We start from the raw sequence: 288,358 nt of genomic DNA, 5'->3' as shown, positions 1-288,358 counted from the left end.
TTTTGGCTAATTTCTTGGCCTCCTTCAGGGGAACCCACAAAGTCTGGGTACCTCTAGAATCCCCAGGATGTTGGAAAAAAAGGACGCAAATTTGACGTGGGTAGCTTTTGTGGACAAAATGTTATGAGGGCCTAAGCGAGAACTATTCCAAATAGGCAAAAAAAGGCCTGGCACAGGAGGGGGAAAAGGCCTGGCAGCGAAGGGGTTAAGTAAAGCAGGTATAGAAATATAAGGATTAGAAAGGAAAAGAATATCATCTGCATAGGCATATCGTTTTAAATGTTTATCACCATACTGAAAACCTGATATAGAGGCATTTTCACAGATACGAGAGAGGAAAGGTTCAAGGGCTAAAACAAATAAAAGAGGTGATAATGGACACCCTTGACGAATTCCTCGTTGCAAGGAAAAATAACGAGATCCACGACCATTAATTAATACTGCAGCCTGAGGATCTGTCTAAAGTAAAGTAAGGAAATGAGAGATATAATTTTGGGTCCAAAACTTTTAGTAAAAAAAAACAGCTTACTCTGTCGAAGGCCTTTTCAACTTCTCTAGAAATAGCTGTAAGAAGAGAAGGTGCTTTATTTAATACATTAAAAATTAAGTGAGAATTATCTGAAGTTAATCTACCTTTAACAAAACCACATTGTTCTTTACCAATTAATTTGGGCAAAAAGGATTCAATACAAATGGCTAGTAATTTGGCAAAAATGTTATGATCTACATTAACAAGAGATATAGGGTGATTGTTCTTACATTGTGTGGAATCTCATCCATCTTTATGTATAAGGCAGATGGTAGCTTCGTGAAAAGTACCACCAGCCTTGCCAGTAAGGAAAACAAATTGAAAGAGTTGTAAAAGTTTAGGCATCAAAAGATTGGAAACATGTAGATAAAATTCTACAGCAAACCAATCTGGGTGTAAGAATTACTCCTTCAGCAATCCATTCCTTTTCCATACGTTTTTCTTTATTGGAGTTCAGCAAATCAAGACACCTTCAGCACAACTCCAATCCAACCTCCCTTCTCTCCCAGTCTCTATCTCAGCCTCCTCATTCTATTCCTGACCTCAGCCGTCACATCATCACATTCCAGGTTCTAAGAAAGAGATGTCCCTGGCAATAATGGAGAGTGACATCTCTACACTGGGCCAGGTGACTTCCCTTTTTTCATCAAGTTAAGGGCTTTGAGTAATTCTGTAATTGATAAATCAGCTTCAAGAAGATCAAAATTCAATAAAGGCTTGGAAGGAGGAGAAACACAGTTAAGATAAGAATCAATAGAAGTAGAATGAATGGGATGTTCTGAAGTATATACATTTTTGTAGAATTTTGTGAATTCAGTCAAAATGTCACCCTCTTTAAATAAAAGTCTCTCATCTGATGATTGAATATATTCAATAAAAGAGCGCTGCTTACGTATTTTCAAATAATTGGCTAAAGGTTTTCCTGATCTAATACAACCACCATAATAACGGGCACTACTATGTAAAAATACGGAGGAAGCTTGATCAGTTGATTTTTGTATTAAAAGATAATTTGGCCTGAACTAGTTCATGTAATGAAAAATCTGAAGCTGAGGAATAAAACTTATGTTCTAAACGTTTAATATTAGATAACAAGAGTTTCTGCTGGTGAGCAAAAACATTTTTTTTCGTTGAGACAAAATCTATGATAAAACCACAAGCTGAGGCTTTAAAGGAGCCCCGAATCAAGACGTATCAGAAGTGGTATTAAATAAAAAGAACTCATTAGTGAAAGAGACAAAAGAAGAGGAAAAGTTTGGATCCAACAAAAGAGAATTATTGAATCTCCATCTAGGAGACTTGGGATGTGATTGAACCAGATCCAAACCGGCAACAACAGGGGCATGGTCAGATATGACTCTAGGTTCAATAGAGGCGGAGATAAGGTTCTGTGTGAGTGAGTTGCTAAGAAAAATATAATCTAGGCGAGAAAGAGAACCATGTTGGGGGGGGGGAATAAAATGAATACTCTTGAACAGTGAGATTACATAATCTCCATGTATCAGCTAAACAATTATGGGAAATGCTGTAGTGGAATTGCTTATGAGACTTAATCGGAAGAAAACAAATTTGAGACCTTCGGTCCATAAAAGGGTCCATAATCAGATTACAATCACCACCTAAAATAAAAAACTCATCTTTATGTTGAAGACATTTCTTAGCCATATTAGGCCAGAACAAAAGATCTGGTTGAGTTGGGCCATATACATTGAGAACAGTTAAGAGAATATCATTTATAAGTAATTTTACACACAACCATCTACCTTCAGAATCATTTTCTTGAGACAGAACAATACAATTCTACTGTTTGTGACATAGAACAACTACTCCATTTTTCTTAGTAGAGGTGGGAGAAGCAAAAACTGATCCCACCTAATTTTGCTTGAGTTTTAATGCCTCCTTTTCTGTAAGATGAGTCTCTTGCAAAAGCACTAAATCTGGATTATACGAGGCAAGGTGAGATAGGATTCTCTGTCTTTTCACAGAATTAACAAATCCTTTCACATTCCAGGATATTACTTTGAATGTAAGCGACAGGGAATAAAGATAAAACTACACAACCTTCAAAAATGCAAAAATTGGAAATGAAGACAAACAATCTTTCAGGAATAGGAAAAAGAGGAAAAGAAAACGAGGAGAATACAGGAAATGAGAAAAAGAAAAAAAAAAAGAAAAGAGAAGAAGGGAAGAAAAGAGAATCGAATACAATGAGATGAAAGTACATGTCAACGACGACTAAACAATGTACCTTATAGGAAACAAGAAGGAAATTGGGTGTGGTAACACACAGGAGACAGCACGACCAACATGAAGAACAGGCCACACCGGAACTTCACATAGGAGCATACGGGACACGAAGACATGAGAGACCATGATGTTCTGTAAAGAGAATAAAGAAATATGGTTGAATCAACAATAAACATTAATACGTATTAATATAAAACATATGCATCAAGAATAAAGACAATTAAAATCAACGATCAAATCATTTTGAAGTTGAGGGGCCTGCAATGTCCATCGAGTCTGTTGAATGAGAATGGATACATTTTCTGAGATCTGCAGGATCTTCAAAAGAGGTTGTGTTATTCTGGAAAGTGACTTGAAAGTGCAAGAATGAAACAAACCATATCTTGCACCTAAAGACCGCAATGCAGGCCGAAGATCAAGAAATTCCTTTTTACATTTAGCAGTGGCAGAAGACACATCTTGGGTCAAAAATAATTTTGCTCCAGACCATATAAGTTGCTTTTTCATTTTGGCAGCATTTAAAATTTGGAAAAGATCTGTGAACTTCACAAATAAAATGATCAAACCCGAAGTTTTGTTGGGGCTGAGGAAGAAGTGAGTCTGGGGCCCAACCAATGGTCTCGCTGAATATTAAAAGTAGAAGTTGAAGGTAGATCCAACAGTTTTGGTAGAAAAAAAGTGAAGAAAGAAACTGGATCTCCACCTTCAATGTTCTCTGGAAGACTATATAAACGTAAATTATTGCATCTATTTCTATTCTCAAGATCTTCAGCATGTTTCTTCAACTCTGAGACATCTTTCTCTAGAGATGCAATTCGAGAAGAGGATTCCTGCAAAGAGCTGACATTTTGTTCCACGAAACTCATCCTAGACTCCATAGAGGACCATTTATTGTCCAAATTTTGAATTCAAGCATTAGTTTCCTCAATAAATGGCCGTAAGGCCCTGATTTTCTCCAGTATATTGTCAAGAGAAAATGGGGATGTAGACTTTGGAGGGGAAAGAGGGACATGTTTATATATTTTATTTGCCAAAGACTATAATGACGACTGCAAGGGTAGAAGCGTAGAAGTCGTTGGACGAGGATAATTTGCTTGAGCTTTGTCAGCAGCAGAAATTGAAGCCTCCATCAATGAAATCATATATGGGTGATCCAAACCCAAGATAACATTTGAGGGAGCATTAGTATGTTGCAACAATTTCTTTATTTTTTCTCATAAATGTCAAATATTGAAGAAAAATCCAAAGTAAATGATGTAAAAAACAAACCAATAGGACCCCAACTCAGTTCTAAGAGAAAAGACCAAAGTTCACCAAAAATAATAATTCATCCAAAATACATAGTGTAAATCCAAGAAAAATCTGAGAAATAAGTATCCATCCTTTAAATACCCATTATGAACGTAAAAAACGTAAAGAAATGATGAAGGACCAGGAATGTCAGAGTGTTAAATAATGAAAAAGAGACAGAAAAATAAAAACAATGCAGTGAGGAAAACAAAATGGGAGCCGGAGTCCCTCAGGCAACATAACTGACATTTTTAAGGTCAGAAATACCTTGAATGCACTTTAAAAGCAATAAAAGTAATTGCAGGCATCATTCCATCCAATGTTCATGTCTTGGGGCGATCCATCGAATGGGAAACATTCGGGAAAAGCCTCCCAAAGTTTCAAGGTGGCAGGGAGCTCGATAGTCAGGCGGCCATCTTAGGTGGCGTCCTAGCCACGCCTCCATGATCCATATTGTGATTGTGTAAATACAGGTGGCACAGGAATAGCTGTTGGTGACACTGTTACCATTTTTTGTCCTGCCCTTTTTAGGCCCAGCCCGGGGTATTGTAAGCCTTATAAGTTTCTTTACAAACACTTTACACCCCCCCCCCCCCAAACGCCTGCCCCTTCTCTCCGTTCTGGGATGGTACCATTATCTACACGGTGCTCCAGTATGGGGGTACATTTCCTCCATCTGCTGCCCACCTCAGTACCTGTTACCCCATCATGGGCGAGGCATATAGGTGCCAATTGTTCAGGTTATGTGTTGACATTATCATGCTTTTACTGTACCTACATGTGACATTCTGTTGTCAAATGTATTACACTTCGATTGACACTTTCTTGCAATGCTTAGGCCGTGTGAAAGTCTATGAATGAACTAATTTATTGTAAGCGGTTTGCTCAGACGCTGCATAGCAGAGCCTCAGTACTTGGGGTAAAGTGTGTCCCATAGCGCTTAATATCAGTTAGGCAGTGGTGAGTGTCCCTGTTGGCAAGCAAAGGTGTGTAGTGACAGTGACTTAAATAGATGCTGCCCGATCATACAATGTTGAGGAATCGTGTCTCAGGGCATCCCCTTTGGACATCAGTTGACCTCACTGCTGAGAGACTTACTAGTTTGTTTTTGAGCAGAACATGCCAACTCTAGACCAGGCGGTGCAGAATTATGTCCTTTCCAGAGGTCCATTTTGGACTTGGTTCTCTTGAACGTTTGACACAGCAATTCAAAACATTCTTTGTTTTTTGTTTACTTACATAGCTATCCAGTATTCTGTGCCAGATATGGGTCTCCTGTCCCAAGTTCAGAGTCTACTGTATAGCTCATCCATTTCCATTGTCTGTGGAATTACCAAGCACCTGCCTGTCTCAGCAATCACTTTGTCTCTCCCCGTCTCTCAGCTGCCCTCCCAGAGCCGTGGACCTCGCAGTAGTCGATCTGCCTTTGTCGGTTCTAGATTCAGTGAATTGTGTCCCATTTTCTGTACCCTGTGTCTGCAGCCTTGGGTGTAAGGTGGCCTCATCTGCACCCTGGAATGCACCAAGAATTGCAGACCAGATGTCCTAGTTAGTCGAATATGTGTCTCTTCTGCTACCCCCCTTTCAACTGTGTCCCTGCACCATAGGGTTATCGAGGGACCTCTGTCCCCTAGCTGCCCCTTGGCTATGCTTCTCTCAGTGAGGACCAATGCAAGTTGTAGGAACCTCTACTGCAGTTTCTTCCCCTGTGGTTTTGTTGTTACATGCAGGAGGCATTGTCGAGAGCCATCTTCCAGCATAATTCCAGTCACCACCCACAATTTTGTCATCCAAAAAGCATGCACTCAGGGACACAGCCATGCCATGTGTAGCAAGGAGGCATCCTCCCCTCTACATCATGGGCAGGTTGCCATCCTATCCACATACATTCTACTAAATTTAATTGGTGACAGATAGGTATGGTGTATATGATTGAGGTGTATCAGTTTGAACCTGGTGTTGCAGGATACTTTTTTTAGTTAACTCAGACATCACTCTCCATTCTCTGTCTGTCAGTGGGTCCCCTAATGTGACGTTCCATGCCAGCTGGGCTTTAGGGCTCTCTTTGATCCTGTCACATTTGAGGGTTTTTTAGAATATTAGCACAAGGCATCGGGTGGCACCTACTGTCAGCTCCATCTGCAAGGTCTCTGTCTGAGGGGAAGTTTCCAGGAACTCTGTCCAGAGATCCCGGGCCGTAGCCACAAGCCTAGCATATTGTAAGAACTGGCCGGACCCCATTGAGAATGCTTTGCAGGTGTCTGCGAATCAGATGAATTGCTCCCCAGGGTACAGGACTCCCATCGTCCTTCAGCTGTCCTCCTGCCACCGAGCAACAGACATATCCTTGTTAATACGTTCAAACAGCAGCAATGTCCACAAATCCAAGTCTCTGGCGGGGGCATTTAAAAATCTATTGTCCACTGTGTGGTGTAGCTTAGTAGGATAGTAATAGAGCTTTATGTCGGGTAGCCCCATGCCACTCTCTTAGTTCAAGGGTAGCAAATACTACCCTGCTTCTCTTTCCTGCCCACAATAGGGAGTTCAATAGACTTTCCAGTGCCTTAAAGGTATTGCCACTAAGCATACTCAGCAAGTTCTGGACTACATATTGGCATCTTTGCGAAGACCTTCTTTGCAACCACAATTTGTCCACTACAGAGAGCGGCAGTGTATTCCAGATGTTTATGGAGAATTTTAGACCCTCCAGCATCTTTTCCATGTTGTTGCGTTGGGAAGACTCTAGAAAGGGTTATGTTGGAGACCATAGTAGTAGAATGAGGTTTGGGATGATTCAGAAAGTGAAGGTAGAGTATATATTGAAAGAGGTATAGGGTGAAACAGAGGAGTGAGTCAAAGTTTTTTTTTTCTCTTCTACAGTAGGGATAAAGTAAAAATATATAGATACTTAAGTACATAGAGGGGTAACACACGTATAAGGTAGATGAGATATAGAGATTTACAGCTGTATGTTAATAACTCAGACTTTCACTTGTTGCCGTACTTTAAGCTGATTTATTTTTGTATTTTATAACTTTTTAAATATTTTCTTCAATATATCAATAGTGATGCACTTGTAGACAAAATAGTTATGGTAATATTTGCATATTGTCATAGATAAATGAAACAGAGATCCATAAGTATCTGATCAAATAACGTATATGAAAAGTATGCAGTGATCTATATACATGTTAAGCATAGATTAATATATAAATATGTAATATACACATTTCCTAAGCAGAAATAAAGATTATCTATATATTTTAAAAACCATAATTATTATACATATTTGTTCAAATAAATACACATATCTAGATACATAAATATAATCAAATAATAAATGTTTAAATACACAGGAATATGCTGTAGATTAGTGTTTGAGTATGGTGATTATGTAGGAAAGAACCGACTCTTGAGTAGTCTTCTGAAGATCGATAGTTACCCGTGGATGTTATGTTTGGGGGTAATGAATCCATAGTTTGGCTGCTTGAACAGAGAAAGATATATCTTGTCTGGCTGTGGCTCTATGTATCTTGTCTAGGCTATATACATTTTGTATAGACTGTTGTTACGCCAGGAACCACCAGAAACAGTGAGCCTGTCTGCAAGATAAGGTGGGTAGTGAGGGCTGATCGTGATGACTTTACTTTAGTGAATTTATATCTAGATAAATTGCAGTCTGCTCATGAGGAACAAACAAGTATATAGTGCTTCAGAAGGGTGTGGATGGAGGACAGAATATGTTCAAGACAGACTTGAAAAAGCAAAGGGGCTCCACAGTTTAGAAATAGCAATGGAAAAATAGTCAACACAAGATTGGGTAAGTAGAGGACAGGGTACAGTCAATGAACTTGGCAAGTGGATTGAAGGATATGAGGTGAATAAATATTAATAATGGTGCATCCATCTCAAGATACCCCACTTTTAGGAGTTTCCTGTGCAGATAGATTAAGGCACTCCTCATCAGCTCAAATTACTTTGGCTCCACCCCACTACTCAACAGTCTGTACCTTTATCTTCTTATCCTGCACTATGGGCAAGTGCAAGCACAGTAGCAACTCCCAAGATTAGGGGTGCCTGTCCAAAGGGCAGTATCTCTGTGGATCAAGTTGCAGGGCCAGCGCTATAGTTTTTGCTGCCTTCAGTAATAATGCTTAAGTATTCCATGTTACACCTCATTCTTCCGCATACAAGAACATACTTGTAAATGCAACACACAGGCACACAAGCATAGAGACAAAATATTTAACATATATATTGTACCCTTAACTAATTTAACACTTTTACATATTTACATGTTGAAGTACTCCATCCAGGCAAGGGTGAAAGGGTTACCTGATATTCAAGTATTGTGTTGCCTGTTTCCTCTTGCCACGACAGGCACATGTCTGGGCGTGTCTATTTGAAGGGACTGGAGTCTTTGTTCAAGAGGTGAGCTTAAGAATACAAGAGGGCAAAGAAACAATGTCTTTTGCAACCTGGAATCCATCTCCATAGCTCAGTACTCTTTCTCTCATTATTTAATAGTCCACCTAATTGTTTCTGTCTGATTTAATTTCTCTAATGTGTGCTTTTTCAGGCATTATTTGGTTGAAAGTTTACTCTTCGATGACCTGGTCCGAAGCCACACTGGTCCTCGTGGACCAGCATTCCCACCATCAGAGCAGCTTGGTGTCAGCGTTGAGCATGGTCAGGGGTCTATATGAGGAAAGGTCCACAGGATCCCCCAGTTTGTGTACCATACAGACAACTCCTTCTCACAGTGTGGGGGGGCAAGTTACCCTTCTTCTTGGCATCCCAAAATATCTCCAGGAATGGTTCTTTCATTTGCATTGCAAAGGTCTGAGTGGAATCATCATGGCAGCTACTGGGTTACCTTTGAATAGTCGATTCCTACTCCTCAGCCACTTCAGCAGGTCACATTCCAGTTGCAGATCACCCAATTGGCTAGCACCCTCTGTTGCCTACATTACTCAAGGGAATTCTTTTTCCAGCTATTCCACAACCGAAACATACATTCCTCTAGGATGCTTCCATTAGTTCCAGATTTTTCCAGTCATGCTCCACAAACAACTATCTATGAAACAACAATCAGCTAAAGTTACCATGCTCTTGTGTCTGACTTCATGTTGGAGTTGTGTTAGATGTAAGGGTCTTGAATTTCATTGGCAGACACAATCCACCTCTAGGCTGATTTCCTATCTCAATTTTCCATGAGCCCCACCAACTTCTTTGTGGTTAACTACTTATATTTGTATGAGAAGGCAACTAAAACCCTGAGATCTTCTCCCCTAACCAACTTCTTATTTCTTTTGTACATCCATACAGCCCAATCTCTTCATCGACTAAATGAATTAGATGCATCTTGTCAGAGGTAGATCCATTTTTGGCACATCAATTTTGAAGCACATTCAGTTAGGGAAGCCATGGCATCAAACTCTATCTCTTTGAGAGCATGACCTCAAGACATAATGCATATGCTGAGTGTTCCTCTACATCAATGTTCAAACAATTCTGGTACAACCCCGTAGGTAATTATTTTTCTTTTGTTATGGATGAGGCTTGAACTTGCAAATATGCATCACCTCTGAGCCAGAAACAGAATCAAAAATTTTCTAGCAATTGCGTACAAGAAACTTCAGTTCTGTTATGTACATGGAGTGGAGAAATATCTCACCTTTTGTTGTTCAGATTACATCTGCGTGAGATTTAAATTTTGGATGTATAATTTGTTCTGTTTCACAATGCTGCATATCATGTTTATCCCATCCATTTCTTTCTATTGAACTGTTTGAACAAGCATGTCAGCCTCTTTTGTACAGTTGCAGATCGAAAACATGAGAGCATTTCGGATCTATACATTGGTTACTGAATGGTTTCCTCAGAGCAAGAAGAAGATCTGTGACTGGGGTTGAATGTTTGACATTGTTCAGCATTCTGTCCATCATGTGTTCTCTTTGCATTTGTCACCCTAAGTGGTAAGGGTATGCCCAGACCTGGTCCCCATGCTCACTATGCCAATGGATTCTGGCTAGCCTGCCTGATAAGGGGTGATATCCCGAAACCAGTCCCAGGATGCTTGTTTCCCATACAGGGAGGACCTGCCCTGGCAGTTTGGACTGGAATGTTCCCATATGAGCAGGGTCAAGATTGATTTGCATATGGCTGGGCCCAAACTGTAGTAGCTTGGTGAGCAAAAAAACAAAGGATTTAGGCCCAGATCTGTGACGGGGTGAATATTTGACATTGTTCAGTATTCCGTCCATCAGCTATTCTTTTTGTATTTACTATTATCATAAAGCAAATAACCATTGCCCCTGTGTCCTTAATAGAAAGGAAAATTCTTGTGCATGATTACTAAAAAATGTTCAACTTTCATGTAAGATGCCATCATGGTGTGTGTGCCCAGGTACAGTGAGCACGCAAGATAGAGTTGGTACTATGGAGTTGTATGTTAAGCAACAAAGAGCACAAGGAGTATTGGAGAAGAAGAGTCCTGCAGTTAGGAGCCTAGTCTTCCAGGATATGTACATTTTGAGGTGGAGACTATCCGTGGGGGGGACATAAATAGGTATAATAAAGAGCAAGTATGTTTGGAAGAGGAGGTATTTCAGTTCAGTCTTGAATAATGGCAGTGAGGAAGTGGTGTATACATCAGGAGGCAAAGAGTTCCAGACTCTGGTAGCACTACCCAAAAAGTATTGTGCTTTTGTGTGTTCCTACTTGAAAGCCGGGGTTCAAGAAGCAGAATGTCAGCACTATGTGAAGATCTGATCCCTCCCAATTTCTTTAGCTCATTTGCCAGGTACCATAGAGTGGAAGTGTGTACGGCCTTGTGAATGATATAGACAGCTGTGTATAAAGTTCCAATAGGAAGCCATTGCAGTGTTAGAAGTACTGGTGAAATGTGGTAATTTCCTTTGGTGCCAGAAATGAAGATTGCTGTGGCATGGATCAGTACTTTCAGAGGAGTAAGATGCATTTTGGGAAGACTAGTCAGGAAAGAGTTGCAATACTTAATCCTTAGTAGCCTAAGTGATCAGTCAAATATCTTAAAATATTGTTTGGGGACGTAAGAACAAATACCCCAGCGCAATCACAACTGAAAGTGGGTATTTCTTCCTATGGTAAATCTGGTGGTTATGTCTTGTGTCAAGAATGACACCAAGAGCTTTCGAGCAATGATGATGGAATTGTTGTCTATGGCAAAAACTGAGTGGATCCATAATTGAACATGGAGGAATGACATAGAAAGGAAGATTATGAGAAATTCTATTTTGGATGGATTGGGTTTTAAATGATGAGCAGTCAAACAAATGTTCGTGACCCACCTAGCTGTAATGGACATGAGCCGGATGATTTTTTAATGTAACTAAAGCATTGTGTGCTAGTGCATTGTCATTTTAAGACAGCACATTTAGCATTGAAATGGTCACTAAATTTGCACAGACACATGGTTTTACTGATATAACTATATTGAATACAAATGATAATATGTATAAACAGGTATCAGTGACTATTATTTCTGCATCACCATGTAAAGTGTCTTGATTTGTTCAGATCCTATTAGAACCTTTGGTCCTGATTTAATTCTTGGTGGTAAAGATACTTTGTCGAAACAGCAAAGGAGTATCCTTACCACCAAGAATGTGGTCCACCCGCCCAGTTTAGATGTGGGCAGACCATAGGTTTAATCGTGGCAGAGACTACTCCGTCTACACCATCACTAAACCTTTCCGATGGTCCTGTGTAGTAAGGGCCGTTAGAGGCAGACATGTAATTTCACATACCTGATATAGATGGGCGGAATTAGAAGTCAGTTTCCACTACCTGTCAACACCAGGAAAACCCTGGAGCTAATGGACAGGGCTGCTAAATATTCCTCTCACCATGGGTCAGGATCCCTATTGTGAGGGAAGCATTTTCTTTTGTATTTTCAAAAAGAAAATCTTGCTTCTGGATTTTCTTTTTGAAAATACAAAAGAAAGCAGTTTGGTGCATGGCTCTGTTATGTTGAAGGAGCAGGGCACCAAACTTCCCAAAGCATTGACAGTAACAGCTGTGAGAGTGGTTTCTTGCTAATGCTTTAAGAAATGACTACCTGGTTGACGGTCATTTCTCAATTTTGTGGGTGACACCAATAGAGTAATTAACTTCGTCCCCCTAGTGAAGAAACCGGTTTCCTGCCAACTTGTAAATTAGGCTCGTTGTTTCCATCACACTTCAGAAGTACAATAAAATGTGCTTTTTGATTTCTTAACTGCTGTGAGTGTGTACAGTTCATTTACAAGTAATTATAGTTTGTTGTGTGTTACTAAAAACTGACATCCTAAGCCTTCCCTTTCACACTTCATGTACCCCAGCAAGATTGTCACATAATTCACTTTATTTTACTTTCTCTGACTGCAAAGTGAGAGGAGTTTATAAACACAAGTCCTCATGGCAAAAAAAAAACAGCAGAAGACTTAAGCTGATATAGGTTGACTTCTCTTTTTGAAGCACAGCAGATGGAACCTGATAACTACAAAATTCATACTCATCTTTATTTATTGCTTCGGCTTCCGCAACCGTTGCTAAAAAATCATCAATTTTGAGTTACTGTTTATCCTTTGTGATCTGTTTGTTAGGTATCATGTGAATCACTTGATGACCACTCCTTCAATGCTCTTTCAATCATGGAGTGTTGCGATGAGCATACAGTGATTCACTGAATCAAATGCAAATGCAGCAGATAAATCAAAAAAGACAAACGATGCCTGAATTCATGATGCTGAGTGCATTCTCTATAACTTGAAGTAGTGAGGTTTCTGTGCTGCAACCTTAACTGAAGCTCAACTTGACTTCATCTAGGAGGTTGTTTCCACAATTGTGTTTAGTAGAAGCTCAACTTGACTTCATCTAGGAGGTCGTTCCCACAAGTGGCATTGTGACACGGCTCTCAAAGGCTTTAGGGGTGGCTGGATTGAAGGTAGAAGTTCTTTAGATTCTTGTTTGGCTCCAAAGTATCCACAATGCTTTCTTTAGTAGTGGGATTACTTGTCCAATCATGAGGCAGCCCAGAAGTTTCTGTTGGCTGGGTTCATTAGATTGGCTCAATAAGGCAGTAGGTGGTGAGCTAATTCTTTGGAAATATTCCCCAGTATCAGGTCCGTAAAGTGATTCAAGGGTTGGTCTTCATCAGTTTTTTAGATAAAACATTCACCAATGTGGATTCAAAATGTTCCTGTGTATTTGTGGATTTGTAAGTAGAGTTCATAGTCACTTGTGATTCAGGAAGTAGCCAGATGATGATACTTGATTATCTAAAGCAGACTGTACAAATATTTTTAATTTAGATCAAGGGGTCCTCACGTTTGACTGAGGGAGGGGAATTGTTAGCAGCTTTGGCTATTTTAAAATTTTGTTTAGGGTGGTTGTGTTAGTCAGCTGAAATGGGCGAATTTTGGCTTAAAAATACTCCTTATGTAGAGTGATCTCGCTGCTCTGAGACAGACATGAATGTCGGGTGGAAAAGGTGACTGTCTCCGTTTTCTCACATGCATTGTAAAGGACTTCCTTTCTTCATTTAGGTCCTTTTTCATATACGTCTTTAGTGAAGCAAGGGACAAAGGGCTTGGTCATTTTCTTTTTACTCTTGAGCAATGCTAGTTTATCAAGTAGTTCAATCAGACCATGATAGAGTTTTGTTGTGGAGTCAATGATCATGACATAAAAGGTAATAGATGAGGGTATTATCCATGCTCATTCAGTGAAATTGCTGAGATCAAGATTAATAGTGTCACCAAAGCATGTTAGTTCATTTAAATTGTCCATGTTTTGTAGAGTGAGAAAATCAGTGAAATGGCGATAAGAAGATGATATTGATGATCTGACGATACTACAGGTATAGCCACAGATTTATTCTGATACACAAGTTACTTCAAGTGCGACTGTTGTGGATGCTATGTAACTGGAAGAGAAGCTGGAATGTACATAATTTTGCTTGGAGCAATTAATAGGACATTTATAAAATATGAGGGGGATAAAGGGTCTCAGGCCCAGTACTTGAGAAGGACTAGAGCCCCCCTTCTCCGCCTCAAGGGTGTTCCTCTGCTTCACCCAATGTTCATTCACAAGTGGAAGAATGTCCATTTGTTTTGCAAAATGCTTCACGTGTATTTATCTGCCTGCAAATTCTCTGCAGCATCACTTCACTTAGGGCTTCTGAAAGTGTCTACTTGTATAGTATGAAAGACAGGATAGATGTTTCTGTTCTCGCTTCATTCATAAAAGAGCAGCAGGGTATCTTATCGTGCTGTAGCAAAGGACAGGAAATGCAAGCTCTTGTGAACGGTTAATTAAACGGCGGGAGAATGACAGACACAAACTGAAAATAATTTTGCCTTCCCCAACAATTTCAAAATGAAATGCATACTACTAGATAATATTTATTTTAGTATTGTTTTCTTGCATTTTATCCTTACTGAGAGACCATTTCTTGTTTGAAGGGCTAATTAAAAAAAAAATACAGTTAATAAAAAACATTCTGTAGTGTTCTCGTAATAGGATAGTTAAGATGTTCTTTCTGTTTATATGTGGAATGCGGGGTACCTTTTGTCAGCTAGGAGTTGGGTGAACAGAGCTGCTTGACACTTCCCCTGATGTGGCAGCTTGTTAGAATAAACTTACTTGTGTTATGCTTCAGCCCCTGTATTCTCATCTTTTCTTCTTGGGTGATATTGGAATCTCCACACATTCTTTGAATCATTCTATTTGATTTACACAGTATGCATAGGTACTTAGAGGGATATCCGTGCCAGGTTTGTGTTTCTGCTAGCATCACGTCTAACCTGCAGGACACCACTTTCAACACCAGCATAGGCTTTTCAGCATTTCATCCATCTAATATTGGAAAAATGCGTATAATTGACTTGAAGAATAGGAACTCTTACTAGTTGCAATGCTATTTATAAACTATGTGCTACTAAGCATTATATGTTATGTTTAGCTTATAAAAAGCACTCTGCTACCCAAACAAGGCCATCCTGGTCCTTCAAAATGCAGTGGTACACAACTAGTTTTTCAATTTATTCGTGAACAGCATAACGTAGCTTTCTTATCTTAGAGGGAGGTGTCTCATTCCATCTTTTTGGAGCTAAATAGAAAAAGCACAACCAGAACAAGTGCGGCGGATATGTGAAACATCCAGAAACCATTGTGCAGTTATTGTAAGGTTCTTTCAAGTAAATAAAGCAAGATAGAGCTCCAAAAATACCTAAAGTCCATTTCATGGACGGATTATGAGCCAGATACAAAGCATTTAAAACTGTCCTTTTCCTAATCGGAAGCCAGTGAAGTGACTGAAGATAGGTGTACTTGACAGTTGGAATTGCAGATAGATTTGGCTGCAGCATTTTGAATTTTTGCAATTGTGCTGTCAGTTTGGCAGATTAGTCAAGACATAGTGCATTTCCATAGTCCAACCTGACAATAATCAGAGCATGAATGATAGATAATTACCAGTCTATTCTATGTTGCAGATTGCAGCAGTCTCTCTGGCCTGTGAAATTGAAGCTTGGTTTGTAAATAAAGAGGTCCCCCCTGGTAGAACGCCCGTTGGGGTGACCAAAGGATTTTAGATTAAATTATTTTGTCCACTGTGAGCCTGGCCTAAACCTTAGAGAATGTGATCACATATCTGGAGTCCAAAAATAATGTGTGCTGCCATATTTTGTATCATTTTAAATTTAAAAATCTATTGTGTGGACCTTCCAACTAAAAGAAAGTTACAGTAATTGAGTCTAGATGACATTGTGGCCTGGAAGTCTGCTTTCATACAGTGTTGGAGAGAAAGACAGATTTCTTAAAATTTTTCTATGCCGCAAAACAGGTTTACATTATTCTATTTACACGTGGTTCAAACCTTAGGGTGGTACCAGGTGTTGCACCTAGATGTCTCACAGTTGAGAGTCGAGCTGGAGCTACACTTAGGTTTGAGGGCCAAAAATGGTTGGATCAGATGCTCTGTCCCCTGCCCAGAATAAGAAACTCAGTATTTTCTGGGGTTAACTTCAGTAAAATATTATTCACCCTAGAGGGAAACTCTGTAAGGGAATTCTTACAGGTGTCCGTCTTTTCATATTTTTTATAGAAATGCAATACATGCAAAACTGTTTATTTAAATAATAATATTTCTTTATGGCGCACCACTTGGTGAATCGTCTGTTTGGGACATTGTGTGGCTATTGGTTAAATGTACTTTTGTCTTTGTGACTTTACGTGCACTTCTTTGGTGTCATAGTACATTTGCACTTCTTTGGTGTCATAGTACATTTGTAGGTTTAAATGTACTTTGATGCTCCAAATGTAAATTTTTTGCAAAGAAATGTATATTCATTAAAACGATTATACAATTCATTAGGCTCAATTCCATGCACTGCAGATAGTTAATGAAGTGGACCTTGTAAAGGTGTTTTTAAAGTATACATATTTCATTTTGAGAAAAGTACTGCCACACACCGTTTCAGATATTCTCTAATTATGAACTTGCTCTTTCTGTGCATTCCTACCTCTACAGATAGGTCTTACCATGTTGGATGTCTCTCGTGTTTTTACTATTAATGCGAACATAATCCAAGTTGATTCTAGGTGCATGTCAAGTTTGTTGAAATTTGATGAAAACGGTTTACAGATATTAGTGCTTACCATCATCTCTGAAGAAACCTATGGTATACTGATCCTCAAAACAGATTTCAATAATCCTCTTTTAAACAATAAAATCCTTGTCAGTTTTCACCAAACGTCATATGTGTAACTACATGTGGATCCCAGGAAGCTATTTTAGATATGGTGAACTTTTAGTCAAAGATTTTGAAAGTTTGCAAACAATTCAAACATGCAGCTTTAACATAACTGTTGTGGCGTTATTATGTATACCACTATCATATTAATGAGCACTGTTCACACACACAAAAAAATGGAAGTCTGTTGCAGGCATTGATTTCCAGGTTTACTAGTGGGAATGTCATGTGACTTTTTGAGAACTTGCCTATTCTCCCTGTGCAGAGTCCTCTGGAGTTAAGAACTCGGCACACAGGGAATAGAGCCTCCTGTGCAAATGCACTTTTTCTGTTATTTGTCTCTGTGGGGAAACTGTTTTCCCTGTGGAGAAAACCCTTTCCCAACACTCTTGGTAAATCAGTGGGTGATGTGTCCCCCTTAACTTTCTGGAAGTGGAGTTACTCCAGCCCTTAGCTGGACTAAATCTCTGACCATTTCCAGGTAGAAAATTGTTAGACCTGTCAGCCTTAGGGTGGTTTCCTCCAAAGACTTTGCCTGCTTGCCTCTAATTTTGCTGAACTAACGTTTGTTGACTGTAGGTCTCTGTGGACATTACCACTGCTAACCAACGCTAACATGCTTGCGCTCAATCCCCTCTGGTTTTATTGCTATATACCTAATTGGCATACTTATTTTACTTATAAGTCCCTAGTAAAGTACACTACATGTGCCCAGGGCCTGTAAATTAGATGCTACTAGTGGACCTTGAGCACTGATTGTGCCACCCACTTAAGTAGCCCTTTAAACGTGCCCCAGGCCTGCCGTTGCAGCCTGAATGTAGTGTCACACAGCCATGTCGACTTGGCATTTAAAACCCTTGCCAAGCCTTAAACTATTACATATAGGCCACCCTAAGGTAGGCCCTAGGTAGCCCGTAGGGCAGGATGCTGTGTCATTAAAAAGTAGGATATGTACCTTTCAGTTTTACATGTCCTGGTAGTAGAAAAACTCCCAAATTCGTTTTTCACTACTGTGAGGCCTACCCCTCTCAAACGATAACATTGAGTACTCCTTATGACATTTAATAAGCCGTATTCCTGATTGATGGGAGGTAGATCTTTCATGTTTAGTACTTATGGAATTGTTATACTAAATCCTCTTTGTTAGAAGATGGTTCTGACCATCAGGTCTGCCCTGATTTTTCGCTTTTTCATCACCTGTTTTTTTACTTTTTACTGTGAGGAAGCCTTCTATGAGGGGACTCACGCACAGTAAACACATAATAAAATGGACTGCACATGTTTAACGCCGGTGCCGCCGTGCTACGGAAAGGCTTCTGTGGCGCAGCAAGGGCAGGAGGCCCCGGGCAGGTTACGTGTGATCATGTGTGCACATGGATGTGTACCCATGTGAGGGCTGTGGGAGGAGGATTCCTGGTGTGCGCAGCCCAAGAACTGCACTTAGGTAAGCCTGGTGCAGGAGGAACTATGCACAGTGGGTGGTGACCTGGAGTAGGTCTCATGAGAGGCGTGTACACATGTGAGGGAGAGTCAGTGTGCTTACTGTCTTTTCACTGTAGGTACACTTAGTTCAATGCCAATGTCAGTGTGCTTAAGGTATTTGCATTGTAGGAATACTCCATTAAATGTCAATGGGAAAGGAGAGCCTAAGGTGCAACTCCAGATCTCTGGGGTCCACTGAGACCAGAGTCACACCAAAGTACACTGTAACCTGTAAGAAAAGAATGATGCAGTAGGTTACAAGAGAATAGTTGTACAACTTATGGGTCATCCATGGATGTCATCTTTCTCTGACTCAGCTCAGGATTAGGGCCAATTACTGCTCTGTCCAGTTGCTTGAGCAGGGCCTTGCATCAATCAGCCAGCTGTCATTCCGTGCCAGGGGCAGGCTGGAGAGGCCCTGCGAGGAATGTCAGTGAGGAGGGACTGAGACTTTCAGAGCACATGTGCCAACTAACTCCTGGAGGATGCCATTTTGAGCTATCCCAGAAGACTGCAAGAAGAAGGGGACGGGGCAAGGAAGTGATGTGGCACATCTGGATAGGCCAGAGGTGCAGACCTGCTGGACTCTTCCGCCCCGACTTAAAGGGTCCTGCACAGGGGAGAGCTCTCTCTGTTGGCTGTGCTTCACTGCTGGACACAAGGACTGCAGACGGGCGTCATGGATAACTGGAAGGAAGAACCTCCTGACTGCCCTTGGGGCAGGGACTCTGCCCCTGAAGGATTCCAGGCCAGCGAATGCCAGGGCCAGGCAAGCTGGCCCCTTTACCCCCCCCAGAGGACTAGTTGGGGGAAGGATTGGGCTAGCGCAAGGAGAGCATGCTGCCCAGAAGGAAAAGAGGGAACCCAGAGGAAAGGTTGGCGCAGGGAGTCAGTGGGACTGGCTCCCTATGATCTGGGACCCTTCGAGGCCAGGAGGCCTGAGGAGAGTGCTCCTGGTGGCAAGGGTTTGTCACTAGGAGCGATACGACACATGAATGATGAAAATTGGCCCTTGGGGGCCCGAGATATCCCAGGAAAAAGGATGGCGACCTTTAGAGAAGCAGCCACTAACCGCATGGGGCTCCGCAGCTGCTCGAGACTGTGCCCCCGGGGTGGGCCAGGGCCCGGTGGTTGCCACCGGAGGAAGAGGAGCGAGGTGGAGTGCCGTGCACTCCCCCTCTGGATGAGGAAGGGGCACCGGACCCCATCCTGGGGCCCGTGAAGCCTGGCCTGATGTGAGTCGATGGGGGGGCGCCGTCGCGCACCCGTGCCGTAGTGGGTAGGGACCCCGGACCCCATCCTGGGGAAGTAAAGCCGGGGAGCGCCATCACGCTCCCGTGAAGATGTAAGGCGGGGGCCCTGGACCACATCCTGGGGTCCCATAAAAAATGAGGAGGGGGGGGCGACGTCGCGCTCCCCTGCCAGATGGGCGCCGGCTGTGAAGGAGCCGGCGGCGAAGCAGAAGCTGGGGAGCGCTGTTGTGACCCCGGTGAAGGTTGGCCTGGGGGTCCCCAGACCCCATCCTGGGGCCCCCAGCAGAAGTCAAGTCGGGGCGTGAAGATTCCCTGGAGGGGCCCCAGACCCCATCCCAGGGCCCCAAGAAGATGATGACATTGGGAGCGCCGTCACGCTCCCCGTGGAGACGAGGAGGGGCCCCGGACCCCATCCCAGGGCCCCGAAGCTGCAGGGAGCGAAACGGGGGGTGCCGTTGCACTCCCCCAAGCAGCCCGTCCAGCCGCGAGCCTACACGCGTCTACCCACTGGATTGAGCAGTCAACACAGAGAAGGCCGGCTCCCATGGCAGCACACGGAGGTGCTGGCTATGCGGGGAGCTGGTGGGGGCGGCCAGGGGTGGGCTCCCTGCACCGTCTTCCAACGAGGGAGACTTTACCTGGTGCAGAGGTGCCTGGGTGGGACCAGCACCCGCCAGGGACCAGCATCGACTTGGGCAGCAACGCTGCTCTCCCCGGCGCAGCCGGAGAGCGGCTCATTCAATATGCGGCCGCCCCTGCATGCTTTGCGGGGCTGGAGCTGGGGGATGGTCCCTTAAACAAGCTTGTGGTGGTCCCAGGAAGATGGGACCAGCACCAAATTCACACCCAGGGACAGGGGGAGCTTCAGGAGCAAAAGGGACAAAAGAAGGATAACCCCCCAAGGGTTCGAGCTGTGGTTGGAGCCCAAGCTTGTGTGAACTTTTGCTCCAGCTTGTGGGACCGTGCTTACTAGAGGTGTAGGTTGGTATAACTCAATGTATTGAACTGTTATTTGATGGTCAATTATAAGTAATGTAAAAGTAATCCTAATGGTTAAATTGTTTGAATATGATTCTATATGTTCCCTGATGATGGTAATTTGAATAATAATACTGACAGCCACCTCTTGGCAAGATAGAAGTATTTAATTGCAAATGTAGGTGTGTTTATTTCACATTACTGTCAAATGTTCAAATGTCGCAAGGGGGACACCGGGGATTGTTTTGCCATGTGGGTTGTTAGATTATATCCTCCCTTGAGGAGACATGAGAGATTACACAATGTTTTCCCAAAGTGATTCCATCACTTTGTGTATATTTGTAGATTGTTGCATAGTATTGAGTAGTGTGTGTGAGTAATAAATGTACTTTTACTTTATCAAAAGAAAAAGCACAGACTGGACAATCATTTATTGAGAGTCATGCTTGTGTGCTCGTGAATGGAGATTACTAGCCCACATCACCTCCCTTGAGTAAGCCTTGGACTGCTCTGAAACGCTACCCTATGAGAGTCAAGCGCTGCAATGGGGTTTTTGGTTCCCAGTGGTGGTCGTGTACAGGCCACACAACTAATGACCCACCTTCCAGCACTCTTTAATCATAAAGTTGGATTTATTGTTACAATTTTGAAAATGCCACTTTAAGAATGTTGGCATTTCCCGCCTTTAGCCCAGTGTGCCTGCAGTCTGTCTTTGATCACTAGTCAGAGGTGGGTTACAGCTGGGCTCAGTGTATTCCCTTTAGACAGCACACGCAATGGGATCTCAGGTGTGACTTGATGGTCCCTTATGGGCCATCAGGATAAAATGGGAGGAAAGAGCTGGCCATAACCTCACTCTTTCACCTGAATAGGCTGTGTCCTGTCTCCACACAAAGGGCTGCATACCCCCCTGGAATGGGTTGGGAGCCAGGGCAGGAAGGGAGGACCTCTATGCACTTCAAAGGCTTCTTTGAAGTCTCCCCTACTTTAAAAGCACCACTTGGTATAAGAACCGGACCTCAGACCCAACCACTTCAGTACACTTCTGGACCTGTGGATACCCTACCAGGAAGAAGGACTGTTGCGCTGCTACAAGGACTGACATTCTTCTGGAATGCTGCCCTACTTGCCCAGGTGAAAAGGACTGGACCTTCATCTCTCCATCCCAGAATGACTCCAAAGACCAGTCGACTGGTTTCCTGTTTTGAAGTCTCAGGGACATAAAAGACTTCCAGCCAACCCAAATGGACTCTGCCAGCTGGGAGCCTGACCTGCCAAGTGGTACCACCCCAGTCCTGGACCTTTGGAGGTAGATCTTCAGGTGCTGCTCCAGCAGGTCCACCACATTTCTGCCATAACGTGGACAGAACGGGCATATCTCCATTGTTGCATGGATAAAACTAGCACATTGCTTTCGGAACCAGCACTGCAGTGTTTCATTTGGCGCAAGGCTCCTGCTTCCCCCTCAACGACTTGACAAACTCTGCACCGCAGCCACTGCGCTCATTGGAATCTGCGCATAGCCTCACGTTGACCCTGCTGGCTCCTGCCTCCGAACTTCATCGCATCTCAGCTCCAACGCATTGCCATCGCTGTGGGGAACTTCGATACATCTCCTTGACTGTGTGGGGAAATTTGACACATCTACTGGACGGCATGGTTTGGAACCACCGCAACACTCCCGCACTAGGATCTTAAGATACTTTTGTTCAGGTGGCCTTTGCTCCATCAAGGTTGACCTGAACTTCTGACTTTGTCCCAGTCCATTGCAACCAGATAGTCCTGGTTGGTGCTTTTTGCGTCTAAGTGCTTTTCTATAGTTTATTCTTTAAAAATTCATAACTCAAGCTTTACTTATTGGATTTTTGTCATTTTTGTCTTGTTTTATTTATTACATTAAGTTATATTTTTCTAAGCCGGGGTGGCATCGTTTTGTGCGGTGTGTTTTTTAATATATTTTACTGTTTGAAGTGTTAGACAAATACTTTATCATTACCTTTTAAGTTAAGCCTGACTGCTCTGTGCCAAGCTTCAAGAGGATGAGCACAGGTTAATTTAGGGTGTGTTTGTGACTTCACCCTGACTAGGATTGTCGTTCTGCTCAGGGTGCATACCTCTGGCAACCAGAAACCCCATTTCCAACAAAAAGGGGCAGGGTAGCGTTTGGGAATGCTTTCTAACATACACATGCGTTAGTGTTTTGAAAGATACACGGCAAACCACATTATTGAACTCCCAGTTACTGCACTGTGAGTGGGATTTTCTACAGCGGATTTCTCTGCACCCGCTGCAGAGAAATCTGTTGTAGTAAATACATATCAACCTGCTGATAAACCCTTCTGGAATTCCTGGTAGATGCAAATGAAAAAGGTAAATTCAGTCTTAAACATCCGCTACTGATTTCAATGAGATGCTCATCTCCCTTTCTCCAGTACTGAAGGTCCGTAAGCAGGTACTCTGGCAGAGGGCAAGGGGAAGTATGCTCTTCATTTCCCTGCTGCCTCTCTGGTTTCATGACCCCATGGAAAACAATTCCCTGCAGCTGGATGTCCTCCACGACTTCAGGTTGCAGGTGATAGGATGCGTATGATGAAAAAGGAACCTTACAGTTCATAATTTGTGTTTCCCTATTTTTGTGCATCGAATGTGAAGTTCTCATGACATTCTATTCAGGCATGAGGCAGTGATTTGACAATGTTGCCAGCACTCCTTGGATTTGATTCTCAAAAGTAAACTTACACTCTTGTAAGTTTACTCTTTTCGTTATTCACAAACAAACAATTTCATAGTAACTTATCAACTTTTGAGACTCCACAATCGGGGCAAAGGACTCAGCACCTAAAAAGGTAAGACAGGCCTATCTTTTTATGTGTGGTGTTCTGCACCCGACTGTGGAGTCATCCCAGTCGTAAAGTTACTATTAAATTCTTTGTTTGTAAATACCAAAAAAGAATACACTTACACAAGGGCTTAAGTTTACCTTTGTGAATTAGGCCCTTTACTTTATGTTATATACTTTTTATATCACATTTTTGGAAATAGGTTTTGAATGTGGTACTACATATGATTACTGTAGAATACTATACTACACTACTTTTTACCCTTATTATTAGTTGATTATGTAATTTCTGTAAAATTGGAAAATAAATAATTTATCAAAATCCCTGTGAAATTTATGGCATTTGAAACCACTGCTGAAAAGCCATTCTTTTTAAAATCTAAAACTTGAAAATATTGTCTTTCACAAATTATGTTTATGGTAATGGAGCACCCATCTTCACAGCTGATAAACTTTAGCCATGATCTGTAGCTAAAATGCTCTTGCCTGCAGTAATCTATGGACATTCGTTATGGATAGGTAGGAATTTGGCAAAGGACACAACGATGCCCATTCCCTGCTGTAATACTACCTGTTCCCAGTAGCTGGGTTGAGATGGCACTATGCATAGGCCATGGTTATCTCACATGCCCTATGGTCAGTACCTCTGCACGTAATAGAAATAGGGTACAGTGTAGGGAAAATGTTCCTATCAATTAGACTCAACATTACTAATGATATGCAAGTTTAACTTCACAGACTTGTCAAGATTTAACATAAACTCTCAGTTTATAAAACAGCAGATCTTTGAAAATTATTTGTTGATTTTCACCTATATCCATCATGTTTTTATAAACACTTTATTGAAGTTTTGGCAATATAAGAGTAGTCCATAATACAGACATATGCATTATCATACAATTGTGTAGACTCAGGAAGATAGGTGTACTATTGCCTAAAGCTGAGGCATCATGATCAGTTCTTGTTTACACACATCTAGGGCTGAATGACCCTTCAAGAGCCCCATATCTTTCTATGTTTTGTCTTTTGTCAGGAAACCCTCTCACCTGGTATTTTGCATTATCCGTAACTGTGCAGTAGTCCATATTCAAGAGCCACTCTAGAAGGGGCAGAGCCATGTTCAACCTACAGTATTGTGCATTGTCCCTTCTGCAAGGAAGCAATCCAATCCCAGCAGGTTGCAAGCATGTCATGATCCCTCTCACTCACTGATGATACCTAGGAGACACAGTTTTGATGAGAGGTCCATGGGTTGTCTCAGTATTCCTGGCAGTGTTGAGCAAATCCCCTGCCAATTGGGGTGGATCATCGGCCATCCTCAAGTCACATATAACCAATCATCCTTTTCTACCCAACAAAGTGCACACGCAGGACAATGTGTCATGCCCAACCTCCACAGGCGACACATTGAACTTGTTGATACATCTAAGTTTCTTCATGGCCCTTCCACATCCAGAATCCAGGAGCCAGGCCTGGGTTACGTACTATATTTTGTTAATGCAAATCTCAAGCTTACTGAGTTGTGATTGTATGCAAGTTATGGCATCATTAACCTTTAAATGACTTAAAAAAGTAAAGATATAGATCCCCATGGGTGAGCTTATTCTCATCTACATCTGTATTTATACTACATCTATATTTATTTTTAATATAGTGCTCTACAAAGTTAAATTGAAATCACAGATATTTGCAAGATGAATTCAACCATCCATTATACAACTAAGGATAGTACAAAAGTGATGCATATTGTGGTAGATTCTGTGTTTCCAATTGCATATAAAATCAAAAGTGTATCTTGAATGAAAGTTATTGAAAAAAACATTAATTTGTGCAGATCAAGCAATTTAATTACCTTGGACTAGTTATTTATGAAAAAATGCAATTATCAATAATTTACAAACAACTATTTGAGTCCTGTATATCATAAACAGTGTAAGACATCACTGAAAAGCTGTAAGTCTTATTCACCAATCAAAACATCAAATAATAACAAAATAAAAAAATATATATAAAAAATTAACAAGGAATTTTCACATTCTCATTACGGAAGATTGTTTAGTCCAGTCCTGCATTTACACAATGGGGAGTCAGTACACTAAAAATATGTTCTTTGCCCCCCTCCCCCAATTAAGGCCTACATAGGGGCCGTAGCAGACACATATTCAATGAAGTCCACGACCCTACAATTACAAGTTTGCCTGTGAATGTTTGCTAGGTTCAACAACTCCCTAATGCCTTCAGGTCAACGTGTTTCGACCCTCTGAGTTAATAGGTCATCTCAGGACCATGACTGGAAAATTTGAAGAAAAGAAAAATCAAAGAAACAAGACAAAATACATAATCTTGTTGGTTGTATTTAGTGTAATTTTCTGGAAAAGACTTGTTTAAAATTTCTCCTAATTCCTTAAAAAGGTACTTCCTATTACAAAATGATTCTCCTTGTGTCCTCCAATTTGTTTCAAGGGTTTATTTCTGAAAAGAAAACATTCAGTAGCATAAGGTTGCTGCTACATATTCCTCAACAGTATTTTAAACCTAGTCCATGAGCAGGCATAAGACTTACAGTTCTGTATCAACAAAAAATCAACAGGTCGACACATGCGCATGTGAGAAGGTTTCTGCTTTGACCGTGAGAAGAGCATGTCTGGACACGGCAAAGGAGGGAAGGGCCTTGGCAAAGGGGGCGCCAAGAAGCACAGGAAAGTGCCTCTCAGTCATTTCTGTTCTGCCTAACTGAACCTGGCCACCATCCGACGGATCAGCATGACCACGGCTGGAGGAAGATCCTTCTCCTATCTTGCTGCGAAGACCTGGGACTCCCTGCCTCTGCACCTCAGGCAATCACCATCGCTGCTGCAATTCAGGAAGGACCTCAATACCTGGTTCTTCAATTAAACCACAGATCCACCCCTGGTTCCCCCACTCAGCACCTTGAGACCCTTAAGGGTGAGTAGTTGCTCTTTAAAGGAATCCTGATTGATTGTTTGAGAAGGTGGCAGCCTATCGTTTTCCAATGTTCCGAATTGAAATCTTCCCTAGCGGGGAGAGCTTGCTTATTCTCCATGACTGCAGATGTTAATGCTCTTCCATTCTTTTCTTGTTTTGTTACATAGTGGCCTTAGAGAAACAAAGACGGGTATTTTTTTACACAGCAGTTTCTCCCCTAAGTTAAAGCCATTATTGTACATGGCTGACTGAGTCTGACGTTGGGCTTAGCGGCGCGCTTGTATCAGGCTGGTTAGGCAAGTTATTGGTAGCAACCGTCAGTGAAAGGAGTTTTTCCCACGGGAGCAGCAGAGTTAGGGCCTGATTACAACTTTGGAGGAGGTGGTAATCCGTCCCAAAAGTGACAGTAAAGGGACGGATATACCACCAGCCGTATTACGAGTCCATTATATCCTATGGAACTCGTAATACGGCTGGTGGTATATCCGTCACATTTGGGACGGATTAACACCTCCTCCAAAGTTGTAATCAGGCCCTTAGTCTTTTATAGGACTTAAGACTGACTTACTTGAAAATATTCTCCTCAATGTTGTCCCTCACTGGTCTTCCGAGTTGAAAGCTGCTTTGTTTAGACGATCACTGTTCTGGCTCCATAACTGTGTACCAATAGCTTAGCGCCAATCTTCCTTAAAAGTCAAAAGCATACAGTCTGAGGCCCAGTGGAATTCTGGTACATGTAGGTTGATCTATGAGTCGATTATTCTCTGAAGGCGTACTTATAGTATTTTGGGATTATATTCTAGCTATCATCCAAGCATTCCTTCAAATCGATTCTAGATTTTAATGATTCTTTTTAAAAATATGACAATTGGAAGGTTGAAGTAATCAACCTGAAGCACCGCTAAATTTCTGGTACATGTAGGCTAATCCGTGAGTTGGTTATTCTTCAAAGGCTTCCTTGTACAGTTTTTGGCAATTGTTTTTTAATTAAAATCATAGTTTGTCACAATACAGGTCTGATAAAACAAATCAAATGGATCAACGATCCCCACCCTCCATTTGCCCCTTGATTCCCCCCCACACATCTCACAACTAGCATTCCACATCTCTTAGTAAGGTGTCACCCATCCGCTTCGCTCCAGGAGTTCCCCGTCCATTTGGACCAGATTCTAGAATGTCTCTGTGGACAGCCTCTAGCCGCGTATATGGGTTTCTCTATTTGAGCGCACTAGTCCACTTCCTGCCGCCACTTCAAGAGCGATGGCGGCTGACTTTCCGTCCACTGCACTGCAATGTCTCGTTTGGCTATGAGGACAGCGATGCCCAGCAACACTCTATCTGCTCTAGAGTTCCTCACCCCCACTATTACCCCAAAAAGGACCATCAATGGGGACAGCTCCAATGTCTGTCCCATAACTGTAGAAAGCTCTGCCAATATCTGCTTCCAGTATAGCACAATGAGCGGGCAGGACCACACCATATGGAAAAAATCTGCTGGGGAGTGGGAGCAGCGACCGCATTGGGGAGTAGGCCGTAGACCATCTCTGCACAATTTAGCTAGGGTGAGATACGCACAGTGTAGGTAATACAGCTGCACTAATCGCAGTTTAGCTGAGGTTACAATTACTCGTGGTGCCATTAATGCATCCCGCCAGTCTTCCTCGTCCATCGGCCCCACCCAACTCTGCCAATGGGATCTTATGGGCGGAGGTGTCTCCGAGGCATTTAGTATTATTGAGCGGTATATGTGGGAGACTCCACCCTTACCCAGGGCACCCATCACCACCTTTGCTTCCATGAGACTAAATTCGGGTATGCAGGTAGCCTTGGATATATGTGACCTAAGGGCATTCCTTAGTTGTAGGTATTAATTGAATTGTGTGTAAGACAGCGTGAATCCCTGTTGAAGCTCTTGTAAGGACTGCATATGGTTGCAGGACCACATGTCTACAAGTACTGCCATACCTATAGCGTCCCTTCGAGAGAAGCCCTGAAGAACACTCACCTCACTCAACCAAGTCCCTTGCCATAATGGGGTGTATTGCATTAGATTCTTCCACCACCCCGAGGGACGCTGCACCCCCTGCCATCCAAAGAACACCATCCTAGTAACCTCTGGGATGCTCAGAGAGACAGGGTCGCAGTACAACAGGTCCATAATATGGGAAAACCCCAGCGTCATAAGTTCCAAGCGGTAAGCTGGATCTGCCCACCCCCGGTAAGCCATTCATTGATCACAAGGACTTGGATCGCTAAATAATAGTATTGTAGGCTGGACATACACAATCCTTCCTTGTATGTACTTCATTTACATGTAGCCCAACTGAGATGCCGCCTCCCGTTCTGCCATGGAAAAACGTTAGCTCTTGCGTCCATCTCTCTGAACCAATGGGACGGTAACCGTATTGGGAGGTTTTGAAGGAGATAAAAAAAGCGCGGTAGTACCAGCATCTTAAATAAGGCAATGCGCCCCAGGACATTTAGGGGCAACAGGGGCCAAGTCCGACTACACTCTGCGAACGAACGGGGTGATGTTAAGCACTCATGTCAGAGATGGTTTTAGCGCTATGGGCAAGTCATATTACCATTCAATTACGTCCTGGGCACCAGTCAGCAGAACTAAGAGAGATTTTTTAGGGTTTATAAGGAGTCCATAAGCCTCTGAGAAGAGGCAGAGGAGACTGAGGCAACAGGGGCCTCTCTCTGTCAGATTTGATAGATGCAACATCACATCGTCGACGTATAGGGCAATAAGATCTTCCTCACTCTGTGGCCAACGCCAGCCTGCAAGCAATGGGTCCCCGCGGATCATGTTCTATGGCTAAGGCAAAGAGAAGGGGGGATAGTGGGTACACCTGCCGTGTTCCCCTACGAATAGGGAGGGCCTCCGACATTGCCCCGTTAACCAATAGCTTTGCAGTTGAGATTTATATAGTAAATGCAATATTCTTCAAATTTGATCCCTATCCCTGCCTTTTGAAGCACCTGACCGAGATATCCCCAGTCCACAGTATTGAAAGCCTTCTTGAAATCTATTAACACCAACTCCAGTGAGGTGGGAAAAGCATGCCTATGTGCCAATGCCACTCGTTAGCGCCTAAAACAATGCCTGGTTCTGGCGGTTGGCATGAAACCACATTGATCAGAATGGATCAAATATCCCAGGACCTTCCGCAGACGGTTCACCTATACAGTGGCATATATTTTTTGTTCCCCATTGATCAGAGATATCGTTCGGTAATCTGTGCAAGATAACAATGGGGGCTGTGTCAAAGGAAAAACCACTATTATGGCCTGGTCCAAGCTGTCCGGGAAGACCCCGACTTCCATCACCTCCTCATAGAGGCCGTGCAGCCGCAACACCAGGAGATCTCTAAACTTAGAGTAGCACTCTGTAGGATATCCATCCAGGCCTGGGGTTTCCCCGGTTTTTAATGCTGAAATGGCATCGCCAATCTGCACCAAAGGAATGGGTTGATCCAAAGCCCGGCATTCCCGGTCCGGGGGACTTGGAAAATACATCTAATTTAAAATCGATCCTTCTCGTTCCACCCAGGGCCTTGGTGCCGATGTGTAGAGCGTGGCATAATATCGTACGACCAAGGCCGTTATGGGCGGAGGAGTAGTTTGTCACATTCCTGTCGTGTCCACCACCTCAGGCACAATCCTTCCAGCTAGAGGCTTAGTAGCCAGCCAGTACAGCAACTTGCTGTTTTTGCTCCCCAACAATAGATCCGCGCTTGCAACACCCACCATTTTTGTTTTGCCGCCTCTAGGGATTGGGCCTGAATTTTCTCTCTTACAAGGTTTGGGGCGAGTCAGTGCTCTTGAGGGCAGGTGCATGATCAGATATGCCCCGGGCAAGTATTTGAACCTTTGCAACTGAGGAGAGATCTGTAGCTGCATAAAAATCATGTCAATGCGGGCACGCCTGTGATGTGTCGCAGAAGTATGGGTTTAATGCCTGAAGCAGGGATTGCAGGTCGACCACACCTCACAAAGACCTAGATTAGACATCCATGTACGTAAGGAAATGGACCGTCAAAATCTGAAGCTGTACCTATGATATCCATGGTGGGATCTAAAACCGCGTTTATATAATCTCCAATGATACTGAGGCCAAGGGGCATCGGAGCGACCACTGCCGCAAGTTCCTTGAAGAAAGGGTCAAGCGCCAGGGGAGGGGCATATACACATACCAGGTTTAAGTGGTGTCCTCCCCACCATACCCATAAACGCAACTTATCTGCCCTGTGTGTCTAGCCTTGTTTGGTGCACTACCAAGGGAAACCCCCTATGCATAAATATCGTAACCCCACAGGAGCCACGCGTGATAGACACGGTCAAACTCATAGCGAGCCTGGAAGGGACAGGATGCACCCATTAGGTGTGTCTCTTGCAAAACAGAATGGAGGGATGAAGCTTTTACATATGTCTGACTACGGCAGTGCGTTTTATCTTGTCCAAAAGCCCATTTAAATTCCATGACACCATGACAAGAGCGAGTCAGTGTATGTAGCCAGCCCCTGAACCCACCCAGGTGTCCCCAGAACCATCTTAGTAAACACATTTCCCATGGCTGGGTTTGGCGGGATACCATCATTGATGGATGAGAAATGAAGAGACCTGTGTGACAGTAAAAGGAATAACAACAACTCCAGTGCAAGGGCACTTTCAAACACAACCCATCTCCCCCCAACTGCCCCCTACCTTCTACTTCCTCTCCCAACAAGAAGAAGTATCTGTCGCCCCAACTTCAAGGTCCCCGTAAGCAACTGGGAGCAAAGTATAGCGTGGAGTGGTGGACCCCTCGCCATGGTAGGATTAAAGCACCATTTATTGAGTTAAATACATTGTAAGGCTTTCTCCATATAGCTTAAACCATACTAGCGGCGCCTGCCTCAGCCCCACCCCTTCTAGCGCCTCCGCCGGCTCTCCGTTCAACAGGTCCAACGAATGAGTTATTTGTTGCTGGAGCGTCAGTGCTGAGGAACCAGAACTACCCCCGCCGCCAGCGGGATCTGGTGCGAGGTCTCTTCGGGCAACCAGGCTTCTGCGGCTGTGATTTCCCTCCACGGGCTGCATCCAAGGTTGAGAAAGAGGACGATTGGGTGTTACTCTGCAGAGGACGTTCCTCTGTCACCCATTCCCACGCTGATTCCGGGGTATTAAAAAAATGTGCTTTTCCAGCATGCAGAGCCTTAAGACGAGCCGGGAACAGGAGCATATAAGTAAGCTGGAGTGCCCTCAGCTTATATTTGACCGGTTCATAAGAGCGTTGATGCCATAATTTATTAGAGGCTTGGATTTTCTGAACAGAAAAAAATATCTAAAGTTGAAACAGTTAGTTATGTGTAGGGACTCACAGCATAAACATTGTAAACTGAAAATGCAGGGAAAACTTGCATTTTAATACATCATAACTAAACACTGTGCATGTTAACTTTTAATCAAAAAGTTCGAAAGTGCTTTACATTTAACGCAAATTGCATTTACAAATTTCTTTATCAATGAAGTACAAGTATCTCAATAAAGCATATTTAACTAGTGTGTACACAAGTTTCAAGATTCAACAAGAATTTCTACGATATGGTCAATCTCACTAAGTTCTGATTTACAGTTACTATGTGTTGTAGGTTGAGTTGTGAAGTTATCCTGGGCATCACAATGGCCTACTTTGGAATTTCCCAACATTCCTGTGAACAATGTATCACGATCATAGTAAGAAGTGTCCACATCAGAAAATAAATCTTACTTATGAAAATTCCCCCCTATTTTCTTGCTGGCTTTTCATTTCCCAAAGATTGTTCTGTAACTTTGTGGTGCTTGAACTCCACCAACAGTTGATAAATGAAAAATTTCTTGTGTTTGAATTTCCTCATATTCACCATAACCAGAAGTGTGTTTTCCTTCATGTTCTTCAAAGAACGACAAAGGATGTCTGTTGAAATCAATCTGTCCAAAGGCAGCTGTCCTGTGGTTTGTGCATTGATCATTTGCAAAGTCCCATCTTGTGTCATTTCCTCTTGAATTTGCCGTACAGGATTGGCTATGAGCACAGAGTGACAAAGGTTAGGTTTCACAAGCATGTGGCACAGCTGGAGTGAGATTGTATGAAGGTATGGTTCTAAAGCCAGCTCTTGTTCCTTCGATATCCTCTTTGCCTTCAAAACATTTCCTCTTCATGCCTCTTGCAAACAGAATTCAGCGTGGGTGTTATCAGTCGGGCTCTAAAGAGAGAGGTATGCAAAAGCCTGTGTCTGGCTCAGCAGGTTGACGAGGCTGGACTTCCCGTGACTAGTCAGGAAAAATCAAAATTCTTGAGTTTTTAAAACAGAGGTCAGACTGTAGGTGAGCTTCTTTCAGGATACAGTCCCGGTCTCAGAAGTTGAAGAAGCAAGCTGTGAAAGCCCTGGGCAGCACCCCGGGGGATGGCAGCCTGGACGATAAAGCACTATGTGCACACTCCCCCGCAAACCATAAATTGTTTAAGAGTTTGTGAAGATATTCTTTTTCTTTCAGTTTCTTAAAAAGAATTTCAACAAGTTGGAAGTAATCCACTTTTAATGTACAATTACACCGTATTCTTAAAAATTGCCCATAAAGCCAATTTTCTTTGAGGCTGTGTGGGTGGAAACTTGTAAAATGTAAACCATTATTTGGTGGCACTCACAATTTCAACCAGGTCTTAAGGAAGTCCACAGCCTGTGACCCCTCAACTGCTTCCGGGAATCCAACAAACCTTAAGTTATTGCGTTGTGAGCGGTTTTCTGCATCTTCCGCCCGTTGTTGGAGCTCGTGATGTCGAGTGAGCAAGCGGTTGACTTTAATCTTCAGTTCCGTGACGCCATCCTCCACCGTTGATACACGGTTCTCTGCGTCATTTATTTGGGTTGTAGCGTTCTTCAGATCCTGACAGAGCAAGGCCATATCCACTCGCATTTCCCCAATCTTGTTCTCTACCGCAGCTTGGGATGTGTGGATTGCCTGCAAGATCCTAAGATCCTATCTGTGTCCCCCTAATCCAGCAGCAGAGGCTTCCATATTGTCATCACCCCGTACCACCGCCTGGGTAGTATACTTATCAATGTGCGGCTCAGAGGCATTCAGCTCTGTTTGTTTGTCTTTTCCCATCTCAAGACCATCCCATTCACAGGGCAGCTCGCTCTTGCGGTCTACTCGGCAGGCCCGGCCAAGAACGCCTGCAGCACTTAAGGCCCTTCAACCCTGGCTCGATTGGAGCCTTTCGCTCCTGCAGTCTTTAGGTAGTAAGTGGTATGGGGTGAGTCCGGGCCCACACAGTCCAGACAGTCTCTGACCCACTTACTTATTTGGAGGCAGACTCGTAAAGGTCCCTTTCTCCCTCGATGGACACCACCCTGAGGACCGAGGACAGTTCACCGGATGTACTTGACCCCGAATGTTGCATACAGGGCTGTCCACATGTGGTCAAAGCTCCCGTACCATCTTGAGGGCCCGTGGCCGGCTCATCCAGGACCCTACACAGACCTCCGTGCAGACCTCTGAAAATTTCTTATCTAGATCTTAGCACTATCTCGTCGTTTGGCCCTTCCACCTCCTCAGTTCCACATCACTTTGTCCAGGCTGCTTGAGCAACCAGCCTCTCCGAATCCAGGCCCCTCCTCTTGTCGGCTGGGCCTTGATTTATCCTCTCCTCTTAAGGGTCCAGTCTCCAGGTCCGTCTCCAGCACCGTCTTCAAGCACCAACTAGGCCCCTCTCTGGGCCTGTGAGGCCGGTTCACCACCCCAGGGGCACATCGCACGTCCCCGTGCCCCTGTGACATCCCAGGAGGGGGGATGCCCTGTAGGGGGAAGCGAGCAGTCGCAGGGGTCAGGACCTGCATTCCCTCAGGCCTCGGTCCACCTCACCGCCTCAGGCCCACGGCCACCATGTGGGAGGAGCACCAGGCTGAACCCTGGCCGGGCCACACGCTTGCGACCGCGCTTCCTTGCCCGCACCCCTCCAGGGGAGTGAGCGTCTCCTCCGAGGGAGCGCAGCCGGAGACGTCCTCCTCACTCTGAGCCGCGCGATCCCACAGCCTGTCCCTCATTGGTGGCCTATCCGCAGTCCGGCATGCTGTTCTGGTCAGTGCGCCTGGGGGAAGGGGGGTGCCTCAATCCGGCATGGCCTTCCAGGTGCCGCCACCCAGTGTCGCTTGCTCGTTTGGCACCCCAGCCGGTCACTCCACTCAGCCTCAGGCGGTGTGTTCCAGCGGCCCATCCCTCAGCTGCGGCCCATCTGTGGCCTGGGCCCCCACAAGGCTGCTCAAGTCAGAGTCTCTGGGGAACTGTGGTTGCCTCAAGCCGGCGGCTCTAGGCAGCCGCCACCCAGCTGCGTATTTAGGCGCTGCGCTTACCTGCCAGGTCCCTCAGTTAGTCACCTCTGCCATCTTGCAAGCCAGCAGGTGAAGGGCCTTGGGATCACTGGTTTCTCCTAGCCCATGGGAGCCGGGCAGGAACCTCCGTTGGGGTGCCAGACATGTGGGGAGAGGGTAACCACCTTCAGGTACACGTTTTGGTGGATGAGTATCTTGACGCCCCAAGCCACGCCCCCGGGCAATTTTTACTGATTGTTGCTGACACCTTCCAATTAGTTCTTGATTTAAAGGATTCTTCTCAATATGCCGATTGCCTGTCATTTAGCGAAATATTGTATCATTCCCTTCCGGTGAGAGATCTGTAAGTACACATTTTTTAAATAGTAACCAAATAAAAATGAAGGCTGAACTTTTACTGCATCATGTATCTTCTAAATCCACAAGGAGTTTGTTAAAAGCTGTAGTCTCTCTTAATATCTGCCAGCTCCCTTGTGGGTTATGAGCCTTGGAGAACCTTCAAATGCTTGCATATCATATACTGGTACCTAAAATTCAACAAAGATTTGGTCAGCATCAGGTTTTCAATGTACTTCTATGGGCAGACCAAACAAAATTGACTAATTATATTGGTCACTGGGCTGTCTGTGATAGTAATTTCTCTTGAAATTACAACCTTTGTGTAGGAAGCTGGCCTAGTTTGTGGTGGGACCTGTGGTACTTACACCTTATACTAGATCCAGGGTGCACCTATTATTGAAATGTAGGCAGTGTCTGGAAGCCAGGCTCTCTAGAGGTAGATGTGGTTGAGCAGCCAAGGCTTATCTAGGAGACCTGCAAAGTTCTTGCAAAACCATTGTAGTCACACAGCACTTACATACATGAAGGAAAACACTCAGTTGTACAAAAATAAAGGTACTTTATTTTTGGTCACACAATACCACAAAGTACTAGAAAGGCAACCCTCCAATAGGAGGTAAGTAATACACTAATTATATACACTAGTAAACAGTAATAGGCACTGAAAAGGTTAGAAAACAGTACAGTTGCAAATAAACAATAGTTACCTTCGGGGGAGCACAAACCATGTACTAAAAAAAATGGAATGTGAACACAGTATCCCCACCTAGGTAAGTGGAATGTGTAGAGGGGAGCTGGGAGTACTAGAAGACCACAGAGGTAAGTAACACAGTACCCCCCAGCGAGCAGGAAAGCAGGAGTAAATCACTGGAAATTCCCCAAACCACCCAAAAGGATAGAAAAGAGGACACCCATACAAAGCTGCAAGAAACCAGCGGTGGATTCTTGGAGAGAGAGACCTGTGGAGAGAGAGGACCAAGTCCAAAAGTCACAGTGGAGTCCAGGAGGAGTAGGAGCTACTACCCCCACCCAGCTGTAGATGAAGGAATTGGTTCGATGATGATGATGAAGATCAGGTCAGCACTGCAGCCTTGAAGCCGGAGTAGAGATCCTGAGGGATGCAGAAGATGCCTGGAGTGAAGAATGCAGACGGGTGTCGGTGCAGGAATTCCACCAACAAGCCTTGGCAAAGGAAAATTCACTGTTAGTGGAAAAGTGGTACTGCTGGGGCCAGCAAGGCCCAGGAAGACTCAACCCAGGAGGGGGGAGTCACAGGGGACCCTCAATGACACAGGGAGTCCACAGAAGCAGGGCAGCACCCACAGGAGTCCCACAGGACAGAGACACAGAAGTTGCAGAAGGAACCCACGCAGAACTACAGAAAGGGATCCCACGATGCAGGAGAACCACGCAGAGGGCTGTGCATCACAGGAAGGAGTGCTGGGGGCTGGCGCTGCAGGTAGCCTGAAGTTCCCTTGGAGGAGATGTAAACAAGCCTTGCCAGCTGCAAGAAAAGCCGTGCACGGGGGTACTGCCCTGTAAGGGAAGGAAAGGGCTTACTTCTACCAAATTGGACAGCTGGCAGACAGGACCAAGAAGACTACTCCGGACCACCACCTGTGATGCAGAATCCATGCAGCTCAGGATGAGAGGAGATCCACGCAGCCGGTCGTCGTTGCAGTAGGTGCCTGGTGATGCAAGGGAGTGACTCCTTCACCCCAAGGGAGATTCCTTCTTTATTCTAGTGTAGGCTGAAGACATGCTGCCCTCAGTAGACGCACAGCCAGTGGAAACATTGCAGAAGCTGGCAGGAGCTGTGGAAACAATGTTGCAGAAGAGTTCTTCTTCTTGGAGGCAGATTGTCGGGTCCTGGAGGGTCCAGTCGCAGTTCCGGAGGCCAGAAGTCGAAGTGAAGGTTGCAGAGGGATCCTGCTGGAATCTTGCAAGACGAATCTGAGGACCCACCCATGAGAGAGTCCCTAAATAGCCCTCAAAGGGGGATTGGTCACCTAACCAGGTGACCACCTATCAGGAGGGGGCTCTGATGTCGCCTGCCTGGCTTGGCCAATCAGATGGTCCCAGATGTCCCTGCCAACCTTGGATTCAAGATGGAATAACCCAGGGACCCCCTGGAGGATCTCTGAGCACCAACCCTGGGGTGGTGATGGACAGGGGAGTGGTTACTCCCCTTTCCATTATCCAGTTTCGCACCAAAGCAGGGACTGGGGGTCCCTGAACCGGTGTGGACTGGTTCATGCACAGAGGGTACCAAATGTGCCCTTCAAAGCAAAACCATGCTTGGTGAGACTACCCCTCCCAAGCCAGTCACACTTATTTCCAAAGGAAACCCTTTCTTCTTCCTTCCTGAGCTTGATCAGATCAAGCAGCAGGAGGGCAGAAACCTATCTGTGGGGTGGCAGCAGCTTGGGCTGCCCAGAAAACCCTGTGAAACTGGTGGTAGCAATGCTGGGCGTCCTCTAAAGAATCCCCAGAGTGCATAGAATCATACTTCCAATACTTGCAACAGCTTTGGGGTATAATTCCGACATGTTTGATACCAAGCATACCCAGGTTCAGTGTTACCATTATGTAGCTGGACAGTTAGTGGCCTATGTCCAGTACACGCGTAAAATGGCGTCCCCGCACTCACAAACTCCAGGAAAATGGAACTGGAGTTCGCAGGGCACCTCTTCTGGTGCAAGGGTACCCTCACACACAGGTACCTGCACCCTGCCCTCTGGACTGAGAGGGCCTTCCATAGGAGAGACTTACAGTGATCTGGTGCAATGACCTGTAGTGAAAATGGGTGCATGCACCCGTTTCATGCAGACTGCAGTGGCAGGCCTGCAGAACACTTTGCATGGGCTCCCTATGGGTGGCATAATAACTGCTGGAGTCGATAGTGATCCCCTAGTACCCCAGTGCCCTAGGTACCATATACTAGGGACTTACATGGGGGGACCAGTATGCCAAATGTGAGAAACAAAAAGGTACAGTTACCAAGTTTTAAGGAAGAGAGCAGAACACCTGGTTAGCAGGATCCCAGTGGACGCATTCAAACACAATGGCAACAGGCAGAAAATGGGGGTAACCATGCCAAAAATGAGGGTACTTTCCTAAACTTTTTAATTCCGACATTTCATTCAGCCTGTGACAGTTGAATTGAACCGCCATATTAAATAAGCTTCTTTCTGGATAAGTAGTCTCTCTAAGTCGCCGCCTCTTGGATTTTACTGAAGCACTGCCAATACTGTCCACTGAAAATTACTCTCTGTATGTCCCTTCTCAGGGAAGTGGTTAATCAGCTAACTTTACAGCATATGCAGGATTTGTGTTGAATAATCTTTTGTTTTACTTCTGGATTTGTTTTACAAATATAGAGTTTTTTGCAGCCACATATTATGCCATACACAACACTCTTTGTCCAACAATTGGAGAAGGCTAGGTGTTTTCATTGTATATTGTCTAACTGGAACTCTGATCTTTCCTTTGTCTGGATACATACTACGCACAAACTGATCTTGTGGTGTCTCTCCAATGGAAGTAACATCCAGTAGTGGCGTAAATTGTTTTTAGCTGACTTTGATGGGGTAAAAGCTCTTACTAAATGTTTTCCAATGCTAGCATTTTTCTTGAATACAAACAAAGGATGTTGCAATGTTCTGTCCAATTTTGAGATGAGATGCCAGTTTTGAAGAATGATTTTCCTGGTTGTCTGAGGGCAATATGTAGCGACACAGACCATTCGCTTAGATTTTGGTCGGATTTTCTTTTCCAAAAGTGACTCTCTTGGAGTAAACAAAGCTCTTTTCATTGAATTGTTTAATAGTTTGTGAGGATATTCTTTTTCTTTCAGTTTCTTAAAAAGAATTTCAGCAAGTTGGAAGTAATCCACTTTTAATGTACAATTGAACCGTATTCTTAAAAATTGCCCTTAGAGCAAATTTTCTTTGAGGCTGTGTGGGTGGAAACTTGTAAAATGTAAACCATTATTTGGTGGCACTCACAATTTCAACCAGGTCTTAAGGAAGTCCACAGCCTGTGACCCCTCAACTGCTTCCGGGAATCCAACAAACCTTAAGTTATTGCGTTGTGAGCGGTTTTCTGCATCTTCCGCCCGTTGTTGGAGCTCGTGATGTCGAGTGAGCAAGCGGTTGACTTTAATCTTCAGTTCCGTGACGCCATCCTCCACCGTTGATACACGGTTCTCTGCGTCATTTATTTGGGTTGTAGCGTTCTTCAGATCCTGACAGAGCAAGGCCATATCCACTCGCATTTCCCCAATCTTGTTCTCTACCGCAGCTTGGGATGTGTGGATTGCCTGCAAGATCCTAAGATCCTATCTGTGTCCCCCTAATCCAGCAGCAGAGGCTTCCATATTGTCATCACCACGTACCCCCGCCTGGGTAGTATACTTATCAATGTGCGGCTCAGAGGCATTCAGCTCTGTTTGTTTGTCTTTTCCCATCTCAAGACCATCCCATTCACAGGGCAGCTCGCTCTTGCGGTCTACTCGGCAGGCCCGGCTAAGAACTCCTGCAGCACTTAAGGCCCTTCAACCCTGGCTCGATTGGAGCCTTTCGCTCCTGCAGTCTTTAGGTAGTAAGTGGTATGGGGTGAGTCCGGGCCCACACAGTCCAGACAGTCTCTGACCCACTTACTTATTTGGAGGCAGACTCGTAAAGGTCCCTTTCTCCCTCGATGGACACCACCCTGAGGACCGAGGACAGTTCACCGGATGTACTTGACCCCGAATGTTGCATTCAGGGCTGTCCACATGTGCTCAAAGCTCCCGTACCATCTTGAGGGCCCGTGGCCGGCTCATCCAGGACCCTACACAGACCTCCGTGCAGACCTCTGAAAATTTCTTATCTAGATCTTAGCACTATCTCGTCGTTTGGCCCTTCCACCTCCTCAGTTCCACATCACTTTGTCCAGGCTGCTTGAGCAACCAGCCTCTCCGAATCCAGGCCCCTCCTCTTGTCTGCTGGGCCTTGATTTATCCTCTCCTCTTAAGGGTCCAGTCTCCAGGTCCGTCTCCAGCACCGTCTTCAAGCACCAACTAGGCCCCTCTCTGGGCCTGTGAGGCCGGTTCGCCACCCCAGGGGCACATCGCACGTCCCCGTGCCCCTGTGACATCCCAGGAGGGGGGATGCCCTGTAGGGGGAAGCGAGCAGTCGCAGGGGTCAGGACCTGCATTCCCTCAGGCCTCGGTCCACCTCACCGCCTCAGGCCCACGGCCACCATGTGGGAGGAGCACCAGGCTGAACCCTGGCTGGGCCACACGCTTGCGACCGCGCTTCCTTGCCCGCACCCCTCCAGGGGAGTGAGCGTCTCCTCCGAGGGAGCGCAGCCGGAGACGTCCTCCTCACTCTGAGCCGCGCGATCCCACAGCCTGTCCCTCATTGGTGGCCTATCCGCAGTCCGGCATGCTGCAAGGCTGTTCTGGTCAGTGCGCCTGGGGGAAGGGGGGTGCCTCAATCCGGCATGGCCTTCCAGGTGCCGCCACCCAGTGTCGCTTGCTCGTTTGGCACCCCAGCCGGTCACTCCACTCAGCCTCAGGCGGTGTGTTCCAGCGGCCCATCACTCAGCTGCGGCCCATCTGTGGCCTGGGCCCCCACAAGGCTGCTCAAGTCAGAGTCTCTGGGGAACTGTGGTTGCCTCAAGCCGGCGGCTCTAGGCAGCCGCCACCCAGCTGCGTATTTAGGCGCTGCGCTTACCTGCCAGGTCCCTCAGTTAGTCACCTCTGCCATCTTGCAAGCCAGCAGGTGAAGGGCCTTGGGATCACTGGTTTCTCCTAGCCCCATGGGAGCCGGGCAGGAACCTCCGTTGGGGTGCCAGACATGTGGGGAGAGGGTAACCACCTTCAGGTACACGTTTTGGTGGATGAGTATCTTGACGCCCCAAGCCACGCCCCCGGGCAATTTTTACTGATTGTTGCTGACACCTTCCAATTAGTTCTTGATTTAAAGGATTCTTCTCAATATGCCGATTGCCTGTCATTTAGCGAAATATTGTATCATTCCCTTCCGGTGAGAGATCTGTAAGTACACATTTTTTAAATAGTAACCAAATAAAAATGAAGGCTGAACTTTTACTGCATCATGTATCTTCTAAATCCACAAGGAGTTTGTTAAAAGCTGTAGTCTCTCTTAATATCTGCCAGCTCCCTTGTGGGTTATGAGCCTTGTTGAACCTTCAAATGCTTGCATATCATATACTGGTACCTAAAATTCAACAAAGATTTGGTCAGCATCAGGTTTTCAATGTACTTCTATGGGCAGACCAAACAAAATTGACTAATTATATTGGTCACTGGGCTGTCTGTGATAGTAATTTCTCTTGAAATTACAACCTTTGTGTAGGAAGCTGGCCTAGTTTGTGGTGGGACCTGTGGTACTTACACCTTATACTAGATCCAGGGTGCCCCTATTATTGAAATGTAGGCAGTGTCTGGAAGCCAGGCTCTCTAGAGGTAGATGTGGTTGAGCAGCCAAGGCTTTTCTAGGAGACCTGCAAAGTTCTTGCAAAACCATTGTAGTCACACAGCACTTACATACATGAAGGAAAACACTCAGTTGTACAAAAATAAAGGTACTTTATTTTTGGTCACACAGTACCACAAAGTACTAGAAAGGCAACCCTCCAATAGGAGGTAAGTAATACACTAATTATATACACTAGTAAACAGTAATAGGCACTGAAACGGTTAGAAAACAGTACAGTTGCAAATAAACAATAGTTACCTTCGGGGGAGGACAAACCATGTACTAAAAAAAATGGAATGCGAACACAGTACCCCCACCTAGGTAAGTGGAATGTGTAGAGGGGAGCTGGGAGTACTAGAAAACCACAGAGGTAAGTAACACAGTACCCCCCAGCGAGCAGGAAAGCAGGAGTAAATCACTGGAAATTCCCCAAACCACCCAAAAGGATAGAAAAGAGGACACCCAGACAAAGCTGCAAAAAACCAGCGGTGGATTCTTGGAGAGAGAGAGACCTGTGGAGAGAGGGGACCAAGTCCAAAAGTCACAGTGGAGTCCAGGAGGAGTAGGAGCTACTACCCCCACCCAGCTGTAGATGAAGGAATTGGTTCGATGATGATGATGAAGATCAGGTCAGCACTGCCGCCTTGAAGCCGGAGTAGAGATCCTGAGGGATGCAGAAGATGCCTGGAGTGAAGAATGCAGACGGGTGTCGGTGCAGGAATTCCACCAACAAGCCTTGGCAAAGGAAAATTCACTGTTAGTGGAAAAGTGGTACTGCTGGGTCCAGCAAGGCCCAGGAACACTCAACCCAGGAGGGGGGAGTCACAGGGGACCCTCAATGACACAGGGAGTCCACAGAAGCAGGGCAGCACCCACAGGAGTCCCACAGGACAGAGACACAGAAGTTGCAGAAGGAACCCACGCAGAACTACAGAAAGGGATCCCACGATGCAGGAGAACCACGCAGAGGGCTGTGCATCACAGGAAGGAGTGCTGGGGGCTGGCACTGCAGGTAGCCTGAAGTTCCCTTGGAGGAGATGTAAACAAGCCTTGCCAGCTGCAAGAAAAGCCGTGCACGGGGTACTGCCCTGTAAGGGAAGGAAAGGGCTTACTTCTACCAAATTGGACAGCTGGCAGACAGGACCAAGAAGACTACTCCGGACCACCACCTGTGATGCAGAATCCATGCAGCTCAGGATGAGAGGAGATCCACGCAGCCGGTCGTCGTTGCAGTAGGTGCCTGGTGATGCAAGGGAGTGACTCCTTCACCCCAAGGGAGATTCCTTCTTTATTCTAGTGTAGGCTGAAGACACGCTGCCCTCAGTAGACGCACAGCCAGTGGAAACATTGCAGAAGCTGGCAGGAGCTGTGGAAACAATGTTGCAGAAGAGTTCTTCTTCTTGGAGGCAGATTGTCGGGTCCTGGAGGGTCCAGTCGCAGTTCCGGAGGCCAGAAGTCGAAGTGAAGGTTGCAGAGGGATCCTGCTGGAATCTTGCAAGACGAATCTGAGGACCCACCCATGAGAGAGTCCCTAAATAGCCCTCAAAGGGGGATTGGTCACCTAACCAGGTGACCACCTATCAGGAGGGGGCTCTGATGTCGCCTGCCTGGCTTGGCCAATCAGATGGTCCCAGATGTCCCTGCCAACCTTGGATTCAAGATGGAATAACCCAGGGACCCCCTGGAGGATCTCTGAGCACCAACCCTGGGGTGGTGATGGACAGGGGAATGGTTACTCCCCTTTCCATTATCCAGTTTCGCACCAAAGCAGGGACTGGGGGTCCCTGAACCGGTGTGGACTGGTTCATGCACAGAGGGTACCAAATGTGCCCTTCAAAGCAAAACCATGCTTGGTGAGACTACCCCTCCCAAGCCAGTCACACCTATTTCCAAAGGAAACCCTTTCTTCTTCCTTCCTGAGCTTGATCATATCAAGCAGCAGGAGGGCAGAAACCTATCTGTGGGGTGGCAGCAGCTTGGGCTGCCCAGAAAACCCTGTAAAACTGGTGGTAGCAATGCTGGGCGCCCTCTAAAGAGTCCCCAGAGTGCATAGAATCATACTTCCAATACTTGCAACAGCATTGGGGTATAATTCCGACATGTTTGATGCCACGCATACCCAGGTTCAGTGTTACCATTATGTAGCTGGACAGTTAGTTGCCTATGTCCAGTACACGCGTAAAATGGCGTCCCCGCACTCACAAACTCCAGGAAAATGGAACTGGAGTTCGCAGGGCACCTCTTCTGGTGCAAGGGTACCCTCACACACAGGTACCTGCACCCTGCCCTCTGGACTGAGAGGGCCTTCCATAGGGGAGACTTACAGTGATCTGGTGCAATGACCTGTAGTGAAAATGGGTGCATGCACCCGTTTCATGCAGACTGCAGTGGCAGGCCTGCAGAACACTTTGCATGGGCTCCCTATGGGTGGCATAATAACTGCTGGAGTCGATAGGGATCCCCTAGTACCCCAGTGCCCTAGGTACCATATACTAGGGACTTACATGGGGGGACCAGTATGCCAAATGTGAGAAACAAAAAGGTACAGTTTCCAAGTTTTAAGGGAGAGAGCAGAACACCTGGTTAGCAGGATCCCAGTGGACACAGTCAAACACAATGACAACAGGCAGAAAATGGGGGTAACCATGCCAAAAAAGATGGTACTTTCCTAAACTTTTTAATTCCGACATTTCATTCAGCCTGTGACAGTTGAATTGAACCGCCATATTAAATAAGCTTCTTTCTGGATAAGTAGTCTCTCTAAGTCGCCGCCTCTTGGATTTTACTGAAGCACTGCCAATACTGTCCACTGAAAATTACTCTCTGTATGTCCCTTCTCAGGGAAGTGGTTAATCAACTAACTTTACAGCATATGCAGGAATTGTGTTGAATAATCTTTTGTTTTACTTCTGGATTTGTTTTACAAATATAGAGTTTTTTGCAGCCACATATTATGCCATACACAACACTCTTTGTCCAACAATTGGAGAAGGCTAGGTGTTTTCATTGTATATTGTCTAACTGGAACTCTGATCTTTCCTTTGTCTGGATACATACTACGCACAAACTGATCTTGTGGTGTCTCTCCAATGGAAGTAACATTCAGTAGTGGCGTAAATTGTTTTTAGCTGACTTTGATGGGGTAAAAGCTCTTACTAAATGTTTTCCAATGCTAGCATTTTTCTTGAATACAAACAAAGGATGTTGCAATGTTCTGTCCAATTTTGAGATGAGATGCCAGTTTTGAAGAATGATTTTCCTGGTTGTCTGAGGGCAATATGTAGCGACACAGACCATTCGCTTAGATTTTGGTCGGATTTTCTTTTCCAAAAGTGACTCTCTTGGAGTAAACAAAGCTCTTTTCATTGAATTGTTTAATAGTTTGTGAGGATATTCTTTTTCTTTCAGTTTCTTAAAAAGAATTTCAGCAAGTTGGAAGTAATCCACTTTTAATGTACAATTGAACCGTATTCTTAAAAATTGCCCTTAGAGCAAATTTTCTTTGAGGCTGTGTGGGTGGAAACTTGTAAAATGTAAAGCATTATTTTTGTCTGTTGGCTTTCTACACAAAGTGGTGATTAGCTGACCATCCACTGCTTTAACTTCCACATGCAAAAATGGGATTGTTTTGTTACTCTTGCTCACACTTGATGTCTGGTGTCCTGTTATTTAGCCAAAGGAACAATCCATCAAGAGCTTCTTCTTTCCCTGTCCAAATACACAATATGTAGTCTACAAATCTAAATTACTTTGTTATGTGATTATTATTGTAAACAATGTTTTCTCCACACAAGCCCATGTACAGTATTACCATTTCTGGGGAAAAGGAACACTCCATAGCAGTCCCCTTGATCTGAAAGTAGACGTTGTCCTCAAGTTTGAAATATTTACTTTTGAGTGCAAAGCCAGCCAGTTGTAGAATTAATTCTGTTGGAACCTTATGAGATTTTGGTCTTTTTTCCAGATAGTATTGGATAGCCTCTACGCCTTCATCTTGCGGGAGCTTTGTTTAGAGAAAAACTATATCTAATGTAACTAGCCATTGTGTTGGCATCAAATTCCAGCCCTCCAATTTTAATTATTACGTCAAATGTGTCCCTTAGATAGGATGGTACATCATTGATGAATGGCTTCGAAAGAGTATCCACATATTGCGAAATAGGTTCAAAACTGAATTGCATCCGGAGACTATAGGTCATCCTGGGCGATTTTTTTCATCTTTATGTATCATTGGTAAAGAAAATACATTACTGGAATTTGTGGACTATATTTTCGAGGAAACTCCAGTTCTCTAGGACCTATTTATCCTGTTCCGAATTGCTGGCATGTGTTGTGGTGCAGAAGGAGAACACACACAGATGATGCAGGTTTGGTCTCTGTGTGCCAAGTGCGTAGGATGGAGCCCTTCATTGAAACAGCATCCTTATGTCATAGAAGAGCCACCAACCAAGAACCACTGGGGTGTTCACGTGCACAACAACCGTCGGAATTTGGAGACACATGAATAAGAAAACATTAAAGATAATCTTTAGCAACCATGGTCTCCCTGGTTCATAGTACAAAGAAACACTGTTTTGGGAAGTTATAAGGTGAGATCTTAAGCCATGCTTTGTGTTGAACGGGAACAGATGCTAAAGTTGGTTCTGGGGGCACACAAATCTTTTCGGGGTCTGCGTAATAAGGACTCTCAGCAGGGGTTATGGCAGAGGGGTAGCAGGTATCCAGTGCATTCACTGACCCTGTGGAGAAGCTGGCAATGAAGGTGGATTTTCTTGTTTCAGGGAGATGTGCTCTTTACAAGTCAGTTCATCATGACAGACTTTTAACTGTAATCTCATGGGCTCTGATTACCTTTAAAGAACAAGACGTTTCTTGTCACAACAGACTTCCTGTTGTTATCTAGGTCCCTTTTCTGCCTGATGCAGTCCAGGCATGAACTTCCCACAGGTGTTTTAAGTTGCTCCCAAGGTGGCTGTCTCTCACAGATACCTGTTCTTCTGTGTTGCTGTTGTAGGCACCGGTGCTGGTGCTGTCATTGTTATTTTGCTGGCATGCTAACGTGGTGCTGTTATCAGGAGGAGTCAGAGTCCTGGTGGGCGGAGTAGTATGGTGTCAGAAGCAGAGCTGGGCAGAAGGTTGTCCTGTGACCAAATGGGAAGGGTCTCAATATTTCCTCAAAATCAAATATATTGCCCACTCTGAGTCATGCAGTGAAGAATGAGCCTTGTGAAGAATCTCCAATAGGGTATGCATGGATTTTCCAGCTTTTCTGTTGGTTCGGGGACATCGAGGAGATACCTCAGACTGTTGTTTCTTGAGTTATCTTAGTCTAAAAACCCTTGTAGCGGAGGTCCAATGTCAGTACATAACTCCTCCTCCTCCAGGAGTCTATTTTGTAGTGAGAACTTTTTGTATCTCTGGAATGACTTCTTCTGTGGAGGTAATCAGTGCCACTTCCACTTCTGGATATTTAGAAAACTCATTGATGATAACTTGCGAATGTCTCCTGTCAGGAAGATAGACAACATTGGCACGGACTAGGATGCATAGATGTCCAGTATGTGATTGTGGAGAAATACTCCAGTGGATGGTGATGGGTTCTTTCTTGATGTGTGTCTACCTCTGACCAGTGAGTTAGTGCCTTGCTGGCCTAGGCTGTTGGAGGGCCCAATCTCCACATGTTAATTTTGTTTTTGATGCACACCACCCAGACACAGGGGGCTTATATCTATGGACAGTTCTATTTTTTTGGCAGAGTCAAAGTACTGAAGAGTTGTGTGTGGTTGGTTGCTTGCTAGACTTGTTGATACTCACCTCCTCACTGCCACTTAAGTAGTCTTGAATATATACCCAAACAGTTTAGTGGGAGGTCATGTTCCCAATGACCCAGTCACAGTTTAGGACCATAGCCAGGAAACTACATACTTCAGATACCAAGTATGGCTGCGGAGCAGATTTGATATCTTCCACGTTAGCGGTTACCACTCTTTCTCCTGAGAAACAGTAGCTAAAGAAGTCGATGCTGGGTTGAGAAATTCATATTTCTTGTCACGCAGGGTGAGGATGCAGTCTTGTGCCTTTTACTGGGTTTGGCATGGACAAGCATGTCATCATGGACATTGATGTTTCAGCTAAGCCCTGGGTGGGCTTCTCTAATACAGTTTTGGAAAACCTCAACAGTTCTTTAAGTTCAACATGTATCAAACAGGCGGTGCCAGAGTTTTGGAGCTGCTGATGATATCATAGTTAACATCCATGTTCAAGAGCCATCAAGCTCCATTGACTTCAGTAACCAGATTGTCAACTATAGGTGCTAGATGTAGCTCATGCTTGATGGCAGTGCTGCGAAAATGCCAGGCGGTTGAAGGGGATGAGCCCTTCTAATTTCTACATGATGCCAAATTGTCTGAGCACAGCTAACTCTTCTCCTGCCTTGAGGTGCACATGGAATGCAACACTTAATGACAAAGTGCAACAGGCTGCTCACTTTGGTCAATGTGCAGCCACACCATCTTGTCTTTCAGGCTTTATATGCTCTTGAAAAGTGTTGTACATCCATTAACAGTGTTATCAGTTCCCACAGGGAATTGGATGAGACACGTGTCTTGGAGAAGTAACAACTGTCAAGAGTCCCAGATCCAGACTTGCTGGTAAACACTTTGGTACAGACAATGCTGAGTGAGCTATAGATACCCCAGCGAGGAGTACGCTGCAGTGTTCCCATATGCAAAGATTTAAACTATGGTTGGTGGTGTTTTGAGCAGTTTAGTATTGTTTTCTTGTAAAGGTTTTGCAGCTGCCGCTGCTGGCAGAGGGCGACACTTCTCTGACCTAATGGAGAAGCCGCCCCTAGCATCGCCTGGATGTGTAATGCCCTGGTATTTGAGAGAACGGCCAAGTGCGAACATGTTAGCAGATGGTATCCATGATTGTCTGACAAAAAGGTGTCTGCTTGGCAGAGGCAAACCCTTTGATAATTTCCACACAAATCTGTTTTGCCCCCTAATGTAGTGAATGTGCCTCCTAGGTCTCTAAGTTGTACTTCAGCGTTGGTGATCTCTTCTTCCCAGCCTAGCTTGGCCTGTCAAAGTGGTCATAAGTGGCTTAGCATGTTTTATGTTTAAGGAGGTCCTGCTGCGCTTAAGGTAAATTAAAGTTTGAACACAGATTCCCAAACTAAATGAAGGAGTTTCAATCTCTTCCCCTCATCTTGAACCTTTAAGCCAAAAAAGTACATCCCTAGGCATGCTACCCAGAGACACCATTTTGGAGCTTGAAATGTTAAGAGTATTAACAGTTTCAAATGGTCTGACAGCATATGGGCCAGGCATAGTACAGTGGTAGTGCCTGCTAGCTAGATTTGGGGGACCGATTGGGGGGGGGGGGCAAATTGGTGCAGTTGGAGTTGGAAGGCTACCTTACAGTTTCCAGGGTGGGCTGGTTAGTGTCAGTGTGTGTGCTGCAGAGCGTGCATTTCTCAGCTTCCATGGACATGTCCAGATTCTGGTTGTGCAGTGGGGAGTCCAGGACAAAGTGCGTCAGAGGTCAGACAAATTAGAACATCAGCCCCACTGGAGAGGGCGAGGCTGATGGAAAAGACGTCGATGATGAAGATAGACGAAAACACAGGCGAGTCAGGGCGGTGCCTGTACCTCGCCAATGCTCTGTTCCTGTTTGCAAGCACGTGTCACAGAGCAGAAGGGGAACACGAACACCAGATGCTGGGGTGGGCTCTGTGCGAAGAACCTTTTGTTTCGACAAGAAACCAATAACTAAGACATTCGAATGTGGTGCACGCGCAGCATTTCAGTGAAAGATTGTACATTTAATAAAATGCTTAACTGCACTCCAGGCTGAGCAAAAATGCGTGTGCCTTGTGAACACAAGGCTTGGCTTTGGCAAATAAGTTTTTATGCCACACAAAGGTAGCTACAAATCCAGCTGATGGTTATGAAAAGCCTAAATCACTTGATTTTAGCTTTGGAAAACATATTTTTACCAGTGGGTGTGATATGTTCTTTCTTTTTTAATGCATGGGTTTGATTTGAATCAATACATTGATGTAATGCTTTGGATGTGCAGAGCCATTCTTCAACAAACATTGCCAGTATAGCTGGTATTTTATTATTATGTTTCTGTTTTTCATAATGAAAGCTTTTGATGGGGCGAGTATGAAAATGTGTTGTGTGCCACCTTTTGCAAGATTGTGTATCTGAAGATGGTACTTTTACTTGGTGGTGTACCCAATAGTGAAGTGAGCGGACTGAATTCCACGATCTTTAATCCAATTTACACACCCGAGGAAGTGTAGGCCGAGTACACTGGTAGAAAGTCCAAGAAGCTCTCTCTTCGTCTCAGGACAGCCACTATACTTTTACTGAACTGTGACTTTATTCACCAAGGCGGACCGACTTAGAATGTGACAGACCCATGACTTCACAGCACTGTTACTGTGACTTAAATTCAGGGCCACTGGAATTACGCGGCAGGGCAGGACAAATTATGCAGCCGGGTTGAGTGCATTATGCAGCAAGGAAAGGCAAATTATTCCGCGTAATTGTGCATGTTTATGATAGTATTATGCCATTATTGTGTCGTTTTTTAACTTATTAGGGTCGAGCCTGCGTTGCATGCGCTCGCGCATGCGTATCGCAGCGAGACGCTTTAGTGTTTAGAAAAGGGCTCGGAGCCCTGTCAACGTCACGTCAGTGTTTTTTAGTGGTTCGTGGGCTTGCCTAATAAAATCTGCTTGCTTTCATTAGTCAAGGCACGCATAACTCATGCCTTTTCCGGTGGCTAGCCCTCCTCGAGGGCAGCAACCAAGTACATAAAACATGCGAGGCTCGCTGTTTTCCATCGGGCTCGTGGACTTCTTTTTCTCTAATTTACGAGCGCGATCTCACTTGGTAGAAGTCGAGCGCTTCACATAGTTAATTTCACTTTTTCGGGTTATGTACATAAATGCACTTTTGTCCCATAGGTGAAAAGTCAGGTTAGGAGTTTACAACGCAATCAGCTCTAACATGAGCAAACGCAAGACCCGTTGCATTGCAAATGCTTGTTGACACTGTCTAGGCATTGATTGCACCTCATTTGTTTAAGTGTAACACTCAAATACAGCAATACGCAACCAGAAAGGTGAGCAGTCAAGCTTTGGAAAGGGCCTTCAACTGCGCAGCAAGACATCACACCGCTTTTAGTAAATTTTAAACCGTTTGAGCTATAAACATTTTTTATGTTAAAATCTGCAGATTATGCAGCAGGTGATGGATTATGTGGCAAATCTATAACCATGCAAAAAATGCTGTGGACGCACAATCGCAATATTACTTGAATGGAACAGTATCATGGCATCTTAGCAGGACTCGTGCTTTTAGCAGCACAGTATACTCTAGTGATGACTGTTTTGGCATTCCCTATAAGGGCTGCTGCATGGAAACAGGGCAGTACGAGCGTTTCTCAGCAGGGCATCATCTGGGTTTTGCAGAAGCATTCATCTCCCTGTATATATGCAGTACTGGCTCTTCTGAGCAGGAATCTTCTGCTCTGATGGGACAAATGTAGAGCTTCTCAGCAGGACTGCTATACGTTTAGTGGGACATTACCAGCCCCACACTACAGTGCAGCTGTAGTATTGCCACTTTTGCGAAGCCATACTGTATTTGTCATAGGACGTTACCAAAACCTCTTGGCATAGCTGCTATACGCTTTAAAACAGACAGTATCAGAACTTCACGGTAGAGATATGTTTTTATTTTTTAAATCTCTTTTATTGAATTTAAAGAGCAACAATACAACATTGCCCACCTACAACCAGTGGCCGGTGGGGAAGGGAGGAGTACCTATGAGGGGGGAGGAAAGAAGACACAAGGGGAAGGGGGGGGCTGGTAGGTCCACTGTATGCATGCACTATGCTTTCCTAGTTCATGAGTGTGCCTCAGGTGCGTCAGGTTGTCAGTACTCTCGTGTTGATGGGGTGCCTTTTAATTTGTTCGGGTGGTACCTGTTGGGATTGTCAGTCGGAGGATGCGGCGATAAGACGGGCAGAATAATTCCCTGAATTCTTCTGACATGTACCGTATATGTGGGCCCCAGGTTTTATCTGCTGCTGTCAGTTTTCCCATGCCTAGCAACTAGACTATTTAAATGGGCATGGCGTTTGCACACTCCTGAGCATGCTTGATAGTGTGCTGTACCCAGGGAAGCTCACTACACGCTTTTCCCATGGACAGCTCAGCTGGAGCAGAGGCTACAGCAGTGCATGCTCACACCCCTTTAGAGAACATAAGCAATGCACGCTTCGCGGATACAAACATTGTGCAGTACAGGGAGCAACAGTGCTTCTCTGAGAAACAGTGGGGAGAGTACAGCTAGGAACAGGAAATGATACCTCTTTGGTCAGGAATACAAGGTAGCCATTGTCTGCAACACTGAGCATGACCACCAGTTGGCTTTAGTTACCTTGGCAGAGAAGGGTATGTAAGCATAGCAGCTGTCTCCCAAAACCTGCCAGTAGATTGCAACTTTAGCAATAAAATGCCACAATTAGAGCTGGATCCTGTGTATCAATACAGACAGCTGCACAGGGTCCTAAAGGTCCTGCCTATCAACAGTGCTAGATCAAGTTTCAGAGGATAATGCTGGCATCTATATTAAATCAATCAACTCATAAGGGGCTGTGAAAAATCCAAGTGTTACACAAAGTATAGCAAATTAACCACACCCAATAAGCAGTGGGGGAAGGGTGTGTCCCTATTTGTGCATTTAGAAGTGCATTTCCCCAAATATATGACTGCAGCATTGGGTGCTATGCTATTACCTTTTTCAGACAACATATTTTCCATTGGAATGAACTCTTGAAATGGCCACTAAATTGGCATCAGCCATGCAGTGTTAATGCCAACTCTATGTGGGCACAAACAATAGTGTGTGGGACTCAGATTGCAGCACACATTTAACTTTGTGGATACCACAGTTGTCTTGCTTTGTTTTTATCCTATTTCAATCTTTCTTTCCATCAGACTTCAGAAAAGCATTTCACCTCCTGCAGCCTTTCCATTCATAATCCTTGTACCCCAGCAAGACTGTAACCGTTTTTATTATAAATTGCAGTAACTGTCACTTCAGTGAATCAGTTGTCTGTTACATGCAGATGGGGGTGTCACATAAACATAATATGCTTTTTAGAATGCAAGAAGCACTGAGAACTCAATTTAATAATATAGCCTTAGAACCCGCCGTAGCGGGCTCTACCGGCTATTAAAGGCCTGCTCCCCGCGTTAAATGCCCGAGCCGAAGGCGAGGGCATTTAACAAGGGAGAGGGACTTTAATAGCCGGTAGAGCCCGCTACGGCGGGTTCTAAGGCTATTAGAACATTCTGCCACTCAGGGCAGAATGTTCTATTAAAAAAAAAATGTTCACAGAGCCCGAGGGGATTAAAATCCCCTCGGGCTCCGTGAGGCTTTGTTCACAGCTGCTGCTGTGAACAAAGCGAACATTGGAATGTTGGCGCTGCGGGCTTTTACCGGCCAGTAAAAGCCCGCAGCACTCCATTGTTTTCAATGGAGCCCTCAGCATTCCACTGTTCTAATTTGGGTTAGAAAAGTACAATCAAAATTAATTTTGGAGTTTAGAGGTAGTCAGCACGGAAAGGGCAGCATTGTCATGTAATCAATCCCTCTATTAGTTTAAGAATATGAAATATACTCATCCAGAGCTCAGCTGACTGTTTTCAAAATGTATGCACATTTTTGCCTGGGGTTACATTTCTCACAGAGGAACGGAGAATACCAACTGTTACTTCGAAGTACTGTCCAGGCCACAGTCAAGAAAGAGGAATGGAAATCCTGGGGACTGCCAAGGACATTTAATTTTATGTTAGCAATGTTCTTCAGTATAGGCATCCTCCAAGGCTGTCAGCAAACAAGTGTAGGAAGCTGGCCTGGTATGTGGTGGACACTTGCGGTGATTAGACCTTATACCAGGTCCAGGCAACCCCTTATTAGTTAGTAACAGGGTCTAGCAAGCCAGGGCTTTCTATGGGTAGATGTGGATGAGAAGCCAAGACTTATCTAGGAGAAGTGTAAACCACACTAGTCACACAGTAACTTATCACACATGAAAGAAACCACACGGCTAAAAAAAAAAAAAAAAAAAAGTACCTTTATTATGGTAACACTACACTATGTGCTTAGATATGTGGCAGCAGCCAGAGTATCCTTGGGCTCATCTGCCCTAGGGATTGGATGAGCATCTTTCCTTGTGACAGTATTGAGGTCTATGTAGTCCACACAGAACCTCAACTCTTTTTTGCCATTCTGAGAGTGGGGTTTTGGTACCAAGACTACATGACTAGTCCAAGCGCTGTCTGAAGGTTCAATAACTCCTAGGTCAAGCATCTTTTGCACTTCTGCTTTGATGCACTCCCTGATGTGATCAGAGTGCCTGTATATTTTGCTTTTGACAGGCAGGCTGTCACTAGTGTCAATGGTGTGTTCACACCATGAGGTTTGACCAGGGGGCAAGGAGAACAGTTCAGAGAACTGGCCCAGGAGATTTTTGGAATCATCCTTCTGTTGATCAGCGAGGCAGTCGGCAAGAATAACTCCCTCTACTAAACCATCCACTGTGTTGTGGGAGAAGAGGTCAGGGAGAGGGTCACTCTCTTCTTCCTGACCTTCATCAGTGGCCATGAGTAAAGTCCTGTCAGTCCTGTCATAGTAAGGTTGAGGCAATTCACATGAGGCACCCTGTGGGGACTTCCAGGAGTACCCAGGTCAACCAGGTAGGTGACCTCACCTTTTCTCTTCACAATAGTGTAGGGGCTACTCCACTTATCTTGGAGTGCCCTGGGAGCCATAGGCTCTGGACCCACACTTTGTGTCCTGGATGGTAAACAGTCAGTACAAACGTCTTGTCATGCCACTACTTTTGCAGTTCTTGGCTGGCCTGAAGAGTTTTAGTTGCCGCCTTCATGTATTCAGCCATTCTGGATCTAAGGCCCAATACATAATCCAATATGTCCTGTTTGGGATGCATGAAAGGTTGCTCCCAGCCTTCCTTCACAAGGGCAAGTGGACCCCTGACAGGATGTCCAAACAAAAATTCAGAGGGGCTGTAGCCCACTACCTTTTGAGGAACCTCCCTGTAGGTGAAGAGGAGGCAAGGCAATGGGACAGCCCACCTCCTTCTGAGCTTTTCTGAGTACCATGATCATGCCTTTAAGGGTTTTGTTGAATCTCTCAACTAACCGATTTGTTTTGGGGTTATAAGGGGAGGTGAACGTATATGTTACACCAGACTCCTTCCACATTACTTTAAGGTGTGCAGACATGAAGTTTGTAACTCTGTCTGATACCACCTCTTTAGGAAAACCCACCCTGGAAAAGATTCCCAGGAGAGCTTTGGCCACTGCAGGGGCTGTAGTGGTTCTAAGAGGAATTGCCTCTGGGTATCTAGTGGCATGGTCCACCACCCTCTGTATAAACCTGTTCCCAGATGTAGTTGGACGGTCCAGGGGGCCAATAATATCCACCCATACCCTCTCAAAGGGTACCCTGACCAATGGTAGTGGAATTAAGGGGGCCGTTGGAGTGCCACGTGTCTTGCCAGGTCACAAAGGAGCGACAAAACTCCTTTGTGTCTTCAGACATGTGGGACCAGTAAAAGTGAGGGAAAAGTCTGTCCCAAGTTTTGCTTTGACCCAAAAGGCCTGCGAGGGGAATGTCATGGGCTAAAGATACCAAGAACTCCCTAAACTTTTGAGGGATGACCAAATTCCTGGTGGCACCAGGATTGGGGTCCCTTGCCTCAGAATAAAGGAGGCTGTTGTCTCAGTAGACCCTATGGGTCCCACTGACATTCTCTGCTTCCTGGGCTGCAGCTTGCTGCCTCAGACTTTCCAGAGGTCAGGATTTCTGTTCTAGACTACATTCCTCCCTGGTGGGCCCTCCTGCACCTAAGAGCTCAGCTGTGTCAGCTTTAAGCTCCTCTAGGGTAGGTTTCACACAAGGACTGGGTTGCTCTTCCTTAGTTGTGGGATCCCCATTGGAAGCCTGAGCAGGGGGCATTTTTTTTACCCTGCCTGCTTCTCTTTTTAGGAGCTTCCTGGGCCATTGTTGTTGCTTTTTAGCCTGTGCTCTAGGTAAAGCAAAGATATGCCCAGGGATGCCCAGCATTGCTGCGTGGGCCTCCAACTCCACTTCAGCCCAAGCTGAAGTCTCCAAATCATTACCTAACAGACACTCTACAGGTAGATCAGTGGACACTACACATTTCTTTCAGCCAGTAACCCTTCCCCCAAACCCTCATTCCCCGTCCCCCCAGCTAAGTCAACAACTGTCATGTGGTGGCATGGAGTGTTGTTATGAGCATCAGTCACTTGGTTCGTGTGACCGAGAAAGTGTTGTTCAGGTGACACCAGTTTTCAGTCATCATTGTGATATTGACACCTGTGTCCCTGTAGGCCTCAGCCTCGACACCATTGATTAAAGGATGCTGCCTGTACTTATCCATATTAAGGGGACAAACAGCTAGGGACACAAGGTCAGTGCGACCCTCAGAGACCAGAACTGCCTCAGTGGTCACTCTGACTAGCCCAGAACCCGATACAGTCCCCAAGGTGAGCCCAGCTACACTTTCGGCCTGACTATTGCTACCACTATTGTTGCTACTGCTAGGGGCACTAAGGGTAGAAGTGGTGGTAGCAGTAATAGGCTTGGTGCTCTTTTAGGACAGGTGCTGTTACCTGCCCTATAGCCTTTCTGTCTGCAAATGTAGCACCAAGGTCTTATAGGAAGAGGAAGATGACTTAGACGCACCCCAGAAGGATTTTGTGGGCCTGATGAAGACTCTTTTTCTTCATGGTTTTCCCCACCCTTGTAGTGATGCTTGGCAAAATCCCTCTTCTTGTGGTCACCCCCAGTGGGAGCTTTCCTACCCACCATGGTGTGGACCCGCTGCCTTCCTTCTTTCCCAATTCTTGGGGAGAGGTCAGATCTGAGTCCACCGGGTACTGATGTAGCTGATCAGAAATGCAATTATTAAGAATGTGCTCTTTCAAAATAGGATTGTACAAGCCCTAGTAACCCCTTACTTTCGTCCCTTACAACCAGCCTTTTATGGCCATGACAGAGCAGTCCACAAAATCTACCCAATCCTGGGAGGACTCAGTTTTAGTTTCCTTGAACTTGATTCTGTATTGTTCTGTGGTTAGCACAAACCCATCTAAGAGTGCATTCTTTAAGGCCAGATAGTCATCTGCATCTTCTTCCCTGACAGTGAGGAGTTTGTCTCTGCCTTTATCAGAGAAGGAGGGCCACAAGATTGCTGCTCATTGTCTTTGAGGGACCCTCTGTGCTTTACAGGCCATCTGCAAGGCAGTGAACCACTTGTGGATATCATCTCCCACCTTGTAAGGTGGGACTATTTTACTCAGGTTCCTAGAGTCATAGGAGTCCTTCCTGACCCTGGTGACCCTAAAGTTATTGCTGCCACCATGAGGAGCTAGCCCCAAATTATGTCTTTCCGTCTCTACTGCCAGGGCCTCCCTTTCTAGAGCTAACTGTTGCTGCTGCAGCATCAGTTTGGCCTGGTCTAACTTCAGTCTGTTGAATTCCCTATCTAGGGACTCACCCCCTGAATTAGAGTGGTCTGTCTTATAGGAGGTCCTTGAGACGGGTGTGGACAGATGAGGAGGACCTATCCCTCATCCTGGAGACCCTTTGTACCAACCCACTAGGAGTAAAAGTGGGCCTACTTGAGTGACCCCCCCCCCCCTTTTTCGTACCTAGAGGGCTCCTAACAGGGCTGTGGTGTTCCCCAATTTCTTCCTGACCCTCCTCAGTGTAGCCTAAGTCTACCTTATCCAAAACTGGAGGGTCAGTCTCTACTTCTTCCTCTCCCTGGCTGCTTGAATTTTCCTGGTCAGTCTGGAGTAAGAAACCCAGAAGTAGGCTCTTGTTGGGATTTTTCCCTGTCTTCAGCTTCCAAGAAGCACATATCTCCCTCAACTCCTAAAAAGTGCAGCTCAGATACTGAGAGTCTGGGGCCTGAGATGGGTTTTCCACTGAAGACATTTTTCCTAGAGTAGTGTGGGTCCAACTACCTACTCCAAGTAACTAGACTTCTAAAAGAGTTTCGAGAAAGGGCTATGCCAGACCCCCAACTTACCCAGTGCAGTGTACCCTAAAAACTAGTAGTGGGCTTTCCTGTGGAAAGCTACCAATGACAGTGGTAAGGCAGTTGCAAGCTGTACCCCTCCGTTGCACCACCAATGTAGGAAGCTGGCCTGTTGTGTTGTGGACACCTATGGGGTTGGCACATTATACCAGGTCCATGCAACCCCTATTAGTGAATGAAGGCAGAGTCTAGGAAGCCAGGGCTCTCTAGAGGTAGCTGTAGATGAGCAGCCAAGACTTATCTAGGAGGAGTGCAAAGCACGTGCAATACCACAGCAGTCACACAGCAACTTACCACACCTGAAAGGAACCACGGTGTTGCAAAAATAAAGGTACTTTATTATAGTAACACTGAACTAGATTACTTGTAGGCAGTCCCCCCCAACTGGAGGTAAGTACATAGTATATATATACACATATATGTACACATATATACACACAATAATAATTAGGAATTATCACAGGAAACAACAAGCATTGGCAAAAATTGTAGAAAATAGCTGGGGCCCTAGGGGAAGACCAAACCATATATTAAAATAGTGGAATGCAAAGTGAAGTCCCCCGCCCAAGGGTATGGAATAGTTGGAGGGGAGCTGGGAGAATTCAGGCCCACAAAAGGTGAGTACCTTTGTGACCCCCCAGTGACCAGGAGAGTAGAGGTAAGTACCTGGTGTTCCCAAGGACTAACAAGAGGACTTAGAAAATGAATTGTGCAAGAACAGGACCAGACCAAAGTAACCCAGAGGTGTATTCTGGAAGAAGAAGAGCTTCAAAAGAAGGTGACAGCGTTCAGTCCATGATGAAGTGTCCAGTCACGGCAGGAGCCACTACCCACCCTTCTGTGGCTGAGATCCAGGTCGACAGGGGAAGGAGAAGATCAGCTAGGGAGCCCAGGAGCTGCAGAGGAGTCCTTGGAGTGGTGCAGATGATGTACCACGTCGGTCACCAGGTCGCAGATGGTCAGTGGTTAGGAGAACCACCAACAAGCCTTGGCAAATGCAAGATGAGGCAAAAGAAGAGTTGCAAGGATGAAGAGGACCAGCAAGGTCCAGGGGACTTGACCCTTGGAGGGGAGTCTTGGCTGACCCTTAGCAGTCAGGAGAGCCAGTAGAATCAGTGCAGCCCCCAAAGGCAACCCACTGGCAGCAGGCACAGTAAGTTGCAGTGAGGCCCAATCAGTACACCTGGAGAGGAGTTCCACGCCGTTGGAGCAGCAGAGGAGAGACTGTCCTTGCAATGAAGTGTTGAGGGCCTGAAGATCCCTTGGTGCAGGAGACAACAAGCATTGGTTGCTGCAAGAGTTGGGGTGCACAGGGGCACTGTCCTGCAAGGAGAGGCAAGGGCTCAGTATCTCCCAAGATGGACAGCGGGCAGAGAGGACCAAGGAGACCACTACCTGTGATGCAGGATCCACTTAGGTCCAGAGGAGAGCAGATCCACACATCTGGATGTTATTCCTGTAGGTGCTTGCAGATGCAAGGGGTTGACTCCATCACTCCAAGGGAGGTTCCTTCTTGCTTCTGAAGTCTTGTTGACCCCAGTGGATACATAGCCATTGAAGTGTTGCAGTTGCTGGAAGGAGCCAGGGAAACCATGCTCAAGGCGAGCTTGTCTTGGGAGTTGCAGTCTTGTCGGTTGCTGAAGTGTCCAGTTGCGGTTCCGGTGGCCAGGAGCAGAAGTACACGATGCAGCGGAGTCCTGGTGTAGTCTTGTACTCCGAATCTGGGGGCCCACCTACAAGGGAGTCCCTAAATAGCCCTAAAATGGGGTTTGGTTACTTTGCATGGCCATCACCTGCCTGACCTGGCCACATAGATGCTCCTAGGGGCCTCTGCATATCTTTTTTTCAAGATGGCAGAATCGAATGGCAACCTGGTGGAGCTCTGGGAACCCCTGGTGATGGACAGAGGAGTGTTCACTTTCCTCTGTCCAGTTTCACGCCAGAGCAGGGTCCTGGGCTGGTGCAAACCGGTTTATGCAAGGAAGGCACTAAGGGGGTCATTCCGACCCCGGCGGTCATGGACCACCGGGGCCGGGGATGCGGGAGCACCGCCAACAGGCTGGCGGTGCCCCGCAGGGCATTTTGACCGCGGCGGTTTGGCCGCGGTCAGACCAGGAAAACCGGCGGTCTCCCGCCGGTTTTCCGCTGCCCTGGGAATCCCCCATGGCGGCGCAGCTTGCTGCGCCGCCATGGGGGATTCCGACCCCCTCACCGCTATCCTGTTCCTGGCGGTTCCGACCGGATGGCAGTGAGGGGTGTCGTGGGGCATGGGCACTGCAGGGGCCCCCGTAAGAGGGCCCCACTTTGAATTCCAGTGTCTGCTCAGCAGACACTGGAATTCGCGACGGGTGCAACTGCACCCGTCGCACCTTCCCACTCCGCCGGCTCCATTCGGAGCCGGCTTTCTCGTGGGAAGGGGTTTCCCGCTGGGCTGGCGGGCGGCCTTCTGGCGGTCGCCCGCCAGCCCAGCGGGAAAGCCAGAATGGCCTCCGCGGTCTTTCGACCGCGGAGCGGCCATATGACGGTTCCCTCCCGCCGCCCGCCGGGGTCTGAATGACCCCCTAAATGTGCCCTTCAAAGCAAACCGGTGGCTTGAGAAGGCTACCCCTCCCAAGCCTTGTAACACCTATTTCCAAGGGAGAGAGTGTTGCCTCCCCTTTCCTATAGGGAATCCTTTCTTCCCCTGCCTGGGCTGTTCAAGCAGCAGGAGGGCAGGAGGGCAGAACCCTTTTGATGGGTTGCAGCAGCATGGGCTTCCCACAAACCCTGAAAGGCTGGTAGGAGCAGTACTGTCCTCTAAGGAGCCCTCAGAGTGCATGGAATCATGCAACCAATACTGGTAGCAGTATTGGTTATGATTCTGACATGTTTGACGGAGGCAGGGGTGGGGGGGGTGGTTTGGGTACATTTTTTGAGGGGGGTTGGGCTATTATTTTTTTTTAGGGGCAGGAGTGGCGTGTTTGGGTTTTTTGTTTTTGTTTATTTAGGGCTTAGAGTGGGGTAGTCTATTTTTAAAGGAGTGGGGGAAGCTTTAATGTAGGGAGGAAGGAGAGAAGAGGAGAAAGGATCGGGAGAGGACGCAGTGAGATAAGTGGGGTTGGGGTAAGGTTGGTGAGTTTCTAGCAGTGGGATGGATTTAGGGCTTGGGGGGTTTCATGGTAGTTTAGTTTTATGCGTCAGAGGTCAGGTCAGGGTATTTTTTTTTTTTAGGGTTAAGGGCAGGTGGGGAGGGGGCTTGGGGTTATAAATACAACTATCTGTGGATTCCTCATCTTATGAATTCTCCCAATCCACCAGCATTCGAAGGAAACTTTTCTTTCCAGCTCTCCACGTTGATGAGGACGTCATAATAGCACAGCTCTGCATCCAACTCCATCTGACGTCATCGGAGCCATAAGAAGTCCTCACTGGCGTGCTGACATCAGTTCCCTTTTTTCCGTGCCTTCGACGCTAACAGTTTCTAGCTTTCCGTACTTTGTTAAATGGTCAAGGGAGTTTCTTGTACGAGTTACTATGTCTCCGCCGAGGAAATCATGTTTTAAACCTTGTAGCGAGTGCGGAGGTCACATGTCGGTGACGGATCCGCATGAAAATTGTTTGTGGTGTCTGAGTTCGGATCATGACGTTGAAGGTTGCTCTTCCTGTCAGACCATGAATCCGAAGGCTCTGAAGGAGAGGAAGGCGAAGCTCTTTCTTTCTAAAGCCAAGGAGAAGAAAGGACATCGTAGGTCAAGAACTCGGGGCTCTTCGTCACATAGATCTTCAAAGTCCCACAAAAAGCATTGTTGCCATGGATCACAACACTGTTCATCCAGAGACAGTCTTAGATCGCCTTCACCGACTTCGAGATTGCAACGCCGTATGACATGGGAAGTCAGTACCACGGTCTCTCCCCTGCCGAAGTCACCCGAGGCGTCTCTGGCACCGCAGCTGGTGTAGATTTCAGCCTCACCTACGAGTCTGGGGGCTCAATTTTCTCCGAGATCCACGCATCAGGAGTTCAAAGTTAGGGAGTCAGAGCAGACCCAACCTCCACAAGAGGAACAGGACTATCCTGCCTTTCCGGCTCCGGAAGCGGTTCTGTCCTTGTTCCTTAATGCTATGTTCAGTATATTCAATAAGGCAATGGTCCCCTGTGATGCGCCTGCTGGCCCAACGGATCTGTTAGCCTTCACTTTGGGGTTGCCGTTGCCGTACAGGCAGGCTCCTTTTCTTCCGGCATCTGGTTCGGTGCCGATGATGACATCGGACAAACCTCAAGTGGTGTTCGCTCAGGCTACTCCGGACCGGAGTGTGGATACAGACCCTCTTCCGACTTTGCCTTTGCGGGCGTCCTCAACGTCAGTGAACTCCTTGTCGCCGCCGCGTTTGGGGTTGAGACATATCAAGGAGGGAAGCTTTACAGATGCTGGAAGCGCAGCAGTATCTAGAGAAGCAACAAGGCCAATATCTAGAAAAAGGGGAGATTCCTGTACATTTTGATGAGTACCAGGGGCTCGATGTGGCTAGTGGACTGGACACTTCCCCTTAGTGGGAGCTTTTTTCACCTGGAGGTGCAGTTTCGTCAGAAATTTCAACCTACTACAGGGTTATCAGGAAAGTGGTAGAGTTTTTAGATCAACGTCTGCCCACTTCAGAACCAAAGACTAATATTCTAACGGAAGTATTGCACCCCACAACCTCATCTTTGGAGCCTCAGCTTCCATTTAGTGATATTTTGACTAAGCCCATATTGGATATTTGGAAAAAGCCAGTGACCACTCTGGCAGTTTCCAGGTCCATAGCTAGGAGATACAAGATTGCTCCAGAGGACCCACAATTTTTAACACAGCACCCGACACCAGAAAGTTTGATGGTTCAGGCTTCCTGTTCTAAGGCTGCTCCAGGCTCGTTACCTACAACTCCATCGGATAGAGAGTCAAAGCGGATGGACAAAACTGCTAAAAAGACCCTCTCTTCAGGAAGTATGGCCTTGAAGTCTTCGAATGCACCCTGTGTGCTGGGTAGATACATCTACGCCTTGATGGATAAGGCCAAGGAGGTGGTCTCTAAGTTGCCCTAGGATGTTCAAAGACATTTACAAGAACGTTTGCAGGATAGTCAAGCGGCAGCCAAGAAAGTAAACCAGTTAGGCCTGGACACTGCAGACTCTGTTGCAAGAGCCATGGAGACATCAATTGACACCAGGAGGCATGCATGGCTTAGAGGTTCTGGCTTTTCATCTGATGTACAAGCAACATTAATGGACCTCCCTTTTGATGGTGCCACCCTGTTTGGGACAAAGGCAGACTCTGCCCTGGAGAGATTTAAAGATAGCAGAGCCACTGCAAAATCTTTGGGCCTTCAGTCATCTTCATCATTTTATAGGCCAATCTGGAGATTCAGTGGGTTTGATTGTGGCTTGATTGAGTCCAGCAGCCTTCCAATCCCCTCTACGGGTCTTGTAGAAAGATTAGATCAAGAGGTGTCGCCCAGCAGCCTTCCTCCTCCACCTCTTTGAGCACTGCAGGGAACCAGTCAGGGAAGCAACCCTATTTCCCTCCCCTTCCTCCAGCATGTGTTGCCCATGGAGGGAAAGTTGTTACATTTTCTCAAGGAATGGTAGTCCATAACATCGGACTCATGGGTGTTAAGTATTTTGAGAAAAGGCTATGCCCTTCCCTTTTGGAAGTTTTCTCCTCACTTCCCTCCCCGTCATTCCTTTTGCTCAGAAGAGCATCCCCATTCTAAAGTTGCAGAGGAAGTATCTCCAGTTCATGGTAGGGTCGCAACACTACCAGATTGCGGTCCTTCCTGTTAGTCTTACTTCCGCACCTAGAGTCTTCATGAAGGTGATGGCAGTAGTGGCAGCGCATCTCAGAAGGAAGGGAATATCAGTATTCCCTTACCTGGATGATTGCTTGATCAAAGCTAAGTCCCCAGAGTTGGTGGTGCACCATTTGCAGGTGACAACCCAGTTGTTCAACATGGGCTTTTCTTTGAACATGCCCAAATCTCACCTGGAGCCCTCTCAGTGCCTCCTGTTCATAGGGACAGTACTGGCCACTACATCGAATCAGGCCTATCCTCCTCCCCAAAGGATTCAGGACATATAGGCGATGATTCCAATGTTTCAAAAGGAAGCAGCTGTTCCAGTCCCAAAGGTCCCAAGTCTGCTCGGTCCTTTTGCTTCCTGCATTCTGTTGGTCACTCAAGCACGTTGGCACATGAGGGCTCTCCAGTGGTGCCTTCGCAAGCAGTGGTTTCAACACAGAGGGGATCTTGAAGAGTAGATAATGATCTCCAGAGACGCTGCAGTGGATCTGCGCTGGTGGAGTGTACAGGGCAACCAGTCCCAAGGAAGGCCTTTTTCTCTTCCACCTTTGGGGACCACAGTCATAATGGATGCTTCCACTCTAGGGTGGGGAGCTCAACTGGGGGACCTAGAGATCAAGGGCCCTTGGTCTCCATTAGAACAGATGTTTCACATCAATCTGTTGGAGTTGCAGGGCTGGCTCTCAAGACCTTTCTCCCGTCCATTCGTCGTCAGTCAATACAAGTCTTGACAGACAACACTACTGCGATGTGGTATATCAACAAACAGGGAGGAGTAGGGTCGTATCTTCTCTGCACAGAGGCGCTGTGGATCTGGTTCTGAGCTCAGGACCATTGGATTTACATAGTGGCAAACCACTTGGCCGGAGTTCTGAATGTACGTGCAGACAGTCTCAGTTGGCAATTTTCAGCCGGTCACAAGTGGTTTCTTCATCCAGAGGTAGTACTTTACATCTTCCAGTTGTGGGGAACACCTTGGATAGACCTGTTTGCCACTCACGAGAATGCACACTGCCCATCGTTCTGCAGCCTCAAGTATCCAATGCAGGGGGTGCTGGGGGACACGTTTCAGTTGAGCTGAAACAACTGGCTTCTTTACATGTTCCCCCCGCCCCCATACATTTGATTCCTCTAGTTCTGAGGAAGATTCGCTAAGACCGAGCCCAAGTCATATTAATAGCCCTGGAAGGCTATTTGTTTCACTTGGTGTGGTTTCCTCCTTATCTATCTGTTTCTTACTTTCACTCTTCTTATTACTTTTCTTTCTTTCTTGGTCTCTGTCTTTTCTTACATTCTGTGCTTTCCTGGTCTGTTGGTCTCCTCTTTTTATTTTCCCTTCCTGTCAGTGGCTTTCCTTATTCTTCTCCTGTCTTCCTCTTTCTTCCTGTACGCGTGCTTCTGTGGCCCTCTTGTCTATCTTTTTATGCTTTCCTTCGTTTATGACTTGTGTGGCTTTGTCACTTGTTTTATCTCATATGTGCTTTTCCCTAAAACCCCTCTCCCAACCAGTGGACATTAACCACCCTAGTGCTTGCCCCGCTTTTCCCTTCCTTTCTCCAACCTCCGCCCACAAACCCCTTGTTCCTCAGTACCCACTCCTCCCGTCCTCCCTTCCCTTAATACGGTAGTTCAACACACCTGGCTATGCCACGCCTCTCCAGAAGCGTGGCAGGATTCTGCGCTCCGCCTCCCAGGGTCGATGCGGTACTCAGACCTCCGTCTGCCGCTTCGTCGTCCTCTTCTCCCCCGTTGGGGAGAAGCCACTCTCCAGCCTCCAAGTTCCTCTGGCCGTGAGAAATCTCCTCGTCTTCCTCTCGTTCCTTGTTTCCTTCGTGTCGTCCTGCCTCACCTCCGTCTCCTCGCTCGTCCACCTCCTCGTCTCCTTGTTCTGCCGCCGACGATCTTCTTGTCCCTCCTTCTTCCCGCATTGAGCCGGCATCCCGCTTCCCATTGGTGGCTGTCCTGTGGTGTTCCTGCACACCACAGGCAGCGGCAGTACAAGTCGGTCTTGTGTGCGGCGCGGGTTCCAGCCAGCCCGTCACATACTCCCCCTAGAGTGCGGCTGATAGAGACGCTTGGCCGCTAGATATCGGGATAGAGAGTCAGCGTTGGCCATTTAGTTACCCGGGGAGTGTTGTATCTGAAAGGAGAAAGGCTGTAGTGAGAGGAACTACCGCAGGATATGGGAATTAGTATCCTTGTTGTGAGCGAGCCAAGTGAGGGGAGCATGATTGGTTATCAGAGTAAAAGTCCTGCCTGTGAGATAGTATCTTAGAGACTCCACTACCCATTTAATGGCCAAGCATTATTTTTCTATAGTGGGATAATGTTGTTCCCTCGGGAGGAGCTTCCGGCTGATGTACAAAATGGGGTGCTGGGTCCCATCATTTTGTGTCTGGGAAAACACTGCCCCAAGACCCACATCGGAGGTGTCAGTTTGCAAAATAAAGGGCTTCTGAAAATCCGAACAACACAATACAGGACCAGATGTCAGTGTTGTCTTCAGTTGTTCAAAGCTCTGACATTCTGACTGAGAGAGAGGGGGAAGAGTGTTGGGACATGACCTCCGTAGAAGGTTAGTAAGTGGTTCTGCTAACGTGGAAAATTGTGGAATGAAACATCTATAATAACCTACCAGACCGAGGAAGGCTCTAATGTCTTTCTTCTTCCATGGAAAGGGTATTTTCATGATGGCCTCTAGTTTTTCTATCTGTGGTCTGACCTGACCTGCTCCCAAGACATAGCCCAAATATTTGATACTGGTATGTCCCAATCTGCATTTCTCTGGATTTGCCGTTAGAATAGCTGTTCTTAATGCCTGCAAAATGTCGCCTAAATGTTTCATGTGTTCTTCCCAGGTCATACTGTATATAACAATATCATTAAGATATGCTGCTGCATATTGATGATATGGACGGAGGATCCTGTCTATGAGCCTCTGGAAGATGGCTGGTGCCCCATGAAGCCCAAACAGAAGGACCGTGAATTGATAGAGTCCAGATGGTGTTGCGAAGGCAGTCTTTTCTTTGTCTTCTGTTCTCAAGGGTATTTGCCAATATCCTTTTGTCAGGTCCAATGTGGACATATATTGGGCTTGGCCTAATCTCTCCAGGAGTTCATCAATACGTGGCATGGGGCACGCATCAAAGTGTGTCAGGTCGTTGACCCGTCTGTAATCCAAACAGAAATGGGTGCTTCCGTCAGGTTTGGGTACTAGTACGACAGGGGAACACCAGGGACTAGCTGACGGTTCAATAATGCCAGCTTCTAGCATGGACTGGACTTCCTGTTCTATTACTTCCTTTTTAGCTTCCGGGATACGATATTGTCGCTGTCGGGAGACTCTATCTATTTTTAGCCGAATGGGGTGTTGCACTAAGTTCGTTCGACCTGGACTCTTGGAGAAGACATCTCGGTTCTCATCTATCAATTGAGTGAGTTGCCTACGATAGGGTTCTGTGAGCGTGGGATTTATCTGAGGGGAATGAGTCCCACAGGGGATTCTTGAAGGAAGGAAAAGGTAGGGGGATCTCCTCAGTGGTATCATGTGTGATATACCTAACGGGCTGCTCACACAAGGGTTCCTGCCATTTCTTAAGGAGATTTATGTGGTATATTTGTTCTCTTCCTGGTCCTTGTGGAACGACTAGTTTATAGGTGGTGGGATTGATTTGTTCAATAACATCATAAGGTCCCTGCCACCGGGTCAACAGTTTGTTCTCACAACTAGGTAGCAAGACTAATGCCTTGTCTCCTACCTTCAAACTACGTTAAACACTTTTAGTGTCATACAAGTGTTTCTGTTTTATCTGGGCATCTCGTAGGGTGGTGTGGGCCTCTTCCCACACCGTATGGACATTTTCTCTTAATTCACGGGTGTACGTCAAGAGATCTTTTACTTCTTCCTCTGTTTCTTCCCGCTATTCGGCTAACATTTCTAGCAGGGTATGAGGTTGTCTGCCGAACAGCAACTCGAAGGGGCTATGTCCCGTGGAGGCCTGAACATGGGTGCGTATGGCGTATAATACTAGAGGTAGTTTTTTCTCCCAATCTTTTCCTGCCTCTGAAATGCTTTTTCTGAGGAGCGATTTAATTGTTCTATTATACCTTTCTACTAATCCATCTGTTTGTGGGTGATAAACAGATGTCCTAATTTGTTTTACCCCGAGTGATCGGCTCACCTCTGTCATGAGTCTGAACATGAATGTGGTCCTTTGATCGGTAAGTATTTCTTTAGGAAATCCTACCCTGGAGAAGAATTCTATCATTGCTTGCGCAATGGCTTTTGTGTGCATGCTGGGAATAGGGATTGCTTCCGGATAACGAGTGGCGTAGTCCACCAATACCAAAACGTATTGTCGTCCCCTTATTGAAGGTGTGAGGGTTCCGATAATATCCATACCTACTCTGAAAAATGGGGTGTCTATGATAGGAAGGGGTTGGAGAGGAGCTGGTCGGTGTGGAGAGGGGTTAAAGATTTGGCACTTTGGACATTCTGAGCAATGCTTACGTATCTCCCCAAACACTCCAGGCCAATAGAAGCGCCGCAGTACTGCTTCCTCCGTCTTCTCCCTTCCAAGATGCCCTTCCCCATTATCCCCATGAGCTAGGTGTAAGACCTGCTGCCTATGACTCATGGGGACAACTAATTGTAAAGCTTTCCCTCCCGCTGTGGTGGGTCTTCTATACAGTAGGTTGTTTTGTATTATGAACCTGGGACCTACCACATGATCTTCCGGATTCAAAGCTTGATTCCACGCATGTTTCAGGGAGGTGTCATTGTGTTGACTTTGCCGGAAATCTCCCGTAATGGTACAAACACTACTGGCAGCTTCTGGGATGTCGAATGTCGAGGCTTTCTGAGTCTGGGTATAGTTTTGCCGCTGTTCCCTTTTTTGCTTCCTACTGAGGATGACTCTGGGTCTTCGGCTCCCCTCCTCACCTGCTCCAAGAGGTACCTCCTCCCACCAAGTCCTAAGGATGTGTTCCCGTCCTCCTTTGGTTAAGAGGAAGGGGAAATCCTCATAGTCAGTCCCGAGGAGGATATCCTCGCCCAGATGGGGAAGTACTCCCACCCGTATTGTCTCATTAGTTCCTCTCCAATTCAGGCGTACAGTGGCTACTGGATAATAACATTGATCCCCATGTACGCATGCGATTAATACCTGTGCCTGTGGATCCCCTTGACCTGGCAATACTAACTTCTGTCTGATTACACTCTGACTACACCCTGAGTCTACTAAAGCTGTTCTTTCAATGTCATTGATGAGGATAGTTAGGGTATATGTTGGTCTTTCCCCTCCGGACCAGAACACCCGCCCTCTTGTTAACCCGATTTCCATGGGTTCCTCAGGATCTTTTTTTTAGTGGGCAATGTCTAGCGATATGGCCCCATTCGGAGCAATGGTAGCACTGGGGTCCTGCGCTCGGATAGCTGGGAGTCGCCGTTGCTGCAGGCAGGGAACGCTCAGGACCATGTACCGTCACTGGTCGTTGGGTGGTACTTTTTGCTATGGTTGGGTGGACAGGGGAAGGGAGAGAATGTCTGCTAGATGTAGCACGGAAGTCTGGGGCCCGGTGATACGCACATGCTAGGTCTACTGCGGTCTGATTATTCAGTCCCGGATGTTGTCTGACCCAGTTGCGTGTGTTAGAGGGTAAGGCATCCAGATACTGTTCAAGAACAATAGTGTCAAACATTTCTTCCTGGTTCTTTTCTGTCGGATGTAACCATCTCCCTGCTGCATGCTGAACTCTATAGTATAATGTACGAGGGTTCTCTTGATGCTGCCACTGGATTTGGCAGAACCTGGTGCAATAGCGTTCACTATCCAGCCCGACGTGTTCCAAGATAGTTTTCATTATTTCTCTGTAAGGAAGAGTGCCACCAGGGTTAATAGCTTGGTAGGTGGCTTGTAAATGTCCTGTGAGTAGTGCCGCTATATACTGGCCCCATTTTTCCTCTGGCCAATTTGCTGTGCTGGCAACTTTTTCAAAATTCGTAAAGAATGAGTCCGGATCTTTCTGTTCTTGATACCGCTGCAGCACACTACTTGGTACATTTTGATGAACCTTGGTATGGGCAATAGTATCCGTAAGTTTCCCCAGGGCTGTTTTGTGCACCAGCTGGGGTTATTCGCTATTATTGTCGCCTGACTTTTGAGAGCTGTCTGCAAGGCCTCGCGTTCTTCCTTGGCCTCTTTCATCTGCTGTTCCCATACGATTTGTCAATGACGCTGCCTCTCAGCCAGCTGAGCGATCATGTCTGCCATGGTCGGTTTCTCTTCCATTGTGGCGTTGTTTCTCTTGATCCCACTTCTGACACCACTTGCGGCGAACCAAGGGGTAAATAACAACACAGGATTCTGCCGTCAGTAGGTAAGTGTTGTTTATTGAGTATTAATTGGAATTGTTATTGTGGGTTTTCCTCTTTGCTCTTCTTGTCTTTCTCTGAGGTAGCTACCCCGGTCCCTGGATCCTATTCTTCTCCTTGCTTCTCTCCGTCTCTCAGGTCTCCCGGGAAGCGCATGTGGAGAGAAGAAGAACAATATCGGTAAGTGATTTGATTCACTTGGTGTGGTTTTCTCCTTATCTATCTGTTTCTTACTTTCACTCTACTTATTACTTTTCTTTCTTTGTCTCTGTCTTTTCTTACATTCTGTGCTTTCCTGGTCTGTTGGTCTCCTCTTTTTCCTTTCCCTTCCTGTCAGTGGCTTTCCTTATTCTTCTCCTGTCTTCCTCTTTCTTCCTGTACGCGTGCTTCTGTGGCCCTGTTGTCTATCTTTTTATGCTTTCCTTCGTTTATGACTTGTGTGGCTTTGTCACTTGTTTTATCTCATATGTGCTTTTCCCTAAAACTCCCCTCCCCACCAGTGGACATTAACCACCCCAGTGCTCGCCCCTCTTTTCCCTTCCTTTCTCCAACCTCCGCCCACAACCCCCTTGTTCCTCAGTGCCCACTCCTCCCGTCCTCCCTTCCCTCAATACAGTAGTTCAACACACCTGGCTATTCCACGCTTCTCCAGAAGTGTGGCAGGATTCTGCGCTCCGCCTCCCAGGGTCAACGCGGTACTCAGACCTCCGTCTGCCGCTTCGTCGTACTCTTCTCCCCGTTAGGGAGAAGCCACTCTCCAGCCTCAAAGTTCCTCGGGCCGTGGGAAATCTCCTCGTCTTCTCGTTCCTTGTTTCCTTTGTCTCATCCCTCTCCGCCTCCATCTCCTCGATCGTCCACCTCCTCGTCTCCTTGTTCTGCCGACGCCGACCTTCTTGTCCCTTCTCCTTCATGTGTCCAGCCAGCATTCCACCTCCCATTGGTGGCTGCCCCGTGGTGTTCCTGCACACCACAGGCAGCGGCAGCACAAGTCGGTCTTGTGTGCCGGCGGGTTCCGGGCAGCCCGTCACAGTCCCCTATAGTTCTTAGGTTCCTTAAGGGTTTAACAAACACATTTTTCTCCCACCCGATTTGTTATGCCTCATTAAATTTGGTATTATCTTTTTTGATGGGTTAACCATTTGAACCAGTGCATAGTTGCCCATTGAGGCGCCTGACTTTTAAAACAATTTTCTTAATAGCCATCACGTTGGCTAGACATGTGAGTGAGCTGTAAGTTCTTAGTGTAAAACTACCTTCCATGTGCATAAGGTGGTTTTGAGAACCAGGGCGGCTTTTCTGCCTACACCCTTCTATCTAGGGTAGACTGTAACACTTCCATCTTTTTATCCTCCTCCCCCATCCATCTAAGGAGGAGGAAGGGCTGCATCGCCTGGATCCAAAGAGAGCCCTCAGCTTCTATATTGAGAGGACAAAGGACTTCAGAACTGCTGAGCAGTTCTTCGTTGGCTCCGTGGGCAAAACTAAAGGCAAAGCTGTCCACAACAGGACACTTTCAAGCTGGGTTATTCTTTGCATAAAGATTTGTTACTCGCTGGCAAGCAAGGATCCTCCGGAGAGCATTAGGGCTCATTCAACCAGAGCCAAGTCGGCCACTTCTGCTTAAGCCAGGGGTGTGCTTGTTGTTGACATTTGCAAGGCAGTGACTAGGGCTTTCCTCCACACTTTTGCAAAACATTATTGTTTAGACTTGGAAGTGAGGAGGGATGGCCATTTTGCCCGTTCTGCTCTGCAGGACTTCTTGGTTTGACCAGTCAGGCACCCACCTCCAATTGCGGGACTGCTTTGGGATTCTATTCATAAGGTGAGGAATCCCGATGTAATTGTACCCCTCAGAAGAACAAGTTACTTACCTTCAGTAATGCTTTTTGTGGGGGGATACAGTAGCTACCTGTGGATTCCTCTCAGTCCCACCTGCCTCCCCGTTGACTGTCTGGTCATACCAACAGTAGTTTAGGTGGTTTTATTCTTGTATTATAGAAAATATATGTACTTATTATTTTATAAAGAATGGTTATTAGATCTTGTATATGGAAAATGCCACTTACCCAGTGTACATCTGTTTGTGGCATGTTCCGCTGCAGATTCACATGCTGTGCATTATCCCGCCATCTAGTGTTGGGCTCGGAGTGTTACAACTTGTTTTTCTTTGAAGAAGTGTTTGAGTCACGGGATCGAGTGACTCCTCCTCTTCGGTTCCATTGCGCATGGGCATCGACTCCATTGTTAGATTGTTTTCCCGCAGAGGGTAAAGGAAGGAGTGATAGAGTATATAGGTACAAAGTAAGAGATGTCCATGCTAATGTAAATGTATATACATATGTACAAATGTTTGTAATTTAAACAACTGCAGGCTTCCGGGGAGGAGGGAGGGTGCATGTGAATCTGCAGCGGAACATGCCACAAACAGATGTACACTGGGTAAGTTACATTTTCCGTTCAATGGCATGTGTAGCTGCAGATACACATGCTGTGCATAGACTACAAAGCAGTTTGTCCTCCCATAAGAAAGCGGTGGTTAGGAGTTGAAGTTGTTTGAAATAATGTTCTTAGTACAGCTTGGCCTACTGTGGCTTGTTGTCGTGATAATAGGTCTACACAGTAGTGTTTAGTGAAAGTATGTGGTGTTGACCAACTGGCAGCTTTACATATTTCAGCCATTGGTATATTCCCTAAAAAGGCCAATGTCACACCTATTTTCCTTGTAGAATGTGCTTTAGGAGTAACTAGAAGCTGTCTTTTTGCTTTAATATAGCATATTTGGATGCATCTTACAATCCGTCGTACTAAACCTTGTTTTGATATGGGATTGCCTGTATGAGGTTTTTGGAAAGCAACAAATAGTTGTTTAGTCTCTCTAAATGATTTAGTTATATCTAAATAGTACATTAAAGCTCTTTTGATGTCTAATGTATGTTGAGCTCTTTCTGCCACAGAATCTGGCTGTGGGAAGAATACTGGCAGTTCCACTGTTTGATTTATATGAAATGGTGATACCACCTTTGGTAGAAATTGTGGGTTTCTTCTTAGTACAACTTTATGCTTGTGTACTTGGAAGAACGGTTTTCAATTGTAAAGGCTTAGATTTCACTTATTCTTCTTAAAGAAGTAATTGCCACTAGGAAGGCAACCTTCCATGTTAGAAATTGAATTTGGCAAGAGTGCATAGGCTCAAATGGTGGTCCAATAAGTTGTGTAAGCACTATATTCAAATTCCAAGAATTAACTGGTGGTGTTCTGGGTGGAATGATGTGTTTTAAACCTTCCATGAAAGCTTTAATGACAGGAATTCTAAATAAAGAGCTATGTTGTCTATTTTGTAAATATGCTGAAATTGCAGTAAGATTAATTTTTATTGAAGAGAATGCTAAATTTGTCTTTTGTAAATTAAGTAAATAACATACAAACTCTTGTGTTGATGCTGTAAGAGGGTCAGTATTTTTGGATTTACAGTACTATACAAATCTTTTCCATTTGTTTGCATAGCACTATCTAGAAGTGGGTTTTCTAGCTTGCTTAATAACTTCCATACATTCTTATGGGAGTTGTAAATATCCAAACTCTATGACCTCAGAAGCCAAATTGCTAGATTGAGTGTCTTAGGATTTGGAAGTCTGATTTGACATCTGTTTTTGTTAACAGATCTGGTCTGGTTGGGAGTTTGGAGTGTAGTACTACTGACCGATCTAATAATGTTGTGTACCACGCCTGACGTGCCCATGTTGGTGCTATGAGTATCATGTTGAGTGAAGTTTGACGCAACTTGTTGACTAGAAACGGAAGGAGTGGGAGAGGGGGAAAAGCGTATCCAAATATCCCTGACCAATTGATCCATAGAGCACTGCCCTTGGATAGGAGATGTGGGTGTCTGGATGCGAAGTTTTGGCATTTAGTGTTTTTGCTTGTTGCGAACAGGTCTATGCTTGGTGTTCCCCACTTTTGAAAGTATTTTTGAAGAAGTTGAGGATGAATCTCCCATTCAGGAGTTTGTTGGTGATTTCTGCTGAGGATATCTGCCAAACGATTATCTATCCCTGGAATGTATTGTGCTAATAGATTAATTTGGTTGTGGATTGCCCATTTCCAAATGTTCTGGGCTAGAAGGGAGAGTTGGGATGAATGTGTCTCTCCCTGTTTGTTGAGATAATACATGGTTGTCATGTTGTCTGTTTTGATAAGAACATTCTTCTGTGTGAGAAGCGGTTGAGAAGCGGTTGAAAAGCTTTGAGTGCTAGAAAAACAGCTAATAGCTCCAAGTGGTTTATGTGTAGCTGTTTGTGTTTGAAATCCCATTGCCCTTGAATGTTGTGATTGTTTAGGTGAGCTCCCCAACCAATCATTGATGCATCTGTTGCGATGATGGTCTGAAGCACAGGGTCTTGAAATGCTTGCCCTTTTTTTAGATTTGTGGAATTCCACCACTGAAGGGACATGTACGTTTGGCAGTCTATCAACACTAGATCATAAAGGTGACCGTGTGCCTGTGACCATTGTTGTGCAAGGCACTGTTGTAAGGGCCGCATGTTTAATATTGCGTGTGGCACAATTGCAATGCATCATGCCATCATTCCTAAAATTTTCATGACAAATCTGACAGTGTATTGTTGATTTGTTTGTATTTGTGTGATTATATTTTGGAAAGCTTGTATCCTTTGTGTAGTTGGATATGCTAGAGCTTGCAGAGTGTCTAATATTGCACCCAAATATTGCTTTATTTGTACTGGTTGAAGGTGTGATTTTTGGTAGTTTATCGAGAACCCTAGTGTGTGCAAGGTTTGTATTATATAATGCGTATGATTTTGGCATTGCGTATGACTGTTTGATTATATTAGCCAATCGTCTAAATATGGAAAGACTTGTATAAGTTGTCTTCTTAGGTAGGCTGCCACTACTGCTAAGCACTTTGTGAATACCCTTGGAGTTGTTGTTATTTCAAAGGGCAACACCTTGAACTGGTAGTGTTTTCCCTGAATGACAAACCTGAGATTTCTTCAGTGTGCAGGATGGATGGGAATATATGAAAATACGCATCTTTGAGGTCTAAGGCTGTCATGAAATCTTGTTTTTGTAGTAGTGGGATGACATCCTGTAAAGTTACCATGTGAAAATGTTCTGACAGGATGTAAAGATTGAGGGCCCTGAGGTCTAATATTGGCCTGAGGGTGCCATCTTTTTTGGGAATTAGAAAATATAGTGAGTAAACTCCTGTCCCTATTTGAGACTGTGGCACCAATTCTATTGCTTGTTTGAGTAGTAGAGATTGGACCTCTTCTTGCAACAGAATGGTGTGTTCTGTGGATAGTTTGTGTGACCTTGGTGGGATATTTGGAGTTGTGTATTAATTCTAGGCAATAGCCTTTGGGGATAATTGATAGCACCCAATTGCCTGTGGTAATATTTTGCCAATTTGTGTGGAACTGTTGTAGTCTTCCCCCCACAGGGGAGGTGTGGAGTGGAAGGGAATGAGAGAAGTCACTGTTTTGGGTGCTGTGGAGGCTGCTTAGAGGCCTGAAATTTTCCTCTATTTCTGGGGTACTGTCCTTTATATGTGCCCCTCAAACCACCCCATTGGTATTGCGGTTGGTAGGTTGGCTTTGCCTGTGAGGTTGAAGCCTCAGTGGGCTGTGGTCTTAATCCACCTCGAAACTGAGGTTTTCGAAAGGAACCCCTGTATGGTGCAGAGTAGAGTGCACCCATTGCTTTTAATGTGTCAGAGTCCTTTTTCAATTTTTCTATGGCTGTATCTACTTCTGGCCCCAAAAGATGTTTTTTTTTATTTATTTTTTATTGAACAGCATATTTAATACAGCCTGCTTAATTTCTGGCTTGAATCCAGAAGATCTGAGCCATGCATGCCTGCGTATAGTGACCGCAGTATTGACACTTCCAGCAGCAGTATCTGCTGCATCTAGAGCAGATCTTATTTGATTGTTAGAAATGGCTTGCCCTTCCTCCACTACTTGTTGTGCCCTTTTTTGGTGTTCTTTGGGGAGATGCTGGATTATGTCTTGCATCTCGTCCCAGTGGGCTCTGTTATAGCGAGCTAATAGTGCTTGCTAGTTGTCTATTCTCCACTGATTTGCTGCCTGGGACGCAACTCCTTTCCCTGCAGCATCGAATTTCCTGCTCTCTTTATCAGGAGGAGGTGCATCTCCTGATGACTATTTGCTCTCTTCCTGGCAGCGCTAACTACCACAGAATCAGGAGGTACCTGATGGGTGATATAATCAGGGTCAGAGGGTGCAGGTTTATATTTTTATCTATCATGGCTGTTATGATGCGTGCTTTAACAGGTTCACTAAATATCTGATCTGCATGTTTTACCATGCCTGGGAGCATCGGGAGTGTGTTGAGGATAGAGTATTAAATAAGAAATCCTCTTCTAGGGGCTCTGTATGCATGGTGACACCATGATATGCTGCAGCCCTAGCTATAACTTGGTGACAGACAGTACTATCCTCAGGTGGTGATGGTTTAGAGGGATAGCTGTCTGGATCGTTACTTGGAACGGGATCTGGGTCATATAGATCCCATGGATCCACATTGTCTTTTGAATCAAAAGAGTGAGTGGGAGACTGCACTGGTGTAGGGCTAGAAGGAGGAGGAGAAGATTCAGTAGGTGGTGGTTTCTCCATGTGCTTTGGCACTTTTGCTGGAGGCTGCATAGTGTCCAGTTCCTCCTGAAAAGCTAGCTTCCTTTTGGTTTTTAAAGGAGGTGCTGTTAGAATTCTCCTTGTTTCCTTATGGATGTGGATCCTGGATTGCCTTTCATCCATAACTTCTAGTATAGGCTGTACCTCTAACTCCTCTTCAGAGGTTTTGTGGCTTTCTTTAAGTCTCTTTGAAAGTCCATGTTCCTCTGTATAAGTTGGCCTTTTCGGCTCCGAAGCATGCTTTTTTCAGGATCAAAAAAAGATGAGGAGGAGGAAGGTTTCGGCTCCGAAACTGGTTTTCTAATTTTCGACTCTGAAAAATGGTATCTAGTGGATTCGGAAACCGAGCTTTTTGTTGTCTCTGATATCTTCGGAGGAGTGACCTTTTTTGGTGCCGAACTGGTAAGTTGGTCACTGCCAGTCTTTTTTCGGGCCCAGCCATCGCCTTCCGGCAGTGGCGTACCCAAGGCCTTGTGCTTTTTCTTTTGTGAGGGCACAGGGGCAGACGTACTCACATGTTGACCTGCTGTGACCAGTCTGTCTTCCTCTGATTCTTGCTCGGACTAGGAATCTCAAACTGAGACTGCGGTTTGCATCAGTTCTTCTTCTATGTCGAGATGTTCACCGCTTCTCGACGCCATTTTGAGTCTTCTTGCCCTTCTGTCTCAGAGAGTCTTTTTCGATAGGAAGGATCGACAGGCCTCACAGTTTTCTTCCCGATGATCTGGGGAAAGGCAGAGTTTGCAAACCAGATGCTGGTGTGTGTACGTTTACTTCGTGTGGCACTGAGGACCGAATCGGAATGGAGTCCGATCCATGATGCTTCCACCTGGTCGGGCCAAAAAGGCCAGAGTTGGGCGCGCCCACTCCCTGAAGGCCGAACAAAGTTATTTTCCTGAAGGTACTGTAGTGTCGATGGAAGGATATTAACCCAATCAATACAATACCGACAAAAAGTGTTTTACAGAGTTTTCCAAATCGAAATCTCGGAGCGATAGGAAACACATCCGAACCCGATGGCGGAAAGAAAACAATCTAACAATGGATTCGATGCCCATGCGCAATGGAACCGAAGAGAAGGAGTCACTCGATCCTGTGACTCGAAAACACTTCTTCAACGAAAAACAGCTTGCAAAACTCTGAGCCCAACACGAGATGGCAGGATAATGAACATCCATATATATATAATAATTTATGTATATAACGTTTTTTGTATGTATATTGAGTTGTACATGTTGTGCTTGTGATGTCAGTATTCACCCCTCGCCTCGAAGGCACAGTAAGAAATTGTGTGAAATTGACATCAGCACACCGGCGAGTACTTCTTATGGCTCTGATGACGTTAGATGGAGTTGGGTGTGGAGCCATGCTATTATGACGTTGACATGGAGAGCTGGAAAAAAAAGTTTCTATTGAATGCTGGCGCACTGGGAGAATTCTTAAGGTGAGGAATCCACAGGTAGCTAAAATATCTACCAGAAAAGGCGTTATCTAAGGTAAGTAACTTGTGCTTTTAGGGGCGGGGGGGAAATAGTTTTTTTTTTTTTTAGGGCTTACGGTGGGTGGGGGGTAGTTTAATTTTATGAGTCAGGGGTGAGGGGGTCAGGGTACTTTAGTTTTTTGGGGTGGGATAGCTTTTTTTTTTTTAGGCTCAGTGCGGGTGGCGGGGTCTGGGTAGATCTGAGCCTCAGGGCGGGGTAGGATTGTGTGACAGAACCACACATGCCTTTTCGCGTGCCATTTCCACATATGCCTTTACTAGGCATGCTTTTACAACAAAGTTCGTGGTAAAGGCATGCGTGGAAACAGTGCTGTCGTGCTTCTGACTGCGTTGTTAAGGCATGCGCTATTCCAGCCTGCGTGGGTCTGTCATACAACCCTCACGCGCAAAAAGGTTGCTGTGGGGTTTGAATGGGCAGGAGACTTTGCCACTGACAGCAGCACTGGATCCTAAAGAAACTGTTGATAAAAAAGTTGCTGCTGGAACGGAGGCGAGTCCCAGCAGCCACATTTTAGTGCAGCTTCTGTTGAAATGGCCTGCAGTAAACACTGCCTTCCCACTGAGCAGCCCCAACACCATATACCAATTTCATCCGGGAAGCTCGAAATCTACAGGACACACAAGTGGACCACATCTAGGCACTCTGCACAAAGTAATATCTGTAGGCCACAATAACAGCCACGATTAATTCACTGTTCTGAATCTATTTCGAAGCTACAAGGCGGACCTTAACATATTCGGAAAATGGATACTTCATGCTATTTTCCACAGGGCGTAGGCACGCTGAGGCAGCGCGTGGCCTTGTTAGTACATATGGACACTGTGCCTAAAACTAAACTCTGCTCCCCATGGAGCCAATGTCCAGCAGTGCTAGAGGACAAACACGGATTCAGTTTTGCGGATGATGCCAAAACTCTCCAAAGAAGGACGAGTCTGCAAGAATCCAAAGCAGGCATCCAGTGTTTGGAAACCTTTCGAGTTTGTGAACACACTGGAATTTGTACTGAAGGGATATGCCTGCTACAAATCATATGCTAAACAGCACACGCCGCTGCACCGTGGTGGGAGGCTGCACGTCGTGCAAAGCAGCCTCACTTGAGCACCAGCATGGGGGGGGGGGGGTCACTAGCAGGGTAATCGTGGTAGATATGACATTGAGCTTCTTTACCTCCTTTCCCAATACGGCGCAGCAAATTGGTACGCTGGGCCGCACTACGGGAAACATGAGAACATCTGGGCCACTGTTTGGTTCTAAAACTAACACTTGTTGGAATGCATTCTTTGTGAGTAGTACTTTTTTGCATGGTAAGAGAGTACATTTCACTTCCTTGAACTATAAGACAGTCATTCATAAACTGATTCTAACACTTCCAAGTGACACGAGTTAATACTCATGTCTCCCTCTTATACATTATTCTTCCAACTTCCTTAACATTTGTTTACCTTTAATGGTATCATTCATATCGTTCTTGGTTAGCGCGTTATAATCCCTCTCGTTTTCCGTTCCTTTCAGGACATTCCATAATTTTGGCACCATTTCCCCATTTTTTTTTTTTTAAAACATTTGAGCAGCCATCCACTGCACACATTCCTTTCACTCTTCAAACATCATTGCAGTTTTTCAATTCTTGTGTGCCTGGCGGAGCCTCCCCTCCTCGCCCAATGCCTTGCCACATCTCATCTGGCCTCTGTTAAGCCATCATAGAAACCCCCCTCCCCCCCAAAAAAAATATTTGATTGGTGTCTGCTCACTTCACACTCCCAGCATTGCTATCTTGGGTGAGGCTCATCTCCCCCCCGCCTTCCCATTGGAGCAATGCTAAATATGATAGAAAGTGCCCAGCTGCCCACATCCCCGAGACAGTGCAGAAGTGTCCTAGTATAGCACATTATGCTCTGTGTAGCTGTCCCAGCATGAATCCAGACATACAGGCTAGTAACTTGCAATAGCCACATGCTTCGTATCAGTCAGTTTCACCAGTATGTCCTAGGTTCCACCACCTGTCAACTTTTTTAAAGTGATTGGCATTTTGTTGACCAGTGTGCACTACACGTGATTATAGCCTTGTTAACTGCGTGGTAAGATACTTTACTGTAGGGATGATTTATCTTGCATCTCCTCCAGATTCCCGGAGAGCTTGGCTGGTGCATGTTGCAACAGTAAGCACTTGTATCTTTGTGATTGGCCAACTTATTGTTCCTGGAAATCCTCAAAGGTTTTTAGTTCTCCTTGCCCCCCCATACCTCCCCTGTTGGAGATGCCTATCATGTCCTATTTCTGATATCCAGTCAGTCAGAATTGCGATTCAGTAACATGTTACCGAATCGCAATTTGGAATTCATACATACCAGAATGCATTTTTGTGGTCGCAAACGACCAGACTTGGCCAGGCCATTACTGAATTTTGAATTTCAACAAAACCTGTATGCCTGCGCACGCATCACTGTGCATACGCCCTTGAAAGGACTCCGGCATAATTTTTCTTATTTACCGATACAAAATAGATTGGTAAATAAAGGTCACTAGGATGAAAGTGTTTTTCGTAAGAAGGTGCTGGCAGCAATATGCTGCCTAACCCCCACCCCATTGAAAAGAATGAAATTAAAAAATAAATACATTGACCACAGGGGTAAGGAGGGCAGCTACTGAGTTGGTGGGGGAATTTAAAATAGATTTTTTTTTAAAAAGGACAGAGGAGGGTAAAAGCAGCATACGAGGAAGATAGCAACAGAGCAGCATGAGCAGACCCACACAAGGGGAAGCTACGTGGAGCATGCAGGAGAAGCCCATGAGAGCTGGTCAACAAATGCATTATCATGCTTAACCAAAAACAAAACAAAAAAAAGCAGTTCTCAAAAGCCGAGGAGGATACCAGTCAGCCAATCAAAAGGATGGGAAAGAGGCTGGGTTCCTTTGGAGGGGCAAACAGAGGAATGTCAGCCACCAAAAGTTCTTGGTAAGCCCACAATAGGTCTTTCGCAACCAGACATCTTGCTCTGTCTAGTAAGCAACACCTAAAACTACTTTCTATCTTCAGGAAAATCTCTGGGCAAACACCACAGTAAATCCAGTGGCAGGAGAGCAGTCTGGCAAAGTTTGTGGATCTTAAGACAGTCAGTCTCTCTGATGCTTGAAGTTGATGAACACATTGGTACATGACCACTACCATCGTGATGAACATCTTGCTCATTTGACACAATTTCTCCACTGAGTAAAAAGTAATATCTGCCAAAAGCATCCCACTATCTCCCCAAATATCCTATTATTCTGGCATGAGTGTGTTTCCTGACTGGCAAAAAGGGATCTATTAGAAGTGTGCTACTAGGGCTTCAGTGACCACTTCCCACATTACTCCATCCTCAGTACACGGGAGGACGCATAGCAAGATCTGACATGCTAGACCAATGGCTGTCCAGCATTAACTGTAGTGCCAGCTAGCCAGCATCAAGGGAGCCAAAAGCAAAACTGCTTTAGGACTCAGAGACCATTCTTAACGTTTTTGAACTACTTCCTAGGGTAAATCGTTCGCTGGTTAAGAGGGCAACTGTGGGAGTTCACAAACTTTACATCAACTTAACCTGGTCCCGCAGAACATGATGTTCTATAGAGTTTTCTTTCTGTTCTTTAAAAAATAAATCCTGCTCCTTCCACGAGTACTTCTATCTTAGTAACTTTTTTTTTTTATTTGCTTCTTCTTCGCAGTTTCCTCATTTATTTTTAAACACAATTTAACTGTACTAACTTTATGGCACATGTCACTTATTTTCTGGCTCTGAGACGCTCAGTTCCACCTAGGCTAATCAAGGTTTCTTTGGTTGTCACATTGAGTGAACAGGCGTGTGAATTCCTATGCGGATAAGGTGTTTTAGGAGTGGGAAGTTATTTGTCAAGAACAATCTGTCTGAATCTGCGTTTTTGAGTTACAAGCCACGTACTCATGTGCTGTGTAGTGTAATGTTGCAACTAGTTTTTCTCTTGATGTCTTATTTTGGTTTCAGGAATGTATCAACTGACGTATGGCACATTTGCAGATACCCACAATCCCAGGGACGCAGACTGCACCTCGGACTATCTACCCCATTGCAACAGGTTTATATGGACATATAGATAACAATAAAAATGTGTGTATTCGTTATATTTTTGTACTGCTACTTTTATGCTTCCAAAGAGGTGGGTCACACGTGAAGCTACAGCTCAACAAGAACCAAACCAATCGTTAGAAGTAACTTTTTCACTTTGCAGTCTATGTTTTGTAGCTACACATACTGTACATGGACAATAAAGTTGTACGCTGTCTCCCCGTAAAATGGTGGCTAGTGAAAAAAGTATAGGAGGAAGCAAACCATGTCTTTAAAACTGTAGGACCAACTTGTGATTCTTTCCTGGCTTTTATGTCTACACAATAGTGCTTTGTGGAGGTGTGGACCGAAATCTATGAAGGTGTGCATGATTTCACAGAGAAATCAATTCACAGAATATTCATTTTCAGAAGCCATTTTCACCCCAACTGTTTAACCCCTTCGCTGCCAGGCCTTTCCCCCCTCAGGTGCCAAGCCTTTTTTTGGCTATTTGGGGCAGTTCGTGCTTAGGCCCTCATAACTTTTTGTTCACATAAGCTAACCAAGCCAAATTTGCGTCCTTTTTTTCCAACATCCTAGGGATTCTAGAGGTACCCAGACTTTGTGGGTTCCCCAGAAGGAGACCAAGAAATTAGCCAAAATACAGTGAAAATTTCGTTTTTTTTCAAAAAAATTTGAAAAAGGGGCTGCAGAAGAAGGCTTGTGTTTTTTCCCCTGAAAATGGCATCAACAAAGGGTTTGCGGTGCTAAAATCACCAGCTTCCCGGCTTTCAGGAACAGGCAAACTTGAATCAGAAAACCCAATTTTTCAACACAATTTTGGCTTTTTATTGGGACAAACCCCATTTTTACGATTTGTTGTGCTTTCAGCCTCCTTCCAGTCAGTGACAGAAATGGGCATGAAACCAATGCTGGATCCCAGAAACCGCAACATTTCCGAAAAGTAGACAAAGTTCTAAATTCAGCAAGGGGTAATTTGTGTAGATCCTACAAGGGTTTCCTACAGAAAATAACAACTAAAAAAAAAAATATTGAAATTGAGGTGAAAAAATCTGCAATTTTTCTCTACGTTTTACTCTAACTTTTTCCTGCGATGTCCAGATTTTTAAAAAACAATATACCGTTACGTCAGCTGGACTCGTCTGGTTGCGGGGATATATAGGGCTTGTAGGTTCATCAAGAACTCTAGGTACCCAGAGCCAATAAATGATCTGCACCCTGCAGTAAGTTTTCATTCTATACCGGGTATACAGCAATTAATTTGCTGAAATATAAAGAGTAAAAAATAGCTATCAAGAAAACTTTTGTATTTCCAAAATGGGCACAAGATAAGGTGTTGAGGAGCAGTGGTTATTTGCACATCTCTGAATTCCGGGGTGCCCATACTAGCATGTGAATTACAGGGCATTTCTCAAATAGACGTCTTTTTTTACACACTCTCTTATATTTGGAAGGAAAAAATGTAGATAAAGACAAGGGACAATAACACTTGTTTTGCTATTCTATGTTCCCCAAGTCTCCCGATAAAAAGGATACCTCACTTGTGTGGGTAGGCCTAGCGCCCGCGACAGGAAATGCCCCAAAACACAACGTGGACACATCCCATTTTTTGACAGAAAACAGGGGTGTTTTTTGCCAAGTGCCTACCTGTAGATTTTGGCCCCTAGCTCAGCCGGCACCTAGGGAAACCTACCAAACCTGTGCATTTTTGAAAACTAGAGACCTAGGGGAATCCAAGATGGGGTGACTTGTGGGGCTCTGACCAGCTTCTGTTACCCAGAATCCTTTGCAAACCTCAAAATTTGGCTAAAAAAAACACTTTTTCCTCACATTTCGGTGACAGAAAGTTCTGGATTCTGAGAGGAGCCACAAATTTCCTTCCACCCAGCGTTCCCCCAAGTCTCCCGATAAAAATGGTACCTCACTTGTGTGGGTAGGCCTAGTGCCCATGAAAGGAAAGGGCCCAAAACACAACATGGACACATCACAATTTTTCACAGAAAACAGAGGTGTTTTTTTGCAAAGTGCCTATCTGTGGATTTTGGCCTCCAGCTCGGCCGGCCCCAGGGGGGGCAGAAATGGCCTAAAATAAATTTGACCCCCACCCTCGGGGAGCGACCCTTGCCTACAAGGTCGCTCCCCTTGCGTGATGGCACAAAAAAAAGATCCCTGGTGCCTAGTGGTTTCTGCCCCCCTTGGGGGCAGATTGACCTAAAATCGGCCGATCTGCCCCCAAAGCGGGCAGAAATGGCCTAAATACAATTTGCCCCTCCAGGGGAGCGACCCTTGCCTAAGGGGTCGCTCCCCATCTCTTAAAAAAAAAAAAAAAATTGCCCTGGCACCTAGAGGTTTCTGCCCACCTTGGGGGCAGATTGACCTATAATCGTCCGATCTGCCCCCAAAGTGTGCAGAAATGGCCTAAATACAATTTGCCCCTCCAGGGGAGCGACCCTTGCCTAAGGGGACGCTCCCCATCTGTAAAACAACAACAACAAAAATCCCCGGTGCCTAGTGGTTTCTGCCCCCCTTGGGGGCAGATCGGCCTAATTAAAATAGGCTCATCTGCCCCCATGGGGGGCAGAAATGGCCTAAAACAAATTTGCCCCCCAGGGGAACGACCCTTGCCTAACGGGTCGCTCCCCTTATGTAAAAAAATAAAAATAAAAAAAAAAATAATAATAATAATAATAACCCCTGGTGTCTAGTGGTTTCTGCCCCCCTTGGGGGCAGATTGGCCTCATAAAAAAAGGCCAATCTGCCCCCAAGGGGGGGCAGAAATGCCTAAATATAATTTGCCCCCTATGGGAGCGACCCTTGCCTAAGGGGTCGCTCCCCACACCTAAAACACAAAACAAAACAAAAAACAATTTTTTTTTTTTCTCTCTGGTGCCTAGAGGTTTCTGGCCCCCCTGGGGGCAGAAAAGGCTTTAAAAAAAAAATGCCCCCCTGGGAGCGACCCTTGCCCAAGGGGTCGCTCTTTATGTAAAAAAAAAAAAATTTTGTCGATCTCCTTTTTGAGTTGTTGAGGGTATCTCAAAGGAGTCCTGCGGAGGGTTGGAGGGAGGTAGTTGGGTAAATTCTAAAGTATGGCCCCGTTTCACTAATTGGAGGACCCACTTGCCATTGTTTGAGGAATAGGGATATCCTCCCGCCCAGACTGAAAGGAGGAGAATTGGATGTAGCCAGAGCCTTGGATGCATCAGGCTCCACGAGCCGAATCTTTGGCCGGACGGGTTGAGCATCCACGACCTCCAGGTCTACCATAGGCTGGTTGCGGCAGCTGCCTCTGCGGATAGTACTGGCGATATTGTTGGGAAGAGGAAGGATAGGTGGAATATCTGTGCTGTTGATATCCTCCTCTGTATGAGGGTTGGCCACGCCCTCTAGGCCGAAAGGAAGACTTTCGATATTGCAGGGTCCCTAGTGACCTTGCTGTGTCTGTGTCCGATTTAATAGATTGTAGGGTGTCATCATTTGTTTCCCAAACAACACCCGGCCATCAAAAGGTAAGACCAAGATCTTTTTTTGCACCTCTGGACGGAAAGAGGTAGCTTTAAGCCAACCTTGACTTCTAAGCACCGCTACACCGGCGAGCTGACGAAAAGCAGTGGTTGCTATGTCCATTGCACAGTTGATGAGTTCTGCAGACGTGCGTTGACCATCCTGTACAGTTTTGTTTGCCTCTGATCTTGTATCTTCCGGCAACTGGCTAATATAAGGTGCAATGTCCGCCGAAAGTTGCCTATCAAACCTAGCCAATATAGCCAAAGAGTTGCCAGCTCTTACCACTAGGCTAGCCATAGAGGAAAATCTTTTACCTATATTATCTAGCCGTCTACCCTCTTTGTCTGGAGGTGCGGAAATCGGGGCAGAAGGATTCTTAGACCTTCTTTGTGCTGCCTGAGCTACCACCGAATCCAGAGGAGGGTGTTCAGTTAGACATGTTGGTGCATCGTCCAGTGCTTTGTACTTCTTATCTAAACGAGGCAGTACTGCAGTAACTGGAGCCGGATTATGCATGACTTTTTGACCCTCTTCCCACAAGTAGTTAACCATCGGGATAGAGAGCACAGATTTCTGGTCAGGCTCCTTAAAGTTGTAAAGGAAACAGTCTGTTTGCTTGGTTGGCATTGGTAAAGCAAAATGTTTGGCAGCTCTTTCTAGAAGATTGTGAAACCCTCCTATGTCTTCTGGTGGGGACTCCACCTTAGATTGAGAAGAATGAGGAGCAGGGATGATGTATTCGTCCCACTTGGAGTGAGTGTCCAGGAGCTCCCCTTCTTCCTGATCTCCCTCTGAGATGTCCGTATCCTGAGGAATTGACATATCAGGAGTAGCCACATTCGTGAGAGGTAAAGAAGTTGGCCTCTGATGTGGAGTGGTAACCCCAGAGACGGGCGATGGGGGATGTTGTTACCCTTGAGGGGGAAAGCGCCTGCTGTAATCAGCCAACATCGCTCTGAGGTCAGTCAATAGGGAGGATGGAATATATGCTCCCTGTTGGTATTGCTGTTGTTCTGTATAAAATTGGGGGTCATAGGCTTCCTCATACTCCTCCTTTTCCTGATACTTTACGTTTAATTGGGATGGACTATGGGCTGCTCCAAATGTATGTGTTGGCATCAGTTTTTCCACACTTTTTTATGTTTCTCCCTCGTCGACGGCGCATAAATAGATTTCGTCGTGGGCAGTGTCGTAGACCCTGGGCGCACTGAGATTTTAATAGAAGAAAGTCTCGCCGACGAGTCTACCGTCGATGACGGTAGGGCTGACACTGACATCAGCGCCGTTGTCGATGTGTAGACGGTCGTCGATGCTGATGTCGTAGCTGCAGTTCTCCGGACTGCCGCCGACGGTGGAAACGCAGAACTGGATGTCGTCGGAAAAGTACTCACCGTCGACGATGAATGAGTCGTCAACTGTGCTTTTTTCGCAGTCACAGTGGATGGCTTCTTAAAAGGCACAGATGGTGGTACAGAGGAAGATTTTCTGTGCCTCTCTGAACTGCTAGAATGACCTCTCCCCTCTTTCCTGGAATCTTTCTTAGGAGAGGAAGATGGGCTGCGGCCCTTATAAGACCCTGAAGCAGTCTTTTTGTGGGCTTTCCTTGAGAGTTGAGAGCGAGATCTTGAGCCTGATCTCGCCCTCTTTGATGACCTTTTGGATGTTGTAGAGTCATCACTCTCAGAGTCAGAAACTGGATTTTTTTTCTGTGTTTTAGTTTCTGCAGCCATATCAATAATCTGCCTTCCCTATCCTTTAAGGTCTTAGAGGAAAAAGTACGACAAATCTTACAGCCTTTGGCTGAATGGTCTGGGTAGAGGCAGTAAATGCAGTCCTGGTGAGGGTCTTCGGAATGAAGCCTTTTCTTTCCACAAGTCTTGCAGTCTCTGAAAAGAACTCTCTTCTCCTTGTTAGACATAGTTGGAAAACAGCTGACAAATCAAGTTAGATAAGTTTCTCTGAGAGAAAAAGTTGTTGAAAAGGTGTGAAGAAAGAGCAGAGCTCTTAGGAGACTCCCTAGCACGACGTGAGGTAGAAAATCTGAGGTGCTGGAGCTTCTCTCAGGAGGATTCTAGAGGGTGCTGTCGCCTGATTGGTGGATGCTCAAGTTTGGTCCTTTTCACAAAATGACTCTGATAGACTGTTAAATTGAAAAGGCCTAGGGCCTTTCTTTGTTTATATATCCTGGCACTGCTTGTATAAATGATACCGGAGGCTCCCATCTCGACGACGGGGAATGATTCAAGCATGTGAATCCATGAAAGTTCCGATACTGGAGTAAGTAGCACCTTTCTGACAGCTATGCCCACTTTATTCCTGTTGTCAGTATGTTTAGACTGTAGTACACTGGGAACCTGCTAACCAGGAACCCAGTATCAGTGTTCTTTCGCCTAAATTTAGTTGATATGTAACTTTTACATCTCACAATTGGCATACTGGTGCCACCCTTCCCCATGGGCTGCAGCATGAATTGTGCCACCCATGTCAGCCCATGCAAACTGTGACTACAGGCCTGCCAATGCAGCCTGTGTGAAATGGTGCATGCACCTTTCACCCCAGACATAAGGTTACCTTACATCATGGTCACTGAACTCTGACCCAATAAGTCACCCCTAAGGTAGGCCCTTCAGCCAAAAGGCATGGTGCATGGTCCAGTGTGAGAGCACCCCTGCATGAGCAGAGGTGCCCCTACAAACCCCAGACTCCCTTTTCTGGGCTTCGTAAGTGCAGTGAAGTCATTTAAGATATGGAGTGGACACTTGTCAACCCAAGATGTCCAACTACATAATGACTGACAGAACCTAGGCATGATTGGTATCAAACACATTTGAATCAAGTAACTACCCCCATTCCAGTGTTAATTGTATGATACTTTGTAGTCTGGGGGTTTCCTAGGCGATTCCCCAGGTCTACTCTTACAGCGTTGTAGGATCTGCATGCCAGCCCGTGCTGCTGCAGACACCAGACACTGTTCTGCCCTCCTGCTGATGAGCCTAACTCAGGCATGGAAAGGCAGAATGAAGTCTGAGGTCTCTCACTGGAGCTGCGCAGCTAGAACCCCTGTGCACCGTATCAGTTTGTCTTTGCCAAGGAGTGTTGGCTCTTCAGTCCAAAGACCTAGCTCCAAGAAGGTCCAGCCTCCAGCACTACACAGCTCGAAGAAAAACGTCCTCTCTGCAATTCCTGCGCCATGGGCACCCCTCTTTGCTGGGCTGCTGCGGTCTGCCTGCAGCTTCCTGTACCGTCTAACAGAGGGCTACAATGACCAGGCTGGCCCTGACTTACCTGCAAAGGTAGAGTCTCCTGGCCCTTGCTAGTCCCCACATTTCTGCAACACTCTGTGCAAAGCTTTCTTGCATTTGCCAAGGCTTGCTGGTGTTTCTGCAGACCACTGACCCCCCTCTGCAATCAGACGTCCAGCATGGAACAGCTCATAGACAACTCCCAGGATCTTCCTGTATCACCTGGACTCCACAGGTGCACTTCTTCGACCACCGTCCGACAGGAAAGTTAGAACTCTGCACACGGGTGCCTGGGGAATTCTAGCTACTTACTGTCAACATCAGGACAGTGCGCGCTCTATGGGTGACAAAAAGGCAAAAACCTATCCTTTATGCAAGAGCATAATTCACGCATTGTGTTTATTTGCATATGTTAACCTTTTGCATTGCAGACTTTAACCTTGAAAAACACCATTAATGATGTTTGCAATAACTTAATTTGCAAGGTATTGCTGCAGGCTTGCTGAGTTTTAGGGTGTGGTCACTTTCTAGGACCTTCTAGAAGCTTTGCCTGCAGCATGACTGGGTGTGGTTTGTGGGCTGCGCCAGACTATATAAGGGAGCCAGCCCAGCTCCACGTGCTCACTATTCAGAGGTCCCGGTGCAGAGCAGCAGCAACAACATCCTGAGCTCCTGTTCTGGAGGCCTACCTTGATGTTCCAGGCCTGCCCCGCATTATATTGGTGATCCTTGAGCAGGGCGGTAAGGCGGAGGTCGGGCTGAGCCCCAGACCCCATTCTCAAAGACTCTCGAGTTTTGGGCCTACTTGCGCAATTCATTGCTCTCATGTAAACCTTGGCATTCAGATCGGCAAAAGCTTGTGCAATCATTTCATGGCATTTGCATATTCTTGTTCGAATCGGCAGGGTGCGCAATTCTTTTCCCACAGGTAAAACTTGATGTTCAGATCGGCAACAGTGTGCGCGATCATTTCATGGCATTAACACATTCTTGTTTAAATCGGCATTGTGTGACATTCACTCCCAGTATATAAAACTGGACGTTCAGATCGGCAACAGTGTGCACGATCATTTATTGGGAACTAAAACTTAGGTGTGTTGTGTTTGTTGCGGTGCACACATTAATGCCGAGCTTTTGGATTTTCTGTGAAGATGCCTAATGCAAAATGTGACATTCTGTGTGCATATTAAGTCCCTAGTTCAATTCCTATTGTTTTCCAGGGAATGTTTCAGATAGCCTTTTTTGTCCTCATGTTAAAATGCAATGTTTGTTCTGAAACATTATTCTAGAAGGCTCTTGTATTTTCTAGACATTATATGATATTTCATGAAGAGCTCATATGACACATTGTATTAACCCATTCTTGATTCTTTTCCAGTACCTAGATTTGTTGAGGTCTAGTTATGGTCACTTCTTAGGTAATCCATGGTTACAGTATAAGAGCTCTTAAAACCATAGTCTTTTGAAAGTCAATGTGATTATATCTTGATATTGTGTTTGACCTTTTGCTTCCTACAGGTCTCCTTCCCAGCTTACCTTTCCCTACCTAATTCCCCCCCCTTGCCCCCCACACCTTTTACTTACTTGTTTCCGAGTATATGTTTCTATGTTCATCTCTCCGGTTAGGAGATTATACCAAAGTTAGTTTAATGTCAGTTTAAAAAAAACAATTGTATTTATGATAACACTGGTGTGGTTCTTTCCTGTGTGTACACTGACTGACCTGTGTGGTATTTGCAACTGCTTTACACCCTCCTGGATAAGCCTAGGCTGCTCTCCACAGCTACCCTCTGAGAGCTTTGGTTATCTAGAACTTCTTACAGTATCACTAAGGATTGCCTGGACTCAGTACAGGGTGCCTCACCTGTAGGGTGTACACCATATGCTGAGCCAGCCTCCTACATTGGAAGCAGCTGTTGGGATAAAGACTTGCATTGCTTTACCATTTGGTCATAGGTGAGTTTCCACGGAAACCACTGCTGACTTAGGTACATAGTGTACTTTTGAGAAATTGGTAATTTCTTCTAAATATTTTTGGATAGTTTGGCAGGTGTCTAGCATAACCTTTTCTCCAATATCTTAAAAAGTTTAGAACACTAAGGTGGTGGTAGGTGTACACACACGACACTAGTACCATGTCTTCAGTTGAGGGAGCTGACCAGACTCAGGAGTCTAGGTACAGTGGCCTTAAGTTCCAAGAACTTAAGACTGCGTAAAGCAAGGAAACTGAAGACAAGTAGTCATCCTACTAAACCTCATCTCCTAGAGATGTTCATTCAGTATGACCTCCAGAATCCTGAAGGGCAGGAACAGCAGGGAGACTAATGTGTGAGTGATGACCAGCCAGAGTTAGAGAAGGAAGTACCTGGTCCTTCAAGCTCACTCTGAACAAGTCAAAGAGGAATCAGAAGAGATCCTTGAGGACAACCCTAAGCCCATAGGGGGGTGGGGCGGGGGAAGTATTGATAAGGAGGGGGAGCCACCACAGAGGTAGGTCCACTTTCTTTCCCCATGGGGTGGTACAAAGGGTTATGAGGAGGAATAGACCCTACTGAACTTCATGCTCATTCTCCTCAGTATCCACTCCTGAGTCAATCGAGTCTAACAAATCAAAGTAGGTTAGCTTTAGATAGGGGGTTCCACTTGCTCAAACTTGAGAACACTCAGCTCAAGTTGAAAAGGGAGCAGTTGGCCCCTGCGAGGGAACCCCCTAGAGGTGGAGAGAAATGAAGAATGTGGGGTTAGAACCCCATGGTGGCAGCACTAGAGACTCCAGGGACTCTAAGAATCTCAGAAGGATAGTCCCCAAGTGTGTTTACAGCAACTAGAGCACAGGTCAAGAAGCAGGGAGAACAAGAAGCAGTAGAGCCTGGAACAATGGCCCAGACAACCCCTAAGAGAGGTAGGAAGGGTAAAAAGTTATGCTCCCACAAGACTTCATGTGTGGATCAATCTCCGCAGGGAGATGATCTTGCTGCTTGTGAAGGAACTTCCCCAGAGGAGCTTGGGCCTAAGACAGCAGAGCTTTTGGGGTAAGGGAGACCCTCCAGGAAAGAATTTAGTCTGGAGCAGAAATCTTGCCCCTCTTTTGAAGGCCTCAGACAGCAAGCTGCTGCAGAAAAGGCAGGGGATGTTGTTGGACTCCATAGGGCTTACTGGGAAGATTGTCTCCTTTATTCTGAGGCTAGAGACCCCAAACATGGTGCTACCAGGAGGTTGGTCATTTCCCATACATTTAGAAAGTTCTTATTGACCCTATCACATGACATTCCCCTTGTAAGACATCTTGGGCAAAGCAAGACTTGGGACAGACTTGTTCCACACTTTTACTGGCCCCACATATCTGAAGACACAAAGGCGTTTTTTGGCTCCTGTGTCACCTGCCAAGCCAGTGCCAATTCAGGTGGCACCACAAAGGCCTCCGTAAGTCCACTACCATTCGTTGGGGTTCCCTTTGAAAGGGTAGGATTTGACATGGTCGGTCACCTAAACCCTCCTACAGCCTCAGGGAACAGATTTATTCTGGTGTTTGCAAACCATGCCACCAGGTACCCAGAAGCTATTCCCTTTAGGACCACTAGAGCATCTGCAGTAGCCAAAGCCCTCTTAGAAATCTTTTCCAGAGTGGGTTTCCTTTAAGAGGTGATATCAGACAGAGATGCAAACTTCATTTCTGGCTAACTGAAAACAATGTGGAAGGAGTGTGGTGTAACTTATAAATTCACCACCCCCTACCATCCACAAGGAAATGGGTTAGTTGAAAGATTCAACAAATCCCTCAAAGGTATGATTATGGGATTTCTGTAAAATTGAGGAGATGTGATGTCTTACTATCTTGCCTTCTATTTGCCTACAGAGAGGTTCAACAGAAGGGAGTGGGCTACAGTCCATTTGAGCTTGTTTGGCCATCCAGTTAGAGGGTCCTCGGTCTCGTGAAGGAGGGATGGGAGCAGCCTCTCAAAGCTCCCACACAGCACACTGTAGATTATGTACTAGTCCCTACGTTCATGTGTGGCTGAGTACATGAAGCCCAATAAAAACTATGAGGCCAGCCAAGAACAGCAAAAAGTTATGGCATGACCAGAAGGCCATTCTGACTGTTTACCAGCCAGGGCAGAAGGTATGGATTTTGGAGCCTGTGGCCCCAAGAGCACTCCAAGATAAGCGGAGTGGACCCCACACAATTGTTGAAAAGGTGAGGTCACCTACTTGGTGGACCATGCCCCTTTAAAAAGGCCTCCACAGGGTGCTTCATGTGATTCACCTGAAACCTTATTTTGGCAGGGCGGACAGGAGCTTACTCATGGCCACTGATGAGGAACAGGGAAAAGAGAGTGACCCTCTCCCTGATCTCTCTCACAACCCGGTTGATGGTTCAGTAGATAGTGTAGTCTCTGCTGACGGCTTCACTGACCAACAACAAGCTGACTGCAGACAGGTACTCAAATTAGTTCTCAGAACTCTTTTCTTGGACACCCAGTCAGACCACCTGGTGTGCCCATGATGTGGACACAGGTGATAGTCTGCCTGTCAAGAGCAAAATCTACAGGCAGTCTGACCATGTCAGACTGTATCAGGGCAGACGTCCATAAGATGCTAGAGTGGGGGGGGGGGGGGGGCGGTTATCAAGCCTTCAGATAGCCTTTGGGCTAGCCCTGTAGTTCATGGACCCAAGCCTACTCCCGGGGCACAAAGAGAGAGGAGGGTCTGTGTAGACTACAGAGGTCTCAATGCGGTCACAGACTGATGCCCATCCTATCCCCAGGGCACATAGATGAACTTGTTGATACTCTGGCTGCAGCCAAGTATCTCACCACTTTTGACTTGACTGCAGCGTATTGGCAGATCAGGTCAAAGATGCTGCCAAACCAAAAACTGAATTTTCAACTCCTGGTGGGTACTTCCAGTTTACTGTGATGCCCTTTGGTTTGAAAAATGCTCCTGCCACATTTCAGAGGTTGGTGAATCAAGTTCGGGCAGCCCTGGAAGATTAATGCAGCATATCTAGATGATACTACGATCTTTAGCTCTACCTGGCTGGATCACCCCGTCCACCTCAGGAGTGTACTTGAGGCCTTGAAAAAGGCAGGACTCACTATCAAAGCTAACAAATGCCAGATAGGGCAGAGCAAAGGTGCTTACTTGGGCCTCCTGTTAGGTGGAGGCCCCGTTCAACCTTTACAGAGCAAAATCCAACCCATTGTGGATTGGGTTGCTCCCACTACTTGGACTCAGGTCAGAGCTTTTCTGGGCCTGACTGGGTATTACAGATTTGTAAAGGGTATGGATCCATTGTGACACTCCTGAATTCTCACCTCTAAGAAAATGCATAAAAGGGTAAACTGGGCAGTCAGCTGTCAAAGAGGCTTTTGAAGCCCTGGAAAAAGGCCATGTGCTCAGCTCCAATTCTTAAAAGCCCTGGCTACTCAAAACAATTCATTGTTCAGACAGATGCTTCAAAAATAGGAATAGGAACAGTACTATCTCAACTTAATGAAGAGGTCCAGGATCAACCAGTAGCTTTTATTAGCAGGATGTTGACCCCTAGAGAAACATGTTGGTCAGCCATTGAGAGGCAGGCCTTTGCTAAGGCATGTTTTGTTCAGACAGACCACAAGCCCATTTTATGGCTCAAACAGATGAAGGGTGAAAATCCAAAACTTTTGAGGTGGCCCATTTCCCTACAGGAGGATTGACTTTTCAGTGGAACATAGACCTTGGAGAAACCATGGCAAGGCAGATGGACTTTCCAGATATTTCCACTTAGAAAATGAAGACTCACCTGGGTAAGGTGGGGTGTGTGTGTTTTTTTTTTGGAGGGTAGGTGTTATGTAGGAAAGTAGCACCTTTCTGACAGTAACCACCACTTTGTTTTGCCTGTCAATGTTTAGACTGTAGTACACTGGGATCCTGCTAACCAGGACCCCAGTGTCAGTGTTCTCTCCCCCATGGGCTGCAGTACACATTGTGACACCAATGGGAGCCCATGCAAACTGTGACTACAGGCCTGACAATAGCTGCACGGAACCTAGGCATGTTTGGTATCAAACAAGTTGGAATCATGCAACTACACCGATTCCAGTGCTAGTTGCAGGATACCATGAACTATGGGGGTTCCCTAGGGGGAATCACCCATGTATGCCTGTACAGCTTTGCATGCCAGCCTGTGCTGCTGCTTGCCCCGGGCACTGTTCTGCTCTCCTGCAGCAGAGGCCAACTTGGGCAAGGGAAGGTGGGACAAAGCATTTCCTGTAGAGGAGAGGTGTTTCCACCTCTCCTTTAGAAATAGGTGTTGCTGGGGTTCGGGGTGCCTATAAGTACCACCAGACTGCTTTGAAGGGCACATTTAGTGCCCTCCTTGAATAAATGATTTACTCCAGTGCATGAGCCCCTGGATCCCGCTCTGGTGCAAAGCCACACAAAGGGCAGGGGACTGACCCCCCGCCCCCCCCCATTCAGCTCCTCCCTTAGGGAGGTACCAAGAGCTCTGCCAGGTGGCCACTTGATGCTGCCAACTTGGAAATAAGATTAGCAAAGGCTCCTAGGAGCATCTGACTGGTTAGTCCATCTGGGTGGTGTCCCTGACATCCCCCCCCCCCCCCCCCAATAGGTGGGCCACTGCAGTAAGTGTCTAACCCCCTTCCTGGGTTACTTAAGGGCTCCCCTGAGGGTGGGATTTTAGATTCGTCTCTGCAACTGTCTGAAGACACTTCTGCAACCTGGACACTGGAACTGCTGCTGGACTTCACCAGGACCCAAGACAAGACTGCATCTAGTAGGAGGGCTCCTACTCACTAGAGCTGCTTGACTGGAACCCCTGTGTACTGAATGTTGCAGTTGCCAAGGCTTGTTGGCTCTTCAGTCCGAACACCACCAAGCTCCAAAAGCCCCAGCCTCTAGCACTACACAGCACCAAGAGTCCTCTCTGCAAATCCTGCAGCTTATGCACCCCTCGTTGCTGCTGAGGCCTTCCTGCAACTCACTGTGCCAGCTGCCATTGGGTCCTGCTGGGGCTTCAACGATCCCTTCTGGCTCTCCTGATTGCTGAAGGATGGCCTTGACTTACCTGCAAAGGTAGAGTCTCCGGGACCTTGCTGGTCCCCAAAATTCTGCAACACTCATGCAATGCTTTCTTACAATTGCCAAGGCTTCGTGGTTCTGCGGACCACTGACCCTATTGCAATCTGACCACCGGTGTGGGACAACACATGGATGACTCCGGAGATCTTTCTGCATCACCCGGACCCCACACCTGCACTTCTTCAACCACCAGCCAACAGAAAAGCCACTCCAACAAGAGTGGGCATTGCCTGCTGCCTAATACCTTTGGGTGGACTGTAGTCTGTCCCCGGTTTCCTTAGGTCCTCTTCTTAAGGAATCCATACCTGGGTTCCACCGACCTGGTCCACGGGTCACAATAGAGCTGGACAACTGAGGTCCCCTATTAACTTCAATAGGAAGTTCCGCCACAACTTCACCCCTATGCACCTCGGCTCCCTGGTGTAAGTGCTCCGCTCCTCTGGGGGTCCATGGGTGGGGGCACTCTGAAAACTCCCTTGTCTCAAAGGGTTTCCTCTGGGAAGGGTCCTAAAACTCAAAAACTCCAGCTGCATCGTCCCCACGTTATCCTATGGACACTGACCTGGGGTTACAACTCTGCACACAGGAACCTGGGGCATTCTAGCTACTTACGGCTGGGGAAGCACTAAGACACCAATGGTAAGAATCCTTGGGTGTTAGTCTGGGTTGGTAGTGATTTTCACATTCCATTTTTTTAGTACACGGTAACACCCCCCACCCCCAAACCCCCTGGGCCAATGCAACTTGATGCTTTTACTTACCTGTTTCTGAGTATATTTTGTATGTTCATAGCTCCGTTTAGGAGATTATACCATAGTTAGATTAGTGTTTGTGTTGTAATAAATGGAAAATGTCACTTACCCAGTGTACATCTGTTCGTGGCATTAGTCGCTGCAGATTCACATGCTGTGCATAGTCCGCCGTCTGGTGTTGGGTCGGAGTGTTACAAGTTGTTTTTCTTCGAAGAAGTCTTTTCGAGTCACGAGACCGAGGGACTCCTCCTACTTTGGTTCCATTGCGCATGGGCGTCAACTCCATGTTAGATTGTTTTCCCCGCAGAGGGTGAGGTAGGAGTTGTGTATGTTAGTAATAGTGCCCATGCAATGGAATGACTAAGTATGTACAAAATGAAGGTTAAAGTAATATATTTACAAATGTACAAATGTTGAAGATTACTTCCAAACGGCTACAGGCTCCTGGGGAGGCGGGTGGGCGCATGTGAATCTGCAGCGACTAATGCCACGAACAGATGTACACTGGGTAAGTGACATTTTCCGTTCGGTGGCATGTGTAGCTGCAGATACACATGCTGTGCATAGACTAGTAAGCAGTTATCTCCCCAAAAGCGGTGGTTCAGCCTGTAGGAGTGGAAGTAGTTTGAAATAAAGTTCTTAGTACAGCTTGACCTACTGTGGCTTGTTGTGCAGATAACACGTCTACACAGTAGTGCTTAGTAAATGTGTGAGGCGTAGACCATGTTGCTGCCTTACATATTTCGTTCATTGGAATATTTCCTAGAAAGGCCATGGTAGCACCTTTCTTTCTGGTTGAGTGTGCCTTTGGTGTAATAGGCAGCTGTCTCTTTGCTTTAAGATAGCAGGTTTGGATGCACCTAACTATCCATCTAGCTATACCTTGTTTTGATATTGGATTTCCTGTATGAGGTTTTTGAAATGCAATAAATAGTTGTTTTGTTTTCCTAATTAGTTTTGTTCTGTCAATGTAGTACATTAGTGCTCTTTTGATGTCTAATGTATGTAGTGCTCTTTCAGCTATTGAGTCTGGCTGTGGAAAGAACACTGGCAATTCTACTGTTTGATTTAAGGGGAACGGTGAGATGACCTTTGGTAAGAATTTTGGGTTGGTTCTTAGAACTACCTTATTTTTGTGTATTTGAATAAATGGTGCTTGTATAGTAAATGCCTGAATTTCACTTACTCTTCTTAGAGATGTAATGGCAATGAGAAATGCAACTTTCCACGTTAAGTATTGCATTTCACAAGAATGCATGGGTTCGAAAGGTGGACCCATGAGCCTTGTCAAGACAATGTTGAGGTTCCATGAAGGAACAGGTGTTGTCCTTGGTGGTATTATTCTCTTTAGGCCTTCCATAAACGCTTTAATGACCGGTATTCTAAATAGGGAAGTTGAATGAGTAATCTGCAGGTAAGCAGATATTGCTGCGAGATGTATTTTTATGGAATTAAAAGCTAGATTTGTTTTTTGTAGATGTAGTAAATATCCTACTACATCTTTTGGAGATGCATGCAATGGTTGGACTTGATTATTATGGCAGTAACAAACAAATCTTTTCCATTTACTTGCATAGCAGTGTCTAGTGGATGGCCTTCTAACTTGTTTTATGACCTCCATACAGTCTTGTGTGAGGTTCAAGTGTCCAAATTCTAGGATTTCAGGAGCCAAATTGCTAGATTCAGCGATGCTGGGTTTGGATGCCTAATCTGTTGTTTGTGTTGTGTTAACAGATCTGGCCTGTTGGGTAGTTTGACATGAGGTACTACGGACAGGTCTAGTATTGTGGTATACCAAGGTTGTCTTGCCCATGTTGGTGCTATTAGTATAAGTTTGAGTTTGTTTTGACTCAATCTGTTTACTAGATATGGAAGGAGAGGGAGAGGGGGAGGGGGAAAAGCGTACGCAAATATCCCTGACCAATTCATCCATAGAGCATTGCCTTGAGATTGCCGGTGTGGGTACCTGGATGCGAAGTTTTGGCATTTTGCGTTTTCTTTTGTTGCAAATAGATCTATTTGAGGTGTTCCCCAAATTTGGAAGTAAGTGTTCAGGATTTGGGGGTGAATTTCCCATTCGTGGACCTGTTGGTGATCCCGAGAGAGATTGTCTGCTAGCTGGTTCTGGATCCCTGGAATAAACTGTGCTATTAGGCGAATATGGTTGTGAATTGCCCAATGCCATATTTTTTGTGTGAGGAGACACAACTGTGTCGAGTGTGTTCCCCCATTTGTTTAAATAATACATTGTCGTCATGTTGTCTGTTTTGACAAGAATGTATTTGTGGGTTATCATTGGTTGGAATGCTTTCAACGCTAGAAATACTGCTAACAATTCTAGGTGATTTATATGAAACTTTCTTTGATGTACGTCCCATTGTCCTTGGATGCTGTGTTGATTGAGGTGTGCTCTCCACCCTGTCATGGAAGCATCTGTTGTTATCACGTATTGTGGCACTGGGTCTTGGGAAAGGCCGCCCTTCGTTTAAATTTGTACTGTTCCACCATAGAAGCGAGATGTATGTTTGGCGGTCTATCAACACCAGATCTAGAAGGTGACCCTGTGCATGTGACCATTGTGATGCTAGGCACTGTTGTAAGGGCCGCATGTGCAATCTTGCGTTTGGGACAATGGCTATGCATGAGGACATCATGCCTAGGAGTTTTAAGACCATCTTTGCGTGTATCTTTTGTGTTGGATACATAGCTTGTATCACCTTGTGAAAATTTTGAACCCTTTGTGGACTTAGAGTGGCTATCCCTTTTGTTGTGTTGATTGTCGCTCCTAAGTATTGCTGTGTTTGACACGGCAAAAGGTGTGACTTTGCATAGTTGATGGAGAAACCCAGTTTGAAAAGGGTTTGTATAACATAATCTGTGTGGTGTAAACACTTTGTTAGCGAGTTGGTTTTGATTAACCAATCGTCTAGGTACGGGAACACGTGTATTTGCTGCCTCCTGATATGTGCAGCTACTACTGCTAGACATTTTGTAAAGACTCTTGGTGCTGTCGTTATTCCGAATGGCAACACTTTGAATTGGTAATGTATTCCTTCGAATACGAACCTTAGGTATTTCCTGTGCGAGGGATGTATCGGTATATGGAAATACGCGTCTTTTAGATCTAACGTTGTCATGTAGTCTTGCTGTTTCAGTAGTGGTATTACGTCTTGTAACGTGACCATGTGAAAGTGGTCTGATTTGATGTAGGTGTTTAGTGTTCTGAGATCCAATATTGGTCTCAGACTTTTGTCCTTTTTCGGTATTAGAAAGTACAGTGAGTAAACTCCTGTGTTCTTTTGTGTTTTTGGTACTAATTCTATTGCGTCTTTTTGCAGTAATGCTTGAACTTCTAGTCCTAGAAGGTCTATATGCTGTTTGGACATCTTGTGTTTTTTCGGTGGGACGTTTGGAGGGAGTTGGAGAAATTCTATGCAATAACCATGTTGGATAATTGCTAAGACCCAAGTGTCTGTTGTTATCTCCTCCCAAGATTTGTAGAACTGGCTTAGTCTTCCCCCCACTGGTGTTGTGTGAAGGGGTTGAGTGACTTGTGAGTCACTGCTTGTTTTGAGGGGTTTTGGGCCCTTGAAATTTTCCCCGGTTTCTTGGGAATTGGCCCCCTTTGTATTGGCCTCGAAAGCCTCCCCTTTGATACTGTCCCTGGTAGGTAGACGGTGTTGTTTGTGAGGTGCTTGCTTGTGTGGCTTGACCTCGAAACCCTCCTCTGAAAGTAGTTTTGCGAAATGTGCCAAATGTGCCTCTGCCCTGCGGGGAATAGAGTGCGCCCATGGCTTTAGCTGTGTCAGTGTCTTTCTTTAATTTTTCAATTGCAGTGTCCACTTCTGGTCCAAACAATTGTTGTTCATTGAACGGCATATTGAGCACTGCCTGTTGTATCTCAGGTTTGAAGCCGGATGTGCGCAGCCATGCGTGCCTCCTTATCGTTACAGCAGTATTTATACTTCTTGCAGCTGTATCTGCTGCATCCATAGAAGAACGGATTTGGTTGTTGGATATGTTTTGTCCCTCTTCAACCACTTGTTTTGGCCGTTTTTGGAATTCTTTGGGGAGGTGCTCGATGAGATGCTGCATTTCGTCCCAATGGGCTCTGTCATATCGCGCTAGGAGTGCCTGCGAGTTGGCGATGCGCCACTGATTTGCAGCTTGTACTGCAACCCTTTTCCCAGCTGCATCAAACTTTCGGCTCTCCTTGTCTGGAGGTGGTGCGTCGCCTGATGTGTGCGAGTTGGCTCTTTTACGAGCTGCTCCTACGACAACTGAATCTGGTGTCAGTTGTGATGTAATAAAAGCAGGGTCTGTGGGTGGTGCCTTGTATTTCTTCTCCACCCTTGGGGTTATTGCTCTGCTTTTAACTGGCTCCTTAAAGATTTGTTTAGCGTGCCTTACCATTCCAGGGAGCATAGGAAGGCTTTGATAATTGCTATGGGTGGAGGACAGGGTGTTAAAAAGGAAGTCATCCTCGATAGGCTCTGAATGTAGCGATACGTTATGAAACTCTGCTGCCCTAGCTACCACCTGAGCATACGCTGTACTGTCCTCAGGTGGTGAGGGCTTAGTGGGGTACGACTCAGGGCTATTGTCCGATACTGGGGCGTCATAGAGATCCCATGCGTCCTTGTCATCTTGGCTCATGGTGGTATGAGCTGGTGATTGTGACGGAGTCTGTGCCGGTGATATAGGAGTTGCCGGTGGTGGAGTTACCTTCTTCACCACTTTTGCTTGTGGTGTTTTTTCTTGTTGTTGGAAATCTAGTTTCCTTTTTCTTCCGATTGGGGGAAGGGTGCTGATCTTCCCTGTACCACTTTGTATAAAGATCCGCTTTTGCGTGTGATCTACAGCTGTTGTTTGTAATTCCTCCTCAAACCTGTGTTTTTGAAGTTGGGAGGACAGTGATTGTTCCTCTGAGTAGGAACTGGCTTTCGGTTCGGTTGCTGGGGGTTTTGGCACCGAAACCGTGTCTTTTGTTGTTTTCAGCTCCGAAGAGATTTTCCTCTTTTTCGGTGTCGTACCTTCTTGGCGTCGACCATCTTCGGTGCCGCTATCCCTGTGCCGAGCAGCTTCGGTGCCGCTGTCTCGGTGTCGACCCTTTTCTGCGGCAGTATCTCGGTCCCGAGATTGCTGCGTGCCTGTGTCTCGACCTGAGTTGGACGATCTCGGCACCAGCTCGCCCTTTTTTGGTGCCGATGGGCGGTCACCTACTTTATGGGTTGAGCCATGGCCTGTCGGCAGTGGCGTCCCCTGGGCTTTGTCTGTTTTTCTGTGTGATGCTTGTTTCGACGTCTTACTCACGGTTTCTTCGACGTCGAATTCTTCGGAATCAGATTCGTGGATGGAGAATGTTTCTTCTTCTCCCTCTTCCTCGAACCGTTGCAGTCCTGTCGGCGTAGACGCCATCTGCAACCTTCTGGCTCTTCGGTCTCGGAGCGTTTTTCTCGACCGAAACGCTCGACAGGCCTCACACGTTTCTTCTTTGTGCTCGGGTGACAGGCACAAGTTACAGACCAAATGTTGGTCTGTATAGGGATATTTACTGTGGCATTTAGGACAGAATCGGAACGGGGTCTGTTCCATCAGTCTCGATGTTGCACGCGGTCGGGCCGACCAGGCCCCGACGGGGGATCGAAATTACCCCGAAGGGCTACCGGAGCTCTTCAAGATTCGGTGTCGATTCCAATCTAACCCGATACCGAACGAAACAATACCGACGAATTTTCCGTTGATTCTGACTAACTTTCCGACCCGAAACACGGAGCGAAAAGGTACACGTCCGAACCCGATGGCGGAAAAAAAACAATCTAACATGGAGTCAACGCCCATGCGCAATGGAACCAAAGTAGGAGGAGTCCCTCGGTCTCGTGACTCGAAAAGACTTCTTCGAAGAAAAACAACTTGTAACACTCCGACCCAACACCAGACGGCGGACTATGCACAGCATGTGTATCTGCAGCTACACATGCCACCGAACAATACATTATTAATCCAACATTGGTGTGGTTCTTTTCTGTGTGTACATCACTGACTGATCTGTGGGGTATTTGCAACTGCTTTGTACCCTCGTGGATAAGCCTTAGCTGCTCTTTGCCAGCTCTGGTTATCTAGAACCTCTTAAACCATCACAAACGGTTACCTGGACTCAGTACAGGGTGCCGCACCTATAGATGTACACCATATACTGAGCCCGCCTCCTACAGTTGGGATATCATGTACAATATCGTGAAATTCACTGAATGTGGATTTGGTTGTAAGGGTTTCCCTTCAAGTTGGGTTAGCAAGTCGGTCTTATTTAGAAACCTGCTATAAGATTTAATGACTGAGCCATGTTAATCCCTTCTGTTGGAACTAAATCACAGGAACAACGCGCTTTTGACATAATGAAGTTATAAAGGGTGGAAAGGCCTGAAATATTGTAGCCACACACCATGCCCAATGACTCTTTCACTGGGTAACTCAAGGCATAAGTTCATTTGTGTTACAATAAAAACTTCTTTGTGGGGTGTCCCTACTTACAAAGGTTTGCTGAGAACACTTAATTTTTATGTTTCATTGATATGCCGATTTAGGCTCAACAGGTCTGCAAGGTCTTTGTCCACCCTCAGCAGATGTTCTACTAGATCAATGCAATAAATGCATCTTATATATAATATCGTTTTCATTTTGTTTGTGTATTAAGACCACTTCATTCTCTAATCCCTTCTGAAAAGTCTTCAAAACAGTAGTTACTGCTGTGAGCTCCTACAGATGTTACTAAGCTGCCTTCACTGACCACTGTTAAATCTGTCTTGTACATCTCCCCATCCAGTCGCAGATGAATCTGTTGTAATATTTCATTGCAACCGAGGGCCTGCCCAGGCAAAGACTTTGCTTGTGCCACCACTAACGTCTCTGCTGCTCCATGGGCGATACCCCACACTAAATCCACCTAGAGCATGGCTGCTTTATTGCAATGAATAGTGCCATCAGACCCAACACAACTTTTAAACTTCAATCAGTCTCAACATGGGCATTGAATTAATAAGCACTATTAACTAGGCAGAACTTCTAAATAGCCTAAGTTGTTCCTAACACCTAAGAACATCTAAAAAGCCTAAATTGTTCATAACATCTAAGTTTGGAAGACTGTCCATTTAAGGGAGATAATTCACAGAAAAAGAGGGAAAGAAAATCTGACACTACATGAGAATAAAATGTGTTACAAAGTTCAAAACGTTTAAGCTGTACCGGTTCGAAGATGTTATGTTCCAGTTGGCAGTGATTCATGTTTGACACCGAATAGAAGAGGAGCCCAAGGACTGCCTATTACACGTCAGAGACAAGACCTGGATTTTTACTGGTTTTATTGAAAATGTACAGAAAGGCAGTAAGGTAGACAGTGCTAGTTCTTTCACGTTCGTCATGTAAATATATATTCAGCATCCTCATCCATACATTTGTAAAAAGGGACGAAATAAAGAAAGAAGAACATACAAAGTTTGGAAAACATGCAGTGAATGTTCAAGTTAGAACAGGACAAGCAAAAAAAGTTTTAACAGTCTTAAAATGTATTAAAAGGGACACCACACCACTTACATGGTATTTTATAGGCTTTATAATAGGCTCTTAAGCTAGCTTTATGGCTTTTGGGAGTTGTAATCATAGCTGGGGCCTATTTTAGAACCAAGAGATGCCTTGAGAATAAAACTGCTTTGCATTTTAGGATTAAAACTATCCCTAATTATGTATTATGAGCATTTATGTGGTATTTTCATTCATTCTTTAATGTATGAAACCGGATGCCGAAAATAGGATCAACTAAACCATGTATGTATTGTTCATATTTTTAAAATCTAATAATAAATAACTGGTACAAGTACTCTTAATACTGCACTGGACACCTAGAAATTCTCCCCATCCCCACACAACATTTATTTGGCAATCTGATTAGTGAGAAAGGGAACACTCACTCAAAGTTTAAAAAACAAAACTTATGGAGTCTCATTTTGGAGCTAAAATGTTACTTCTGCATACTGTACAAACGTGGGGTCAGAAATGGGGCGGAAGAGGTGTTTGTGTGGCTAATTATGAAAAGGTACTAGACATCTCGATTTAAAATACCATGCAAGTCACACAACAACTTCTCTCCAAAACATTAACACTGAAGATGTTCCCAGAAACAAAATAGGATTCCCTAACTCTTCTACAACTGGCAGTCTTCTCCTTCAGACACAGTACTGCTGGTGGGGACAGATTAAAAGAAGCTAGAGAGAAAGAAAGAAAGAAAACATGACATTATCAAAAGGAGAAAGCAGCATGAAGTAAAAGAAAAGACCACAGTGACAACAGCAAACAAGATGACACACAAAGCCACACATTACTTTAATACAATGACATAGGCTGCAGGACGTGTCAGGAAACCACACAAGTTGGAATATTTTGAAATGTTTTAATAGCTTTGCTTCACTAGAGCATCAACAAAACAAAAAAACAAAAATCAGAAAAGCAGTAAGTGAAAGCAGACTGTCCAAGCATTGCCCATTAAAATAAGGCAAAATCAAAGTACTGGCTATTTGCACCGATGATTCACAATTTATGGGGGGAAAAAAAATCAAGATAGTAAGCCAGCAGAAACAACAATATTTTTAAATATGAGAGAAAGCGTTCATTCCCTGTTTTTACAAGTTATGGAAAAACCAGTATTCCTGAGGAGAAAACAACACGTTCCATAAATTAAGCAACAACTGTTTAATTATGGGCTAATGTAGGAAGCACAAATTTAATATTAAAAAAATATTATCGACTCAGAGGAAGAATGGGTTACAGAATTTGGAAACACTGCCCTTAGATGATTGTAGGAAAGATGGATAATCAGTGCATGCGTATTAATATGCGTTAAAGACTAAAATTGATTAAAAATAGGACTTTCAGAGTTGATTTCAATCCATATCTAAAACGGACTGCATTGCTGGGTAAGAAAGTAATCCTACATCCATGCAAAGAACTTTAAGTTGGCTTCCCGTTGAGGGGCGTGCATACAGAAACCAGCCTGCTTAGTCCACAAAAGTATCTGCTGAGAAAGACCATTTTTTCTGTAAGGGAAACGGAAGGTATCGGATAACCTCAGTGTCTACGCACTATGGGGTTAATCTTCTGTTTAACAAAAAAAAACAAAAAAAATCAGGATCAACCAACCATTTTTCAGCTGTGACTTAGGGTCTTGCATCCCCTCCCCTGCTTTGGTCAAAAGTAAAACGAAGATTTTTTTTTAAATCATCATTTATCTTTTTGCGTTCTGGAAGCTGTGGTGTTCTCCCACATCTATGTATCTATAAGGGCGTATAATTGTACTATGCAATGTGTATCATACTTCTTAATCTTGAATGCACTGTTCCTTCCTCTTTGTAAAGAGCTTAGATGGCCATTCATGACTTAAACATGCTGTATAACATCTCAGAATAAATAGATAAATATACCCACAGGAGTCCCACTGTGTTGAGTTTGTACTTCTTTGTGGTCATAGGTTGAAAAGGTCTACATTTCCTCTCGTATGATCCCCTTTTTCCTCAATGAACTAGAGTAGTCGGGCTGGTAGTGTGCATTTAACATCTCCAGCAACCTTGAGTTTTATGTGAGAACCACCTGCACTATTGTCACAACCCAGATACACCTTGAGCAGTGGGGAGCAATGGGGCAAGCACAGAACAACTGGGGAAAATGGCATATAAAATACACGTCCCACAACATACAAAACAATAATGTAGATTGTATTAATGCAGGAGATGTCTAGTAGGCCTGTCATCTGACAACCACGTTCCCCTGCCCTTTAAAAAAAAAAATATATATACACAGGTAAGATGAAAGCTCCCCAGATTAACAGCATGACTAGTTCTAACCCTCAATGAACAGGGTGTGCACTGTGATGTGAAAAACTAGCTTACATAAGAATAGCAGCTTACATAAAAAAGGACAATGTGATATTAACAATTTGCTTTTAAAACCAATTTTAGTGCTTGAGCGTTATGGACGAAGAGACTGCTCATCTTCACAATGTGCTCGAGTAGGCCGGTAGTGTACCAATGGACTAAAAGGAAATGCCCTCAGCAAGGTAACACCGGTCTGTGAGGTCACTCTTTGCTGGTCAGTGGGTCTTTGTCAGGAGGTCTGGAAAGAATGGTTAACTTATATAGCAAGTCTGATGGAGATCAGCCTCCAAGGCGATGTACTTACTAAAGTACTAAAAATTATTTTTCTAAAGTAATATTATTAAAACAACATATATTTTGATGCATTATTAATGTAAACGTTCTTTCAGCTTTTCAAACACCCACTGAGGTTGCCGCCAAGCATAAAGTGTGTCGATACTGGTCTTCGTGAACTAGTCGACATTTCAGTTCTTAATCCTAAAATATATGGGTTGGTGGAAACATTTAAGGTTGAGTTTTATTTTCTTGGTGCAACCTGCAAAGGACTCAAAGCCACTGTTATTTTCCCGGAAATTATCTCCAACTCTAGTAGATTTAAAGTGTCAAGGAAATACGAAAATAGCTGAAGTATTAAAAGCCTTCATCTGAAAGTGACTGTACAGAGGTGTTCACACAAGACCTCCTTCATCTAAATTAGCCTGCATCGTTTGTGAGATAGGAGTTTGAGCTCGGACAACCTCCAATGCCAGGTTGATTTTGTGCCACTGTTCTTTTGCCACAATGTAATTTATTTGCATCAGTGTACAACAGATGATCAGTACTGCAGAGAACAGAAAACAATAATCCTACTTGAAAACTCCACTTTTTTTTTTTTTTAAATCAAGCATTGCGCCTACAAGTCTGGACTGAAAAACATGTTGCATATGAAGGAAGGGGGGTGGAGGGGGGCTGTAGCCTAACCCATAATTTCACTAGGGCCAAGCTGTCTTAAAATGCTTATATAAATACCTTGAAGATCCATTAACATTTAGCTAGCAAATAATGCACACAACACTACTTTTCACATTACTTCTCTTACAAATACTGTAATCTATGTAACACAGTCGCTTGAAAAGCAAGGACCTTCAGTTTTGCAGTGCCCGTGATGGAGAGTAGCTTCTGTATACAGGTTTTCAAAGTGAGTATAACCATCTGACTACACCGCTTTATTTAAGCATCCTACTAACAAGCATATCAAGCCCAGTAGAGAGAATGTTGGCACAGGGTTGACTGTTCTAAGCCCAAGGCTATGCCATCGGCAGCAGGCTGTGAATATCAACCTCCCACAAGCTAGCATTACATGAAGGTCTGTCCCATCACACTGTACCAAAGGAGCTATTTATTCAGTGCACAGCCACGGAGTACTGAAAAGAAAATGCAAAAAAAATGTAAAGTTACCAACAGGGCATCATCTGAAAACGCGAAGAACACTCACATCAAGAATGAGGAGATGTAAGAAGCACAGTTTTACCTTTACCAGGATTCTTGCAAGAAAGGCAAAGGATTACTCATATGGCATGCATAAAGAAAAAAAGGTCTGAAACGTCTTAAAAATGTATAACTAGCGTGACATGTTTATTTCTACACATCTTGCTGTAACACTTTCTTGTATCGCCCTAAAACAATTTTATAAAAATACAAAAATATTGGGGTAAGAAAAAAAGAGGAAAAGAAACTGTACAAACACAGTAAATGTCCGGTCAGCAGTAAAAAAATGTCTATACTCAGTTCTTCACAGGAACACGTTTCCATTATAAAGTCATGATATGGGAAGTTAATCCACGGTTTTCTGACAACAGTTCTTAGCACAATTTTAAAACCTTGTTCACAATCTTTTTGTTTGTTAAAAGAAAAAAAAAAAAAAAAAAAAGAAAACCTTTTTATATCAGTCTTCAACAGGTAAGGAGCTCTAATGATTACAGCTGTGTGAAATGTACTCAATCCATGGAATGAAGAAGCCGACAACATGCAGCAGTGAAACACATACCAGCACCTCTTTCAGGCTAACGGTGGTAACTGGCTAAGAGCATACTACTCCTGTGGGGAAAAACATGCTAAAACAAACGTATGTTTAGCCACTCTCGTCAGTTCCACATGGGTTACTGCTCGCTTCTTCACCAAGGAACAGCCATTTCTGATGCCCCGTGATCTACAAATAATGAACACAGGGCAGGGGAGGTGGGCAAGAGAGGCAGGCAGCATAATGGAGTGGGGGCACAACAAGCCAATGTGGGAACACTCATTTCCAAAGGAAGGGTTCTACAGGAAACCCGAACTGAAAAATGAAAAAAAGGTGGATTCATGTTATTATGGATTAATTAAAACATGGTCTCCAACTTAACGAATAAATGAAAGCGATCCCAAATTTGTTATTGGTGAACATAAATGAACATGCAAGATCCTGACGTGCACCCACACGGACACAAACGGCAGTGGAATCAATTGCCCACGCAAGTTTCACATTTTTAAATTAAAGTCTGGTGCGGGGCCACCATACCAAATTGGAGAGTGTACAATATGTGCTAGCCTATCCTATCACTATTGGGTGAAGGACCAGGCCTCTGAAAGAGTTCTAGCTGTGACAGTCTCTAAACCTCTTTTCCACATTGATTTATATGGAAAGTTCCACATATAAATCTTCCCTGCTCCCTTTGGGCCATCCTCAAACTCTTCTTTGAGGCTCTTGGATGGTTCTCGGTAGTCATCCAGATCTAACATTTGTGTGCCCAGAGACACTCAATACAGAGCCTATTATTCGTTTTACACCAAAAGTTACACACACAACACTAAAGCTTCACTTTAGGCAAACTGCAGACTGATGATGGTAATTTCCTGAGTCATAAGTGTTGCAGGTTGGACAGAACTTAAACAGGTCATTTCCCATTACTAAACCCACTGCCACCCTGGAGAGTCATTCTCATACAGCCTAGCCCAAGTCTAGACTAACCATAGCCTGGCTTTCTCCAGTCGGCGCCAATATTCTGAATTATCTTTCCCTAAATGTAAATCTTTACAGGGTGAACGTTCTACTTACTGGAGCTCCCTCAAACACCTTCAACCCTGATGGGGAGAAAAGTGAGTCTCTGAATCACTGTCCTAGTCCACTAAAAGCTTTATGAAAGGCAGGCACACTTGAGCTTGGAAACAAAGGACTTATAAATTGTGGTTTTGTCATTCCAGACCCCACAATGGCAGGAGAGCTTCCAACATGTACATCTACAAAAGACCTATGATGGAAACTTTAAGATCCATCTGAAGCTGAGAAACAGCAATAGGAGAGGACATAAGCATGCAGCTGTAAAAATGTCATAACAGCTTGGCTCAGCAGGATGCAGGTTTTTCTGAAGGCCAAAGGAGTTGTGCTAAGTAAATGGGAGCACCTTATGTTTTGGTACAAAGTATACTGCAAGAGGTTTCCAAGTTCTTGTGAATTAGTGGAGTAAGAAAGATTAAATACTACTCAAATTTAGAAAAGAGCTGAACACACAGCTCTTTAAACACTACACCATGATGCAGTGACTGTCAACTTTCACTTTTAGAAGCCAGTTAACTATCACCAATTGACTGCCTTTGCCTTGGACTCTGGTACAGCACTATGGTGGCTTTCAGCTGTTGCTGCGCGATATAGATTCTGGATACAATGCCCACTTACCGCCTTTATAGGCAGCAATCCAGATTGAAGACAGGCATTCAGTTTTAGAAGGGGTAATTCTGTTTACATCATGGGTACTCCCAAACATTTTACCGGGGGCCACAAAGTTTGGTTTGTGATGTGACCGAGGGCCGCATTGATGTTAGGTGGGGGGTGGAGGGTGCAGTATGGTGGCTGAACTGCATAATGTGAAACCAGAAAACCTGCAATGAATCCTAGCTTCCCCACTTTAGCAAAATGTGTGATCCTAGGCAATTCTTTTATTTCACTTTCCCTCCTTTTTCTTCATTAGTGCATATAAGAGAACCTCAAAATACATGACTTCAGGATGTGTGCTGTGCAAAACCTCCTCCTGTGATTAATTTAATAAACTATACTGTTCATGTGTAACAAGAACCCAGGCCACCCATGGAGAGTGCCCATAACAACTGACTTGCCTCTTAGTTCACTATTGGCATGGTTTTCAGGATTGGGGGGGGGGGGTTGGTAAATGTTTCTGGATTTATGATTGAAAACCATCACTTTAAAAGAAAATACTTCTCAATGCACTGATATAATCTAATGTATTAAGTTGAAATGACTCTGTATGTTAATGAAATACAGTTTTGATTTTTTAAGAGAATTTATTATATTTATACAATTTTGCTGCAGTATGTCTTTAAAAATGACGGCTTTCCTAAAGGTGCAGGACAACCTAGTTACTTCCTTTTTTGCCTCCAATTATCATTTAAATAAAGGGTTTCCTTTTATTTAACATATTTGTAATCATTGTGCAGAGGTGAGTAAACAGCAGCCCAGTCCTGGTGTTGAGCAGGGCGCCGCACGTAAAGGTCAGGAGGGCCGCACGTAAAGGTCAGGAGGGCCGCACGTAAAGGTCAGGAGGGCCGCACGTAAAGGTCAGGAGGGCCGCACGTAAAGGTCAGGAGGGCCGCACTTCGAGTATCACTGGTTTACATCATCAGGAAGGTGCACCAGGGTTTGATATCCGAGATGCAAGTAAAGCATTAGGACCGTCAAATGTTGAGGAACTATTGTGCCTCGTGGATGTTGGTAGCTTTAAAATACTTTACCAATTTATGAAATAACGAATATGTAAAGTGTAGTAAAATAATTACTGTGTAACGTGTGGTAGGGCCAATGCTCGCTAACATCACATGTGTTGAATCCTGAAAGACCCTCATCTCTATTCTGCCAGAAAAGTATTTTTTTAGGGCGCATGAAATTGAAGATTTTCCCTTTAAAAACACTAGCTCTGCAATGGTGCTATTTTAAGGCAGTTTGGCTCTCTCGCTTCAGATGAGGCAGATTTACAGCGTCCCCTTCACCAGACATGTTTTGTGACTTTAAGGAAAAGGCCAGTGTTTAAAGGATTTCAATTCTTGTTTTATAGAAAGTGTGCGCAATTGATTCCACCCCCGAGATACATTTTAGTTAATAAAGCTTACCAGGGCAATGTAATTCATGCACCATGCAGCAAACAGCAGAGTTAACTGTAAAACAGTACACAAGTAAAAGCGAATGAAGAGGACGCGACAACAAGGAGACACAAGTGAATGTTTGTCAACCAATAATAGTGTTGCTGAAAGAAATGCACAGTACTGGGCGAGACCGCCATCTTCACATACCCAAAAGACAGAATATAACAGAGCAAACTTTCAAGTTACAACTTCATGTGAACAATGAAGAACAGTAAAGAAATCTCTAAAAACAAACATTTAAACCTTGAAGGTGAGCCGAGCAGCACGTTTGCACGTAGTCGAGGGTACAACACTGGCTGATGAAGACAACATTATGCCTGAACAGTTTTTTTTTACTATTAAACATGTCAATTGAATACGATCCCAGGTCAACTTACCAAATACAGGAAACGTGGAAGTGAATCCTCATGAAACTACAGATCAATAACGGATTCCAAGAGTAACTAGACGGGGACATTGATTAAGTGAGACAAGCACGGATGCTGCGGTACTTGGTATGTTCAGCACTTCCGGAGCTCACACACAGCCCGTGCAAAACGTCGCATTGTTAAATCTACGGTCCTTCATTGAAGCACAAGCTGGGATGAGGCCTCGGTTTTCGTTACATAGGACACTTGATGGCTAGTAAACGCTGCTGCGTGTCATCGTGCAGGGCCCAAGCCAGTGCTTAATTTGTGCTTGTTGTTTCCGGGGCTGAGCACCGGCACTTATTTTTGAGGGCCGGGGCTTATTCGTATGCCTCAAGCATTTGCTGCGAGCAAAAGACACATGGGAAAGACGGAGGAAGGGAAAACGCGTCGTAGAAAATTGCAGGATGAGCTGAAGGGGCAGGGGTGGCCGTAAATGGATTGAAGAGGCCCGAGATGGCTTCAGGATTACGCTGCCTCAGTATTCAGTGCTGGCAGATTTAATTACAGCAGCCTCGTGTTTAAGAGAAGGGCTTTGAGCACCGGCACCTCTGACAAATTAAGCACTGGCCCAAGCACACCTTCAGGCTGCTCAAAATACTATTTTGGGAACCGAGAGGAAGTGTTTATAAACGAGCAATGGACAAGTTATTATACTGAGGACGATGTGCAGGAGCGGGGCATCCTGGAACAGGGCAATTAATACTTAAGGGAGCACTTGGGGGGGGGGGGGGAGCCTGCAGATGAGGACGGGGTGATGGCGCCTAAGGGACAGGACGCGCAACGCTGCACCTCTGCAGGGACCTGTATGCTGTGCATCATTGGACCACATGGTTTGGTACAGTTCAGTGGCACAAGATTGAATCTGAATTTATTACAAGCGATGATATGCAGTAAGGCCGCTGGACAATGGATGCAGATATAACATGGCAAGTCCTGATTTTTTGGGGACGAAGCATTACACTTGGTGGGATTCAAGCATACCTTTAATGGTAGAGTCCCAGAATGCACACCTCTGTTGACTAAAAGTCAGACAAGGCTGCAGGGTCCACGTGCCTTAGATCGCTTAGCAGGTATGCCCATACACTAATGGGAACTAAAACAAATGCACATTTCCACTTTATGATGTTGAAAGCGTGAGCTGTTTTTCGTGTTTTTAAAGCATTCCCTGCTTTTTGGTGTTCCACATTTGTAATAAAAACACGCGTCAAACAATGCCCATTATTTTATTTATTATGCTCTGCGCAGAATTTCATTAGCCATTTGATAATGTGATCATGATTTAATCAGATAAAGAAGAGTAATAAGACATTGCTTGGTTTGTTAATAGCCGATAGGGTATAAAATATAACATATATAGTCACCAGGGAATTAAATCTGTCCAAATGTAATCCAGTGATACTCCGTGGTTACTGAAGCTCAGTTTGAATCCGGCTAGTCAGTCGCACCTCGCTGTCTTCACACATCTTCGCTTCAGGCACTGGTAAGGCAGCGCCGAGTGTTCCCTGAAGGCAGTGTAGATCCCGGAAGCTGGGGCTAAGAGATTTGGAGCCCCATACGACTCTGTGGATGCTTCTTACTGGGTGCAAACAACATGGCTCAAATTGCTGCCCTTCTTTGTGCTAAGGTGCTTGGTGATTCAACGTTTTGATATAGGGTTAAAACCTAAATCTTCAAAGCAGTTTCTTGCTTTTTCAGGCCTGGTGCTGCTGAACTCTATTTGTCAAGTCTTACTTAGCAGCAGCCACTCAAGCATCACAGCACTCGGGCTTCCTAGCGCAAGTTCACCTGGCAAGCATCCATCGACAAGGAGGCACTTCTCAGATGATCAGCACTGGCTTCTCGGGAGTGCGGATAAAGATGTCCCAGGCAGGACAAGTGCTCTAGAAACTCAAGTCACGGCAGTCGACACCCCAGTGGGGTAAATGGCTCTCCCTTCTCTATGCAGAAGCGGAGGAACGGGTATGCGTGGGCTGCTGCACATCTGACCCGTTCCTAATATTCAGGGAAACCCATCAAGGCTGCTCGCTCTCTCAGATGCTGCTTGCGTTGGACAACATATTAAGCACTGAAGGATGGGGGAAGGGCATACGCCTGCAGAAGAGGGAACACGTTGTATCCCTGTATGCAGAGCACAAGCTGCTGCACCTGTGGGATCTCCGAACCAGGATATTGTGGGCTGGTCCTGGCCGAACGGGGAGAAGTAGCTGGGCTTTTTACGAACTGGAGCAAGACGTGCGCCTGTCCTCTGGCTGTATCTCAATGGGAACCACCGAGGTCATACACTTCACCGACATCCAATGGGAACCCAGGGTTTCCACTACCTGGGGGTCAGGATCTACCACTCGGATAAGGATGCCACAGAGGGTAACCCTGGGGGTGCCCTGCAGACCTTAAGAGGAAATGTGATGGCCTGGCTAACGTTTAGACTACCCATCATCGCCAGGATAGCGCTGGCAAAGATGATCATACTATTGCAACTTTTATATGATTTCACCAATACCCCAGGCTGGATACCACGGAACTAGTTCTTCTCCCTAAGCACCCTACTCCGGGAACTAATATGGGACGGGGAGGTCAATAGAGTGTCCCAGCGTGCACTGCAACATCTGCTGTGAGAAGATGGACTTGGGGTGCCAGACTACAAATTGTATTACTTTGCGGCGCAGCTACAGTAACCATTAATGACTGGCCAGAACCAGCATGAAGAACTGGGGGAGGTCGGTGTAAAGCGCACTACTCACCCGTGAAGATCTCAAGGCGCTGAGAGAGGGAGAGAGAGAGGGAGAGACCCCGCGACTGCTCGACCAGCCAGGTCTTGAGAAGTTTCCTGAAGGTCATGAGGTCTTTGGTCTGGCGCAGGTGGATGGGAAGCGATGCTGCTGCTGCTGCTCCTTCACAGCCAGGAGAATGGAGTGTGGTTGGTGGAGGAGTGAATGGCAGCAGAGCAGACCACACCGGGGGACAGTTACACACATGATGCATTTCGCAGCCTAGTAACCTTTCTATTCACCTGATTTTATACAGTGCGTGGCCAACCGACGGGCTTCCCAGCGCTGTCAGTGCTAATTTAAGTAGAGAGCTGGATCGCATAGCAGAAAAAACTTAAGAAAATAGATAAGTGTGAGGAAATGCCTTTTTGGCATGGTTACCCCCTGACTTTTTGCCTTTTGTTGATGCCAGTTATGACTGAAAGTGTGCTAGGACCCTGCTAACCAGGCCCCCAGCACCAGTGTTCTTTCCCTAAACTGCACCTTTGTTTCCACAATTGGGACAGCCCTGGTATACAGATAAGTCCCTTGTAACTGGTACCCCTGGTACCAAGGGTCCTGATGCTAGGGAAGGTCTCTAAGGGCTGCAGCATGTCTTATGCCACCCAAGGGACCCCTCACTCAGCACATGCACACTGCCTCACAGCTTGTGTGTGCTGGTGTGGAGAAAATGACTACGTCGACATGGCACTCCCCTCAGAGTGCCATGCCCTCAACCCACTGCCTGTGGCATAGGTAAGTCACCTCTCTAGTAGGCATTACAGCCCTAAGGCAGGGTGCACTATACCACAGGTGAGGGCATAGGTGCATGAGCACTATGCCCCTACAGTGTCTAAGCAAAACCTTGGACATTGCAAGTGCAGGGTAGCCATAAGAGTATATGGTCTGGAAGTTTGTCAAACACGAACTCCACAGCTCCATAATGGCTACACTGAAATCTGGGAAGTTTGGTATCAAACCCCTCAGCACAATAAATGTACACTGATGCCAGTGTGGGATTTATTGTAAAATGCACCCAGAGGGCATCTTAGGGATGCCCCCTGAATAGCAGTCCAACTCCTAGTGCTATGCTGACCAGTTTCTGCCAGTCGGCCACAACCAGACGAGTTTCTGGCCACATGGGGAGAATGCCTTTGTCACTCTGAGGCCAGGAACAAAGCCTGTACTGGGTGGAGGTGCTTCTCACCTCCCCCTGCAGGAACTGTAACACCTGGCGGTGAGCCTCAAATGCTCATGCCTTATGTTACAGCACCCAGGGCATCCAAGCTAGTGGAGATGCCCGCCCCTCCGGCCACTGCCCCCACTTTTGGCAGCAAGGCTGGAGGAGTTAATGAGAAAAACAAGGAGGATTCACCCACCAGTCAGGACTGCCCCTAAGGTGCCCTGAGCTGAGGTGACCCCTGCCTTTAGAAATCCTCCATCTTGAGATTGGAGGATTCCCCCCAGTAGGATTAGGGATGTGCCCCCCTCCCCTCAGGGAGGAGGCACAAAGAGGGTGTAGCCACCCTCCAGGAGAGTAGCCATTGGCTATTGCCCTCCTGACCTAAATACACCCCTATATTTAGTATTTAGGGGTGACCCAGAAACCAGGAAACCAGATTTCTGCAACCTACACAAAGAAGGACTGCTAACCGGAAAGCCCTGCAGAGACGACAACTGCTTTGGCTCCAGCCCTACCGGCCTGTCTCCAGACTCAAAGAACCTGCTCCAGCGACGCATCCGACAGGGACCAGCGACCTCTGAAGCCTCAGAGGACTGCCCTGAAACCGAAGGACCAAGAAACTCCCGAGAACAGCAGCACTGTTCACCTACAGCAACATTTTTGCAACTTTGAAGCAACTTTTAAAGAACTCACTCTTCCCGCCGGAAGCTTGAGACTTCATCCTCTGCACCCGACGCCCCCGGCTCGAGCTCCAGAAAACCAACACTGCAGAGAGGACTCCCAGGCGACTGCGACCTCCCTGCACCTCCACAGCGACGCCTGCAGAGAGGATCCAGAGGCTCCCCCTGACCGCAACTGCCTGGAACAAAGAACCCGATTGCCTGGACCAAGCACTGCACCCGCAGCCCCCAGGACCGAAAGGAACTGAACTTCAGTGCAATAGTGACCATCAGGCGACCCTCTGTCTAGCCCAGTCGGTGGCTGGCCCGAGAAGCCCCCCTGTGCCCTGCTTGCATCGCTAGAGTGACCCCCGGGTCCCTCCATTGATTTCTACAGAAAACCCAACGCCTACTAAGCACACTGCACCCGGCAGCCCCTGTGCCGCTGAGGGTGTGTTTTGTGTGCCTGTTTGTCCCCCCCCCCCCCCCCAGTCTGCCCTTCGAAGACACAGGTACTTACCTGTTGGCAGACTGGAACCGGAGCACCCCTGTTCTCCATAGGCGCCTATGTGTTTTGGGCCCTCCTTTGAGCTCTGCACCTGACCGGCCTTGTGTTGCTGGTGCAGTGACTTTGGGGTTGCCTTGAACCCCCAACGGTGGGCTGCCTATGCCCAGATAACTGAACTTGTAAGTGCTTTACTTACCTCAGAAACTTAACCATACTTACCTCTCCCAGGAACTGTTGATTTTTGAACTGTGTCCACTTTTAAAATAGCTCATTGCCATTTTAACCTATACTGTGTGTACTACTGCTTTATTTCAAAGTTCCTTACTTACCTGTGTAAAGTACCTTGCATTTTATGTATTTACTTCAAATCTTGAGGTTCTAAAATAAAGAAAATATATTTTTCTATATAAAAACTATTGGCCTGGAGTTAAGTCTTTGAGTGGGTGTTCTTCATTTATTGCCTGTGTATGTACAACAAATGCTTAACACTACCCCCTGATAAGCCTACTGCTCGACCACATTACCACACTACCACAAAATAGAGCATTAGTATTATCTAATTTTGCCACTATCAACCTCTAAAGGGAACCCTTGGACTCTGTGCACACTATCTCTCACTTTGAGATAGTATAAACAGAGCCAACTTCCTACAATAGGTTTTGAATTTCTTTCTAAAACTCCTGTAGTTATTGTCCCTTCTCAGCTTCATCAGTAAAGCATTACAGAGTCTGCGTCCAAGATATATGAATGAACAATGTCCACGTCTGGTTCTCCTGATCCTGGGAACAACTAGAAGATCAAGGTTGTTGGACCGGTGATCCCTATTGGCCTGATAAGGAGTGATCCAGCTGGGGAAGAATGAGGGGGCCCACATTATGTGTTGCCTGATGTGCATACAGAGAGCCTTGAATTGTGTTCCGCAATTTATGGGTAACCAATGCAGAGCTTTGAGCGCGCCGATTGAGATTTTAAAACCCCCAGCAGCAACCGTGCAGCAGTGTTCTGAATAATTTGTAGTCTCTTAATAACTGCCAGTAGGCTACCCAGATACAGGGAGTTGCCATATTCGAGGCAGGAAGGAATTAGGCCTTGAATCACTGTTATTTGAGCCTCTACTGGCAGCCATTTCAGAGTCTTCCCTAAGGCTCCCAAAAGACCAAAACAACTGCCAGCCATCTTCTTTACTTAGGATGACATAGAAAGATGCTTAACCAGTGTGATCCCTAGGCTCTTAACTTCCAGTTCGGGAGATGGATGTTCTCCAATGGAACAGGGCCAGCTAATTTGGTTCCAGAGTGATAGGTTATTGCCAGCTCCCATGACCTCTGTTCTTTTTCTCTATTTAGCTTTAAGCAGCTGGCTGCCATCCAACTGGAAACCTTTCCTGAACAGCTGTTCAGTCTCACAGAAGTGGAGCCTATATCAGGGGCTAGCGAGACAATAAGCTGAGTATCGTTCGCGTTCAATATAATTTTAAAGCCAAAAGAACAACTGATATCAGAAAGAGGGCGGAGATATAAATTGAAGAGTGTAGGGCTCAGGGAGGAATCTTGAGGAACCCCACATATCAGCTGGTGTCTGGAGGTGAAAAATGGTCCCTTTTTAACTTGGAAGCTATGCTTCTCCAAGAACGATGCAAGCCATCCTAGGGCTCTCTTTGTAATACCGTATTCCTCCAGACAATGGAGTAGGATGGAATGGGAGACTGTGTCGGATTCAGCACTTTAAGTCTAGAAGGATCAACGCTGCAGAGCCACCTTGACCTAAGACTAGTTTAAGATCTTCTGTGGCTCTTAGCAGGGCTTTTTCTGTGCCGCAGCTCAAATGTAAACCTGCTTAGGTGGGGTGGAAGATATTATTGGCTTCCAAATAGTTTACGAGCCATCTGTTTATTATCTTCTCTAAGATCTTACTAACTCCTGGGAGAAGTGATATGGATCTATAATTTCCTGAAACCTCTGGGTCCAGGGTAGGCTTCTTAAGTAATGGCCAAATAACCACTTTTCCATTCCTCTGGAACAATGCAATTATTCAAAGACATATTATATATGCCTGTCAAAGCAGTAAGCACCACATCTCCCCCAGCAAGAAGACTGGTAACAGGTTCATGGATTTAGCACTGGGCACTGTGTGCAAGGACAGACACTGAAAATCGCCAGATGGCCCGCAGCATAGCTCGTGAAAGGCAGATGTTGAAAGCTGGGGACTAGCAGAGGAAACTGCCATACAGCTAGAGAAACATAAAAGGATACACAGGAAACCTTTGGCAGAACAGTGGCAAGACGTTGTACCCAGCTTTACTGACATGGGGCTCACAGACCACGATAGAGGTTTGCCACTCTAGGAGCCCTGATATCACTCCAAACGAGGGAGGAACATGCATGCTCTATGTAACATGCACAACACTCCAGTATTACTTGTCCCAGCCATTAATTCTCCTACATGTCCTATGAAGGTATCACAACTCAACCATGACACCCATGTGTGTAGAGATATAGAGGGCCTCAATGACACCAAACTCGCTATGGTAGGTTTAGTTTATTTGCTTTAGACATTTATTGCAGTCTTATGCGAGTGATACAGACAACATTAATTGCTTCCTACCTTGTTCTGGAATTGTACCTCTGTGCAGTGAAATGATGCTGCGCAGCAGAATAAAGTTGCACATTGACAAAAATGATAAAAACTGAAAATGTTACTTACCCAGTACACATCTGTTCGTCGCTTGTTGCGAAGAGGTCTATGTTGGGGGTTCCCCACATGTGAAAGTACTGTTGAATCACTTTCGGTGAATCTCCCATTCATGTATTTGTTGCTGCGTCCTGCTTAAAAGGTCCGCTAGTTGGTTGTGTATCCCCGAGATACACTCTGCTAGTAGTTAATGTGATTGTGAATTGCCCATTTCCAAATTGTCTGTGCTAGAAGGGACAACTGAGACCAGTGTGTCCCCTTCCCACCCCCGTTTTTGCAGATAATACATTATGGGCATGTTTTCTGTCCGTATCAACACTGTTTTGTGTGTGATCTGTGGCTGAAATGCTTCGAGTGCTAGGAACACTGCTAGTAATTCCAAGTGATTTATGCGATAAGTGTTGATGTAAGTCCCATTCCCCCTGTATGGTAAGGTTGCTGAGATGGGCTCCTCAACCTATCATTGATTCATTGTGGTGATTATACTCTGTGGCACAGGGTGCTGAAATGGCCGCCCTTTTAATGAGTTGGTGTGATTCCACCATTGCAGAGAGATGTACGTTTGGCGGTCCAACAACACTAGATTGTGAAGTTGACCCTGTGCTTGAGACCATTGTTGTGAAAGGCACTGTTGTAGGGGTCTCATGTTTATACATGCATTGGGTACTATTGCTATGCACAATGTCATCATTCCAAACAGTTTCATGATAAACCTTACTGTGTAAGTGTGATTGTATTGTAGCTGGGATATGAGATTGTGGAAAGCTTGAATTCTCTGTGGGCTTGGGTATGCTAATGCTGACTCAGTGTTGAGAAGTGCTCCCAGGTACGGTTGTATTTGCGCTGGTTGCAGATGAGATTTTTGGTACTTGATTGTGAACTCTAGACTGTGTAGGGTATCAACTGTATTGTGTGCGCTGTTGACAGGTTGGAATGGTGCTGGCTTTTATGAGCCAGTCGTCCAGATAGGGAAAGACATGTATATGTTGCCTTCTGAGGTATGCTGCAACCACTGCGAGGCATTTGGTGAATACATTTGGTGCTGTTGTTACTCCAAAGGGTAGCCCTTTGAACTGGCAGTGTTTGACTGCTATCACAAATTTTAGGTATTTGCGATGTGCTGGATGCATGGGAATGTGGAAATAAGCATCTTTTAGATCTAATGCTGTCATGTAGTCTTGTTTTTGTAGTAGGGGAATGACATCCTGAAGAGTGACCATGTAGAAATGCTCTGAGAGGATGTGTCGGTTGTGGGGTCAGAGATTCAGGATTGGTCTGAGTGTACCATCCTTTTTGGTATAAGGAAGTATAGAGAATATACTCCGGCCCCTTGTTGAGGTATATGTACCATTTCTATTACATTTTTTAGTAGAAGTGATTGTACTTCTTGTTTTAACAAATTTAGGTGTTCCAGAGAAAGCCTGTGCAAGCGAGGGGGAATGTTTGGTGGAGTAGAGAGGAGTTCTAGGCAAAATCCATTTTGGATAATTGACAGAACACATTGATCCATTTGTAATGTTGTGCCATTGTTGGTAGAAATGTTCCAGTCTTCCTCCCAGAGGAGATATATACTGTGTGGAGATGTGCAGAAAGTCACTGTTTAGTTGAGGTGGAGGCACCTCTTGAGGTGGTGGATTTACCTCGACCTCTAAAGTGGTTTCCTTTCTAAGATCCTCTGAAAGAACCTCTGGTGTAAAACTGTTGTCCTTGCTTTTGTTGGATTGTGGATGGCTCCAAAGTTGATGGTTTAAAACCACCTCTGAACTGGGGCCTACGTAAATTTCCCAGAGCAGGTGTACTATAAAGGGCACCCATAGTCTCAGCTGTCTGAGTCTTTCTTTAATTTCTCCATGGTGGTATCCACCTCTGGGCCAAATAAGTGCTGTTTATCAAAAGGCATATTGAGTACTGCCTGTTGTATCTCAGGTTTGAACCCTGAAATTCTTAGCCATGCATGCCTTCTGAAAACCACACTGGTGGTGATGCCCCTTGCTGCAGTGTCTGCTGCATCTAAGGCAGACCGAATTTGATAGTTAGAGATAGCCTGGTCCTCTGTAACTACCTGCTGTGCCCTTTTTTGGTGTTTTGGTGGAAGGTACTGTAAGAACTTCTCCATCTGATCCAAATGAGCTCTATCATATCTTGCTAATAGAGCTTGAGAGTTCACAATTCTCCAGTGATTAGCAGCTTGAGTTGCTACTCTCATCCCTGCTGCATCAAACTTGCGACTCTCCTAATCTGGGGGAGGACAATCCCCTGTGGACTGGCTATTTGCCCTTTTCCTCGCTGCACTAACAACAGAGTCAGGTGGCAACTGTTGTGTGATAAAAAGTGGATTTGAAGATGTAGGTTTGTACTTTTTATCCACCTTTGGTCTAATCATCCTAGCCTTCACTGGCTCCTTAAAATTGTCACATGCATGTTTAAGCATGCCTGGGAGCATTGGTAGGTATTGATACTCTTTGTGAGTGATTGATAGTGTACTGAATAAAAAAAATCATCCTCTATGGTATCTGACTGCAACTGCACGTTGTGCTATGCAGCTGCCCTAGCTATGACCTGATTGTAGGCAGTGGTGTCTTTAGGTGGAGATGGCCTATCCAGGTATAAATCAGGATCACTGGATGGAATAGGGTATGGATCATAAATCCCATGGGTCCATATTGTAATGTGTCACCCAAATCATGCTCATGTGTAGAGATAGGGGATAATGGAGAAAATTGTGTAGGTGAAGGTGGTGGTGGAGATGTAGGAAGCAAAGAAGAATGTGGTAGTGAAGGCTGATGTACTGCCTTTGGTTTCGCCTTATGCTTACATATCTTAGCAGGTGGAGGCCCAGCTTCTAAACTCTCTTGGAAAGTTAACCTTCTTTTGGTTGTAGAAGGAGGAGAAGCAATAATCCTTCTGGTGTCTTTATGGATTTGGCACAGTATGGGCCTTATTTCTGAAGACTCCTCTGTAGTTGGAACATATTTTCCACCAACAGGTTTTAGCTCTGAAAGTTTGGAGACCAAATATTTTATTCGGACCGAGAATGTCAGCTCCTAAGTGGATGGTAGTTTTTTCGGCACCAAAATGGATGGTATTGTATTGTATTGTAATCGTGGGTTTTTCGGCTCTGAGGTGTAAGTCTCCGCTCTTTGGCCCGATCCAGAAACAGGTGTGGAACACTGTTCGGTCTGCACCAAATGCACTTTGGCTTTTTTCGGTGCCGAACCAGAGGGTTGGTCATCGGTATGTATTTTTCGGGCCCAACCATGGCCAGCAAGCAGTGGTAGACCCAAGACCAGTGCTGATGTCTTTTTGGTTGCCTCTAGCTGATGGGAAGGAGCTGATGTACTCATGTACTGCGCCGCTGGAATCGATTGACTGTCCCCATATGAGTCTCGGTCTGAATCAAAGTCTGCGATGGAAACTGCAGTCTGAGCTTGTTCTTCTCCAAAAATGTCGGGCGCTTGTTCTGATTACTTGGACGCCAACTCCAACCAAAGCTCTAGTCGATCCCTCAGAGTTTTCTAGGAACTGAAGGATCGACACGCTTCACAGCTTTCCTCCCTGTGATCCAAAGAAAGACAGAGGTTGCACACTGAGTGTTGGTCGGTGTATGAGACCTTGGTGTGACAGAGGGCAAAAGCGAAATGGAGTCCGCTCCATCAGCCGGACATCATTTAACAACCACGAGTCGAAGTAGGCCCGAGAAGGGTGCGGTCGCCCTAAAATGGTGTTTGATCGATCCCCAACAACTGCAATCGAATTGAATCGAATGTAGGTGAGAAAACACGATACCGACGTTTTAAGAAAGAAGAGAGAAATTCCCGAACCAAGATATACCGGAGCGAGAGGAAACACGTTCGAACCTGACGACAGAGAGAAAACAATCTAACAAGGGACTCGTTGCCCATGTGCACTATTACCACTCAATCTTGTGACCAGAAAAAGCTTCTTTGAAGAAAAACAACTTGTTACATTCCGAGCCCAACACTAGATGGCAGACTTATGCAAAGCAAGCACAATCTTCCTTTAATGGTGGCCTAAGCATGGGATTTTAAAGGGTAGACCCAGTCCATCAGTGGATCTAAGCAATTTGATGTCTTTCTTCTCCGAGAACATACTGTCCAATACGTTTGCCATATCTTTTTGCAGGAATATTTCAACTTAGCCCTATCCTGGCAGAGGTTTATTGTGTTTTTACTATTTCCCAGTCCAATTCAATACCCTAGCAGTTCAGCCCTACGAATTACAAAAGGAAAACAATTCCCCCCAACAAGCACTTGACGCAGGCCTTCCACAGAGAAAAGACATCAGAATTTCAACCCTGGTCTCCCCACTAACAAGAAGGCGGTGTCACTGTTTCTACTCCGATGAAAATAGTTCTGTCAGTCCCATGTCAGCCCCTCTTTATCATGCTTTGTGTGACGATCATTTGAATCTCCATACTACAGCAGTGATTAGCAAGTAGGAAGTGCTGGCTCCTCAGAAAGCGAAGTGAGACACTTTAGTGGCTTCCCCCAGCATCAGAACCCATATCATGATTTCAAGTTGCCATATAAAATTGTATACAGTACATGATCAGCATCCTATATATTCCAACAACTGAATGTGACCCTTAAGTATCCAGTGTTAAACCCCGGCAATGACCATCTGCAGTATGTGCCATAAGAGGAGACATACATTATGGGGCCCATTTATCAATACAGCAGCCACTTAATAGAGCTTGTCACCCAAAAGCAAATGGGACACCACCTACACACACCTACAGAGAAATGATTTCACATAGGATACTTTAATCTCAGGCAGCGTAGAGGAAGACTGACCTCTTCAAAGACGAACAAACACTGGAGTACTGTGGTGCCAGAGTTCAATCCTACACAGAAGGATATGATGGACCCTTTAGTCACTGTAAAGGAACAAAATGATTACTTACCTGCAGGAGTAGGGTTTTTGTGGGTGCTGTCGTCTACCATCATTTGGTGGTATCTCTGCCCTCTGCGACTTCAAACATACGCCTTGGAAGTTCCCGTGCATGGTTCCAGTCTTCGGATTTTTCCACTCCTTACTGACTTGTTGGTTCTTGAACCTTTCCTTCGTTTGGCTGTATTGTTTGACCTCTCAAATCCGTGGAGGCAGGTGGGTCGCATGTAAATACAGAAACGTCTTAAAGCTGCAAAGCTACTCTTGCAGGTAAGTAACCATTTTGTTTTACAGTGATGTCAACACAGTAATGCTTTCTGAAGGTGTCTGGAGGACCATGTAGCTGTCATACGAATGCTGTTGACTGACAGAAAGGCTGGGTTGTTTCCTTTTATCTTGTGGGGAGCACGATTGATTTAGTTTCTAGTGATTTCCTGGTGTTTGTTTAGCAGGTTTGAACTGTCTACGCTGCCCATTGTGTGATCATTCCCTTGGTTACTTGTGTCCTCTTGCTTGCCCGTGCAAAGGAGGCAAAACGCAGACTCACATTTTCTTAGATTTCTTGTTTCTAGGATGTAGCATGACTGCCCTCCTTATGTCTAGTGTGTGCCGGGCTCTTTCAGCATGTCTCTTTGGAATTTTGAAGTACTATGGTAGCTGTATAGATCAGATAAAGTGAAAACTGAGTGTTCGTTCTCAAAACCACTCCGTCCTAGTGGATATGTAAGCAAGGTTCTAGAATTGTGAGTGCTTGGAATTTGCTGACCCTAGATGGTGAAGCGATAGCTACTAGAAAGTCTGTTTTCAATGTCAGGAATTTGAATTCAGACTTGTGCATGGTCTTAAATGGCTCCTTCACTAGTTGTGCGAGTACTGTATTGAAGTTCTACATGTGTGAGTGCCGCGCTTGGGGCCACCCTTTTTGCACCTTCTAGGAACTCTTTATTGCCAGAAGGGAAAAGACTGGCTCCTGGGAGTCCTCTACTGTAGGCCACAATGGCCGCTAAGTGGACTTTGAGTCATGCATCCATCAAGCTGATCTCTATGAGGTGGGTTAGAGACGTTAGAACTAAGAGCACCACAGTACTATTATAGAGGAAACCTTGCTTCTTGTGCCAGTGGATATATCTCTTCCACTGTACGGTGCATCAGTTGTATAGACTTGGTCTTCTGGCCTCCTTGAAGATTTCCATGATACTCTGGACCAGGCTGCAAGACAGGCTTGCTGGTACTGGGTGGCAGACCTGCCCCCTCTGCATTGTGAGTAGGCCCTGCATTGCTGGCAGGCTCAATTTTGCTCCGTGCAAGATTTTCACTACATCTGAGAACCACGTCTGCTTGGCCCACTATGAGAATATCAGGAAGAGGGTCATATCAGAGTGCCTGAATTTGCCTTCCCATTGGGATCAGTGGAACCTGTGTAAAAATCATATACAAATATAATTGACTGGCTTATCGGTATGGCACTTCCCTTGGAATGGTGGTTTCTGTACATGGATGCCAAAGCGTTTTCTGGGCTTGTGAACAGATCTGTGTCTGGTATGCATTATTTGCAAAAAGCGTCATCCAACTTTTGTTGTTTTAGCGCCCACTCATGCCTGCTTAGCTTGTCTGTTTCTAGGTGTGGAATACCTGGTTGGTGTACGGCTCCCTGTGACATCTCCCTCAATCTCACATTCGGCTAGTTTTGACAGTGGGCAGGACCTCTTTCCTTTCAGTTTGTTGATTCAGACATCGTAGTTTTATTGTGTGTTAGTATCAAGCACCGTTTTGCTCTCTAATAGTGCTTGGAAGGCCTTCAGTGCAAGGAACACAATTTTGCGTTCTAACAGATTTAAGTTATTGACTGCATCTATAGTGCTCCAACAGCTCCATGATTGAGGTTCCAGATGAACCCCACCCTCCACCAACCTATGTGGGATGCACCTGTGGTGACAGCTACTGTTGCAGCTGATGGCCTGAAAGGTCTTCCCACTGTAATTGTGATCAACCACTTTATGTGCTCCTGGATACCTTCAGTGACAACCAATAGCTCTTCTTAATTCCCTGTGACCACTTGTGAAACCGTTCCTGGATTGGGCGCATTTGTGTAATCTAGCTTGTGGGATACAGGATACCAGACGGCCCCTTCTGTAAAAAGGTATGCTTGGGCTGCTAGTGCCCTGATCCGTTTAGAGATAGGACTGGCCCTCACCTTTCTTAAATTTAGTGTCGCTCCCAAGAAAGCCTTCTCTTGTTCTTGAATTGGAAATTATTTCTTTAATTTACTGTGAACCTAAGCTGTGGAGTGTATTCGTCACAATCCATATATTCTCCTGACATTGGCATTATAAACACTTATCAACCAGTCGCCTAGGTATGGGTACACATGTATGACCTGGTTCCTTATGTGTGCGGCTACTACTACTAAGCATTTTGTAAAAAAACCCTAGCACAGATTTTATGCCAAAGGGTAACCTACCTTGAATTGGTAGCGTACCTTATCTGACGATTCAGGGGTATTTATTGTGCTTGTGGGTCACAGGAATGTGCAGGTAGGCGTCCTTCAGATCTATTGTACCATATAATCCTGTCATCTTTAGGAATTGAATGATTAATTGTATCAATGTCATATTCAAACATTGAGTGCATATGTATTTGTTTAGATGGCCTGGGTCTAGGATTGGTTTCAAAGATTGATCTTTTGGTACAGGAAAGTATGATGAGTAGACCACTTTTCTGAGATTTCTTTGAGAAACTCTGTACGACTCATTTTTTGATAAGCTCCTTCACTGCCTGTCGCAGCTGAAGTGGCTCTTCCCTTGAGAGTGACCTCTACCTTGGTGGAATAGAAGGGGGTTTTCTGAGACATTGTTATATAAATTTAAATAGCTATTTGTCTGATTTGATTGCCCCAATTTGTGGACGAATCTCCTCCCACCCACCTCCATCTTGTCTTGTGCTGGGGTGTGCCTCATGAAAGTCATTTGTTTGCTGGCTTTGCTCCCTTTGGGGCTGGATCTCTTCCTCTGTCCCTCCCCCCAAAAGGCTGCTGTTGAGGATACTTCCATTGGGTGGTTGAGGTCAGAGGTGCTGCTGATTGGCTAAATCCTGGTTGTTGTGAGGTTGCTCTGTGATGGATACCCACTCTGTTAACGGTCTTCTGGTTGCCATGGCTCATTGTTTTGATGACCCTCAAAATTACAATGCCTCTATTGCTTTAGACATTTCATTATCCTTTGTGATCTGTTGTAGGTCCTCATCCATTGCTGAGCTGAAGAGGATCTTGTTTGCCAAGGACATAGTAATGCATGAGGCTTGTACCTATGGACTGATCACCGAGACTTTCAGCCAGGCGTGCCTTCTCAGAGTTGTCCCTGTAAATATCAGCCTGCTGGCTGTCACCACTTAATTGAGTGCCCACTTGAAGAAGGTGTTGGGAATGGTTTTACTCCCCTGTACCATGGCCTTCACACTTCTGGTACTCCTCTAGGAGATGCTGCATGAACTCTTTCATTCAGTACCCTGCTGATGACCGTAGCGGTTGAGGTGGACGTTTGAGTTTGCAGTTCTTCACTAGGTAGCCACACCGGTTTCTGTCTTCCTGTCCACTATCTCTAAATGCTTGTTATGATCGGCTATCTTTTATTCTGTAAAACTGTCTGACCTTTTGCCAGAAGCACTCAAACTAAATATATGACACTGGAAGGTTTTTAGCCCAGACTCTTATTGAAAGTATTTGTAGGCTTGTGTCTCTGAACAATCAGCTCACTAACCAGTAGCGCATTCTGCTAAATTTGTAAATGGCTGAGGTGCGACATACAGAGGGAATATTGATCCACACTCCTATGGGAATGGGGTACAGCAACAGGTCACCAGAAGGGGGACAGGGCACACAAGTCTTTCTCATGCAGCCTAAAAAAACATACCATGCTTTCTGATAGTGTGGGTCCCAACTCATCAAGGTAGAGTTCTTCACAACTCTCACAGTGTGTACATGATCTTAAAAAAAGCCTAATCCGATCTCTTGGTGCTAGGAAGATGCAAATGGTAGGGCAGGAGGCCAACATGCTGTATGGAACAATCTCATTTTAGAAATAGTATGCCTAAAATATTTGGAACTAAAAAGACTAAATACTGAATATTCTAAGGGTCCAAGGGTGCAAACCATAGCCCAGTGCACCAACTTGGCCCAATCCACTGAACCCAGGTGGACTGACCGAAGCAATGTGATCACCATTGCCCAAGGATACAAAATACTTACTTTTTCCTTTCTTTTTCCCTTTTTAGAGTTTGCGACCCGCCAGCTTGCTGTGCTTGGGACTGTAGTAGTTCTGCTGCTGTCTTTCTCTGTTTGAATGCGTTTACTTCATCGTCAAGAGATTTCTTTTTGTCCTCCAGCTTTTTTTTCTCCTCCTGATGCATTTTCTTCAAACGGTCAAATTTTTCATGTAGCTGAAGTAGTAGTGAACAAACAAAGCAGGTAAATGTTTATCATTCAAGAGCAGGAAAATAATTCCATTTAATAGTCACTAAGTTGTGAAACTCTTTAGTGTAATCACCAGGGGAACGTTTAACAAAACGGATTTTTTGAAAATATTTTATTAGGTTTTGCAGAAACAACAACTGGGGTAACATGGCCTGCAGCAACAGCAGACTTGATGTCTACATAGAAAAAGGAACAAACATCTAATATGATGGTTCTGCCCAGTCATTCACTTTCCTCCCCCATCCACCCCACCTCAGACGGGAAACATCACTTGCAACGCAGCAAATGCAACGAGATGCATTTACTGCGATGCAGTCACCACGCTTACCGGAACAATGACTCCCTTTTTCGCTCCCTTAACCACGCATATGCTGAACAACGCACATGCGTGGTTAAGGCAGAGAAAAGGGAGTCAGCATCGGGAGAGGGCGGGGTCAGGTAAGTGGGGATGAGTTTTTAGGGGCGGGAGTGGGGGTGGGGTAATTTTGTTTTTTAGGGTTGGGGCGGGGTAATTTTACATTTAAGGCAGGTTGGGGGGTCGTGTTTAAAAGGGGCGGGGCTGGTGTAATTTTGTTTTTAGAGGTGGAGGGGGTCAGAGTAAGTTTGTATTTAGGGTGGTTGGGTGGCGGGTTTTTAGGAGCGGGGTTCGGGGCAATTTTGTTTTTAGGTTGGGTGGGGTGCAGGGGTCAGGGTAATTTTTTATTTAGAGGCATGGGGGGGGAGGGGTCGGGGCAATTTTGTGTTTAGGGCAGGGGGTCAGGTTTGGGGTAGGACACGGTCAGGTAAGTGGGGCTGGTAGGGATTGGGGTAGTTTTTAAGGGTGGGGGGTCGTGGTAGTTTTGTTTTGAGGGCGGGGTTGAAGTAATTTTGTTTTTAGGGTTAGGCGGGTTTTTAGGGGCGGGGTCGGAGTAGTTTTGTATTTAGGGCAGCTGGGGTAATTTAGTTTCTAGAGGCAGAGTACTTTTTGTTAGGGTGCGGGTTGGTTGTTTTTAGGGTAGGTGGGGGGGTTGGGGTAGTTTGATTTTTGGGGCGGGTGGAGGGGGCGGGTAGTTTTATTTTGCGAGTGGGGGATAGGAGTAGTTGTGTTTTAGGGTGGGGGGGTGAATAAGCATGTGTAAACCATGCATGCCGTTCCGCACATGCCTTTACTAGGCATGCCTTTACAACGATAAGTCGCTGTAAAGGAATGCGTGGAAACAACGCAGTCGTTGTTCCGAACGAGTTGTTCAGGCATGCTTGGTTGGCACTTGCGTTGTTCCATCATACATCCCCTCAGACAAGGGTGGGATTGTCCTGACTGGTACCTTGAATGCCTCTGCTGACAGTATTTCTTCCACCCCCATTATAATCCCCAACTTCTCCCTCTAGAAGAGGGAATGTGGGATGGATTGTGAATGTGCCAAGTCAATCCCTCGGTAATAAGGCCATTGTTGCCAAATCTTTGTGTGTTTTTTAGATCAGCCCCTAGCTTTGTACAGAGCTTTTTCCATCCCATACATGGATCCAGTCCTGTCCTCCAACCCGACCGGGGGTGGGTGGTGGGGTTTAAATCGTGTTGCTTTCCATTCTCTTGCCACATCCCTCTTAGCCATTGTCCGACCTAGACTGAGGAGGGACCAGTTATACCCGTCTCCTCCTATAACTTCTATGTGTAGCAGCACTACTTAAGGGTCCAGTGGAATCTGCCATGACAGGACTCCACTCAGGCATGTTACTTCCCACCAGAAACCGGCCAACTCTGGGCAAATCCATACTGTGTGCAGAAATGTACCGTCTTGCGCTCCACAACAGAGTATGGGGGGTGCTATCACCCCATGCGCAGAGGCAATGACAGGTGAGATGAACCCTATGGATATATTTGAATTGTACCAACTGAAGTCTAGGTTTGCCTAGAATTTCAAGTCTTCATTTGCTATCCCTCCCACATCTGCCTCCCCTGCTGCACGGAGAGCCATGAACCTGTCTGGTTGGTTAGCTATGAGAGTATGATATATTTTTGCTACTTTGTGTTCCCGTATGTCGCCCATGAGAAGTTCCCTCTATACAGGGAGTACAGAATTATTAGGCAAGTTGTATTTTTGAGGATTAATTTTATTATTGAACAACAACCATGTTCTCAATGAACCCAAAAAACTCATTAATATCAAAGCTGAATATTTTTGGAAGTAGTTTTTAGTTTGTTTTTAGTTTTAGCTATGTTAGGGGGATATCTGTGTGTGCAGGTGACTATTACTGTGCATAATTATTAGGCAACTCAACAAAAAAAAATATATACCCATTTCAATTATTTATTATTACCAGTGAAACCAATATAACATCTCAACATTCACAAATATACATTTCTGACATTCAAAAACAAAACAAAAAAAAAAAAAATCAGTGACCAATATAGCCACCTTTCTTTGCAAGGACACTCAAAAGCCTGCCATCCATGGATTCTGTCAGTGTTTTGATCTGTTCACCATCAACATTGCGTGCAGCAGCAACCACAGCCTCCCAGACACTGTTCAGAGAGGTGTACTGTTTTCCCTCCTTGTAAATCTCACATTTGATGATGGACCACAGGTTCTCAATGGGGTTCAGATCAGGTGAACAAGGAGGCCATGTCATTAGATTTCCTTCTTTTATACCCTTTCTTGCCAGCCACGCTGTGGAGTACTTGGACACGTGTGATGGAGCATTGTCCTGCATGAAAATCATGTTTTTCTTGAAGGATGCAGACTTCTTCCTGTACCACTGCTTGAAGAAGGTGTCTTCCAGGAACTGGCAGTAGGACTGGGAGTTGAGCTTGACTCCATCCTCAACCCGAAAAGGCCTCACAAGCTCATCTTTGATGATACCAGCCCAAACCAGTACTCCACCTCCATCTTGCTGGCGTCGGAGTCGGACTGGAGCTCTCTGCCCTTTACCAATCCAGCCACGGGCCCATCCATCTGGCCCATCAAGACTCACTCATTTCATCAGTCCATAAAACCTTAGATAAATCAGTCTTGAGATATTTCTTGGCCCAGTCTTGACGTTTCAGCTTGTGTGTCTTGTTCAGTGGTGGTCGTCTTTCAGCCTCTCTTACCTTGGCCATGTCTCTGAGTATTGCACACCTTGTGCTTTTGGGCACTCCAGTGATGTTGCAGCTCTGAAATATGGCCAAACTGGTGGCAAGTGGCATCGTGGCAGCTGCACGCTTGACTTTTCTCAGTTCATGGGCAGTTATTTTGCGCCTTGGTTTTTCCACACGCTTCTTGCGACCCTGTTGACTATTTTGAATGAAACGCTTGATTGTTCGATGATCACGCTTCAGAAGCTTTGCAATTTTAAGAGTGCTGCATCCCTCTGCAAGATATCTCACTATTTTTGACTTTTCTGAGCCTGTCAAGTCCTTCTTTTGACCCATTTTGCCAAAGGAAAGGAAGTTGCCTAATAATTATGCACACCTGATATAGGGTGTTGATGTAATTAGACCACACCCCTTCTCATTACAGAGATGCACATCACCTAATATGCTTAATTGGTAGTAGGCTTTCGAGCCTATACAGCTTGGAGTAAGACAACATGCATAAAGAGGATGATGTGGTCAAAATACTCATTTGCCTAATAATTCTGCACTCCCTGTACAGGATTAGTCTGGGAGTTCTGTCATCATGGATATGTAGGAAGTTAATGCATGTCGGAGCTGAAGATACTTATGGTATGGACTCTTATGAAGCTTGTACCCATTCTGAAGCATCTAAAACGATTTGAGAACTTTTTCTGCATTATGTCCCCCAGGGTAGATCTGCAAATACGAACCCATTTCTGAAAGCGGGGAAGTGCTGCCACCTGTGGGAGAATGCTCACCTGCAACAGCGATGTCTGCTTTGTCAGTCTGCGCCACCATTTCATGAGACGAGGGTGGAGCGCCATAATGACAGTACTACTCTAGTCACCGGGGGCAGAGTCACGTCTCTTTTCTCACCGTAAAGGTAGTCCATTAGAGGTAAGCTACTCAGTGTCTATTTGTCTAGTGGATATGCTGGGTCTCCCTGTGTGTCATACCACCATTAATTCATGATCAGAAGGTGGGCCGCTATATAGTATGATTCAACATCTAGTGCTGCGATATCCCCACAATATGTGGTCTGAAAACATTTACTAAGCGGCACCCGGAGGGGGGACCGCCCTCCCAAAGCAGAAGGTCTGGATCGAATTTAGCTGGGGGAACCACTGCCTCTGGACTGTAAGTGGGAAGATCTGAAGTTGTTAGAGTAGTCTGGGTAGCAACACCATTTTAAAGATTGCTGATCTACCCATCAAGGAAAGTGGAAGCACTATATCGTCTTTACGGCAGTCGAGTACTGGTTCTAGATTAGCGCGCCATCCTTTCTTTTCAACTGCAGACAGACATCTAAATACCAAAAACCCTCAGCTGCGATATGCAGCCCACCAGCACAGGTCATGTTCTGATGGCATGTTCCTACGGCTAATATTGTGGATTTACGTGTGTTGAAGTATAGGCCTGATGTTTCCCCAAATGTATGCATATTGTAATAGCCTAGGTTCTATTGCCTCGGGGGCCGGAAAAAAGAAAAAAAAAGCCCTCATCTGCACCTCCATCCCTACCCATACAGACAGTGGCTCTATGGCCAGAGAAAACAGTAGAGGGGACAGGGGATATCCTTGGTATGTCTCCCTTTGGATGGGAAATTTATCGGACTTTACCCCACCACCTTCATTGATGCTGTTAAATTGGTGCAGAGCAAGCGGATGTAGAATTTAAACTTGGAACATAATCCCAGACGTTGGAGGAGAAAGAGATATTCCCAGCTCACTGAATCAAATGCTTCATCAATGTCAGCTAGTAAGTGTGCGACCGGCCCTCCCAGCCTATCTGCCAGGGCACTATATACATGCGAATATTCTGACAGGTTGCTCAAACCCGGATTGATCCGGGTGGACCAGATCGGGGACATATTGTATGAGCCGGTTCGCCAGGGCCTTCGTTACAGAATTGACTCTTGAACTTGGTACGGGCAGGTGGAAGCAAAAGCCAATCTTCTTAGGCAGCCAACACATTTGGAAAGGCTCTCTGCTGATATTTAAATATGTTTTATTACTAATTTTAAAACTTAACGGACATATTTAAATCAACCTTGTCCAGCAGTTTTCGGTGAGCAATTCAGCAAAAATATATAATAATGTGTGTCTCCTATTGCACATGCTCATGCCCTCTTCTTAAAGAGGCATTACAATCCATAACCTATAATTAATTCAAATCTACTAAAAACAATAAAAACTAGGAAAAGGATAGTACAAAATGAAACAAGCCACCTTCTTTATCCATGAGACATGAAATAAAGTTAAGAGGTTTTTAACTGGAATGGAGAAAGAAAAAAAACTGTATAACCTGAACTACATGGTTTTGAAAACTCACAACATATCCACCTAATAAACATGAATGTGACAATTAAGGACAGTAAAAAAAAATATATTTAAAACATTTATAGAACACATCTTATTTTTGACCTGGTTTCTCGAGGTTGTATTTTTGTCTTTAACCGTCCTAAGTCTTCACTTGTTTACTGCATTAGTAACAGAAGCTTTTAAAAAGAAAAATGTTACCTCTTTCTCTGCCTCCTTCAGCTCTGCTTCTTTCTCCTTTACCCTTTGTACAAACATCTGCCGCATCTCCTCTTCTTTCTTCTGTAGTTCTCCCAGGAACTCATTTCTTTTTGCTTCATAGGTCTCTTGCAAGCTAAGGAAACAATAAAGGTGTTATTTTAAACAATTAAATCATCATATAGACACACAAATATAGTTATGCAACAGTAATCAAGTGAAAGTCTGTTTGGCTATAAACCTAAATCAGTGAAATCTGCCAGTAAAACGAAGAATCCACCACCTGAAAAACAGGTGTCCACTACCAACATCAGAGCAGTGAAGTACATGAAGGCTATAACCCTAAGTGGGACGGTACTGAGTTTACAAATCTCCACACTTTAACATCTGTTGACATGAAAAACTACACAATAATGTTTAGTGAAGGCGTGTGGTGAAGACCATGTAGCTGCTTTACATACGTCAGCTATGGGAATGTTAACTAAACAGGCCAAAGTTGCTCTTTTTTTGAGAGTGGAGTGTGCTCTATGAGAAATGGTAATGGCCTTTTGGCTTTGGCATAGCATGTCTGGCTACATTTAACAACCCACCTTGCTATGCCAGATTTGGATATAGGATTGCCTTTGTGTGGTGGCGAGAAAGCAACAGGCATTTGTTTGGAAATAGAATTACCCTTATGAGGCTGTTGGAAAGCCACAAAAAGTTGTTTAGATTTTCTAAAGTCTATTGTTCTGTCTATATAATACATGAGAACTCTTTTGAGATCAAGAGTGTGGAGAGCTCTTTCTGCAACTGAATTTGGTTGTGGAAAGAAGACTGCCAATTTCACTGACTGATTGATGTGAAATGGTGAAATCACTTTGGGTAAACATTTTGGATTTGTCCCAACTACTATTTTGTGTTTGCGTACTTGGAAGAAGGGTTCTTCTAAGGTGAATGCTTACATTTTTACTTACTCTTCATAAGGATGTAATTGCTACCAGGAAAGCAACCTTCCATGAGACAAACCGAGGAGTGCAAGAATGCATGGGTTCAAATGGTGGACCCATAAGTCTTGTGAGCACAATGTTAAGATTCCTTGCAGGAGCTGGTGGAGCTGTAGGTGGAATAACTTTTTACGGTTTTCAATGTTTTTCGGTTGGTAGTAATATACAAAAAGTTGCTTGTCCATACATTCTGATGGAAGCTGAAGCTATCCAAATTCTATGGCCTCAGGAGCCAAATCGCCAGGTTGAGCATACTGGGATTGGGATTCCTGATCTGACCCTTGTTTTGAGTCAATAGGTCTGGTCTGTTTGGGAGCCTGTGATGTGGTACTACAGACAGATCCAACAGTGTTGTGTACCAATGTTGACATGCCCACGTGGGAGCTATGAGTATCATAGTGAGGGAAGTGCGACAGGTCTTGTAGACCAGAAACTGAATTAAACGGGAGAGGGGGAAAGTGTAGGCAAATATCCCTGACCAATTGATCCATAGAGCATTGCCCTTAGATTGAGATCATTTTTGCTGGTTGTGGAAAGGTCTATGTTTGGTGTTCCCCACATCTGAAACTAATACTGAACTACTTGTGGATGAATCTCCCATTTGTGCATTTGTTGCTGCATCCGGCTTAAGAGATCCGCTAGCTGGTTGTGTGTCCATGGGATATGTTCCGCTAGCAGGTGGACATGATTGTGAATTGCCATTTCCAAATTGTTTGTGCTAGAAGGGACAATTGGGATGAGTGTCAGGGAAGGTCTCTAAGGGCTGCAGTATGTCTTATGCCACCCTAGGGACCCCTCACTCAGCACAGACACACTGCTTGCCAGCTTGTGTGTGCTGATGGGGAGAAAATGACTAAGTCGACACTCCCCTCAGGGTGCCATGCCAACCTCACACTGCCTGTGGCATAGTTAAGTCACCCCTCTAGCAGGCCTTACAGCCCTAAGGCAGGGTGCACTATACCACAGGTGAGGGCATAGGTGCATGAGCACTATGCCCCTACAGTGTCTAAGCAAAACTTTAAACATTGTAAGTGCAGGGTAGCCCTAAGAGTATATGGTCTGGAAGTCTGTCAAAAACGAACTCCACAGCTCCATAATGGCTACACTGAATACTGGGAAGTTTGGTATCAAACTTCTCAGAATAATAAACCCACACTGATGCCAGTGTTGGATTTATTAAAAAATGCACACAGAGGGCATCTTAGAGATGCCCCCTGTATTTTACCCAATTGTTCAGTGCAGGACTGACTGGTCTGTGCCAGGCTGCTGCTGAGAGACGAGTTTCTGACCCCATGTGGTGAGGGTCTTTGTGCTCTGAGAACAGAAACAAAAGCCTGCTCTGGGTGGAGGTGCTTCACACCTCCCCCCTGCAGGAACTGTAACACCTAGCATTGAGCCTCAAAGGCTCAGGCTTCGTGTTACAATGCCCCAGGGCACTCCAGCTAGTGGAGCTGCCCGCCCCCTGGACACAGCCCCCACTTTTGGCGGCAAGTCCAGGAGAGATAATGAGAAAAACAAGGAGGAGTCACTGGCCAGTCAGGACAGCCCCTAAGGTGTCCTGAGCTGAGGCGACTCTGACTTTTAGAAATCCTCCATCTTGCAGATGGAGGATTCCCCCAATAGGAATAGGGATGTGCCCCCCTCCCCTCAGGGAGGAGGCACAAAGAGGGTGTAGCCACCCTAAAGGACAGTAGCCATTGGCTACTGCCGTCCCAGACCTAAACACACCCCTAAATTCAGTATTTAGGTGCTCCCCAGAACCTAGGAACTCCGATTCCTGCATCCTAAGAAGAAGAGGACTGCTAAGCTGAAAAACCCTGCAGAGAAGACGGAGACACCAACTGCTTTGGACCCAGCTCTACCGGCCTGTCTCCCCACTTCTAAAGACACTGCTCCAGCGACGCTTTCCCCAGGACCAGCGACCTCTGAATCCTCAGAGGACTGCCCTGCTCTAGAAGGACCAAGAAACTCCCGAGGACAGCGGCTCTGTTCACCCAAGACTGCAACTTTGTTTCAAAGGAGCAACTTTAAAACCACTGCGTTTCCCGCCGGAAGCGCGAGACTTGCTACTCTGCACCCAACGCCCCCGGCTCGACTTGTGGAGAAACACTTTAGGGAGGACTCCCCGGAGACTACGAGACTGAGTAGCCAGAGTTGCCCCCCCTGAACCCCCACAGCGACGCCTGCAGAGGGAATCCCGAGGCTCCCCCTGACCACGACTGCCAGTTTCCTAGATCCCGACGCCTGGTAAAGACTCTGCACCCGCAGCCCCCAGGACCTGAAAGATCGGAACTCCAGTGCAGGAGTGACCCCCAGGAGGCCCTCTCCCTTGCCCAGGTGGTGGCTACCCCGAGGAGCCCCCCCCTTGCCTGCATCGCTGAAGAGACCCCTTGGTCTCCCATCGATTTCTATTGCTAACCCGACGCTTGTTGGCACACTGCACCCGGCCGCCCCCGCGCTGCTGAGGGTGTACTTTCTGTGCTGGCTTGTGTCCCCCCCGGTGCCCTACAAAACCCCCCCTTCTCCATTGAAGCCTATGCGTTTTGGGCACCACTTTGACCTCTGCACCTGACCGGCCCTGAGCTGCTGGTGTGGTAACTTTGGGGTTGCTCTGAACCCCCAACGATGGGCTACCTTGGACCCGAACTTGAACCCCGCAGGTGGTTTACTTACCTGCAAAAACTAAAACTCTTACTCCCCCCAGGAACTGTTGAAAATTGCACTAAGTGTCTAGTTTTAAAATAGCTATATGTGATTTATATGAAAATTGTGTATGCTATTTTGATTATTCAAAGTTCCTAAAGTACCTACCTGAAATACCTTTAATTTGAAGTATTACATGTAAAATTTGAACCTGTGGTTCTTAAAATAAACTAAGAAAATATATTTTTCTATACAAAAACCTATTGGCCTAGAATTGTCTCTGAGTGTGTGTTCCTCATTTATTGCTTGTGTGTGTACAACAAATGCTTAACACTACTCCTTTGATAAGCCTACTGCTCGACCACACTACCACAAAATAGAGCATTAGTATTATCTCTTTTTGACACTATCTTACCTCTAAGGGGAACCCTTGGACTCTGTGCATACTATTCCTTACTTTGAAATAGTGCATACAGAGCCAACTTCCTACACTCATGACAAACCTTACTGTCTAAGTTTGATTGACCTGCTATTGGGATACAAGTGTGTGAAATGCTTGGACTCGTTGTGGATTTGGGTAAGCTAATGCTGAATGAGTGTTCAGAATTGCTCCTAGATAAGGTTGAATTTGTGCTGGCTGAAGGTGAGATTTCTGGTAATTGATTATGAACCCTTATTTGTGTAGGGTATCTATTGTATGCTGTTGACAATTTCGAATGGTGCTGGCTTTTATTAACCAGTTGTCCAGATAAGGAAGACATGTTTGTACTGTCTGAGGGATGACGCAACTACTGCTAGATGTTTTGTGGATACCCTTGGTGCTGTTACTCCAAAGTAGTAGTAGTACTTTGAATTGATAGTGCTTGCCTGCTATCACAAACCTTAAATACTTGCAGTGTGCTGGATATATAAGAATGTGGAAGTAAGCGTCCTTTATATCTAATTCTGTCATGTTGTCTGTTTTTGTAACAAGGGAATGACAACTTGTAGAGTGACCATGTGGAAATGTTTGACAGGATATATTGATTTAGAGGAACGAGATTGAGAATTGGTCTGAGAGGACTGTCCTTTTTGGTATGAGGAAGTATTGAGAATATACCCCTGTCCCTTGTTGACTGATGGGAACCATCTCTATTGCACCTTTGAGTAGAAGAAATTCTACCTCTTGTTTTAATAGAGCAATGTGTTTGAGAGAAAGCCTGTGTGAACAGAGTGGAATTTTAGTAGAGTGGAGATAAGTTCTAGGCAATAACCATTGTGGATAAGACACAGTACCCATTGATCTGTTGTAATTTGTTGCCAGTAAGGATGGCAATGTTGCAGTCTTCCTCCCACAGGAGATGTATGCTGCCTGGGGATGCAGGGAAATTCACTGCTGTGATGAGGTGGAGGCACCTCTTGCGGCAGGGGATTTACTTCTAGATCTGAAAGTGTGTCCTCTATAAGAGCCCCTGAAAGATCCCCTGGCATAATATTGTTGTCCCTGTTTTTGTTGGGACATAGAGGCCTCTGAAGTTTGTGGCTTAAACCCTCCTCTAAATTGAGGTTTACGAAATGAGCCTTGAAAAGGTGTTGTATAAAAGGGCTCTCGTGGTCTTTGCAGTCTCAGAAACAGTTTTTAATTTATCAATGGTTGTATCCACCTCCAGTCCAAAGAGTTGCTGCTTTTTAAAAGGCATGTTAAGGACCGCTTGTTGTATTTCAGGCTTAAAGCCTGAGAACCTCAACCAATCATGTCTCCTAATTGTGACGCTAGTATTTATTCCCCTAGCTTCTGTATCAGCTGCATCTAGTAGCAATGGCTTGTCCTTGTTCCACTACTTGTTGTGCTCTTTTCTGGTGTTCCTTTGGGAGGTATTGCAGGAACTCCTGCATCTCGTTCCAATGTGCCCTGTCATACCTGGCTAAAAGAGCTTGGGAGTTAGCAATTCACCACTGATTTGCAGCCTGAGTTGCTACTCTTTTGCCTGCTGCATCGATTTTGCGGTTTTCTTTATCAAGGGGAGGAGAATCACATGTGGCCTGGCTATTTGCCAGTTTTCTGGCTGCACTGACTACAATGGAATCTGGCAGTAACTGCTGTGAAACAACAACTGGATCAGTTGGTGCCGCTTTATATTTTTTTTAATCTATTCTAGGTGGTAATACCCTGGCCTTCACTGGTTCTTTGAAAATGTCATCAGCATGTTTTAACATACCTGGTGACATTGGCAAACATTGATATTGTTTGTGATTTGAGGCAAGAGTGTTAAATAGAAAATCATCTTCTATTGGCTCAGAGTGCATCTGTAAACTGTGATAGGCGGCTGCTCTGGAAATGACCTGATTATAGGCTGGGGTATCCTCAGGTGGAGACGGTATTGTGGGATACAAATCAAGATCATTGGGTAGGATTGGGTCAGAGTCATACATGTCCCATGGATCCATGTTGTAAGTACTATCACCCATATAGTCCCCATGGGAAGAAGCATGAGATTGTGTGGGTGGAGTTGCGGTGGTGGAGTATGAGGTGGTCGAGAAAAGAGAAGGTAAGGCAAATGTGTTGGAGAAAGCTGTACAGTCTTTGGCTTCTCTATGTTTAAAGATTTTCGCTGGTAAGGGGCCAGTATCCAAACTCTTGGAATGCTAGTTTCCTCTTTGTAATTGGAGGAGGAGAGGCAATAATATTTCCAGTCTCTTTCTGGATTCGAATCCTACTTTTTTTTTGGTCCAGGACCTCAAGAATGGGTCTAGTGTCTGTTTTATCTGCCTCCTGTTCTGAAGAAGAAACCTGTTTTCTGCCCCTTAATGAATGCTCTGAAAGCTTGTAGGCAGCATGCTTAATATGGGCCGAAAAAGTAGTCTGACTGGCTTTGATGTTTCGACTCCGAAGAGGAGCGTTGGCGTTTCAGCTCTGATGTGGTATGAAGCCTTATGGTTTCTCAGTTCCGAAGTGGAAGCTTCCATCTTTCGACTTGATGTCAAAACAGGCGTGACAGTCTGTTTGTGTGAGTGAGTCTTGCCCTTTTTCGTTGCTGAATCCGAGGGTTGGTCGATGATCTGTTATTTTCAGGTCGAACCATGGCCAGCAAGCAGTGGTAGACCAAAGGCCTTCTGTGATTTCTTAGTTTGTTTTTGATGGGAAGGGCTGGTGTACTCACATACTGTGCCGCAGGGAGTACCTGGCTGTCCTCATCTGTATCTCAGTCGGAGTCACAGACTCTAATTGAGACTGCAGTCTCTTCCTGCTCCTCACCAAAGATGTCGGGCATTTGTTCGGTGGACTTCTATGCCATCTCAACAGCCTCGCTCTTTGATCTCGTAAGGTCTTCTTCGATTGAAAGGACCTTGCAGGTCTCTTATTGGTAGTCGGGAGAAAGGCAGATGTTGCACACCGAATTCTGGTTGGTGTAGGGGGAACCTGGCAGGGCACCGAGGACAGAATCGAAATGGAGTCCGATTCATGAGCTGTGGGGCCGAAAAGGCCTGAGAAGGGCGCGGGCGCCCGAAAGAACATTTAATCAATCCCAACGCTACAATCAGATCGAGTGTAGTCAGAAACGCGTTAGAAAACGATACCGATGTTAAGGAAAAGAAAAGAGAAGTTCAGATAGTATCAAACCGAAAGTACCGGAGCAAGAGGGAACAAGTAAAAACCAGATGGCGGAAAGGAAACAATCTAACAAAGGACTTGATGCCCATGAGCACTATAACCAAGAGGAGGAGTCACTCGATCTCGTGACTCAAAAAAAAGCTTCTAAGAATAACAACTTGTAACACTCCAAGCCCAACACTAGGTGGAGGACTTATGCAAAGCATGTGAATCTGCAGCACTACATGCCACAAACAGATGTCTACTGGGTAAGCATATAGACACACACACACACACACACACTCGTGTAAGTATATATTAGTAAGTGGTTTTTTTAGTGGTTTAGGGTGGGCCTGGGTTTTTGGGTGTCAAGGGTAATTTTAGGATTTACGTTGGGGACGGGTTTTTGGGTGGCAAGGTAATTTTTAGGGTTTATGTTGGGTATGGGTTTTTGGGTGGCAAGGGAATTTTTAGGGTGGGTATGGGTTATTGGGTGGCAAGGGAATTTTTAGAGTTTAGCGTGGGTATGTTTTTTTGGGTGGTAAGGGATATCTTAGGGTTTACGGTGAATATGGGTTTTTGGGTGACAAGGGTATTTTTAGGGTTTAGGGTGGGTATGGGTTTTTGGGTGGCAGGTATATTTTTAGGGTTTAGAGTGAGTATGCGGTTTTGGGTAGCACGGATAATTTTACGGTGGGTTTTGGATTTGTATGGAGATATATTTATGTACTTACTATGTATATATAGTATATATACACACACACGTGTGTATATGAAAATATCCATATTTATGTACATGCGTGTGTATATTTATATATACTGTTTGTACCTACTGGACATTTTTTTTTCTTTTCTCCAAATGTATGGCTTTACCATGCATGCCTTCACCACAAAAAATGTAATGATTTTACAGGAAAATCTAAACAATGTATATATTTATTGGAAAAAAAAAAAACTTTACTCTTGCAAAATACTTACATATACTTGCAAAACCTTTACCATGCCTATGTCTTTGCCATTCATGCTTTTACCAATTGAGATGAGTGTGTCCCCCCCATTGTGGTTATGTTGTCTGTCCTTATTGACATTGTTTTGTGTGTGATCTGTGGTTGGAAAGCTTCGAGTGCTAGAAACACTGCTAGCAATTCCAAATAGTTAATGTGATAAGTTTGTTGAATTGAGTCCCATTCCCCTTGTATGGTAAGGTTGTTGATATGGGCTCCCTAACCTATCATTGATACATTGATTGTGATTATAGTCTGTGGCACAGGGTCCTGAAATGGCTGCCCTTTTAATAAGTTGGTGTGATTCCACTATTGCAGAGAGTTGTAAGTTTGGCGGTCCAACACTAGATTGTGAAGATGACCCTGTGCCTGAGACCATTGTTTCGAGGGACACTGTTGTAGGAGTCTCATGTTTAGATGTGTATTGGTTACTATTGCTATGCATGATGTCATCATTCCCAAAGGTTTCATTATAAACCTTACTGTGTAAGTGAGATTGTATTTTAGTTGAGATATGAGATTGTGGAAAGCTTGAATTCATTGGGTTTGGGTACGCTAATGCTGATTGAGTGTTTAGAATTGCTCCCAGATCCAGATGTATTTGTGCTGGCTGCAGATTAGATTTTTGGTAATTGTGAATCCTAGGTTGTGTAGGGTGTCCACTGTGTGTGCTGTTGAAAGGTTTGAATGGTGCTGGCTTTTATAAGCCAGTCATCCAGATAGGGAAAGACATGTATACGTTGCCTTTTGAGGTATGCTGTAACCACTGCAAGGCATTTGGTGAATACCCTTGGTGCTGTTGTTACTCTAAGGGTAGTACTTTGAACTGGTAGTGTTTGCCTGCTATCACAAATCTTAGAAATTTGCGATGTGCTGGATGTATGGAAATGTAGAAGTAAGCATCTTTTAGATCTAATGCTGTCATGTAGACTTGTTTTCGTAGCAGGGGAATAACGTCTTGTAGTTTGACCATGTGGAAGTGCTCTGACAGAATGTACTGATTGAGGGGTCTGAGATCCAGGATTGGTTTGAGAGTACCATCCTTCTTTTGTTTGCGGAAGTATAGAGAATATACTCCGGTCCCTTGTTGACTGATGGGAACCATCTCTATTACATATTCTCCTGCCATCTAGTGTTGGGTCCAGATCGTTACAAGTTGTCTTTGTTCGAAGAAGTTGTTTTTCAAGTCATGGGATCGAGTGGTGACTCCTTCTCGGTGATACTGCGCATGGGCATCAAGTCCTTTGTTAGACTGTTTTCCCATAGATGGGTGAGAAAGAGTAATGAGAGAGAAGTACAGAGAAAGATGTCCATGCAAGTGTATCTACATATACACAATAGAAGGTAACTGCAAGTGCCATAGGCGTCAGGGGAGGAGGAAGGGTGCATTTACAGCACTACATGCCACTAACAGATGTCTACTGGGTAAGTAACATTTTCCATTCAATGGCACGTGTGGTTGTCGATATACATGGTCTGCATTGAATGTAAAGTAGTCCGGCCAAAAAGCAGTGCCTAGCGTGGGGGAGTTGCAGTTGTCTGGAAAATTGTTAAGACAGCCTGTCCTACATTTGCTTGCTGTTGTGCTTATACATCTACGCAATAATGCTTCGTGTATGTGTGCGGTGTAGACCAGGCAGCTGCTCTGCAGACGTCAGCTAAAGCAATATTTCCCCAAAATGCCACTGTAGCACCTTTTTACCTAGTGGAATGTGCCCTAGGAGTTTGCGGCAATTGTCTTTTTGCCTTAGCAGAACATGTTTGTATGCATGCCATTTTTTTAAAAAATGGATTGCCCTTAAACAGCAAAGCAAAAGCTAGAAATAGTTGTTTGGTTTTCATAAACTCTTTTGTCCTGTCAATATACTACACAAACGCTCTTTTTACATTTAAAGTATGAAACTCTTTCTTTGTTATTGAGTCAGGCTGTGGGAAAAACATGCAATTCTATGGTTTGATTGATATGAAATTGAGACCCCACTTTTGGTAGGAATTTTGGGCTTGTGCAAGGACTGCCTTGTCTTTATGTATTTGAAAGAAAGGTTCTTCTAGAGCAACGGTACTCAAAGTACGGCCCGCGGGCCGCCAGCGGCCCCACGGACCTAGCGTGGCGGCCCGCGAGACGCACACCAAACGCCACATCATAATGGCAGCAGTATGTAAACAGAAGAGGGCCGCGGGAGAATGCTCCCGCGGCCCTCTATGTTTACATACGGCGGCCATTGTTTATGGCGTTGCCCTGACGATCCTGGAAGCCAAAGCCCCATAAAAGTCAGCGCTTGCAGCTAACTTTTATGGGGCTTTGGTCGTCTGCTTCCTGTCACCGGCTCCACGTCTGCTGCCCGCCTGCCTGCTGTTCCACATTTGTGGCATCTTTACAGTGCTTTGAGTCAGGTAAGGCTCTTTGGTTTTTTATTTATTTGTTTTTAATGTAGTGTGTGTTACTGGGGTAGGCGTGAGAGCAGATTGCGCTGTGTGTGTGCGTTACTGGGGTAGGGGTGAGAGCAGATGGCGCTGTGTGTGCGCGCGCTGTGTGTGTTACTGGGGTAGGGGTGAGAGCAGATGGCGCTGTGTGCAGATGGCGCTGTGTGTGTTACTGGGGTAGGGGTGGGAGCAGATGGCGCTGTGTGCAGATGGCGCAGTGTGTGTTACTGGGGTAGGGGTGAGAGCAGATGGCGCTGTGTGTGTTACTGGGGTAGGGGTGGGAGCAGATGGCGCTGTGTGCAGATGGCGCAGTGTGTGTTACTGGGGTAGGGGTGAGAGCAGATGGCGCTGTGTGTGTTACTGGGGTAGGTGTGGGAGCAGATGGCGCTGTGTGCAGATGGCGCAGTGTGTGTTACTGGGGTAGGGGTGAGAGCAGATGGCGCTGTGTGTGTTACTGGGGTAGGGGTGAGAGCAGATGGCGCTGTATGTGTGCGCGCTGTGTGTGTTACTGGGGTAGGGGTGAGAGCAGATGGCGCTGTATGTGTGCGCGCTGTGTGTGTTACTGGGGTAGGGGCATTGTTTTGAAAAAGGGGGTGGGGTGGTTGTTCCCCCTCTAAGCCCCGCCCCCTCTAAGCCCCGCCCCCCCGCTGTCACTTCAGTGCGGCCCTCGGCCGCAAACCATACTGCAATTTTGGCCCCCGAGAAAAAGTTTGTGAGTACCCATGTTCTAGAGTATATGCCTGGAGTTCACTCAGATGTCTGAGGGATGTAATTGCGACTAGAAAAAGCTGCCTTCCATGAAAGGAACTGGATTTGAGATGAGTGAAGTAGTTCAAAAGGAGGACCCATAAACCTAGTGAGTACAATGTTAAGAGTAATCCCACCTAGACTTCCCCCAGTTCCATCATGGAATCTTAAGTCCTTTCATGAAAGTTTTAATGACTGGGATTCTGAACAATGAAGTATGTTCTCTATTTTGTAAGTATGCAGCTATGACTGCAAGGTGTAGTCTGACTGAAGTGTAAGCCAACTTGGCTTTTTACAAGTGTAGCAAATAGCAAATGATATATTGGACAGATGCTTTATTGGGTCAGTGTGCTTAGACTGACAGCAAACAAAACATTTCCATTTTGCCGCATAACACACTAGTTTTTGGTCTGGGAGCCTTCTTCAAAATTTCCATACACTCAATAGGTAAATTGAGGTAGCCACATTCCATTATTTCAGGAGCTATATCGCAAGGTTGAGAGATTTGGGGCCTGGAAGTCTGATCTGTCCATGCTGCTGCGTGAGAAGGTCCAGGCTGTGAGGGAGCCTCTCGTGAGAGATCCAGAAGTGTTGTAAGCCAAGGTTGACGTGACCATGTAGGCGCTACCAGTATCATGGTTGTGATGTCTGTGTGAGTTTGTTTATCAGGAATGGAATGAGTAAGAGGTGGAAAAGTGTAGGCAAACATCCCTGACCAGTTCATCCATACAGCATTGTCCTTGGACAGAGGGTGAGGGTGCCTGGCCGCGAAGTATGGGCATTTAGCATTTTCTGCTGTTGCAAAAAGGTCTAATTGAGGAGTTCCCCACTTTTGGAAGTATTCTGAAGGACTTGTGGGTAGAGTTGCCATTTGTGGACTTGTTGATGCATCCTGCTGAGCAGCTCTGCAAAGTTATCGTCCGTTCCGGGGAGATATTCTGTCAATAGGTGAATGTTGTCATGATGAGCCCATTTCTATATTGATTGTGCCAGTTTTGATAACTGAATGACCGTGCTCCCGCCCCCACACTGTTTTTGTAGATCATACGTTGCTATCAAATTGTCCGTCTGAACTAGGACAACTTTGGGTGAGAGGTGAGGAAGGAAAGCTTTCAGGGCTAGAAATACCGCTTGAAGATCTCAATAGTTGATGTCCATGGATCGGTGTATGTGATCCTAAAGGCCCTGGATTGTGAAGTCTTGAAGCTGTGCTCCCCAGCCCGTCAACAAAACATCCGTGGTCAGAATGAGTGGAGGCACTGGGTCTCGAAAATGCCACCCTTTTAAAAAGTTGGCGGAGTTCCACCATTGCAGAGAGTGTTTGGCGGTCTAACACTAGATCTTGAAGGTGACCCTGTGACTGAGACCACTGACGAGACAGACATTGCTGTAGTGGACAATGTGGAGTCTGGCATGAGGGACGATAGCAATGCAGGTGCCATCATCCCTAAAAGACGCATGATAGTTTTGTCTGTGGAAGTGCGATTCTCTTGAAACTAAGTAAGAAGATGTTGAAAACATCGTATGCGAGTTGGATTGCAGTATGCTAGGACCAGTTGTGTATTGAGAAAGGCCCCTTGGTACGGTTGAATCTGAAGGGGTTGTAGATGAGATTTTAGAACGTTGAGTGTAAACCCTAACTTGTGAAGAAGGTTTACTGTGATTTGAGTGTGGATTCGGCACTGCTGTAGCGTGCAGGCTTTGATAAGCCAGTCGTCCAGATATGGGAAGACATGAATCTTCTGTCTTCCGAGGTGCGCTGCAACAACTGCTAGGCATTTGGTGGATTCCTTGGGAGCGGTTGTGACCCCAAACGGAAGGAATTTGAACTGATAATGCTTGCCTGCGACCACAAATCTTCGATATTTGTAGTGTGCAGGGTGGATGAAAATGTGGAAATATGCATCTTTCAGGTCTAGAACGGTCATGAAATCGTCCTGTTGAAGGAGTGGGATGACATCCTGAAGAGTGACCATGTGAAAATGTTCTGAAAGAATGTACTGATTTAGGGGCCTGAGATCCAAAATGGGTCTGAGTGACCTATCCTTTTTTTTGAAAGATGAAATATGAGTATACTCCTGTCCCGTGATATTGGGATGGGGCGGGTTCTATTGGCCCTTTCAGAAGAGACTGTACCTCTTCTTTGATGAGTGCAAGGTGTTCTTGAGATAACCCGAGAAGGGATGTTGGGAGGTGTCGAAGTAAGCTCAAGGCATTAACCATGTTGGATAATAGAAGACCCATTTGTCCAATATTATGTCTGTCCATTGTGTGTAGTAGTACTGAAGGCATCCCTCAACTGCAGACGCGGCCCGTCCTTTAGGGCGGATGGGTCACGCCCCCCAACTTTTGCCCCTCGTGAAGAGGGTTTGTCAGGCTGAGCAAAGGTCAGCCTGACAGATACTCTTCAATTTCAGCTCAGACAGCCAGGAGTGAGACATGCGCAATCTGCGCAGACTCCAGGCTGCTTGAGCTGAACTTTGCTGGGCTGAGGAGGTCACAGCTCCTATGGGCGTGACCTCCTCGGCTCAGCAAAAGGTGCCTAAAGGCCCTCCCCTGGGTGACGAGGAAAGCGTCACCCATTGACTTCGACCTGGGCGCTTCAGGTTTAAGCCCTGAAGCACCCAGGGCGTCAATCAGTGACACTTCGTCACGGAGTGGAGTCAGCAGTCTCTCTGACCCCATCCCACTCGGATCCCTCCTGGGATCTTGAGGCTGAAGGGGGGGGGGGGGGGAGAGAGAGAGTGTGTTGCGTGCATGTTTGAATGTTGTGAGTGTTGTTAATGGATGTGCATGCGTGTCTGTGTGAAAGAATGAGAGAGCAAGTGTGTGTGTGTGTGTCTCCCACCCACCCCTACCCCTCCTAAAGCTGCCAGCCGCCACTGCTCAACTGGTGTTATATGGGGTTTTGGCATTTTCAGGTAGTCTGGAAGCTGAGCCCCAGGAGCTATTGTTTTTGCCCCTACCTCTAAAATGATTGCCTCTGAATGTACACTTAGAGGAGCCTCTGTTGTAAGAGCTTGAGGCTTGTTTATTTTGGGAGGTGGAGGGGTCAGATGTTGTAGGGGATCTGTAACCCACTTCTATACACTGGGTGGCAAAAAAATCCCCTCTGTGCTTGGGACTAAAGAGCCCCCATGGCCTTCGCAGTGTTTTTTTTTTTTTTTTTTTTTTTTTTTTTTTAAAAGAGACAAAGATTTTTCAACTTCTCTAATGTAGACTCAACTTGCGGACTAAAAAGATGGTTTGTTGAAAGGCATATTTAATAGTGGTTGTTGAACCTCTGGCTTATATCCAGAGCACCTAAGCTATGCATGCCTCCTTAACACACTGGTATTTATGGCCCGTACGGCTGTACTGGCAGCAACTAATGAACACCTAACTGAATTATTTGCAATTGTTTGACCCTCTATACCAATGTGCTGGCCATGCTTGCAATGCTGCTCTGGGAGATATTGGAGGAGATCCTCCATTTTGTCCCAGTGAGCACTATCTTATCTAGAGATTAAGGCGTATGAGTTGGCAATGTGCCAATGATTTGCGGCTTGCACAGCCACTCTTGCCTCCTGCATCAAGCTTTTTACTCTTCTGGTCTGGTGGAGGAGATTCTCCAGTGGCCTGGCTATTAGCCCTCTTTATGGTGGTAGTAGCCACTATTGAGTCTGGTGGCACTTGTGACCTGATAAACAGTGGGTCTGAAGGTGCAGGCTTATATTTTTTATCCACCCTGGGTGTTATGATTCTGGAGCAGACAGGCTCTTGAAAGTTATCAGCCGCATGGCACATAATGCCTGAAAGCATAGGGATATACAGGTTGTGTCTATGGGTAGTGGTAAGGGTCTCAAACAAGAAATCTTCTTCAATGGGTTCCTTATGTATTGGTACATTATGGTAAGCAGCTGCCCTAGCAATAACGTGTTGGTAGCTTGTAGTATCCTCAGGAGGGGAAGGCGTAGCAGAATACATATCCAGTTCAGTGTTAGTGACTGGGTCCTGATCATAAGAATCCCAGCAGTTTGGATCCTATTGTGTGTACCCAGAGTAGTGTCCTTCAAACAAGGGTGAGCCCTGTGGAGTGAGATCTCCCACAGTTTGAGAGATGGGAAAATGAGGAGAAGAGATAGGTGGAGGTGACGTAAGGGAAGGAGTAAGGCAAGAAGGAGGAGGAGGAGGTGGTGGTGGTGGTGGTGGTACAGGCTCATCTGAGGAAGCAGCCTTCTCCTTAAAAATCTTTTTAGGAGACGTCAAGGTGTCCAATGCCTCCTGAAAAGTTAGCTTCCTTTTAAAAGTCTCAGTAGAGGAAGCTACAATTTGCCCTGTGCCTTCTTGAATGTATAGCCTGTGCTGCTAGCATCCATAGTTTCAAGTATGGGCTGAATAGGTGAGGGCGTGAAGGAAGTGTGGTCAGAGTCCAAAGGCTCCAAAGTAATATGTTTTTTATTTTTCAGAGCCGAAGTTTTTGGTCGATGGACCTTTTTCGGTGCCGAGCTTAGTTCCGAAGAAGTCTCGGCTTGAAGCAGATGCAGTCTGTGCCGATAATTTACCAATAGTAGGTCAGACTGAAGTGGATGAGGTCAACACTGAAGACGCAGCAGCAGCCTTCATAAGTTTTGGTGCCAAGCCGGTAAGCGGGGCAGCCGAACCATCCTTCTGAGACCAACCATAGCTTGACTGCAGTGGTGGTCCGGTAACCTAAGTAGGGACTTTTTTTTTTCCCCCCCCAGAGTTTTTGTGGGTGGAGGTGAGGCCACAGTACTCACTGCTTGTGCTGACATTTATTCTTGGCTCTCAATGTCAGATTGGATGTTGGAATCCGAATCTTGGATGGAGACTGTTCAGGCTCTTCCTGTGCATGTTCTTGCCCGAAAATATCTGAGGTGCCTTCTGGAGATCTGCGTGCCATCTCCAACCTGCGAGCTATTCGATCTCAAAGAGTTTTCTTGGATCAAAATGATCGACACACCTCACAGGAAGCCTCTTGGTCCAGTGAGAGGCACAGGTTGCACACCTGATGGTGATCGGTGTAAGGGCACTTCGAATGGCACCGAGGATAAATTGGAACAGGGTCTGTTCTATAGGATTGCATTCTTTTCAGGACCACAAGTATATAGGCCCAAAGGCTGGCGGGGCCTGCCACGAAGGGCGTGCAGTCAAAACTGTACCTGATAAGATGGAAAGATCAAAGTGCGAACAGAAACCTCGATCAAAAGTACAACAACGTAGAATATAGAAAAGACTGGGAGAAAGTCTGTCAGGAGCAAGTCGAAGATTGAGCGAAAAATTACATGCCCAAACCTGATGGCAGAGAGAAAACAATCTAACAAAGGATACCCATACACAGTATCACTGAGACAGAGGAGTCACTCTACTCTGACTTGAAAAACAACTTCTTTGAACAAAAACAACTTGTAGCACTCCAGACCCAACACTAGATGGCAGGAGAATGCAGAGCATGTGAATCTACTGCCACGTCCACCGAATATATAGGTCTAATGATCACACGGGGAGCAAGGCCTTTCATTTTCTCTGCTTTCAAATGCTTGGGGTAGAAAAATAAGTGCTGGTGCCCTGACCTGGAAACAAAAAGCACAAATTAAGCACTGGTAAAAATATGACTGCTCACAGGTTTATATACTTTGTATGAGCATAGAATATGTTGTCACACCTCGATTACTACCAATCAGTGTTGTAGATAATTTGGTGCTACTACCGTCTGTACTACTATATTTTATGGACCGTTGGGGTGTCCTGGTTTGTTGTACCTCTATAAATAAGAATATACAATTAATGCAAATTATCCGAAATCAAAAAAGATGGATAACGTGGCCCCTGCTTGCAGACTACTGCTCTCAGCATGGCTCCTTTTAGGGACCAACTTCGTCTGAAAGCTTGATTGCCTGATCTATACTCCAGAGATCTGCGACTGGCACATAACAAGGCTGTTTCCCCTAACTCCTCTCAAAAAGCTCTTGCTCCTGTACATCTCTTCTCTTGGACTGTATATTTACTTTTATACATAGTCTGTAAGGGATTTCAATGCTGTCAACTGGGCAGTATTTTACTCCTTTTTAGTCACCATTCACAGAGAAAGATGAAGATTTTGCACCTATGGTAAACAATTTTGAGGGGCAGTTGCTAAGCAGAGTTCCTCATGATCTAGAGAACACTCCTACCATGTTTTTGTTGTTTTAAAGGAAGAGCTGCTTTAAGTGTCTGCTTAGACTGACCGGTTACATCCATATAATTTTATTTCACTGGTTTCTGCTGGACCTCCACTGTGCTGGTTCCACCTCAGGAGTTTGATTTTCTCCAAGTCCTGGGGCAGTCAGTACCGGACATTTGTCTGTTGAGTAACTGTGTTCAGCACTAGTGTCCCATGGTTAACGCAGTGCGCGTTGGGCATCCGGTATTCCTGTTTAGGACTTGAGTCTCTAGAGGGTAGCGTGGTTAAGCAACCAAGGCCTAATCCATTATGTGATGAGGCTTTGAACCTCAAATGCTGAATGACACAAATAATGCCACTCATTGAAATTACCTGTCCAGTCAGGCGGTTCCTTTAAAAGGATCTAAGTCTCTATTTACAGCAGTACACTGCAGGAGAATAACAGTGATGATACACACAAAATAACAAAAGAAGTAACAAAAGATCAAAAGAGTATTTGGAGCTGAAATAGTTTTATACAACTTAGGCAGAAAAGAACAATGTTACTAAATGGGGAGAAATGCATGTTCTTCACTGTACTCACAGTCCTGGGGTCAGATTTACAAGGCCCTTGCGCCACATTAGCATAATTCATTTTTACACTAATGTGGTGTTAAGTAGGCCATTTCTCTGCACCAAATTTACAAAGTGGCGCAATGCTAGCATCGTCCCACTTTGTAACCCCTTGCGCCACATTATACCTGCGCCAGGTATAATGTATGCAAGGGGGGAGTTCCCATGCAGGGAGGCCTAAAAAAAATGGTGTAGTGAAATCCACAAGATTACACGGAATCATTTTTTCCCGTTATTTTTAATGCCTGCTTGGGGCAGGAGTTAAAGTGACAGGTCCATAGTAACCTACGGGACTCCCTAGTGCTTTGCTGCACTAGCGCCATAATTTATGGCGCTAATCTAGCAATGCGCCACAATAGCACCATAAATTATGACGCTATTGTAGAAACGAGCGCCATGGTGTGCCGTATTCTAAATACGGCGCAACCATGGTGTGGTTAGGAGGAGCAGGGGTGGCGCAAGAAAAGTAGTGCATCAGGACCGATGAGCCACTTTCTTGTCGATCTAGCCCCTGGTCTTTAAAGTGATCTGGGATTCCCACCTACAGAAACATTATGGTTTTAGACGTCCAAATAATGGGTTCAAGGCAAAGCTGCAGTCCCATTTTTGAGGGAAATCAAGACAGGAGTGAATTGTGGAGACTAGCTAAAACTCTCTAAGGTCTCTGCAGCCAAAGAAATCAAATGCCAGGTACTAACCGAGCTGGAAATGTGCTAAAAAAAACAACAACTCTTTTCACTGAGATATCAAACTCTAGGGGCCCATATTACAAGGCAACTGGTTGTGGCTAAGATTGTCAGATGTAACTAGAGAACGGGGTTTGAGGTCAAAGTCAGCTCCATCTTTTTCGATTTGAGATCCACAGAACTGCAGCCCATACAAAGATGGTTTAAACGGTTCTGGAATGTGGACCGCCAGACCCATATATCCATAAAATATGACACAAGGCTGAGGTTCAAAGAAAAGTGCTTGTGTTCCTTTCTGAATGGTAACATGCCGATACAGCCTCACATGTATTTGAATTTTTGTTATGGTAACATGAATGGTATATTTGAATCCCATTTAGGTACGCTTGTCCTTTTCCAAAGCCCACATCCTTGTTCTTCGTGTAAATCTTTTCTTGGTTTGTAGGTCTACTGTGCAGCCAGTGTAGCACCAGACTCAGTGCGTAACAATGCTTACCTAATTGCAAAACAAGGTAAGCCACTCTCAGACATGGAAACCATATGTAGTGCTATGAAGAAAGCTGGTGTGGATATAGGAGAAAATTATACAAACCGTGAAAAGGCCTCAGAGTTCATAAGATGTGAGGCAGATATACTTCGACAGGACATAAAAAAAAATAGTTTCAAATTCTCGCTTCATTTGCATTATTGCGGACGGAAGCACAGATAGTGCCATCATTGAACAGGAAACTGTGCTGGTGAGAGTAATCAGTGATGGGAAACCTTGCACTCTATTTGAAGATCTTGCTCCACTTGAACATGCACATGCTCATGGTGTCCTGGATGGTATAGCTAAAGGAATCCAAAGTTTATATTTGGATTTAGTAGGTATGAGGTCAACAGAATATCCAGGCCCATCACTAATATCTGACAATTTTGATGGTGCTGCAGTTATGATGGGATCTAAGGGAGGAGTTGCAGCCCTTCTAAAGAAAGACATTCCTTTTCTTCTACCGTTACATTGTGTAGCTCACAAACTTCAGCTTGGGATTCTAGACGCTGTAAAATCCAAACCCTATATTTGTCAGTTTGAAGAAACTTTGAAATGGATTTTCAAATTTTACTGGTATAGTCCTAAGAGGCGACGAGATGCCAAATAAATTTCAAGAATAATTGATGAAAACTTTGCACATTTCACTGATATTAAACAGGTTAGATGGGTATCCAGCAAAACCCGAGCTTTGGCAGCGATGCAACAAAACCTGCAGACAGTGGTTCTACACCTGGGACACGTTGCTGCTGGGAGTGATGATTCTGCTGCTAAGGCAAAAAAGTACCTCCCAATTGTAACTAGCTTTACATTTATAAAAAAACCTTTACAGCCTGAGAGATGTTCTGAAGCCAGTGTCTCAGCTTTCAGAATTCTTTCAGTCTAATGAACTGCTTTTATTGCATGTTCCACCTGCTGTAGAGAGGTGTGCATTGACCCTAGTAGGCCTTAAGAGTGAGTTGGGCGAATACATGCAGCAGTTTTAAAAAACTGTACCACCCTGAAGAAGAAACGTTTGGAAACATTTCTACTGACGGCTGGGAAATAAAGTTATCAGGCTGCTGTCCACCAGCAGCAACAATCCAAAGTGACAGTGAGCTCATTGACAGTGTAGTTAAGTACATTGATGAGGTTTGCAAATTTTAATTCCATGCCAGTTCAAGGATTTCAGGCATTTGATTATACACTATGGCAGAGAGTAGAGAGGAACTGCATAAATATGGGCTCTCTGATATTAAGGCAATTGTTCAACATTTTGAAGTACTTTTCACCACAGACAAGCGGTTGGCAATTGTAGACGAGTTTTGTGGACTTAAAACCCATATGAAAAGCTTTCAGAGCAAAGGCATTCCGGTATTGCCTGCATACTCCACCCTGCTAGCAACAAAACCTTCTACATTAACTAATACATTAAAGCTCGTGGAGATGTTCACATTTAGTGTGTCTACAGCAGAAGCTGAACGTGTGTTTTCTGCAATGAATGTCATTAAGAACCCACTAAGAACACAGTTAAATCAAGATGTTCTCCAAGATCTAATGCTTCTTAAAATAGAAGGGCCAAACTTTGAAGAATATGACCCCAGCAGAGCTATTGATCTCTGGCTTACAACAGGAGGCACAAAGCATGTGTGCGGACATAAGAGGCCACATATATCATAACTACTGAAGTATTGTCAATGATGAGTCTTAGAGCAGCTTGCCATGCAAGATCATTTACTGCTGTATTCCTATACAATTTCTATACTTTTGGATAATAGGGATAATGTAGCTGCTTTTCAAGTTATTCTTTAGCATGATTACGAAGCACTGAATAATTACTGGTTTAATAAAACAAAATAAAAACACATTACATGTTTCTGCGTCAGCCCTTATAATTGATGTAGGAAGTAGGTGGGACAAGTGGATTTTTCAGGACACGTAGATCTCATTAGCATTTTGTCCCTTGGCCAAGTAGATTATTTTAAACATTCCACACCCCTGGTGATGGTAAGGTTACTGCCACACAGGGAGGCTAGTATTTGACATGCCAAATCAGCAAGGTGTAGAGGATGAATGACATCTGAAAAGTTGTATTAACCAGTATCTTCCAACTGAGTACATGAAAATTCTGATTCAAAACTAAGTGAGGGTGTCAAGGTGTCCATGACTTTGAAAACACGTGAGAAAGAGGAATGGTGCGTCATGAATAAGGTCTGGGACAGAAGCACTTTCTGTTCCAGCGTCTTAAGGGGACAGGTTTTCAGTTTAGACAGAAAGACATTATGCAACTGGATGGAAGTCGATACACTTGTTTCCTCCAAAGGCTTCATGCGAAAACCTTTCTGCTGTTACCATTTTAAAGGTGCATTCCTGAATAACAAACTATTAACTGAGCACCTAAGTAAATGATCAGTGTTTTAAACGTAATACATGTTAACACATCTCTCTGCATTCAACCGTTTCCCAAATGTCCAAATGGGTAAAGATGAAAAGATTATTTGAATCTTTACACCTAATAGGGAAGAACACTGTACCTTTCTACATGCATAATTGCAAACAGATACACATCGGAACCCAAGCCAGTGCGTTTGAGGCCCATCACAACGCAAATGCTGACTGTAACGGGGTGCTCCTCGGGTCATATGTGCACAATTCCTATTACCCAAGACAATTATGCAGCTCCAATGATTCACAAGTCCATTATCTTAAGGGAACTCTTATCCTAATGCAGGTCCTCAGAAATGTACAGAGTATGCAACAATACCTGAATGGTTTGCTATCGGGATCTGTGTCTTTGAAGCCCATTTCTTCAAGTTTGCACCGTCTGTACAGTTCATAATGGCGAGTGTGCGTCTGCTCGCGGAGATCCTCCATGTTGACTCGAATTAGCATCTCTCGAAGCTTCACAAAGTCACAGTGATTTTCATTTTCGACTAAAAAGTTGTATAAAAACAAATTTGAGGCACTGGCGGATACAGACATTTACAGCTATTTCAATCAAAGTTTTGAGGAAGAACTCTTATTTTGTAAACACTCGGACCTTTCTGACTAGCTAACGAGGCAGCTAACAGACCTGATGGGAAAATGAAAGCTGCAGGTAAAGATCCACATGCACACAGGCATCCTGCCAGGAGGTTAAGGACCACAACTGCCTCCAAAGTGAAGAATTGTGCTAAACACGTGCTGCCTGCTTATGCGAGCAGCCCTCGCACTTAGAAAACCTGCAGTGATTGTCTCAAAGTAAATACATCACTCAGAACACTTTTGGTCGGCACTGTCGTAAAATGTATAAATTAAAGCCTTGCACTGGCATTAAATAAACCAAAGATATCTCGCCTTGTTTACTTTTTCAATGTTTTTTGCTGATCCTGTGCAGCATCAGAAAAAAAAGTGCTATGGTGTGTCTGCTGCTGGTGGGCAAGTTATGGTGGTGCATGTGGTGGCTTTTTTTTTTTTTTTTTAAACAGTTACCATTCCAAGATGACAACACCAATTCAATCAATAATAAAAAAAGAAAAAGGAAAAAAACAAAAAAAAAAAAAAAAAAATGTAACAGATCACAAGGTTGGAAGAAGAACGCAACAGCAGGTGGTTGTAAACTATGGAGTGTGTAGGGAAAGGCGAGGTACCAACAGATGCTTAAAGTCTCCAGCCTTTTACTGTAAGGCGCTGGTTAAAGAAAGCCAATGGGGGTGGACCCACAGCCCAATCTAGGTTTATTATTGGCCATAGGCCTCTTCGACTATCAAAACCAAGACCCAAACACAAAGGACGGTGTCTACATCCAAAGCATGACAACAAAAAACAAACTTACAAGATGGCAACATGAGTGCTCGTCAGATAGTCTCAACAAGTTGCTATCTGATCTAGCCATATAGATAAAGCTGGAATTTCAAGAACAAACAGCAGACCACTTTTCTCCTGGCAACGAATATAATTATATTCATGGCAGAGAAGAACATTTTGATATTACAAAAGAAAATGTCATGGCAGATGAAAATCTCTGATGGCCAAAGGTTCTGTGGCTCCCAAAGTTGAACATAGCAATCATGAGAAAAAGTGAGCTCTCGTGGTCCAGGTAGCTAAAAGGGGCAGAGCATCTGGCCGAACGTTCTTCATCTCTGAGATCATATACATATAGGCGATGCGACAAAATGTTCACTGCAGTGCACTGGCTTCTCTGGAACTTTGCGACCAAGCACCAAGTGCAAGACAAAAACGTATTTACTTTTGGTTATATTTATTGGAGTCCAGCGGCAATTGGCACTTCTATAGGAAATTCTGTACAAAATAACCAAAAGTACATAATCGGCAACGTGGTTATTTAAAGTGAAGAGGCTGACTGTACTAAGGAAGATGGAGAAGACACCAAGGGAACATATACAGGATAAAGTAACATTACATAACATACATTAAACTAAGATGTCCAGGCTGGCAATGGGGAAGGCACAGAAGGCGATCGAAAGGGGCTTTAGCACATTAAGGTGTTTAAAGCCAGATTCACAAAGGTGTCTTTTGACAGGGATTTTAAAAATGGGGAAAAAAAAGAGGTATAGACAAGAGACCCAGCAGGAGGGCACTCCCATGGAGTGTAGTAAGTAGGTGGAAAGGGCAGTAGCATCACTGTGAATATGAATTTACGAACAGGAGGTGGAGGCTGGCATGGTGCACAGGTTGGGAAGTTGAGTAACAGTTACAATAAGAAACATCTGTACTCTTCTGCTAGCAGAATGCCAACCAGATGATTGTTTATGAAGGGGTGAGCTGCCTCTGGGAGAACAGAACATTGCTGATAAGGAAAGTTGACAATTTTATCAAGGGTAAGAGAGGAACATTTACTTTACTTTAGCTTCAACAGTCGTAATTTTTCTGTATCTTAGCATTGTTGTGAACGGACTGAGGCGGGCCTCCTAGCTCAGAACGAGCCTTCTGGAGGGGGACCTAGCTTGAACTGGTCTATCATGGTCTCATATTCTGGTAATGTGCCTCATCTCCCTTACAGGACAACCTTAAAAAACATCTGGTCTGTATAATTCATCCTATACCAAAAGCAGGCTTTCTGACCAGATTGCTAGGGAAGCTCAGATACCATGCCTGGCATTGTATCTGTATTAGCCAAACTGTCTCTGGCTTTTTCAGAATGAGGCACAGTTTCATCAGAAGCCTTTGGAATGAAAGCGAGCCTCTTGCTGAAGATGCTTCATCTAGGACCACCCTGCTTTCTGTAAGCAGAATGAGCAGGGGACTGGCTGAGGGCCAATGCTCCTGGCGCGGACATCAGCCTTGAGCAATAACTATTACCATCAACAGCCGATAAAAGTATGTTTTATTTTGAGTCGGATGTACAATCGGCTGAATGTGAAAGGAGCAAATTGAAGATTATTACGTAGGCCAGTTACCCTCAGGAGAGAGGTTTCAGTTATTTACTGCTTAGGAAACCACAGAGGAGATGTAGGGCCAGAAAAACAGAAAAAACATGCTCCCCGATACTGTAAATATCACACAAAATCTTTATTCATATATACAAAAGCCTAGCAACTCCAGCGGTGAAGCATAGTGATCATAACATCTAAAACAAACTAAATTAAAAAGCTGCACCAGTCACAGACACAAAGTAGCCATTGTTCATATATTTGTGTTACATGTGTAATGAGAGGAGGTGGACTCCTTGTAGAATTATAGCACTGATGATCCCACCCAAAGTAGTAGAGTGCGCCTACCTTGCACGGTTCCCCAGGGATACTGACGCGCCTTCATCATTTTATTGCCTATTTTCAATTCTTCTGTACTCCCGACGACTGCAAATGGCAAATGCGCCTGAATGGAGCCAACAAATACATGGTCGAGTCATTTAAGCACGGAATGGAAAATCAAGGGTATGGTTATGCGTGATTTTTTTTTTTTTAATTCACATAAACAGAGAAATATATATATCCCTCCCAAATTTGTCTCCTTCACAAAAACACAATTCTTATAATTTGGACGAATAAGAACATGGAAACTGGTGATTTCAATTATCTGCACACCTGTCAATAAAAATAAACCTTTCAACTGGCTGTTTGGAGATCTGTTATTTAGTAATCTGCAAAGAATATGCACAAACATCTTTTGAATATATTTTAAGAATATCGAATGGATTCGGAATTTGAAATAAAAAAATAATTTATATAGAAACTTATTCAATTGTAACAATGTCAGCAAAACACAAGTGTGGAATCTGGAAAATACCCACTGGCCATTGTTCAATCACTCACCGGAATCTGTAACCTCAGCGATACCTACACTCATAAAATTATGAAGGTGAATGACCAGAAACAACACTTTTTATGCCCTAATCATAAAGGTACACATTGTCTTTCAATACAGAACGTCTAAGGTAGAGAATAAGGGTACAGATTTTATGTACCACACATTTCATGACGATGCTCCAACCTGCTATCGTGTCCCCAAACGTTGCTCTGGGGCAGAGTTTGGTTGTAAGGGCCTGTAAACTGCACTAAAGCCCTAGTCATTAAAGGTAACTTCCTCGCCAACTATGCAGAGTGATCAATTACCTTGGCTTCCCTCGGTGTGACAGCCATGCATCTTAAACCAAAACCAGGCATTACGATGCACCACGAGCGCGATCAAAGGGGTCTCATTATCAGTTTCCTAATTCGTTTTAAACCCCCTCGTCCCCCATCTTAGTGTTTCGCAGTTTTGGGCCCGCTGTTGCTTAGTTGGCTCTCCGCTGGAGCGTGAAGAGAGGAAACCCACAATTAGCAATGTTAACTAAAGCTGACATGAAGAGCCCAAGAAGCACCAAACAAGTGCAGGCCTCAATGGGTCTTCTGTTCGCCTCTTGGACATCAACGTTTCCATAGCGACGGCGATGAGGCAGCGCTGCCGGTCAGCCTCAGGCCTCCTGGGAAGGGTGGAGTGAAAGCATTCGGTTCTCAGGCACGGAGACTGTGCGTCGGGCACACAACGGGTTTACGTTATTCAAAGGACGCTCTTAAAAAATAATCCACTATCTAAGGCACTAATTATGGGAACTATGCTTCAAGTAATTGGGAGACTATAACGGATCAACGTTTTCCTCCCCAGTGACTGTTTACTAGACACCAATTGCCAGGTGTACACATTCAACCACTCTCCCTCATATCATCATTTACCAACTGAGTGCCCTAGAAGGTGTTATTTTCTAAAAATAGGAGCAAGGTCAAGACTGATTTGCATTTGGCAGGGGTGGCATGGCGAGCAAAAGAACAATGGATTTAACACAGACCGGTCTGTCTGAGGATGAGTGTTTGAAAAGTTTCACCACTCCGTCCATCATCTTTTTACTTTGCTAAAGTTGCCCTAAGTGGCCAGGCTACCCAGACGTGGGTCCCTTGCTCACTGTGTCACTGGAAACAAGCTAGCCTGGTTGAGGACGGATGATACCCCGAAACCGGTCCCAGGATGCTCATTTCCGGTCCAGGGAAGACCTGGCTTGGCAGTTCAGGCTGGTCTGTACCCATTAGAAGCAGGGTCAAAACTGATTTGCATATGTCTGGGTCCAAACTGGTTCTGTCTTGCTATTTTCCAAAAATGGCCACACAATAGGTCTGCAGTGGTAAATATTGGGTACTTTGAAAAAAAAAAAAAAAAAAAACCCACACACTTCAGATGTATATATTTTTTAGTTGAGCATACCAGACCGTACCACTTACCTATCTGTAAAAGGCCAGCTTGTAGCTCAATGGGAATAAGCCCACCTATTGCTCACCATTGGTTGGTTTTATTGTTTTTTGTTTGCTTACTTTTTACTCGAAGGCATGCCCTGTCAATCTGTGCAGGTCCCTTCCTGGAGCATAGCCTCCAAGTCCTTTCACTACTCACTTGTAGACAACTACTTTTAGAATGCATGTTTTCTAGCCAACTCCCTAGTGTGCTTCTTTCCCCCTGTGCTCCCTCTTGATGCATCTCATCCTTGTACTTCCCTCCCCCATACTCCAGGTTGGTCCCACCCATGCGATTCACCCTCCATCTCTATATTCTCTTGCTTGCGCACGTCTCCCTCTCTCCTTACTGCTCCCTTATTTGCTTCTATTGCCTTCCTCTAACCTGCTCCTCTGTTGCTCCCTTGGAGTCTTATTTTTATTATTATTTTTTGTTTAACTGGCCTTTTTTGGGAGGTCCAGGCAGAAAATTGGTGCCGGACCTTCTGCTTCATAAATGAAAGCATCTTTACGCTGCTTAGTTTCAATTTTCTTTATTTACTGATCCATCTGGTTTTGGTTAAAAAAAAAAAAAAAAAAAAAAAAAGCAAATTAAAAAAAGCGGGCGCTTAATGACTTGTGTAAGTCTTACATTTTTTTATTTTTTTTATTTTTTTTATTAAAAAGCGTCCAGGTCACTGCGTCTTTTTTCCTTTTTAGTCAAGCTGTACGGCACAGGCATTATTGGTGATGCTGTACAGCATGAACACAAGGCACTTGCAGAACGAATAGTTCTCAAAGACAAGGCCTACTGGCTTTGCCAGTTGTTTAATTTGGTTAATATTCACGGTTTGGCTGTTGCTGCCCGCTAGCACCTACTGCCTAAAATCCTGAGTAAATCATCAGCGAAGTGAGACCAAAGTACATTTCTAAAAAGTAGATGTAGGAAAGTACCATCTTGCCTGGCATGTTACCCCCATATTTCACTGTATATATGTTGTTTTAGTTGTATGTGTCACTGGGACCCTGCCAGCCAAGGCCCCAGTGCTCATAAATGTGCCCTGTATGTGTTACCTGTGTTATGACTAACTGTCTCACTGAGGCTCTGCTAATCAGAACCTCAGTGGTTATGCTCTCTCGTTTCTTTCCAAATTGTCACTAACAGGCTAGTGACCAATTTCACCAATTTACATTGGCATACTGGAACACCCTTATAATTCCCTAGTATATGGTATTAAGGTACCCAGGGTATTGGGGTTCCAGGAGATCCCTATGGGCTGCAGCATTTCTTTTTCCACCCATAGGGAGCTCTGACAATTCTTACACAGGCCTGCCACTGCAGCCTGAGAGAAATAACGTCCACGTTATTTCACAGCCATTTACCACTGCACTTAAGTAACTTATAAGTCACCTATATGTCTAACCTTTACCTGGTAAAGGTTGGGTGCTAAGTTACTTAGTGTGTGGGCACCCTGGCACTAGCAAAGGTGCCCCCACATTGTTCAGGGCAAATTCCCCGGACTTTGTGAGTGCGGGGACACCATTACACGCGTGCACTACACATAGGTCACTACCTATGTGTAGCTTCACAATGGTAACTCCGAACATGGCCATGTAACATGTCTAAGATCATGGAATTGCCCCCCCCAATGCCATCCTGGTATTGGGGAGACAATCCCATGATTCCCCGGGTCTCTAGCACAGACCCGGGTACTGCCAAACTGCCTTTTCAGGGGTTTCACTGCAGCTGCTGCTGCCAACCCCTCAGACAGGTTTCTGCCCTCCTGGGGTCCAGCCAGGCTTGGCCCAGGATGGCAGAACAAAGGACTTCCTGGGAGAGAGGGTGTTACACCCTCTCCCTTTGGAATGAAAATGTCACTTACCCAGTGTACATCTGTTCGTGGCATCAGTCGCTGAGATTCACATGGTCTGCATAGCTCGCCATCTGGTGTTGGGTCGGAGTGTTACAAGTTGTTTTTCTTCGAAGAAGTGTTTTCGAGTCACTGGACCGAGTGACTCCTCCTTCTGTGCTCATTGCGCATGGGCGTCGACTCCATCTTCGATTGTTTTCCCCGCAGAGGGTGAGGTAGGAGTTGTACTATAGTAATAGTGCCCGCGCAATGAAATGTGTAAGTATGTACCTATTAAAGGTTTAAATAATATATATACAAATGTACAAAATTGAAGGTAACTTCTGAACTGCTACAGGCTTCCGGGGAGGTGGGTGGGCCCATGTGAATCTCAGCGACTGATGCCACGAACAGATGTACACTGGGTAAGTGACATTTTCAGTTCGATGGCATCTGTCGCTGTAGATACACATGGTCTGCATAGACTAGTAAGCAGTTATTTCCCCATAAGCGGTGGTTTAGCCTGTAGGAGTAGAAGTTGTCTGAAATAGAGTTCTTAATACAGCTTGACCTACTGCAGCTTGTTGTGCGGATAGCACATCTATACAGTAGTGTTTGGTGAATGTGTGAGGCGTAGACCATGTGGCTGCCTTACATATTTCATGCATTGGGATGTTTCCTAAAAAGGCCATTGAAGCACCTTTTTTCCTTGTTGAATGTGCCCTGGGAGTAATGGGCAGTTGTCTTTTTGCTTTAAGGTAGCAGATTTGGATGCATTTAACAATCCATCTGGCTATACCTTGTTTTGATATTGGGTTACCTGCATGAGGTTTTTGGAATGCAATAAATAGCTGTTTAGTCTTTCTGATGTTCTTTGTTCTGTCAATGTAGTACATTAATGCTCTTTTGACATCTAATGTATGTAGTGCTCTTTCAGCCACAGAATCTGGCTGTGGGAAAAAAACTGGTAGTTCTACCGTTTGATTTAGATGGAACGGTGAAAACTTTTGGTAAAAATTTTGGATTAGGTCGTAGGACGACCTTATTTTTATGTATTTGTATAAAAGGTTCCTGTGTTGTGAACGCTTGAATTTCACTTACTCTTCTCAGAGATGTAATGGCGATGAGAAAGGCAACTTTCCAGGTTAGGAATTGTATTCCGCAAGAGTGCATGGGTTCGAAAGGTGGGCCCATGAGTCTTGTTAGGACCACGTTTAGGTTCCATGAAGGAACAGGTGGTGTTCTTGGTGGTATAATTCTTTTAAGACCTTCTATGAATGCTTTGATGACTGGTATCCTATACAAGGAAGTTGAATAGGTAGTCTGCAGGTATGCAGATATTGCTGCAAGGTGTATTTTAATAGAAGAGAAGGCTAGCTTTGCTTTTTGTAAATGGAGCAAGTAATTTACTATATGTTTTGGAGTTGCGTCTAGTGGTTGTATCTGATTATGATGGCAGTAACAAACAAATCTTTTCCACTTACTTGCGTAGCAGTGTCTAGTGGATGGCCTTCTGGCCTGCTTTATGACTTCCATACACTCTTGGCTAAGTTGTAAGTGTCCGAATTCTAGGATTTCAGGAGCCAGATTGCTAGATTCAGCGATGCTGGATCTAGGTGTCTGATCTGTTGGTTGTGTTGCGTTAACAGATCTGGTTTGTTGGGCAGTTTGATGTGGGGTACTACAGATAGATCTAGCAGTGTTGTGTACCAGGGTTGTCTTGCCCACGTTGGTGCTATTAAAATGAGTTTGAGTTTGTTTTGACTCTATTTGTTTACTAGATAAGGGAGGAGAGGGAGAGGAGGAAAAGCGTAAGCAAATATTCCTGACCAGTTCATCCATAGGGCATTGCCTTGGGATTGCTTGTGTGGGTATCTGGACGCGAAGTTTTGGCATTTTGCGTTCTCTTTTGTTGCAAATAAGTCTATTTGAGGTGTTCCCCAGAGTGTGAAGTAGGTGTTCAGAATTTGTGGGTGGATTTCCCATTCGTGGACTTGCTGGTGATCTCGAGAGAGATTGTCTGCCAGTTGATTCTGGATCCCTGGAATAAACTGTGCTATTAGGCGAATTTGATGGTGGATTGCCCACTTCCATATGTTTTGAGCTAATAAGCTTAACTGCGTTGAATGTGTTCCTCCTTGTTTGTTTAGATAATACATCGTTGTCATGTTGTCTGTTTTGACAAGGATGTATTTGTGGGTTATGATTGGTTGGAAAGCTTTTAGTGCTTGAAAAACTGCTAATAATTCTAGATGATTTATATGCAGTTTTGTTAGATGTATGTTCCATTGTCCTCTTATGTTGTGTTGATTGAGATGTGCTCCCCACCCTGTCATGGAAGCATCTGTTATTACGTACTGTGGCACTGGGTCTTGGAAAGGCCGCCCTTTGTTTAAATTTATACTGTTCCACCATAGAAGCGAGAGGTAAGTTTGGCGGTCTATTAACACCAGATCTAGAAGGTGACCCTGTGCTTGAGACCACTGTGAGGCTAGGCACTGTTGTAAGGGCCTCATGTGCAGTCTTGCGTTTGGGACAATGGCTATGCATGAGGACATCATGCCTAGGAGCTGTAGTATTGTTCTTGCTTGTATTGTTTGATTTGGAGACATGTGTTGAATGACTCTGTTGAAATTGTGAATTCTTTGTGGAGTTGGCGTTGCTACTCCTTTTGTCGTGTCTATTATGGCTCCTAGATATTGCTGTACTTTGCTTGGCTGAATGTTGGATTTTGCAAAGTTGACGGTGAACCCTAGTTTGTGGAGGGTTTGTATGACTTGATTTGTGTGGTTTGAGCATTGTGTGAGCGAACTGGTTTTGATTAGCCAGTCGTCTAGATACGGGAATACATGTATTTGCTGCCTTCTGATGTGTGCAGCGACTACTGCTAGGCATTTTGTGAATACCCTTGGAGCGGTTGTTAAACCGAAAGGCAATGAAAATGTCACTTACCCAGTGTACATCTGTTCGTGGCATCAGTCGCAGTAGATTCGCATGTTCTGCAATAGCTCGCCATCTGGTGTTGGGCCGGAGTGTTACAAGTTGTTTTTCTTCGAAGAAGTCTTTCGAGTCACGGGACCGAGTGACTCCTCCTTTTGTCTCCATTGCGCATGGGCGTCGACTCCATCTTCGATTGTTTTTCCCCGCAGAGGGTGAGGTAGGAGTTGAATTGTAGTAATAGTGCCCATGCAATGGAGTGACTAAGTATGCACTTATTTAAGGTTGAGATGATACATATATAAATAATTGAAGGTAACTTCCAAACTGCTACAGGCTCCCGGGGAGGCGGGTGGGCACATGCGAATCTACTGCGACTGATGCCACGAACAGATGTACACTGGGTAAGTGACATTTTCAGTTCGATGGCATCTGTCGCTGTAGATACGCATGTTCTGCAATAGACTAGTAAGCAGTTATTTCCCCAAAAGCGGTGGATCAGCCTGTAGGAGTGGAAGTAGTCTGAAATAATGTCCTTAATACAGCTTGACCTACTGTGGCTTGTTGTGCGGATAACACGTCTACACAGTAGTGCTTGGTGAATGTGTGAGGCGTAGACCATGTGGCTGCCTTACATATTTCTTGCATTGGGATGTTTCCTAGAAAGGCCATGGTAGCACCTTTCTTTCTGGTTGAGTGTGCCTTTGGTGTAATGGGCAGCTGTCGTTTAGCTTTAAGGTAGCAGATTTGGATGCATTTAACTATCCATCTGGCTATACCTTGTTTTGAAATTGGGTTTCCTGCATGAGGTTTTTGAAATGCAATAAAGAGTTGTTTAGTCTTTCTGATGTTCTTTGTTCTGTCAATGTAATACATTAATGCTCTTTTGACATCTAATGTATGTAGTGCCCTTTCGGCTACGGTATCTGGCTGTGGAAAGAACACCGGAAGTTCCACTGTTTGATTTAGATGGAACGGTGAAATAACCTTTGGCAAAAATTTAGGATTGGTCCTTAGGACGACTTTATTTTTGTGTAGTTGTATAAAAGGTTCCTGTATAGTAAACGCCTGAATCTCGCTTACTCTTCTCAGGGAAGTAATGGCGATGAGAAATGCCACCTTCCAGGTTAGGAACTGTATGTCGCAGGAGTGCATGGGTTCAAATGGTGGACCCATAAGTCTAGTTAGGACAACATTTAGGTTCCATGAAGGAACAGGTAGTGTTCTTGGTGGTATAATTCTCCTAAGGCCCTCCATGAATGCTTTAATGACTGGTATTTTATATAGGGAAGTTGAATAGGTAGTCTGCAGGTATGCAGATATTGCTGCAAGGTGAATCTTAATGGAAGAGAAAGCTAGGTTAGATTTTTGTAAGTGAAGCAAGTAACCCACTACATGTTCTGGAGTTGTGTGTAATGGTTGTATTTGATTAATATGGCAGTAGCAAACAAACCTCTTCCATTTACTTGCATAGCAGTGCCTGGTGGATGGCCTTCTTGCTTGTTTTAGGACTTCCATACATTCTTGGGTAAGTTGTAAGTGCCCGAATTCTAGGATTTCAGGAGCCAGATTGCTAGATTCAGCGATGCTGGATCTGGGTGTCTGATCTTTTGGTTGTGCTGTGTCAACAGATCTGGCCTGTTGGGCAATTTGATGCAGGGTACCACTGATAGGTCTAGCAGCGTTGTGTACCAGGGTTGCCTTGCCCAAGTTGGTGCTATCAATATGAGTTTGAGTTTGCTTTGACTGAGTTTGTTTACCAGGTAAGGAAGGAGAGGGAGAGGAGGAAAAGCGTAAGCAAATATCCCTGACCAGTTCATCCATAGGGCATTGCCTTGGGATTGTTTGTGTGGGTATCTGGATGCGAAGTTTTGGCATTTTGCGTTCTCCTTTGTCGCAAACAAGTCTATCTGAGGTGTTCCCCAGAGTTTGAAATAAGTGTTCAGTATTTGGGGGTGAATTTCCCATTCGTGGACCTGTTGGTGATCTCGAGAGAGATTGTCTGCGAGTTGATTTTGTATCCCTGGTATAAACTGTGCAATTAGGCGAATTTGGTTGTGAATTGCCCAATGCCAAATTTTTTGTGCTAACAGGCTTAACTGCGTGGAGTGCGTCCCTCCCTGCTTGTTTAGATAATACATTGTTGTCATGTTGTCTGTTTTGACGAGAATGTATTTGTGAACTATTATTGGTTGGAAAGCTTTTAGTGCTTGAAAAACTGCAAGAAGTTCTAGGTGATTGATATGCAGTTTTGTTTGATGTACGTTCCATTGTCCTTGTATGCTGTGTTGATCGAGGTGTGCTCCCCACCCTGTCATGGAAGCATCTGTTGTTATTACGTATTGTGGCACTGGGTCTTGGAAAGGCCGCCCCTTGTTTAAATTTATGTTGTTCCACCACAGAAGCGAGAGGTAAGTTTGGCGGTCTATTAACACCAGATCTAGAAGGTGACCCTGTGCTTGAGACCACTGTGATGCTAGGCATTGTTGTAAGGGCCTCATGTGCAGTCTTGCGTTTGGGACAATGGCTATGCATGATGACATCATGCCTAGGAGTTGTAATACCATCTTTGCTTGTATTTTTTGTGTTGGATACATGCGTTGTATGATGGTGTTGAAATTTTGAATTCTTTGTGGACTTGGAGTGGCTACTCCTTTTGATGTGTCTATTATGGCTCCCAGGTATTGTTGTACCTTGCGTGGCAGAATTTTTGATTTTGTGAAATTGACGGTGAACCCTAGTTTGAAGAGGGTTTGTATGATATGATTTGTGTGATTTGAGCACTCTATTAACGAATGGGCCTTGATTAGCCAGTCGTCTAGATATGGGAACACATGTATTTGCTGCCTTCTGATGTGTGCAGCGACTACCGCTAGACATTTGGTAAAGACTCTTGGTGCGGTTGTTAATCCGAAAGGCAGTACCTTGAATTGGTAATGTATTCCTTTGAATACAAACCTTAGGTATTTCCTGTGCGATGGGTGTATTGGTATATGGAAATAAGCATCCTTGAGGTCTAAAGTTGCCATGTAGTCGTGCAGCTTTAGCAATGGCAATACTTCTTGTAGTGTGACCATGTGGAAGTGGTCTGATTTGATGAAAGTGTTGACTACTCTGAGGTCTAGGATTGGTCTCAGTGTTTTGTCCTTCTTTGGTATCAGAAAGTACAGTGAGTAAACTCCTGTGTTTATTTGTGTGTTTGGCACTAATTCGATTGCATTCTTTTGCAATAGTGCCTGCACTTCTATCTCTAGGAGATTGGAATGGTGTGTTGTTAAATTTTGTGCTTTTGGTGGTATGTTTGGAGGGAACTGTAGAAATTCTATGCAGTAACCATGTTGGATAATTGCTAGAACCCAAGTGTCTGTAGTGATTTTTTCCCATGCTGTGTAATAATGACCTATTCGTCCCCCCACTGGTGTTGTGTGGAGGGGGTGAGTGACATGTGAGTCACTGTTTAGTAGTAGGGGTTTTGGGGCTTTGGAATCTTCCTCTATTTCTAGGGAATTGCCCTCCTCTATATTGTCCCCGAAAACCTCCTCTATACTGTCCTTGGTAACTGGACGGTGTGGCTTGTGAGGTGCTGGCTTGTGTGCTTTGACCCCGAAACCCCCCTCGAAAGGGCGTTTTACGGAATGAGCTGTAATTCCCTCTGCTCTGCGGGGAGTAGAGTGCGCCCATGGCTTTGGCAGTGTCCGTATCTTTTTTGAGTTTCTCAATCGCTGTGTCCACTTCTGGACCGAACAGTTCTTTTTCATTAAAAGGCATATTGAGAACTGCTTGTTGAATCTCTGGTTTAAATCCAGACGTTCGGAGCCATGCATGCCTTCTGATAGTTACAGATGTATTAATTGTCCGTGCAGCTGTATCTGCAGCGTCCATGGAGGAGCGGATCTGGTTGTTGGAGATGGCCTGTCCCTCCTCAACCACTTGTTTTGCCCTATTTTGGAAGTCTTTGGGCAGATGTTCAATGAGATGTTGCATCTCGTCCCAGTGGGCTCTGTCATAGCGCGCAAGTAGTGCCTGGGAGTTCGCGATGCGCCACTGGTTTGCAGCTTGTGCTGCGACTCGTTTACCAGCTGCATCAAACTTGCGGCTTTCTTTATCTGGGGGTGGTGCATCTCCAGATGTGTGAGAGTTGGCCCTTTTCCTAGCTGCTCCTACAACAACAGAGTCTGGTGGCAGCTGTGTTGTGATGAAAGCCGGGTCCGTAGGAGGCGGCTTATACTTTTTTTCCACCCTTGGTGTGATTGCCCTACTTTTGACCGGGTCCTTAAATATGTCTTTTGCGTGCCGGAGCATACCAGGGAGCATAGGCAGGCTTTGGTAGGAGCTGTGGGTGGAGGAGAGTGTGTTGAACAAGAAATCATCCTCGACCTGTTCTGAGTGGAGGCTTACGTTGTGAAATTGTGCTGCTCTAGCCACCACCTGAGAGTACGCGGTGCTGTCTTCTGGTGGAGATGGTTTTGTAGGGTATGCCTCTGGGCTGTTATCTGACACTGGGGCGTCGTATAGGTCCCATGCGTCCTGGTCTTGGTCACCCTGGCTCATGGTGGTGTGAGCTGGGGAGTGTGATGGCGTTTGTGCTGGTGAAACGTTAATCACGGGCGGAGGAGAGGGTGGTGGTGTAACTCTTTTCACCACTTTTGGTTGTGGTGCTTGTTCCGTCTGGAACTCCAACCTTCTCTTTCTCCTAATGGGGGGAAGGGTGCTTATTTTTCCTGTCCCCTGCTGAATGAAGATACGCTTTTGCGTATGGTCCGCATCAGTTGCTTGTAGCTCTTCCTCAAACCTATGCTTCTGCATTTGGGAGGTTAGCGAGTGCTCTTCTGTATAAGAGCCTGAAGCTGGGTCGCTTGCAGTTTGTTTCGGCGTGGAAACTTTGTCTGCGTGTTTTTTCGGCTCCGAGGTGACTTTTTTTCTTTTCGGGGCCGAAACCTCTCGGCGTCGATCTGTTTCGGTGCCGCTGTCTCGGCGTCGAGCCGTGTCCACACCGGCATCTCGGTGTCGAGGCTTGTCTCCAGCACTTTCTCGGTCCCGAGAAGGCTGCGTGCCGGTGTCTCGACCGGAGTCGGACGATCTCGGCACCGTTTGGGCCTTTTTCGGTGCCGACGGTCGGTCACCGATTTTATGGGTTGAGCCATGGCCTGGTGGCAGTGGCGTCCCCTGGGCCTTGTAAATGTTTCTTTGTGTGGTTTTCGACGTCTTACTCACGGTTTGTGTATCGTCGAATCCTTCGGAGTCTGAGTCTTGGATCGAGAAGGTACCTTCCTCTTCCTGTTCCTCGAACTCCCGTCGGGCTGTCGGTGCGGACGCCATTTGAAGTCTTCTGGCTCGACGGTCTCGGAGTGTTTTTCGGGACCGGAACGCACGACAGGCCTCGCAGGTGTCTTCGCTGTGCTCAGGTGACAGGCACAGGTTGCAGACCAAGTGTTGGTCTGTGTAGGGGTATTTATTGTGGCATTTGGGGCAGAAACGGAAAGGGGTCCGTTCCATCGGCGTTCCTCAGCACGCGGTCGGGCCGACCAGGCCCCGACGGAGGATCGAAAAACTACCCCGAAGGGCACCGGAGCTCTTCGATCTTCGATGCGGTGTTGAATGTAAGTACGCCGATCCCGAACGCAACAATACCGACGAAAATCTTCCGAAATTAACTATTTTTTCTGTTCCGAAACTCGGAGCGACAGGAACACGTCCGAACCCGATGGCGGAAAAAAAACAATCGAAGATGGAGTCGACGCCCATGCGCAATGGAGACAAAAGGAGGAGTCACTCGGTCCCGTGACTCGAAAGACTTCTTCGAAGAAAAACAACTTGTAACACTCCGGCCCAACACCAGATGGCGAGCTATTGCAGAACATGCGTATCTACAGCGACAGATGCCATCGAACTACTTTGAATGGGTAATGTATTCCTTTGAATACAAACCTTAGATATTTTCTGTGTGATTGATGTATTGGTATATGGAAATATGCGTCTTTGAGGTCTAGGGTTGTCATGTAGTTGTGTTTTTTGAGCAATGGTAACACTTCTTGTAGTGTGACCATGTGAACGTGGTCTGATTTGATGAATGTGTTTACTACTCTGAGGTCTAGAATTGGTCTCAGTGTTTTGTCCTTTTTTGGTATCAAGAAGTACAGTGAATAAACTCCTGTGTTTATTTGTGTGCTTGGTACTAATTCTATTGCATTTTTTTGCAGTAGTGCTTGAACTTCTATCTCTAGAAGCTGTGAATGGTGTTTTGATCAATTTTGTGATGTTGGTGGTATGTCTGGAGGGAATTGCAGGAATTCTATGCAATAACCATGTTGGATAATTGCTAGGACCCATGTGTCCGTAGTTATTTCCTCCCATGCTTCGTAATATTGACCTATCCTTCCCCCCACTGGTGTTGTGTGGGGGGGGGGTGAGTGACGTGTGAGTCACTGCTTGTTGGTAGTGGTTTTGGGGCTTTGAAATCTTCCTCTATTCCTAGGGAATTGCCCTCCTCTATACTGGCCCCGAAAGCCTCCCCTGTACTGTCCCTGGTAGGTGGACGGTGCGGACTGTGAGGTACTGGCTTGTGTGGCCTGACCCCGAAACCCTCCTCTAAAAGGTGTTTTGCGGAAGGTGGTATAAGATCCGCTGCTCTGCGGGGAGTAGAGTGCGCCCATGGCCTTGGCAGTGTCAGTGTCCTTTTTGAGCTTTTCTATGGCTGTGTCGACCTCCGGACCGAACAGAAGTTTTTCGTTTACTGGCATGTTAAGTACTGCCTGCTGAATTTCTGGCTTGAATCCAGACGTTCTGAGCCATGCGTGCCTACGGATGGTAACCAACGTATTAATGGTCCTTGCGGCTGTGTCTGCTGCATCCATAGAGGAGCGTATTTGATTGTTGGAAATGTTTTGACCCTCCTCAACAACCTGTTTTGCTCTTTTTTGTAGATCTTTTGGGAGATGTTCAATGAGATGCTGCATCTCATCCCAGTGGGCTCTGTCGTATCGCGCTAGCAGCGCTTGTGAGTTTGCGATGCGCCACTGGTTTGCTGCCTGGACAGCGACCCTCTTCCCGGCTGCATCGAACTTTCTGCTTTCTTTATCTGGGGGAGGTGCATCCCCAGAAGTGTGTGAATTTGCCCGTTTTCTGGCAGCCCCTACCACCACAGAATCTGGTGGCAGCTGAGAGGTGATGAATACAGGGTCCGTAGGAGGCGCCTTATACTTTTTGTCCACTCTAGGCGTTACTGCCCTACCTTTAACTGGCTCCTTGAAGATCTCCTTTGCATGGCGTAGCATGCCTGGGAGCATAGGCAGGCTTTGGTAGGAGCTGTGGGTGGAGGAGAGGGTGTTAAATAAAAAGTCATCCTCTACTTGTTCAGAGTGTAGTTCCACATTATGGAACTGAGCTGCTCTAGCCACCACTTGTGAATAGGCTGTGCTGTCCTCAGGTGGTGATGGCCTAGTTGGGTATGTGTCTGGGCTGTTATCAGACACTGGTGCATCGTACAAGTCCCACGCGTCTTGATCTTGGTCGTCGTGGCTCATGGCGGTGTGAGCTGGCGAATGTGACGGGGTGTAAGTTGGCGAAGCCGGAGTTACAGGTGGAGGCGAGGGAGGAGGTGTTACCGTCTTTGCTGTTTGTTGCTGAGGAGCCTCTCGTGCTACAAACTGAAGTGTTCTCTTTCTTTTGACAGGTGGAAGGGTACTGATCTTCCCTGTCCCCTGCTGAATAAAGATACGCTTTTGCGTGTGATCCACTTCAGTGGATTGCAGTTCTTGTTCGAATCTGTGTCTTTTCATTTGTGAAGACATAGAATGTTCTTCAGTATAGGAGCCTGAAACTGGGTCTGTTGGTGCTTTTTTCGGCTCCGAAAACCCTGTTGTTTGTTTTTTCGGCTCCGAGGTAACCTTCCTCTTCTTTTGTGCTGAAAAATCTTGGCCTCTATGGTCTTCGGCGCCACTGTCTCGGCGTCGATGCTTCTCTTTAGCACTCTCTCGGTCCCGAGGAGGCTGCGTGCCGGTGTCTCGACCGGAGTCGGACGATCTCGACACTGAATGGGCCTTTTTCGGTGCCGATTGTTGGTCACCGTGAATTTGGGTTGAGCCATGGCCGGTTGGCAGTGGCGTCCCCTGGGCCTTTTTGCCTTTTTTAATTTCTGATCTCGACGTCTTACTCACAGTTTTTGTATTGTCGAGTTCGTCGGAGTCTGAATCCTGGATGGAAAAGGATTCCTCCTGTTCCTCTTCTGTCTCGAACTGTCGATGCTCCTTTGGCGTGGACGCCATCTGCAGTCTTCTCGCTCGACGGTCGCGCAGAGTTTTTCGGGACCGGAACGCCCGACAGGCCTCACAGGATTCTTCGCTGTGCTCGGGTGACAGGCACAGGTTACAGACCGAGTGTTGGTCCGTATAGGGATATTTGTTGTGGCATTCAGGGCAGAATCGAAACGGGGTCCGTTCCATCGGCGTTGTTCTCCACGCGGTCGGGCCGACTAGGCCCCGACGGTGTGCCGAAATCTACCCCGAAGGGCACCGAAGCGCTTCGATGTTCAATGCGTCGTCGTATGTGTTTATCTTGAACCGGATCGCAACGATACCGTCGAAAATCTTCCGTTTTCAGCTATCTTTCCGTTCCGAAACTCGGAGCGACAGGAACACGTCCGAACCCGATGGCGGAAAGAAAACAATCGAAGATGGAGTCGACGCCCATGCGCAATGAGCACAGAAGGAGGAGTCACTCGGTCCAGTGACTCGAAAACACTTCTTCGAAGAAAAACAACTTGTAACACTCCGACCCAACACCAGATGGTGAGCTATGCAGACCATGTGTATCTACAGCGACAGATGCCATCGAACAAAGGTGTTAAGGCAGGGGAGGAGTAGCCTCCCCCAGCCTCTAGAAATGCTTTCATGGGCACAGATGGTGCCCATTTCTGCATAAGCCAGTCCACACCGGTTCAGGGATCCCCCAGCCCTGCTCTGGCGCGAAACTGGACAAAGGGATGGGGAGTGACCACTCCCCTGACCTGCACCTCCCCTGGGAGGTGCCCAGAGCTCCTCCAGTGTGCTCCAGACCTCTGCCATCTTGGAAACAGAGGTACTGCTGGCACACTGGACTGCTCTGAGTGGCCGGGGCCAGCAGGTGACGTCAGAGACTCCTTCTGATAGGCTCTTACCTGTGTTGCTAGCCTATCCTCTCACCTAGGTAGCCAAACCTCCTTTTCTGGCTATTTAGGGTCTCTGCTTTGGGGAATTCTTTAGATAACTAATGCAAGAGCTCATCAGAGTTCCTCTGCATCTCTCTCTTCACTTTCTGCCGAGGAATCGACTGCTGACCGCGCTGGAAGCCTGCAAAACTGCAACAAAGTAGCAAAGACGACTACTGCAACCTTGTAACGCTGATCCTGCCGCCTTCTCGACTGTTTTCCTGGTGGTGCATGCTGTGGGGGTAGTCTGCCTCCTCTCTGCACTAGAAGCTCCAAAGAAATCTCCCGTGGGTCGACGGAATCTTCCCCCTGCAACCGCAGGCACCAAAGAACTGCATCACCGGTCCTCTGGGTCTCCTCTCAGCACGACGAGCGAGGTCCCTTGAACTCAGCAACTCTGTCCAACTGACTCCCACAGTCCAGTGACTCTTCAGTCCAAGTTTGGTGGAGGTAAGTCCTTGCCTCCTCACGCTAGACTGCATTGCTGGGAACCGCGTGTTTTGTAGCTACTCCGGCTCCTGTGCACTCTTCCAGGATTTCCTTTGTGCACAGCCAAGCCTAGGTCCCGGCACTCTAACCTGCAGTGCACGACCTCCTGAGTTGTCCTCCGGCGTCGTGGGACCCTCTTTTGTGACTTTGGGTGAGCTCCGGTTCACTCCATTTCGTAGTGCCTGTTCCGGCACTTCTGCGGGTGCTGCTTGCTTCTGAGTGGGCTCCTTGTCTTGCTGGACGCCCCCTCTGTCTCCTCACGCAATTGGCGACATCCTGGTCCCTCCTGGGCCACAGCAGCATCCCAAAACCCTAACCGCGACCCTTGCAGCTAGCAAGGCTTGTTTGCGGTCTTTCTGCACGAAAACACCTCTGCACGACTCTTCACGACGTGGGGACATCCATCCTCCAAAGGGGAAGTTTCTAGTCCTTGTCGTTCTTGCAGAATTCACAGCTTCTACCATCCGGTGGCAGCTTCTTTGTACCCTCAGCTGGCATTTCCTGGGCATCTGCCCACTTCCGACTTGATCGTGACTCTTGGACTTGGTCCTCTTGTTCCACAGGTACCCTCGTCAGGAAATCCATCGTTGTTGCATTGCTGGTGTTGCTGTTTCTTGCAGAATTCCCCTATCACGACTTCTGTGCTCTTTGGGGAACTTAGGTGCACTTTGCACCCACTTTTCAGGGTCTTGGGGTGGGCTATTGTTCTAACCCTCACTGTTTTCTTACAGTCCCAGCGACCCTCTACAAGGTCACATAGGTTTGGGGTCCATTTGTGGTTCGCATTCCACTTCTAGGGGATATGGTTTGTGTTGCCCCTATCCCTATGTGCCCCCATTGCATTCTATTGGGACTATACATTGTTTGCACTGTTTTCTATTGCTATTACTGCATATTTTGGCATTGTGTACATATATCTTGTGTATATTTGCTATCCTCATACTGAGGGTACTCACTGAGATACTTTGGCATATTGTCATAAAAATAAAGTACCTTTATTTTTAGTATATCTGTGTATTGTGTTTTCTTATGATATTGTGCATGTGACACTAGTGGTACTGTAGGAGCTTTACTCGTCTCCTAGTTCAGCCTAAGCTGCTCTACTAAGCTACCTTTTCTATCAGCCTAAGCTGCTAGACACCCCTCTACACTAATAAGGGATACCTGGGCCTGGTGCAAGGTGTAAGTACCCCTTGGTACTCACTACAAGCCAGTCCAGCCTCGTACAGTAGATATCTGGAGGGCAGAAAAGGCTTGTTTGCAAATTTCCAAGTTCTCTATAAAAATTGTACATAATTCCAGGAAAAATGAAAATTAACGGATAACAAAAACCTATAGGTTTTCATGCTGAATGATCTATAATCGATACCACCACGTTCTCCAGCGTCTTCTGGTCCTAATCAAACATAGCCAACGGTGAATGTTAGTTGACGAACACGCAGCACCTACAGCATTGTTTCAAAGTGTACATGCCACGGAGAACTTGCTAGTGGAAAATAAAATTCATGACATATGGTATTAACTGCCAGTAATCATTTTCAAAAGGTGTAAGAAAATAAATAAACATTTGGGGACAGATGAAGTTATTACCTCCCAAAACCAGTACCCAAAATGCTGTGAAACTGGGATGTAGGTTTTTGAAAGAAAAGAAAAAACTATCAATATCACCTTTAAAATACGGTGAAAATCAAGCTGTAGTAACTCTCTAGTAACACCGTCTCAGCTAACATTCCCACACTATCCCAGATACAATGATACTTAAAATTTGGTGATTACGTTTCCTATAAGAATGGAATACGCTAAAAACACTTGGACTCACATTTTGCATTTAAATAAGACAAATGGTATGTCTGTTAAAGGTCCAAGAAAGCCTGACCTCAAGGAAAGTTACAGTCCGTTACGAATTTGTGAAAAGCAGGACTCCGAGGAGTTCAAGGAGGTATAACCTATATTCAGTAAATCTTTATTACATTAAATAGTTGCAAAATTCACTGCCTACTCTTCTATATTTCCAAACTCTCCCCAATACAACGGTACACCAAGTATGTGGTAGGGCGTCCAAAAGGAGTGAAAAAAAGCAAAACTGCAAGCTTTGATCAGTTTTCCCCAGAAATTTGTCAAGGAGGATGTTAACATTTTTTGGGCCAGGTGGTATTTTACATAACGGACTCTCCAGACCACACGACTGTCAGACACAGACTCCCACCCTTCTCCACCACAAACTGCTTCCTGTTCAGTACTAGGGGTGTTTGTAACTTGCGGAAGAGTTCACAGGCTTTGTTCTTCAGGAAATGAATCTATACTTTACCTAGCAGAAACGTGGTTCAACCCTGCTGGTCACATGACCCAGTCTATTACGGCAGAGTATTCAGACATGGAGCTCTGTGTCCTGCAATCTGTAGAGTACCAGGGCCAATAAAAATGTGTCTGACATATGACTCAGGCTTAAGAGCCTGGTCAACTACAGAAAGATGCCCTTCACGGAATTAGAAAAACGTTTACAGCTTTTGAACTTTTAAATAATGAACACCTCTAATTGGCTCTGGATTTTCACCTTGGCCTATAAATAATGGCCCCGGTGAGGCAGCCATTGTAGACTGTCTGCCCACCACATACCACTGTTTAGGCAGAGGTTCATCTCCTCTTGACTGGTCTGCCCGATTTCTGATTCAGGTCGGACCAGAGTCTGATATCCTGCAGAAGTTATTACGTACAGATTAACTATTGAGAGGTTAAAAAACAGGAAACAAAACCTGCACGAATGACGCCTCGAGAGACAAGCCTGCCCAGGGCCTGTGTCCAGAAAGTCCACCTTGCTGGGAGACTAAAGAATCAAGAACTAACATCTGGGTCATGGAGGTAGGTTGCTACCAGTCTTTGCTCAGCTCGTGAGTGTGCGTCATTGCAGACCCAGCTTGCACCTATAGATAGGCTCTGATGCCCATTTCCCAGTTCCAGGTGGACCAGGAGTTCCCGAACTCCCCCTCCTGGAATGAGTTCTAGCTATGTTGACTCAGGGACATCACCTTGGTTCCAGAATCATCTGATCCATATTTCTAGTCCATTAAGCTATGGAAATGTTGTCATTTAAGTCGTGATTCATCTCGTTACTCAGCCCAGTTCCCAGTGGGAAGTGGCAAAGCAACTGGATTAATTAAGCAGGTAGCCTGCGAGTTCCACATATCCGACAAATTCAACTGTGACCAGTAGATTCCAAGATGCAGGCTTCTAAAAACAGGGTAAATAGTGGATGCTGGTCCACTCCTGCAGATGTAGAAGCTGCACACACACACACATTTAAACATAGCATCCAGTGGGCTTAGCGTCTAGCGTGGAATAGCCATGCTAAGCATTATCTGAGAGTGCCAGGGGCCCTCCAAGGGGCGTCAGATACAATCACTCATTACTACAGAGAACATGCGGGCAGAGTGGCCAGTTGATCAACTGAATGGGAGGCATTCAATGTGGTCCTTACAAGTGCATCCTTGAGGACATCAATGGGGGTTACGGCATCCCTACAAGACATGTGACCACACTAGAGTGCATGTGGACACTGGAAGCCCGCCCGAACTGAGACTGAAGTATGCGGAGGCTCTACAGATTGTAGTGTCTGGTGAACCACAGCTGACAGATGCAAGGCGGCAACTCCCTGAGGGGAGAGAACAAAGCGCTACACCACACACAGGTAGAGCCTAACAGTGTAGTCACCGATTACCACACTACGCTGTAAGCAGCACCGTCAGAGCTACACAACAAGCTTTAGAGTCTGTAGGTGCTGCCAGCCTCCCCAGCGACAGAGGAAGACCGGAATTAGAGGCAGCTGTTACTGTGAGAAGTCTGTCGCACCGTAAGAATAACCGCTGTCGATAAAAAGCCAGTGTTTGATGGCTTCCAGCCAAACTATACAATAGATTTTGTGACAAACATCTAAACTAATGGATATCTATGACTCCGCTTGGAAGGTCGGTAAACTTGGGTCAACGCGACAAGGGATTGCAGTAGTAATTACAAAACCGGAGAGGGATAAACTCATCTATGAAAAACGGATAATAAAATCACGAAGAAGGTCTTAGCACATAGGGCTGCCAGTACTCCATTGTTTCGGACAAGAACGGCTTTACTCAGGTGAAAACATAGCTCGACTTGAGAAGACTGTCGCCCCCTAATGGCAGCCGTAGCAGAGGCTGTGCGAGTCAAATCCGTGGCATCATCAGGTAGCGACACTCTCCAATGGCAGTATTTGTACCATTTACAACAGTACATACATTTTTGCCTGGAAATCATTCACTGGATTTAGCTGCTGTAACTACTACCACAGATGCTGGACCGAGGACATCTCTGGTCAGCAGGCAGGATGACCCTCCAGGGCTGCCCACTGTCACCACTGCTGTGTGCCTTTGCATCAGTGCCCTTGGCCGGTCAAGTGAGGAGAGGGGCCGATGGCGAGAACTACACCGGTCAGATGGGAGCCAATCAACCTGGGATGTCAACAGAAGACAATAACTCGCTGCAGGGTAAACAAACTTAAAATCCTGTGTGTTAATATACTCTCATATAATGTTATGTTAATAATTGGCCTGAATCAATCAACTACTTGAACCAAATATGGATGTTTTAGATTTGTTCGAGGCTTCCTGTAACGCTAAAAATGCTCACTAAGGTTTGTGACTCTGGGGGCTCAAAGGCCGTAGGGCTGATGAGTGTACCTTGCACATTTCCAAAAAGTGCAACTGGTTTTTAAACCGGACAAGTGGGATTTTGCAAGGATGATGAGGTTTGCATGGTCTCTATGAACTATATCTTCTGCTCAAGGTTGTTCAGCACTGCCACCTGTGCACTACGTTTTCACTGAGAGAAAAAAAGTTTGTCACACGATGAAGCTTCACTGACTTGTATGGAGAGAAAACCTATGTACTCATTTGATTTTCTAGGAATTTAAGCTGTATGCTCCAACTGACCGTTTTCTAGCTAGAAATTACAATTATCTTTGATCTTTTGTTGTGCTGCTTGCTAATTTGCATTACAAGCTAGTTGGACTTTAGGCTCCCCTACATGTGTTTTATTTTTAACACTGGGGAGGGCAGTGACCGCTTTGTGGTGACTACTGGAGTTCAGGAACGCGCTGTTGCACCATCAGCCCCCAGCATCGAGCTTTCTTATCCTGCAGAACAGCTGGGTGAGGGAATAGTTAATATGGAGGAGGTGAGGACTACAGAGGCCTGGTACCTGCAAAGTGAGCTCAAGCCAGTAGCAAAGACACTCTGGTAGCACTGCCCAAGGAGGATCGCGCACTGTGCTGTCTGCCTAGATCTCAGGACTACACTGGAGAGATGTGACTAGACCAAGTAAAGGGCATATTCACCACTGCACACATTGTCAGAGGATGGGGGGTGGGGGGAATTTCTGGCATACAGTGGGATGGTGCAAGCTACGGTAGAGGGGACCACAAAAATAGGACACAGACTGGGCCGCAGAACAGTGGCAGTTTTGCAAGATGACGTTTTTATGGCCAGATTTTTAAGAGCCGAGATACTACTAGCTAATACTCTGAAGTTTTAAGTCCTGCAAAAAAAAATGCATGCAATCTAGGTTTTCATCAGTTGTCAAATGGAAAAGCTTCCATTTCAAACTCGAATACTTTAAAAGAGGAAAGTGTCTGCTGCTTACATTCATGGTGCCATTGAGTTCCGCCACCGTTTCATCGTCTGTGGGAAACTGGTAGATTTGCACACCGTTGCTGACAAGTTCACTTGTGATTTTTATCTTGAATTTTGTGAGTTCGCTTTTGGAAATTGCATCCGATTTGGCAATAATTGGAATTATATTAACCTTAAAACAAATCAGATAACAAGTTAAGTAACTACATTCACATTGGTTTACAGTTTAAAGAAGTAACAAGATCCAATAACGGCAATAACTAATTTTAATAAAGCAGTTCTCTTGGTGCTTGTAACTACTAGGCACTAAGTATTACTATCACCCGAATCTGTAGTCTCAATGTCACCATCCTTGGAACAACAGAGGGCTGAGTTGGCTTTGTTGGTAACGGGCCCTTTACAGATGTCAGCAGCAAGCGGTTAACTCACTGGCCAATCCAGTCAACTTATGAAGGTTTATAAAACAGGACAGGCAAAATAAAATAAAAAATAGGCCATCTATTTAGGGCTTCTGTTAACAGTCATCACCAAGGTCACGCTATAGCTTGGCTGCTTAAAACAGGCAGAGATTCTCATAACATGGGAAATGCCTCATCTAAGTTAACTTGATTGTCGTACCTTACTATCCAGCTTCTTCATCGTCACTAGATCCAGCGATTTCAGCGAGTGCCCTGTAGGCGCGATGAAGTACAAGCAGGCGTGGATACGCGAATCGTGGTAATTGTGCAAAACCCGCTTGATCTTCAACTCTTCCTGCAGATAGGACTCAAACTGGGCATCTATGAATTCAACGATGGGCTTATAACTTTTAGAGGGGAGAAAAACACATGAAGAAAAGTATTATGTCTTGCACCTTGAAACTGCCACCTGGAAAATGATCATGAAATAGAAGGATTCCCTCGCAGTAGATGCTCTTCATAAGAACATTCCTAACCTGTCACTCCTTGCTTGGTATGAGAACCTTTGTAGGGAGAAAGGCAACCTGTGGGGCATGTGGGAGCATGAACATAATGACGAAAAATGAAGGCCACGTGGGCCTTTGTAAGGACATATGAAGACTAAGGACACTGAGCCCTTTTGTGGTGAAGGAAGGCGTGTGGATCAAGTCTTGGGAGCTTGCAGAAACAGTGGGCCTGTCCATCAAAGAGTAACCGACAGTTCTATTCATTTTGCTGGAGGAGTAAACACTAAGCCAGCAAGTAGACCCTCCCAGATCTGAACATGTGACCTTAAAGCTATATGCAGAAGCAATTTTATAAATATTTTTCTGCACATAACTGAAACATACCTACTTAAAACCAATCAAAATGCATTTGCCTCTGAAAGCAGGTAACTTCTTACTCAAAGGCCAACAAAGTTTCCTGGGCAATGCCAGGGGCGGATTTTGCTTCTTCCAGCCTGAGTCCAAAAGACTGATTTCCAAACAAGATCGGGCAAGGCATCCGCTGCAGGGGTTGGCTTCCTGTGAGGTTGGTGTACTCGCGGTCACTCAGCGATGTCCTTTGACTGGGGGGGCTATGGGTGCCCCAGCATCGCTCTGCAGCAGTACCCTGTCGATTCCCTCAACACGTCCTAGCACGCAGCAGAAGAGTGGCGGCGGTAGCCCACTCATTACCCTGAGGCAGCAGCAGCAAAGATCCCCAACTCTCTTTTTTTTTTTTTTTTTTAAACTGCCAGCTAAGTGAATTGGATGACCTTTTTTTTAAAACGCATGGAACGTTGGTAAACACTCACGTTCTCAACTTTGCAACCTCACACGCTGATTCACATATTAAAAATTTATGTAATTTGCGAAACGCGAAGTGAAATTTAGATTTAGGGGCCGGAAAGAAAGATACAGGTTGTCAATGCAAAATGAAAAATGTGTTTTTCAAATAGTTTCCCCACTCTGGAAATACTGGTAAAACTATTCACTTTAAGGCAAAATAAGAGCCTTTATTCAATAGCAAATAAATGGTTCACCTCTTCAGTATGAGTGTAGGTACAGAGATTTTTCTATAGGAAAAAACGCTTTTGCCATACAAAAAAGAAAAAAAAAAAAAGATGCTTCTGTAAAATTCTGTCATTACTCCAGAGGACACCTTGTCCAAAATTCTCAAGATCTTGGGAGCATGCAAACTTCTGGGGCAGACCCAATTCCTTGAAGCAGGCAAACATTTAAGGCATGCAGCACTTTCTAGGAGCTAGTGCTACCATTTAGAACAAACTGAACTGCGGTGGGAAAAGCAGACAATGTGGACTCTCCATAGGAGTTCGTTTTTGTGGGTTACAAGGGGGTGTATAGAGAGAAAAACAAGCATTGGCATCTTTGAAAAGGAAACCATTTTAATAGAATATTGGCTTAGGCCAGCCGGTGTATCAAGCTATTATTGTCAAACAAATGACAGCGCACAACATGTCCTTACCTGTCTTCTTTGTTGATTTGGTCGCCAAAGCCCACTGTGCTGACAATGGTCATTTTCAGCCGCACATTACTCTCCGTGAGGTCATACGTGTTGGATTTCAGCTGGACCCCAGGCTGTGAATGCGATGTTGGCTCACCTTCAAATTTGGTGTTAAATAAAGTGTCCATGAGTGTAGATTTTCCAAGACCCGTTTCCCCTTAGAATAAGGAAAGGACAGTCAAAAACCAGAATATTGGCATGGGTTATCCTAAACAACAGTCAGAAGCATGATTGGGGCAAAGAAACAGACCAGACCTGACTTCTACCAGCGGCGAATCTTACGCCAGCCCTTGACACAGACAGGCAGAAATGCCATTTCATGCCTGCAGTCGTGTTCATCATGGAAGAGTTGCACATCACCCAGCACAAGCCACCCTACGGCCTCTCTGGTGCCTCCATCTTCCCACTAAGTCTCCTTACTTCCCTCCTTCACCTCGTTCCTCCTGTATCTCCTCAACCTCCTGGCCACCCCTTTTATTGCTGATTGGACTAGAGGACACTGAAATTATCAGATCCCGAGACTGATGGAATGTTTGCCAATAATCCACCGTCTGCAGCATAATTTGCTAATCTCCACAAAAGTAAAATTCGTTTAGCTCCTCTAGGCCGTACTCTATTTAAAGGGACCTTCCAGCGAATAGAAAAAAGCAGTTTTTCTAACCCAATCCCTGAATCTCGAACAATAACCAACAACAGACATTCCAGAATGACTCCTAGTTTGATGATGTCTGCTTGGGTTTTGTGACACTGATATTCACCGGATGGCCTCTTGCTTAAATGCATGCTTAAATGCACTTTTGGAACCTGCTCACCCACACTTGCAAACCCTGAGGTAATTTTTTTTTTTTTTTTTTAAAAAGGGAATCACTCATTTATGATGGTTCGGGCAGACTAAAACTAATGTGATCACACAGCAGAATATGCAACGTGCCGGCTGCTTCATTTGCTAACAAGGCTCGTGTAGTAAATCTTTATGCCATTCAAGAGGGCTTAACACGACCGCAAGCACCGTCCTTGCTTCGCCAACACAGATGTACTCCCATACGGAGACTAGTACGGAAGATGCAGGTATTGACAACAGCATCGTAACTGAATGCCCGTCTCCTTTTCATCTCACCTCCTCTGTCCCAAAAACCACTTTCAACTCCTGACAACAAGAATAAAATGTATATATTGGCAAATAATTACAAATAGAGGAAGGGGGTGACAAATGTACCTTGAGCGATTTAAAGAAATGAACAGAGCAGCTGCCGGGCCTTGATGAACTCTTACAGAGTATATTTAAAGACTCTTATTTCATAATACAGAAATCTCACTGAAGGGCAGGACTAGTAAATAGTTATGTCCATAGTAATACAGGGATTGCCTTTTCATTAAAATATTCATAGCCAGAAGCTGTATGGAGCTTATCACTGCTGAGCAACTATAGTCATAAATAGTATCCGATTACAATTGCTGAAACCTACTTCAACATACATGATCACTGATTACCAGTTTCGTTTACAATACGCAGTTACTGCCAGTGTATGTAACCGTATATAGCTATATGTGACTGTGGAGCTATAGCAATTAAGAAAAGGTGGAAAGAAGCTTAAATACATTCTGAAAAGAAGCTACCTAAAAACAGTTTTAGTTTTGTGAAAACAGCCTGACGTCCTCAAATCCACAAACGTTTAATTGTTGATTAGGCCTTATATTAGATTTATTTTGTCATAACTGAATTTCAATATTTTTGTTACTGTCCACGTCATTTAACTTTCCAAAGCAGTCTTCTTGATTTTTTTTTTTTTTTTTACGATATGTTTTAGCCCTTTATGTTCCTATATTCTATAGGTCTTAATTTTATAGTTTTCCAGTTACTTTGGTGGCATGTTTCACAGTGCTCTGTGAAGGTGTAACGTCTGTCCTATCTCTTATGCGTTCCAGTATCCTTTGGCAAGGTATACATATCATGCTACCAATGTACGTCAGTCCACATGGACATTCAGTTATATAAACCACAAAGTTACTAGTGCATCACATCACTTTACATGTTTTGGTTATTGCCAAGTCTTATATTCTTTCATGTCCACAGCGGCCTTGCATGCTCTGCAGGGCAGGCATTTCCTGACACTCACTTGTTTCTCCATCAGCCATCTTTCCAATTTTTATTTTTATTTATTTTTTAAAGATTGAAAACGACTTTGCACTAGTTTGTCCTTTATTGCAGATGATCATGATAACAGGATGATTTCCATTTTCTAGATCTGGGACCCTCTTTAGAATCCTCTTGATTTTCTTCGCCTCCGCTGTTTACGTTGCTATCTTTCTTATTTGGCTGTCCCGTTTCATTGTTTTTGATCTTTTCTCTTTTTTTAGTGATCAATAACTAGGTGTGACCCCTCTGCTTTGCTCAAAGTCTATCTTTTATTCTTTCAGGATATTTCCATTCTGCAAGTTTCTTTTGCGTTTCTGTACTTGTGAATAGTTTTATCTTCATTGTACAAATTCTATGTAAGGAATACCGTGCTGTTTACCCGATGCAAATGGAAGACTTTTATAAACATACATTCCTAGTGTTGCAGTCGTTTTCTTTTGTTATAAGGAGGTTTGAACTTGTCCATTTCTGTGAAGAATGTTCATGTCCAGTTATAGTGCTCCTTTTCACTGATCTCTTATGTGAAGGGCAAGTTTAACTTATTGCTGCTCGGGATTTCAAAACATTGTTTAAACTCTTGATATGCGCCGTCTCATTAGCAAGGTAAGATCATTATTGAATGTTAGTCTTAGTATCATTTTGTTTAAGTATTTTTCATCTTTCTTCTCATGCCATATCCTTTTCCACCAGCCCTGAGAGAGGAGGAGATTCCCATGGATGCTCAACATTTGCTTGTCAAGTTGAGGGTTGAGCGGAAAAATGTTTTCCATTGTGACCAACATGTTGCATTTGTTTGCATTAACAGACTACACCTTGGTCTTGAAGTAATAGCCATCGACCCACAATATAGTCTGAAAATGTGTCCACAAGACTGTTGTAGCTCTCAAGTAAGAATTCAGCTCTTACACCATTGGTGCTAGGAAATAACTAATATAGGTAGGTGTTTTCAGGAACAGGCCCCCCTGCAGGAAAATTATGTGACATTCATGCGGATTTTGTGTATTCTTGTGTACTTTTGGCTGAAAATATAGCAAGAGGGTTACTGATGTTTCACTCTCATATTTTCACTCATCCTCATTAAATAATCCATTATCTTTCCACAAAGTTTGTTTTCCATAATTTATTTTATTGGATCATCATTCAAGTTTTCAGTTTTTTTTTGTTTTTCTCATGAGTTCTTTGTTGCTGATTACTACAATACTTGTCGCCACTTAATTTTCAATCTCCTCTTTTTTTGATTCTATGAGAGTTCTGCTTTCCTTCATTAAACCCTCATTTGTGGTATATGTGTAACCATGTATTTGTACTTTTTCCAGTTTGGAAGTGCAGGACATAATCAAGCTTATTATTTTAGATTACCCTTCTCCAGTTTGTAAGTTATAATAATGTACTTAGTACTTAAGACGTTCCGCATTGAAAGCTCTTTTTGCAATCCCCCAAATTCATTTAATGTCTGTAGATTATTTACACCAATCTGTAAGATTACATCTCCATCTACTTCACCTTTTCTCAAGTTTTGTCTTGTTCATTTTGGAGATCCTATGAATTAGCCAATTTTAATCTGTGTATGTATTTACACATATCTATCCTTGTATTTACATAATTCAAATGTGCAAAGGGGCAGAAGCGTAATCCTTTCTCCAGAACAGATATTTCAACATCAAGTTCTTTTTTTCCCGATTTCTTTTTCAGATAGGTTTTAGTAGCATCTCACCATGCCCTTCTTAAAGTGAGATCTCAACTTGGATCTTATTCCTCCCCTTGTCCGTTTTCCCGGTCTTGTTCTTCGTCAGTATACGTTTGGTTTAAAAAAAAAAAAAAAAAAAAAAAAAAAAAAAAAAAAAACTTGTCAATTTAGTGAGGCTGTAATCACATGTTGAAATGCCTTTCCCGTCACTTACTTCTTGTTCCAACCAGCTTGATCCATAGTCAGCTTCTATTCTTGTTTTGTCCAATTAGCACCTCTGATTTAGACTTTCTCACCTCTTTGCAAAGGTGTAATTTTTCCTTGTTCATAATCTTTATCACAAATGAATTTTCTTTGTTTCCTTTTACTTCATCCTCGTGTTTTTTTTTTTTTTTTTTTAAACCTGCCAACACCTAATTTTAGATTTTCCTCTTCTTCCTTCCGATTTAATTGTGTAATATCCTTTAAACATTTCATTTTTTAAATGTTTTATTTTTGTAGCTCTCTATGTGTCTGTTTGATCAATTTCCCATTAATCTTCTAAATGAGAAGTATCCTAAATCCCCATGAGAGTGCATGGGGACTGTATTTGGTTAGGAAAGATTTGTCTCACCATTTATTGGCCGATTACATTTTTCAAGTTGGAACATTTTTTGTTTGATTGGGACAAGCATTTCATTGTTAACATTCTGTGCAGGGTTATTTCGATATCACAACTTTCACCTACAAACAATCCCTTTGCTTTCCTATTGTGATGGGCCAACATGTCTTCCACTGTTACTATGGTCTATTACATTGAAGTACTCTGGGATATTATAACCTTAGGTAGCTGTTACCACCTTTCTGCGTTTGTCCTATGTCTGAAACTCAACTGTGTAACACTTTAATACACAAACACTATTCTGGTTACGTCTGTTCAATAATTTTCAGCCCCACACTTGCACTTGAAGGAATCGTTGCCTTGTGAGAGCGGCTGGCTCCCCGCCACCCTCCGATCTCACATCCTTCTCACTTAAACCACTTGGTTTGGTTTACTTCACTATTTCTTTTCAACACTGAATCGGTGGCTGGACCACTGAAACAGGCCACCTTGTTGTTGGTTCTTTGGGTGTTGCTGCGCTTAACTCTTTGTGCCAATGCCTGCCTCACAAAGAAAATGCAGTGCCACTTGGAAATAGCTCAAACACCATATTTATTTATGCACCATTGGCTTGCCCACAATCGCCAATACAGTCTTTATTTCCTTTATTTCCTTTCACCTCAAAATAGTGAAACCCATTTACCCAAGTGTGCAACTCTAATGGCCTTCTGGGAGATGTAGTTACAGTTTTGGTTTGTAAAATCTAGTTAGCTTTCTCTCTCGGTCTTTTTACACTTCTGTTGGCTCTTCAAGTTTGGCGCATGTTCAATTCTTAAAGTTTTAATGTACTTCACTTCGAGAGATACAACCATTGTTTATTGCTCTAACTACAGCTCACAGAAGACAACCGGGGGCACATGGCAGATCTTTAATCAAGGCTAACAGTTTGAATTTGGGGCCTGGAACCCTCTGATACCCATGTGCGAAAATATGGTAATTGTGGTAGAACATCAGCATTTTGTGTTTATTCCCAAGCAAAACAATCATGCACAACTTGTGCTTAGCACAGCTCACTCCCGCATACTGCGATTTAGTGATCGATAGTTTGCTTTGTTGCATCACTACGGCTGAACTGGTTGAAATGTAAACCTGACTTTACAAACTGGTTTAATCACTCAATCCTATTCTCAGTGAACATGGTAGTACCTATGACCAGCCCTCTTACCCACTGTTTTCTGGTGCACTCACTGGTAAGATAACTTTCCACAACAAGCAGCACGATGCACTTCATATAGGGATTTTTAAAATGCTAGTGGTGTTTGTGTACTTAAGCAGGGTTCCACAGTAATTTAATTTCGGATGGTTGGATTTAGAAGTCCTCAATAGCTTGCTCTGCTGAGTCTGACAGATGCTCCTCCTAGGCTTTAACAAACCACTCTATTTTGCGAAACCTGCGAACCGTTTGCCTTTTTCAAATGTCCCATGAAATTTAAGAAATGTCAGTAAAAAGGCACATTTCTAGAAGATCACACATTTTATAATGCATGGTTAACCAAGGACACAGGTTTTTAATGACCGTGAGCACATTTTCTGGGAGAACTTGATTTCAAAGTGTGAACAACAGACAACTGACGGTCGTTTTGAAAATACTTATTAGAACATCATGGCTGCCAGATTTTCTGATCTGGCCTGCTAACCCAGTCAGGAGGTAAAACTTTGAAAGCAATAACACCGCATGTTGAGGACATCCTTAAAGTCTTCTGAAAGAGGTGCAGTGCTGTAACTGTCAAACCCGAAGCAGCATACATAAATATCACACTTTTTGAGTACATAATAATATTAGGCGTTGGCAAAGCCAGTATGCCAGGGTTTAATGTGGTAAAAATTAAGGGAGAGATTCAGCAGTAAAGGCCAGAGAGGCCAATAGTTGGAATTTAGACCCTCATGCCATTCAATTCAAGCGCTTGGAGTGAACGCTGAAGGATATACCTAATTAGTCAACAGCACTGGGTGAGATTAATTCTCTAGTGTGTTCAGCCAAGACAAAAACAGGTTATTTACCTTCAATTAACACTCTTTCAGATGAACACTCTAGCCACACTTGTGTCACATGTGCACTAACCCCACTTAACTGCCTGACAGATATCCAGGACAGAAACTTCACATACCAAAGCAGCGATAGCAGCCTTCGCTCTGGTGTAATGCGCTCTCATACCTATAGGAGGCTGCTTCTTACCCTATACATGGCAGCTCTTAATACAGAGCATCATGCATTGTGGAATGGCCAGTTTCTATGTCGCCTTCCCCTTCTTTTCTCCAGAGAACCCCACAAAGAGCTGACTGTCCACCCAATGTTCCTTGGTCTGTTTGATGTAAAACTTGAGGTCCAAACAATGGAGTCACTGGGCCTCGCACCTCAAAAGAGGAAGAGCAAAGACGGTCGAAGAGTGATGGCTTGTGCAACATGAAAAGGCGTCACTACCTTCAGCAGGGAGAAAGCTGGAGTCCTTAACACCAGTTTGGGGAGGGAGGCTAGGCTGGGATAGTCTCACAGGTGCTAAACACTTGTCTTATTATGATGCCACTTCACCTTGGGACAATAACTATGGGAAGGGCAAGTACCAGCAGTTCACAGCCTCTGCAGAGGGTGCACATACCTGCTCCCAGCAATGCACAGTAAGCCTTAGTTGTACGACAGCAGCACATTCTGGTATTTTTGGGGAAAACGTACGGATTATAACAACAGCATCCATGACAAAGTGAGACGTGGCACTAGCCTTGGATAAGTGCAATTTATCTTGGCCAAACAGAACTGTTTGGCTACAGCGATTTTCTTACTCACAACCTGGAGCAGATTTCTCATTTATCCGCAGTTTACACAACGCCTGCTTAAGGAGAACCACCGCTCCTGGAGGGGGAGTGACTTCTCCAACCTACACCCCTGCATGTTAGACAGTCAGCCTCTCGGATGTAACCTGGGAAGAAGATATTGAAGCAATTCCATCAGACTTTCAAGAGTTATGAGAGTAGGTTACGAGACCACCTGTCAAAAAGGCACCGTAAACCATAAATATCTTGCCCCAGGTTAAAGACTGCATGAAATCATACAAAAATGGCCTTTGTGTATCCTAAGTAAACATTACATTTAGTCATCACCACCCTACACAAAAAAAAAAATCTCAAATTAATAAAACTCAAAAAACAAATAAAAAAACACTGCAGCACTAAAAAGTGGCAGACGCTATGGAACATTTAACTGTTCTATTCGTAATCCATCCTCTACTTGAGCACTCGAGACTCACTCGGATTTATACACAGGTATTATAAGCGTGACACGGTCCACTGGAAGTGTCTGAGAAAAGGACAACACGAGGCTCGGGTATTTGCCCTGTAAACCGATCATTTTAAGCTAACACAAAAGTGGTCCTTGAATTCACAAGCATGTGACCTGAGAAAGCAGATGTGCCCAAGGATTCCACGAAGAAGGCAAAGCAAAACAGAGTGAAGATTTGGTGATTGACAGGGTTTAATGTTAGTCTTGTAATCCGAGATACAAAGCCGCATACTTTGAATAATCCTGGCTGAAACGAAACATTGTGTTATCCATACACCGTGTGGCTGCCCTGCCTTTCGTTGAGAAGGTGAAAATATGGGTCAATGCAATGAAGAAAGTGTATATCTGGGAAATTAAAGCGCTGAACATGCCACGGGCGAGGACCCAGGAGCTGTAAAGGTAAATATAAATTACTTTGCAAAAAACTATGAGACATACCAACAAAATTAAGTCAGATTGTGCATTATATTGTGACGTGTCAGTCTGGGATTTAGCACATTATTTTGCACGAGATGGGTCTTCGCATCCAACTTGAACACAAGGACACATTTTGCACACAAAAAACAAAATCTCAAAATCACCCGGGACACGTAATGGTGTAATCTAAGGTATTCCGCATAGCAAGCCTGTAACACAAAATGTGAAACGCCCCTAAAAGCAAAATTGTGCATCACTGACACATGCCGGTCCAGAATTTTGCACTTTTCGTGCAAAGTAAATGTTTGCATCTATTTTGAACCAGAGGATAGGCTTCTCACAAAAAAAATAATTAAAAAAAAAATAATAAAAAAAAAAAGGATGGAAAATCACCCATGATGTAAACAGGTGTTTGATTTCTAGTGTGATACCTTTTTTCCCTGAATGAAATCTCAATTAGGGCGTTTTGTTTAATGGCATAATCACATGCGTTTTCCACAACAAGAGTGACACGAGATTGGGAAAATTATGCGGGATTATGGCGGGTTTAGTGTTCAGCTACTGACCACTCGAAGCACTATATATATAAATATAAACACACATTTTGTCTAATATCACCTATTGACGCTAGTCAAATTTGGAACTTCCAACATAATATGCACAAGGCTGAGAGCTTTCTTCTAGTCACCATCTGCTCTTAATTCCAGGTAACATTCAATCGCCGGTGAATGTAAAACAGATGAGACAGCTTAGACAGTCGCTGCAGAGTCTAGGAGATCAGACGGCGAGCCTTGCCTTCTTCGAAGCAGACTTTCCCTCCAGCTGCTTATGGGGCTGTGCCCAGATTGGAATGGGCACAAGTGTCTGTGCCCAGCTGTCCTCTCACTTTCGCATACAGCAAACTCTCATACCATTCACAAAGAATGCTGCTGCGGCAGACGCTGAACATTCCTATCGCGACAAAGTATGGCATAAGGATAAAAAAAAACAGTGAAAGGAGCGCGGCCCAGTGCGTGTGTACCGGCCTGTAGCATAAGGAGTATTTACGCAAAGACGCCATGGCCGTTCGATCCTTTGCAGCAAGCCATGAGTCAAGCCATGTATGTAACTAAGGACGCAAGCAAGGGAACGAAAAGTCCCCCGTCTACATGTACTTTCCTGTACAGATGGCTGGGGCTGGCAGAAAGGCATTATTCATGTTAACACATCCATGAAGTAAAACTCTATAATATACAGTTGTTCCACACGCATACATGCAACCGGAGACGAGGTCACCACGCGTGATGGGACCGAGGCGTGTGGTAGGCTTCAGGTCAGTGTCCAGGAGAGCCAATGCCCAAACCGAGCATTTATTGTCAAATTGCCTTTCAGTGAGTAACAGTTGCAGTGATCCCCCTCGAGGCTCTTCATGTCTACTTGAAGATGACCGCCAAAGAGTAGTACAGATACAAGCACGAGCCAACCTAAGGGAGGGCCGGAAGGATGTCACAAAGCGGAGGTTCAAAACCAGGTTCAGCAGGATGTAAAAGATGCAGTAACTCGTTTGTCAGAACCTCCCCACCAATGACGAGAGAAAGTCTTTATGAAGGTCCAACCCTCCCTGCCCAATCAGAGGATTGTTTTTTAACACACCCAGACTGTTAACAGTTTCCGCACCAACAGAGGATGGAATCTAGGGGAAATGCAAGCAGAGTAATCTTTCCATCTACATGGAAATCTGACATGTCCTTTGCACTGAAAGGGAGAATATCAAGGAGCATCTTGTTCTTGAAAGAAAACAGAATAGCGTGATGTTAAACACCTCATGAAGACAAAGCTTCCCAAACAATCGAATAGTAATATCCTATGCCACAGTAGCCCACGTAGTCTTGATGACTAGGCACCAGATAAAATGAATTTCCCTAGAAGCACAATCAACGCATAGGATACTGTGGGTGCATTGTGATTTCAAACAATAGCTCCACTTGGTTGTTCATTTCATATGGCTATTTATTGAGCACTAACCTAGCCCCAAAGTACAGCAGAGCGCGCTTTCTAAAAACACTATAATTAGCCATCATATGAGGCTACACGGTTATCAAGGTACATTTGGAAAGAGAACTGGGGAAATCGAGTATTTAAAAAAAAAAAAAAAAAAAAAAATACAAAGGGGATCAGAAAAACACCTGCAGTGAGGAAAGTAGGAACGATTGATCCTCTAGGAGGGTGTAAAGGTTGTGAAGAGGAAACTATGATCCATTCCTAAATTACAACAAGAAGGCCAAGTTTGAAGTGCAGTAAAGAGTTTGTTCCAGAGACTCAGTCCAGACACTGAGAAGGCCTGCTGGTATGCGTCATCTCTGTTGGCCTCTTGGATTTCACGCCTGGCTAGGTAGGGGCTTCTAGAAGTGCTGGTGGGCTACCAGATACATTGAGCTTAGAAGTACGGCAACTGTATTCTGTTGCTTGATCCATAAGACTATCACCCAAGTAAACCCTAAGTGGAATCTGGCAAAAAGGCGAGCCAATGCAGTTCCCTCAAGGTGTGGGAGATGCGCCTCACAGGTCATTAGCCAAGCAGTTGCTTGAAAAAAGGCTTTAACTAATGCCAATGACAACAATGAAAGAACAGACTATAGTGCCGGCTCAGTTAACATGTGAAAAGACATGGCCTTTGTTAGCAGTTATTAAAGCAGAAAAAAGCAGGGCCATATGAATAGTAGATATGTACTACAAACATGCCCATGCCATAGCAAACAAATTCAGTTTACAGTCCCAAAAATGCCAGCTCTCTAATTTTAGGCACATATCACAGATCCATACTTTTCAGTTTACTGACTTTAACTGGCATGATCCCAGAAACACAGCACACTATGTCCTGCCAAGCAAAACTCTGCAAGGACGCCTATGCCATTCCAAAATGCATCCACACTGTTTTAAAGAACTCTAAGCAGTACTTGATTGAAAATGACGAAACTGAGTGCAATAATAGGTCTGAAATCCTGGCCAAACCAGGGAGTCAGTCAAGTAATCAATATCTAGACACAGTCTACATAAGCGTAGAAATGAGACAGTCTACATAGGCGTATACACGAGAAAAAAAATCACAGTTCAGAGCACATAAAAAACCATAGCGGCGTTGCACCAGTCAGAACAAGCCATAATATCTTCAGTTACTGACTCACTACTAAGAATCAAACAAAACACAGAGCCATTGTGATAGCCTACATAGAAGCCTCACAACCATGGCTCAACCTTCTCCGCTCTTGACCTGCTTATGTTCTCCATTACAGATAAACTGCAGTTAAAAGCCCTTGGTCACTTCCGGTTTCTATTTTTGCACGGCAGTTTGATTTTACTGTAATGGAGAAGTACAGCTTTGTGATGTCCATTTCTTGAGCAGTTCCCTTCATTGTTCTAGTTTCAGTCTTACTATGGTAGTGTGGCGAAATCCTGATTGGAGTTTATGGATGAAGAAAGGCAAGTGCCTCCGTGATGAACTAAAGAGTCAGGATTTTTTTTTATATCCAGAGTTCTCTTTCTACCGGGTCGGCTGGGTAGTGGTGTCTATATTGGAGTGCGGTGGTCCAGGCTGAAAGAGATCATGCCAATTTACTATGGAAAAAAAACATGGCTAACTCGTCAGGTTGGCAATGCAAGGTCATCCTTCAATATCCAGCCAAAAAATCAATTCCAGGATCATAAAGGTGGAGAGGAAGGTGTCACTGCATAAGCAACCAGATAATGAGGTCTGCCATGTTCTTGTGTTATAGTGAAAGGCCCAATATGCAATAGGTAACAGGAGGTGCAAGATCTTTGAGAGCAGGTACGTGCCTGTTTTCATAGGACTCCTTTGATGTTGGGTCTGTAGGCAGTAGTGATGGCGTGGTTTGTTTATTAGGGCTAATGCTGTAATTGTGGCGATCACCAAACTGTGCTTAGTCATGGGTGAGGAGTCATGAGAGTACCAATTCAGGCCACGTTTCTGCAACTATGAGCCAGGAAAGGTTTCACTCAGTCACTACTAGGTTTGTTGGAATCATGTACTAACCACCCCAATTTCACAATTCTGGGGGATTTCAATTTCTGCCTAGAGGATAAACATACGGAATACTTGAAAGGCAACCTCAAAAGTTTTGAGCTTACACAGAAGATAAAAGATTCCCACGCATGAAGCAGGCCACACACTAGACAGCATTTTCACTAGCAACCCCGATTTATGAATCAGTAAAATGTTGCCTCTAGCCTGAACTGATCATTCGGCCATTTTTTTTTAAGCTGACTAGCTGTAGTCTAAGGCCAACAGTTTCGAAGACCCCAGCTATTTTAAAATATCACCCCTGAAAAAATATAGATAATTTAAAACTACATCAACTGTTACACAACACCGTCCACCCTATGGCTGAGGAAGTCAAGCAAGCTACAGCAAACTATTTTAAATGGATTGAGGCTTCTGTCACCCAATTAGCCCCTCTTAAAGTTAGGTCTAACCATAGGCTTACACCCTCGTCTCCGTGATATTCCCAGGAACTTTGAGAAGTTCAAAGAAAATGCAGGCATCAAGAACAATGTTGGTGCCTGAACTACAGCCTAGAGGAGAAAATAAAATACAATACAATTCTATGATAATAGTATAGAATGCAAATACATATAGCCACAACCAATTTTTTTTTTTTTTCCAAATAAAATCATGTCATCAGGCAATTCACTAAGGAATTTTAATACTGTAAAGTCTTTATCCAGAGTTAGTAATAAAACTAAGATTACCCCGGACCAGCTGCTATGTGATACAATAGCAGATTTCTTATTCTCTAAAGTAAATCAACTGTATCAAGAATTCATGACATCAGATAAGACAGTCCCACCCCCAACAAACGAAATAGACCAGACATCTATAAAAGATCTTTTAAAGGCTCTTTCCATTTTATCGAGTTTCACTCCACTTATTGAGTTGCCTCTCTGATAGAAACCACTAAATCAGGTGCCCCTTCTGACCCCTGTCCTCCTCAGGTGCTTCGTCACGTTTCAGAATTTATCTCAGCCCAGCTTACTTTGTTGCTTAGTAAGATTCTAACCTAGTGCTGTTTTCCAGATGCATGGAAAAGGACATCTATTTTACTACTCCTGAATAAACTCTCCTTAGACCCTTTGGAGGTGAAGAATTAAAGGCCAATATCTTGTCTTCTGCTATCGGCCAAAATCTTGGAAAAAGCTATTAACAAGGGAATGGTTTCCTTCCTTGAAGCCAAAAATCGCTTTGATATGGCATAGCATGGTCTTAGACCTATCCATCGTACAGAATCAGTACTCTTGGCAGCATTGGAAGAAAACAGAACCATTGTAGATCAAGGAAATAGCGCAGCCTTGATCCTATTGAATTTGTTGGCCTCATTTGACACAGTACAACATGCTCTATTGATCAACAGACTCGAGAAGACTGGTATTAAAGGGACAATCTTAAAACTTATTAGATCATTCCTAACCAGTAGAGAACATGTGGTGTCTCTGGGGATTCTATTTCAGCCCCCTTTCTATCTTCTTTGTGGGGTCCCTCAGGGATCCTCACTTAGCCCCACATTTTTGAACCCATACGTCACTCCTCTGACCGAATGGATTAGAGCACATGGGTTTCTCATTCTGTTCGTATACGGACAATACCCAAATAGTGGTATCGGTTTCATCGGACTAAAAAAAAAATTGCCACACAACTTAACGCTATGAGCAGCATTGCGAATTGAATGCACAATCACTGTTTAAAGTTAAACTCTGACAAAACAGAAGTGTTACTATTTGGCAGGGACTCCTCCTTTTGGAATACTTCATGGTCTGCCAGCACCTGTTCAGAAAGCAAAGAACCCCGGGGTCGTGTTCGACTCCAAGCTTACCTTCAGAGAGCAAACCAATAATGTTGCCTCTTCATGTTTCCTGACCCTACGAATACTAAAGAATATTCTCCCTTTTACTCCACTTGATTTTCGAAAAAGTGTCATCACTGCACTGGATACATATCAAAACTGGAATACTGCAATGCCCTATAGGTTGGCTCTGAAAACCGCATTCTAAATAAATTCAGATTGCAGCAGACCGGCTTATATTGAAACTTCCAAAACACTGTTCAGGGTCTGAAGCAATCAGAGGGCTGCACTGGTTTCGTATTAGATCCCAAATGTGTACACCGTCATAAGCTGAAAGTGCTATTTTAGTGCTATAAGAAGATGGACTCCCCTTCTACAGCGGGGTCCTGGGTGTTCTCCCAGATTTCATTTTATGGAAGAACATTTAAAGTATCAGGACTATGGTAGAAGCCCAGAGTGAAGGGGACAGAGGAGACCATGGATGTCAACAAAAATCAAAGATGGGAAAGAGCTTTTAAAAATCTTTGTGTTTGTGCTGGGATTCTGCTGGTCAGAGGTGGCTGGGGTGAGGGTACTTTTGAGAAAAAAAAAAAGGGGGGGAATGGGGATCAATAGCTTCTTTAAGGTAACCAGAACTGTTCCTTCACCAAAGGAATGTGACCAAACGGTTATGAGTGGAGCCACGATGTGTGAATCCACTCCGAGAACGATATGGGTGTAATGTCTTCAAGTCAGGAGCTGTCACACAGACTTAAGGATGTTCTTCCTTGATATCACTGTGAAAGGCACAATGAGGTGGCTCGTTTACTTTCACATTGTTTTGCAGCTGCTTTTTCTGAGGAGGGAGGCTTTCAAGAAGATCACAGGAACGGATATTACCATAACTGAGGAAACATAGGACCCGTCACAGCACATTGCACTGACCACTTGTTATGTACATGTTTCCCACATGAAGAGGAACTGTGATCTTCAACATAGTCAGAAAACTCTTATCATATTGTAAGCCTGTGTTGGCTGGCTACTTTGCTCCCTTAATACAATTATTAATAATAAAAGGATTGACGCTGAGTTGAATGCTATATATTGATAGATAACAATTCTACTTTACTGTTAATTAATTTGAGTGTTTTGCCTTCACAATATTTTTGATTACACTGTTCACAGTCGTGTTACAGGTGACTTTTGTGATGTTGCCAATCAAGTTCGACTTGCAGTTCCAGACTGCATTTAGCAACTTAGTGAGCTTGGAAACTGTTATCTTCGTTTCCCAATGCGTTGCCTTTGAGGTACAACAGTCTCTACAGATTTCCCTGAAGAGATGAATCACTTTTCCAGGGTGATATACCATTTTGGTTTGAGCGACCTGGAGGAACCATTTGGACAGTCAATGGTTCCTAACGCGGGTGCTTTGTAAAGCGGCGCGGAGGAGGTGATCGATTCTAACGACCGCAGGAAGGCAATGTACTGAGATTAGAACTCTGCATCTGTAACGTCTCCAGAGCTATACAGGAAACTGCAGTGGATTTTTATAATATAATTAAATTATTGATATTGAGCTATGGGCCGACATGTTTTAGTGACAGAGTTCTGGGTTACCATTTCTAATTATTCACACATAAATGGCTTTCTAAAAGACGCAAAAAACCACAGAGCGCCCAGGTCAAATAAATCAGGGCGTAGTGTCGCCTATGCTCGCCTGTGCACAGCGAGGAAAGCTTCATAACATCTGCCGTTCATGAAAGTTCACCTAAAGTTGCCTTTCTTTCGTTCCTTTGGCAACCTAAATTTCGTTTTAGGTGTTTCCAATGAGACTCTAGTTAACCCCTTATTCTTTTCACATTCTCCATGGTAAAAGTTTTAAATCCTACTGCGGCATTCTTGGTCACGCTCCTCACCCCCGTGTTGGTGGCCAGCCCGGTCCAGTGTCACTTCAGGCCTGCTCACTCCAGAGCCAGCTGGGTAGCTGGGCTGCTCTACTTCACCAGGTCTGCCCGGGGAGTCATGCTACAGGAGTGGCGGCAATGAAAGGATGAGAGTAGTAAAATACTAAGGAGAATAAAGGTGGCTTGTGGGCCGCACTTGGCATGGCCAGCACGCAAGTGCGACAGATTACGCTTCACAGATAAACAGGAAGAGGGAAGCCAAAAAGGACCACGTGTACAGACCTACTTTGTTCCTCATCATGAGCCACCTTTTCATACTGATTTGGGTGGAAACTGGAGTTTCTGCAAAACAGTTATTTTGAATCCCAGAGCAATAGCGCCCGTGGTGGCGACACTTCATCGTTTAATGGGACACATCGTCCAGACCAGCTCTTAGCTCTGAAAACGGCCCATAACTACCGGTCCGATCCAGTAATTTGGTGGTGACATTCCTGCATCTTGCCCCATTCTATAAGGGCCTACAAGTAATCAGGTCATAATCCCAGATAATACTGCTAGATTTTATCACTACCTAGTATTATCAAGGATCAGTAATACTGGCTGCACGGTTACTGAATGTAGTTTTTCCTCCAAAAAGCAACCACTCCTAGCAAGAGCTTTGACTGGTAAAATGCCACTTTGCATCATGTCCTCAGTTCTGGTAAGTGGCATTAAAAATTGCACATTTTTGCTATCATAGAAGAAAGGTTCGATATTTACCCAAGAAAAATTGACTGGACGCCAAACTCCGCTCTCATCAATTTTCAACTTCAAACATCCTTCAACATTTACTCTCCTGATCGCTCAATTTTACACAATTGGATTTATTCTTTGAGTGTGCTTTATTGCCTCCTCTACCAATACCTGTCCTTGAATTTTAATAACTATGGGGGTATAAAAGATTTCCTACCAAGGAGCATCTACCATCTAAGGACTACAATCTCCCTTCACCTGTGTGACCCCCTCACCCTCTCATGAACCAGGAGCACACCACAGCTTTGTTCCGTGGAAGAGAACATGTATAGTAAGTGAAAATACAATTAAGATGTTACGACGAAAACATGAATTTAATGTCCATCTTCTTCACAGTCTAAAACACTCAACTATCATTGATAGGTTAAATAACTTTAAATCCAATTAGACTTCTTTAGTCAACATTCTTTAAACCAAGCACTTAAATCTGCCCCCCAAGGAAGGGCTCATTACATGGTAGATAAAATGCCAATTACTGTGTCCTAAATACATATAACTTAATTTAAAGAATCCCAAATAAACATTTCTCTACCGCCAATTATTCTTGGTCGTGCTCCTCACCCCAGTGTTCTGCTTCATTCATCCAGACCCATTTCTGGGACTGATATAAAGTATCATAAAATAAAGTGCACCAAGCAACCAATGCTTTCGGGGTTTGTCAAGTAAAAAACAAACTTGAAAGGAAAAAAAAAAAAAAAAAAAAAAAAAAAAAAAAAGAAGATCGCACCAGGAATACATGGGCTAAAGATAAATATTTCACATAAAACCTTAAACACCAAAAACCTTCGGGGGGAGCTTGGGGAGGGGAGAGAACGAAAACTTCTGTACAACAGTGTGGGCAATCATTAATTTGACCAGGAGTCCTCCAGCTGTGCTAAAGTAACTACAATGGGAAAATAAAAAAACATAGTAAATTGCCAAATCTCTTGGCTTACTAATGGGCATGAAGAGGCCCAGAAGAACTATTCTTGTAGCATCAGCTAGTGACTATTTATCATATATATTTACTGATAGAAATACAGCAAAATATCTCCGAAAGGGACTATCAGCACATTTTACAAACACCGGCTCTCTACTGCAAAGATGTAGGCAATGCTTGCCTGGAAACCTGCCGAAGAAGTCCAGAAGTCAAGTAAGTCCGGCTGATCTCTGGTTCTTCCACACTGGACATCTTTGAAGAGAGACCAGAGCTTTCAAGAAACCCAAGCACTGCACATATGTAGCAGGATTCTGCCTACAAGGCGAAGTGTCTCTAAGGCGCCTCCTAACTACCCCCTAAATATAAACCCCCAATGTTCTCAAACTAACTCTGTAATTACACAGGCAACACAAGTTCTTCCGCTCCCGAGGGATGTTATCTTCTGTATAAGATTTATCTCAATATCTCAGTATTTCTGAACTAGGATGGAACAACACTCTGTGGCCCTTCGCAGTATCCTTTAAATAAACATTTACAGAAAACGTGTATATCGGTTTACCAGAACACAATTCAAGTATTTGTACGAGTTGTCCTTGCCTTGCGTGCAGCACTGAGTTGACTGAGTGTACAGCAGTAAGCTGGGTCAGGAGAGCAGGCTATTAACCTACTTACCAGCATAATCAATACTCTGTTTAGCAAACACACACAGTGAGAGAATTTCCTCGTATAGAAATACTCACCCACGCACAGGATGTTGAAACAAAAGCCATGGCTCACGGATTTGTTCACCAGCTGGTCCGGCATGCTGTCAAATCCTACGTGCCCGGCGAGGGGGACATTGCGGCAACCTTCACCCTGAAACAAACAAATCGACACAGAGCAGGTAAAACACTGCAGCCAGCACCAGTAGCTTACGCCTACTGGCCATAGACCCCATCCCAAAACAGAATAAACGCCCAACCAAGGGATCACATCTAAAGTCCCAGCTTGCCGGAAATGGTACCTTTGTGCTATTATTAATCAACACTTTAATATTTGCCCCTAAAGAGAAACCACAGAAAGTTCTGCATCACACGGTTTGACTTACGTCAAGAAGTGATTTCCTGCCTCTCAAGCTTTCAGAAACACCAACCACCAGAGGACTGATAAATGCACATACAGGACCACCAAGAGTAGAGCAGACAGACTTAAAGTGGCTCGCTGTAGAAGTAAGAAGGCTCGCCTTGAAGAGCAAACTTTTTCACTGTAATTCATCGTATGGAAAAAAAGACTTGTAGGCTAAGCTCCTATAACTAGTTGTTAGGACTGTGGCAATGTGCTACTGGTGGCTGCAAATGAGCCACTTCTGTCAAGACTACAGGTGGTGCAGAATACAGCAGCCCATTTGGTAAGCAATCTCCCTTCTGGCTCCGCCTCCGAATCAACTCTTGGAGCTTAACTTTAGCTCCCTAATAGAAAGCGTGGCCTGTGGCCTGTTTAAACTTCTCTGCTATGCGCATTAAGCTTTTTAAGGAGATAACCTTGACCAGAGATAGACGAGGGTATCGTTTACTATCTGGACAGGTGCCTGAGATCATCTAATAAGGCACTAGCAGTAAAAAATGTTCAACTCAATGTGGGCCATTCTTTCTCATATTTATCCTCATACCACTGGAACAAGTTATTTCAAATTCCTTCCTGCCAGAATCATATGATTTTTAAGTAAATGCTGACAATCTGGTTATTTTAAGGCTTTCGTAACCTCCAGCCTCTGCGACTGTGGCATTAGCACCAAGATACTCCCTTAGTGGTGAGTTGGTACGCAACATAACACACAAAACACCACCCAACCCACCCCCCCTCCACACCAACCCCCCCAACCCACCAACCCACCAAACCCCCCCCCCCCCCCCCAAACCCACCACATAACTCTGCCCTTGAGCGCTGTGTAACTTCCAATTACTTTTTTATGTGAGGATAGTTGCCGTGACCAATCCTTTTGCTTTTTTGGTGCAGTAAATATTATTGAGTGATCTTCAATGCAGACTAAACTAAAGAGTATCACATAAGGAAAGCACTGAAAACTCATTTACCCGCTGTAGATTAGCCCTTTTTCCTGTATTGGTTTCAGAATAAAGTTTTAAAGGGACAGCAAAATGTTCAAAGCCGACCTGTGCAATGTGGGGTTAACAACGCACTTTGGCACAAAGATTAACGTGGGCACGGTTCAGAGATGCCACCTGCGAGGTGGTGAGCTAGACACCGGTCACACTACCTTCCAACCAAACAAAACCCCTGGCATACCATTCTACCCGTTTGCAAGGTGTCCCGGGGCCGCACCAGGGGTAGGTAGCGCTATTTTCATTGCCAATGCAACACATATTTGTGCCTTAGTCAAGCACTGTGGCTCTATGGCGAACCTCTGCTTTCCGTGAGTTTATTAAAAAAATAACTCCAGTGAGTCTGAAATGATGTGGCACGGACGCATCACAAAGGATCGATCAAGGGTCAGCTAATTGAGGGTCACAGGCGCCTATTTTTCTGTGCAACAGAAGCCCAAAGGGTTCCAATATTGATCGGCCATCTGTGTCCTCACACTAATCAACCTCCGCCTTTCATCGTCTCCTTTTAACCTGGTTCATAAATTAAGTCACGCGCTATTTAGAGCCACGGCCATCAATTACTCGGCCCCTGAGTGCTTGTAGCTGCAGATGTACGGGTCTATTTGTCGTGGGTGTGCCACAAAACATGTCCCACAGTGGTGTCGGTGGCCAGATGGACACACCTCGCCTAGTCCAGTTAGTGCACGTGGCTTTGCTTTGGGGGGAAAAGGTGGCCTGCATTCCGAACCCTCAGTGAGGGGAAAACCTTTAAAAAGGTCCCTCATGGTGTGTCCTGGGCAGACGGCTGACTCTCCGCCTAACCCTTTTGGAGTTCTCTAGGACCTCTACTGCAGGGGGAATCTCTGCACTTTCCCAGTGGTGTGAATAGGAGGGCAGAAAGTATGTGGCTGGTTGCCTTCGGTGCCTAGCTAGACTAGCTCTTGCTGGAGCATTGTGGGTTTAAGGGTGTTGTGACTGGGAAGAGGGCCGTTGATTAATTTACCTCAACCTATGTGGCTGCTCCCGTGCTAACTCTTGCTCTCCAGAGCCCCCATTCTCACAGGCGGGGTTCCTGGTCTTTGCAATGCTTTCTTTTTTAATAACTCGTTCCTCTTCTTTGAATGGTGTGAGTTGGTCACTTACATTCTTAGGAAAGGCCCTTGGTGTGGACCTCCCAGGATTATGGTCCTCAAGCCCATCAATCTTGGCGCGAGGACTTCTGCGAGGTTCGGGCTGAGGGAGCAGGATGTGTGGCAGGGAAGATTGAGGCTTGGGTGTTCACGGTGGTGTATGATAGGCAGCTTGTGGTTGAGCTACCATTAAAAGGTAGAGGATACTGCTGTCCATGAACTGGAAGATGCTGAGGGTGATAAATCTCAGGTCAGCATTATCTAGCTCGTTGTGCATGTGAGCAATGTGGGGTTGTCCACGGTACCTCCACTACTCAGTTCATGAAGGTTGTGTGCGCGCAAGTGTATAAATAAAAGTGTTTTCATGCACGCAGTGCTGCCCTGGTGATTACGAGTTCCTTCTCAGCCAGCTTTTACATTGCAGAAGCACTACCACGTAAAGGCTGGTGGGGACAGGGTGCAAGGGCCCCTATAACCAGCCCCATTGCGCTTTTCACTGTCTGCTTTGCGACAGTGAAAAGCATGACGGGTGCTGGTGCACCCTACGCACCGCAACAGTTGCAATGCTTCCTGTTGGCCCAGAGGGCAGAAACTCAATTTCTGCCAGCTGACCCAACGGGAAACTCGTGATAGGGGCCACGGGAAGGGGCCGCACTGGCGTAACCGGACCGCGGGATTTCGGCAGATGGCCTTTTCCATCCGCCAAAGTCGTAATTAGAGGCTTAGTGTTATTTCCAGGTTTGGTTTATAACTAGCGGCGGTCTTAGAATAATTTTACATGTTCATTTCATTTAAATTTAAAATAATAAAATTACATTTTATTCAGGACTTAATTATCTTAAAAAATGTTCATTTAATTTAGGTTAATGGTCAAACTTTTCCTTCGGTACGAAAAAAGGTGTTGTTTGCTTAATCCAAAACGAAAGTTAATATTAATTTCATACAATTTAATTGTGTGTTAGATTATTGTATTTTTATTGAATTCAAATGAGGGTTAAGACTATTTAATTTACAGTCACTGTTAGAATCAGATTAATGTCATATTTTGAATTGAATTTACTGTCAGGGCTGGCAATAATTTAATGTCGGGTACACAATGTTTACCAAAAAACGCTTGTTTTTACTTTATTTATATAATTTAACCCACAGTGAGTATGAATTTAAATTATTTGTATGGTTAGGTTGGGGTCAGCATTAAGAACTACATTTTATTAACTTTACTTCAAGATCCTGGTTAGCATTATCTTTAGGGTGGAGTTGCGTGCTTGTTTTAATGCAACATAGGATTCATGTAAGGGCAAAGGTCATGGTTTGCATTAGGGCTAGCAATATTATTAAAAGGCAGGGTTCCAAACAACAGGGTCTGATTTTAGGGGTAAGAGGTCAAAGTAATGATAGTATGATTAGGCTATGGTATGGGGAAATAATGGTCTCCCTAGTGATGACCTACAATGCTTTGAAAGCACAGGTGGGAGGAGTGATCTGAACGTGGTTCATACAACAGGCCCGCGGCCCAGCTTTGAAGATGCTGCAACTTCATTGCCATGTACAAAGTAAAGCTCACGAGGATGATATTGGCATAATCGACCCCTAGTTCTAATCTGCTGTGGGAATTCTAAGTAAAGAACGGTTTTAAGGTAGGACTTTGTAGGACAGAAACCAGTTCTTTACTGTGGCAGAAGTAGTGCAGCCGAAAAGAGAGGCACTTCAAATACCTAAGAAACCCTTTTCAGTCGTCTCAAAAGAGGAGGCATGCGGCCAGATGACAAAAATCAAGCCAGTCCAGATCAAAATTACCAACAGGACAACCCACAATCTCACTCAGTCATTATTGTTTAGGTCAAGGAAGTCTACCCCAAGACTGTTTGGGGTCATTTTCTTCAACATTTATCTACTGCATGGACTGCAGCACTTGGCTTTAGTAGAATATCCCTCGCCCAGCAAAGAGCTGCTCCTCAATATACTGGACCAATGCAACGCAAACTATCCACTACTCACATTCTTCATTAATTAATCTGTTGCAGAAGTGGGGGGTTGCATGATGCACCATCCCAACACTTCTGTCTCTCATTCACCCAAATTAGCATTGCCAAATCTTCATTAACACAACATACCCATCAGGAACCAGCATTAGATGCACCAAGAATGCTCCACCACAGTCTTCAATGAACCAAGGCTTTCCTCCCCACAATGCTACGGTGCAGAGGCCTCTTAGGTAGAGCTACTACTAAGACCGAAGTTCCCTCTTTTTCTCCAGCAAGGCTTCTTTCCCAAATGTTACAGTGCTCAAAGTAGTGACCTCAAAAGAATGAAATGCTGAGCGGGAATACATAGCTGCTCCTTGCAAGCCCAAAATGTAGATTTCCGGAAGGCACTAGAGTCACAGCCATCAGAGCAATGTGGCACCAAAAACTCTAACAGGGTAAAACTCAGGATATATGTCCATTTAATGCTCCTAGCAAGAGCAAAATGTTTCAAATTAGTACAAAGAGCAGCTCGGTTTGGAGCAGAAGCTGGGCATTTTGGCTGATGAAGTAAACTTCTAAAAGTTAACAGAAAGAGCAATGGTACAACGGAAACAGTATGGAAAGAGGGTTTGAGGTAAAACGAAATAAACATGTTGCATGTGTCTGTCTAAGGAGACAACTGAAGAACTAAGGAACGGACGACAAACTGAGAACTCAAGAAAAGAAATGGAAAGAGGATTCAGAAAAGTGGTTAAGATAGGGATGCACAATGTAGGTCCAGGGCAACATCTGCGTGCCACTCCAAAGGAAAAAGTTTACACAGCAAGTGGTTATTCTGAAAGTTTGGCACAGATTAGTCCCTTTTGGATCCATGTTGGACACACCAGGACAATATATTAATATGTTGGGGTAGTACACAAAATATTATAAGCCACAGAGAGACGTGCCCAGAAAAGGGGGGCGGAGAAGTGATATGGATGTGGCTGCCTGAGATGCCAGTGGAAGTGGCTGACTTCAAACAGCAGAATACTAGAAAACAAAAAGAACAGACTGAGCAAAAGAAATGAGTCATGATTCGAGGTGAGTGGACCAGTGAGTTCTTGAAAAGGCAGGGTAGGGTGGGGTGTAGACTGAAATATTAAGGGTTTTACACAGACTCCAAAAAGAAAGAATCTGCATTATGAAAAAAGGCACGTGTAAACATTTTTTCGATATGAAAGGCACACTCCACGTAGGACCCAAAAACCAATGAATATTATTTACATTTCAATATTTATGGAAACGATGAAGACAAAAAAAGATTCATCAGAATGGACTTCCACTAGGTTATTTTTCCATGCAGATCATAGGTAATATCTCTAGTTCTCCACTTCCTAGAGAAAGAATTTCAATTCACATTTCATAGCTCTGGATCTCAACCAAGTGTCTTCCACATAGACCATTTGATGCTCCACATTGGGCAGGTCAGTGTTGTCAGATAAATACCTGGAATCCAGTTCTTCCAGCAGTTGTGCAAGAAGGCACACCTCTGGTGTTGTCAATTTATTTTCTGAGTGTTTTGCATTGCGGTCTCCCAGTTTGTGGCCCTCTAAGAGAACCTGTTAGCCTCCAAAATGTTTGGAATTCCCTGTCAGGAACATCTAATCGAGGATTCCCTCCCATGTCTCCCACTATGCTCTCCAACCTGGACTTTGTTCAAATTGTCAAAAATGGTATTTTTTTGTTAGCAAGCGTGTGTTCTACTCAGTGTTCACAAGCAGATTCATCACACCCATTGCAGATGGCGAGCGGATGTGCCCTCGAGGAGGATCCATGCTGGTGGGAATGCGAACAATCCCTTCACCTGGGGCCTCCCACCTTCAAACGGGAGTGATCCATTAGTGAATCATTTTCCCGAAGTGTCAGAAGGACCTGGAACCCTCTTCCTCGGACCCTCTGTAGGACCTCACTGTCAAGCTGCCTTTAGAGAAGAACTTAATACTCTTCCCGTGAACGTCACTGGGGCTAAATGTGTGAGCTCCACACACTCTCGAATGCCTGTCTCTCTCTGTTCCTGTGCCTTAACTCAAATATATTGCTGGAATGATTGCTGCTGTCTCATGGGAAGCGCTCGGATGTCCAGGGGCTAGGTCCACGCTATACAACAAAATCACTAAAAATATTAATAAAAATAAATAAGCATGTGGACGGCCACACACTCTGCTACCTTAACTAATCATCGGCTTCCACCTTTTCGAGGACCTCTTCCGGGTGAGGAAAAGCAAAATTCCTCTCCAGCCCGGTGGCCGGCCTTCTGCTAACCAATCAAAATTACTTCACTGCTCCCCCCAAAGAGGAGAGCTGCTGGAACCCTGCCTTAGCAGTATATATAGGTTTTTTTAAAAAATAAATTAGGCAGTTCTTCCAACAGCTGCCCGAAAATTGAGAAAACTTTAGGCGGCGCAGAGAATTTTTTTTAAAAAAAAATAAAAAATCAAGGAAAAGCAAACAACAAATGACGCTTTGCCAGCCTCCTTCCACCCGCTGCTGCCAGACCTCTTTGCTTCTCATTCAGCCTCTGCACCTCGTAGACCCTCTCGGTTCCCATCAGTGTTTGCCCCTCTGCTCTTTCTCAAGTCCTCCGTGGCCAAAAGAAACTGGCGATCAGAGGACTAAATGAAGCTGCCCGGCTTTAAAGCGCGAACAAGTCCGGTGTCAAGAGAGCGCCTTCGAAATCCCTAAGGAATTTGTTTCGGAGGCGAACACTTAAAAGATCATGCACCTGCCTAGGCCGGGGGCAGGAAGGCGCGGGCCCAGAAACAGGTGCCAAGCCTTCAGCGGGCGCGAGTTGGGGAGGAAGGTGCTGTCGATGAGGTTGGTTAGCTGCGCTGCCCCGGGACCACAGAATCAGTACAAGGGGCTCCATGCCAAAGTCACGGGGCCTCTTGTACCTGGCGTGTATCACTAGCACAGCTACGCCCGAGCCACACACCTAAAGGTAACACTAAAACTACAAGTCCCAGAATGCAAAGGGCTGTGCCTGAAGGTCAGGAGTGGGTGGAGAGGATTGCATGACAAGGAGGTGTGCCTTAATGTTAACTTAAACTCTAGGGTGGTCGGTACGTCGTCTTTCTAACTGGCACCCTGCTCGGTAGCCAGCTTTACATCAGTGATGCTCTTTGCAGCTGAAGATGAAAGCAAGGTCCAGTCAACAGCACGTGCACAGGCCACGAGCGCCCGTTGCAGCTTATGGAAGGCGGAGAGGCCAGTGCAGCTGTGCCAGACACTGAGGGTGCACGATGACTGACGCCCCCGCCCCATCCCCACGGGCCTCGCGGCGGACAGTCCGTCACTGGACATGCTGCTTCAATGGCCGCCTTCATCCTCTGAATGAACAAGCCACCCCGGCGCCCCGATCCTGGCAGAACGATCAATACCAGTGCATGAAAGGTGCCACAGAGGCTGCGTTGTTAGAGGCCAAACAACAACTAAACACCAGCCCGGCGCTGCGGAAAGGCTGCTGTGTCTGTCCTCGCGCTGCCAGGCCGTGGTCGCTGCTGGTGCAGCCCCGGGGGCGCGTGCGCGGCCAAGAAGGAGCTCATTAAGCATCCCACTCTTGCCGTGAGAGAGGCCTTCAAGCGCTGGAGGCAAGGCTGGTCGCCGAGTCGGTGGTAAAGGGGCTGTAACTCGCTAACACAGGTATAACCCCGGACACGGCGGTGCACTGGAAGCACAACACGGAACCACGTGGCTGCAAGGCCCTGCACAGTGACTTTTGGCAATATCGGAGACTTGGTGGTCTTTCAGCTACACACAAACTTCGTTAGGCTTCGGTGCAGCATACGAAGGAAACGGAAACTGTTCCCAGGGAGGGATTTTGCGCGCGGACACCGATCTGCGGTGATCTTTTGTGGCAGTTCCGTCTCGCGGACATCTAGGATTACGGTATTCGCTATAAAAAAAAAAATGTTTTGCCGCTTGAAATGTTACCATTTTTGGCACCGTGCCTCGAAATTCTCCAAGAAAAAAAAATGAGGCTTAAGTTTCATCAGCCATTCATGGGTGTGCTACATATTAAGAGTACCACCACAGTGGTTCTCCTGGGTGGGAAGTATATAAACTTAGCAAGATATTACATGGATATTTTTACCTGGCGGAAAAAAAAAAGGGAAAAAAAACCAAAAACAAGTATGAGTAAAACAAAGTAAAATTAAAAAAGGAAATGGGAAAAAAGGAAGGACAGAGGTCAACAATTTAGGAGAAAAAAAGAGAAAAGTTGCATTTCCTAACGAGATCTGCATATTTAAATATATTAACAGATGTAATTGGGAGCAGTACGACAGGCGAGAAGGTTCTGTCCGTCGTGGACTATCAACAGCGTCCGGTCCACCTACTAAATTCCGACAGGGCAGAAACGTATATGAATTGGCGCACACCTGCAAAGTCATAGTGAAAACCAAACTATGCTTCTTGGGGATACCTCATTAAACCTCCCGACACTGCAGTAGATATTTGTAAAAACCGCAGTTAATGCCACTCCGCTGGAGGGTGGGTGGTGCAGTAACTAGCTGCTCAATGCTGCCAATAGCAAAAGAGGTTCCCTCATACTGTCTCAGTGTAGGGTACATTAGGAGGGATACAGCATGGTGGAACAATGGCAGTGCTTTCTGTCCATTAGCCGTCTGGTGGTAGAGTAGTCCCACTTAGTGGTGGAGAGTGCCCCCCAGCGTGCTCATCCACATCATGCACAACTTTCAGTTAGTTTGAGAACTCACAGATCTCCACCAGGCAGCTCTTCTTCTGTATACATGCAGTTGGGAGACATCTGGGTTACAGCACTATCAGTACAAAGATGACTTTCTGATCTGCATTGCCCAATCCCCCTGCACAGACGCTACAGACGATCAGCGGCCTCAGGTCCCAACATAGAATGTACAGTGGATGTCCAAATAGTCCTCACTGTTCAACCATGTCGAGTGGGAGGCATGAAGAGGTGGGAAGCAAGCCTGAGGCGCTGAAACTCATTCCATCAACTCTGCCTCAACTATGGAAGCATCACATGATCATTCATCTCTAGCCCCAACATAGACGATGCAGAGTTGATGTCCAAAAACATGTAAGTGCCACATAAAAATAAACAATTATTGAAAGGTAGCCAGAGATACATGAGCTACTCATTCTACAGAGTGCACTAAAAGGGCATCTTGTATAAAAAAAAAAAAAGTCATAAAAACTCCAAGTGGTGCCAGTTGTGAAAACAGCCATTATGGTCTTCGAATGTGAGGGGTCGAGAGGTCAAGGGACCAGCATCGCTTCTCCTACTTTCATGTCCTGGTCCCATAGCAGCTGTACCAGGGACCATTAAGGTGGCAACTTCATGCGTTCACTGGTTGTATCACTCTCAATGAAGGAAGATGATAAATGGGCTTGAACGGTAGGGTAGAGATGCAGTCTCCCTAGGAGGATTTGTTGCATGGTCTCATTAGAAGACAGAGCCAGGTTCACAGGTGAGGAGCCCATCTGATTGTACACAATCAAATGTATAAAACAAGATGTCATGACTGGTGGGTTAAATGCCTGCAAAGGTCTGTTCTAGTTGCCAAACCCCACCCAAAAGGCCGTAGATAGATCTGAAGACAACAACTTCTAAACACAATGATCAGTAGTTTGTTTTATTAAATGCAGGCACCTGATGACTTAAATTTACTGTTACAATTCAGAGGGCTCGCGAAATGAAGCATTCGGACCTAATGAAAACCAGAACCTTGCATTACACATTCAAGTTCTCTCTCTGGAGTCTGGAGAGCTCCCTTGTGGCCGCACCTGCATTCTGTTCCTCCTGGCGTCACGTCTAAGGTACACTAAAAATGAGAAATGTGCACACACCGCCAGTCAGAAAGTAGATTGCTTTGTGTTTTGCATAACTCAAAGCTAAAGCATGACCAAAAAAAAAAAAAAAGAAAAATTAAAAGGCAGCAGGAGAGCCATTTGGGAAAACAGAATGCAAAACGAACCTGCTTATTCAGAGAGGACGACCTGGACACAGGCTGCGGACCCAGGCATCAGTTGTTATGCCCCGGATGTAGCTGAACCGAGACTCTTTGCAGGCACCACCCATCAGAAGGGAGGCTGGTTCTAAAGCTCACACCAACGCATTTAAATACACGCCGTGAGGTTTCGTCTTTGTGTTTGGAACTTTTTCCCCACATTCCTAGAGCCTCAGGCTCGGACTATAAAGGCAGAATGAAAATTACTATTCATTCACCAGTTATGGGACGATCGTAGATGTTTCTTGTTTGGGTTCTTTCTACAACTGTGCGCTACAGCGGTCCTCTTCTATAGGCTGGATCCATACCCCAAACAGCGCAATGTTTAATATACCCATTAGTCAGCGCATATGGACCAAACGGAGATGGTGACGTAGGTCTCCCAGGGGCATCAAGAGCATGCACGAACAGAGTGGACTATAAAACATCAAAGGCCAAACGCTGCATCCACGTTTTATAGTAAAGACGAGGGGAAATAGTACAGGAGCAAGACGTGCACTTTTTTCTCAGGTACAAAAGTGCGACTAGATGTTCTGTGTTCACCTGGGTTCGTTGGACCAAAGCTGCGGAGCTGGAATTGTGGGAGGGACTACCTCCAGTAATGGGGCAGATCGGGCGGGAAATGCATGTTTGGTGGAACGTGAAGGTGAACTAACAACACTTACAAATGGCCAGACCTACTGGCAGCAGCTTTTACTAACTCATAGCAAATGTGTATATTTTCAGATATGTACCCTCATCTCTCATGAGTTACTGGTGACTTCCTAGATTTGAAATTACATACGTGAAAATGAAAAAAAAAATTAAAAAAATCGGGTGAACCCTGGGAGAGCTATAACTCTAGCAGAAGTCTCCTAAGATGGGGTGAAGTCAGGTATTAGTTGCAGTGATCCCACAGAAAGTATGCAGATGGGGTGGGGCGCCTGAAGTCTACGGGAAGCATATGGCACATTGGGAAGGTGAAAACAAATCCAAGGAGGACATTCGCCAAATGAGGGGGAGCCAATGGCAATGGAGAGGTGATGGACATCTTGATTAAAGCCACCTTAAGATGTGCACTATCCTTAAAGCATTACCATGTGTACTAATAATGAAAAGCGCATGCTGTCTAGGAGGAAATTCTAGGACGAGGGGCTGCCGAATAATAACAAATAAAATAAAATTTTAAAAAATATATATAGAAGAGCAAGGATCTCAGAGCTCTAGGATAAGAGAATGAGCTCGCATGGAGAAAGACTGAATACCGAAGGGTAATATGGGGCTGGCAATTTCATTATTGTGCTGTCAAAAGAGCAAGGCACGAAGCGCTTCCTCTCGCGCCCTCGTGTGTAGAGAGCTAGCCTGGTTAGGGTCCGAGTCATCACCAGAACAGGGCAGGTAAGGCTGTGTTTGTCCGCCTTTGGAAGGATGAGAGGGGGTTGGGGGGGAGTGAGGAGGGGTTATGAAACCCTATCCAAAATGATGGCCTCTTTTGGCCAAACTGGAGGAAATGACACTTAGATCTTTCAGATTGAGCACTTCCTGCCTAGGTTGCCAAACCTGGCAGTTCTCCCACTTCTTTTGTATCGCTAAGTTGAATTTGTTCAGCAGTTAGCGGCGGACCTGCCTGAAAGGATCTGAAAGTCTGCAGCGTTTCACCGAGGCTGACAACAGGATGAGGTAAGCCGCACCGACGCAAAGCAAGACAACAGCAAGCCTCACAAGAATGAGATTCTTTCAAGGCAAGCATGAAGCGCCGATTAGCACTGCTCAGCATTTCTAATGCGGGGTCATTGTTTGCTGCGGTCTTTAATTAGATGCACAGTAGCCCGCGCCACTTTCCCGCGCTGTGCACCATCGCATCACTGGTCAGTCCCCTGCCCCTCACAGTGAACACCAGCGCGGGGACAAGGATCTGAGAGCCGGGGTGTGTAACAATGTTCCTCTTCTGGGAGGAAGGGGCAGGGTTCTCCCGCCCATCAGAGCACATACTTTCCTGATGAACTTTTAAGAACCACTTTATTTAATTCTTGGCAGAGGGGCTCCGACGCCCCCCGCATCAGGCCCTGTAAATAGATCAGCAGCATTTCACAAGTCAGGCGTAGCACTGGTATGAATGCAGGCATGAATACATTTCCTAAAATGAAGGGAGATTACAATGTACAACAGAGTGAGAACCGGAAGTTCAGGCTTTCACAAACTGCACACCGGAAACATCTGTTAGCTACACAATCATTATCTCCAAGGACTCACAAATACAAACACTGTAGCCGTGCACTTGAAGGTGCAATGGGCAACATTTTTCAGAGCTATTTGTGAGTGCACAGGGCTAGAGGGAGGAACAGAGCCAGTAAACATTTGAAAGTAGAGTCTTCTTTAAACGAAATCCCATGGATATATCAAACAAAAATCCCTAAAAGGTGTATTATTTCGAAAAACAATCCCGAGTCATCGTTGCTGCCATCGCGCTAAAAAGTACCCACTTTAAGCATCTTGAAAAATGAGCTGCTGGGCAACCCTGCTTATGTCCAAACCTATCACTCGCTGGTGTTGGGCACTTCTTTGCACTAGGGGGCTACTGAGCAAAGAAATATCTCCTCATCCACACTCTTTAACAAAGAGAATGTGGACTCTTAAATAAAGTAGGGCAAGATGCGGAATAAAGATGTTTGCACAAACATCAAAATCTGACATCCCGTTTCTCAGTTTCCAAATCACTTGCGGTTTCACAATGCTTTTAAACCACATTTTGCATCCTTGCCAACAGGATTCATTCATGTAAATCCATTAAGAGGCACTACCTTTAAAAACACTCCTGAAATTAGAACTGCAAGAAAACTTGGAGATATGCTGTATCACTGGCCCAACAAATCCGAATGATTATACAGGAGAAGAAAAAGTCAATTTATAATAGAACTCAAACTATAATACTAGCATCTACAGGTCACCCACAACTACATACAAAGCCATGATTAAAACAACAAGCACAAGACCTAACTGAACTAGCACCCGACAAGTGCACGATGGGCCTGATGACATGCTTAAGAAAAAAACAAAAAAAACAAAAAACACGAAGGTAAAAGCGGAGTGAATTGAAATTAGCATTAGAACACATCTTCTCACCCCACGGTGGCTGCGCCTTGCCAATCATGCAGTTTACCAATTACGTTTTAGTGCTGTTTTGTTGCCATGAAAAGCAAACTTTTTTCCATGAAACGATAATATATCCTGAAGAAAGCAATGTAAATGCTATGCTGTCATAAGTAAAAATAAGAGTGGAAAATATTAAATTATGCTACCAGAAGGTAGGATTTGAGTGACAACATTCTGCTACTTTGAAAGTACATTTTGACAGCAAGAGGCGGGGCTTTAGCAGTTGCTCGTCTGGCAATGGTCCAGCAAGAATAGACCACTCACAGCAAAGAACGCCGATGTTACCTTCCGGGGGACACGCTCCACGAACCCAGGGCGGAGATTGCTCTTCATGGCATACAGTGGAGCCAGGGTGCTGGTAACGATAGAAGCTACTTCACCAGGGTGAATCGAGTCAGATGAGGGAGTTTATTTCCTAGCTTGCTTTTGGTTGACATGAGAATTATGATATACAACACACCTCATAAAATAGAAGGGGTATCAAATGTAAAGGATATGCCGTAATTCCTGGGAATATTTTTTTTTGCAGTCTATGAAATAACAAGCAAACCAGCAAAATGACCCATATCTGCACACGATTATTCAGAAACGATCTTCCCGCCGTGGCAGGTATTCGGAGTGTGCCTATCGTGCAGGGCTCAACCAAAGCCCTGCCCGACTCTTCGATAAACTGACTGGCACAGGCTTGTCCCCCGTCGTACTGTGGCACTCCGAGGCAGCATCACGTGGCGATCTCACCCCATCAGTAGCCAGCCCTTACCACTCTGTTCACCCGATATGGCCAGACTTTTGGAGCTCAGTGTTATATCCGCCTCACCAGCAAGTAAATAAAAACAAGGGGTCATTTTGTGTCATTTTGGTTACAAACGTAAAATACATTGTTGAGACAGACATTCCCTTTAAATTATTCGGCCTGTTTGTTTCTCGTATATTAAATATACTGCAGAAGAAAGGCGTCCATACCAAAACAAGCACCCTGTTCCGACGAGTAAATTGGGTGGAATAAAATGCCGAAATCAAATTAGCTGCAGCGGTCTCGAACTGATGTTACAGGCAGATGGGGTAGGCCCTATCGTGAGGCTAGGTCCCGCATTTCTCATTAACACGAACTCTGCCCTTCGTCTATTACCCACCCCAACACAGGGGGCAGGCAATTATTTCACGATAATTCTCCGTTTGGGTCTGTGTGCATGGCAGCTCGCAGATACATGCATATTGAAAAGGGACCGGAGACGCACAATAGGTTGAGTGACGTCACACTAGGGAATGTACGGTCTCGAGAGTTACACAAGGTCGGAGTGCACGACTATCGGACAGGATCCTGCCGGGACATATCTATGACTTGGATCCTTGATTAAAGAGCTTCAAGATATCTACCATCTGCTGTTATTCGTGCATTACCCTGTGTCCTTCATTGCAGCAATTCCTTAAAGGAAGGCTGGTGGCAGGGCGCTGAAGCCTTTGCAAGCACCCGTATGGGCAGCCGTGGCAGACAGCACACGGGAGGACATGACAGCCAACACCAGGAGCTGTCCAGTATAGTGCTACAGGCAGGTAGGAACCACATGATGGGTCTATGCTATCGTATTTGTGGAGTCGTGGAAGAACCATGTGGGTTGACACTCTTATAGAAAGCAGACAGTGTTGCAGAGGGTTGTTTCATGGCAACAAAACATTTCACACCAGTCAGATGTTTGGAATACATTTTACGCCTTTTCTTAAAAACATATTTACCGTGCACTAGGAGCTCTGCAGATCATCTCCACAGGAGTTTCTGGAAAGCCCCAGGACTTGGGACAGACGAACTTGGAAAGCTTAGAACACCCGAGCCTCCAAACGAGTACTCGAGCCCGCATCACAGACACGGCCTCAGGGGCTTGTTGAAGGAGAGGTGGACACCGCAACATTAATTTCCGGAACCCAAAGTCCATACTGAAAACAAGGCCTCTCCAACTCCCTTAAGGTGAGGCCGATACAATGAAATTATTTCCTACTAAGGGACCCCACATCAAAAACGAGGTTTAAGCAGCTCGTCAAAAGGTAGATGGATGTGATGAAAGAGTAGTTCCCAGTTACTGAGTCCCTGTGAAAGACCAGGCCTCAGTGGCTCCACAAAGGTTAAGCAGGAATGAGTCAATGCAACAAACAAAAAAAAAAAGTGAAACATGGGGCGAATACAACGAAAGTGTGATTCTCAAGTCAATCTCAGAGACAAGGCCTTAGGGGCCAACAGTGGTGAGGCAGATACAACGAAAGTCTGATTTCAAGTACTCTCATGTCAAAGACAGGGTCTTATTGGCCGATGTTGGAGGCAACTCCGGCCGGTTGGTTAATCGCGAGCCCAGCCAGACAGAGCGCGCTAATCCTGTCCGGGGTGGTCAGACAAACCTGCTAAATAACCTATATTCACCCTTGGGTAGCTTGGCACAGAGCAGTCAGGCTTCTCTCAGGGGCAATGTATAAAGGAACAGCACAGCATGTTCCCACAACACCCCTGCTGAACAACCCAAAAAAGACTTTACATCGATTACAATGTAAACTCAACCTAAAAGGTCAATGAGCACACAACACACAATAATAGACAATGAAGCGTGGGCATGAATCTCAATGAACAAAGTCACCGGGACCTGCCCACAGGCTGAGGCACCCAGCCCCACCAGACAGCCCAATGTTGTAAAAGTGTAACCAAGTTCAGCACCTCCAGAATTAAGAGGTGCTGTTAGGGAGTGTTGTCTCGATCCACCCTAGACAGATCAGATCGTACACAACAAGTTACCAGGTCCATGCTTCTGGACTGGAAACACCCTGTCTTATGCCCAAGAACTTCCAAGGGCACCCCTCCGACAGGTTCAACCAGAGTTCAAAAGGGCTGGGTGCCATGCTCCAGGAAAAAGTGGATACTAGTCAGGGATGTGATGACTTGAGGTTCCCTGATGGCACAAGGTTCCTCCAACTAACTCCTGCTTATTGAACTCCTCTGGGTTGAGGTACTCCATCCAGTACGCTAGGACCTAAGCCGTACTAGACCCTCACTCCAGATGAACACACTAGATACAAGCTCTGTTGGGCAGTACCAGGCCAAGTACCACACTCCTCAGGTTGCACCCAAACCTCCAAGGATTCCAGCCTTTGAATGGACACAATGAGCATGCAGCCGGGGGGTCACAAAAGAGATATGCTTCCCACCAAATATAAATACCACAACAAAGACCAGTTCCCTTCATAAGCCATTGCGAGGTTCATTAGTCCTTACTTTGAAGGGCCACACCAGCTGAGCGCATAGTATTCTGCTACCCCACACCCGGTCTGCCAGACTAATTTCTCAGGCTACACACACTTCTCCTGCCAGATGGAATCCAGCACAGGGTACATGCAACAGAGGGCACCGCTCTCCAAATATTACAGATTACTATGCAAGTCCCACTTCAGAGGTCTTTGATGTCTCGGAGACCTCTGCCGAGAAAATGGGGAAAGCCAACCTGCCCTTGGAGAGTCATTTTCGGGATGCCACACAGCAGCAGGGAATCAGCCACAGGCCAGTCTCTAATCTGCAAAGATTGGGCATTTATCCTTCTGGGCACCCAGATTCTCCGACAGCGCGCCGACACTGTCCCATGTATACTCTAAGTTGCAAACGTTGAGAACCCCTATTTATACTAGGTAAATGCTTTGAAGCTAGGGTGAGCTGAAGGGAATCCTCTTGAATCACAGATGTCCCCTAAATTTCCTCCCTGCCTGCCCTGGAGCCCTGGAATGCAGATCTTTAACTTTATGGCTGCTAGGCTCTGGGAGGCCAAGCATCACAACCTCTCCCCACAGCTATCTGACCGGGCCCCAAATGGCATGTCGCTCTGGATGCCCGAGTTTTATAGCAGTCATCTGGGGAATGTGCAGATGTGCTCTTCCCCCGGGACTGAGGGAATTAAACCTAATTTACGGGGCACCAGAACCAGTCCCAACCTACAAATTCCCACTGCCCAAAAGTGGCACTTCTCTGGCAGAGATGACAAAACTACTGGCATCAATGGTGTAGGGTTGTCATTCTGAGTTCACAGATACCAAACAGTACGAGCCCGCTCCCCTCTAATTTAATATTGCAACCAGACTTAAGCCTCAGCTTCTTATATCACCATAAGATTAGAGTAACTCATGGGTAGTGCGAACATGCATGGGTGTTTGGCACTTCCTGGGTGTGCACGCACCTGCCTACTAACGCAGATGACACTTCGGTTCAATCACCAACAGGGTGCTTGTGCACCTTGGGTTAACCTGATCCCACAAGCTCTTAGGAAATACGTAAGCGGAAATATGTGCACTATGGTCACTATGGCTATGCCTTCCCTCCCCATGCCCAGATAGGAACAACTCCACCCAGCCATGACCATGTATACCTGAGGTAGGAGAAGTTAACCACCGTCCATACATAGCTCTGCCCGGGTACTCTAACCCAACACCATGGTATCAGTGCCAGTTTCAATCCATATGGGTGGAGTGCGCGCTTTCACTCTGCACTGCCAGAGGGAAAGGGCTCAGAGCCCTAGGCTCTTGAATCGTATGATACAGTTTAGGCATCTGCTGGGCCACTGCCCTGGCCCTTCCCATATAGGGAGTCCCCACGTGTGCTGAGGCACAGGTGAATGCCTTATGGGGGTGGGGTGGAAGGGAGGGTATCTACCCAGGGTCAGCAGGGCCCAAGGCATACGCAGGTCAATGTGGTCTCCACATTCGAGGAGCACCCACGTGGGCCCCTTACACCCTGCCCATACAGGGGTCATGGCCTGTTGTCCACAGCCCCTGGTTAGGGAACCGGCTCCCCACCTAGGGTATCGGCTGGTTTCCCTCCGGCAGTGGGCACCCCTTTCTAGGTGGCCTTCCCTACCCAGGCATATCCTTTGGGATGCACTAGTCTGGCTCTACCTTGTACTCTAACCCCTCCATCAGGAATACCGGAGACAGGGTAGGGCCCACTCAGGGTAAAACTCCCTTCCCCTCCTCTCAAGGGGTCCCTACCCTGAGTGCAGGTGCCGGCAGGCCCCACAGGCCTACTCACTCAGGTCTTGAAAACGGCTAAGGGGGGAAGGGGTTGCCAATCGGGGCAACATAGGTGGCCATACGTCTCCTGGCAACCAGGGTCACCCACCTCCCAAGGTATCTAAACACCCTTCTTATAGGGCTAACAGGGGTGCAGTGCCCACCACGTCCTCCCCCCGCCTCTTCCTATTACAGGTAGAGGAGAACTCATTTCCCCCCTGCCAGACAGTGAGGGAGTGTCCAGAGTCCTAAGGCTCAGCACGGAGAGAGAGCATAAGCAGACGGGGGAAAACCAAAAAGTTTCAGGATTTTTCCTTAAGGAGAGCCATGCCCACCAGCTGGTCAGACTGGAGGAGAAGAAAACAAAATAGGTATGCATAATACAACATGGTAGGACATCTACTTTTCACTGTAAAAGAGACCTAATAGAGGCATGAACACCATGATAGGGAGGGGGGGGGATGGCTCTAGACAAAAAAAAAAAAAAAAAAAAAAAAAAAAAAAGGTCTGCAAACAACTGACAAAATACTACAAAAGGCATGTGGCATAATCCGATAATAAAAACAGAGGCATGTATTTAGAAACCATTGTGGGCCATTAAAATTGAGCTCTTTGAATGTGGGTCCCAGCTGCAATACAACACCCAGTTAATGGCCACACTAAGCATGCCATCCTACTTATTAGCCAATGGGCACACTGAGTTGGCACGCCATATGCCCCAGCCAAACCACAAACAATTGTGTTAAGTATTTTGCGGCACTGCATGCAAAACCTATCGCAAGTGTAGAAGCCCGACAAAGGTTAATCAAACAGTCTTGGTGCTACAAAGAACATGGTGGATTATTCGGAAGAATGTGTGGAAGACCAGAATAACTTTACTTTGGCTGTGTGCTACATTTCTTTAAAAGCCTGGAGGGAAGAGAGATGAGGTCCACTTTTTACCTGAACTTGAAGTGGTCTTCAAAGGGTCATAATTTAAGGGTGGAGGGAAGAGCATGCTTACAAAAGAGACACAGGTCTTGAATTTGTAATAATTTATCTACCAATTACGAGTTTTCGTGGACCTGTGGGGCTTTTGCAAAATAGATCAAGTTATCTATGATGCAAAGCACAAAGGGGAGCGAAGGAGTGTTGTTCCAAGAGCCCCTTCTGCACTACTTGGCAGCGCAGTGAGCATCACTAAAGAAGGCCTTTGGCTCTGCCCACTTGTTGGGAGACCAGAGTACATGTTTTGGTTGGGCAGAAGTTGTGTACTTCCACTAAAAACGTGCTTGCGGCCTCCCCACAGCTATGATCATTTTGTTTATTGAACCAACTGCCTGAACTTCAATTTTCAGAGGTACAGACGTGAAACTGCACTGCTATTAGAGGGTCTTAGATAACCAGATCATTTATGGCGTTTTCCTTTGGCAGCAGCACAGATAGGAAGAGGGCAGTCATTAACCTACGTGGATGTGGAGGTCTAGACTGACAATAGCATTCTACAGTTCTTGGATTGACAATTATGGTGTACACAATGTCAATAAGAAAACAAAATGTGTTTTTTGATTAACAGAATAAGACTTACCTTCTCCTAAATCATAATATTCTCGGGCAGACCTGTTCTTCAGCGCTTCAATATATTCTAGAATCTCAGCTATACAAGACACAAGCACCAATGAGCTACGAGGATGAACGTGAGGGGAGCAATGAATGAGAGAGCCATAAATGAGACATAAGGGTGGAGGGCAAGCATGGGCTAAGGCGTACTCTCTTACCACAGAAGTTACCAGACTACAGAGGAAGAAAAAATGGCCAGAATGGAAACGGCAGAGGTGGATGTAAAGCTAATACCAACAAACTTTTTTTTTTTTTTTTTTTTTACACAGGGCCAAATAACACTTCAGACATCTAAGCAAAATAGATAAAATAACTTACTGCGATACTTAAATTACCATTTTCAAGACCGAACTGCTTACGCTGTTCGTATAGAGTTCAAGGCCCAACTGCACACTACCACAGCACCAGAGAGAAATAAGCATTGGCAAAGACAATAGGTCGCCTGCATGGAGTATAAGCTTTGTCAATGGTTTTAAGCCATGTGGTAGAGCAGCAGGGCGGGGGCAAGCCAACACTAACATCAAACGGAAGGAAAGGATGTAGGGAGCCAAGTCAACAAGGACACTGTTGGGAGAGTGGGTAGCAAGTAGGTGCTGTAAGAGGAACACAGAGGGATGAAGAAGTACACAAGGAAACAAGCTGAAAAAACCTCTCTGATAGAATGCTCAACTCCAAAAAAAAGGTAGCACATAAGAAAATGAGCCGTGGAAAGACAAGTAATACGTACAAGCTCCAGGCAAGGGGCAAGCACGTGACGGCAACGGAAGCAGTCAGCAGCTGCCCAATAAGAAACAGACAAATGACTGACAATTAAGCCACCCAATGGGCATGGTCTCTCAGCCCACTAACTGATAGAAAACAAAAGATCTCAAAGAGACGGTGCATGCGCTATCTAGGCAACATCTAAAAATGCCTAAAGAGTTACACCACTTGTGCAACAAAGAGCTGTATCTATACGATTATGTACCCATGTGGTAAAGCTAACGTGAAACATTTTTGCAAAAATGCAAAGCTTAAGATTTTCCAATACAACAGTAACATACGTACAAACATCCCCAAAGCTCCAGTAGCTGAACAATGGAGCCATCATGAAAAAAAATTGGAACCAAATTAAGTTCACAATCCTGAAAGCAGTGAAACAATCAGAAAGAGGAGGAGAGCGTCCGTTCCTGCTGGAAATAAGAGAGCCTTTCTTGATAGAAAAAAATAGAGACACAAACCTAAATGACTGAATAACAAGATATAAATTAAGTGTTGCCTTTGTTCAAGTGCAGAATTTGATGACAAATGATATGCATGTAATCCCAGGTCACAACTTTTCCCTAACTTAAACTTGAGGTTTCACGTCTTTGGAGATTAGATCACATTAGATGAACAGGCACCAATTACAAGATATATGCTCAATACTCAAGTTTCAGCATAGCTAATAGAAAAGTTAAGGAACCTGAATCTCCTCACACTCTAATAGCATCTGTATTACTGAGCTAAATCGTAGGACATGCAAGATGTAGGAATTCCAAACAGACAGATATTTAGATTAGTATTCAGCATCCACAGATGCGGAATTCAGGTCTGATTTGCAATTGACTAATGACTGGACACAGATAAGAAAATACACCCACATTTCGCAAGGAGTCAGGTTTTAGAATACCCATTAGAACACACACCAGAAGGGGTCATTTATTAAATATGAATTATGCATTTTTAATGAGTAATAAAATAGGACAGATGGTTAAAGGACCATTCTTTCAGATCAGGGAGGCTAACGGGACCTTCCATATCAGAACCGGCTAACTGTAAATTACTATTACAAGAAAAATATATTTATTGATTATATTACATGGTGCCATTGCAAACCGATACCTAATTTTGCCCAAGACAGGCCCCTAGAACGAGACCCTATGACTTACAAGCATTCAGCCTTGCAGTGGGAAGCAGAAACAGAAAAAGTGTATTTTTTTTTTTTTAATATGTCTATGACTCATGTGTATCACAAACCAATACAAAAGCACAGGGAGAGCAAAATTCAGGTTCCTTATGATCACAGAAAGGCCACGTGTCCAACTTTGCCGACCCGACCAAGAAAGCGGTCACTGAGGCGAGCCATCAGAGATTTCAGCTGGTAACGTCTTAGGACAAGTGAATTGACTACCTTAGTACGCAGAATGCCGCAAGGATCAACACTCAGCCCTCGCCTTTTCAAACATATACAAGTGGCAGTAAGCCCATCTGATGAAAAAGGAGGGGTCTCAAATGTCAGTGGTATTGGTTTGGCAATGACACACAACTTCGAGTAGATGTAAGTCACAACTTTAAAATGGAATCACTTGCCAAATGTCTCCTTTCTGTCAAACACTGGATGAACCTAAATGGCCTCGGACTAAAACAGAGGTAAGTCAGAGAACCCAACAAGGACAATGCCTCAATCGACTACTTACCGGCCCTCTTCAATGGACCAGGCCGTGCCTCGCCAGTAGATGTGTTACACAACACTGGAGCCCTGTTCGACTCCCAATTACCTTTCAACAGTCAAGTTCAAGCAACTATCAAAAAACAAACTATCACTTTTACTCCATATCAAAATATCAACTAACCATCTAGCACAAAAAACTATTGGTTAAGGCAGTCGCCCTACCCACACAACATCACTGCACAGCAAAATACCTAGACCTTCTCAGCAACGCGATTGAAAAGCTACAGTGCATGCAGAACAGAGCCATATACATCATTCTCGGTCTAGAGAAATACAACCACATTTCCACTTTCAGGTCATACCTATCCTGGTAAATCCGTGTACACCAAATACAGCACAATGTCCCCCAGGTTATATGGAAAGCTTGACATGCAAAAAGCACCTGGAAACTTATTAGACCTCTTCAACTTCCACCAAACAACTATGGTGCATTTGAACTCTCAAAATGGAGGCTAGCAAGAGTCAAAGAAAATTAAGTGTGAGGACGAAAAGTTTGGAACAATACATTTAAGGAACATAGGACAATAAACAACTTAACAGCCTTTACAAACATCCTAACGCAAGCGCTACTGAAGACCAAAAAAATTATATGGATTTACCTTCTTTAAAACCCCAAAGAATGTCCAATCAGGGCTACCCTCAAAATCTTCTTCACACACCCCTACTTCATAAACGCTCCAACCTTCTATAAGAAAAATGCCACATAATAAGAGCCATTGGTATACGCTTACACAAGCTAATTTGTATGTACGATATTAAGCATTTACCACTGTGCCCACTATGTCACATCCATGGGAGAACCAGGCTTTTATGGAAGTATAATGATGCAAAGTTTGAGCCCAATCCTGAAAAAGAAGCTTAGTTTTAAGTCACATTTATAAGGTAAGGTTCACTGTAACAGAATCAGCTGTTGTGACATCCAGTTCCAAAGCAAATGAGTATTTGTTTATTCCACTGAAGAAAATTGTTTATTACAGTCATGCATATTGTACAAAGTGAAAATACAGAACTATTATTTTTTGCTTATAACCAGTAAGAGAGCCTTTTAATACTTTATGAACTTTGACTAACAAAGGAGTGCACTAAAGGTCTGCAAGCGTAGGAATGGCCTCAGTGTACCCCCCTCAGAAGGATTAAAGACAGCCTTGCTGGAATTTGAACTCATGAATTCCAGAGCACAACATTTGTCAGCGGCGAGTTTTCAGCATGCAGGGCCCTCCATCTACTAACCTAATCACCAGTCCCTGGAGCATGAAAAAAAGATTAGTATTTCACTACATTTTCGTCTAACCCTTTATTAGCGGCTTGCCGAAAAGCAAGAAGCAAATTGGGCGGCAAGGCTCGCCTGCAGGCAGCTGCTGTGGGCTTAGCGCCCTTAGCGCTGGCTGAAGAACATTTAAACAGTTAAGGACACTGTCGCGAGCCACCCATCTTTAAGCCCCACCAGGTGATCGACTACGGCCCCTCTAAAGATTCAAGAGGCCCGGCCTTCGGTGCACGTGGTGGGCAGCGCGCGGCCTAGACTAGGCAGAGGGGATATAGCTCGTTTTCATTCTTGACTTCCCTTTCAAGATCCATCAAACTCTCCAAACCTGGCCAGCCAAGCTAGAAGAACAGAAATATGCGAAAATTGAATGTTGACAAAGCAGAGGTGCTCATATCTGGGCTTGAGTACTTACAGAATGCCATTTTCTGGCCCAGAGAATTATTGATCTCTCCATCCCCTGCCTGAATACTAACAAATGCTGGGTTCAAAACGGACAAAGAGTTGCTGCTTCAATCACAAGTTAATTCTGTTGCGTCTTCGTATTTTCATCAACTAAAGGTTTTGGAGAAGCGCCTAACAGTGATCCTCCAGGCATTCAGAGCTCTGCCCTGGTCGCCGTTATTCATTCTAGGCTGGATTATGCCAGTGCGGTTACTCAGCCCTTCCTTCTAGGCTGCTTACTAGACTGCGGCTGGTCCAGAACGTGCATGCAAGGACGGCTTCTGCAATATGTAACTTTGAACCTTTATTTATATGGTATTTCTATAGAACGAACCCGGTCAAAAAGGAGGCGAAGCACTGTACGTGGTCAAAGACAAGCACAGAGTCGACAAGAGGCAGCAAAGGAAGCTGGGTTGTGGACTGCTATGGTCATGTGAGAGAGGCCTGACAAACGGCCAGCAGAACAAAGAATTCTGCAAGTTTCGTTCAAGTCCTAAACGTCCTTAGCCGCCCTGAGATTCATGCTAGAATCACTCCATACCTTTTGCCTCATTCACTCCACTAGGGTCTCTGGACACAATGCTAGCTCCTCATTTCAGACAATATCGGTAGAGAGGTAAAGCTTCCTCTGTTCTAATCTCTAAAGCTTGGAATCAATTACTGTGGCATTCAAGCTTTCAGAGCTTAAAGCGAAAACTCAACTGTTTATTTAGACAGTATTATACCCTTATGCTTTTGACTAAGACTTCAAGTACATTTCTTTCCAAGGTCCTAGTCTTTTTAGGTCGAGCGCGCAAGCGCTCTGACCTGTTGTAATCTATCCATGGGCTTTCAACCACGCCCACCCATCACTCTTGCCTTTCAAAAATCCTTTATCATTGGTAAATGCTTTACGTTTGTCCCTCCTTGGGGCGGTTCTGTTACCGCCTTGCAGACTTTCCCCTTTACATGGATAGTTGCACGATTGCGGAGACGTTTGATTGCGAGCAAACTTTTTTCCTTTTGTGTCTCTCCTTTGCGATCATGGCGCTTTGAATAGGCTCGCTTATGTCAATTGTTTTACTTTTCAATTTAAGTAGCAAGAAAAGTCCAGTTAGGAATTTACAATGTGAACACATCTAACTTGATCAAACGAGAGACCCATTGCATTGCAAATGCTTGTCTCTTCGTTTTATTACAACCAACAGCAATTGTGTGCATTAGTCATTCATTCACTCACTCATTCAGTCTTGCGGGGAGGATAAACACCTTCCTACCAATATCTGGTAATTTAGCTTTGTAGCCCTATCCCCACCATTTTCTTTATTTAGATACAAATCCAGGGCTTCCAGTCAAATACTTCATATTTTTCAAAATGTCACACAGCGGTGCCAGCGTAAATAATTCACCAACATAAACCCATGCTCCTGGTAGGAAGGAGCACAGATCTGGAGAGGGGGCATGAGTTCCACAATCAGTATGGAAACCTCTCGCCCTATAACGCTCACCAATACAATGTTATATCTTGCCTTTTGCAAAAGTCTTGCGGGACAGCCGTATCTAACAGTGTGCCAGGGACAACTTATCTGCATTCCACTGCGGACTCAAGGCACACCTCTCGAAATTACACATGACCAAAAAATAACGCTTGCCCATAGTCAGATGCGCCTTGCTCGGACTAAAACTGCCCAGTCACTCCTCTAAAATGTATACGGCAAAACCTGCGGTATGAAACGCCGCATAAACTCCTTGTTTGAATATTTACATTAGAAAATAAGTACATTAAGTGACCACAGGAGTGGAGAACTTCGGTAGTTGAGCCCCGTCAACAACATTAGAAGTATCCAATAAGCAGAGCCACTGGAATTATGCGGCAGGGGAGGGACACATTTTGCAGCGGGGTGAGTAAATAATGTGGCAGGAAAAAGCAAATTATGCAGCACATTTTGTGACAATGCTATTCTATCAGTTAGTCATTTTTAAACTTGTTACCAGTGCGTGGGCTGCGTTGGCACTTAGCTGTATCTCATTAGTACCAGCTTAACACCCAAATATAGCAATAAGTTACAGAAAGGTGATCCGTGAACCTCTGCAAAGGGCTTTCCTCTGTGCTCCAACACGTAGCTGTGTTTTCATTAACGTTTGAGCTAGAAACTTTTTTTTTTGGGTTAAAATCTGCAGATTTTGGGGCGTGGCTTCGGGCGTCAAGATGGCGGTCGCACTCTAAGAGTGCTCTGGACCCCTCCGTCATCCGCCCTACGAAGCTGCCGCTATTCACACTACTGGCGCTGCCCTGGGGGTGCCCATCGGCTCCTGGACCCCAGAGATCCCCCCTGGAACCACCTACGGCATATTTGAGCCGTAATAGCACCAGCCGCGGCTGACTCGAAAAATTCAAGATGGCGGCCGGGACCGCGGCGCTCGGCCGAACCCGAGGTGGGAGGCTCCCCTGCTGAGGCGGCCGCTCGGTGGAGGACGCCGCAGACGCCGGCCCTGCGATCCGGGGCCCGGGCCCCTTGTGGGCCGATGTGAGGCGAAACGTGTCTGCGGTGAGGAGAGAGGCTCCTGGCGGCCTGGACCCCGCTGCGCATCTGCGCGGGGGCCCGGGAGAAGTGGGGGATATCCCGAGACGCGAGGAGGTCTCCTCCGTCCGGATTGAACGAGGCCCGGGAGTCAAGGAGGGGCCGTGAACGCGACTCCGGCCGCGCTCCTGAGGGGAGCTGGCTCGCCCGGCGGCCGTCCCGAGTGGAGGGATTGGCGCCGGGGACACCGACGCTGTGCCCCGGGATCCGGGCCCCGGAGGATTGGACCGTGAGCACACGAGCGGCGGCTGAAGGACTCTTGGGGGGTCGGACCCTCTGTGCAGGTATGCGGGGCCCCGAAAGATAAAACTGATCTCAACAAAGAGGCTGCCAAGTGAGACATTCCTGCTCCCAGTCATTGACTTTGAGCGCCTGGGGCGGAGTAGGTGGCCCCCCAGAGATCGCTGGCGTTGGGCCCTGGAAGGCGAGGGAGATCCCCCGCCTCTCGGAAGAAAACAAAGGCACCCCAGCACGAGCTTGGCGGGGAGGGAACTCCCGATCAATACAATACAATACAATACATCACAATGGGCGCTTGAATCCAGGAAAGGACTAACCCCACCATCCTGACTGATACCGAGAGACCTCTCAGGCCCCCTGGGGGCGCAGTGCAGGCAACACTTTGACTGGCCCCGGACGAGGGGGAGCCGCTGGAGACGCCCTGGACTGCAGGGAGGGCAAGGAGTCCTGCGAGCCCCCGATGACCTGGAGGCACGAGGCGAGACCCGACGCAATGCTGGGCAGTCGCCTGACGGTGTGAGTTAACGGAGTGGAGAGGATCGGTTCCCGTTGGACCCCGGGGGGGTGATTGGGCTGTGCCCACCAGCGTGTGCTCTGATACCCTGCCGGTAGACCCCCTCCGAGGCGGTCCCCTGTCGAAACGGCCCGGATGCAGGAACCTGGACGAGGTGGATCTGGGTGACAACCGGACACCCCCAACTTCCTGAGACAGAATGGGAAAGGACAAAGCAAACAAACAACCCCCGACCTCCCAGCAAAAGATTGACCAGTTCACGATGCCAGCGGGCCCCAGAAGAGAAGGGGAAACCGCCAGTGGAGGCCCAGCGCTTGACGGAGTGAGCGCCATCCTCCAAGCAATTCAATCGTCGCAATCGGCTGTGGAGACCAAAATTGGGGAAGTGCGTGAGGACATGGGCCTTATCAGACAGGACCTCAGAAATGCAGTGAGCCGAATTACTGAGGTGGAGGGCCGGGTCTCCCAGACCGAAGACGAGCTGGCCGATCTTAAAACGAAAGTGGCCCAGCTACAAACACGTACCAGCGAGCTACACCGCCGTGCCGAGGATGCAGAAAATCGATCGAGACGCAACAATCTGCGTTTTATCGGATTCCCGGAGGGCGCGGAGGAGGATAAAGTATCAGAATTTTTGGAGCGCTGGATCAAGACCTGGATACCAGACCAGGCCCTCTCACCCTGGTTTGCAATTGAACGCGCTCACAGAGCCCTTGCACCGCGCCCCCCTCCGGGCGGCCCGAAGCGCCCAATGATCGCACGTTTTTTTAACTTTAAAGATCGAGACAACATCCTTAAAGAGGCGAGACGCTTGGAAGATCTTAAATGGGAGAACCACAAGATCCTGATATTCCCAGACTACACACGGGAGGTTCAGACCCGCCGCCGATCGTATGAGCAAGTCAAACAGAAACTCAGAGCAATGCAACTCTCATACATGCTCCTCTTCCCGGCACGGCTTAAGGTCATCATGGCTGGTAGGGCGTATTTCTTTGAACCTCCGGAGGAGGCATGGGACTGGCTGACCGAGGAGGGCGTTGGAGCCCGAAAGGGAGTCCTTAAACAAGGAGGAGAGCCTGCTCGGGATAGACCCCCCCCTTTTGGGGGGACCTCGAAGGAGACGGAGGCGGGATGAGAGATGGTCTGGCCGCTCCTGGAGGTGGAGGGATGGCTGGAGACTCTGGCTCCCGGGTGGGGAAGATCTCCATCGAGTCCCCAGAAGGGCAGGAACAGATACAAGCCGAGGATGATAGACGTCTGAGCCAGTCCCCGGTGCTTGGCTGAACTGTTACACGGAGTTTTTGCTGTGACACATGGAAGGGATCGGGGAGAACGATCCGCTCTTGCGGGGCCCCTGGGGCGCGTCGTCGGATGACTCGGCGGCCCCCCGGTGTTCGCCAAACAAGATTTGAAGACTTTTCACTTATGATTGCAGAATGATCCGACTGAATGGAGGGGTCCACCACTCCACTCCCAAGACAGTCTTACTGGCTGTTATGTTCTGGTTGGGGTTAGGGGCGACAGATGCTTCCGGGGTGGGAGTATGGGGTGGGGGGCAGTTGGGGGGTGAGAAGTTTGAGTTGGGGTTAGATAGTAGCACTCGGTACAGGTTTAGTACCTCAATGTTATGTTTTAAGCGGTCATCCCTGTTTCCACTGACAGCCACCCAACAAGATATGATACCCGCGCAGCCCACGCCTGGTCCTCACTGACACAAATCATCTCCTGGAATGTAAACGGGCTCTTAGATAAGATCAAACGATCTGCAGTTTTTAACACCCTCCGCAGATACTCCCCCTCAGTGGTCCTACTGCAGGAAACTCATCTCCTGGGAACTAAATGCCCTATGCTCACACAGGGAGGATTTGATAGGGTTTACCACGCAGGTTTCTCCAGGGGATCCAGGGGAGTGGCCATTCTACTCAGCCGCTCTCTACCTATGGTGATAACATCTACGCTGTCTGACCACAGGGCAGATTCGTAATTGCTTCAGGGATGCTTCACGGTACACCGCTGAACCTTGTATGCGCATACGCCCCCCCAGTGGGATTCGACGCCTTCCTACTCTCACTCCGCCAGGTGGTAGCGGGACTCCCCCAGGGAACCACATTGATAGGAGGGGATTTTAATGCTGTTCTGGACCCCAGACTGGATATATCCGGGGACATTACCACTGGTAGGGCCTCTCGGGCTGCGAGTCAACGGATGGGTGGAGAGCCTCGGCCTCTGCGAGGTATGGAGAACCTGGCACCCTAAAGAACGTCAATACACACACACATCAGCCGCCCACTGGACACATTCCAGAATTGATTTAATATTTATGCCTGCATTAGACGTCATCGGTGTCACGGGGGCTGATATACTGCCACAAGGGGTCTCAGACCACGCACCTGTACGAGTCCGACTGGGTGGGACGGACCCCACCAGGCGCCCATTGTGGCGCCTGAATGCATGGTGCTTACAAGACAACGAATATACCCTTGAAATAAGAGACCGCCTTGCTCAATATTTTGAGTTGAATTTGGGAACGGTCCAGTCCCCAGGTATAATATGGGCTGCCGGCAAAGCCACACTAAGAGGGCATGCCAAGTGTCTTCTTCGTGCACGTGAACGTGCTCGGGACTCAAGAGTGTCTGAGTTGGAGGCTGAGGCGCTGAATCTGGAGCGCCAACAAACGACCTTATCCTCGGCCTCTATTCTGAGGCAACTTACTAGGACCCGAGAGGAAATCAGACATTTGGTCCTTGAGTCAGCAAAACACATTTGGAGAGCATCGGCCGCCCGAATGTATGGCTGGGGGGACAAGAATGGAAAACTCTTGCATTGGCTAGCCACACGCCCCCTGGCCAATAGAATCATACCTGAGATTAGAGACGACTCAGGTGCTCTTTCCAAAGCGCCCATCGAGATAGCTCAGAGCTTTGCCTCTTACTATGCACGCCTATACGCAGAGCACCCTCGGCCCACCATTGAAAGGGAATCCCCCCTCCTGAACGACATAACTCTTTCCAGAGTCTCCCAGACGGCCAGGAGCAGTATGGATGAGGCAATTAGCCTCACAGAAATAACCAGCGCGATTGCCAACTTGGCATCAGGTCCTGATGGATTCCCACCAGAGTTATATAAGAAATGCAGCGATATTCTGGCTCCACATCTGCTCAACATGTACGAAGAAGCTGAGCGGAAGGGCCACTTCCCTCCTGGGATTGACCTAGCGACAATAGTAGTGATCCCCAAGACACAACCCCCGTCGCAACACTGCTCGGCATACCGACCCATTTCACTCCTGAACACTGAAGTCAAGGTCCTAGCCTCAATCCTCGCTTCAAGACTAAGAGACGCCATACCCACACTGGTGCATCCTGACCAATGTGGCTTTATGCCTGCCCGTAGCACTAGACACTGTATTAGGAGATTACACCTAGCGTTGGCGCATCAAAAGACCCTGTCTCGAGCCCCTCTGGCTTTGCTTCTACTCGACTTCGAGAAAGCCTTTGACACGGTAGACTGGTCTTACCTCGAAAACGTCCTACAAAGCAACAGCCTTGGGCCCAGATTCCGAGGATTGGTGAAGCTACTTTATTCTAATCCCACAGCACATGTCCAAGTAAACGGAGTAATCTCAGACCCATTCCCTATCGGCCGTGGCACCAGGCAGGGATGTCCATTATCCCCCTTGCTTTTTGCATTAACAATAGAGCCTCTGGCGAAAATGTTAAGGGAAGATCCGCTGATAGAGGGCTGGTCCTGGCCCGTCTGCCAAGAGGACCGCGTGGCACTGTACGCGGATGACGTCCTGCTGTACATCTCAAACCCAGCCAAAAGTGGCCCCCGCATTCTACAAATTCTAGATCTCTTCTCGGATGCCTCAGGACTGACCCTGAACCCTAGTAAGTCCTTGCGGGTCCCTCTCCATCAATCTCGAGACTGCATAGACTGGCAGCAAAACATTCCAATACGAAGAAATAGTTTTAAATACCTGGGCGTGCATGTCTCCTTGCTCCCTGAACTAACATGGGAGCTTAACATCACACCATTAACCAAAAGAATAAAAAATGACCTCCAACGTTGGAGTGACCTCCCCCTTAACTTGTATGGGAGAATCGCTCTTTACAAGATGATGGTTCTCCCCAGACTTCTTTACCTCCTCCAGAACTTCCCTTACCCTATCCCCATGAGATGGTTCAGGGAAATGGACTCACAGGCACGCCAATTTTTATGGAATGGCTCCCGCCCTCGATTGGCGCTTAAAACATGCCAGAGGGACGTTTCTGAGGGGGGATTGGGAATGTCCAACATCCATTACTACCACCTAGCAACGCAAATACTAGTGATAAATGATTGGGTAGGGGGTGGATGGACAGATCCGGCGTATCGATTAGAACTTCAGACCATGAGTTATCCAAAGATCTTTGATGCTCTGTATGGAGGCCCGATCTCGCGTGGGACCCCGGAGGTGACCGGAGTGGTACTGCGGGGTTGGCGGACGGCCCAAAAGTGACAGGGTGGTGGGGACGCCTCACCCATCAGACTCCACTATGGCAGGGAATACACTTAAGAGAGATAGCGAGATTGGAGGGATTCCAGAAGTGGGACAACATTGGTATTTCTACACTAGGCGATGTATGGGATGGCTCACATATGCGCTCTTTTGAAGACCTCCAGAAAATGTTCTCACTAAATAAGACGCAATTTCATAAGTATCTCCAGATCCGCCACGCCTTGCTGACAGAAATCCGGACAGGGGATAACATACCTGAATATAGCCCTATGGAGGCGAAAGCCCTGATGGGGAGCCTAGGTAGAGGAGGTGTCTCCCAGATATATCGCTCGTTGGTTGCCACCACTGGTGCTGCCATGGAGGGACTCCGTCAGAGATGGGAAGGGTGGGTGGGTCCTATGGAAGAGGTAGACTGGAACGAAGCATTGGCAGCTCCACACACTTTAACGATGACGACTTGTCTCCGTCTAATACAGACTTACTATCTCCATACTGCTTACCTAACACCCGACAGGTTGTTCAGGGCAGGTCTCCGTGACGCAGCTGACTGTCCACGATGTGGGGACCCAGACGCTGACTTTTTCCACATGGTATGGTCCTGCCCAATTATTAAAGCTTACTGGGGGGCTGTTATCATGGAGATCTCAACGGCCTTACAATCGGACATCGAGTTGACGCCAATGCTGCTCCTATTGGGGATCATGGGTGACACTGGACTGAGGAGAGCGGAACGGACCTTTCTGGGGGTGGCATGCTTAGTGGCCAAAAGAGACATAATGACGGACTGGAAAGCCCAAAACGCACCAGCTTTGACTAAATGGAAAAGAGGAGTGGATTGGTGTGCTCAACGTGAAAAACTCGTTTACGAGGCCAGAGGGTGCCCGAATAAATATGATAAGGTTTGGGGGAAATGGGATGCCACTACACTCAACCTCCCTGCATTGTCGACTGGCCCAGCACCAGAAAGAACCTAAACGGGCTTCCCCCTCCCCCCTTTAAAGGGTGGTAACAAGCATGGGATACTTTACGGAGAGATGCATAATCTTCACACACAGTGTATTGTCTGAGACTAGGGATTGACCATTGTTTGGTGCACGTTGGCACCCAATTACATGTATGTATTTCGCCTTATTTTTTGCAAAACCAATAAAAATGTCTTTATCAAAAAAAAAATCTGCAGATTTTTAGACAGGTGGTGGATTGTGTGGCAAATATGGCAAACCTACAATTGTGCGAAAATCGACACACAGCTGCACAATCGCATAATTCTATTGGCCCTGTCAATAAGTCTCTCTCCTCATTCAACAGTTAGTTACATCCTTAGCAAGGGTGGCAGCAAACCAAAACATCCTGCGGTTACCGACTGCTTCCAGAAACTAATTAGTGCACTACTGGAAGCCAACCACCCTTAGCGTCCCTTGGAGGAGCACCCCATCAAATTAAAATGTAATTCACTCACATGGTCTGCATTTACCACCAAATGCTTTTGTTACATGCACTTCACACACAGTCAAAATATAGGCGGTCGCCTACACTCAAGCAGCTAAGTACTTAATAAAATAAAGATCGAGATCCATTTTCTAAATGCGATTACGTTTAAGGCGCCACAGTATCTAGGTACGAGAATGATCAGTCTGTCGGAACAGCCAGGCCTCGTGTCTTGTTTTAATGATCCTATCTGAATGACCTTTGCGTTAGGCAATGATGAGTTCCAGACCTCGCTTGCCCTTGCTTGCACTGTAATCAACAGAGATCGGCCTCTTCTGCAGACAGCCCAGCGGTGAACTAACAAGCACCAGCAAAGCCAGAGGGTCTGGCTTTGATGTCTTACAGATGCAAACAAAGGACTACATGAGTGTGCATGGGCTCTTTGTTGCAGGCCTCCGTGGAACCTGCTTCTTTCTGTGCCTCATGTCAGTGATTTATTTTAAGGTCTGGCGTTAGCAAAGGCTTTCTGATTTTGCTAGAATTGTAGTATGATATGCTTACTTATAAAGGATTTAGGTCATCCCTTTTTTCATTACAGCATAGGACAATTGGTCAGCCCACTTCAGCCACTGGCCAACGTCACTATGATGGACAGCATTCCGCACAAAGCAGCCCAGTTCAGCGCAAGGGACTGTATGTAAATACGTGCTTTTTACACGATCAAAAACGTTGCTTTTAGCCTGGTTATGGAAAGAAAAGAAAAAAAAAAGACGAGGAAATGAAAATACTTTGCCTGGTAAATGATGGTGAATAAAGTATTTGGAAATTCAGTTATCACTGCGTTCGGCACCAAGGATAACTCCCCTAAATACTCACTGGGGTTGGGAGAACTGCATACATGCTGGATGATAACAGACATCACTAGTTTTAAACGGAAGTATGTCTACAACTAGTTGGGAAAGACAGGACTTAATTTTTCACATCTCAGTTTGGGCTTCTATTTTTGTTCCGCCAGCGCGAGATACAGAGAGAAACATACATTCAGGTAGCATACCTCGCCTCGCCGTGCATACACATCAGAGGACAGCGGCTCAGAAGTATGGAGAGTATTACGGGAGCGGGTTACCTTACTGCAAGCAGCCCTGATCATAGCCCCTCGGGAGCTCAGAACTGGAAAACGCAGGCGCATTACGGAGCTGATGGATTCTGAAAAAGCCCTCTAATATTTATACAAATATTCACAAGTCAGGTTATGAGGGATTCCCAAACCAACTGGACTGTCCCCTTTGGAGAGGTCCTGGCAGTTCAACCTGGACTGTTCCTACTGGTGCAGTTACCAGACTCATTTGCATATGGTTGATCTTTGTCCAGACTGACATGGAGGCAGAAAAATGACTGAGAGGAATTCAGCCCTCAGTGCAAGTGGCAGAGATTAATTCAACCAGCCCTAACATCACATTGTTGCTACGTGTGACATTTATGTGCATATATGGATCGACCGTTCAATGCAGAATTCCAGCTATGCCTCATCTACGGTGCCTTGGTAGGCCTAAACCACTCTGGGGTTGCTGTACATCCATCTGCAGAGGTCCTGGCCTGGCAGTTTGGTTTGGACTGCTCCGTCTGGTGCAGTAACCAGGCTGGTCTCCATCTAGAAAGGAATTATGGTGAAAAGTGAAGGAACAAAATGCAGCTTGGACAGCTGTGGCTGGGGTAAATTCAAGCATTCTTTCCATCTCTTTGCTAGACTCAGCATGGTAGGTAGTAAACAGCAGTAAGTTTTATGAAAATGTGAATCACTACATTTTTATTTTTTTCTCTTTAATCAAAATATTTTCATGTATGAGAAAGCCCTTTGGACTTAGGTTATCCCTTTTAAAGGGAACACAAGAATACTTGTAATACGACTAGTTTTAGTTAAAAATCAGGCCAGTGCAAATTATACCATCACAACATCTACAAATTCATATTTGAGGGTACTGGCACTACAGAAAGGCGCAAGAGTGGCATGTCTATAAAGTGCAATTCTTGCACTGCTAGACAATCTAAAATGATGCGTTTCAGATTTTCGTGGGTACTTCTTCGCAGTCTATTCTGAAGATGCTTGGACCAGTAGACATTCAATTTCATCGTTTTTCCACAGATTTCTCATTTGGACAAATTTGAATCTGGTTTAAAAGCTCCAGACAACGATCCAGGAAGAAAAACCATAATACTGTTCATACCATAATATTTACAATAAACACAATACCAAGTATATGCAGACTTTTCCCTTCACACTAGCATATCTTCCATCCTCAAATAAGTCTTTCGGCGCACTTTTACAACTAGTCTGAACCACATTACGCGAGGTATTACTCACTGCCTAAACAAATGCAGTGGCCCTAAAATTTAAAGTGATCTGCACCATCATAAAAAGGTAGTGTATTTATTAGTAGCTGGAAAACTCGGTGATCTTTCTTTGTAGAGACCGGTAGTGTATTTAGTGCCCTTCTATGCAAGTTAAAGAAGCAATAAAAAAACAAAAATCATTTACTTCAGCACTATGCTAAAAACAAGCTATAACCGCGCATCCTCAGCCAGTGTAAAATATCACAACCGTAGTACTTTAATCCAGGTGATCAATTGGGTGCTTCACCTGGTGTTGTCAAACTGTGGCACTGTACAGGAGAATAGTAAGAAACTTCCATTGCATAAGCATCACCATAGGAGATATAGGTAGGTAATAATTCTTCAAAATCTAGCAGATCCGATGCAGCATGTAAAGTAGGGCATAATTGTAGGGTTTTGGTTTAGACTATTCAATCAAGAGATCTGTCTGCTACCGTATGTTAAACTACCCCCCCCCCCCCACACACACACACACACAGGACAACCCTCAATGCAACTGCTGCAGTAGTCTAGAATTCTCTACCAGCCGGGAAAATCTAACAGTCAGGCAACCCAACACTTCTCTTGATGAAAAAAGGACGTCCAAAATACTCTTCCAACAGGACTCCAACCAGCCCCATGGGTAGATAACTCTCAGAGTCGAATTACTCAAGTCTACTCAGCGTTAGGGCCAGATGGCCTACGTTTTTCAATATGCTTTACAATTTTACCATAGCCCATTTTACAGCACATCCCTACACCACAAATTATTACTGCCTGTTCAAACGAATGATATCCGTAAACAGACTGAACGTAGCCAACCTGCTTTCATGCGCAATGATTTCTTTCAGCAGGCGCATAGACCTTTTTTGTAGCACCAGTTTACTTAACAATTTGCTCTCGTTACTTTAATCTGCCTGTCGCATTTCGTTTTAACAACCGTCAACAACAAGGACTTTTTATGTTCAAATGATAATTTCCACAGATCTCTGACTTTATTGGGGTTGGATGCATTTTGCACAGTCAGCCTCCTTTCCCCTTTGACCATTCTCTTTCTGTGCTCCTAGCCTAAACCTGCAGCTGTAGAGAAATCAAATTCCCACTTTCCCCAATCTCCGGGTAAAAGTTACCTGTCGCTATAAATCTCTGCAGAGTATAATTCTGTGAATGAGAATCTGTGGAATCATGCTCACGTGTGTATTTTCTCTACTGAATGGAAATTAAGACCGCAATTTATAATAACGAATTAACCAGACTCAAAATAATTCACGGAACTGGCAGGTACCATGGGCGTGTACGCAGGAGGGGGGGGGGGGGGCAAGCTGACTGTGGGGCAGTGTAGTCATCCTTTAAATCTGCAACCCTCGTCAGTAGGTGGTAGCACCCAAAAGCGCACTGGCAAGGTGCTGGTGCAGGGTGATATCATCTGCACGCGGGTGATGTTCGGTAGCGCTGGTCACAACAGGGATTACTGCTCGCGAAAAATGGTACTTATTACAAAAGAAAGAGAATGTGGGCTCAAAAAAGCCCTGGACGCTTGGCGTCACACCTCGTGAAAAGTATCTGAAAGGGGTAATTAAACATTTATGTGGCAGCTGCAAACACTGAACAGGGTACAAGTTGGGTAAGAAGTAAAACGACGTAAATTAATTAAATTATGATGCGGCGGCTAAGCAGAATATGAAGTTTGCGGAAAGATGTGTTCGATAACCATGGAAAAACCTAAGAGGTAGGAATCATAGCGGAGTGCTCAAACAAGTATTCGCAGCATCCCAAGTTGGTGGCACTGACGTGTTTCTCAGCATCACAGACGAAGAGCGACACCTCCCCTGCTCATCACGGTTTAGTTCAAAGGCTCACACGGGTAATGGCGGGCCTGCACGTTTCTGTATATTTAGACCCACGTCACCTGGCGCGACATTCACATTTTTCCTGGCAGCAAGGCAAGTGGTGTGGAGGGCCTCGACCTGACATGTCACAGAGGCTCTTCTGGACCGCACTGGCTCGCTGCCCCGACAGAGTCTGCATGGATTTGGCGAGCGCCTGCAGGTTCCTGCAGATGTGGTGCGTCAACGCGATTCACGAGCAGGCCGCGGGAGCCCTGGATACATAAATATTACATCCCACCAGAGCCGCGCGAGGTGGAAACTACGCAGCGTGTAAATAACGAGGAGCGGGGATTTCTGTGCCTAAATAAGAGATGCAGGCCGTCGGCTGAGGAGCCAGCTACCGAATTAGGTCACTACAGGTCATACAGGGTGCAAAGCCAGGATGACGCCTTCAAAATAATAGGATGTTGTGTGATTGCCCTGAAGGGTGCCCTGGCGAGTGAGCAAACGAGCAGTTAAGGAAATTAGAGACTAGAAGCAAATAACCACGTTTTCAGGCGGTCAGATGGTTAGCCGGTTCAAGGCGGGTAAGCAATGAAGAGTTCCTGGGCTGTACACGAATCGCTGAGGAATGTTTTTGTTAGTGTTTGTGGTACGTTATTGGCACATTTATGGAAGCAAAATGAAATTTAAAAGATCCTGGGCACGATTTAAAAACATTTTTAGGAGTAGGTGCAACTTACTCTTGAAGTAAATAAATACTAGGAGTTGGTCAGAAGTAATCCTGGATTCCGAGAAGATCCCAGGAGTTAAGTCACAGCAAAACCCAGGTGTCCCCTGCGTTTAGCATACACCAATGAAAGAATATGACTATACAGGCGTGGTATGCACATTTTTGGGACACTGAGTAACCTGGAAAAGGAGGACCAGGGGCGTCTACAATAAGTGTAAAAAACAAAAAAGGGGGGGGGGGGGGGGGGGAAGACCCCATAAAGATGAAACGCCTTTAGCAATTGAAAACGCTCTCACGAGAGTGTGCTTACTCAGAAGTAGCCAGTACATTTTCACCAAATGACCAGAAACTGAGGTGTGTTGATGATGGGCAAGCAGGAGCAGAGCAGTGCTAGGAAAGTGGAGGTTTCATCTGGATCCCAGCTCTGGCAATTGTCATTGAGGCGAATCTAGGCCAGGAGCAGTGCTGACGTACCCCAATGCCATTTTACAACACCAAGGCAATTTCAGTGGACTCCACACTTTGTGCCCTTAGGGTTCAGAGTAGTAACCTGCAGGGTGAGAGGGAGGCCCCTTGCTTGTGCTTGTAACAGGCATACTAACCCCTATGTTATCTTATGGAAAGGCAAACCTGCGACTAGACTGCACATTAAATGTATTAACCACCGGAGTTATCCTACTCCTGTTATACTCTGAAAATTGCTGGACACACAAAGAACTCCGAAGCAGGGTCACTAACCCTGCAAAATAGTTTTAAATGCTGCTTGTGAATAATTAGGTAACCGAGAACAGATTTATCGTATTTGTCCTTCTTGAAAATTTCCTTAGAGACAAAGTTTAAAAATAAATAAATACATAAACGTCTGAATTACCGTCAGACTGTTCCAACACACCGATTCCTTTCCACTGAACCATTGTACCTCGAATTAATGGGATCCTGGAGTAACTTTAACATTACTAGCACAGGAGCGGGCTGTCCTATTTTGTATAACATTGTTTACCAAGGAAGAGGAAAAACAGTGAGGCGAAAGAAAACTACCTGGATCATGCGAAAACGACGACATTAGAGCTGCTTTAGATAAATTAAGCCTACACAAAGGCGACCTTTTTATTTTGAAAAAAAGTTTTGGGCAAGGACAACTTGTGTCCTTTTTCCACTGGATGCTGCCTTGAAAAGTTGAAGCAACACATACATTGCTATGTTAAAGACACTCTAAACAGAAAATGTACGAAGTGTGGTTTAAACTGAAGAGTACAGGACCTGGCCACCTGGGTTCTGATCCCACTTTCAGCGTCTCACCTAAAGTACCTTGTGATTTTTGGCACATCATGCGCCTCTGTGCCTCAAATAGTAATGAGAAATAATGTAAATAGTATAAAATAAATAAAAAAACTCACACTTTCTATGCAGTCTGCCGCCCAGGGTTCTCTCATCCACGTGTCTCCAGCCCGCCCAGAGCACATCCTGCTTTCTGAATTGTGTTCTCAACCCTACCAGAGTATTTACGCTGTTCCAAATACAGTGACTCGTATTTGGGGTGCTGCTGCTACAATAAAAAACAGTGGGCCCGATTCACTAAGGGAATCGGGTATCTTCACTCCAAGGAGCAGTAGTCACGGCTTCAATTGTACGATGTACACCACAAAAGTCTGCAGTAGTGCACCTCGAAACGTGTAGTACTGAGTGAGTCGTAAAAATTAACTTTCGCGGCTGTTCAACTTTGCACTTTGGAGACAGCCCAATATGGAAATACAATGTTTTTTTCTTCGGGGGTGGGGGATAACACTTGACAGCTTAGGTTCCCCTTCCCACCCTGGAAGGAGAGTGGATCCAGCCTGTTGCTGTACTAAACCTCGAGCCGTGTGCAGGAGGAAGGGGTCGGAGGGGTCTGTGGGAGTGTTCACCAGCTTTTAAAACGAGCCACGCGCTGAACCGCCTACTCAAAACCTTTTGCAAGGATTGGACTATCGCAATACAATGCAGAGTTGTGGCATATCGTGACGCAGTAGTAAAACCGTTAACACCCTACAAGGTACTCGTGTGGACTGCTGTTTTGTTTACATTGAGCATTTTTATGCAAAATGCATGTTTATGGACGTAAATGGCTTTAATAAGTCAGGCCAAATAGATGTACAATGTTCTGCTGCTTTACTTTAAAATTATTTCGACCCATGCAATCAAATTAATCGGCATATGCCCGTTTAAGCATACTGTTCTATTAAAGACTTTTAAATTCAGTGCCATCAGTGAACATGCTCCACCTACAAACAGAATTACATCAGACAAAAACACCCCGAAGGTTTCCTCTCGGTTTACGTCTGGTTCCAGGAGACCGTGTCCGAGGCAGACCAAAGACACTTGAGCTAACAGGCAGCTGCTTATTACAAGGCGCTCTGGAGTCTTACTGGAGACAGGTCATTCAGAAATTACCAGTGCTTTGGGGGTCAGCCGGGGTCACCAACAGGCCTGGGGGATAGGGCAGGTCCTGCGGTTAGAACCACAGCTAACCGACGGTTTCTGACGTATACAAAAAGTGGGGAACAGAACGCATACATTAGTCTAAGCCACTAGTGATTATGCAGGGCTGCATCCCAGTCCATCGTTATTTTGCCCACCATGCCGCCTCAGTTTGGACAAAGCCACATGCAAATCAACACTGACCATGCTCCAATGAGAACAGCCCAGCCCAAGCTCCCTGAACAGGAACACAAGCAACCTAGGACTCATCAGCCAGATATAGTTTGGTTCCAGTGACCGTGTGCATGGGACCCACGTTGGGGCATGCCAGTCCCACCTACAGCGACCCCCTGAAGTATACGAAAAGCGATGGATAGAATGCTTGAATTAATCTAAGCCACTGGTAATTACTCAGGCTGCATTCCAGTCCATCATTATTTTTCACATCATGTCACCTCAGTTTAGACTCAACCATTTGCAAATTAGTCATGACTTTGCTCCAATAGGATCAGTCCAGGTCCTCCTTGAACCAAAACACAAGCAACCAAGTTATAGCTGGCTGACGAGCCCCACCTAGTGCAAAACCCCAGGTAGGGCTGCTGGTGTTCAGGTTCAGGGAGGACATGGCTTGGCTGTTCAGGCTGGACTATTCCCGGCTGGACTATTCCCACTGAAGTAGGGTCAAGACTGACTGGCACATTGCTGGGTCCAAACTGAGGTGAAATGGTCCCCTCACCCGATTCCTGACCCTTGGCGGATGTTCGAGGGACCTCATAAACAACCAACTCCTGAGCAACGCCCCTTGGAGGATGCCCAAGTGCCCTCACAAGCACTGGCCCCCTTCGATCAACTACTGACCAGCATCCTTTGGCAGATGCTTGAGGGCCTTCATGAGTACTGGCCCTGGTCGCCAAACTCCTGACCAGCAGATGCCCTACGGCCCTTATGAGTACTGGCCTCCCTCCCTTAACTGCTGAACAACATTGAGGGGCAGATGCCTGAAGGATGCCAGGAGCACCAGCTCCCCTCACCCAACTCTTGATCAGTGTCTTTGAGCGGATTCCTGAGGGCCCCCATGAGCATCAGTTCCTGCATCAAACTCCTGGCCAGCATCCTTGAGTGGATGTGCCGGTCTACTCATCCAGTCTGTGATCTTTAGAGGATTACAGTTCATTTCATTCTTGAATCTGTAAGACTACTCACTGGGTAGTAGTTTCAGACTGCAGGAAACCTCTGCCTGGTCCATAGAATCATCCCTCTGCTGTTAGAGATTCCAGTTCCAGGACTGACTGGCGTTTTTTGGCATTAGTGGGGTGCCTTTCTTCTATCCAGCTAGTGCCAGCCTCGTCACTAGTTTATGTCAATGATAGTGAACATTTGGGAGCTTGCACACTGATAATGTATGCATACATGATGGCCATACTTAACTCAGGCTTTATGTCAAGTACGGAGTTTCTTTATTGAATGAATAAAGTGCGTTTGGTTTAAATCCTGTAAAACCATCATACAGAAATACACAAAGGCACCGACGAAGGTCTGATTCTCACTTTGAGCTCCAAGTAAATATTTGTAAACAGCCTGCTGTAGTGAACAAAAACAAGACGATTGCTTTCTGTACACAGTACATCTATGAGCTAAAAACTGTCAATATCTAGTGTACTTTTTTAAGTGTAAAATAATCCCTCATGCACTGCAACGTACTTCAGCAGAGGTGGACTGAAACCAAACAGCCAAAAGCATGAGGTGAGAGGGTAATGCTCTTTTGGCGTGGGCTCAAGGGCATCCTGTGCCTATGTTAAAAATTGGTAACAATGTGTCTCTTGGCAGCTGCACAGTCCAACCAGATCTAAAAATAACCACAACATTACACACCTTCACTAACAATTTCCAAATATTGATTAAGGATTTTTATAAACCACATAAGATTTAGATCCCAATGCATAACTCATAGTTCCTAAGTTCCACAATGTAGGTCTTCCAATGATCTTAGAATATATTCCTATATCTATTTAACACTTTACAGTGAAATAATATGTTCAGGAGAAGATAGACAATCACTGTATCTCGCAGCACAATCCATCTAGCCTTTCCCAACACTAATCAACACCGTGTCCAGAAATAATTCAGGTGATGAACAAAATGGGCACTTCTTGTCCTGCTAGCTTAGTATGCTAGCGTAGTCTCAAGTTACAGACATGATGCAAAAGACCCAATGAAACTACACAACAAAGGTGTCTTCAGAACTCAGCAAGAGTTACACTGACTTGTCCCACACAGTGGCACAGAACACAAGAAGCAACACACATTCCAAGAGCGGACTCATGGCCATCACTGACAGAGACAAAGGACACTGAACAACAGTAGACAGACCAGACCACCAGGCAACACTTTACACTATACAAAAGCCCAAATTATTGGCTTTGTCAATGTATGTTTAGCATACTGTAAACGACAGCAGCGTTTAAGACCAATATCCAGCTTTTAGGAGGGGTGAGAGTGTAGAAGGATCATATGGCCACTTCTTATTTTTAGGAAATTTACAGAGTACCAGAAATGTAGCCAGATGGCAGCTTTGGAGCACTTTCACTTGGCAGACATGGAATTTAACACACACATGGCCAGAGTAAAGAGAGAATAAAAAGTACTGCCTGTAACCAGAAGAGTGAAATATGTTACAGTTTAGGTGGCACAGACAGTCCTCTCTATTGTTAAGCATTTTTGTGTGTCTTATCTATGTGTTTTATTCCTGAGGGGCCTCAGTGTCATCCCTTAGTAAGATTCGGAGGTGTGTGTTATGCACAACGGGGAGTGTGAGTCTTGGGTTAGCTTGTCAGGGCACCGGCGGAGAAGCGGTGCTAACGGTTCAGAGGTGCCTTATTGTGCGATAACAGTGAGAACAGGAAGTTGAAAAGCACAAGACATAGGCGCGGAGACCGCCGGCCTGTTTATCACACAGGAAAATAAAAAATGTCACAAGCGGCCCTGGAACATTTCTCCCAGTAGAGCCTGTCGCTCGTGTGCGGGGGGGGGGGGGGGAGCACGCACACTGTGACAACCAACCACCGACTTCAATTACATTTTCCAGTACAGCTCGACCTCCACCTGGTTACTGGGGGTTTGTTGTTTAGAGGAACAAAGTGTTTCTGCGCCAACATACTCTAAAGTACGCACTGGCAAAGGTACTGGGTCTGGGAGTAAAAGCCTAGTGCATACAGTGTTAGCACATTAGATCGAGACCCAGGGGAGGGGGCCAGTAGAAGATGCCAGAGCTGTCTACAGCTGTAAAGTAGTCCCTCAAAGTTCAACGCACGCAATCACGGAAGGATACACTCAATAGCCAACAGCATTAGGTGAGAGCTGGATTCTTCACCACCAAGATCAATCAAGAGGTGACTTGGCTAAGTCTCAAGCCGATGGCTCAAAGAGGCGGACCTAAACACACTGAATATATTGTTAGTTATAGGCCTTATTTAACATGTGCAGTCAGAGCCTAGACTTAAAACCACTCACTCATTCTAAAATACACTACAGGACCACAATTCACAATGCCATTTTCCTCACAGAGATGGAGTTTTTTCTGGCCGAGTCCGACTTTACCAACACTATGACAATCAGTCCAGTCCCCATAGGGTGTTTTAAGAGCACACGGAACCCTGTCTCCATCAGTGCTATCAACACACCCACACCCTGCGCACGAGCTGTGGGCTTGGATTAGGCACACTGATGCTTGAACACATCACAAAGGTGACAGCACTGAACCCACCACCGCCTCACCCCGCATGTCAACACCTCTATGAAGGAAGATGATGCCACATAACTACTCTTTCGTCTGTTTCTTTCAGTGTGCACGTGAACAGGCGCTGCTGTATATGGGCACAGAGCACTCATTTACTTAGGAGCAGTTCACTGGCCTGTAGAGAGGAAGGGCCAAGAACAGGCACGAGATGTGGTACAGATGCGCTGAGATACAGCGTTTCCAAGAACACAACCAGAAAAGCGTTCCGGCTAGAGCAGAAACACCATGCCTTGGCAGCACAATGCCACAGGTCAGATCCACCTAGGGTCATACCAGGAAAGGACTAGGTCAACCCAACACGTAACCTAGGCTACAGCATAGCTTTATCTTGGACACGGCTTACATCAGCGAGGTACTAGGACGCTACAAGAGACAGGTCTGTAGTTCAGCCGAAGCAGGGTCATGGCAAAAGTTCCACAAGGGCATAACTTCTGTTTTAACATATTTGAGACTATAGCACTCCCAGGAAATAACTGAGTGCAGCAGTAGCAGGGGAAAACTTAGGCTAGAGCTGTCCAAGGTTTCAGGGGTGCTAAAGTTTCCAGGCACTCCACCCTCAGCGAGATTGAACAGATGTTACAGCTAGAGTCAACACAATTATCATCCCTGAAGAAAACACCAACGCTGCATCGGCCAAGAGCTGCAATAACTGGTAACAGCCATTAGTAGCCTATGTAAGACTGTTGCAGCCCTACATTTAAAATGATAGGTTGGAGTCCGGCAACCCTGGGTTCCCTGGCGCTCTTGGGTTATATTTTACTAATCCAGAAAGTACTGTCCCGGCCTCCCTCCGAGTGTATGCTCGCGCCTGTGTAAGGCAGAGCAGCAGCCTGGTGGACAGCAAGACAGAGTCTCCCAGGCAGTCCTGAGGGTGCATTCCATCCAGCTACTGCCTACAACAGTTATAGTTTATTCATCTCACCAGCACGGGCAACTAACTAACCGTTAATCAAGATGAGCATTGGGGGCTCATTTTCATATACCCTTCCCACCGACCAGCCCCTCCTCGGAGAGTTTTACAGCCCTTATGAAAATGTAAATATTTTCTTCTCCATTCGGGGTTGACTTATACAGCTCTGATCAAAGCACCGTTCGGGACTCTTGAGGATTCTGCAGGGCTGACTTGGGAACACGAGGAGTACTCAGAGCTCAAGCAGAGGGTAACTGATCTGAAGGCGCAGTAGCTCTACATGGACAACAGCCATTAAAAGACTGCTGTGCTGAATGGTGGCCAGGCCAGCTGGAGATGACTCAGAGGAAATAGATACAGTAGAAGCAGCAAATACATCATTATCATAAGATTTACATCCCGCTAACTCATCGGAATGGGACGGCCATGCACACGCCCAATACAACTCAGACTTAGTGTTCTAGACAGAAGCGGTCACCATTTTCTGGAAGAAACAGGTACCGAGTCACCCAGTATACTACATGAGTAGAAAGGAGAAGCCATCAGCCTGGATTATTTGATCTGTGCCACATGAATGAGTAGCTTGTTTTTGGGGCATACAGTCTTAATCAATTATGGAGTACAGCATGCTACTACTGTGTACAAATCTGTAAGTCAAGACCAAGGCCCTAAAACTAAAGCAAATTATGTTTTTTCCAGTGTGGCTGAGAAGCATTCTTTATTGGAGATGTGGACTATTCTTTATTGGAGATGTGGACTAGGGCTCCAACAGTCCCCACACGGATCACCGGACTTTACGTATCTTCCTTTTTTGTACTCCCCAACAAATGGGAGTTAAAGTAATCTAATTTAGCTACCACGTATTGATTTTTCGATAAAAGAATGAATGTGTCAGTGAAGTCTGAGGTGGTAATATGTCGTTGATATGACACAGTCGAAAAGCTTTCATTGCCATAGTAAAGTTCACAGCCTTCACTGCCTCGGCTAATTTAAGGTTTGTGGCCCTACTTGGAAGTTCTTGTACTTACCCTTAATTATCTTGTACTTGGTTTACTATACTGTGGGAAAAAAAAAGAAGCTTTGTTTTGCCTTCAATTAAACTCTGATACCTTGTATTCACTCACGGTTGACATATGCAGCGCAACTGGCCAGTGAAGCGCAGGTCTGCTGCTTGTAAACTGAAACCAATTCAGTGGGCGCTGTGTCCAATAACGACAATGCCAGGGGCTCGCCTGTGGGTACTTACTCCCAGGCGGTGGATTATATCACAGTGGGTAGAAGCTTCGAGTCAGAGCGCAACACAGTGTGTTAATGCCGCAAGACATTTTTTCCCCGACTGTACGTCTAGGGGCCAAGCCTGCTATTTGCTCTAAATAGCAGCATTCTAGGTTATTTACTGAACTGGACAGAGGCCTTTCACTGGGGGTTGAGGGAAGGAGGGCCGGGACTCCTTTCGGAGGTCTGAATTAATCTCGGGGAGTTGGTACGCACTGGTCAAGACGAGCATCATGTCGAAACGTGCTGGGTATTTAGTGGAGAAAAAAAAAAAAAAAAAAAAGAGTGGTAGTGAGAAACTGCAATAGGTCATCAGGATCACCCTTTGTCGCACACGTCCTGGCTGGAAGTAGGTGCCAAGAGGCCAGGGAGGGAGTAAATAACCCTCAAAATCCCTCCCACACAGATGCGATGAAAGGTACGTTAAAGGTTTAGGGAGGCCAGGCTGTCCAAAACACTAAATAAGTTCACATCACACATATGTGTAGAATAATTCTGAAAAAATGTTTCCCCATTCACGGGGGTGAGGGCGGTTTATTTATTTATTCTAACACTTTGTGTGGCATTAAAAAGATTAAAGACTGCCAGGCGAGGACGTTCCCCATAGGGACTTCATGAAGATGTGAGCACATCCATTGAAGAGACATTTTCTCAAGTGATGGTGCTTAAGATACAGGACGACCCCAGCTGATACATATTACATAAAGGGTAAAACTCCAAGCCCAGAAAGACAAGTTCAGTGAAACAGGCAGGTTAATTGCTTCTGTTCATTGGTGAATGGGGAACTAGCAGTGAGGCTCGCGCAGCGCTGATGCACCAGAGCAACCAGTTCCAGGTCACAGCCAGAGCAACACGAGGGAACAGCCAGGCAGAGCAGCGCCAAAGGAGAGACCCAAAACGGTACCAGGGTAGTCAACACCAGAGCAAACCCAGGCCCATAGCAGCAACATGACACTGCAATATTACACTTAGCAGCAGGGCAGTGCCACATGTCGCGGCACACGAGGGTACCACCGAAAGCAGAGCAGCATTAACAAAAGTTGCATCAAGGCACTGCAACACAGAGTAACACCCAACCACCACTATACCACTACCCGACTCTATTTAGTAATGGGCAAAGCCAAAACCATTGCCCAAAACCAGACTTCTACCAAGAGAAGAATGTATAATACATAATAGTACTATGACACTGCCAGATACAGCAAAACCCAAACAAACCTACGTACCACCATATCATCACCAGACCCTGGGCACTACCATGCTCAGTGGAATAACTGGGCACCACCAGAAACAGTGCATCATACACAGTAGCGCCAGTTCACATAAAGATCGATCACCGGGGTAACCTTGCAGTAGATGCAGGGCACAGACAGACCAAAAGCACCAGCAGTGCATGACCAGGGCATGGGCAGAGCAGCATCAGGCCATAGCCAAAACAAGGTTGTGCAGGTTTTCCCAAAGTAGTACCATGTCCTGACACACTTAGCAGAAAGGCAATCCAGTAACAGCACTAAGGCAAAGAGTGACGGAAACTTGCACCAGGACATGGCCACAGCTTCACCTGGCCAAGGCAGGGTTCCACCGGGCACGGCCAAGTGCAGGCTTCACCAGGCGTACTACCGCCTGACCTGCATCATTCTAAGGCTAACATAGCAAGATATCAAACACAATCTGTATTTCTTCTCCGATTGCCTCAGGTACCAGTTCGGGAAGGAAACCCAATTTGACTTTAAGTATTTTCATATTACATTCATATATATATGTATTTATTTTTTACTTTTTCACATATACTCAAAACATTCTATATATTTCTACAAAACAACAAATCATTCTAGATCCATTCTAAGGCCAGACCAGCGATAGGGCACTACAAAAAGTAAAGTAAAAAAATAAAATGTGCAATACAGTCTGTGCCAAGGCGAGGCAGAACCAAGACAAGAGAACAGCTCTCGTGATAGTAGGCAAAAGCATGGCCCGGCGCAGCGCAGGGGCAGACAGATCAACAAACCCACCGAGGGGAGGGAGCGGGCGAAACAGCGGCGGGGCGCCGCGACCACCGTCCGAGGCCAGGGAGGGCCGCCCGCCGTTCACTCCCGAGGGTGAGCTCGTGTAGGGGGGTGCGGTCGGTCACGCCACCTCCCCGAGCCGTGCTCCCTCCAGCGCCCCGAAGCATTCCACCTCCAGGCACGGCACCTGCGTCTATCCCCGCGGCGCCCCCCTCCAGCCCTGCGCGCACCCCCGGACCGAGCCCTGGCCCCTCCGCGCCCGGCTCACCATCTGCCGCGCGATCTCGGTGGCCGCCATGGCGTCCGGCTCGAGCAGCACAGGAAGCGCCTCTGAGGCCAGCAGCAGCCACAAAGAGAAGCTGTTCCAGGGTGGGCGAGACCAAGCCGGGGCGGGGGGGGGCCGCGCGGGGGGCGGGCTGCGTGCTGCCCAGAGAGCGCTCGACGGGCCTCGACGCGCAGCTGGTCACACACGCAACACTCCCCCACCGGCAGCGGTCGGCCTGCCCCGCGTGTGTGTGTCCTGCCCCCGGCACCGCCGGCGAGCCGGGAACGGACACCCCTCCCGGTAATGCAACGTCCCACGGCTACATGTATCAACCGGGTGTCTCTACTGGGGCTGATGCGAGAGTGGAAGATGCTGCTGCACGGCCAGTCGGGGAGGGTGGTGTCCTGGATGCAGGTCAATGGCGGGTTAGAGCCTTCCTCTCCGTAGTGCCTTAAAGGAACAGGCTGCAGCGTGACCCATCAGCACCACACGGCTGGCACACCCTGGCTCCATCACTCCACGCACACTGGCACGGCATGGCACACCCCTTCGCCCATCACTACACAAGAAGAGCGATCCGCGGTCGTTCCGTGTGCACAAGGCACTTTTCTTCCACTCTAGAATTGCAGTTAATAAAATGTAATAAATGCCACCATACTTGGAGTTATCACCTTGCTGCGCTTCCTGTGAAGCCAGAAAAAACTGTTAAATAAAATGCTTGACAAGCCTAGTCACTGCCTTCCGTCAACACTACATACAGCGGTACATCCTGGTAGCAGCATTACACAATATAATAGATCAAAGACCACATCAGCGCACACTATAGTGCATTATAAGAGGGATCATTGTGGTGTATCACATTCCGCCCCATCTTATTGCAGTTTGAATGACACACCCACTTCCTATTACCGAACAACATGGCACACCACATATAGCATATCCTCAGTATGTTACATCCCATGACCAGATCACTCAGATTACCGTAAGTCTATGCAAAAGTAGCTCATTCAGTCCATGTTTTTGCTTTGTATTCTGAAACTTTTATTCCTGCTTACCCCCTTATTAAAATTAAAAGAATTGGCAAAGCCAATAGGTCTGGCTTTGGCTGACAGTCTTCTGGTTTTGTCAGTGCTTATTTGTTTTGTCCTTTTTTTGTAAAATTCTATTGATAGGAGCTAATGTGCCCTCTCTGTTACAAAAAAAACAAACTTGGGCTACAAGCAAAAATCTATATTTACTTGACTAAAAAATCATACATTTTCAGAGTAGTCGCTGGCACTGAATGGATCTATTTTGTGTGGGTGTGCTCTCTGTGAAAGAGTTAGAATGCTGTCAGTCTCATAAACGTTAGCTAAAGGCTGAAGTGCATTAACCCATTTCCCCTTTAAGTAAACATATATGTTGCAGTAAAATCAATATGTTACTTTATTGACAGTTGATACTATAGACATCCAAGCTCTACACTTATAATTTCTTATCCGAACACACCCTATCCATTCCTGCAGTGTGTAGCTTCCTGTTATTCTTAATGCATATTTGTGGCACCCACACCTGTCACTGCTTAATGTGGCACTCACTGCCTTGATCATTGTGTACAGTGTGGCACACAATGCCTACATCAATGCACAGTGCAGGCCGCCATTCCCCCCTCCTTACTTCACAATATGGTACAACCTGTACTTATCACTGCGCAGTATGGCATATCCTGCTCAGTTTATTACACAGTGTGAGCCACATTTTAGAAATGACTGCGCACCTTGCCACCCATCATTGCACACTATAAAAAACCCGTGCCATTACTGCCTAGTTTGAGGCTAGATTTTGATCACACCTGGTAAATGTCCCTTGACCTCCTGCTCCACCTACTGTGTTGAGCAAAGGAATTGGACAGCTGTCTCATAAACCCTCCCTCTTATTATACTTAAAATGTTCCCATTTTGTACAGACAATCATTCCTATCTCAGGTTGTTGGTAAGAACCCCTCTTCACACTTTCCAAGGTGGCTCACCCACAAGACTTCTGGACTAGAATATTTTAGACTTTTATTTTAAGTAAACCTAGTGCAGAATATATGAAGCAAAATATTATCAAGGCATATGAACCAACTGGAAATAGCAAACATAAAAGTAACATAATGGTAAAACTAAGCATTACTTTGGGTAATATGTATTCTCTGCACAACCTTGCACTGATTACTGTTAGAAAATCTGATGTTCAGGGGAGGATAAGATATAGGAATCACATACTTAAAAAACAAGATTGAACTCGACCCACAGCTTGGGACAGAGCCAAGTCTAGGCAAAATGCCAGAAGTCAGCGGTCATCTCTGGAAGATCTTTCCTCGCTGCCTGAAGACAGAGCAAGGTTCACCTTGTGTATGGCTTCCACACGGTGTCACTAATCGCCAAAAGCCAACCAAGGCTGATGCATTTCCAACCTTCTTCCTAGTTTCATACACAGAGTTCTGTGAATATGTCCACAAAAACTCTGGATTTCCCAAGGGAGAAGGGAAGAGAGGTAATATCTAAGGAAGTGGTTAATTTGTAAATAAACAACCTTCTGGTTCCCAAAGCTCTCCTTGAAACATGCGGCTGCTGCATTTAAATGTGTGAGCACAGACTACTGAGAAAGCGTAATTCTAAAGCCATCTTGGGCCTCTTTGATCCATTTATAGCCACTCCCTGCCCCTTAAGCTCACTCTTGCGACTTTCTGCTTTCTCCTACTGTAACGCTTTTCTGTCTTTCTTTGCTCCGTCTTTCCCCTTGGTGTCTTTTTCTTGCAGTAATTGCCTGAAGCAAAAAATAAGTGCAGGTGCCCCCACCGGCAACCACCGGCTCAAATTAAGCACTGATCTAGGGAGAAAAGAAATCACAGCACCGATCCAAAAGAGTTTTTTACTCATTTAGTCTTGCAGTCGGAGTTTCTTCAGTGGTGTTCGAAAGCGATTCAGGATTATATGCAACACCTACAGGAAAAATAGGGATGGGTGTTAAGGTACATGCAACTAGACAAGATGTGAAGGCCTTTACTGGAACACAGTTTACTTATGACATGTTAATTGAAAGGATTACAAAAAGAATGTCTTATTTGCCTCCTTAAATCAGGAATTATTGAACCTATAGCCCAGGAGGAGATTGGGAAGCAGCAAATCAGTTGAAGGTGAGTCAGAGAAAGCAGGTCAGGAAGCACAAGCATTTTAATGGAATAGGCAAACAGACAAAATGCAAACCAAAACACGACAAACCCTAATGCCTGGGTAAAGGTGACTAAGTGGGCCAAAAATAACCAAAGTGCAGAAGCAATCAAGCTGGTGGATGACCTGATAGCGAGTGGACACCCCTTCACTAACATGGGGTTCCGGAGTAGTGTGCTGCTCACGGTAAAGTGCTTCAGCATCTGATCAGGGATAGTAAGAGCTATATAAATGTAATAACAATTACAGCTCAAAATGTTGCCAGGTGCCATCCATCTTGAGGCAGTGCCCTATCTAATATGCTGTCATAAATCTGCTGTAAGTCCTAGTTCAGTGGTTCCCAATCTTTTGACTTATGTGGACCCCCATGTTATCCTTACTGGAACCCAGGGACCCCCACTTAGTCATTAGTAGAATCCTGGGACCCCCCCACTGAGTCATTACTGAAAGCTGGGGACCTAATCTGTTAATATTATTGAATTTTCTAAGCAGTCGGGGACACCCTGAGGGGGCTTCGCGGACCCCCAGGGGTTGAACCGAAGGTATAGGAAGGAAGACGTCACACTTTTCAGCACCACAGCCATGATTGGCTAGTAAGTCACCAACTCAGTATGCCGCCGCCGTGACCACACCACCAACAGATAAGCACCTTTTAATGTTACAAGGATTCATGAGAACGTACTCTCATTATCATGATGTTTGGTGAGTGAAGAATACAAGAAAGCTTTTGCTTTTTGTAACCACTGTTAAAGAAACCAGACACTGAGGAAAGCTCATAGTAGTCTAACGTGTTTAATGCAAAACAATAGCTAGCAGCAAAACTATTTTTTGTGCGATTGCAATGTCAATGGACCAGCACTTCACTGTCGGAGCAAATACATCTAAATTCAGTGCACTTTTACTCTACTTTTTTTCAATGCATGAATAAACCAAACTCAAGGTAGACATTAAAGAGCAGGTGCCTAGCTCTTTTTGTTAGAAGAATATGAGAAGACCTTGGGAGGAAGATACAGGAGGGTCTGATAGAAAGCTGATTTAATTAATTCTGCAATTTGTGCTTGTCTGTGTCAGCCTCAGAACGAGGCTAGGCACACTTGAACAGTTAGGCTAAATGTGCAGTGTGCAACACAGAAATGCAGAATGCCTGTTTAAATTGCGATGCAATAATGAAGAGGGTTTGATACTACTTTAGCAGCTATAAAACCTATTTCACATGTTATTACACGCAGATTTAAAACCTGTTCTCAGTCCCTTCTCTTTCTCTGTGAGGCAAAAAGGTACAACAATTCAATAGCATTGAGTGTAATCATTTCACCTTGATGTTCACCATCATTACATTTTTCTTTTTTTAAATAGTTGTTATTACCTTCAGCAATACGACCAATACCAAGCAGATAAGCATGGGCAGCACCTTTATTGTTGCAACCACATTGGACGATGCATAGGCTCAGTTTAAAACCAAAACGTAGATGGTCAAAACAACAAAGATGATTGCTATTATGATTTCAAAAATCTTAATCCACTACTTCCCAAATAATCCAGATATCTAAAACCAGATGGAAATTCCATTTATACCCAAAACACATCTGATTTTGTGAAATTCTTTAACACTTCTCTTTTGGTGATCCATTTGTTCGTGAATGCTAAGAGAAGTGTTAGATGTGGGTGTGCGACCCTGCTTTGCCACAAATCCCTCCTGTGGCTGCAAGGACGAATTTCAGGGCCATTCTGTTCCCCAAGAGCATGGTTTTCCTTGCCTCTAGCTGATCAGTTATCAGGGCTAAAGAGATGGATGTGGCATTGGCAATGTCTTCTAGTATTTTACCATTGTGTCCAGTTTCTCAGATATCCTGCTCTTCACCATAGTTGGGAAACAAAAAGGAGAAGTATCTGTTTATTTCAGTCACCTCACAGTGTCTCTGCAGTCGTTGAAGAAGGTGCTCTGCAGAATATCTGATGGGAGGGACCGCACATCCAGCAAAACAGACCCCATTCCTGTTTCAGGGTAACCAGGGATAAGCTTTCTTGCCACAAATGAAATAGATAAATTCCTTTTGATAACATTTATGAAATAACTTACCAGTAAGGTGGCGGTGTTCAAAGGGAGTGATGTAGTCAGGTATAGTTTCTACCACAGTATTGCACTCACTCAGGCCACAAAGATGCTCTAGTTACTTGGATATTCAGAAAAGTCTTGTGTTATGAGTAAAGGCAATATCCACACGGTAGGGATGTTCAAACAGTCTTTTATTTAGACAGCACGACCTAGCTTTCAACCATGCTAGAGGGAAGCCGGTAACTGCCACCTCCAGAATGTCGGGACGCGTACATTCTCTAGAACACAGCATCAGAACAAAACACAACATATCCTGAAAAACAAGAAGTTAAAATTATAAATGCTAATAATAATGAACATTATTTTCAAACAATCTCTTATCTAACAAAATCCTTCAAATAAAAAGGTGGTTTCCTAATTCTCTTCCCGAGAACAGGATCATCCCCACGCTCACTCCCAACATCTCCGGCAACAGGATCATCACCACGCTCACTCCCAACATCCCGTGCTGTTGTTCAACACGACCATCCAGTGACATTTCACCCCTCTCACTGACGACCTCATCATCATCATCCATGAATATCATTCCTGAGCAACCTTCATCAATATTCCCTTCAAACATCCTACTCTTTTGATACAGGGCTACATTCTGAAAATTCCACCTCTCACCGTTCTTCAAAATCACAAAAAATGCACCAACTCACTGAACACGGAAAGGACCCCTGAACTTGGTTAAACCTCCCTGTATCCTACCCGACTTCACTTTGACCCAGTCTCCTACTTCCACCCGTAATCTAGCTTGCATCACACCCCTCTTGAGGGGCTTATCTAGATCACTGATACCCGCATCATCATACAACACCCCCTTCAACCAGGCTGTCACTAATTTGGTGCCCGGCCATCGCCCCCTCATATCCACAAAAGGGATCCTCTGTGTAACATTGTGTGGTGTGGTGCGAAACGCCCACACCATGTCCGAAATGGTTTCTCTGACATCACACTGGTTTGATCCTTTGAGAAGTCTGACAGCTCTCTCAGCCACTCCATTCCCTCTTGGATTATACAAGGATGTACAAGAATGCCTGACTCCCCAAGCATCCTGGGTTACAAGATGCACTTGAATTGGAGACGGTCACACGTAAACATTCTGTAAGGGTACACAAACTTCCAAATTACTTGAAGTTTGTGTACCCTTACAGGATGTTTACGTGCGACCGTCTCCAACTCAAGTGCATCCTGTAACCCATCCTCCCCAGACACCTCATAAGGACCCCCACTCGTGTCAGCATCAAATGTTCCAGCATCAACATTCACTTTCTTCTCATCACTCATAAAAAGGGCACCAGAACATCCTTCCTCCTCCCTCCTAGTACACACAGCACCTCTCTGATACAGTGCTACATTTCTAATATTCCACTTCTCTCCCCCTTCCAATTCAATCTGGAACTTCCCTACCTTCACCACATGAAGGGGCCCCCTAAATTTTGAAACACCCCCTTTGACCCCACCAGACCTGACCTTGACCCAGTCTCCTACATTCAATTTATTAGCGTCTTGTGAGACCACAGCCTTCTCACCACCAGAGGCAACCCTTTCCTGAAGCCACGAGGGAATCAACTTCAAACCCACTGATCGCCCCCTCATCAACTGGAAAGGACACTTTTTGATAACACTGTGAATTGTGGAACGATAAGCCCACACCATATCGGAAATCATTTTCCTCACACAACAATGATTAGCAAGAGCTAACTGTACCGTGCCCTTGATCAATCTATTAATCCTCTCCACAATTCCATTGCCTTGAGGATAATACAAAGAGGTCCTCGAATGTCTCACTCCACAATTCTTTAAAAATGAACACATATCATTTGAAGTTAATTGAGTATCAATGTCAGTAATTAAAACCACCAGAAACCCCTCCTCCAAGAAAATCTCATCCAAGACCTTTATCATCATATTTGTGGTCACATCACACACAAATCTAACTACCAACCACCTTGAATGTACATCCACCACAACTACTGCAAATCGCATCTGAAGCAGGAGTTCTGACAAAGGACCAATGAAATCCAAACAGATGGTATGCCAAGGCCTCCCAGGATCCTCAATGTGTTCATCAACCTTACCTACACCAACCTTCAACCTTTTCTCACTCTCCATACACAGTCCACACTGTTCCACCCATTCTTTAATTTGAGAATCCAACCCTGGCCCTCAAAAAAACTCCTTTAACCTTCTGCTCGTCATCCATTGGCCCAAATGACCTTCATGTGCTAAGGAAAACAATTTGAACCTCAAACCAGAGGGTAGAATAAAACACTATCCACCCATCAACACACTGTCCCCACAACAAGACAACTCGTCCATAACACCTGGAAACGGTATTACCGACAACGAAAGAGAACTTCTCTCCTAGCTCCCTCACAGACCAATTTAAAAACCTGCTTCAGACAAGTATCCGCAGCCATCTCACTCACCCATTCTTCTTGTGAAAACGTACCCAAACCCCACTCAACCACATTAAGGACTGACGCAACTGCATCCCCAGTATCACTACTCTTCACTGATTGAGCGTCAACTCTCTCCCAGTCAAGGGATAATGTCGACAAACAATCAGCTTGAACATTCTTCCAACCTTGAACATAATCGACACGATAAACATACTCTTGCAGCCTTGCAGAAAGTCTAGCTAACCTTGCTGACCCTTTACCAGCACCTCCAGCAGACAAGATCTTTAACAAAGGCTTATGATCACTCCGGAACACAAACTCCAAACCCCACAAATACGCCCTAAAATACTCTGCACCCCAAACAGCGGCCAAGGCCTCACATTCCATCACCGAATAATTGCGTTCCGTCTGAGGCAAAGTTCGCAAAGCAAATGCAACAGTCTTTTCTTGACTCCCATGTATTTGCGATAGCACAGCACCTAAACCGGTACCACTGGCATCCACTGTCAGAACAGAGCACAATTTAATGTCAAAAGAAGTAAGAATACCAGCATCACAAATTTAATTTTTGATATTGTCAAAACAACGTGATTGTTCAGTTGTCCAAAGGAACTTACTCCCCTTCCTCAACAATTTTCGTAGCTCTTCAGTCTGGTCTGCAAACTTGTCCCCAAACTTAGAATAGTACTCAACCAAACCCAGAAAAGACCTCAATTGGTCCTTATCTAGAGGTGCTTGGGCTACTCTAATGGCTTCCAGAAGACTCTTCTTAGGTTGGATGTTCTCCTTTGAAATAGTGTACCCCAAGTAATCAATTTCTTCCGCCAAGAAGGTGCCTTTCTCCCGATTCAAACTTAACCCTGCCTCCCCAATGGCCTTGAGAACATTCTTTAGTGTGAGATTATGTTCAGCAACAGTTTCACCCAAAACCAGAATGTCGTCCTGGAAGAATAAAACATCCTTAAGATAACAAAAAATGTTGCCATCATATGTTGAAATACACTCGCGGCAGATGCAAGACCAAAAGGCATGTGGGTAAACTGGAAAGTGCCTTCAGGAGTCACAAATGCTGTAACATGCTTAGACTCTGGATGACATCTGATCTGATGATAGGCATTCCTCAAATCCAATTTAGAGAAATACCTACCATTTTTTACAGCTGTCAACAACTCATTAATATTAGGGAGAGGATATGTGTCCACCACAATATTTTGATTTACAGACCTCAAGTCAACACATAACCTCACCCTTCCATCAGATTTATGTGTGATATCCACTGGAGAAATCCAAGGAGATACCTCAGTAGGTTCAATAGTACCCTCAGACAACATATTGCTGATCACTTTTTTGACTTCATCCCTCACAACAATTGGTATCTTATGTACTTTGTGTTGTTTTGGGAGGGCATCATCTTTCAAAACTATTTTATGTACATAGCCTTTTAAACATCCTAAAGTTTTTTTAAATACATCTTTGTCTCCCTCCAAAATATCCTGCAACTGCATTTCCTCTACCACAAGAATTTGATTGGATGCTCTTGGACTAATGACTATGTTGAGATCAAATTGATGCATCCATCCCAAAATAGGTGGACCTTCAACCGCTACATACATTTTTCCCATGACCTTCCTTCCCCCAAATTGAATTTCCTTAAGCATGTATCCCACCAAATGAATTTCCACACCTTGATACCCACCCGGAGAAATATCTTTAGGAAGCAACTTCTCATTCTTCCAATGTCCTCTAAACAGGCTCTCAGGAATTATGGTGAACAATGAACCAGAATCCACCATAAGACTAACCTGAACCTCACCTATAGAGAAAAGAGCTGTAGGCCTAGAATATCTGTGTTCACTTCCATTCCCCATCATGCTTTGTTCATCCCCCACTACAAGTATTCTATCTTCACAAAGAGACTCAAAGTACTCTCCCACAACATTTATATTGGTCTTGACGTACTTAGGGGATTTCCCACTCTCTTTACACACACGAGCATAATGTCCCTTGTGGCCACACGTGCAACACTCTTTATTAACAGCAAAGCACTTCTTGGAGTCAACCAAATGATAAGTACTCCCACAACGAGAACACTCTTTCCCTTTAACTTTGGCAGGAAACACTTTATTTGATACCTTCCTAATTTCCTGCTGAGACCCCATAGAGTCCCCAGACACAGCCATAACATCCGTAGATTTCTCTTTTTTCTTCAATTCCTTTATGCAGCGTTGCAACTCTTCAATCACTTTTGCTAAGTCAATCGCCTGCTATAAAGTAGGATTCTTTGCCGCCCATAACCTCTCCTGAATCTTTTTATCATGGCACTGAACAGTGAGTTGGTCTTGTGTCAATTCTTCTGTCATGGTCCCAAACCTACACTTGACAGAAAACTCTCTCAACCTTGACACAAAGTCATCAATGGACTCATGATAATCCTGAGGTTAAGTATAACATTTATATCTGGCTAACACTAAATTGGTCTCTTTGGCAAATATATTTTCCAACCTCTTAATAATGGCTTCCTTGAATACATCATCCATTGGTTGACCATTAGGCCCTAAAACAGGAGGTAAGTATTAAAAAATTCAATGACCTTCACACCCCAAAGTGCTCAAGAGAATGGCCTTTTTCCTTTGAGAAGAAACATTTTGTCTATCAAGAGCAATGATATAGTTATCAAGCATCTCTACCCAATCCTCCCAAGGAAGAACAGGTGCACCAGGAAGAAGTAGAAATGATGGTGGTGGAGAAATGTTGGTCTGAGCAGCCATCTCAACAGCACTATAAAAATCACTGTAGAGATGTAAATTACCGAGAAATAAAGTCTACTCAGACTAAAACCAGCTCCGCACAAGATCAGCACTGGTGTGCAGATCGCCGTGACCAAGAATAACAGTAACAGTACATAACCCACTATGACTATTAATCCAGCGATTAGGCAACTTAAAGAAAAACAAATGGACCAGTTTGGAGTTACATACAGATTTTTCCTTTTGCTCCGAGTCACAGCGTGTAAGCGTCTGGCTAACGCCCCTCCAGGGAAGAAATTACAGGAGGGTGAGCGTCGCGTTGGGTGAACGCTCCGACACTGGGGCGACGGAGGAATCGCACTGCCCCTTCCGCCTTCCACAGATAAATGCGATGGAGGAATGCCCCTCCCTTCCCTCCAGGGAAGAAATTACAGGAGGGTGAGCATCGCATAGGGTCAACGCTCCGTCGCTGGGGCGACGGAGGAATCACACCGCCCCTGCCTCCTTCCACAGGGAAACGTGCCCAACGTACTCAGCGCGTGCCCACAAAAATGACGACTCCTCGCCGCATTTGACTCAGAACCAGTCAACGCCGTGGGTCAGCTTGGCCGACAGTTGTCACCTCATAAGCACCCAACCAGGAAACCAGCAGTGAACAAGGTCGCTCGTTCACACCGACAGCTGTGAGGTCGGTCATCAATCCAATCCGCTCCGCCACCGCTGAAGGATGCCGACTGTCAGTTGCTCGAGGCTGACCTAGGTCGTGCTTCCATGCTCCTGCCACCCTTGTCGCCAAAATGTGGTGAGTAAAGGCAATATCCACATGGTAGGGATGTTCAAAAAGTCATTTATTTGGACAGCACGACATAGCGTCCAACCATGCTAGAGGGAAGCCGGTAACCGCCACCTCCAGAATGTCGGGACATGTACATTCTCTAGAACACAGCATCAGAACAAAACACAACATCTGGATGCTGTAAATCAGTGTTTTTTAACCTTTTGACTTCTGTGGGCCCCTACTTAATCATTACTGGAATCCGCAGCCCCCAGCAAATCATTTTTGGAATCTGGGGACCTCTGTCTAAGCAATTTTAATGATTTGAAGCAAAAACAATACACAAAAATATGGAAACATTCGTCAAACAAATACACAAATGCTGAAATATTTTAGTAAATTCACAAACAAATATTTTTTAAAAATCACAATTTCAAGTTTAATGGGGAGGTTGGAGCTTTTATAAATTTATTTGAAGCCACCAATCATCCGTACTATATTTGGTGTGATGTACTTGCACTTCTACCACAAATCAGTCTCAGGATACCAATTTCATTTTTAGCTTATAATTTCATTTACAGAGTGTTTGAAAACGGCCAGTTTTACATTTTGCTTCCTTATTATGTGCACTTGATTAATCTGTTAATATTATTTAAATTTATAAGCAGTCGCGGATTTCCCTGAGTAGGTATTGCAGACCCCCAGTCTCTCCAGACCTCAGTTTAAGAACCTCTGCTATAAATAAACAACATGTATTGTGTCATCCTGGTAGTAAGCTGTGGTATTGTAAAAACCCTCTATATTGGATGTAGATTTGGTGGGATGGTGGGGCCTGCACACTCAGTCAAACAATGCCCATGGTAGAACAGATCAAAGCAAGTTTAATTTGTGCTGAGAGACACCTCAATCAAAGGCATCGCGGACCCCCAGATATGAGGGGTAAGTGAGGGCAAATTCAACATAAGGAAAGATTTTCTGGCTGGCGAAATAGCTTTAGAAAGAACACGTAGGAGGAGTGGGCCCATATCCGTAACCTGCAACACTGCACATCTATGTTGATGATGAGCAGCATAAGTTACGGGCCTCTCCACTAGGGCCACAGGATGGACTTCCTCTGATACACATTCACACAAACCCAGTCATCTGGCTAAAGGGTGTGGTAGCCCTCAGGCGGACAATCAGGTAAGGAAGGTTGAACCTGAAAACAGAAACAGTTGAGGAAGCGAATACGTTTTCAACAATACTGAAGAACTGCATCATTATTTAATGGCAAGTCAAGTTTAGTAGCTTGGACTGCAGGGTTGAAGCATCATCATAGTGTGCTACATAACCATTTCACAGGAGCTCAGTTTAGTTCTTTTGGGTTGGACTAGCTCTGATGGACCACATAGCCAAAGGTAAACTGTCAGGCAATTTCATTTGGGTCTCAGAACAGGTTTTGGCTATCTTAGTCTTAATTGTGCTGTTATTTCTCTCAACTGCACTTGTTGACTCTGGGTAATAGGCACAGACAAAGTGTTGTTTGATCCCTAAAGCTTTGCAAATCTCCTGTATTATTGCTGAAATAAAGTGTGATCCTCAGGCACTCAAGAGTGGACTTGGAAGACCAAAATGTGGGATAAAGTCCCTGAGTAAGAACTTAGGTATGGAGATGGCATTTGCTGTTACATACAGATAAAGCATCTGCTCTTGCACACTGCTGTTCCACCGTCCCAGAAAACATACAAACAATTATAAGTAAATAAGAATAGGAGGGACATTTTGGCATCTGAATAAAGTCCATTTGGATGTGGACCAAAGGGCCCTACGTAGGTGGATGAGCAACCCAAGTGGTCTTGATTCCCTTACCAATATAATATGACTAGCAGATGGCACAGGAATGTGAATAATTCTGGATTATAGAAAGAAAGATGGGCACATACATGTGGGTTACTGTGCCAAAAATCATACCATCCCTTCTGATGTGGACAGCTCCATGCATGATACAGCTGCTCAAGGGTGAGGAGCAGAACGTTTGGTTGAGCCATGTTCCCTGTGCTGTCTCTCCACACTCTTTCCAGATCCCTGGCACAATTTTGCTTTGTTCAATATAGTTTTTATTTTATTTCAGAAGCTTAGTCCTGCAAAGAAGACCAATCCTTTAAAGAATGAACATGGGACAGATTCATCTGTACAACATACATAGCAGCTTCATTTCCTAAGGCTAGAGCAGCCTTTTTAGCTGCAGAATCAGCAAGGGAATTCCCTTGGGAAACTTCATTATGAGCTGCACACCTAACAAAGGCAATTTGGAGTTGCAAAAACAAAACGCTCATCAAGTTTTGAATATATAAACCATGTTTAATTGGCGTACCGTCAGAAGTTATAAAATCCCTCAGCATCCAGAGAAGCCCAAATTCATACATACTCTAAACGCATAATTTGAGTCTGTAAATAGTTACAATCTTTTTCTCAGCAAGGATGCAAGCTTGAGTAAGGGTAAAAGGCTCAGAAACTTGAGAAGATCTCACATTGGGCAAGTGGCAATTCTCAGCAACCTGATATATATTGCTTACTATGTATCTGCCCAAAAAAGTTGCGGTAAGAAAAAGAAGCAAGTAGTACCCTGAATGCAAGCAGTGGAAGGACATAAGACACAGGTCATCCAATACGGACACAATAAAGACAATGGCAAGAGAAAGAATAGGAAGAAACACCATCCAATAAGAAGCATGGAAATTAAATGGACAAGAAAGTCATCCCATTAAGAGCAAGGGTCTGAGCCAAGGCCAAGTTTTTGTATACAGACTCATGAACTATTGACAACAGAAACACAACAGTAGCTAAAGGTATCTGTAAGGAAGACCTTAAAAGGAACGTGTGGAGGGACAGGCAGTGGCTCACTGTGAAGTGCTACAGGAAATATAAACAAACTGCTATATAATTCACAAAGCCGCCACAACTCAAAGAAACAGGTAACCATAGGACATTACTGCTGAGAAAGCACAAAGATGTCAGAAGCAAATAGGCTCGGTAAGGCCCGCCAAATCAAGAGTTGTGGGGCTTGGCAGACAACAAGCCTCCACAACACCGCCAGGCTTTCTGTGGCAGTCAGGCGTTCCGTGGCGGTCACCCCACCACGAAAACCCTGGCGGTCACACACCCGGTGATAGGAATCTCCATTCCTGTTGCCTGCACACACATGCACACATCTCCCCTCACCCGTCCACACACTCACAAACACCCCCACTCCTTCACGCATGCATGCATTCACATACACACAACTCAGCATACATCCACACAGACACCCCCACTCACACGCAAACATGCACACAGACACCCCATATATGCACACATACACACACATTCGCATTCACTCGCATACATGCATGCATTCACCACCCCCACACACAGGCACTCTCCCCCCTTTCAGTCACCCACTTACCTTCTCCGTCAAGGAGGACGTCCGGGAGAGGATGGGTCCTGGCAGTCTTGCAACGCCAGCACCACCACGCCAGCAGGACTCTACCATGCCGTATTATGGCCTGTAATACGGTGGGTGGAGTCCTGCTGGCGTGGCAGCGCTGGTGATGCACAAGCCATTTTGGAGTTGGACTTCCACCCAGAAATAGGCAGAAGTCCTCCAAGGACTCCTAATATGGGTGTCTGTAGCCTGCAGCGGCTTCAGCGGTCCTGGAAAAGTTTTCCCATTACTTACCTGACCTAAAATTACATTTTGAGATGGTAAAGTTTCGGCTAGAATGCAATCTAATTCATGCCATTCACCATTTATGCACAAAGCGAATGGAAGGGATATGCCTTTGTCTACTCAACACTAAGGCCCTCATTACAAGTTTGGCAGTCAGTGGGCTGCCGCGGTGGAGATGGCAGTGGAGATGGCAGTTGCACCGCAGCGGGACTGGCCGTATAGACCGCCATATTACAAGTACTGGGAATGCACCAACAGAACACAGCTAAGTTTCTGTCCGGACCGCCAATGTGGACGGACCGCTGTTGCCGGCAGAAGGCCCCTTCATTCTGACAGTCAGACAGTTTTCACCCACCGCATTACGAGGTTGCACACTGCCAGGACTTCTGGGGCTGTCTAACCGCCGCAAAAACCATGGCAGAAATGAACAACATAAAAGGAAGCACCCACCTTCTGGGACACAGGCACGTCCGTGACGCCATGGCACGCAAATTGCAAGTCTTTCCAATGCTTCTGCTGGCCATTGACATCCAGGACCAGCGACGCTGACATAGACACCAGACGTAAGTATCCCATCCTAGCACACACTGGCGGGAAAGACATTAGTGCACACACACGCACAAACGCACAGTCACCATACATACATGCGCAAGGAAAGCCAGGACAAGCTGTGTAGCACCGACACCAATGGTGCTGTTGGGGAGAAATATTATTTGAATATCAAAATTTCAATAAAATAGCTATATACAAGATGCCACAAGGGCCAGTGTCTCTTAGTCCAAATGTCCCGGGCACACTGGGCATCTGAGGACTGCCCAATTTAACTCCTAACTTCAATGTGCAAACCTCCCCAGAGCGGGGCATCAATGGGACATGCAGGCACCTCAGGGATGTGGGTGTGGGGGGTGTGTGATCAGGGTTTGGATGGGGGGGTCCTTCCTCTTCTTATCATGCTTCCCCCCTCAGGCCATCACAGCAAAGGACCCAGATGGAGTGCCACCAGGGCTGGAGGTGTGAGGGGCAGGTGTGCCTGTTGTGGCAGCACTGCAGAGTGCTGACTGCGGGGCATGGCTCAGCCCAGAGGAGGACAGGGAGGTAGAAGGCAGGGCTCTGGGAAGGGTAGCAGGGCATCTGGGGGGAACAGGGACTGGACCAGGAGATGGTAACAGGGAAAACTCTTGCAGGAATCTCTTTTTAGGGGCAGCGGTAGGTTAAGGGTTAGGCATTTGGGAGTGAAGGGAGGGGGGATGGTAGATAGGTGTGTACGTGGATATGGTGTGTGTGCGTGGGTGTATGAAATGTGTGTGCTGGGTGTGTGTTGGGTGGATGAGTGTGGGCGTAAACCTGTACTGGGAGGAGGCGCAGAGGAGACACAGGAAGATGGCAGGAGGGATGTGTGAGTGAATGTTGTGGTGGTGTGTGCAGGTAGGGTGGATGTGCTGCATGTGTATGTGTTGACTGTTGTGGTGCGTGAGGATGCTGTGTATGAGGTGCATGCATGGGGGTTAGCTGTTGTGGTGGTGACGGTGGCAGTGACAGGACATGTGTCTAGACCTGGGACTGATGATGTGGCGTCTGCATGTGTGAGTGGCGAGGTGACTGTGAAGGGGAAGCAGGTGGAGGAGTCAGGGTAGGTAGTGGATGTTGGCATGTGCATCTGAATGGTGGGTGTGTGCATGGCGGTGGTGGCATCTGGGTGCATGAGAATGTCCTTGCGCTTTGGGTCTGTTGGTGGGGATGCATGCTGGTATGAAAGTGTGTTTTGGATGGGAAATGAGAGAGGGATGTGGGAGTGTGAAGAGATAGTTGAAGGGGGGACAGAAGAAGAAGGAACACTGGCTGCTGTCAATGAGGAGGCCAGAGCCTGAAAAGATCTCTGAAGGGCAGACAGGGCACCGTGAGTGCCTACCAGGAACGCATTGGACTGTTGCATCTGGGATGCCAGTCTCTGGATGGCATTCACAATGGTTGTCTGCCCAACAGAGATGGACCTCAGGAGGTCAATAGCCTCCTCATTGAGGGCAGCAGGACTGACTGGGGCAGGGGCAGAGGTGCCTGCGGCTAAGGAGATCCCCACCCTCCTGGGTGAGTGGGCACAGGAAACTGGGTGGGGAGCTACAGGGAAGGTGGTGCTGGTAATGGCGTGGCGGACAAGGATGGTGCAGGCATAGGGCCTGAAGGATCCGCCACCACCACCAGGGAGTCACCATCAGAGGAAGAATCTGATGATGCTGTAGATGTTCTTGTCTCCTCGTGGTGCTCCACTCGCCCTCTGTCTCACTGGCCCCCTCGGCTCCGCTGGTATCAGCCTCCTGGATCCCGTGGGATGCAGCTTCCCCACTTGCTGGTGCCCCTTCTTCTTCGCAAGATGATGCTGTTCCACACAAAGACAGAGGAGCAGAGGGAGGGTGGGACAGTGAGAGACAGGGTGGGAGGAAAAGAAACAGGGAGCAAGTGGTCAATGCCAGTACAACAGCCACATATTAGACACTACAACATACTCCAGTGCCATGTCATTACATGCCATGCCTTCACACACCCATTCCACTGCAATGACACCCCATGTGTGCCACCTCAGTCATGCTCATGAGTTACACACATGCTGACACACATGCAATCCTGTAGAGGATGAAAGCCATACCCTCAACACATGTCTGATTCACCCGATTGGCTCATGGCTCCATACGATCACTAGACCCTACATTTGTACTCTATGGGCGTTTGGAGGCATACTGACACAGCTATATAACCCAAGCACATATAGCTGTATGATGTGAAACCTCAGACTTTGAACACTATACATACACCACATGCCAGTAGACAGCAGATAGGGATATGGCCACAGCAATACTGATAGGATAGTATGGAGTACAATGTGTGTGGACTCCAGAAGCAGGAACCATGTCCACATCTAAGACCCTGCTCAAGTGCTACACAGTTGCCCTGTCATCGATGCCACTTAACAGTGAAGGTAACCCCAACTCGCATCCTGCACAGCATTTTAACACATGTATGTAGCACATCCGGCATCAATGTGTCCCAAGCCTAGTTATACAATAGCTACCTAGCACACATTCCACAGCCTTCACACACTGCACAGGCTGCACCTATCACTCACCACATAACCTAAGTATGAATGTGAACTCACCCCCTTGTGGCTGCTGTGCTGCCCTCAAGCGCCCATCCACCTCACGGTACAGCACGCCAAAATGTGGGACATAAGGGGGGTCAGGGCACCCCTCACTTGTTGGGAGTACCAGTCTTCCTCACCCAACATCGCAGATCCTCCCACCTCTTCCTGCAGTGGGTGCTTTGCCGGGCATGGACCCCCAGGGTCCGCCCTTGCTTGGCAACGGCATGCCAAATCTACTTCTTTTGATGGGCGCTCACCTGCATGGATAGCACGGAGAAAAGGAGACAGTCATGTAGCGTGGCATCTTAGGGACTACATTGGACACAACACATCCCCTGAACAGACCCACATTTCAACATTCCAGTTGTCCTCACAGCCCACAGCCCGGTCCTTCCACAAGTCAATCATCCTCGTCCCAAGGCCCCCATCCACATTCGCACCACTGACAGACAGTACAATCATAGTGCACTCACCTGCTGCCCTGGTTCCCCCATACAACTGCGAATATAGGGGTAGGACACCCTCCACACGCTTCTCAAGTTCCTCCTGTGTGAAGCCTGGGGCCCTATCCCCTGCAGCACGTGGCATCTTGGCTACCAGTGGCAAAACACAGCAGCACACACAGTGGAGGTCTTCTCAGCATGAGTGCCAGGAGTCAAGTGAACATGAGCACATGAAATGGCGGTCACAGCCGCCGCGGACATCACTGTCACCGCCGTTGGTGATCGTCATTGGCTAATGTCTCCCATAGGCAACCATGTTAACCAACGAGGAGTTGCACGGCGGTTGAGACCGCCTATTGCCATGATGTCTTACGCCAGCGGAATTCGCTCACTTCCATCTGTCCTTTGCATGCAGGACAGGCGGCTACCATTTTACTACTACAATATGTACAGAGGTGGTTTGCGATGTGCGTCATGGATGTTTAATAGTGACCTGTGCACAGCTCTGCTGCTTCCACATAGTCCTTCATGCATATAAGGATTGCCACTCCCTCCTATTCCCAGATATGGTGTAAAAATGATGGTGAGGAATGCTCCTGTGTACAGGCCCCTGGTCGATCTTGCCACCCTTGAAGAGAGGCACGTCATCCAGTGCTATCGGCTCACCCGTCAGACCATCATGGATCTTGTGAGGCTGTTGGACCAGGATCTGCGGCCTGGAATTTGTCATTCCAATGCCCTCACACCCACAGTACAGGTGTTGGCAGTCCTCCACTTCCTTGCCTCAGTGGGCTGGACTGCCGGAATGTCCCAGCCCATGTTCAGTACGTCTTGAAGAATGTCCTATTTGCCCTACTGAAACATATTGGAAACCATATCAGGTTCCTACAATGTGACAATCTGCCCACTGTGAAAGCAGCATTCTATGCTGAGGCACATGTGCCACATGTGATCAGGGCTATTGATGGGACCCACATTGCCTGGTGCCACCCAGGAGGAGTGAACAGTTGTTTAGGAACCGTAAAAACTTCTACTTAACCAATTTTCAGGTGGTAAGTATCGCAGACATCACTCAAGTGACTGCCCGGTTCCCAGGGTCAGTGCATGATGCCTACATACTGCGGAACAGCAGTATCCCTCGCCTGATGGCACCACTGCAAAGGGATCGTGCCTGGCTCATCGGTATACATCGTGTCATATGTGTGCCTCTGTATTCAGCACACTCTACACCACCTTCCAGATTTCCATACAGTTTTCAATATGCCTATTACCTGTGTGCACATAGGTGACTGGTTATCCCAACCTGCCATGGCTACTGACACCTCTAAGGCATGCGACTACAGCAGCAGAAGACCGTTTCAAAGAGGCCCATGGTAGGACCCGACGGGTAATCAAACATGCCTTTGAAGTACTAAAAGCCAGATTCAGGTGCCTGCACCTTACTGGAGGGGCCCTACTGTACAGACCAGCAAAAGTGTGCCATATCGTTGTAGCATGCTGCATGTTGCACAATTTGGCTATCAGACATCACATCCCATTACTGGATGCTGAGGAGAGTGCAGCTGTGCCAGTGGCTGATGAAGGGAATATGGGGAGTGATGAGGAGAATGATGACGAGGATGCCGCTGATTCCAGAGCAGAGCCGATACAACAATATTTTCACTGACATACAGGCATGTGTCAGAGCCATGCTATGTAACCAGTGACATTGTCTGAGGTGTGCAGGTCTGCTACCAGGATTGTGTATTCAATGTAGGTGTAGTGTGTACACATTACTTTAGATGTGGTGCTGTAAACTGTATCTCAGAACTTGTATATGATTGCTCCCCCTCCTGGCACTGCCACATTAATTGGTAGGACAATGGACTTCCTGTAACATATGTGATGGCTGTACACAATGTACTCATGGTAGATAAAGATGTAGACAGAAACTGTGCTCAAAGGTGTTTATTTTTATGATACAAGGGCAAGGGCTGATGAGTGGGGTGTTGGTGAGTGGGATCATCAAAGTACTTAGCCCACCTGTGGGGAGTCGTTGCCCAGTATGATGTCCATGTGAAAAAGGTGTTATGTCAGTGGACAGATAACAAGGTGTTGCTGTGACACACAAGATGGTATGTTCTGAAGTGGCTCACTTGCTGGCAGTGGTCTTGGTCTTGGCATCAATGGAGGCTGCATGTCTGTTTGGATGCCCTCGCATGCGTCGGGCTCCTCAGCTACAGGGGAAGAGGCGCTGGTGTCCTGCGTGTCCTGTGGCAGGGCCTCCATTTCACTGGTTGTGGCTGACATGGAGGGCTCAGATGTGATCTGGATTATGGTGGGGCCTGCTGTTGGGAGGTAGACTGACGCTGGATGGTGTAAGTTCCGTCAGCACCCTTGCTATGGTGGCCATAGTGGCATTGTGGGTCTGCCACTGCTGTATGGCTTTCCGATGGTTCTCCCTCTGTAGCCTCTGGGTCTCCTGCAGGGTAGTAAGGATCTGGACCATGGTGTCCTGGGTTTGTGATATGCACCCAGGACCTATTTGAGGGCCTCCTGGCCAGTCTGATGTTGTTGCTGCACCCTCCCTTGGACCACAGATCCTCTCCCACTAGCCCTAGCCCCCTGTGCTTGTGCTCCTGGCACAGTGTGCCCACTCCTAGTAGCACCAGAGCCTTCATTGTCTAGGGCGGGTGCCCTTGATTCAGGCCCCTGTATTGTGGGGCACAGGTTTGGGGAGGAGGGGCTAGCTGAGGTGAAGTAGCCACACAGGAGGGTGAGTCCGGAGTGTCTAGGTTGGGGCTGCTGGAGGTGGACTGGCCAGCCGCCCCAGATGGCGCAGGCATTTCATCGTCCTCCAGACATCCACTGGGGCCTTCATCCTGGGGAGGGAATCCTCTGATGGCAGTAGCAGGGTTCACTGTGGATAGAAAGGGTGAGAGTTATTACGTGGACATTTTGTTGAAGTATAATGGTGTGCCGCTTGCAGTGGGTGGATTCGTTACCGAGGGATGGCAATGACATTTGCAGCAATGCTGACACTGCATGGTGAATGGCCTTTGGGCTTGTCATGTCAATTGTAGTAGTGGGTTTGCTGTTTGACATTGCTGTAATTGGCCTTGGTAGTGAGGTGGTGTTGGCTAGCATTCTGGGTGGGCTGTAGGATGCATATGCATGCAGGTGCACCATTGTGAGGTGTGAGTGTGACATGGATCCGGGATGCCTAGTGATGGATTGTGGGAGTGGTAGTTGAGTAGATAGTGAAGGTCTAGCATGCATTGTGCGGTTTGTGTGTGTGGATGTTGGGAGAGGGGTGGTGTGGCATGCAGAGTAGAAAGGTGGGGTGATAGTGGGATGTGCATTATTGTTGTTTGTGATATGATGGGGAGTGGTAGGTGCTTGGGACCCATGCAGGACTGGAGTGGTTAGTGCTGGGGGTGTAGGGTCCTTACCAGTATCAATCCCTCTAATGATTCCTTTTAGGCCCTCTGGATGCATGATGTCAAAGGCCTTCTCCTCCCAGGTTGTCAGGTCAACTCTGACGATCTTGTCCACCATGACCTGCAACTCATTGTCAGTGAAGCGTGGGTGCTTGTGGCGTGATATGTTGTGGGGGTGCGTGCAACATGTGGATTCTTGCTCTATGTGCATTGGTTCGTGGGTCGTATATCTCTGGCTCGTGGTGATATTCACAAGGGTCTGTGCGGGTGTGAGGGTGTGTGTATTAGAGTGTGGTGAACAGGTGTGTGTGGTGTGTGTATATATTTCAGGTGTGGAGTATTCGGGCTGTCCAATCTGGTGTTGCCTTCTATTGGTGGTGCCAATGGTTTACCGCCATGCATGTTCCGCTGTGCTGAATTGTGACTCATACTCTTTCGCCGTCAGTGGCACTGGCGGTGTTGGATTTCTGGCTGTGTTTCGTCGGCTTGGTGTTTGTGTCTTGTATTACGGCGGACACTGTACCGCCAACACTGGCGGGATGGTGGCGGGATTTTGCATGGCGGTCTTGCCCGAAGACCGTCAAACTTGTAATGAGGGCCTAAGTGTACTATTTGCCTTGTGTTAATTGATTGTCCTTTATTTATACGTGTAGGAAGTTGGCTCTGTTTATACTATTTCAAAGTAAGAAATAGTGTGCACAGAGTCCAAGGGTTCCCCTTAGAGGTGAGATAGTGGCAAAAAGAGATAATTCTAATGCTTTATTTTGTGGTAGTGTGGTCGAGCAGTAGGCTTATCAGAGGGTAGTGTTAAGCATTTGTTGTAAACACATAGGCAATAAATGAGAAACACACACTCAAAGACTTACTTCAGGCCAATAGGTTTTTATATAGAAAAATATATTTTCTTAGTTTATTTTAAGAACCACCGTAATACTTCAAATGAAAGGTATTTCACTTAGGTACTCTAGGAACTTTTAATAATCACAATATCATGTACAGTCTTTGTAAAAATGGCAATAAGCTATTTTAAAAGTAGACACTGCAAAAATCAGCAGTTCCTGGGGGAGGTAAGTAAAGGTTAAGTTTGCAGGTAAGTAAAACACTTACAAGTCTCAAAGTTGGGTCAAAGGTAGCCCACTGTTGGGGGTTCAAGGTAACCCCAAAGTTACCACACCAGCAGCTCAGGGCCGGTCAGGTGCAGAGGTCAAAGATGTGCACAAAACACATAGGCTTCAATGGAGAACAGGGGTGCCCTGGGTTCCAGTCTGCCAGCAGGTAAGTACCTGCGTCCTCGGGGGGCAGACCAGGGGGGTTTTGTAGGGCACCATGGGGGACACAAGCAGGCACAGAAAGTACACCCTCAGTGGCACAAGGGCAGCCGGTTGCAGAGTGCAAACAGGCGTCGGGTTTTTAGATAGGAAGCAATGGGGAGACCCGGGGGTCTCTTCAACAATGCAGGCAGGCACTGGGGGGGCTCCTCAGGGTAGCCACCACCTCGGCTAGGCAGAGGGTCGCCTGGGGGTCGCTACTGCACTGGAGTTTGGTTTCTTTAGATCCTGGGGGCTGCGGGTGCAGTGTTGGTTCCAGGCGTCGGGTCCCTTGTTACAGGCAGTCGAAGTCAGGGGGAGCCTTTGGATTTCCTCTGCAGGCGACGCTGGGGAGGCTCAGGGGGGTCGTCTCTGGCTACTCACGGGCTCGCAGTCGCCGGGGAGTCCTCCCTGAAATGTTGGTTTTCCGCAGGTCGAGCCGAGGGCGTCGGATGCAGAGTGTGAAGTCTCACGCTTCTGGCGGGAAACGTGCAGTCTTTGAAAGTTGCTTCTTTGTTATAAAGAAGTTGCAGGTTTTGAACAGGGCCGCTGTTCATGGGAGTTTCTTGGTCCTGTAGTCCAGGGCAGTCCTCTGAGGCTTCAGAGGTCGCTAGTCCCTGTCGGATGTGTCGCTGGAGCAGGTTTTCGAAGTTGGAGACAGGCCGTTAGGGCTGGGGCCAAATCAGTTGTCGTCTTCCTCCTTCTCTGCAGGCTTGTAGGTCAGCAGTCCTTCTTCTTTCTTCAGATTGCAGGAATCTAGTTTCCTACGTTCTGGGGGCCCCTAAATTCTGAATTTAGGGGTGTGTTTAGGTCTGGGAGGGCAGTAGCCAATGGCTACTGTCCTTGAGGGTGGCTACACCCTCTTTGTGCCTCCTCCCTGAGGGGAGGGGGGTATATCCCTAATCCTATTGGGAGAATCCTCCATCCACAAGATGGAGGATTTCTAAAAGTAAGGGTCACCTCAGCTCAGGACACCTTAGGGGCTGTCCTGACTGGTGGGTGACTCCTCCTTGTTTTCCTAACTATCTCCTCCAGCCTTGCCGCCAAAAGTGGGGGCAGTGGCCGGAGCGGGCAGGCATCTCCACTAGCTGGGATGCCGTGTGGTGCTGTAACAAAGGGGGTGAGCCTTTGAGGCTCACCACCAGGTGTTACAGTTCCTGCAGGGGGAGGTGAGAAGCACCTCCACCCAGTACAGGCTTTGTTCCTGGCCACAGAGTGACAAAGGCACTCTCCCCATGTGGCCAGCAACATGTCTGGTGTGTGGCAGGCTGGCAGAAACTAGTCAGCCTACACTGGAAGTCGGGTATGTTTTCAGGGGGCATCTCTAAGATGCCCTCTGGGTGTATGTTACAATAAATTGCACACTGGCATCAGTGTGCATATATTGTGCTGAGAAGTTTGATACCTAACTTCCCAGTTTTCACTGTAGCCATTATGGTGCTGTGGAGTTCGTGTTTGACAGACTCCCAGACCATATACTCTTATGGCTACCCTGCACATACAATGTCTAAGGTTTGGCTTAGTCACTGTAGGGGCATAGTGCTCATGCACTTATGCCCTCACCTGTGGTATAGTGCACCCTGCCTTAGGGCTGTAAGGCCTGCTAGAGGGGTGACTTACCTATGCCACAGGCAGTGTGAGGTTGGCATGGCACTCTGAGGGGAGTGCCATGTAGACTTAGTCATTTTCTCCCCACCAGCACATACAAGCTGTGAAGCAGTGTGCATGTGCTGAATGAGGGGTCCCTTGGGTGGTATAAGACATGTTGCAGCCCTTTAGAAACCTTCCCTGGCATCAGGGCCCTTGGTACCAGGGGTACCAGTTACAAGGGACTTACCTGAGTGCCAGGGTTGTGCCAATTGTGGAGACAAAGGTACCATTTAGGGAAAGAACACTGGTGCTGGGGCCTGGTTAGCAGGGTCCCAGCACACTTTCAAATCATAACTTAGCATCAGCAAAGGCAAAAAGTCAGGGGGTAACCATGCCAAGGAGGCATTTCCTTACAATACGTATTCATAGAATGTTTTTAAAACCTGTTTTGTAAAGTATTCAGCATATGCAAGACAAATTGCCTCTGATCATTTAGATAGCATGTTTTTTAGATGTTTTGATAGATAGGGAGCTTTATTTAGAGTGCTGTGAAATATGTTTTTAGTAATTGTATACTTTATTAATTTTGTTGTGTAATATGATATTTTTCTTGTTTTATGAACATATTGTATAAACATATTTTTACCACTGTTCTTTCTCCCATAGGCGGACCTGCTTTGGCTAACGGTGCCAACTCTGTTTGGATTCTCAAACATACCTCTCCCAAATGTTATTGGTCCGGAGAAAGATCATGCAGAACTCATGTGGTGGTTGAGATATCTGATGGATATCAGACCAATCGATGCACACAACAACAAGACACCTTTATACATGAACAATACATTTCTATACACAAACACGGTCACATCACTCCTGTTGGATTCCCCCGTCATGAACTCTCTGTCAACCCCAGCATGTAGGTACATGGTCAGGCAGACTCTGCGGCCCAGGCCTGAAGGTTAATGACTGACAGGTCACATGTGGGGTAACACTAAGCCAACAGCCAAACACACAAGCTCAGATCAGAACCCACAGATAGGCAGCAAACCTAAGAGGTCCAAGAGATTTGCCCCAATAAAGCACAAATGGCCTAGAGAGAACATGCATTCCCAAAACACCACAAAGAAGATGCCACATGTAGTTAGGTACACTTAGCCAATCAGGGAACAACACACACAGCGCACGCAGCAACCATGTGCCCCTCAGGCTGGACATTTGGACACGTACTTGCTGGCTCACATAGTGTTCATGGCAGGTCAAGGCGCACCTACATTCCCGATCTGGAAATTGTATGTGTGACTACTTGTCAATAGTTCACAAATTTCACCAGGAAAAGAATGTTTATGTGTTTATTACTCTCAGAGAAATGTATAAAACGTGGGTCATTCCAATGTACTGCTCTCCCGGCCGTAATGTTTAATTAAATGAACCATTTCCTGTTTTGCCAAACGCCTCTTGTCTCTTGGTCTTTAAGGTAAATCTTCATTCGAGCAACATCTGCTTACTCCAAAGCCCTTCTACTGATCAATTTTTGACAAGGAACTTGCAATATTAGTGGAGCAAAGTGATAATATTGAAGCGTTGACTGGAAGGTGTGGTGGCCATTTGATGTGAGGTATGTAATAATGGTTTTGGACATGTGGAAAGGTAGACAGAGCAAAAAAATCCAAAAGCAGACCCTATCCTCCTGTAAACAGATCAAGGAAATTAATCTTGTTTGTCTGTGTTCTGGTGGAATTACATTCCACAGCCTAGCCGCATGAAGAAGAGTGTTCATTCATATAAAGCGGTGGTGAATCAGCGATTTATTCTGTTTTAGTGATATATGATTTTTTGTATTACTTTGGTCTTGAAGAGGCGTATCTAATTTGGCTGAAACGCTTCTAACCTTGGAATCGCAGGAGTCCTTGGACGTAAATTCATTTGAGAAAGTTGAGACTTTTCCCAGGGCGTAGACACATAGGCCTGTTGTTTTCAAGGTCATGCGCCACATGTGTGATCCAGGTGGATCATGGACTAGAATGAGTCCGTACCACCTATAGTGTATAGTAAACTATCGAAGGACAAGGGATGGAGGATTTTTTTCTGAAAGTGTATATATTAAGTATGTTTGTTATGCATAAAAATGTCAGTATATACATGTTTTCCCGCCATTTTTATTCCTTCAAAAAGTGCAGAGTGAAAAAAGTTACAGTGCTATATATATATATATCTATATATATATATAGATATATATATATATATGAAAAAGATGGCCACAGCACACAGAATGTACAGTCCAATTGTGTGACAGGGAGAAACAACCCTGATAGTATATTGGTGAAGCGAAAGGTAGAATGAAACCGTAAGGAAAGGACAGTAATGGAAGGCCCTGATAAGCCTGTGGTCGAGAGCCGTACGAGTATGAAGTGTGGCACCAAGTAATCGGAGCGTTGTGTATGCTTACGGTTTCATTACCATACCCAGACACATGACCACTAGGTCCATTACTACCAGCTACAATTGACTTTCTGGAGCCCAGCTAACTGATCACGGGCTCCCTCGCCACTTACCCATGTCACGTACCATTCTGGCCTTTTGGCTCAGCCTTGATGAAGTCACTTGTGTGACGAAACACGTGTTGGCTGTATCTCGTTGATGACACTATGATCTATAGCATCTACTATTAACCCCTTCTGTGCCGCGGACGTAGTGGTTACGTCCCGCGGCACAGTGCTGCTGTGCCGAGGACGTAACCACTACGTCCTCGGCACACAGCCCAGAGGGAGCGCTCTCGCTCCGTCTGTGTGCTTCCCCCCACCCCCCCAAAGTCAGGGATGGAAGGGGAAGCCCTTCCCCTTCCACCCCCGACCCCCCCCACCCCCCCATAATGACGTCAGCGCGCGATCGCGCGCTGACTTCATTATGGGGATTTCGCCGCACAGGAAGCCATTTGCTTCCTGTGCGGCGAACGGAGAAGAGGTGAGTTCCTCTTCCCGGTGGGTGGGGGGTTTGGGCTAAAGAGGCACCGGGGGAAAGGAAAGGCTTTTCCTTTCCCCCGGTGTCTCTTTGAGCATTCCTGCTGCCCGATCGCATTGCGATCGGGCAGCAGGAATGCCCACTAGACACCAGGGATTTTTTTTTTTGTTGTTCTTTCCTGTTTCTTGTTGGCGGGGAGCGGCCCCTTGGGCAAGGGTCGCTCCCCTTGTGGGGGCAATTTGTTACGGCCATTTCTGCCCCCCTTGGGGGCAGATTGGCCTACTTTTTAGGCGGATCTGCCCCCAAGGGGGGCAGAAACCACTGGATCACCAGGGATTTTTATTTTCTGTGCATTTATGTTGGGGGGGGTGCCCCCTTGGGCAAGGGGCGCCCCCCCCAAGGGGGCAGAGAACTGTTGGCCTTTTCTGCCCCCCTTGGGGGCAGATCGGCCTATTTTTTTTAGGTCCATCTGCCCCCAAGGGGGGCAGAAGCCACTTAGGCACCAGGGATTGTGTGTGTAGTGAATGGGGGGGCGCCCCCTTGGGCAAGGGTCGCTCCCCTGTGGGGGGCATGTCCTTTAGGGCCATTTCTGCCCCCCTTGAGGGCAGATTGGCTACTTTTTAGCCAGATCTGCCCCCAAGGGGGGCAGAAAACACTAGATCACCAGGGTTTTTTATTTTTATGTGTATTTATGTGGGGGGGGGTGCCCCCTTGGGCAAGGGGCGCCCCCCCCCAAGGGGGCAGAGAACTGTTGGCCTTTTCTACCCCCCTTGGGGGCAAATCGGCCTATTTTTTTTAGGTCCATCTGCCCCCAAGGGGGGCAGAAGCCACTTAGGCACCAGGGATTGTGTGTGTAGTGGATGGGGGGGCGCCCCCTTGGGCAAGGGTCGCTCCCCTTTGGGGGGCATGTCTTTTAGGGCCATTTCTGCCCCCCTTGAGGGCAGATCAGCCTTTTATTTTTAGGCTGATCTGCCCCCAAGGGGGGCAGAAACCACTAGAACGCCAGGGATGTTTTTTTATGTGTTTATTTTTGTGGGGGGGCGTCCCCTTGGGCACGGGGCGCCCCCCCAAGGGGGGCATTGACCTGTTGGCCATTTCTGCCCCCCCTGGGGGCAGATGGGCCTATTTTTCTAGACCCACCTGCCCCCAAGGGGGGCAGAAGCCACGTAGACACCAGGGATAGTGTGTGTGTGTGTGTTAGTGGATGGGGGGGGGGCTTGGGCAAGGGTCGCCCCCCACTTTGGGGGCACATGTACCCAGGCCATTTCTGCACCCCTTGGAGACAGATCAGCCTATTATTTTTAGGCTGATCTGCCCCCAAGGGGGGCAGAAACCACTAGAACGCCAGGGATGTTTTTTTATGTGTTTATTTTTGTGGGGGGGCGTCCCCTTGGGCACGGGGCGCCCCCCCAAGGGGGGCATTGACCTGTTGGCCATTTCTGCCCCCCCTGGGGGCAGATGGGCCTATTTTTCTAGACCCACCTGCCCCCAAGGGGGGCAGAAGCCACGTAGACACCAGGGATAGTGTGTGTGTGTGTTAGTGGATGGGGGGGGGGGCTTGGGCAAGGGTCGCCCCCCACTTTGGGGGCACATGTACCCAGGCCATTTCTGCACCCCTTGGAGACAGATCAGCCTATTATTTTTAGGCTGATCTGCCCCCAAGGGGGGCAGAAACCACTAGAACGCCAGGGATGCTTTTTTATGTGTTTATTTTTGTGGGGGGGCGTCCCCTTGGGCACGGGGCGCCCCCCCAAGGGGGGCATTGACCTGTTGGCCATTTCTGCCCCCCCTGGGGGCAGATGGGCCTATTTTTCTAGACCCACCTGCCCCCAAGGGGGGCAGAAGCCACGTAGACACCAGGGATAGTGTGTGTGTGTGTGTGTGTTAGTGGATGGGGGGGGGGCTTGGGCAAGGGTCTCCCCCCAATTTGGGGGCACATGTACCCAGGCCATTTCTGCACCCCTTGGAGACAGATCAGCCTATTATTTTTAGGCTGATCTGCCCCCAAGGGGGGCAGAAACCACTAGAACGCCAGGGATTTTTTTTTATGTGTTTATTTTTGTGTGGGGGCGTCCCCTTGTGCACGGGCACCCCCCCAAGGGGGGCATTGACCTGTTGGCCATTTCTGCCCCCCCTGGGGGCAGATGGGCCTATTTTTCTAGACCCACCTGCCCCCAAGGGGGGCAGAAGCCACGTAGACACCAGGGATAGTGTGTGTGTGTGTGTGTGTTAGTGGATGGGGGGGGGCTTGGGCAAGGGTCGCCCCCCACTTTGGGGGCACATGTACCCAGGCCATTTCTGCACCCCTTGGAGACAGATCAGCCTATTATTTTTAGGCTGATCTGCCCCCAAGGGGGGCAGAAACCACTAGAACGCCAGGGATTTTTTTTATGTGTTTATTTTTGTGTGGGGGCGTCCCCTTGGGCACGGGCGCCCCCCCAAGGGGGGCATTGACCTGTTGGCCATTTCTGCCCCCCCTGGGGGCAGATGGGCCTATTTTTCTAGAACCACCTGCCCCCAAGGGGGCAGAAGCCACTTAGGCACCAGGGATAGTGTTGTGTGTGTTTTTTTTGTTTGAGGGCTGTCCCCTTTGGCAAGGGTCGCTCTCCATGGGGACACAGTACTAAAGGTATTTTTTGGCTTCCTTGGGGCAGACAGGCCTATTTTTTTAGTAGACCCATCTGCCCCTATGGCAGAATCCACTTAGGCACCAATTTCTAAAATGTTTGATGGTGGGGTGTTTGTCAACTGAAGAAGTCTTTGCATTTGTGATAAAAAAATTTTCCTCCTTTTTGTTCTAGTTCAAAGCTTTTGCTTTATTTGCTGTGGCTCCTTGCGGTTTTGGCGGTGGTTGACCTGCAGTTTGCACAGTTGCATGTTTTAGGTAAGTAAAAACAATTTACTCCAAAGGAGTATTGTTGCCATGCATGAATGACATGTTTGTAGGGGGTGTACTAAATGCAGGATTGTGTGTGAAATTGTCATTAGGTTTGTGCACAATGATATTTGTTTTGTCTTATTTCTAATTTGCCTTTCTTTCTTTCTTTTTAGTGGGATATAATTGGTGATTGCTGTGTAGTTGCTGGTGAATCAAGCTTTTTCAGGCAAGTGAGCGGTATAGTTTTTGAGTTTGTAACTCTTACTAACAAAGCTACACTTTGTTACTTGTCTTACACAGTGCTGGTTGTTGGTGGTGAATTTGTCCAGTTAATTTTAGCAGGAGAGATCATGGCTAGCCGCAGGATGACCGCTCAGCAGGTGGTTGGTATGCTTTTTGAGTCACAGTCTGATCATGACTATGAGACGGACTCTGCATCTGAGGCAGAGGAGGAAGTCAGAGATTCTGGCAGTGATGTTTCTGTTGGAGGGGAATCTTCTGATGATGAAGCCACACTCAGTGCAGATGAAGGTTCTGTTTTAGAGGAGGACATTGATGTGCCAATAGTGCAGCAACCTGGGGCTGAAAGGTTTCCCGTTAGAAGACCTGATGTCTGGGTTGCCCCAAACATGGAGCAGCCAGAGTTGCCTGCCTTTACTGGTCTCCCGGGGTGTAACGCCAATACAGAGAACTTTATGCCTATCAATTTCTTTGAGTTATTCATGGATGATGTGTTTTTGGAAGAGATTGTTGAGCAGACTAATTTGTATGCGGAGCAGCATTTGAGGGACAACGCTGCTAGACTTAGGCCACACTCTAGAGCTGCCCAGTGGATTCCCACAAATTTGGAGGAGCTAAAAAAGTTTTTGGGTTTGACTTTTTTGATGGGGTTGATAAGGAAGCCGTCACTGGCTTCTTATTGGTCTACTAGTCCCTTGATGGCAACAGCTATATTTCCAGCTACCATGAGTCGTAATCGGTATTTGCTTCTTCTTAGGATGCTGCATTTTGTTGACAATGCATTAGCCTTGCCACGAGATCACCCAGATTCTGACCGTCTTTTTAAGATTAGGCCTGTCCTTGATCATTTTGTAGATCGGTTTTCGGAGGTCTATGTTCCAGGCAAAGAGATAAGTGTGGACGAGTCTTTGGTCCTCTTCAAGGGTCGTTTGGTTTTTAGGCAGTACATTCCTAGCAAAAGGGCACGATATGGAATTAAATTGTATATGCTGTCTGAAAGTAGGACAGGATATGTGTATAGTTTCCGTGTGTACACTGGTAGGGATTCCAATATTGACCCCCCTGGTTGTCCTCCCACTTTTGGAGTTACTGAGAAAATAGTGTGGGATCTTGGTAGACGACTGTTCAACAAAGGTCACCATTTGTATGTAGATAACTTCTACACTGGTGTGCAGTTGTTCAAGGAATTGTTTAGAGTGGACACAGTTGCTTGTGGCACAATCCGTTCTAACCGGAAAGGCTATCCAAGGGAGCTTGTCTGTAAAAAACTTGAGAGGGGACAGTGCTGTGCCTTGCGGAACGAGGAGCTGCTAGCTTTGAAATTTTCAGACAAGAGGGATGTCTACATGCTAAGTACCATCCATGATGAGAGTACTTCCCCTGTGACTGTTTGGGGCCAGGTTGCTGAAGTGCGCAAACCTGTGTGCATTTTAGATTATAATAAGCACGTGGGAGGTGTAGATAGAGTTGACCAGAGGTTGGAACCTTATACTGCTATTCGTAAGTCTTATGTTTGGTATAAGAAGTTAGCACTTCACCTCTTCCACTTAGCAACCTTCAATGCTTTTATTGTGTTTAGGGATAGGTCTCCAGACTCAAAGATGACATTTGTGAAATTTCAGGAGTCAGTGATAGAGAGCCTTATTGTGGTGGAACAGGCCAGAGTTCCTAGAGAAGCAGTGGTGGAGGATGTGGCTAGATTGAAAGATCCCCACTTTGCTGAGCACATTCCTCCCACACCCAAAAAAGACTTTCCAGCTAAGAAATGTAGAGTGTGTTTTCGAAGAGGTATCCGGAGGGAGTCTCGAATGTACTGCCCAGATTGTCCTTCAAAGCCTGGGCTGTGTGTCGGTGCTTGTTTTAAGAATTACCACACCCAGAAGAATTTCTGGGAACAACCATGAGAGTAAACTCATGTCTGTTTTGTATTTTCATGTGTTTAGTTTCATGGTTAGCATTTCTGTCATGTTGTTAGTTAGAGCTTTTGTGTTTGTTGTTTTGTAATTCTTTCTACTTAGTTAGGGGTTCCTCTGTTTAAAAAAAAAAAAAAAAATATGATGCCATTGTGTGTGGAGTGGGGCTTGGCTGAGACTGTACATATTGACTTGATGTTGGCTACTGCAACACACTGCCAGCCAAACACCAGTCCACACACTCCCATCAGCTGGTGTGATTGTTGTATCAGGCATGTGGGCGTATGTAAGTGATGGGCCCTTGAGTGGCGCTGTCTGTCGATGTGAGTGTTGTAATGTGCTGGGCCCGTGGCTGGCGGTGTGAATGGCCTTGTGTGTGTCATGTATGAAAGTTGTGTGAATGGACTGTAAAGCGGTTGGTGCCTTGTCGCGGCTTTACAGCTCACGAGCTGTGAGTCATTGGTTCAGTTTTTTGCCTTTCAGTTACTAACAGTGCTTTTCATTTTTGTGAAAGCTCTTGTTAGTAAAATTTGATCCACTGAACCATCACTCACCCTCGTGCCAAATCCAACCAGTATGTGTGGTAAAAATGACCAAACCTGCTCCGCTGTAATCAGGCGTCGCAGCACACCTATGACACGCTAGGTGCCTCAGGTGGGACCCCGATGATGAAGCATGCCACCAACTTGGTTGGTGGGTGAGGGGTCTTTTTCACATAACCTAAGTGTGTTTCCTTTCAAAATTTTAGTGTTTGGCACATCACGGACGTATGTGGGCACATCAAAACGATATATTACAAAACTACCTGTGTTTGGGGGGGGAGAGGGCACCTATGTTTTTGGTCCTGTGTGCGGCCTTCATCTAGGGAAACCTACCAAACCCAGACATTTTTTAAAATTAGACACCCCAAGGAGTCTAGGGAGGAGTGGCTTGCGTGGATCCCCCAACATTTTCTTACCCAGACTCCTCTGTAAACCTCAAAATGTGCTTAAAAAAAGCATATTTTCCTGACTTTTCTTCGTACGATCACCACTCCAGCACAAAATTCCTACTCCCCAGTGTTCCCCTCAGTCTCCCAAATAAAATGACACCTCACGTATGTGGGTCCCCAAAGCAGAGTCAGTCTAAAGATGTATAAAAGAATATGTCCTTATAAACTCGCAGTACTATCCCCTGTATCTCTACAAGTTTTGGGCCTTATTCTGTTGGAGGCACCTGGCCCACACACACAACTGAGGTATCATTTTTATCGGGAGACTTGGGGGAACGCTGGGTGGAAGGAAATTTGTGGCTCCACTCAGATTCCAGAACTTTCTGTCACCGAAATGTGTGAAAAATGCGTTTTTTTAGCCAATATTTGAGGTTTGGAAAGGCTTCTGGGTAACAGAACCTGGTCAGAGCCCCTCAAGTCACCCCATCTTGGATTCCCCTAGGTCTCTAGTTTTCAGAAATGCACAGGTTTGGTAGGTTTCCCTAGGTGCTGGCTGAGCTACAGGCCAAAAACTACAGGTAGGCACTGTTTTCAATGAAAAAATGTGATGTGTCCACGCTGCGCTTTGGGGCGTTTCCTGTCGCGGGCGCTAGGCCTACCCACACAAGTGAGGTATCATTTTTATCGGGAGACGTGGGGGAACGCTGGGTGGAAGGAAATTTGTGGCCCCTCTCAGATTCCAGAACTTTCTGCCACAGAAATGTGAGGAACATTTTTAGCCAAATTTTGAGGTTTGCAAAGGATTCTGGGTAACAGAACCTGGTCCGAGCCACACATATCACCCCATCTTGGATTCCCCTAGGTCTCTAGTTTTCAGAAATGCACAGGTTTGGTAGGTTTCCCTAGGTGGCGGCTGAGCTACAGGCCAAAATCTACAGGTAGGCACTTTGCTAAAAACAGGTCTGTTTTCTGTGATGTGTCCACGTTGCGCTTTGGGGCGTTTCCTGTCGCGGGCGCTAGGCCTACCCACACAAGTGAGGTATCATTTTTATCGGGAGACGTGGGGGAACGCTGGGTGGAAGGAAATTTGTGGCTCCTCTCAGATTCCAGAACTTTCTGCCACAGAAATGTGAGGAACATGTGTTTTTTTAGCCAATTTTTGAGCTTTGCAAAGGATTCTGGGTAACAGAACCTGGTCCGAGCCCCGCCAGTCACCCCTCCTTGGATTCCCCTAGGTCTCTAGTTTTCAGAAATGTACAGGTTTGGTAGGTTTCCCTAGGTGCCGGCTGAGCTAGAGGCCAAAATCTACAGGTAGTCACTTCGCAAAAAACACCTCTGTTTTCTTCCAAAATTTTGGTGGTGTCCACGTTGCGCTTTGGGGCGTTTCCTGTCGCGGGCGCTAGGCCTACCCACGCAAGTGAGGTATCATTTTTATCGGGAGACTTGGGGGAACGCTGGGTGGAAGGAAATTTGTGGCTCCTCCCAGATTCCAGAACTTTCTGCCACAGAAATGTGAGGAACATGTGTTTTTTTAGCCAATTTTTGAGCTTTGCAAAGGATTCTGGGTAACAGAACCTGGTCCGAGCCCCGCCAGTCACCCCTCCTTGGATTCCCCTAGGTCTCTAGTTTTCAGAAATGCACAGGTTTGGTAGGTTTCCCTAGGTGGCGGCTGAGCTAGAGGCCAAAATCTACAGGTAGGCACTTTGCTAAAAACAGGTCTTTTTTCTGTGATGTGTCCATGTTGCGCTTTGGGGCGTTTCCTGTCGCGGGCGCTAGGCCTACCCACACAAGTGAGGTATCATTTTTATCGGGAGACGTGGGGGAACGCTGGGTGGAAGGAAATTTGTGGCTCCTCTCGGATTCCAGAACTTTCTGCCACAGAAATGTGAGGAACATGTGTTTTTTTAGCCAATTTTTGAGCTTTGCAAAGGATTCTGGGTAACAGAACCTGGTCCGAGCCCCGCCAGTCACCCCTCCTTGGATTCCCCTAGGTCTCTAGTTTTCAGAAATGTACAGGTTTGGTAGGTTTCCCTAGGTGCCGGCTGAGCTAGAGGCCAAAATCTACAGGTAGTCACTTCGCAAAAAACACCTCTGTTTTCTTCCAAAATTTTGGTGGTGTCCACGTTGCGCTTTGGGGCGTTTCCTGTCGCGGGCGCTAGGCCTACCCACGCAAGTGAGGTATCATTTTTATCGGGAGACTTGGGGGAACGCTGGGTGGAAGGAAATTTGTGGCTCCTCCCAGATTCCAGAACTTTCTGCCACAGAAATGTGAGGAACATGTGTTTTTTTAGCCAATTTTTGAGCTTTGCAAAGGATTCTGGGTAACAGAACCTGGTCCGAGCCCCGCCAGTCACCCCTCCTTGGATTCCCCTAGGTCTCTAGTTTTCAGAAATGCACAGGTTTGGTAGGTTTCCCTAGGTGGCGGCTGAGCTAGAGGCCAAAATCTACAGGT

The 288,358-nt window shown here is 45.6% G+C and overlaps 1 protein-coding gene and 1 pseudogene across 7 annotated transcripts; both read right to left on the bottom strand.

The window, feature by feature from the left end:
- Positions 1-31,852: 31,852 nt before the first annotated feature.
- Positions 31,853-32,590, bottom strand: LOC138258590 (cell division cycle-associated protein 4-like; annotated as a pseudogene).
- A 71,475-nt stretch (positions 32,591-104,065) lies between these two features.
- SEPTIN6 (septin 6) lies at positions 104,066-252,747 on the bottom strand. Of its 7 annotated transcripts, none has more exons than XM_069212288.1 (11): positions 252,188-252,333; positions 202,893-203,007; positions 184,531-184,726; positions 182,744-182,930; positions 182,136-182,297; positions 160,047-160,143; positions 157,091-157,259; positions 134,986-135,118; positions 129,166-129,356; positions 111,781-111,825; positions 104,066-104,982 (listed from the first exon to the last, which is right to left on the bottom strand). In XM_069212288.1, exons 1-10 carry the CDS (start codon positions 252,215-252,217, stop codon positions 111,822-111,824), a joined length of 1,284 nt encoding a protein of 427 aa, XP_069068389.1. In that variant the 5' UTR covers positions 252,218-252,333; the 3' UTR covers positions 104,066-104,982; positions 111,781-111,821. The 7 variants fall into 7 exon arrangements, with proteins under 7 accessions (XP_069068389.1, XP_069068378.1, XP_069068401.1 ...); XM_069212282.1 differs by lacking the exon at positions 104,066-104,982 and adding an exon at positions 108,231-108,958; XM_069212277.1 differs by lacking the exon at positions 111,781-111,825 and having other exon boundaries at positions 252,188-252,747.
- Positions 252,748-288,358: the final 35,611 nt, after the last annotated feature.

The sequence above is a fragment of the Pleurodeles waltl genome, chromosome 2_1, assembly GCF_031143425.1.
Source record: "Pleurodeles waltl isolate 20211129_DDA chromosome 2_1, aPleWal1.hap1.20221129, whole genome shotgun sequence".
Classification (NCBI taxonomy): domain Eukaryota; kingdom Metazoa; phylum Chordata; class Amphibia; order Caudata; family Salamandridae; genus Pleurodeles; species Pleurodeles waltl.
The sequence above is the reverse complement of the archived record's forward strand: the minus strand, read 5'-3'. Positions and strand labels throughout refer to the sequence as shown.

Coding starts and splice junctions, on each gene's coding strand:
- SEPTIN6 (XM_069212263.1), bottom strand. CDS start 252,217: ATGGCGGCCACCGAGATCGCGCGGCAGATG. Junction 203,008..252,187: donor CCGAGATCGCGCGGCAGATG/GTGAGCCGGGCG, acceptor TGTTTGTTTCAG/GGTGAAGGTTGCCGCAATGT. Junction 184,727..202,892: donor TTTCAACATCCTGTGCGTGG/GTGAGTATTTCT, acceptor CCTTATTCTAAG/GGGAAACGGGTCTTGGAAAA.